Below are 284,717 nucleotides of genomic sequence, written 5' to 3' on the forward strand. Positions count from 1 at the left end.
AAACTTGGTAGATAGATTTTAGCTTTCCATTTAAATGAAAGTGCTCCTAAAGAAAATCTCTTATGTACTGTACTAGCTTGGAGGCAGGTAAATAGGGCTGGGGAGTGTGGGAGGCATGGAGGGTTCATAGAAAAGTATGTCACAGGAGATAGTTTTGGTCTTGGGGCCACACCCAGCAGTGCTCAGGTATCACTCCTGGTGAGGCTCAGGGCACCAAAGGGGATGCTGGGGATTGAACAAGGGTCAGCCATATGCAAGGAGGTTCCTACCTCACTTAGAAGATTTTTAGAAGAGTCTATAATTATCATCTGATAGAGTAACCACTAGCCACATATGGTTATATCAATTAAATGAAGAGACCAACTCTTCAGTCACATCAACTATATTTCAAATGTTCTCAGCTTCATGTAGCTAGTGACTTCTGAATTTGGTAGTATAATTATAGAACATTATTGTAAAATCATTTACCAGCAGTAAAAAATTCTCCAGTACAGTGCTTGAAGAGGTCAATATACCTTTTTGATAAAAGGTCAAATAACTCAAGCTTTAAAAGTGTTAGAAGTGAAGGGGCTGGAGTGATAGCACAGCGGGTAGGACATTTGCCTTGCACGCGGCCGACCCGGGTTCGAATCCCAGCATCCCATATGGTCCCCTGAGCACCGCCAGGGGTAATTCCTGAGTGCATGAGCCAGGAATGACCCCTGTGCATTGCCGGGTGTGACCCAAAAAGCAAAAAAAGAAAAAAAAGTGTTAGAAACTCCAACTGTTCAACTTTTCTGTTGTAGTGTAAATGAATCCATGGATAATATATAAACATGAATGAATATACCTATGAGCCAATAAAGCTTGTAGACAGTGAAAAAGGAGTTTCAGATAATCTACTGGGCCTAAAATTATTTTCAGCCACTTAAAAATGTCATAAGGCATTTTTTGTTCCTGGGATGTCCAAAATAGATATATCCTATAGTGCTATAGACCATAACCTATAGACCATTATCTGTCCTATAGATCATAATTAGCCTTGGGGAACGGGAAGAGAAAAATTAAGATTCTCCTGTGGAGGCCAGGGAGAGAGCTCAAAAGCCTGGTGTGTTGACTTTGCATGTGGGATCACCACCACCTGGGTGCTGGTCTCTGAGCACTGCCTGGTCCCTTGAGCACTGCTAGAGGGACACCCCCACTCCACCATCACCACCAACACCACATCGGAAATAACCCCTCAGCTAGTTGTGGCTTCAAAACAAAAAAAATGCTTCTGTAAAGAACATCTAGTACTTGGGGGTATGGAGCTGCCAGCGGTCAACAGGTCAGCTGGTACCTGAAGTGCGAGAGCATCAGCCTGATGCTGCCTTGAGGCTTCCTGATATCCCAAAATTGCCACTGTACCTCTGGCTGGAGCCCAACAACTCGTGACCAAGTTTCCAGAGAAATGAAATGGCCAAATGTTAGGTATGTGGGAACCAAGCCCAGAAACCACCTCTGGCTCAGCTTTACATGCTCATTTATCAGCCTTGCTTACTGATAAATAAATCTTGAAAGAGATCAAAAGCCACAGTTAATCTTGGACCCACGAAAGGCTGAGCAGACTAGGGTAAACTAGAGGGGGGGCAGGTCGGTCTGGTGCCTGCCCAAGCAGAGTCCAAGGTAGCTGCTTGCTCCCACACTCCAAAATTGCCGCCATACCCCTGGCATGACTCCATTGTCTGGAATGTACCTCGCCAAGATAAAATCTGCTGAAAATTCGGCTATGTGGGTTTTGTGACTGAAATCTCCAGGCTTTCTCAGGATTGGGATGGGCTACCTCCCCCATCTCCCTGTACTTCAAGAAGCCTTGGCAGTCACATCACACCCCAAAGCGGCCACCCAATTGAAAAGCTACTCCAGTCTTACAGTCTGGATAAAAATACCGAATGCCCTGAACAAATATGATGACCTCTTAATATTTGTATTGCAAACCATAATGCACAAAAGGAGAGAGAGAGGAAAAAAGTGCCTGCCACAAAGGCAGACTTTGGGGGATGGGGGGAGCCTGGGGGGCCTGGAAGGGAAATGAACATTGGTGATGGGAAATATACACTGGTGGAGGAATGGGTTTTGAATCATTGTATGACTGAAACCCAATCATGAAAAACTTTGTAATGGTCTATCATAGATATTCAATAAAAATTAAAAACAAAACCATCTAGTTGAGATTTTAAAAGTTTCTTCCAGGTTTGAGAACTTCTCAGGCTAAACAGCAAGGTTCACTGTAGGAATATTCACTTTCCTTTGGCTTGACTTTTATCCCTTAATTTAATGACATCCTAAAACACTATAAACTATACTTTCTCTTAGACTTGCTAAGTAGAACTCTGACTAGTAAGACCACACCAGACAGATTTAAAGATTGTTTTTTCCCGGGCTTGACTGCTTACTTGATTCCTTCCTCTCTCTCTCCTTCCTTCCTTTCTTCCGTTTTTAATCCATACCTGGCAATGCTCAGGGCATACTCCTGTACTCAGGGATCACTCCTAGTGGTGCTTGGGAGACCATGTGGAATACTGGGGCCCCGTTGGCTGCATGCAAGGCAAATGCTCTACCCTCTGTACTAGCTCTCCAGCCCCAGATCATTTCTTTTTGCTTGTTTGGGGGCCACATCCAACAGTGCTTAGGGCTTACTCCTGGCTCTGCACTCCTGGATCAGTCTAGGCAGGGATGGAACCTGAGAAGGCCTCGTGTAAGACAGGCACCCTACTTGCAGTATGATTACTCCAGCCCTCCCAGGATCATTTCTGTCCTCGTGTTCTAGAAGTACTCATACTGATGGGCCAAAGGGAGATTATTCATCCTAGACCAGAGAGGCATGGAATAATCTTTTTTTTTCTTTTTTTGTCACACCTGGCTCATGCACCCAGGAATCATTCCTGGCGGTGCTCAGGGGACCATATGGGATGCTGGGAATCGAACCCGGGTTGGCCGCGTGCCAGGCAAACGCCTTATCCGCTGTGCTATCGCTCCAGCCCCAGAGGCATGGAATAATCTTTAATCAGAACTCTCTCCCTTCTCCCAATTGCATGTGTGTGTATGGGAAGAGAAAGAGATTTTATGGTCCGGCTCTATCTCCCAAGTTACAGATTCTTTTGAATGGTATTACCGAAGAATTCCTGGTACTGAGGGAAGAAAGAAAAGATAAAAATTGCAGAGTTGAAGACCAGAGAGATAGTACAGCGGGTAGGGCACTTGCCTTGCACATGGCCAACCCAGCCCGACATCCCATATGGTCCCCCCTTCCACAAGGAGTGATCCCTGAACACAGAGCTAGAAGTATGCCCTGAGAACCACGGGGTATATCCCAAAAGCCAAAAAAAAAAAAATTGCAGTTGACCAAAATGGTTAAGAATATGGGGTATGAGGACTGGAGCAATAGCACAGCGGGCATTTGCCTTGCACGCAGCTGACCCCAGTTTGATTCCCAGCATCCCATATGATCCCCTGAGTAATTCCTGAGTGCATGAGCCAGGCGTAACCCCTGTGCATCACCGGGTGTGACCCAAAAAGCAAAAAAAAAGAAAAAACAATACGGGGCATACACGATAATTAAGATAAATTTCTATTTGCTATGGAAGGAGGTAGATGGAGGAATTCATGAAAAATACACATTTGGAAACTGAGAGGTGGGTTGGCAGTGTTCACTTAAGCGATCGTCAATTTCTCCTGTGTGCCAGGCAGGGTGCAAGGCAATCAGATGAATGGTGAAGAAGAATTGATAAAAGTTATAATCGTTAGACTGGAGGGCTGAAACACACTGAACAGGCCTTTCAGATAATAAAAAGCAACAAGAGCTGGTGATTCAGTGATATATTTGGGTAACAGGGGGATTGGTAAAAAGGAAGAAAAGCAAATAGTAATTTTAGAAAACCTGGAGAACAAAGGCTACAAAATTAGGGGGTTGCTACTTTTGCGGAATCGCAGGACTAATATGGATGAAAGCAGCCAGCGCCGTGCCTGCGGTGCTGTTCTTTGTGGCCACTCGCGCTCGCATCCCTTGGCCGGCTGCACGCTCGGCGGACGCCTCCAACACCAGGGTGACCTGTGCCGGAGGTGCGACACTTACCCAGAGACCCCTCGGCGAAGACGTCTGGCCCAGCGACAGTTCTTCCCACGAGGAGGAGCGTTAGGTTCGAGCTCTCCGATCCAGGTTTCTGCCCCTGATCGCTCATTTAACCGGCTCGCCGGGTTTTCCAGCGCTCCGGGAGCCGCTGTCTAATCCGGGCTCCGAGTGGCCGCGCATTCCGAGACCGAGACGCGGCGGCTCCATCCAGGTTCCGGGTTTCCCCTGTGCTCGCTCGCTCCAGCCTCCACCGCAGCCCGGAATCCGGATCCCGATCCGCGGGCCCGGTCATCCGGCGTCCGGGGCTTGCAGGCCGCCCTGGCCGGCCCGGATCGCGGCGGCGGCGGCGGCGGCGGCGGCGGCGGCGGCGGCGGCGGCTGAGGGACCCGTGGCCCGGACACGGCGGCAGCGGCCGGGCGGGGCGGGCGGCGCGGGGAGGGCCGGAGGCCGGCGCCGCGGCGGGGCGGGCGGGGAGGGCCGCGGAGCGAATGGCGGCCGGCGCCCCGTAGCAGCGGTTCGACGGTCCGTGTCCCCGGGCGGGCGGAGGCGGCGGCGCCCGGGACCGGCCGCGCGGTGAGTCCGGAGCTTTGTGTGGAGCCGGGGGCGGCGGCGGCGGCGCGGAGGGGGCCGGGGCTGAGGGGAGCCGGGGGCCGCGGCGCCTGACGGAGGAAGTGGGGGTTGGGGGCCCGGGGCGGAGCGAGGGGCGGCGTGGGGGGGCTCGGGAGGTCGTTGCGTGGGTGGGGGAGGGGGCGCGGGGCCGCGGGGTGAAGTTGAAGCGGGGGTCGGGGTCGGACCCGCGAGTTTCCGAGCCGGGCCGGGGTGTCCCGCGGGAGCCGGGCGGGGGGTCGGGCCGGCAGGCCGGGGGCGGGCGGACGAGCGCGCGGCCCGGGACGGGGTGGCCCGGCCAGGTGCTGCGAGGGCCGCCCTGCCTGCCGTTGTGCGGGGCGCGCCGGCTCCTTCCCGGCCTCAAGATGGAGGGACCCCGGGCCCGACCTCCGGCGCCGTGGGGGGACCCGGGCCTGCGGCTCGCCGCGCCGCCCCGGCCCCTTTCTGGAGCGCGGCCGCCCGGCGCGGCGGCGGCTGCTCCTGCCCCGGCGCCGGCGGCGGCCGCGTGCGATGGGCGTCGTTTGGCGGCGCGGACCCGGCTCGCCCGGGCGCGCACCCCGAGCCCGCGGGGAGCGTTTCTGAAGCGACCCCGAAGCTACCATCTTTGAACGCCGGGGAACGGGGGGCGCCCCGGGCCCCGCCGCGCTCCGCCGCCCGAGCCCTCACCCCGCCCCGCCGCTTTGTGTGAGTCCGGGGTGCGGGCTCGGCGGGTCGCCGCCGCACACAATAGTCGGGTTCCGGGGTCGCCTCGGGCCGAGGAGCGCGGTGCGGGGCGTGGGGCGGCCCGCGCGGCCGCCCATTGTGTGCCCGCCCGAGGTCACGGGTTCAAGTCTCGTCTGGGATCCGGGACGGGCCCGCCGCCGCCGCTCCGCCGGCGCTTTTCTTCCCGCTTGTCTCGAGTGAGGAACAATGCGGAGCCGCTGGCACACATTGGGCAGCGGCGCGGGGGCTGCCAGCCATGTTTGCGCCGCCGCTTGGCTGGGCCGGTGCTGAGTCGGGAGGGTCGGGTCAGGACTCAGCCGGGGCTCCGTGTCGGACCTTGGAAAGGAGACTCCGCGGGGCGCCCGCCTCCCCGTCGGAGCCATCCGGTGCAATTATCTTTACGGAGATGGGGCGCTCCGAGTGTGTCTGTTTAGGGATGCCACTAGACTCCTCGTCGTGGTAAGAGAAGGCAGTCAGAACCTTTTTATTTTATTTTGCGGTGCCGGGGAGCAGACTTAGAGCCCCACGCATGCATGCCAGGCCAGTGCTGAGCCTCAGTCCCTGGTCCAATTCGATGGTCGGGTGCCTGTACTAGACATTTGGGGGATGACGACAGATCGATCGTGCTTTAGGTGGCTTCTGGAGGTGGTCAGGAAATCATTCAGTATCTGGGATTGGACCCAGCCCCCACTCCTCCCATATAAGCCAGCAGTCTGTTGAGCGCTCCCTCCCCAGCCCCCAGCACTTTTTTGGATGGGGAGTGGTTGGTCCAACACTGTAGCACTCCTGGTGGGGCTGCTTAGGAGACAGGGTTGGTCCCAGCTGCATGCAAGGCTGTTAATTTAATACTACCTCATGGCCCTCAAGCGCCTTTTATTTTTAAAATTATAATATTTTAGTATTTTAGGTTTTTAAAGTAGTGTTGACTGACGTTTATGGTGTCAATGTACAAGATCCCTGCACGCATCACCATGAGTGTCCTGGTGCTATATCTCCTCTCCTGTCATCTTCCTTTTTTTTTTTTTTTTTTTTGCTTTTTGGGCCACACCCAGCAGTGCTAAGGGTTTACTCCTGGTTCTGCACTCAGGAATTACTCCTGGCAGTGCTTGGGAGATCATATGGGATGCCAGGGATCGAACCTGGGTTGGCCATGTGCAAGGCAAACACCCAATCGTCTGTACTATCTCTCCGGTCCCTTCTGTCATTTTCTTAAGCATCTTTCTGTGGAAATTGGGGGCTGAGCTTTTGGCCACACCCTGTTGCGCTTAGGCTATTTCTGGCTCTGTGCTCATGAGTGACCCCTTGCTGGTTCAGGGAACCATAGGCCATGCAGGGATTTGAACCAGGACCTGCACAGTGCATGGTAAGTGCCTTGACCCCTGTTCCATTTCTCTGACCTCTCAAGCACCTTTTTATTTTTTTTCCGCTTTTAAAAAAAATGTCAAGCACCTTTTTAATAATGACTTCTAGGTCAATAATAATTGTACAACAATAAGCTCACAGAATTTGCCTATTTGAGCAAGGGCTTATAGAAATAAAACTGCCTTTTAATCTTTATTTCTGTCTAGAAAACCCATATTGGGGGCTGGAGTGATAGCACAGAAGGTAGGGCATTTGCCTTGCACACGGCTAACCTGGGTTCGGTTCCCAGCATCTCATATTGGTACCCCGAGCACCTCCAGGAGTAATTCTTGAGTGCAGAGCAGGAGTAACCTCTGTGCATTGCTGGTGTGACCCAAAAAGAAAAAAAAAGGCCCATATCTACCTCTACAACAAGGAGAGATTTTCCTAGAAGGATTTTTAAAAGGTCATATGAGGTCTTAGGGATTATATTAATGAAAGAAGAAAAAGAGCAAGGTAGAAGGAACCTGTGCTTCCATATTTCTCACAGATGAGCCCAGACAGCATTTGCTACTGATATTTGGATAAAAATTATTGGGGCTGAGGGCTGGAGCAGTAATACATCTGGTAGGGTTCATGCTTTGCATAGGGCTGACTTGGTTCAATCCTGGCATCTCATTTGGCTCCCCAGCACTGCCAGGGGCCATCCCTGGTGCAGTCAGGAGTAAACAACCTTTGCACCTCTTAGTGTGCCTCCCCCACCCCCACTCTCCTCCCGGGTGAGAAAAGATTCAAGTGGGAGCTAGAGAGAGTACAGCAGGTTAGACACTTGCCTTGCATGCAACTGACTGGTTCGATTCCTAGCACCAGTAAGATCACTGGAGCAACATCAGGAGTCATCCCTGAGCACTGCTGGGTGTGGTCCCCCAAAAAGAAGGAAACTAAAGATTGGACTACAAAGATTGTAGAAGGGTTAAGTCATTTGTCTTTCCTCCCGCTGACCCCAGTTTGAATTTCCTATATCACGCATCGTCACCTCAGAACTGCAAGGGGCCATTCCTGAGCAGAGAGCTAGGCACAGGCCTTGAGCACTGCTGGGTGTGGCCCGTGTGACCCATGCCTCAGATAATTAAAAAAAAAAAAAAGCATCAGGGAGAAAAGCCTAAGGACTTCAGCATGTACTGTGCCTGTAGAAGCCCCAGGCCACCAGGTGTGACCCTAAATCAGCACTCATTAAAATAAAATGAGTATGAGAGCATGGTAGTACATAATAACACTGGACAGATAGGCTGATATGTCTAGAGAGTGGTTTTGGATAAGGATTATGAGTCGACTATGGTTTTGGTAAAGGTCTCCTGGGATGTTGAGTCGATGAACTGTTGCCAGACTCAACCCTTGCCAATAGCTTGGTGAGAAGGGAACAGGTTATTTTAATCTTCATATTTCTGGGGTTTTTTTTGGGGGGGATTATACCCAGTGATGCTCAGGGGTTACTCCTGACTCTGCACTCAGGAATTACTCCTAGTGGTGCTGGGGGACCATATGGGATGCTGGGAATTGAACCCGGGTCGGCCACATGCAAGACAAATGCCCTACATGGTGTGCTATTGCTCCAGCCCCAAATCTTTATTTTTCTTGATGACAAGACCCTTTTTTTTTTTTTTTGTCTCTGGGCCACACACGGTGTTTGTTGCTTGAGGATCACTCCTGGAATTGCTGAGGGAACAATATGCGATGCTGAGTGTCAGATGCAGCTGACCCTGTGTTAAGCAAGCACCTTAGCCCTGAACTGTCTGTGGTCTGACAAAAGTCAGACTTTACTGAGGTAGTAGTAAGGTCAGAAGTAGTCAAGCTTGACCTCCTGCACTCTCTTCAGGAAAGACCTTGGTGGCACCCATAGTGGCACCTGAGGTGCTCCTGGATTGGCCCAGCAGCACCCTGGGGTGGGGGGTGGTTCCACCCAGTTTGTAAAACACTACCCCACTATTTCCAGCCTCTCCTGAGGGAAACTTCCGCTAAATCAGGTCCAAAGCATTTTGTTCCTAGGTTGTTGGTGTTCATTTTTTTTTTCAATTTTTATTGATTTTATGACTCAATAAAGATGTCTAGTCCACATTGGATTTATTTATTTTTTAATTTTTAAAAACATTTTATTGAATCACTGTGAGATAGACCTAGTGTCCAGTTTTAAGCCCTGTCAGGTTACTGTGAAGGCAGAAGGCTGATACTAAATTGGCGCTGATTAGATTTAGTGGTTTTGGAATTGGACTTTTGCCACTGGAATCTTTTGAGTCTTCTCTCTGTACCCATCTTTCTGGGAACACTTTGAATTCACCCTTCCCCACCAGGCCTTGACCAGCTTCTTTTTTTTTTTTTTTTTTTTGCTTTTTGGGTCATGCCCAGCAATGCTCAGGGGTTACTCCTGGCTTTGTGCTCAGGAATTACTCCTGGCGGTGCTCGGGCGACCATATGGGATGCTGGGAATCGAACCCGGGTCGACCCCGTGTGCAAGGCAGACGTCCTACCCGCTGTGCTATTGCTCCAGCCCCTTGACCAGCTTCTTTAGAAATTTTTTCCTTCTGAGAGATGTGCATTTCTGGATAGATTGGGACTTACTTTGTCTGAGGCTGTGGAAGCATAATTTTGGCTCCTGGTAGTAATTAGGTTGCAATTAGCATATAGCAACTAAGTGACTGGAACAAGATAATTTGTTGTGGGGGTTTACTGATTGCTCTGTCAAGTGGAAGTGCCACTCCTTATTTATTTGACTGGGTACACCGCTGCCTGGACTTAGCCATGGAGACCTAGAGAGGCACAATGTGTGGTCTTCACAAGTTCTCACTTGGCTGTCTGTCATCACTGCAGGTGCCCGAGCACCTTCTGCAGTCACTCTTTGCTGCTCCAGAGGTTGCTAAGCGAGTCTTATTTCCTTGGTGGCAAGCTGGTCAGAGCCAGGAGCACAGCAGGACAGACAAGACCACTGGGAGATTAGGCTACCTTCTGTTTGTTGTGTGACAAGTTTCCTCAGCAGCTGAACTCTCGCTTCTTCTAATTTTAAAATCATTTCCCTTTTAAAAACAATAAAAATAATTCCTCCCCCCTTCAGTGTAAAATCACATAGTTGGCTTCCTGATGTGGCTTCTGTCCACTGACCGTGACAGACAGAATGGAGAGCGGTGATACTGATTGTCAGGGTTAAGCTCGCTATCTGTGAAGGGCTTTTTTCACCAGGGAGCAGGTAATTCACCGCAGCACCTGCCTGGCTGGGCGCGTGGAATTGGCAGCAGCTGTGCAGCTGAAGAGGGATTATTGAGCAGGTGGTTAAAAGAATCACATGCCACAGTGACAAGAAAATACTTGGTCTTTGGTGGTTTAGGTTCAGTTCATACGTGTAAAATTGCTCTTTGTTTCACATTTCTTTTTTTTTGTTTGTTTGTTTCCCATTTCTTAATGACTGATACTGGTTTGTTAGTGAAATGACAATGGAATAGAGAAAAAGGAGTCTTTTTTCCTTTGTGTTTCTTTGACATTGCTGAGCGGCACAGCTTAGAAGAGGCACCACTGTCTTGAGTTCTGGTTTGATGTTGTAAGAATCGGAAGTAAATGGTGATATTTCAGTGTGTCTGGTGCTTATTTTCTAGGAGGGGAATAGAAGGAGAAAATCCTTTGCCTTTGAGTGTGCTAAAAGATTAATCTGCAGGGAGCATCCCCTGCAGGCTTGAAGCAAGGATGCCATTGGCTTATCATGTTAGGTCTAGCTGACATCACATAGTCAAGAACTTTTGTGTATGTTTCGTTTCATGAATAAAATTCTGCATGTGAAGCTGCATCTGTTCAGTGTCCCCCACCCCCCATTTTCAGTTCCAGCATCTGTAGAACTTTTTTTTGGCATTAAAATCTACATTCCTTTTTTTTTTCTTTTTGGGTCACACCTGGCGATGCACAGGGGTCACTCCTGGCTCTGTACTCAGGAATTACCCCTTTTGGTGCTCAGGGGACCATATGGGATGCTGGGAATCGAACCCGGGCCGGCCGCGTGCAAGGCAAACGCCCTACCCGCTGTGCTATCGCTCCAGCCCCTAAAATATACATTTCTTATAGAATCAACACCAGAGGGCCAGGTTATGTTAAGGAACTCTCTCATCAGAGTATGTGTAAAACAGAAGTCCATTTTCTAGAACTTTGGAGACTTCCTAATCTAAATTATTCTAGAAATTGCCAGATTTTTCTCATCTGTTAATATAATATTTTTTGGGGGGATGGCGGGTTGTTTTGGGTTATTCCCAGTGGTGCTCAGGGATCTTATGTGGTGCCAGGGATCAAACCCAGGTTGGCCAGCATCCTACTCTCTGTACTATTATTCCAGTTCCTAACTTTCTTTCACACATTTTGGCCATCTGCTGGATAATGCCGTAAATGAAAATTTTGGTTTTGTTTTTGAATCTTACCCAGTGATGGTTAAGGGTTACTCTTGGCTCTACACTCAGGAATTGCTCCTGGTAATGCTTGGGGAACCATGCGGTATGCTGAGAATCGAACCCAGGTCTGCTACATGCAAGCGCTCTACCCACTATATTCTCCAACCCCTTAAAGTTTCTTCTGAGCAAGTAACTTGACCTCTGTTTTGACTTTTTTTTTCCCCCAGTGTCTTCTATTTTCTTTTTGGGTCACACCCGGCGATGCACAGGGGTTACTCCTGGCTCTGCACTCAGGAATTACCCCTGGCAGTGCTGGGGGGACCATATGGGATGCTGGGAATCGAACCCTAGTTGGCCGCCTGCAAGGTAAACACCCTACCCACTGTGCTATCACTCCAGCCCCAAATAATACTATTTTAAAGTTCACTGCCAGATAGAGTACAGCAGATTAAGATGTGACCTCAGAATCCCTAGCACAGCATATGGTTCCCTGACACACAACACTCTCTCTCTCTCTCTCTCTCTCTCTCTCTCTCTCTCTCTCTCTCTCTCTCTCTCAAACAAATTGTTTTATTTTAGAGCTCAGAAAATTCTTTTTTTGCTAGCCCAAGTGAAGTGTATAAAACCTGTGATGTTTGTGTATATGGGTTAGGGGGGTGGGTGAGAATTGATGGGAAAGGGAAGTGACTTTGAGATTCTGTGGTCAGGGCCAGTACACAGATAGACATTTTCAAAAATTTGTGTAAGCTTTGTAACCTAGCTTTTGGTGGGAGCCTAGTGATAGAAGTTTGTGTGAAAAGAATATAACTTGTGTGTTTCTCCACACTTCACATGAAGACAGCAGTTGTTTGTTTTAGACCAGTTATAGACCCTCGTCTATTTCCTTACATTCTCTGTGCTTTGCTTCCTCAAGCTTTTCCCCCCTCCTTCATTTACCTCCCATTCTGGTTCCCAGCTCTGAGTTCTTTGGTAGCTTGGAAACACACTAATTACTGCAGCTATTATAGTCACAACCCAGATCTTCTACCACCTTCCCTCTCACCTCTTCCTATCTTCCTTCCCTTCTTTGTGCTCTAGCAGTAGGGGTTGAACTACAGTCTCTTGAGCACAGTGAGATCTGAGAATGAGCTTTATAGTTTGTCAAGGCAGACTCCAGATCTCACGGAGCTGATTGTTCATGTTTTCTTGCTGTTTGTTCTTGGATCAGAGTCCTGGAAAATGAGATGGCAAGTATCTTTTATGTCCATACCTAGTCCATCATTCAGGGGCAAAACTACTATTCTTCTACTTGTCTCTAAGAATTTTTTTCTTTCTTTTGTCTGTGAGAATTTTCTGATGACAGAGAAACTCTGAAACAGCCTTTCTTTTTCTTCCTTTCTTCCTCTTTTTCTCTTTCTTTCTTTCTTTCTTTCTTTCTTTCTTTCTTTCTTTCTTTCTTTCTTTCTTTCTTTCTTTCTTTCTTTTTCTTTCTTTCTTTCTTTCTTTCTTTCTTTCTTTCTTTCTTTCTTTCTTTCTTTCTTTCTTTCTTTCTTTCTTTCTTTCTTTCTTTCTTTCTTTCTTTCTTTCCTTCTTTTCTTTTTTTGCATTTGGGCCACACTTTGTAGTGCTCAAGGGTCCACAGTGTTGGGAGTAGAACCAGGGTCAGCTCTGGAACCCCTGTACTGTCCCTGGCACAGTCCTTCTTGTCTTTCTGGTTAGTAGTGTCTGGCTCACTTTCTGTCTGGGATTTGTATTTTTTTTTTCTTTTTGGGTCACACCCGGCGATGCACAGGGGTTACTCTGGGCTTTGCACTCAGGAATTACTCCTGGCGGTGCTTAGGGGACCATATGGGATGCTGGGATTCGAACCCGGGTTGGCCGCGTGCAAGGCAAACGCCCTACTCTCTATGCTATTGCTCCAGCCCCAGATTTGTATTTTTTTTCTGCATTTTCAGGATTGCTTATTCCTGCCCCTTCAACCTTTTTTTTTTTTTGCATTTTCAGGATTGCTTATTCCTGCCCCTTCAACCTTTTTTTTTTTTCCTTCTTGATTCCTGGTAGCACTTTTGAACCATCAGCAGTTATCACTTTCAGAACTTTACCATCAGAACTTTACCACAGAGTCTTGGTAACATCCCCTGAGGTGTTCTTGGCATTTTTTTTTTGCTTCGCTTGGTCTTGTTTGGGGTTTTTGGGCTACACCTAGCAGTGCTCAGGGGCTGTTCTGGCCCTGTGCTCAGGAGTGACCCCTGGTGATGTTGACTGTGTGTGTAGTTGAGGATTAGGACCTGGGTCAGCCTCAGGCCCACACAAGCACGTCCCATCCTGTACTATTCCAGGAGCCCTTGAGGTGTGTGTGGTGGAAATCCAGTATCTACATCCTCGCAGTCTGTATTAAAATTACTTGGAAATTACTTGTGAAGTGCTGCCATAGGAAAGCTCTAGAAGTGCTGGATGAGCATGTACTAGTTCTTACTGTTTGATTTGAGGATACTTTGCATTCTCCTTATGTGATGAATTTTATTTTTGTGTGGCTTAATTACAGTTATTAACTTGTTTAATAATGTTACATGTTTTTGGTTTTGCCAAAATAGCTTTTCAAAGAAAGAAAAAAAAGAAATTGAATTGAGAGCCATAAAGCATAGGTTCTGATTACTAATATGCCTTGAAAGTAGCTGTATTACCTTGTGCCAGACCATCTCCTGTTTTTCACTTTATCTGTAAAATGAATGTATTAGTATCATCTCGAAGGTTTTATTTAGCGACAGCATTTTATTTTCAAGGATGTAATTGAATTATAGAACAAAATAGGTTGCAAACTGGGGAGGTAGGTAGATCAGAGGTCATGTTTTGCATGCTGCAATAATTTTCAGATAATCTAAAGGCTATTTTGGGAAGCACGCCTCTTAAATGTGAGGTTTGTATGGAAAATAAGTGGCTGTTGTAGAAGGCTCCCCTCCAATCCCCCTCCTATCCCCGTCTGAGCAGTTGAAGTATCGATTATTGAACTGGAAACTGTTCAAAATAAATGTCCTGTAAGTCACTGACCATTATGAATGAAATGCAGATCCTGGCGTTTAAATCAGATTGCATGCTGTATCTGTAGTTTCCTAGACTATAATTTGGTGTTCCGGGAGGTAGGCAGCGGTGTCTGCTCTGTTCTGTGTCTGAAGTATGTCCAGTAGGCTTTTGAAATGTTATCAGCAACACTCCTAGGCAGAGCACTATTTTCATTCATGTTGAATGGAAATGAATGCTTAAAAATATATTTTGTAGGGCCAGAGAGATAGTACAGAGATGATCCCCAGCCCTAAATGGTCCCCTGAGCGCCACCAGGAGTGAACTCCAAACACAGAGTTGGGAACAGACCCCTAGCAGACAGGTGTGGCCTAACACCCCACAACCATCAAAATAGAGAATTTACTTTGTACTCCTCAGTTATAAATTCTGAGTCTTGTTGTGAAGCTCAGTATTGATATTTTTTGTTCTGGAACATTCATCTTTGTTTTGATGTGTCTAAAACAGTTTTTGTGTATGTGTTTTTGCTTAATTTTGAGCCACACCTGCTTTGCTCAGAGCTTATTCCTGGTTCTGGCTCACACTCAGAGATCACCTGTAGCAGGACTCTGGGGACTGTATGCATGCGAGGCAAACACTTTAACTGCTGTACTGTGTCTCTCTAGCTCCTCTAAAGCAGTTTTAAATAATGTTATAAAAAAATGGAACTCTAGGTAGAGAAACAGTTTTGCAAAGTTTGTGGGACACTTGAATTTGAAAGGAGTACAGAAAGGGTTTTTTTGTTGTTGTTGTTGTTTTACTGGGTATCTGCTTTCAAATGTACCTCTAGCTCATTTCTGAAAGCTTTTTTTGTTGTTGGTTTATTTTTGGTCCACACCTGGCTGTGCTCAGGGCTTCCTCCTGGCTCTGCAGTCAGGAATCACTCCTGATGGGCTCAGGGACCATACCCAGGGGATCAAACCCATGCTAGTTCATGAAAGGCTAATCTTACCCACTGTACTATTGTTCCAGCCCCTGTCTTTTTTTTTTTTTCTTTTGGGTCACACCTGGCGATGCACAGAGGTTACTCCTGGCTTTGCACTCAGGAATTACTCCTGACGGTGCTCGGGGGGTCATATGGGATGCTGGGAATCGAACCCGGGTCAGCCACGTGCAAGGAAAATGCCCTACCCTCTGTGCTATCTCTCCAGCCCCCACTCCCCCATCTTTTTTTTTTTTTTAACCTCTTTTGTGGTATTGTAGAAGCCACCATCTTCCTTGGGTCAGTGCTTGGCCAGTGCTGCAGTGCTGCTTGTGGTTCTCGGACCCACCAAGAACTGCACTTGGTGGTGCTCCAAGAGCCAGATATAGCTAGGCTTGAACTCAAAGCTACATCTCTGCAGCCCAATAAATTGATTCTTTTCCCTTTCGCCCTGTCTCACCTAATCATGCACTAAATTTGGATCATTCTAGATGTCTTACCATTTTATCATCATTTCTTCATCTGACTTAGACCTCCATCCATTTATTATTAGATAATCTCCCTTTGTACTCCATACAATAGGCCACTACAATAACATTACAAGTTTTAGCTATTCATTTGGCTAATGGCTAATGTTTATTGAGCAGTTGTATGCCAAGATCAGATGTGCTCCCTTAAAATCTAGTGGGACTCTGATCAAGTGATGATTCGGTATTAATCTAGTAATGAATGTACCTTTAGGAGCTGAAGTGCTCTGAAAGAAAATTGACTCGAGGGCTGGAGTGATAGCACAGCGGGTAGGGCGTTTGCCTTGCACGCGGCCGACCCGGGTTCGAATCCCAGCATCCCATATGGTCCCCTGAGCACCGCCAGGGGTAATTCCTGAGTGCATGAGCCAGGAATGACCCCTGTGCATTGCCGGGTGTGACCCAAAAAAGCAAAAAAAAAGAAAAAGAAAATTGACTCGAGTAAGAGAGTGAATGTGAGTGTGGGTGAGCATGAGAGTGTCTAGTAAGTTCTGATCATGTCAGTTCTTGCTCATAACTTTTAAAACTCCTATTTGCCTACATGGATTAACATTCAAGATTCTATAGAGCCTGACAAACCTCAGTCTTTTTTCATATTTTACACTTTTGGAAGTTGGACCCTCAAGTATGCTCAGAAGGTCCCTGGCAGTCCCTGCCAACAAAACCCAGCCAGTGGTTCAGTGAGAGCCTAAGTACGCGTTGTTTCTTGGCCCCTTGGTGCTACTTTGGTGTGCTGAGGGTGTCCACTAGGGCCACACCTAGCAGTGATAAGGTGCCTCTAGGATCACATTTGGCAATGCTGAGTGTGTCTTGTGCCAGGGATTTAGCCTTAGTCAGCATGAGCCCTAACCCTCTGTACTAACTCCTGTGAGTTTAGTTTACTTATTTGGAACCACTCTGGGATCTACTTTCAGCTCTGTTCTGAAGTTTGTTCCAATTTTAGTATATGTGCTGCCGAAGCGAGCACTGTTCTGAAGTTTGAACTGGACTTCCTATTTTATTTTTAAAGGTCGGGAGGCCCACACCCAGCACTGCTCAGGGATTACTCCTGGCTCTGTGCTCAGGAGCCACTCCTGGTAGTGCTCAGGAGACCATCTGGGAGGCTGGGGATCCAACCCAGGTTAGCTAGTGCAAGACAAGGCACCCTACCTACTTCACTATCTCTCAAGCTCCCCTATTTCATTCTTTTAATAATAACCTTTTTTAAAAAAAATTCAACTTTGCCTGCACTGTTTTTGGTGTTTGCTTTTTGTTTGGGGGCTTCTCCCTACTCACTGAACATTGTTCAGATTTCTCCCGACCTTGTTGGGTGCTGGGGACCATGTTCTGGGATCACCATCCACATGCAGAGCTCTTTGAGCTATCTCCCCAGCCCCTGGCCTGCATTTTTAGTCTCAGCGCTTTGATTTTTTTTCTTTTCTGTTGCAATGTTCCAAATTTGACCCTTCCTTCAATTTAGCAAAGATTTTCTCTTCTCAACACTTATGTTGAGAATTGATTTTTATCTTGTTCTTTATCTCCATAATTCTCATCTGTGTTACTGCTCTTTATCAGCTGTTGTCTTTAGTTATTTGTGAACATATTTTTTCCTTCCTTATTCTAAAATCCCTAAGATCTGTTCTCCATGACTTTTGGTTCATTGCTTTCAATCTGGTTTTTGTGCTTGTTTAATGCTTGCTGATTGAATTGTTTTGTTTTTTTTTTCAATAGAAACTTGTGTTTTTGTTTTCAGGCCTGCCTTTATGCTTAGGTAACAAAGTTGGGTTGGCATGACAGTATAGTGGACAGGGAGTTTGCCTTGCTTGCGGCCAACCTGGATTCAACCCCCTGCATCCCATATGATCTGAGCACCACCAGGAATTATTCCTGATAATAGAGCCAGGGATTCCCCTTGGCATGACTGCCGGATGTGACCCTTCGCTTCCCCTCAAACACAACCGAACTAAAACTGAATAAAGTAGAAGCACATCACACTTTGAAAGCCTTGAGAACTCCATCAGCCTTACAGGACACACATTTATACTTTTCACTGTCTGCAGCAGCTTCAGGGCCCTCAGACCTGAAGGATGGAAGGGATGGAAGGCTGGGGCAGGTTGTGGGAGCAGGGGGTTAGATTTCTTCCAAAGAATATAATCAGCATTGAGATCCATAGTTGGTGCTGATCTCTAGGATGTCATTTTCGCTTTTTTTTTTCTTTTTTTTTGGATTTGGGGCCCATATCCATTGCAGGCTACTTCTAGCTCAGAGCTCAGAGAGCACTGCTGGAGGTGCTTGGGGCCCATAGTGATGTCGGTGGACCCCAAGGATAGCTTATGTGAAGCCGGGAGGAGAAAGACAGTCACTTTCTCCCCATCCACCTCTGCTACCCAGGTTTCTGGGTTCTTGTCTCACCTTGCAGAAAAGAATTTCAGGAGTAGACAAGCAGTGAAGTAAAACAGATTTTATTTGGAGGTTTTGAAGGAGAGGAGAGGGGAGAGGAGGGGAGGGGAGGGGAGGATAGGAGAGGGAGGAAGAAAGAAAGGGGGAGGGGGAGAAAGAGGGGAAGAAAGAGAGAGACAGTAATGCACCCAAGGAGGGAGTTCGGGCTTCCCCAAACACAGAAGTCCTGAATGGCCTATATGGCAGACTTTTATATGCATATTCTTAGGGTTTCTTAGTCAGGAGTTTTCTGACAGGGGTGGGGGTTGATCAGGTATTGTATCAAAGGAGCAGCTTTGAAGTTTCTGGTCCTTTCAAGTCCTTAATTGTGTCTCTGTCTCTGCTGAAGTTCATTATCTCTGTAGGGGTCTAGCCTCCTGAGGGTCTGTTACAGACTTTCTCCAGGCAGGGTCTTATCAGGCCTTAGTTGCTGTTTTCTGCAAGGTTGGCTTTCACAACTTCAGGAATATTACTTCTCAGGAAATTTTCTGCTTTTGCCTCGGGAAGGGGCCTGCCTCATAGGGTCACTCCGACCCTATGAGGTGCTGGGGATCAAACTGGGGGCTGACTGCATGCAGAACAAGTCCTGTGCTGTCTCTCCAGCCCATGTTTATTTTCTCTTGTTTATTTCTTTCATCCCATAATTTATCTGTTGGATTCCTAGTGTATATGCGTTCTTGTTCTTGCTGCTGAACATCACAGAACAAAATAGACCAAAGGAATCTTAACCACGTGGATCTTTTACTAGAAGGAGATAGAAATAAGCATAATAAACATGTGCATTTTCTCTCACCTCCATTAAAACCTATGTTTTCTTTCTCCTTATATTTCTTTAAATAAAACTTCTTAAAAGTAAGTACTAGCACCAGAGCAATAGTACAGCAGGTAAGGTGTTCGCCTTTTACACAGCCGACCCGGGTTCAATCTCCAGCATCCCATATAGTCCCCCAAGCACCGCCAGAGTAATTCCTGAGTGCAGAACCATTGTAACCCCTGCGCATCACTGGGTGTGACCCCAAAAGCCCCCCCTAAAATATTTATATACTGGTAAGAGACTGATAAATTATGGGAGAAGACCAGGATACAAAGGGCTGGAGGTGGTAGAAGGGGTGCTCTCTGGATCAGAGTAGGCATCTTGTGAAAGGTGCAACAGTGTCAAACTGGAGTGCCAGGCACTTCCCTGGGTAGCTGGATGCTCTTCTGCCCTGCAGAAAGGGAGAGGCAGTGTCTGCCATCATTACAGCCTCCAGCTGCCATTATGAGAGGAAATAGCTTGTGTTCTTTTGGCTGACATTCCTGGGAGTTAATCAGGGTGAAAATTACAGTCAGTAGTGTCTGGAAGATAACAGTTGTACATCTAGAGGCCTCCTGGCCAGTTCCCTGAGTGGTGGGATTGTGAGTGCATGTAGATGGGTACATGTATTACTCTATTTTACTCTTGTATTTTATTATTATATTTTTTTGCTTTTGGGGTCACACCCGGCGATGCACAGGGGTACTTTGGCTCATGCCCTCAGGAATTACTCCTAGCAGTGCTCGGGGGACCATATGGGATGCTGGGAATTGAACCCGGTTGGCCTCATGCAAGGCAAACGCCCTACCCGCTGTGCAATCGCTCCAGCCCCTTACTCTTGTATTCTAAAGGGAAGAGTATACTATGACCTTCTGGCTTTGTAGCAGGGCCTCAGCAACTTCGTGTGGATACCTGCTTTCATAAGCATTCAAAGAATGTGCACTCTGCTGCCAGTGTGAAACCAAAATTTTTCGAAATTGGGGATTTTTACTTCTTCTCGATACCTACCTTTATTCTGAAAGTCTCACTACCTATTTCAGCATCTGGAGGATGTTCTATACCTAGATGTTCTCTCGCTTGATTATATATTTTCTTACTCACCTGCCCGTTCTCATTCATTTTGCTGCTTTATTATTTTTCCTATTCTCTTATTTTCTTAGATGTAGCTAATAGGAAACAGAAATTCCTTAGGCCAGGCTACTGTTTCGATAATTGGCTGGAAGCTGGAATTTCTGTCTAATACACAATAGGGATGATGTCTTCTTTTTGTTTTGTTTTATTTTTTAGGTCACATCCAGCAGTGCTCAGGGCTTACTCTTGGCTCTGCACTTAAGGGTCATTTCTGGCAGGGCTCAGGGGACCTTAAATGGCGTGCCAAGGATCAAACCCAGGTCAACTGCAAGCAAGGCAAGCACCATACCCTTTGTACTATCTCTCTAGCCCTGGGGGGAGAATGTCTTATTTATGTCCTTGGTTTATGTAGCTTGCAGCTTCTGATTCTCCGTGTGTTAATAACTGGATGCTCTTTGACATAGCTGAGGTGCACACCAGCTTTGTTTATGACATTAGCTTGTACAGTTATTAAGATCTGTTTGCAGTTTTCTGAAAATGGACTCTTGTTAACATGTGCATGCACGTGTGTGTGTGTGTGTGTGTGTGTGTGTGTGTGTACTAGAATAAAGAGTTTTTTTGTTTGTTTTGCTTTTTGGATCACATCTGGCAACGCACAGGGGTTACTCCTGGCTTTGCACTCAGGAATTACTCCTGGCAGTGCTCGGGGGACCACATGGAATGCTGGGAATCGAACCTAGGTCGGCAGGGTGCAAGGCAAATGCCCTACTCACTGTGCTGTTGCTCCAGCCCCACAATAAAGGTTTTTAATGAACTCTCATCCATGCTACAAATACTTTATTTTAGGCAGTAAAATGTTAAGTTAGCTTTCAGTGCCATTTTCACATTGCTTTTTTCTGTTAGGTTTGATATAAATCAAACTTGAAATCATGCATTCTCTCTACAGATGATAAAATTATATAGTAACATGTTACTGATTATTGTCAACTTTATTTTGTTTGGAGGAGTTGGGCGGGAACACCAGGCAGTGCTTGGGGTTTATCCCACTAGTGCTCAGGGGACATAGGGAATTAGGGATTGAACCTGGTCTGCCTCATACAAAGCCCTGCTCAGCCTTTTAACTCTCCCTAACATGAACTTTACAGCTTGAAGTTGTTTATTCAACTATATGCTTTATTATAGTTTGGGGGCTGCACCCTATAGTATTTTGGACTTCCTCCTGGCTCTGTGCTCTATTCCTGGAAGATTTGGATTGGTCGCGTGCAAGGCGTGCAAGGCACGCACTCTGCCTGTTGTACCATCGCTGCAGCCCCGTTTGGTTTGTTGCATTTTTTTGGTTTGTTTTTATTTTTGATGGCCAGGATGGAACCCAGGCCCCACTATCCCACTATAGCTGAGCTGTATAGCTGAGCCATAGTATATCCCTGGATTGTTTTTCTTTTTCTTGGAAGTAAAACAGGTTTCATTTGGAGGTTTTGAAGGGAAGAAGGGAGAGAAAGTGGGAGCGAGCGTGGAGAGTAACATGTTCAGGAGAGAATGCGGGCTTCTCCAAGGGTGGAGAGAGCTACACAAATCTCAGCATTAGAAATGAAGGCATGATGGGGGCTGGAGCGATAGCACAGCGGGTAGGGCGTTTGCCTTGCACGTGGCCGACCCGGGTTCAATTCCCAGCATCCCATATGGTCCCCTGAGCACCGCCAGGGGTGGTTCCTGAGTGCAGAGCCAGGAGTAATCCCTGTGCATCGCCAAGTGTGACCCAAAAAGCAAAAAAAAAAAAAGAAATGAAGGCATGAAAGTACACATCTCAAGGGGGGAGATGTGAGCGACATATATGCTCGGCCACGTGGGCACAAGCAGCATACGGGATCGGGCAGCATAAGTGCCTAGTTATTTTTCTTCAGTTGATAGGATATGTTTTCTCTTTGTTTTGGTTTCTGGCCCCCACAGCACATACTACTCAGAGCTCCTGGCTCTGTACCAGGGGACCCCTCCTGGTGGGGTAGCGTGGGGGGCCATGGGGCATGTGAGATGGATCCCAGGCTGACAGCATACAAGACAAGCACCTTACTTGTTGTACTGTCTCTCTGGCCCTGAAAGGTTTAACCTGTCAAATTGTATTACATTATTATTAAAAATACCATTCATTACTTTATTTGTTACTTGTTTTGGTGCTCAGGAGCTATTCCCAGCTCTACTCTGGGGACCTCTACTCGGGGTTCTTCTGGAGGTACACGGGAGACCATGAGCAGCCCTTTGAGCTCTATCTTACCCTGTTTGTATTTGTCTTTTTGGTTTGGGGGCGACACCTGGCCATGCTCAGGGGCTATTTCTGGCTCAGTACTTGGGTTGCTCCAAGAAATACTAAGGGGAACATTGATACAGAGGATCAAAGCTGGCCTCAGGCATGCTTTTCATGTGCTCAGTCCTTTGATCCATTCTCCATGTTTCTATGATTTGTATTAGTTGGTCCATCTAATCATGGTGGAATTAGAAATCGTAGCACTGTAGATTTCTCAGATGAGTTTCATAACACATTTGACAGGGAAATTCAGGGCCATGTCTGGCAATATTCTTTTTCTTATGGGTTCTTTTTAATACGTTTCTATAGAATTGAAATTCCTGCTTAAATATCAGTGTCACACATAATCTTAATCAGAAATATGTGACTGAGGTTGAAAATGATATCACTGCAAAATTTGGCCAGAAAGTAATAATGTGGGGTTTGTTTATATATAGATTGTAAAATATTGATAAGAAATGTGACGATGTGATATCAAATGAGACAAACTACCCATTATAGTTGGCAGTTTTAGAACCTACAAGGCATCATCATCATCATCATCATCATCATCATCATCATCATCATAACAACGTGGGATTTTATTTTGCTTGTTTTGTTTTGGAACCACACCTGGTGGTGTTTGGAGGTTAGTTACTCCTGGTTCCAGGCTTGGAGAACAGGTACAGGGGGTGGAACCCTGGAGGATGAAACCCCGGGGGATGGAACCTGGGCCGGCTGTGTGTTAGGCAGATGATCTGCCAGCTGTGCTAGCTCTCTGGACCCATTATTTTGAATCTGCATTCTTCAGGGGAGAAGAACAGAATTTTTTTTTTTTTTTTTGCTTTTTTTGGGTCACACCCGGTGATGCACAGAGGTTACTCCTGGCTCAGCACTCAGGAATCACCCCTGGCGGTGCTCAGGCGACCATATGGGATGCTGGGATTCGAACCTGGGTCGGCCGCGTGCAAGGCAAACGCCCTACCCGTTGTGCTATCGCTCCAGCCCCAGAACAGAATCTTTTAAGTAGCAATTCTGTTTTGCAAAATTGGGCTGTATCAAGTATGTACCTTATGAAAAGTGGGGAAAAGGTTAAAAAAAAAACCATTAGAAGTTTAAAGTTGTAAAGTTGTATTAGAAGTCCATTCTTTGGGAGAAAAAGCACATATACCTAACATGTAAGACCCTGAGTTTGATCCCTGGGCTGTAGAAATGAAAATAGAAGAAAGGAATTAAAAAGTCTTTATCAGTCAAGGTTATGTGGCATAGAAGCTATAAAAAGAGAAGACCATCTTGAGTTTTCTTTTTTGGCGGGGTCGGGGAACACACACAGTACAGTGTCCAGAGTTTACTACAGAGAACTGGAGAGCTGGGAAGGCACTTGCTTGCCTTGCATGCAGCTGGCCTGGGTTCTATCCCAGGTGTCCTATATAGTTCCCCGAGCACTGCAGGGAGTGATTCCTGAGTGCAGAGACAGGAGTAATTCCTGATCATTGTTTACTGTGGGCTCTGTGCTCCAGGATCACTCCTATAATGTCAGATACAGACACTTGCAGGGCAAGTGCCTTTCTAGCTCCATGGATGCCACCCTTTTTTTTTTTTTTGCTTTTTGGGTCACACCCAGCGGTGCTCCGGGGTTACTCCTGGCTTTGCACTCAGGAATTACTCCTGGCAGTGCTTGGGGGGCCATATGGGATGCCGGGGATCGAACCCGGGTCGGCCGCGTGCAAGGCAAGCGCCCTACCCGCTGTGCTATCGCTCCGGCCCCGGATGCCACCCTTTTTTAAAAACTAGAAACTTTCTTCTGTTTGTTTTGTTTTGGGGCGATGTTCAGGGATCACTTCTTCCAGTGCACGGGGACCTTAGGGGATGCCCTGCCTGGATGGAACCTGGGTCATCTTTGTGCAAGGCAGATGCCCTACCTGCTGTACTATCACTGCAGTCCCTAGAAACTTCTTTTAGTGGTTAAAAAAAAAGAAGCTGGATCGATAGGGTGTTTGCCTTGCATGTGGCTGACCTGGGTTCGATTGTTTTGTCCCTCTCGGAGAGCCCGGCAAGCTACCGAGAGTATCCTGCCTGCACTGCAGAGCCTGGCAAGCTCTCCGTGGTGTATTCGATATGCCAAAAGCAGTAACAGCAAGTCTCACAATGGAGACATTACTGGTGCCTACTCGAGCAAATCGAGGAACAATGACTGGACAACAGTGCTGCAGTATTTAGGATTAGGTAGTGGACTAGTGAAATGATGCCCGTTGGTGTCATAGTCAAGAGCCCTCCAAGCATACGCCATCTTCCCTCCATCAGGCCTGCTTGGCTGCTGACCCCCACCGTAGTATAGGAGCTTCACAGCCTGTTCGCCTTGACAGCACAGTGAATGCACCTGGTGTTGTCTTCTTTCTTATCCATGGCTCACCCACTGGAGGCACATGTGGTCAAATATGAGCTTTCTGGGGCCACTCTTCCAAGGATCCCTGAATCCTCCTCAGCATTCTGGGCCCTGGGGAGATTGGTGAGGTATGGATCCTCTCTGTGCTACCTGGGCGCCTTAAAGCACTGCTTTCCTTGGCCTTCAAAGCCTTGGCTACAGCTTTGGGAGGGGTAGGGTCTTTCTTCTTGGCTCTCAGTGCCATCTTCCTGAGGAGTGGGACGCTTTTAGTAAAATGGAAAAGGTCCACAAAGTGATGATCATTTAATGTCTCCTAAAAATCAGATATAAAGAGGAAAAGATGAATTTGATAAGCCTACTAATTAATTGGTTTTTGGGCCACACCCGGTGGTGCTCAGGGCTTGCTCCTGGCTCTGTGCTCAGGGATCACATAATTTGTGATTTGACCGAGTTAGTAACTGTACACACAGGGAACAAAGCACTGGCAGAATACTTAGGAGCAATTAGACAATTTTTATTTATTTTTATTATTTATTTATTTTGCTTTTTGGGTCACACCCGGCGATGCACAGGGGTTACTCCTGGCTCTACACTCAGGAATTACTCCTGATGGTGCTCAGGGGACCGTATGGGATGCTGGGAATCGAACCTGAGTTGGCCACATGCAAAGCAAATGCCCTACCTGTTGTGCTATTACTCCAGCCCCTAGACAGTTTCTAAAATGTGGGAACTACCTTGTTAGACTTTGCCCATTGTGTTCATTTAGTCGGTATTGGCCAAAATATTTACTGAGAACAGACTGCAAGTTACTTTTGGGGAGTGGAGAAGGGGCTACCAAACAGTACTCAGGCCACTCCGAACAGGCCAGATATCTCAATGTTTGGACCTGGCAATGCTTGTGTCCAGTGGGGGTGGGGGTGTCAGGGTGTTACTAGAGCAACACCTGATGATGCTCTCGGGGCCTCCAGGGCTCCCCTTTACAGTTTTGGAAGGGGGTCTCATGTGCTGCTAGGATTATGCTTTGGGTCTGAACCCATCAAACAGTCTTCCAGCTCCCAAACGCTGTAGTTTTATTTTTGCCAAACTGGGGATCAACTCCCAGGTCTCAAGCCTGCAAGGACTGTGCTTTCCTGCTGAACTGCATTCCACGCCCCCCAAATACTATTTTTTTTTTTTTTGCAGTGCTGGGATTGAATCAAGAGCCCCACACATGCAGTGCAAGTATAATATTGCTGAGCAATATCCCCAGCCCCCAAATAATAATATTTTTTATTTTGTTTATGGACTACACCTGATTGTGCTCAGGAATCACCCCTGCTGGTTTGAACCCAGGTTGGCCGATGAAAGGCAAGAACCCCGCCCACTGCAATAGCTCTGGTCCCAAGAGGTTCTTGAAGGCCACTGCAGACAGTCAGTGTGAATCAGATGTTCACACACACTGGGAAGTAGGCTATCACAGGGAATGTCAGGGAAAGGTCCTGAGGTAGTAAGCGTGGGAACAGAAGTGATTGATGTGAGGCTAAAGAAGTGGTTATCGCCTGTGGAGTCCATCTGGTTTTTTTCCTTCTGATTTTTTCCCTTTTTTGGGGGGTGGGAGTAGGGAGCCACACCTGGCGATGCTCGAGTGTTACTCCTGGTTTGGCACTCTGGAATCACTCCTGGAAGGCTCAGGGGATCTTATGGAATGCTGGGGATTGAACCTGGATCAGCTGCATGCAAGGCAAATGCCCTTTCTGCTGTACTATCTCTCCGGCCCCTTTTTTTCACCGTAATTTTTTGGGGGTGTGTGGGGATGGTGTTTCACTCAGTGAAAACTAACTATGGAAAAATAATTAATCGGAAGATAATCTTTTGATTTGTTTGCAGGGGGCAGAGGTGACACACGTGGTCCTGGAAAGGCTACTGTGGCTTTCTGCTTTCTGCTCAGGAGTTGTTCCCAGAGTGCTGGTAGGGTCACGTGGTCCTGGGCCTCCTGCGCAAAGCACGTGCTCAGCCCTTGGGGCTATTCCTCTGGCTCTAGGAAGACTCTTGTGTATATGACTTAGGGAGGGAGATGAGGTCTAGAATATAAAACGTTTAAGGTAATTCTTTGTATTTCCTGGAAAACACTTTGTTTTCTCTTTCTTCTTGTGCCTGTGAATTTAACCTGTGTTTCTGAGCTGAGATTGAAATACAGAAAAGTTTATGCCTTAGTACAATTTTAATGAGGAGCATCCATTTCTTAGCACTCCTAATTCACTGCCATCTCTCTTATTCACATTTTCCTTGAGAATGCTTTGTTTTGTTTTGGCAAATCCTTGGTAGTGTTCAGGGATTCTTCCTGGCTCTTCATTCAGGAATTAGTCCTGTTGGTGCTGAAGGGATCCTACCAGCACCAGGGTCAAACCAGGGTCAGCCTTCTGCAAGGCAAGCACCATACCTGCTGTATTCTCTCTCCAGCCCCTTCCTGGAGAATTTTTCATCTTTTTCTTTTTATTTAGCTTGGGAGGTTTATCTGGGGATGAGATTTAAATGATAAAGCACTACATGTTGTTCCTTAATTATTAGGGAAGTGGGAATGGTGAAATTATCTTTCTTGTTAAATTATTTTTTACCTTCTGCTTCTTGGCCTAATGTAGAGGCTCTTTAGACCACTTCTACTGAAGGAATACTTATAGGGTTGGGACTGGATTATTTACATGCTTTAGACTCTGACTGTTTGCCAAGTGTATGCCAGCACAGAGCTCTATCAACAAATAGTAAGGCTCAGACCTGAGCTCTGTTGAGTAACTAATGGTAGAGGTGTCAATTGCTCACATGAAATCAATCAGGTCCAGCCCAATAGTCTTTGGGAATAGCAGAACACCCTATGAGCACCACAAACCTATTCATGAAATGCAGCATCTAAACACTCTAGAACTAATAGATGCTCTTGGTTCTTCTGTTCGTAGGTGACGCATGATAATAGATAGGATCCTTGATGAGTTGGTTGTCTTCTCAAGTTGGCACTGTTAATTTTTTATCTGATCCTCACTGGAGATTTGAGAGTATGGTACTTGAGATGATATCATTCCTATGTTACAGTAATTGTAAGAAGGGAGAAACACAGGAAAGTTGATTGTTTTTCATTAGAGTCCTAGGTGGAAATTGAGTTGATGAGTGTGTTTCTCAGTAATGTGGCAGGTAGAGAGGGATAATGCCTGTTTTTAAGCTAGGTGAGTCAATTAGTATTGCTTACATGTTCTAGCCTCACCCAAAACTAGGAATGAAGTGATTTGTGGATAGCCTGAAAATCAGGGAAGATGGGATAATGTTGTTCAAATTTATCAACTTTGCTGTATTCATTGGTTTAATTGATAGTTCCTTGGGCCATCAGTTCTGTGAACCTCATAACATTTGAAGAATAGGGGTTGGAGGTAAACAAGGATAAACGAGATAGTCCAGAATTTTAAAACCATGATCCTTAAGTGTGGTGCCTTGATTCTGTAGATTTTTTTTCTTTTTGGGTCACACCCAGCGATACACAGGGGTTACTCCTGGCTCTGCACTCAGGAATTACCTCTGGTGCTGCGCAGGGGACCATATGGGATGTTGGGAATCCAACCTGGGTTGGCCACGTGCAAGGCAAATGCCCTACCCACTGTGCTATTGCTCCAGCCCCGATTCTGTAGATTTTTGAAGCAAGATTTATTTATCTTGGTCATTGTAGTGCAAAAATTTTTATCTGGGGCCCATACCTGGCAGTTTTCAGGAATTGCTCTAAGTAGGTCCCAGAGGGACTCTCTGTGGTGGCAGGGATCAGAGCTGGGTTGGTGACATGAAAGACAAGCACCCTGTCTGCTGTACTATCTCCAGCCCCAAGACTGTTAATACTTATTGACACTGTTTGCCTTGAGACATGGCTAGAGTCACTAGAAATATGAATTCAGAAATCATCTATTTGGATTCTAAGTTCAGTGAGCCAGTCTACCTCCCACAACCCAAAATTTAGCATAGCTTTCCCCTCTCCCCCCTTTGTTTGTCAATATAACTTGTGAAAGGATCAACCTAGCCAGGCATCACTTTCATGTCTGAATGTCTGTGACCTGTCTGTTCCAAGGCAGATTTTATATACTAACAACTCTGAGGTAGAGCCTATTAAGATTGATTCAGCCTTGTATGTGTGAAACCCTGCATTCACTCTAGAGCACTGCAAAGATTGATCCAAAGCGCATGAGGGGAGGGCAGATGGATTTACAGTGGAAGCGCATTGGACAGCTTGCTGCTTAGAATGGATTATCTGTGGCTAGTTGGAATTAAAGCAACCCCTTTGAGCTCTCTTAAGAGGAATAACTCTGGCAGGAAGAGGACAGCCCTTATTTATTTGGATAGAAGCAGGATTAAATGTTGCTCATGTCCTCTGGGCAGGGACAGAGACCTCACATGAAGACTTCCAGTCTTAGTTTTCTGGAGGAGATGCTCATTCTTGAGATAAAGGAGTGCTGTGATCTAAAGAAAGCTGTGACTGACCCATGCTGTGTCCACAAAGCTAAAACCAGTCTTGGGCCAGAGACTCTGAGAGCTGGTGTTGGGATCCAGGAGAGAAAAACTAGGATTCAATTTTCTGTTGTTATAGGTATAGGAAATGGGGAGTGATTGTCATGACTTTTTTCCCAGTTCCTTAGCTGAATTCACACAGAGAAAGGTTCCTTGGTGACCAGGTGCAGTATAGCACAAATGGCAGAGCCAGGTAATTCCAGAGCTGATGAGTAAGGAAGTAAGTCCAGCTAGAGGAGGAAAGAAGAGGGGAAATGCCACATCTTGAAGTCCAAGTGCCTTGTGGTTTCTGTAGGCTGCTTGTTCTCCTGATTTGTACTTTGTCTGCAGTGGAAGCAGGAGGTCGGTGCTTTTCATTACCAGCTAGCATGTTACTTACCCTCCCTCCCTCCTGGGGTTAAATATCTCTGCAGTGTTCTGCCAGAAATTTGATTATTAGCTATATAAAGCTAGGGATACTGTAGAGAGCCGATGAGAAGTGGTTTGGCTGCTGCAGCCATTCCGATGAATCCTTGGCAGTTTCATAGTGTATTGTTGGAAATACACCACCAGAGTTACTAGGAAGCCTGTTGGTTTAGGAGAGCTGGGTTTCTGGATTCTTTGGACCCAAGAATAGCAGAATCTAAGACCCTTTCTGTTAGGAAATGACTTCTTGCTCTTTTTGTTTTGTTTGGGGAACACACCCAAATGGCACTCTGGGCTTATCCTGCCTTTGTTCTCAGGGATCACTCCTGCCTATCCCCAGGTCAGCCCGTGTAAGGACAGTGTCCTAACCACTGTACTATCTTTCCAGTCCTGTGTCAGTTTTAAATATGATGTTGTGTTATTATATAATTAAACTTTTTTGCTGTTGTTTTTTCGGCTTCATCCAGCAATGCTCAGGGATTACTCCCGCCAATTTTTTTTTTTAATTTACATTTTTATTTTTCTTTTTGGGTCACACCTGGCGATGCACAGGGGTTGCTCCTGGCTCTGCACTCAGGAATTACTCCTGGCGGTGCTCAGGGGACCATATGGGATGCTGGGAATCGAACTCAGGTTGGCTGCGTGCAAGGCAAACACCCTTTTGCCTTGCAAACACGCTGTGCTATCACTCCAGCCCCACTCCCGCCAATTTTTAAATAAAATAAGATCCTGTATGTTCTTTATTCTCTTGTGATATTTAGTATTCAGAGCAGTCTGAAATTACCCTATTTTTTGTCCTGAGTAGTTAAAAATTTTGCAGTAATGTGTTCAGGTTGACCTTTTATTTTCGGTCTTTCTACCATATCCAACAGTGTCAGGTGCAGTTCTTGGTTCTGTGCTCAGGAGTGATCTCTGGCCATATTCAGGGGACCATATGTGGTGCCAGGATTTGCACCAGTGATGTGACCAGACACTGCAGCCACTTGGCCCGAAGGCTTGACTTTTTTAATTGATTTTACTGAATTTGCAATCCACATCAAAGATCTTTTTCAGCTGATGATGGTGTTCATTATGTCTGCACTGGAAACCTCCCCCGCCCCACCCCCCACTGATGTAGGCTCTTCTGCTTTTCCTTTCAGTTTTATTAAATGCTTTAATCTCTCTCAGTTTTCCTTGTTTTCTTTGTGCTTTTTCATCTGCATCCTGGAAAATTATCTCAGGTTTTCTTGTGACTTATTCTTGTGTTTAATGACTCATTTCCCACATGTCAGTTCTCTGCTTTTCTGATGTCTGTGTAAATTTTAATTAATTTTTAGTTTTCTCGCTTTTTTTTTTTTTTTTTTTTTTGCTTTTTGGGTCACACCTGCCGATGCACAGGGGTTACTTCTGGCTACACATTCAGGAATTACTCCTGGTGCTGCTCAGGGGACCATATGGAATGCTGGGAATCGAACCCGGGTTGGCCTTGTACAAGGCAAGTGCCCTATCCACTGTGCTATTGCTCCAGCCCCATCTTTTTTCTTTTTAATGATAATCCTTTTGTCCCAAGTAATCTCTTAGGTTTTTTTTTTTTTAAATTTTAGATAAGGTTTCTATCTTAGAAACTAAGGCTTCTGTATTACCATTCCAACTCTTCTTTTTGTTTTTATTTTGGGCCACATCTAGTGTGCTTCAGGGGTTCCTCCTGGTTTAGTGCTCTGGGGGTGTTGAACGCCTGGTGGTGTTGAAGATCTACCCCTGGTCTTCTGCATCCACATCATGGGTTTATGCACAGCTTTGTCTCTGACCCCCTCTTGTTATTTAGTTGGGAGTGATGTTTCAAGAAGTGCTTTGGTGAACCCCCTCCTAATGCTCCTTAACACAGCCTGAAATTTAATGTAGAATCTTCGGGGTAACACCCAGCAGTGCTGGGGCCTCTAGAGCTGCAGAGTCTGTTGTTTGTTTTTCTGTGGGGGGGAGCACACCCGGCTCAGGGCTTAATTCTGGTTCTGCACTCAGGGATCACTCCTGATAGGCTCTGGGGACCATATGGGTGTGAGGGATCCACCCCAGATCAAATCCAGATCAGCAACATGCAAGGCAAATGCCCTACCCACTACTATTTCTCTGGCCCCTGCACCCACAGATTCTTGAGGATGAGGTGGTACCAAGGATCAAACCCGTGTAGCCTGCATTGCAAAGTTTAAGCCTTAACTCCTGTACTGTCTTTCTGCCCATGCTCCCCACCATCATCTTAATGAGATCTCTTTCTACTGAAATACTTCTATGTCCATCTCCAGATTTTCTCTTTTGTTAACTCTTTAAAGAAAAAGGGGCTAGAGAGATAGTATAGCGGTTAGGGTGCTTGCCTTGTATACAGCTCACCCAGGTTCCATCCTCAGCATCCCATGATTTCCCCAAGCACCACTGAGTGAGTCCTGAGTGCAGAGCCAGGAGCAAGCCATCAGTGGGTGGGTCTCTCCTCCCCCCTTTCATACACACAATAATACTGTTTCAGTACTAGGTTCCACTGTTGTACTGTCTTACTTATTCACTGCTATATTCCCAGCATGTAGTATAGTGCCTATCACATAGCAGGCAATTTAAAAAAAAAATAGTGAACTCATTTATCCTATACTAGCTCATGAAAGCCAGTCTTCTTGTGCAGCATTGAGAATTTTAAACATTGTATTATTTTTTTCCCCTTAGAATACTAGGTCCTTTCCAACGGAATCATTTCTCTTAACTCTTCAGGGATTATGTTTCCTTTACCTCATGAGTAATGAGTAGCGTTTTTTTCTTTTTACCTTGGAGTGAGGGGTGTCTAGTCCTGTACTGCTCAGGAGTGACCCCTGGTGGTGCTCAGGGGACCACATGTGGTGCTGGGAATTTGAACCAGGATCAAGTGCCATAACCCTCTGTGCTCTCTCTAGCCATGAGCATTTTTCATAGCTCCTACATTATGCCTCACACACTTTCTGTTCATCCCTATGTAGCCCTGATGCTATTGGTATGTGGTTGCTGTTGGCATTAACTCTAATTTGAGTGAGGATGTATTTTCTCAGAGTTACAGCTTAATCTATTGGCATACTTGGGCCTGCTCCATACCAAAGGTCAGTCCTTTCTGAAACCCCCATGGTGGTAGTCATTCACTTGATACATCTTTGCTGTCCTTGGATGACAACCTCTTTTATCCTATACCTTGGTTCTTTGAAAGAGACAGTTTTGAGAGTGTCAGAAATTAGTTTTTGTCTTTATCCTGTTTGTAAAAGTCCACTTTGTAAGATTCATTGAGTCGCCACTAATTTGCTTTTTCTCCTTTCTTTTGAGAATTACATTTAAATGGATAGAAAAGTTGTGGGCCCTTGCCAGGTTTGTGTTGTCTGCCAGGTTTTCTAGATGATACAGTCTCATGAATCAGGAGACCAGAGAGAAAGAAATGATCTTTTCTATCACCTCCCTTTGATTCAGACAACTTGAGACCCTGATCTTTTGTGATAAATTGCCATCCATCTTACATATGAATATAAAAATGTGATCTCACATTCTGGCAGTAGTTTGTGTGTGTCTGTGGGGGGGAGGGTCACACCTGGTGATGCTCAGGGGTTACTTCTGACTCTGCATTCAGGAATTACTTCTGGTGGTAGTGTGGGACCATATGGGATGCCTGGGATCGAACCTGGGTCAGACACGTCAAGGCCCTACATTCTGTACTATCACTCAGGCCTCTCTGGTAGTAGTTTTATACTGTTCATTTATTGATTTTTTTTTCTCTTTTTCTGTGTCTTAAGTGTATTGGGAAGTAAAAAAGACCTCACTTGAATTCAATTTATTTTTTCATACTTTGAATCCTAGAGTTTAATAAAACTCATTTTCTTCTCTTAGCTGACATTGACTTCCTCTGAGGGTTATTTCTTGTTGAAAATTTATCCCTGTGCTGAAGTTGCAATTTTCCCAGTTCTGCTTGTTTTTTGTTTTTCTCTGTTGTCCACCATAAGACTCCTTCCTCCAGCCCCAACCCCCAAGTGGAGATGACACCGAATGTATATGATTTTCGTTGGGTCAAGCTTGTTAGTGGATGGCTTTTCGAGCTTTCCATAGACCATGCTCTGAGTTCAAGGAGAAACCAGGAGAAATGGGGGTGTGAGTAAAGTTGTTCTGGAGTTTGACTGTGATGTCCCGGGGTGTGTACTGAGGGAGAGTCACCAACTGGCAGTGGCAGTAGACATGAGTCTGTCAGGAATGGGGAACTAACTCTAGAGGCCTCCTAGTTAAGGCTTACCACAGAATCTCCTGGTGATTGGAAATTGCGTTCTTTCCCACAGGGACATGGAGTGGGAATTAACTTCTCCTTCAGTCCAGTGTGACTGAGTTAGAAATACAATCGAGCCTGCTTATCTTGTCTTTTGTGATGTGCTAGCTGCTTAAGGAAGAGACTGTTTCATGTGGGAGTTTATTTCAGGCTGTCTCCTTGCCTGTGTTGTTTCTTTAACAGCTTTTTGCATTTTCTTTTTCCAGCAATGATGTGGTCCACTGGGCATGTACTGACCACTGTGGCAGGTCTGAGCACATAGCTGAAGCTGAAAATAGGAAAGCTGGGGGCAAGGAAGAGCCTTGAATCTTGAGGTGGGACGTTGACTCTAAGATGTCCTTGAGCAGTGGAGCCTCCGGAGGGAAAGGAGTGGATTCGAACCCGGTTGAGACATACGACAGTGGGGATGAATGGGACATTGGAGTAGGGAACCTCATCATTGACCTGGACGCCGATCTGGAGAAGGACCAACAGAAACTGGAAATGTCAGGCTCAAAGGAGGTGGGGATCCCGGCTCCCAATGCCGTGGCCACACTACCCGACAACATCAAGTTTGTGACCCCAGTGCCAGGTCCTCAAGGGAAGGAAGGCAAATCCAAATCCAAAAGGAGTAAGAGTGGCAAGGACACTAGCAAGCCCACTCTGGGGACTTCCCTGTTCACGCCCAGTGAGGGAGCAGCTAGCAAGAAAGAGGTGCAGGGACGCTCGGGAGACGGTGCCAATGCAGGAAGCCTGGTTGCTACTATTGCTCCCAAGGGCTCAGAGAAGGTGGCTAAGGCCTCCCGCAGTGTAGCTGGCTCCAAAAAGGAGAAGGAGAACAGCTCATCTAAGAGCAAGAAGGAGAGAAGCGAAGGAGTGGGAACTTGCACAGAAAAGGATCCTGGGGTCCTCCAGCCAGTGCCCTTGGGAGGACGGGGTGGGCAGTATGACGGAAGTACCGGGGTGGACACAGGAGCTGTGGAGCCTCTCGGGAGTATAGCTCTTGAGCCTGGGGCAGCGCTCAACCCTTTGGGAGCTAAGCCGGAGCCTGAGGAAGGGGAGAATGAGTGTCGCCTGCTAAAGAAAGTCAAGTCTGAAAAGGTAAGAGGTGGCCGGCTCTGGCTGCCTGCTGACAGTCAGATCTGCTTGGACTGACTGCCAAATGCTCTGTGTACTTTGTGGGAAGATTATTAATTAGTGTGTGGGTACTGACCGATTTCCAAGGTGAGAGCAGCTGGTAATGATGTGGTTTTCTTCCAAATTAGGGAATTCCTGCTCATTAACAGGCTGGACATTTTACAATGGAATATTGTTGGGAGCAGTTACTTGTTCAATTCCATTTTCCATGGGTTGAGTTGAGAACCTCCCACCTTGTCCAGTTCTACTTCACCTACTTATTCCCTCAAACCTTGATGTGCTGGTTCACAACCTGATTGACATTTTATACTCAAAGTCATTGATAAATTCATTAATACCAGCTTTAGATTGAATGCTATTCTCTGTGGAATGGTAATGCTATTAAGTCTCAAAGGGAAAAGGGTTAAAAATTTTCCTGGCATGGTACCCACCAAGTGTTCTGCTGGTGACTGCTGAAAAAATAAAGGGGCATCGTTTGCGGGAGACAAGTCACAAAAGGTGCTGGCTCCACCGCAGATTCTTTCATTTGTCAGCTCTTGGGAGCCAGTATTGCAGCTGTGAAAGCGTCATTGCGAAAGCTTCATTGACCTCTAAAGGGGTAGATGTTGGGAGGTATCTCCCTTGACAACAGAGAATCAAGGTCTGTTGCTTGTTCATAGCTGCCAAGCAGTGTAATGACAGCCTCACCTTCTGCTCCTCCTGGAAGGACGGTGCCTCAGCCCCTCTGAAGAGGGGACTTCCTCCTCTGGGAAGAAAAGCTTAGTCAGAAAACGGAGCCTGCAGGGCTAACATTGCATGGGCATGAGTCTGGGGTCAGCTCAGCCTTTGGCAGCTTCCAGTTTCCTGCCAGGCAGCTCACCTGGTAATGAGTTGTTCCTTGGCTCTTGATTTTCTGCTCCTTGTTCTGCACACCTTGTGCTTTGAGCTGATCCCAGCAGATGCCCCATAAATTGATTTCTCTGTAATTACATCAGCTGCAACAGGGAATACCTATCTCCCTGTGTACGTGTTAATAAATAGGAAGGCTGCATGTGTGTGTCTGCATGGTGATGCCTCTCATTGATTGCATCGGGGCTGGTTTCTACCAGTTATTTCTTTACTATTGGTATTTTGATCTTAGCCTCTGGCACATTTGGGGATATTAGGAACATCTGGGTGCCTCTGGTAACAGGGCTGTGAATTTTCTTACACTAATTACATGAGTTCATTCCCTTTTACCGCTGGCAGCTGCCCTTGAGACTGCCTGTGTATAAGTGGCAGATGCCTTGGTCCACCTCAGCAGAGTGGATTCCAGCTGCCTACTGGTTTAGCTCATCTGGTGCTGTCTGGGATTGACCATTTTCTCCTTGGTGCAAATGGGTAACATTGTTTCAAAGAGGTCTGGGAGTGGGAAGAGTTTTGCTTCTGTTCAGGTCCATTAACACTATTCCCTACACCTAGCTTCAGGAAATTCTTACCATAAATTCATGTTGATAATTATTGTTCTTCCTGTGCAGAAGTGGCCACTTCTGAGAGTGACCTTTGTTTTCCTGTTTAGGATTCTTGATTCATGTTGCAATCTCCTAAACCCAGTGGAAATCTGTGGGTGAAAGGATTAATGATGCTTAACCTCATCTTGGATTTGTCTTAATTAGCATGGTAATTCCCAACAGATAAACAAACGGAACCCGTGCTCCCTTACATGTCCAGGGACTGGGTGGGTGACTCTATGGGAGGAGATAGTGCGTTTAGCTAAGGAAACACTGTGGTGCTGTGCTATGAACCTTGTGTCTCACAGAGACTGAGACAGGGCAGTTGAACAGGACAGAAATGGGTAGAGAATATGCTTCTGTTTGGGGAAGAAAGCATCACTGGGACATTGTCTGCTCCCTTCCCTGTAGAGCTGTTCTGGTCCCCTGGTCTCTGACATGCTGGGTTGTGGTGCACACAGGATTTTAACGTGCACTGGCAGTTGCGCTCTTGGTTGCTGTGCATTGGAGATCACACTTGTTATAGTGCTGGAGTCATCGAGTAGTGCGGTGAGGATGGCCCCTGTATGTGGGTGTGATGCTTGTGCAGAACCTGCAGCCTCTTAAAGCTCTGCAGTCAAGTTCTCCCCGGGCTCCTGGGAAGGATTTTCATTTTCAATTCTTCTAACTCTAAGGAAACTTGTTTCCCCTCCCTTGGCCCATTGTCATTGTTCTAACTGTGGTTGCTGCAGTGACTGCCCATGTGCCTGACAGTACTCCTGCAGCTCTCCCCAGGGCCTCTCTTCAAGTTCTGGTGCTTGGCCAGGGTTGGCACTCTTAATTGTGATGCTTGCCAGGGTTCACATTCCTTTCTGTGGTGCTTGCCTACACCTGACTGTAGTTGGAAATCTCTCTGGACACCAGAATTCACAGATAATAAAGCTGCTAGGCTTAACAACAGAGGTGTCGGGATTGTGCTGTGTGCATGTGTGACACCAGGGGTTTGAACTCTTGACCATATACTTACAAGGCAGGTGCTCAGACACAGCATTATTCATCACTATTCACAAAGGTATTTTTAGTTTTTTGGCCTGCACCCAGCGATGCTCAGGCTTACTCTTGGCTCTGTGCTCAGGGACCACTTCTGGTGGGGGCTCGGAACCATATGTGGTGCCAGTTACCAAACCCCGATTGGCCACATAAAAGAATATTTACAAGCAGAAAATTTGCTGAGCAATTTGATGTACTATTAACAAAGAACCTTTCTACTGCCTTTTATTGTTTCCACAACCTTTTTGGAACAGTTTGTTCTAAGGGTGCCTTTCCACAAACCTTTTTCCATTGAAATTAATTTAAATGTGTGTGTGTGTGTGTTTTAGTTCACAATATTTGATTACATTTAATATTCAAACAAACATCAGTCCCACCACCATTACATCTTCCTATCACCATATTTCAGATATTTCCATCCCAGACCCCAATCTTAGCCCCAAAGCAGAACTGAAATAATTATTCTGTATTGTTTGTTAGGAAAATCTGCCGAGAATGCTAGAAAAAAGTATCCTTAGAGGAAAGTGTGAGGATTGTTGTATTTCACCCAGGGGCCATTAAGTCCTGTCAGAGATCACTAATGTGTTGTTAAAGGTTGAGCCTGTGGGGCTGGAGTGATAGCACAGCGGTCGACCCAGGTTCAATCCTCGGCATCCCATATGGTCTCCCCAGCACCACCAGGAGTAATTCCTGAGCACAGAGCCAGGAGTAACCCCTGAGCATCACTGGGTGTGACCCAAAAAGCAAAAAAAAAAAAAAAGAGTTGAGCTTGTGTTTTTATTTATATATATGTGTGTATATATGTATATATATATATAAAAATCTGTTTAAAAAATGTATATTTCCCTCTAAGATTGATTGCCTCCTATTTTGAACCCTGTCAGCTATAGTGCAGTAATCCTGGAGTATGGATTTGAAGTATTGTGCGGCTGCAAATGTGACCGTGCAGTCCAAGAATAGATGCACTTGTGGGTGAGGCTTGGCCCAAGCGTGTGGAGAGCTGCTGTGAGCATGGCGGTGGCTGAGTAATGGAAGTTTCGGCTGCCGGGGCTGGGTCCCTTGGGGCAGGGAGGGGTCTCACCCACCTCCCTCCGGGGCACCCCAAGTGAAAAAGTCTGGCACGGGATCCTGCGACATGGTTCTGGAGAACTGTCATGTTGCTCCCTTCAGGGAGAAAAGGGCAAACGATCTGCATGGTGGCCGATGATGGGATTATTTGACACCAGCAGAGGTGGGTCATGGGTGTCACTACTGAGTTGACAGAGACAGGGGGATACAGGCAGGGGTATCGTTCTGGTCCCATTGAACCCAGAGTTCTCAGTCACAAAATCCCGCATACCTGGGTTTCCCAGAATTCACTCATGGATGAGGCTCGGGCCGGGCGTGTGGAGCTGCCGTGAGTGTTGTGAGTATGGGGGCAACTGAGTTGTGGAGGTTGGGGCTGGGTCCCTTGGGGTGGGGAAGGTCTCACCCGCCCCTCTCCAGGGCGCCCCGAGTGAAACTGTGTTTTTAAGAAATGAAAACACTATCCAAGGAGAGATTTCTGGCCTGGAGATAGGAAAGGAGTTTGGGTGGAAGGATAGGGATAGTGTGAAGGAGCAGCGTTTGAGAAAAACCAGCTAAGGTGGGAAGTATTAATAGTTGTTTGGTAAGTGTTCGATGATTAATGTGAGAGCTATAAGCTGTTTTGAAAACATTGTTAAAGTTATTCTATGTTAAGATCTTGGTAAGATTCAAGACCTTGGTTTGGAATGTTTCTTTCATATGGGACAAGTAGCAGAACTGAAATAGCAAAATATGTTCCAGTTATAGTGCAGGAATTACATACTTTTATTGTATTTTATTTTTGTTGTGTTGAGATCCTAATCTATGGACTCACACATGTAAGACAAGTGATCTACACCCTAGACCCCTGAGGAATTACATATTCTGAACTAGGAACTTGCCTTTTGTTGTTGTTTTTGCTTGTTTGGGGGCCACACCCAGTAGTGTTCAGATCTCACTCCTACTTCTGCACTCAGGGATCACACCTTGTGAGCTTAGGGGATTGAATCTAGGTCTGCCATGAATTGCCCTATCTGCTGTATTGTCACTCTGGCCCTGAACTAGGAACTTCTTAATGCAGGAAGACTCAGAAAAGTTGGGAAGGATCTTGGTTAGAGTCCCTGCCATCCCTTTTAAGAATAAAATAACTAAGGCTATTGGGAGCTAAGATGTAATTGTCCTGTCCTGCTGCTTGCTACTGAGGGAGCCCTTGACTATCCGGAGGCCTCTGCCTCAGAGTCCCCGTCACCAAGGTAGATGTTTCAAACTAGAGTTGAGGAAGTTCTGTCAGCCAGGCACATGTCTTCTATCGGGCTCTGGTGTTGCTGCTCCAGCTCCATATTGTTGCTGTGGAACCCTACCGCATGCGTCCTGCCAGCTGGAGAAACGGAGGGAACGTTGCAGAATAAACTGCAGAATAAACATCAGATCCTCTGTCTTTTGCTTGTTCCCTTGCCTTTACTTTGATTAATCATGCTGCAGATTGGAGGGAAAAGTGGCTCCCTCCAATCCCCCCAAAAAAAGCCCATGACTAATGGTGTCGGTCACCTGATTCCTGGCTCTCAGGCCAGTTATAATACAAGTAATGTGGTTGGAGTGGGGTAGGGGGAGGTAACCTCAAGAAAAGTGTGCTGTAGGGCTGGAGAAGTCGTGCTTGCCTTGCATGCGTCCGACCCACTTTCTCTTGCTGGCACCAAATAGGGTCCCTGTGCAGAGCCAGGAGTGATTCCTGAGAGCATACTCACCACATGGAAGGAAGGGAAGAAGAATGCCCTCTACCTTGGTCACCGCAGCAGGGGTTAGGACTGTTGTCAGGCTTTGCCTTAAAGCCACTTGATCTGTGTAGTGAGGGAACAGGTCCCCACCATGCAGTTCTTGGGAAGCTGTGGGCTCAGGCTGGAGCAAGGAGTTCTTTGCAGGAAAAGGGAAGTGAGCCCTAACCTCTATCCAGGTTTTTCCCTCACAGAAAAGAAATTTAGGAGAAGACAAAACAACGAAGTAAAATAGCTTGGAGAAGTATGTGGGGACTCATTCCACACAGAGCACACTTCTCCAGAGGGGAGAAAGCTGAAAACCTCGAATTGAGATGCGAGGGGCTGGAGCAATAGTACAGTGAGTAGGGCATTTGCCTTGCATGCAGCCGACCCAGGTTCAATTCCCAGCATCCCATATGGTCCCCCAAGCACTGCCAAGAGTAATTCCTGAGTGCAAAGCCAGGAGGTAACCCCTGAGCATCGCCAGGTGTGACTCAAAGAGATGCAAGTGGATTTCACAGGGGGACTGTGCGCCCTTCATTCCCTTGCTAAGATGGTTTAATAGGGGCCACAGAGGTGGTATAGGGATAAGGCACTTTTACACATCTGATGCTAGTTAGAAGATCCCCAAGCCCACCAGGAGGGATTCTGAGCATAGCCATGTATGTGACACCAAAACAACCAGTTGGTTTTATATTGGGACTTTCCCCAAATTCTTCCTATCTGGGTAAGAATCTGTTAGGAAAAGAGCCTGGGATTCTTGACACCCCATTGCTGCCCCTCCTTTTCTCCGTTTTCAAAGAGCTCAGGATTTGTATCTCAAAGGGATGTGGCCTTCATGCCTGTTTTGCTACTTTGGGACTGGTGACAAGCTGGCTGCGGCCCCTCCCACATGTCTGCCTCAAGCAGAGGTTAAGTGGAGGAGGGCGGGCACCTATGTGCTGGTCACAGAATTCATGCTTGTATTAGCCACCCTGCCAGGCAAAGAAAGAAGTTAATCTCTACGCCAGGAATCTGATGTGTGGGCTTTTGTTTCTTTTTGTTTTGTTGTGGGGCCACACCTGGTGATACTCAGGGGTTACTCCTGGCTCTGCATGCAGAAGTCATTCCTGGCCTTGCTTAGGGGACTGTATGGGATGCTGGGAATTGAACCTGGGTGGGCCCTGTGCTCTACTCACTATACTAGTACTCTGGCCCTGATGTGTGTTTTCTTTCTTTGTTGGTGTGTGTTGTTACACTTCTGCCAGGCCTGAAATCAGAGGTTTAAAATGATTTAATGATTTTAAATGATCTTAGTGATTTTTCAAGTATTTAAAGAAACCTGGAACCAAGAGACTTGGAGGAGAAGCTCCCATCTCATCTCTCTCTCTCTCTTTTTTTTTTTTCTTTTTGGGTCACACGAGGTTATGCTCAGGGGTTCCTCCTGGCTCTGCACTCAGGAATCACTCCTGACAGTGCTCAGGGAACCATATGGGATGCTGGTAACCAAACCCGGGTTGGCCACGTGCAAGGCAAACGCCCTACCTGCTGTGCTATTGCTCCTGCCCCACTCCCATCTCCTTTTGCTGCTGCTTTTGATCATGTCAGGCAGAAACTCTGCCCCCTCGTTGCCTCCTGACCTCTACACACACTCTTCCAACAGGTACAGAGGGAATGATAAAGTGCCCTTGCAGCTCTTGCGCTTTCTCATGCTTGTGTATTCTGCCTGTGTGCTAGGAGCATCTCCATTTGCCCTGGTTTTGTTTTCCTGTCTGATTTGATGCCTTCCAGCCCCCTTGTCTTGCCAAGGTCACGTCTCTGTTCCTCCTGATCTGAGGCTTGCTCTCTTCACACCTTCCACTGAGCAAGCTGTTCAGCCTTGGCTGTTGGTGGGAAGCAGTCCACCTTGCTTCCTGAAGCCAGAAACCCTGAGGCGGTTTTCTTTCAAAAGATTAAAAAGTTGATAGGACTGTGAGACAGAATGCTCTAACTACCATGGAGCCTGAGCTTAATTTGTTTTTTCTTTATAGCTCTATTTTCCATCTGGATGTTGTAATTCAAGGAGGGTCCAGAGAAAGATGATCTTGTTCAGGCTCCTTATTTTAAGACTTCTTTCCTTTAGGGCGGTGTGGGGGAAAGGGATTGAGATCATACCTGGCGTTGCTCAGAGGCCATCCTGGCCCTGTGCTCACTCCTGGTGATGCTCAAACCATTTGCAGTGCTGGGATCAAGCCATGTTGGCTGCATGCAAGGCAAGGGCCTGTATAATCTCTCTGCCCCAAACTTCTTTATAGAGAAGGAAACTAAGACCAGCGAGGTCTTGAAAACCAGGCATTGGAACAATTCTTGGGGCATATTATTGCTCCGACATTCTTAACAGATCAGACTGTTGTGAGAGGCCCACTTGTTTTACCATTTTAAGAGCTACTTTAGAATCATAGTCTCTTAAGTGTCCAGATATTCTGACTTTCACTTGTCTTTCATACTGATTTCAACTTTGTAGACACTCAAAGATTCTTTGAATTTAGGTGTCTTTGGGAAGGTGGTAAATAATGTTTATAAAGGATGGCCATTTACAGTTGACAGTAAATCCACCCTATTTTGGGGGGGGGTATGAGCTGCCCTTGGTAGTGCTAGGGATTGAACCAGGGGTGGCTGCGTGCAAGATAAGCACCTTCTCCCCCCCCTCCAATCTTTCCAGCCCTTCTATTTATAAAGTGAACACATCCTGTTTGTTTATTTATTTATTTGTTTATTTATTTATTTATTCAGAAGGGCTGTTAAACAGCTCTGTGTTCAGAATTCACTCCTGGTGGTGGTAGTTGGGGAAACGTGTGGTTTCAGGGATTACACCCTGGACCTCCTACTTGCATGCACTGAAGCCCTGGTCATCTATTCAGCCCAGGAAAGTTAATTTTTAAATTGGCTGCTTTGATCATGAGTTGGCTGGGTAGGTGTGGGTATTCTGGAATATTGCCTTCTGCTCAATTTTTATTATTGTTGAGGCATTTGCTACTCTTGGCAATGGCAATTTTGGCCATTACAGTTAAGGAACATTCTTGCCCAGGTGTTGGACATAGGGGGTTTGTGTGGGGGTGGGAGTGTTGGAGGGGACACCTGGTGCTCAGGGATTACTCCTAGAGGGGCTCAAGGGGTTGTGTTCAGTCTTGAGGATCAAACCCAGGTCAGCCAAGTGCAAGGCAAGCACCTTATGTGCTGTACTCTCTCTCTGGCTTGGCTCTTAACTGTTGATGCGGATACGTTAGATACCATCATTACTTTTCATTCACTCACTTGTTACATTGAATGCATTTTAAATGTCAGGTATTATACTTTGTGCTGGGAATACATTGGTGAATAAAGATAGTTCTTGGGTTTAGAGAAACTTACAGTCTACTATCTAGAGCTGAGTTCCTGAAAATGTGACCCATAAAAATCAAGTGCATTGTCACCTATCAAAAATGTAAATTCTTGGGCATGATTGTACAAGAGGTTGAGCCCTTGCCTTTCTTGTAGCCAACCCTATTTCAATCCTGGTGTTGCATATTTTCCCTCAAGCACCTTCAGGAATGATTCCCCCCAAAAAAATTAAAAGAAGAGAAACCTTCCAGATCTGGTACAGGAGTAGGGTACCAAAAGTCTGTACTTTCAAAAGACTTTTAGACAGTTACTATGCTCTTTTAAAGCTGATGGGCTGGAGAGATAGTCCAGAGGTTAAGACACTTGTCTTGCATGTGGCCGATTGATCCCTGACATGACATGGGGGCACCTCAGCACAGAGCAGTGTGGTCCCAAAACAAACAAATTTTGTTTTGTTTCGTTTTTTTGGTGGATTTTCTTTATAAGACATCAGTTGGGAGCCACTTTTGACTTAAAAGATCAGCATCCGGGGCTGGAGTGATAGCACAGCGAATAGGGTGTTTGCCTTGCATGCGGCCAACCCGAGTTTGATTCTCAGCATCCCATATGGTCCCCAGAGCACCACCAGGGGTAGTTCCTGAGTGCATGAGCCAGGAGTAACCCCTGTGCATTGCCATGTGTGATCTAAAAAGAGCTGGAGCCATAGCACAGGAGGTAGGGCGTTTTTATTGCTGACCCAGGTTCCATTCCTTCGCCCATCTCGGAGAGCCCGGCCAGCTACTGAAGAGTATCTCACCCGCATAGCAGAGCCTGGCAAGCTACCCGTGGCGTATTTGATATGCTAATAACAGTAACAAGAAATCTCACAATGGAGATGTTACTGGTGCCCACTCGAGCAAATCGATGAGCAATGGGATGACAGTGATACAGTGATCATTTCTCTTAAGGCCCAAAAAGAGAAAAACAAAAACAAACAAACAAAATCAGCATCCTAGGCTTGCTCTTTCAAGCCTGTGTTCTCCTTTGCTGTAGAAGCCCGTATTTTCTCTAGAATACATATTTCTTGTCTTTCTCTCCCATCACATAATTCTGAGTAAATTTTGTTCAATAAAACTTGTCTTGCTTCTCTTTTTTGCCTCCTCCTGAGATTCTTTTCTATGAGGGAAGGCAACATATGTAGAGTGCCTGTGCCGAGGTTAGAAATGTCTTTCCTTTGCCGCAAAGAGCAGCTCCCCACTCCAGCCAGAGTCCACGGCTCCCCAAGAAATTGAGTGGCAGGTATCACCCTGACACCATGCAGAAGTGTTCCCTAGGCACAGCTTGATGGCTGCCTTGTGGGGATGGTGGGACATGCACATCTTTGACATGCAAGTACTATTCCTGATCCATGCCTAAGGCGGGCATTTCCCTAGGAACTGGCTGCTCTGGTGAATAAGCAGAGAGAAAGAAGCACTCTTTTTGAAGCTCCTTCTTTCTCCCCGCTTTACTGAGCCACCTTTAATACTTCCTTTTCCTTCTTTTACAAGCTGTTCTGATTAGGCCATCCAAAAAAAAAAAAAAAAGACCCACATTCTAAATTCAAATTCAATATGAACTGTTGGGTATAACTTTTTATCTCAGTTTGCCCCCTGTTAACTGAGTGATCTTGAGCAGGTTAACTGTTTTGTTTTCTCATCTATAAAATGAGTGAAACAAAAGTACTCTAGATAGAATTGTGAGATTAAAGTTAATTCATGTGAGACATAATTATTGTAGAGCAGTGCTGGACTTGACACGCTAAGGAAAAGGAAATTATGGACTACGGAGATGCTCAATGGGCTGAAGTACAGGCCTTGCTTCAAGAGGCCTCGATTTTGATCCCTACCTTTGTGTGGTTTCCATGCACCACAGAATATAACCTTGGTTTCCCAGCACTACTGAGACTGAGCATTAAACGTTTAGGTCCACACGGCTAGGCCAGATGATCACGGGGAGAGGCCTGGAGCCCTTGAGTTCTTCTTCAGTTCTCCCTTGTCCCCCACAGATACAAGGACTTGAGTTGAAATGTGCCTGTCTACTGTAGGCAAAAATGGAGTGAAATCTAACCTCATTCCACTTTTACTGGAATCTCATTATGAGTAGATAAGTGTGTTGGCTAAGACTTTGCTTTTGGGCATTCAGCATTCTGCTCAGAAGTTCCATATCTGGGTTGGGGAATTTTCATGCTGGTAATATGTTCTCAAGCCCTGGTATTTATAGTGAGGCTTCAGAGGGAGACCAAAAATTGGCTCCAAAGACTATTGAAAGCAGCCTGTTGGATTTCAGGTTTCATATGAATTAAGTTTCTTTTTTTGGTCACATCCCTGGTGTCGAGTTGGGTCTGTTGGATGGATAGCTGTTCCTGTGGATTTGCCAGTACATGCAATCCCTTGTGTGCTGGAACAGAGAGTGCTAAATGTTTTTGTTTTTGCCCCAGAGCGCATGAGAAATCTAAGTTCTAGTCCTTAATCTTCCTTCCTCCACCAGTGTGAACTTGTATTTCTGCCATTTGGGTACAAGAGCTTTTCCCAGCCGAGCTCATCTTGGGAGGCAACAGGGTTTCAGGCTGGAGGTGGCAGTGACTTGCATAACTGAGAGCTTCCCTCCACTGCCTGCTGCCCCAAGCTCTCGTGGCTGTGGTTTTCACTCTTCAAGCCATGCTTGAGTAACCCGCCTCCAGAGCTGCTGACAGGGCTGTGCACAGAGGCCTTGGAAATTAACACTGTTCATTTCCTTATCATCTCCTGACCCGCAGTGTAGAGTCTTCTGGTGCAGGAACAAGGCAGAAAAAACTCCAGACGGCTTCCAGCCAGCATGTGTCAGGGGCTACAAAGAAGAAAATTGGACTTGCTCACTTAAACACCATGGGGTTAGGTTTTGATTTCTGTTCCTGCTGAGAGTTATTTGTATGTGCATGCATGTTCTATCTCTGTGTGTGAGTATAGAAAGTCTGTGCATGGCAAAGCTGTAGAGGAAGAGTAGGAAAGAGCTCTGAAAATGGAGAGCAGGAGGGAGATTGCTTTTCTCTAATTTCCCAGTTGTGTCATTTGGGGTGGGCCTGGAAGGATTAGCGTCAGGATAGTGCCAGACTGTATTAATATTTTAAAGTATATTTCTCTTGGTGTAGTTCAGTCATGGTTGAAAGCATCCCTTCCTCCCTCCCTCCCTCCCTCCCTCCCTCTCTCTCTCTCACACACACAAACACTCTCTCTCTCTCTCTCTCTCTTACACACACACACACACACACACACACACACACACAAAGAACATACACTAAAATCGCTGCTTTAGGGGCTGGAGAGATAGCACAGCGGGTAGGGCGTTTGCCTTGCACGCGGCCAACCCGGGTTCAAATCCCAGCATCCCATATGGTCCCCTGAGCATGGCCAGGGGTAATTCCTGAGTGCAGAGCCAGGAGTAATCCCTGTGCATTGCCAGGTGTGACCCAAAAAGCAAAAAAAAAAATGAAATAAAATAAAAAAATAAAATCGCTGCTTTAGCTGGCTGACACAGATCCTAACTCCAGAAGTTGTTCATCCTAGATGACATTTATAAAAAGATAGGTAGATAGACATATATATTTTTGTTGTTGTTTTAGTTATGCCCAGCAGTGCTCAGGATTTACTTCTGGCTCTGTGTTCAGGGATCATTCCTGTCAAGCTTAAGGGACCACATGCAGTACGAGGAATCAAACCCAGGTCAGCCATACACAAGGCAAGTGTCTTAACCACTGTCCTATCTCTCCGACCCCTAATATAATCTGTTTTTAAGATTCCTTGAAAAGTATAGACTTTGGGTCAGTTTTGGGTAAGTGAGTAATTTTGGTTTTGTTTTGGTTTTGTTTGGCGGCCATAGCCAGCGATGCTCAGGGATTACTCCTGGCTCTGCACTCAGGAATTAATCCTGACGGTGCTGGGGGACTATATGGAATGCTGGAGATGAACCTGGATCGGCCTCGTGCAAGGCAAGCATCCTTCAGGCTGTGCTATCACTCCAACCCAGAAGAGGAAGAATAACTTTGTGATGAAGGGATAGTATACCAATGGAGAAATAGAGGAATTTGTAACATTGTGAGATTTTTCTGTTCATAGGACAGAGTGGTTTTTTCAATATTTTTTCTCCCAGCATTAGAAAACAGTCTTATCTTGCTTAGGAGACTTGACACAAAGGAAATACCTTTCTGGTTGAAGTAAAATGTGGATAATAAGGGAGTACCTAAGCAGAATTCACAATCATTCTGTCCTGGATTTTCCTTTTTCTCAATTTCCATTATCTTGATGTCTTAGGTTACATTGGAGGCTTTATGAAATAAGGACAAAAAAAGGAATCTTTCTTCCCCTTTTTTGGGTAGTGGTGGGGTAGGGTGATGGTTTGGGCCATGCCTGGCGGTGTTCAGGGGTTAGTTTCTTCTGGCTCTGTTCTCAGGAACCCCTCTTAGCATGTTCAGCAAACCCTATGGGATGCCTGGGGTTGAACTCAGGTTGGCTAGGTGCAGCGTAAGCGTCCTACCCCTGTCTTACTGCTCTGGTCCCTTATAAAGGAGTCTTTCACTTCTCACAGCCTACAGGGGCTTTTTAAGTGTTTCTGCTGTTGGAAGTACTCTGTGGTGAGTACATGAGTAGTTGCTTTTTTTGACTTTTTATAAAGAGCATGTACACGTAGGAACTTGTTATAAACTTGAATATGGGCTTCAACAAACCCTCAAATTAGAAACTCTGAGTCTACTCAGCATTTTGTGTTTTTAACTGTGCACTTGTACTGATTGTCAATCGAGTTCGATATCCTTACCTTTGAATAGTGAAGATCAACTTCACCAGAAGCTTTAAGAAGTGAAAAATAGGGATAGAGCAGTAATTCAGTGGGTAGCCCCAGGTTCATTTCCCAGTACTCCATATGATCCTTCAGTACCACCAAGAGTGATTCCTGAGCATAGAGCTGGGAGGAAACCCTGACTCTTGTGTGTGGCCCCAAAACAAAAGTGCCCCGTCCCCAAAAAGGTTAAAAATAATAACATTATGATATTTTTCTTTGTTTGGGGGGGGGTCACACTTGTCATTGCTCGGGGGCTTACTCCTGGCTTTGCAGTCTTCATGGGGTCAGGAAACCATATGGGAAGCTGGGGATCAAAACTGTTGGCTGTGTGCAAGGCAAGTGACCCACTTATGATTTTTTTCCCCTGACTGATAGGTATATCTTTTTATCCTTGCAGACAAACTGATAGAAAACTAAATTTGAAAGGAATATAGAGGATTTGAAACTTGAAGAGCAGAAGATTCACCTTTTCTAAGCATCACTTTTCTCATCTCTAATATGGAAGTGATGACCTCATAGGGTTATTATGAGGCTTAAGTGAGATAAAGATTAAGCTCTCAGCATAGTGCTTAACATATCATAAGCATTCAGTAAGTGTTATGCATGACTGATGCCATAATGTTATTATCTTTGAGTAGAAAGATTGTGAAATTAAGGAGAGGATATCTTAGAGATTTTGAAGAGTTTAGCCCCTAGAGGTTTTGGAAAATAATAAATTCATGGAGGCCCAGAAGAATAATGCAACAACCTCAAATGCCTGCCTTGCATGCATATGATCATGAGTTCAAATCCCCACTGTCCCACATGTGCCAAGCTCAACTCTGGCCTCAGCTCTACAATTTGAGGCTGCCAGCTCTGCTGTCTGTGGTTCCCTGGCAAAAGAAGCTATTCCGGCTGCATCACAGAGGCCGAAAAGACTGTACAGTGGGTAAGGCACTTGCCTTGCACATCATCAGTCTCAGTTTGATCCCTGGTACCCTGTATGATCCCCCGAGCCCCACCTAGGAATGGTCCCTGAGCGCTTGAGCACTGCTGCATGTGGCTCAAAAACCAAAGAAAGGTTGAAGTTGCCAGGAACGTAGTTCAGTGAGCTGAAATAAATTCCTGGCAGCAGGGCCGGAGCGATAGTACAGCGGGTAGGGCATTTGCCTTGCACGTGGCTGATCCGGGTTCAATCCCTGGCATTTCATATGGTCCCCCAAGTACCATAATTGGTGAGTAATTCCTGAGTGCAAGAGCCAGGAATAACCCCTGAGCATCGCTGGGTGTGATCCAAAAAGGAAAAAAAAAAGTTCCTGGCAGCATGGGACTTCAGGATCAATGCCCAGCATCACATGGTGTGGTGAGCACCACTGGATATAGTCTTGGTGTCCCCCAAACAAAACCAAAGTAATAAACATATGATTGTCAAGCCTCTAAATCCTACTGGGTCACACCCAAGCAGTCAAACCCAGTGGTTTCCAGGGAGACTGGAGGAGAGATTTGGTAGGGCATTTAGAGCCATTGAGTGTCGAGGTTCTGTTATTTATTTGATTAGTTTGGGATAGTTTTGCGGAAATACATCTTAGTTGATCTTAAATCGAAGAGCTATGATTATTCGCTCTTTCCCATTAAAGTCAAGTTTTGTCTTTAGTCAGTCATATACTTGGGCCTTTGGAATTGTTTTTTTCTAAGGACCAAAGGTGAGTTTCCACTTTAGAAAGTTTTTATTTGCTTTTGGTAATCCTTGAAGTATGCAGACTTGAGCCCTTTAAAATAATTACAACTCCTTCAGACAGTTTTAACAGCCAGGAAATGGATGAGGATTGAGGTACTTCTTTTTTGTAAATTTGTTACTGACTATAAGAGGCAATTCTTAGATATTTGAAAGCGGTCAGTTTTCAACTTGCAATGTTGTCATTCATTGGGAAAGTACAACTGGGCACTGTGCCTGGGAAAAAAACAATTGCCTTTTAAATTTGAATCCACCTATTCCATTCCTAGTAGCAGATGCTAGATTGTGCTTACATGTGCTTAGTCTAGCCAGTAAATCTTCCTTGGCCCCTGTTTTTATTTAGTGATGAGTTATCCTTATTGTAAAAATAACTTTTTTACAAACTGATACCCAGTTAATTCAGCTCTGAGATGATGTTTCTTTTTTTCTTTTTAATTTATTTTTTGGTTTTCGGGCCACACCTAGTGGTGCGTAGGGCTTGTGGCTCTGCAATCAGGAATCACTCCTGGTGGGCCTCAGGGGGCTATATGTGGTGGTTGCCAGGATTGATTATATGTAGAGTTAGGCCACGTGCAAGGCAGGCACACTGTATCTCCAGCCCCAGAAGTTGTATTTCTTAGTTAATAGTTCCTTCATCTGTCTGGTATTCACCTTGATGTTGAATAAAACCTTAGTGAGGGCTGTGGGGATCGTGCAAAAGGCTGAGCATATGCTGGCATATCCTGAAACTGGTTTTGATCCCTGTTACCACACTGTTTCCTGAGCTTTGCTTGGTATAACCCTGTTGGCCCTAACACCTCTATGGTGCCCATCCAATATCCTCCTCCCCCAAAATAAATTCTTAGTGAAAAGCAGAGTTGTAGGGAAGTATGTAAACACGCATTCATCGTAAATCAACTAGAGATGCACGAGATAAAAGAAAATAATAATCAGCCTGGTGCCAAGGCTGCTAGATTGAAAGTACATGGCAGAATTACTTCCAGAGCTTTTATAAAATAAAAGTGTCCTGCAGAGTAAGATCTTTACAGCTGGGAACCCTAAGCTTGTATGTATGTGGGTTTTTTTTGTTTGTTGTTTTTGTCAACAGGTCCTTTTTAAATGGACCTCTCGGTTAGAAACCACCACTGTTGTGGAAAAGACATTGGCTCCATTATGTAGCTTCTGGGAATCCCCATTACTCTTTCTGGGAACTCTTAAAAATAGTTCTTGCTATTGCCTTTTCCAAATGTGGCTGTGTCTTGCTCTTTAGATACCATGTGAGACTCAAGAGTCTTACAGGTGGCTCACAATTCTCCTCCAACCCCCTTTGACATTCTGTAGTTGTTGAGGTTATCTAAGCACAATCTAGGAGTGCAGTGCTAATTGTTTGATTAGAATAAATGATTGAAATTCTGATAAGTATAATCTTTAAGATAGATCAGCCATTTCAGTGTCAGTGATCCTATTTATAAAATTGTTATGGAGTCCCCTAGAGTCATATGTAGAGATATTGGGGATCACAAATATATATATATATGCTGTGCCACAGATCCTCCGAATCAATTTTTTAGGTTTGTTTGGGGGACACATGCAGCAGTGCTAAGGGATTGCTTCTGGCTCTGCACTCAGGAATCACTTCTGGTGGTGCTCTGGGGACCAGATGGACTGCTGGGGATTGAACCCAGGTCTGCCTCATGCAAGGCAAGTGCCTTACCCACTGTACTCTCTCCAGCCACACTGAGTTGTGGCTCACACAAACTTGACAGTCCTGGTTGCAGGGCAGCAGAGATCACACACTTTGTTGTGGCCCTAGGAACCACAGGTAGCAGTGCCCTGGGTCACAGTAGGCCTATGCGACACTGCTATTTGTGGTTCCTAGGGCCACAATTTTAGGAGTCTGAATTTACAAGACAGATGTTGTCCCAGTGGCGGAGCCCAAGCTGTCAGCCCTAAGCATGCAGTAGTAAGAGGAGAGACTCGTACTAGATGTGCTGCTCAGCAGCAGAGCATGTGTCCTGTGCATCTGGGCTCTAAATTTGATTTTTGGCAAAGCAACAACATTGCACCCCCACCCCTCTTTTTTTGGCCCATTCCTCTGTTATTCATGGAGCAGTGCTCTGGTGTTACTCCTGGTGGTGTTTGGGGGACCACGTGGTCTCAACAATTTGTCCTTCCTTATATAAACCATGCACTCAACCCATTGAGTCCTCTCCCTGGCCACTGCTGGGATTCTAAGTCTCACACATCTAGAGAGAAGTTATTAGGATGCTCATTATTAACAAAGATACATCATGTGTAATACACTGCAAAATCATGTTAAAATATGGAATATTATGTTTGGGCGAAATTACAACTGGATAATATTAATTCTCATAATGAAATCTAAGTAATGGTTTTCAGTATACATATATTGCCAGTTCTGAGCATGTGCATTAATCTCTATGCTTTAGATGGAACATTTTCATTTTGGGAACATTTTGGATATGTATACCACTGAAGAGGAGGGGGAAAATTGGCATATGTAATGGCAAAAATTGGCAAATAAATAGTAAGGAACGTCATTTTACAAAGGGACTACATTTATGTACATCATATTAGATTGGATCTTAATTCCATCATTATGCAGATTCCTAAACATCTGCCAGTGTCGGTTTTATATAAAATATGCTAGCAGGCATTTTTCATTTTGCTTCTACATATATGCTCTGATAGAGAATGTGGGGACTTCAAATCATATAAGCTGATTGCTTATTATGATTACAGAGAGAAGCTGAGAAGTTATACGATGTTGGTTTGGTTTGGTATGGGACCACACCTGTAAGGTACTCAGGGATTATTTAGGCCATTCCCATAAGTTTTGGGTATCTGTGTTCTCCTTCTTTTCCCTTTCTCTTTCCTTTTATTTTAATGAGGTCCAGGGGACTTTACCTGGTGGTGCTCAGGGAACCATGTTGTATAAGACTTTGAGTCTGCGTCCTGTGTATTGAAAGCTCTCAGCCCTTTCAGCCATTCCCAAGCCCTCACCTGTTCTTTTTCACCTCTTACTGGGATCAGATTCTGTTTTCCTTTTTGTTTCTGTTTTTTTGTTTTGTTTTGTTTTTTGTTTGTTTTGTTTCTGGGCCACACACGACTCAGGGCTTACCCCTGGTAGAATCAGGCTCTAAAGTCAGGGTAAGGAAATACTCATTCAGAAATTATTCTTGAAGGGCTGGAGAAATAATACAGAGTTCAGAGCTTTGCCTTGATCCCCAGCACCATATACAGTCCCCTAAGCACAGCCAGGTATGGCCTAAAATCCAAGAGTAAATAAAATAGGGGGAAAAAAAGAAATTACTCTTGAAAGTCACTTAGACTGATAACCATGATGGAGATCGAGGGACTGTCTTCATTTCAGCAGTTTTTCTTTAGCATTGATCTAAGTCATTCTCCATTTGAGATTCCATGTAAAAGCTGACTGATGGTAAAAAAAAACTGCATTGTCAGGGTTTGGGATATGGTACAGTGGTAAAATACATACCTTACATGTGTGAGCTTTTAGATTCAGTCCCTGACATTGAAACAAACTAAGTAAAATAATAGTAATAATAAAACAACTACATAATTGAAAAATGTATTTATAGATACTAGAGTTATCATAATCCATTAAAATACCTACACAAGAGACATGGAAATGGGGAACAGAGACTTGAACCGCCAGTAACTAAAATCTAAGCCATTCAGTGGGCTGGCTGGGCTTTTCTCTTTTTTCTCCAGCCTTGTATAGTTGACTAATTTTTTAATTTTTGTCTTTTTGAGCTTTTTTTTTTTTTCCCTTGGGCCATACCCAGCGGTGCTCAGGACTTACTCTTGGCTCTGCACTCAGGAATTACTCCTGGCAGTGCTCAGGAGACTATATGGGATATTGGGAATTGAACCTGGGTTCAACTCATGCAAGGCAAATGCCTACCCACTGTACAATCACTCCTGTCCCTGGTTGATTAATTTATATCTGTTGATATGCAGTAATATTTTATGACATTTGGGAATATCAATCCAGATTATTGCTAGTGGGAATTTGCAGTTATGGATTGAATCCAGTTTCATATTATTATCCTTTTGTTTATTTTTATTTTGGGGCCACAATCACTGATACTCTGGGTTACTGGCTCAAGGTCACTTCCCAGCAATGCTTGGGGCATCATATCATGCTAGGGATGGAACTAGAGATTCATGTGCAAAGCCTTCAAACCAGTCCTCTTACCTCTATCCCTAGCCCGTGATTATTTTTTGTTGGCAATGTCTTTTCAGTTGTGATTTTCATGTTTGCACTATACTCACAGATTCCTTCTCTTTAGGCTCCCCCAATCTCAGGAAATAAGGTTATTTCTTTTTTTTTTTTTATGTTTTTTTTCCTTTACGTTCTGGGTCACACCCGGCGATGCATAGGGGTCACTCCTGGCTCTGCACTCAGGAATCACCTCTAGCGGTGCTCAGGGGACCATATGGGATGCTGGGAACTGAACCCGGGTTGGCCGCGTGCAAGGCAAACGCCCTACCCACTGTGCTATTGCTCCAGCCCCAAAGGTTATTTCTTATTTTGGTTTTGTTTTAGTTTTGTTTTGGGGAATGGTGGAGCAAACAAAAGGGTAATAATAATTATATGAAGCTGGGCCCAATCCACACCTATTGATACCACACCTATCCTAGGCAAATGGCATTACATTTAGTATGCTGGTTTAGAGTTTTTCCTGCCTTCACAATTGAAAATAGTTACTTTTCTATATTATTGCATGAACATTCATTTATCTGGGCACTGTATTGGCTCTCTCAAGAAACCCACTGTAGCAGGGCTCTTGCCTTACCCATGGCTGACTAGCACCCCTTGAGGGTGTTGACAGGATTAAGCCCTGAGAGGAGTTAGCCCTGAGCAACACTGGGTATTGCATAAAAAAAAAAAAAAAGAAAAAAAAAAAGAAGAAACACTCTGTCCTGTTGACTCTGTGGTCAGGACACAGTTGACACTGCTGTGAGTAGTTTATCTTATCTGAGGGCTTGATGCCGGTTCTGTGCTTTCAGCATTCTAGCTGTCTGCTCATGGCAACTCCAGACGAAACTTTGCCATTGACCTATTGTACTGAGGAGACAGTAGTTTTTGGGTTGAGAGCTAAGTAACAGATGATTTTTGTTTTCAACCCAATACAGCAAGAAGCAGTTTAGCCAGGGTAGAGCTTTCAAAAATGGAAATTCTAAGCTTCGAAAATTTATTTTTTCTCCTAGTACTGTCTAGCACTGTTGTCCGGACGTTCATTGATTTGCTTGAGCAGGCACCAGTAACGTCTTCATTGTGAGACTTGTTGTTACTGTTTTTGGCATATTGAATATACCACAGGTAGCTCGCCAGGCTCTGCTGTGTGGACGGGATACTCTCGGTAGCTTGCCGGGCTCTCCTAGAGGGATGGTAAAATCGAATCTGGGTTGGCCGCATGTAAGGCAAATGCCCTACCCGCTGTGCTATCGCTCCAGCCCAGTTTTCTCTCCTAAGCTTTTGTAAAATGAGCAATGATGACAACCACTGCAATCATCTCCACCACGTCTTCCTCTTCTCCCCTCCCCCAACTCTGTGCTTCTCTTTCTGCTTTCTTCTGTTTTGGGGCCACACAGGACGAGGCTAGGTCAGGGTACAGGCCTCGTGCTCTGGCATGCAAAGTCTTCCCAGTTCCTGAAATGACTTTTTCAAATGGAAAAAGGAAGGGATAGAGCAGGCTCAAAGACTCATGATACAAGAATGAATATAAAGTTTGATGGAAGGGGTAATTGCTGTGATTTATTTATTTGTTTGTTTGTTTGTTCTTACTATTGGCAAGAAAGATAAGCACTTGCATTGTTATGGTTTGCTCCAAAGATAGTTTTGACTAGGAAATTGAGATAAGGAAAGTGTAGAAATTGCTAGCAGGAGGTGTCTCGGGCCTAGGATTTAGTTCCATGGCAGAGTACTTGCCAAGCTGTGTGAGGCCCCGGGTTCACTCCGTGCACCAGGGTGAGATACTGAGAGAAGAGATGAAGTCTTGGTCTAGTCTAAATAATTGCTTCCAGTAAACAAATGGCTTTAAAAAGAAACTCAGATTTTAATGTGGCGCTCACTTAATAAAAGTAAATTATTTAAAAAAAATTTTTTTTTCTTGTATTAACTTACCTTAGAAATGGTTTCATAAGTCTTTCAGAGCCATTTATTTCCAAAGTTACTCTTTTTTTTTTCTTTTTGGGTCACACCCAGCAATGCACAGGGATTACTCCTGGCTCTGCGCTCAGGAATCACCCCCGGCGGTGCTCAGGGGGCCATATGGGATGCTGGGAATTGAACCCAGGTCGGTCGCATGCAAGGCAAATGCCCTACCCACTGTGCTATTGCTCCAGCCCCTCCAAAGTTACTCTTGAAGAAAAGAATGTTTTTTTCCTACTCCTCTATTCTGGAACTTTTCTACTGATAATATTTTGCTGGTTTTACTGATTTCAACTAAATTTTTATTTTTCAGCTTTAATTAAGTGGAAACTTAAATTAGTACAATCTTGCTGTACTAAAAGCACTGACTTAAAAATGCCCTGATTAATAAACTCCTGCCTGAGGCATCTTATAATTAAATTACCGATGAACAACTGGATGACAGTGCTACAGTGCTACTTTCTTTCCAGACTTAAAAGTTAGAGGGCTTTCCTAATCAAAATGAGCTTCAAATTTGTGGCTACTCACTCAGTTTCTATGTAGCAGATGCTGTGCTAATACTTGGACTGAGGAGTAGAGTAAGATGACTTAGTCTGAAAGTAAAACTCTGCTTAGTAGAATTTCTATTCTGACATGGGAAACAGATAAATGGATTATTTAAGTACAGTTTGGTGAGTCATGACAGTAGATGGTAATATGGCAGCACATAATAGAGTGACCAGGAATCCGGGCAGAGTCAGGCAAATTCTCCCTTCAGAGGTTTAAACAGAGACTCAAAGGGATAAGGAGGATTGAGATAGGTAAAGGGAGAAAAGGGCAAAGAAGACATGGTCCAGGCAGAGAGAATAGAATGACCAAAGACACGATTCACTGTGACAGGAGGAATGGCAGTGGTGAGCCACAAGGCCAGGAGGCTGCTGACTCAGGAATCTGAGTGCAGGGTTCAGGTGGTAGAGCTGTGAAAGCTTTGCTCAAAAGTTTGGGTTTCTTGGAGCCTGAGAGAGTATAGCAGGTTAAGATGCTTGCCTTGCATATATGACTACTGACCGTGGTTTGTTTTCTGGCACCCCATAGGTCCCCCCGAAGCACTATCACAAGTGATTCCTGAGCTCAGAGCCAGGAGTAAGCCCAGGTGTGACCCAAAACCCAAAAGTTAAAAAAAGTTTGGAATGCTTCCTGATGATTGTGGAAAGCTAATGTTAATGGGTTGAAGTGGTTGGTTTTCAGTTTTTATTTTTTATTTATTTTAAATTTTTTCAGTGAATTACAAAGTTATAAAGTTATTCATGATTGAGTTTTATGTGTATAGTGTTCCAACACCAAACCATAGACTAGTGTCCACTTTCCTCCACCAGTGTCCTCAGTTTCCTTCCTACCCTCAGCCTGCCTCGATGATGGGCACTTTTTTTTTTTTTTTTTTTTGCTTTTTGGGTCACACCTGGCGATGCACAGGGGTTACTCCTGGCTCTGCACTCAGGAATTACTCCTGGCGGTGCTCAGGGGACCATATGGGATGCTGGGAATCGAACCTGGGTCGGCCGCGTGCAAGGCAAACGCCCTACCCGCTGTGCTATTGCTCCAGCCCCGATGGGCACTTTTTTCTTTGTCTTTCTTTCCTCTCCTTTTAGGCAGTGTGGTTTACGATACTACTGATAGGACATCATTCATGTCACTTTAACTCCTGATTTTCAGTTTTTAAAGAACAATGCTTTTTGAGGGCTTGGGGAATATCTGGCTGTGCTCAGGGTTACTCTTAACGCTACACTCAGGAATCACTTCTGGTGGTGCTCAGGGAACCATATAGGATGCTGGGGATCAAACCTGGATTCGACACTTGCATGGGAAGCATCATTCCTTCTGTACTATCTCTCTGACCTCTAGAGTACAATGCTTAATGCCACCAGGAGAGCAGATTAGAGAGCAAGATTTGGAGGTAAGTAGGAGATAGTTGGCACAGAACCTTTTGCGTGTGTGGTACCAGGCATTGACCCCGGGGCCTCATACATATTGGGCATGTGTTTAAATGTTCACTGAGCACAGAGCTGGAAGTAGCCTGGAGCACTGGTGGTTGTGACCCCCGACCCCCCCCATCCTCCTTCACCTCCCCAAAAGATGATTGATGGGCACTTGACCTAGCAGGAAAGAAAACAATGTGGGAAGATTAAAGAAAAGTTCAGTTTATATAATCTAGATAATCGATATATTTGGATGCTATTTAAGGAGTAAAAGAAGTCAGTCGTTCTATCATGCCCAGGTTGGGGCTTGAGTTGAACTTTTTACTGATAGTGGGAGTGCTGTGTGATGCCAGTTTGCAGTGACTTCTCTGAGAATAATAATTTAATACTGAGTCTATCCTTCCAAGGCATACAGTCTTACAGGAGAAACAAAGACAAATAATCACATGCATATTGATAATTAAGTGCTGTTAAAATTAATAAGAAGATAAGTTAGGGACCAGATTGCCCAACTGGCTGAGTGAAGACCTCACGAGCCTGTGTTCAGTTCGCAGCATTGTATAGTTTGCTGAGCACTGAGCCAGGAGTGGTCCCTGGGCACCATTGTGTGGGGAAAGGAAATTATTGTTATGAGAGCCCTTAGTTGGAAAGGAACCCATTCTGAATGGGGTTGGAAGCCAGAGAAGAAAATTCCATGAAGAAATTTGCATAAGTATGTGCATCAATAATTTGGATGCATTTTAAATGAGCAACCAAGCAGAAATGTCCTTTAAGACCTGGAGTTCATGAGACAAAACCAGATGTCTAGGGTCAGAGTGATAGTACAGCAGGTAGGGCGCTGTCTTCTAGGTGGCATCCTGGGTTTGATCCCTGACATTTCATGGTCCCCTGAGCCCTTGTAGGAGAGATTACCAAGCACAAAGTCAGAAGCCTTGAACACGCTGGGTGTGGCCCCAAAATAAATAAAACTGGCCTTAAGAATTACTAATATGAGCAAATAACAAGTAGAGTCATTAGTGGCTGCGAAGAGAAGGTTGCTCGGGTAGTCAGTGTACGATGGATCCCTGAGGGACACCAAGAAGGAGGCTAACTTAGAAGAGGTACTTCTCTAGGTAGTGGAAAGCATCTAGAACTACAGCTGGAAACGCATGTCTCCAGATACTTAAAAAATCCCTTGATATGGCGCCAAGAGTATGGCTCAGTGGTAGAGAATAGACATTGTACACTTCTAGGTGTGTGATCCTCATTGGCACAAGAGGAAAAAAAACCCAAAATCTTTGGGTAAGGTTCACAGGACTTGATTGGCTCTGTATTTCTCTTTGCTTTACTGATTTGAAGCATGAATTAAGGAAATGTTCTGTCCCATGTCACTTGTAAACAGTGAAAGAGAGTGATCTTTCCCTTTTTGCATCCACCAGTTACCCTATTTTTTGTATTCTTAGTTCCCTTGATTTTTCACTGCTCTTCCACCTCATTCTCAACTGCTACAGTAATTACTCACATAAACACACAGACCTCACAGCTAGACCTGTGTTTGAATCCTAGCACTTAATAGATGTAGAATCTTGCAAGTTACCTTTCTAGACCTCATTTTCCTTGAGCTTTGTATGCGTTAAATTACACTGTAAACGCATAATATATGATGGCCTAGTAGTTGTAGGTCAGCAACAAATGTTTGTTCTGTTTTCTTTTCTTTTCCTTGCAGCCTCTCCTGTTTTTCCAGGCAGGTGAGTTTTTGTTTGGTTTGTTTTGTTTGCTTTGCTTTGGTTTTATGGAGTTTGGTTTTGTTTTTGTTTTTTTGTATGTGATCATTGGGCCTGTCCCAGCTCCTCATGGTACCACGTAGTAGTTACTTTGTGTTAGAATGAAAGAGTTTTGTGTTTTTCTAGCAAATGTCCTTCATGATGCAGAATTAGTAGGGACTTACTTGGTTGTTGTAGTCCAGGGTTTTATCATAATGGCACATTGGCATTTAGGGCTGGGTGATGAAATGGGAAATTTCATTATGGATGCTGTCCAACAGATGAGTTGTAGGATATTCAGGTGTATTCTTGCACTTACCCCATTCCTCACAGACAACCAAAAATATCCCCAAATACTAGTTTAAGAACCATTTGTGGAGATACTTGCTGTGGTGGTAGAGGCCGTGTTTGCTCATGAGTATGTAGTGGTGTGCGTGTACATGGTTATGTAGTTTTCCTTTGTAGATGTTACGTTAACACAAAAATATTTTTACTTTTGGGGTGGTGGTGCTCCCAGGAAGTGCTCAGGAGACCCCAGAGGCATTCCTAGTCATAATGGGCCTGGCGTTGCTCAGCCCCCACGCTGCTTGGGGCCATCAAGATCCCATTGGTGGTGTGAAGGAGACCAGGAGGTGCTAGGAACCAAACAAACCCAGGACCTCTGCAGGTCAGGCCTGTGCTCCAACTGTTCAAACCATGTCCTTGTCTCCCCACACATACACAGTTACACACACAATAGTTCCAAACCCCTTAAATCCACAGAGGTAGACTTAAGAGGAGAAAGAACCCATGATAGGATAGCAAAGAAGTCTGAAAATCTGGCTTCCAGTAGTCTTTTCTGAACTTCCTGGTTTGTTGGGCGTGAACTTCAATCCAGGAAAATATAAGATTTTAGAAACAGATCTGATGTATAACGAAATTATTGGCAAAGTAGATTCTTACTCCCTGCCTTCTCTGTTAAACCCTGGCAGCATAGGAGAGGGTGGCCTGATTTGGTGACTTCATCTTTTATAACAACCTCTTTGTTGATGGCCACTAAAGTTATCTCTGGAAGTATTTGCTATGACCTTTAACATGGAATCTGTTTTCCTTTGTATGACTGGGTAGAAAGTCCTTCCATGTTGCATGACGCCCTTGGATAGGACTCCAGTCAGAAGTAGAGGTGAAGTAACTCACCTTAGTGTTTTGAGAGGAATCCACAGAAACATTCCCTTTATTATTATTATTATTATTATTATTGGGTCACACCCGGCGATGCTCAGGGATTACTCCTGGCTCTGCACTTAGGAATTACTCCTGGCGGGTGCTCTGGGGACCATATGGGATGCTGGGAATCAACCACGGGTTGGCCGTGTACAAGGCAAATGCCATACCTGCTGTGGTATTGCTCCAGCCTCCAGAAACATTCCTTTTTGAAGTCTGAAAGATTCTGTAAAGAAGGGCAGGCCTTGGACCAAAGTAGGTTCTGAGGTGGTAACCGCGTCATAAACAAGAGTTGGCTATGTGCCAGCAGAGCCTCATCCTGGCCCCAGAGTTGGCTCAGCAGAGACCTGAGTGGATGAAGGGTCTGTAAGTGGGATTCTTCTAAGTCTTTGCCTCAGTTTGTTGGAAATAGAGAAGGGAAGGCATTTGACCCTGGGCACTGCACTCGCTGGGAGGAAGGGTTCCCTGCCCATTCTCTGCAATGATTTTATTTTTTTCATCTTGACCCTTTTGTATTAACATTTCAAGATACAGGAAATGGCTGGATACTGAGTGTCTTACCACTCCTCTAGGACAGTCTATTAATATTCTGGCTTTCAAATGAAAGCCAGAGGGATTTAACTGGGAAGAATAAAGGCTCATAATTTTATTAACTTGCCCTGAGTTGCCCTAGCAAAAATACCCTCAGTTATTTGGAAGTGCGAAACTCAAACCCCATCATTTTTCCAGTATGGTTTCAAAGTTAAGCCAAGCAGAAAAGTAAAAGCTGAAGTTGGCAGCCAAGTAAGTCGTCTGAAGAAGCAAAACAGGGAAGCCCTGCTCTGAGGACGTACAACCTTTGCACCCAAAGTCCCTCCTCATTCTTTATTGTCCCTGGGCGCTGACAAAGTTTGCTCAATAGAGTTGTGGGTTGAGATGTTTCCTAATCCCAGTGTATGAGTCCCAAACTTCAGCTGTGTTATCTAGGCTCTTAGCTTCTGGCACTTGGCTAAAGCATTTGTTTGAGGCATCTGGTAACTCTAGACAAAAGCCTGTTTTGTCAGAGAGAAGATTAGGACAAAGGACAAGTAGTGGTTATCTCTACAGCCCTCAGGGTAAACTGTCTACTTGGCTAGGGGAAATGATTTGACCTTGTGAATTACTGCAATCTACTTGATTTTAAATTTTGTCAAGATTCTTTTTTTCCCCCCCTTTTCTGTTCTTAATTTGCTTTTTTGTCATAGCCAGTGGTGCTCAGGACTTGGTTCTGGCTCACCAATCAAGGATCACTCCTGATGGGGGCTCCAGGGGCCCTATGTCTACTGGGGTTCACCTCTTAGTCAGCCCAGTACACAGCAAGCACTTTTTACCCTCTACCGTTTCTCCAACCCAAGATTATTTTCTAATAGTAAACTTGGTGTGTTCAGGCACCACAAACCATTAGTGCTTTGAAGAAAAGTTTTAACTATCATAGAAGAAATAAGTGCTTTATAACAAGAATTTGGAGGTTATAGAAAGATAAAATTACAGGAAAGTCATTTTATTGTACCCTATTTTTCTATTTTTCTTAACAGAATTTCTTTTATGTTGTAGAACTGATAGAGATCATTAGTTCAGGACTGGCTTGAGCATAATCTCCACTGCATGAATCTCAATCGGTTCCCTTCACCTTTAATTTTCCCAGTTGAGAAATGAATTGGTTTGGCTCTGCTTAGCTATATTTCATTACTTTTGTGGAGGTTATGTGGCACTCCCCAAAGGGCTGTTCTTGCTTTGTTTTGTTTGGGCCCACGCCTGTTGATGCTCAGGAGTTACTCCTGGCTCTGCACTCAGAAATCACTTCTGGCTGGCTCAAGGAACCTTATGGGATGCCTGGATTGAATTTAGGTTGGCCACATGCAAGGCAAGGGCTTTCCCTGCTGTATCATGGCTCAGGCCCCTGCCCAAGAACTCTTCTTGATTCTGTACTCAGGAGTCACCCCTAGCAGTGCTCAAGGGATCATTTGTGGTTCCAGAAATTCTATAGGATCAGTAGGGTTCAAAGCAGCACCTTAACTTCCTGTGCCCATCCTCTATCCCCTAGATTTTATTGTCTTTGATGAAATCTCCTCATGAAGTACAAAGCTCAATCTTCTTTTTATAACCTCTGGAGCCAACTTTTTAATCTTCATCTTTAGAAGTCTGGATATTTATTTGTTGTTTAAATTATTGATAATAGGGCTGGAGTGATATTAAGTCATTGCCTTGTACTTCATCAATGCTGGTTTTATCCCTGGCTCTACATAGGAGTCATCTCTGAGTACCACCAAGTGTGCACCCCCAATTTTTTTCCTTAATAAATTAGTGTGAACAACTTATTTGTATATTTGGGTGGCTTTTTAAAGATTTTTACTTGGGCTTTGAGCCCACCAGGGGTGCTTAGAATTTCCTCTTGCTCTGTGCCCCAGGATCATTTGCAATATTCGATATTGTTATTCCCCAAAGCAAATTTCATTAATGTGCCCTCAAGATTTCTTTGCCCTTCCATGCCCTTTGCTACTGTTGTTGTAATGACCATGCCCCAGGGAGGGGCATGCACACTTGGTTGTAGTATTTGGTGTGGTACTCTCACAGTCTAATTGTAATACTCTGCAGAGGTCACACACTTATTTTCCCTTTTGGGTTACACCCACTGATGCTCAGGGGTTACTCCTGGCTATGCTGGGGTTGGGGGGGTGACGATAGGGGGTGCCAGGAATCCAACCTGGGTTGGCAAGGCAAATGCCCTACCGGCTGTACTATCACTCCACCCCGCTTTTTTTCTTTTTAGCTTTGTTGTGATTTGCAGTACTGTTAATGACGGTTTCATTCATACATCATTCCAAATCCACTTTCCTCCACCAAGATCCCAGTGACTCTTTCGCTTCAACATTCTCCCCACCCCCACTCTGTAAATTAAGTTCTGTGGACCAACTCTCCAGTTGTTCTCTTTGGGTAATGTGTTGATTGCAGTGAATCTTTAAATCCCACACGCGAGAGTGATCATTCCATTCCTGCCTCTTTTCTTCTGGTACAGTGCACTCAGCACACCTTTCAGTTGAAGTGTTTGCACATACGTGACTGTGGGGCAGTCAAGATTGCGCCACATTATTTCAGAGCTACTTGGACTACACTTGGCACATGTTGGCAGCACTGGCGATCAGACTCTGCCTCCTGCTTGCAAGGTGGGTTTGTTGCCACTGGGTCAATCCCAGGCAGGCCCCACTCAGAGTACCCACTTCCAGCAGAGCTCTGGGGCTACTCCTGGCTTGGTATTCAGTGTTTGCTCTTCAAAGTGCTCTGGAGTCTTTGAGGTACCAGGAATGGAACCTGGACCTCTTATGTGAACACATGAGCTCTGCCCCCACTAGGCTGTCTCTGCTCATCCATTCCTTTTTCTTCAGAACAGTATAGGGAAGAAATGCTAGCTTGGGTACTACTTCACAGAAGTCAAGATGAAATGCAGTTATGAAGGTAATAGTTATAGTAATAATATATTGGACATTTCTTATTTTAGTATAGCTCTAGCTCATCAAAAAGCACATGGTCTACATTTAAGTAAACAAAAGTGTTTCAATGCATGGAATATTTGTAAGGATTAAAAGAGGATTTAGGCCACACTCAGGGGCACTCCTGGCTGTATGTCAGTAGTGACCTCTGGGGTGAGAGCAATACAGTGGGTAGGATATTTACCTTGCACGCTACCTACCAACGTTTGATCCCTGGCACTCCCTATACTTCCCTGAGCACTGTTAAGTGTGTCCCTCCAGGAAAATCTTGAAATGAAAATGCCTTGGTGGTGATGCAGATGAGATGGAAGCTGTGGCAACCAGAGGGTCTCTTTTTACACAATTCCCAGGTTCAATATTTGCAAGAATGAAAATATTGAATAAAGATGTTCAGACTCAGAGTTGGAAAGTAGAAACGTTTATTGAAAAGTAGAAGAGAAAAGGAAGAAGTTCCCCAAGTGCGGAGGAACTTAGTATAAGAGTAAGTTAATCTAAGGGATTTTTGTGAAGGCTGTTTTAAGAGCTCCTGGCATCCCATATCATTGACAAGAGTTTACAAAAGGTGCCAGAAAATTACAATAAAGCCTAGCTGGTCTAAATCTTTCTGGTCATTTTTGTACCTTGTCTTAATCTCCCTGTGAACGTAAGCTCCAGGACAGAGTTTTATGGTTCTGAAAGTCTCTGATCGCTGGGGCAGGATTTGGGGAATGAAATGTGTCAGGTCAGTGGCAGAAAGGTGGCAAGGGGAAAACTGCCTTGAAGAAGGTGGCTTCTTCACTGGCAAAGGGAAACAAACCTTCCAGGCCTGATTGCCAATTATCTCAGTTTCCTTGTCAGCCTAGAGTCCAGGGCAGAGTTTTATGTTCCTGGGAAGCCTCAGGAATGCTGAAACAGAACCTTGGGGGTGGAATGTCATGTTGATGGGGGGAGAGATGGAACATCTGGAAAGAAGAAACTGCGCCTTTCTCATTGGCAAGGGGAAACTGAGGCTTCCTCTTTCATTGATGCTGGTTATGAAACCAGGGTGCACTGCATGCCAGGCAAGCACTGGGCCATGTCAAGCCAGGTCATCAATATAGGATTCCCATTATCTAGAAATGAAGTGTTTCTATTTTGTAGTAGGTTGTTGTGGAGGAATAATCAAAAATTATCCCAGGGCTGGGGAAGTGGGGCCTTTGCTGGGCAGAGCACATACCCAGCCTGTATGGTTCAGCCTGACCCAGACACTGCATTTTCCCCATTTCAGGTCCAAGTATTGTTCTGTTAGCCCCCTGGACACTTCAGGGTGTGGCCCCTGTTAGGAAAAGATTCCTCCTGGGACTGGAGAGATTGTACAATGGGTAAGACACCTGTCTTGTAAGTGGCTGACCCTGATTTGATCCTCCACATTCCATGAGCACTGCCAGGAGGGATTCCTGAGTACAGAGCCAAGAGTTAACCCTGAGCATAGCCAGGGTGTGATCTCAAAACAAACAAACAAAAGATTGTTCCATATAAATGAATGACAAAAGAATTCTCAGACACCCCCTCAACTGAAGCTCCCCCAGCCCTAAAAGAAGAAAACACAGTTTGCCAAATTCTGCCAAATGGGAGTGTTCTCCTTTTTGTTAAAGGAAACCTGTGACTGTTTGTGAGGTTGGATTTAGTGTCATCATCTCCTGAAATGCTCAGAGATCTTCATAATAACCCTTGGGGCTGATGAGCTGGTACAGTGGGTAGGGTGCTTACCTTGTGTGTGCCTGACCTGGGTTCGATCCCCAACATCCCAAATGGCATCCCCTGAGCGCTGCTGGATGTGACCAAAAAAAAAAAAAGAAGAAGAAAGAAAAACAAAACAGATTAATACTCCCTGCTAAGCAGACTGCCCTTCCCTATGGGTTGGAAAGTTTTGAGTTTCCTATTAAAATACAAGTACCCCTAGAGAGAAGTAATCCCTTGTGCTATTATCAGTGGCCCTTTGGGAGTTGATTGTTTATAAGTTTCTTTCTACTCAGAGAAGAAATTGCAGGAAGAGACTGGGAAGGAGAAGCAGAGACCTAAGAACACAGCATCTGGGAGGAGTAAATCAGTTATTTCCCACGTGTTTCCAGATTGCTGGGTACGGCCTGATTTATAGTGGACATTGTGCCACCTAATACCAATGCTGTTTAGTAGCGTTGGCTCTTCCTAGATTAGATCATGTAGAAGTGAGTCATTTCTGTTCCTTGAAGGTCTGAATTAGCTGTTTTAGACCTGTGGTACTTTGAGCATGTTTGTAGACTCACTACTCTGTTGTTCATAACATTACATTGCAGTTATACATATATTTATAAATATATTTAACAATATTTTTCATAATTAACCATATTTTTAACTATGCAACTAGTCTGGTTGGTAATTTTATATTGAACATTGAGGCAAAAAAGAGAGAAAAAATATTCCGGAACTCCTCCCTGCTTCTGGTATTTATGAGTACAGTTGTCTTATAAATAAATGTCAGTTCCCAGCTATGCACCTATGTACTTGCCTAGAAGATTGCTGAGCTCAGCACAAGAGGCAGTGATAAACCCAAAGGTACTGAAGGGGCTACACAAGTGCAAAACACTTTATTCCACACTTGACTTTGGAACACCCAGTGATTTTTCTGGGCCTCAGTTTCCTTTTCTCTTTAAAAAAAAAAAAAAAAAAAAAAAAACCTTGAAAAATAAAGTTATTTCCAAGACTTGTATTGATTCCAAATTTATTTTTTTTAATTATTTATTTATTTATTTATTGCTCTGTGGGTTGGGGGCCACACCTAGCAATGTTCAGGCATGACCCCTGCTGGTGCTCCGGGGGTCATGTGGTGCTGGCCATTTGAACCAGCATTGGTGGGATGTAAGGCATGCAGTTAGCCCCTAGTCCTACAGCTATTCTCTTATATTTGCCCCATCAATGTCAGTTTTTCCTTTTAAGGTTACTCTGTTGGTTCTTCATTCTGTTCAGAGAAAAAAACAAAACCCAGAGTCTGCTACTCACTTCCATGTCTCAGGTTCTGCCTCTCTCCCCTTCCTCTCCACCCCCGTGGTCCTCTTGCTGTTCCTTGAGTAGTTCAAGCGTGTGCCTCTGATCTTGGGTCTCTTTCCCTAAAAATCCCCATGTTCTCGAGTTCTCTCACAGACCTCAGTTCCTTCTAGTTTTTGCTCATTTGTGATAAATTTACAACTACCTCTTCTCTCGCTTTACTCTGCTGCGTGTTTTTGTATTACATGTATGGTCTGATGCCTATCTAGGAGATTGTGTTTGGCAAGCTCTTCCAGAGAAGATATTTGGTTTGCTTGATTTGCTCACTTTCGTTTCCTGACTTAATGAACATTTGTTTAACATATGGCTGGACTATGCAATGTGGTATAGTAATCTTATTTTCAGAAGAGGGGAACCTCAGTGACTTAACTATGAAATTCTGGTTTTGAGTTCTGTCATGTGTGGAGGCTGCCCTCAATTATCTGGTTGTCCTTGTCTGCCCATGTCTTGGACATCTTAGATAAGTACTGAAAGATGGATTGAAACTCTGAGTGCATGGGGAGGGGCACAGCATTAATAATGAACCTCAGTTTCCATCCAGACATTCCCAATTTAGGAGACTCCAACTTACAGACTTTATGGTGAACAAATGAGATGCTTTAAATAGAAACTGTGTTTTGAATTTTGATCTTCTCCTCAGCTAACATACTCCCATGATATTGACAGTGACAACTCCTACTCAGCTTTTTTTTTTCTTTTGGCTTTGTTTTTGTGGCACTCTTGTCTCACATTTTGAAATAAAAAAAAATTTTTTACTTAGAGCCACTTAAAGTAAGTGAGTCTAAGCTGTAATGTTAGGTATACCAAACATCTTTTTCAGTTTAGGGTATAATCAGTTTCATTTTGAACAGGTTTAATGGATTTTGACCGCATTGTAAATTGAGGAAGATCTGTGTCTTGAAGTTCTTACGAGTTTGCCAGATTCCTTGGAAAAGTCTCTTCTTCCTGGAAAGTAAGGACTAGCTGCCAACTGTTATTTTGTGGAGACAGAGAAGGAAAAATGGGACCTAGGCCTTCTGAGTTACACATCTTCTGCCGAGGTTCACATGACACCGTCTTAGGTGTGGTCCTCAGGTTCCCCCTGTGTCTGTAGCACTCAAGTCCTGGGGCTTTATGTGATGGCTGCAGAGAAGCTGTTCTCTGGGATATCTGACTGAGAAAAGCAATTCAAGGTGTAATTGTTTGTTTTCTTCCCTTTTTTGGGGGGGTTGGGCTACACCTGGCAGTGCTCAGGACTTACTCCTCTCTCTGCACGCAGGGATCACTCCCCCTGGTTGGCTTAGGGCACCATACGGGATACTGAGGATCAAACCCAGGTCAGCTGCATACAAGGCCCTACCCACTCTACTATCTCTCTGGTCCTTTACTAGCTCTATTTTTAAAATTCACTTGTATTGGCAGAGAGGTAGAGACTAATGAACTTGCTTTGCAAGCATCTGACCCTAGTTCAGTCCCTATAGCACCATACATGGTTTCCTGAGCAGGAAGAACTAGGCCCTGAGTAGGCCCTGAGCATTGCCCATGTGTCCAATAAAACAAATTTATTTGCATTTTTGATCTTATATATGTTAATATCCAATAAAATTTGATGGACCACAATTTAGCCATTATCTTTTTATATTTCCTGAGTTTCACTTTTTATTTACATATATTCTATATAGATAAATATATATTTATATAAGTGAATTCGGTAGTGCAGTGCATAGAGCAATTGCCTTGTACATGACCCAAGGCATGTACCCTGGCACCACGTATGGTTCCTTGAGCCCCCCCAGGAGTGGTCCCTGAGCGTAGAACCAAGAGTAAGCCTTGAGCACCATTGTGGCCCCAAAACCTAAAGAGGAATTTTATCTAAAGTATATAAATAATTTTTGCTTTGGGAGATGGGGCAGCACAAGATGCTGGAGAGCTTCAGTGGACTGGATGTGGGGCAGGGGATGAACCAGTGTCAGCTACATGCAAGGCAAGTGCCTCACCAGCTATACTATCTTTCTGGTTCCAGTCATTTGTAGTGCGGGGTTTGTCTTTTGGGCCATACCCAGTGGAGCTCATAGGCTACTGTGCTCGGGGCTGTACCTGGCTCTGTGCTTGGTGGACCACGTGTGCCATGGTCCAGTCCAGGTCACCTGTATGGAAACTATGCACTTACTCTGTTCATTGAGCTCTTTTAGGCTTTGATTCAGTGAATTATCCCAATTGGAACATAGACATTTCATTGGTGTCCATGTTAAGAAATGGAATATTACTAGCTTCTGGGCACTTCCTCGCACTGCCCTTTAGTCTTAAGCCTGCTAAGCACTATTGCTTCACCAGCCTTGAACAACATGCTTTTATTTTGCCTGTTTTTAATTTTATGTAACTGTAAAATCATATAATTTTCAGTCTAGGTTATGAGATTTATGATTGCATGTCTTCGTTCACTCTCATTGCTCTGTGGTTTTCCCTTGTGAGAATATACAGCAGGAACTCTTCTACTGTTGATGAAAGTTGAACACTTATTCTCTTCAGAGCACCTCTCACACCTTAGGTTTTTAATATTCATTTTCCTTTTCTCTGCCCTTTGGTTTTGTTTTGCTGCACTGTTCCAGTGACCCCAGCCATACCCGGGTTATGGTACTCACACAGTTGGTTGTGGTGCTCACTGGGGTTTGCATGTAAGATTGTTGTATCCTATTCTCAGCCACATTGCTCATGGTGGGGGGCATACATTTATACATTTTAATTGTGATATTTACACTGCCACCTGTGATGTTCACACATCTTTTTAGTTTGATTGTTTTCTGGAGGGTCACGTACCGCAGTTGTGTACCTTAAATCTGGCCAGAGTGGAGTTGGGAATTTGTTTATGCACCTGGGATCTGAGACAGCAGAGCTGCCAGGATTGGGCTTGGAGCATGCCATGGCACCTGGGGTTGAACACACGCTTCCCGCTTGCAAGGTACGCACTTCAGTCATTGAGCCATCTCCCATTTGTTGACGAGGAAATTCAGGGGTGTTTGAGGTCACAACTACCTGTGCTCAGGGCTTACTTTTGGCTCTTAGGGTTCACTCCTGGTTAGGGCTTTTAGGGACCGGATAAGGTGCCAGAGGTTGAACCCAGGTTGACTATATGCACATCAAGTACTTAACACATATACTATTTCTCGAACCTCACCAACTTTCTTTTAATATAGAAATTTATCTGCATATTCTCCAGACTCATAACATCAGTTTCCCATTATCATATCTCAAAAGTTAGCTTTTGCTATATAATAAGTCTACCAAATTAGTGGTTTAAATCACAATTAACTGTTGATTCATGGGGCTGGAGTACTTCAGATAGGCCTTGTACATGGCCAGAAACCCCGGAAACTTGTATGGTCCCCCAAGGACTGCCACAAATAATTCCTGAGTGCAGAGCCAGTAGTAACCCTGAGCATCACCAGGTCTAGCCACAAAAAGGGGTTGTGGAGAGGAAAACACAAACACACACACACACACACACACACACACCCCTTGGTTCTGACGATTAGTCATTTAGGCTGGATTCTGCTGCAGTATTTTGTTGATCTGTACTGGACTTGCCTTCACTTGTTAGGGACAGCTGAGATGCCTTTTCCATAAGGCTCTCTTCCTCCAGCAGGCCTCTATAACAGTTATTCATCTGGTGGACTCCCTTCCCAAGTTGAAGTGCGGGATTTGTGCAAGGCCTTTTGAAGCTCAGGAAAAGAACAGAGAACTGGATTTTTCTGCTTCCTCTGCTGTTGGACAAAGCAAAAACAAATAAGAAAAGGAGGAAGACTTCTTAAAAGACCACTTGGCATTGGGCTTGTGAAAAGTATAAAAATTGTAACTTTTTTCTCTTATTTTGCTATCTACAACATACTTTGCATTTGGTTTGAGACAAGTAAATTTCATCAAACCTGTGTTCTTTTGTTTTTCATATGAACTTATGCATGCTTTTATTTTCACCTGTTTTAAAACTGTAGAAGTAATAAATGGAAATGGGGCTATCATATACTAGGATGGCATTTATATACTTATTCATTTACTTGGATTTTGGGCCACTCCTGATAGTGCTCAGGACTAGGGGGTCTAACCAGGTCAGCTACATGTAAGGCAGATTCCGTAACTCCTGTACTGTTTCTCTGACCCTATTATGGCGGTATTTAAATTTCTTTTTTTTTTTTTTCTTTTTGGGTCACACCCAGTGATGCTCAGTGGTTACTCCTGGTTCTACATTCAGGAATTACTGCTGGCAGTGCTTGGAGAACCAGATGGGATGCCAGGGATTGAACTTGGTCAGCCGCATGTGAGGCAGACACCCTACCTGCTGTATATCACTCTGGCCCCAGTGATATTTAAATTTCCTAGTTCTTCCACCACCTGCCCTTTTCAGTTCTATTCATGGTGTTAAGGGCCAGAGCAGTAGTTCAGGGGGTAGGGCATTTGCCTTTCATGCAGCCAAACCAGGTTCGATCCCCAGCATTCCACATGGTCCTCCAAGAACCACCTGGAGCAATTCCTGAGTGCAGGCCAGAGTAACCCCTGAGTATCGCTGGGTGTGACCCCACACCCTCCAAGAAAAAAAAAAAACTCTCAGTAAAGCCTTTTCTGGTTTTGTGTTTTTCCACCCACATCCTTTGATTTCTTCCATGATATTTTAGCATCCTTAAGTCTTATTGCATTCACTTGTTTTTAGTTTTCTGTTGATATACTCTTCTGTATCTCCTGTGTCTGATGTGCAAATCTTTTAAATAATGAATAAAATTTGAGAGGGCTGTTCAGATTTTTTCTTTAACAAATCTACTTTTTTCATCCTTATGCTTTCATTAGGATATATTTGCTTCTACTTTGACTAGTTGATCAGTTAATGTTTATAGACAGAAGTTACTGAGGTAGGTCACTATCAGCATTTGTATATTTGAGTTCTGTAACTTATTTCTGTACTATTGTTCTTCTGATTAAATAGAATTTGGGGCTTTGACGCATCTTTATACTATTCTTTATCTTTATTAATTTTTAACTTTGGGTACCATGATTTATTATACTGTTCATGATGGGATTTCATGCAGGCAATGTACCATTATTACATGCTCCTGCTGAGTGTCTCTTTCACTGCCTCACTGTGGTGAGCTCAGTTTTGGAAACTAGTTCTCAGATTCTGTGCCCTTAGCCATTTGTTATTTTTTCACTATGAGAGTCTTTGTTTTTCCCCAGAGTTGTTTTTCAAAATACCGTGCTTTCTTTCTTTTTTTTTTTTCTTTTTGGGTCACACCCAGCGATGCACAGGGGTCACTCCTGGCTCATGCACTCAGGAATCACCCCTGGCAGTGCTCAGGGGACCATATGGGATGCTGGGATTCGAACCCGGGTCGGCTGCGTGCAAGGCAAACGCCCTACCCGCTGTGCTATCACTCCAGCCCCCACCGTGCTTTCATTTTAAATACAGTATTTTATATAGATAGGCTTTTAATGCTCTGAAGGGTGGGATAGTATATAAAATCATTTACTTTTTTTTTTTTTTTTTAATTTATTTGGGTGGGAGCAAATCTGACTATGTTCAGGGCTTACTCCTAGCTCTGCACTCAGGGATTGCTCCTGGTGGAACTCTGGGGACCATGTGAGGTGCTAAGGATTGAACTCAGATCCACTGCATACAGGGCAAGGGCTCTAAGTGCTACTACTGCTCTGACCCCTAACGTCTGTTTTTTGTTGTTGTTGTTGTTGTTACTGTTTTGTTTTTTTTTTATGTGGATTTTGTTTTGGGTCACACCCAGTGGTGCTCAGGGCTTAATCCTGGCTCTACGTTCAGGAACACTCCTGGTGGGTTTGGGGGACCAAATGGGGTGCCAGGGATTGAACCCTGGTCAGCTACATGCAAGGCAAGCACCCTACATACTGAAATTTCATTAACCAACATTTGCTTTTTTGTTTTGGGGCCACACTTGGCACCAAGGAACCACTTGTGGAGCCCAGTGGACCGTATCAAACCCAGGTCCACGTGCATGGCAAACCCTCTTCCCCGCTGAACTGTTGCTCCAGCCCAACGTTTGCTTTTTTTTGTTGTGATTACTTATGATCAGACTGAACCTGATTCATCTTGAACATTACCCTTGGGGGAAATTTCTTCTAAGTCAAGTACTCGGAGATGCACAGGGTTATCTCTGTCTCATGCACTCAGGAATCGCTCCTGGTGGTGCTCAGGGGACCATATGGGATGCTGGGAGTCGAACCCGTGTCGGCCGCATGCAAGGCAAATGCCCTACCCGCTGTGCTGTCACTCCAGCCCCAAGTACTGTAAAATCTTAAAATCACAAATACTTTGTCAAATTCCTAAAAACTGAGGATTTGACATTGTGCCTTAGCTTATTAATCAGTACCACATCCCTGATATTTTCTATGTCTGAGGCCCAGGAACATTGGGAAATTGTTTGTGTGGTGGCAACAAGCACTGGTCTACATTCAGAGCATCAGTGGTTCCACATCCACTCCACAGTGTGATTACGTGGCCTTATTTTGTTAGTAGTTCTAGCAATATAGTCTCTTCTTGTGCCTGCTTATTTTTTGAGTCTCCAGATTTCCCCAGGAGTTCTGTGAGTCACCCACTATCTTCTGTTTAGATCATCCAGTCTTAAGTTCTATAAGCATGAACATGTAGGCTTCTTCTTCTTTGTTGTTGTTTTTGAGGGGGAGTTTCTTATTTCTTTGTTTGGGGAACACACCCATTTGTGCTTAGGAATCACTCCTGGAGGGGTTAAAGCGAACAGTGTCTGGGATCAAACCTGGGTGGGCTATGTGCAAGACAAGCATCCTATCCACTGTGCTATCACTCCTAACCCTGAATGATACAGTATTTTAAGAGTGCATATCTCTTTTTGAAGGTGGGGGGGCGCACACCCAGTATTGCTTTGGACTTACTACTGGCTCTGGGAGCTCAGGGACTTGGGACTGTATGTGGTGTTGGGGATCGAACCTGGCAACTTGAAACACATTTCAGCTTTGTAAATATTTTTAGATAATTTTTATAACCTTATTGAAATACTGACAAATTATAATATACCTAAAGTGTCCAATGTGATAATTTGATAAGCTTACACATTGCTAGGTTTCCTCGTACCCAAATGTATAATTTTTTTAGTTTAGTAATTTATTTCTTTTAAGTTCTTTTAAGTACTGTCATTGGTCTGGATATGTCTGTTTTATTTGAAAAGATTTACAATATCTTTTTTTTTTTAGTAGTCTTATTTATTTATTTATTACAATATCTTTTTAAGAGAACTTTTTTTGAACATTCATGAGATAGACTGTTACAAAGCTGTTTGTGATTGGGTTTCAGTCATACAATGATTCAACACCATCCCTCCACCGTTGTACATTTCCCAGCACCAATGTTCCCCATTTCCCTCTCCCCACTGTTAACAACCCCTCCATCCCCCACCCCCACTGTCTGCCTCTGTGTCAGGCACTATTCTTTCTCTATCTTTTTGTGCGTTATGGTTTTCAATACATGTACTAAGAAATCATGATGTTTGTTCAGAGTATTCGGTATTTTTATTGGGAAGGTATGACTGGAGTAGCTTTTTTTTAACTAGGTGACAGCTTTGGGGTTTGGACATGACTGCCAAGGCTTCTGGAAGTACAAGGAGGTGGGGGGAGGTAGCCCATCCCAACCCGGAGATAGCCTGGGGATTTTAGTCACAAAACCTGCATACCCGAATTTTTAGCAGATTATATCTCAGGGAGATCAGTTCTGAGATAGTGGAGTTCGACTGAGGACATGGTGGCAAGTTTGGATTGTGGGAGTAAGTGGCTGCGGGGGGCTCTGCTTGGGTAGGCACCAGGCTGACCTGTCCCCCTCCAGTTAACCTGCTCTGTTCAGCCTTATGCAGTTTACTGCACTTTTTGATCTGTTTCAAGATTTATTTATGGGTAAGCATGGCCGATAAATGAGCTTGTATAGCTGAGAGTTGTATAGCTGAGAGCCGGAGGTGGTTTGTGGGCATGGCTCCCACATACCTAACTTTTGGCTGTTTAATTTCTCGGGAAACTTGGTCCCAAGTTGCTGGGGTCCGGCCAGAGGAAACAGTGGCAATTTTGAGGCTCACCATCAGTCTGCTGGCAGCACCATACCCCGATTTACAATACCTTGATGATATAGATTTGTTTATGAGACTAGTTCTCTGTCTCCTGTTTCCACTCTTTTCTCTTACCTATCACTCTCCCCCTCCTTCCCTCCCTCCCTTCCTCTCTCTCTCTCTCTTTCTCTCTCTCTTTCTCTCTCTCTCTCTCTCACACCTCTCTCTCACACCTCTCTCTCCTCTCCTTTCTCATTCTCTCTCTTTTCTCTGGACCACAGGTAACAGTGCTCAGGGCTTACTCCTGGCAGGGCTCCAGGGATAGGGACCGTAATGCTATATGCAAGCCAAGTGCCCTACCCACTGTACTATCACTCCAACCCAGGAGATTAGTACTCTTCTAAGGAAGTCACTGTAGTACTGTATCCTCAGCGTGGACCATCAACTATTTAAATTCTTCTACAGAGATTTTTTTTATGTTCTTTTATTAAGTGGAGGAAGACAGTGGAGGGCGTTAGGCCCTCCAGCCTTAGCAGTCTTAGCTCATCAAGCACTCTCTTTAAACTCTGTTTGGTTGTCATTAGTTGGTTCGGATTGTTTTTGTTTCTCCTCTTTCTTCTCCCTAGACTTTATTTGAAAATTCTGGAAAACACCAAGAGTCTTATGTATGTGCCGATGCTGTCTCTCCGGCTCCTGATGTACAAAGTTACTGATGCCGACACAATCAAAGTACCCATGATCTCCCAACACAGTCCTGGCACGTCTGGTTCACCTTCATCCTTCCCTCCTCTCCCAACCTACCTAATCAGTTTTGTGATCCAATTCCAAGGGTTTCTGTTTTTCTATTCTCTTTGTTCAAAAGCCCTTTTTCCTTCTACGCCAAATAAGAGAGATTTAAAAAAAAAGAGATAGTTCTGTCTTCCTGAAAAGAGAATTTCAGAACAGAAGTGTTGCTGGCCTCCTCCCCCTCCCCATTTGAGTCCTTCTGAGAAAGATTAGCCTAGAACATATCCCCCCAGTAAATATTTTCTATGCTGTATGAAAGTATGCAAGCTTAGAAAATGTATAAAACTATTCAAGCAACTGGTCTCAAACTTTTTATTTTTGGGTCCCACCCAGCAATGCTCAGGGCTTTCTCCTGGCTCTGCACTCAGGAATTATTCCTTGTGGTGCTCAGGGGACCATATGGGATGCCAGGAATCGAACCTGGATCTGCCACTTGGAAGGCAAAGGCCTTCCCTGCTGTATTATCGGTCCAGTCCCCGGTGTCAAACTTTGTTGATTGTTTTGTTTGGTCTTGGTTTTGGTGCCAGTACCTGGCACTGCTCAGGTAGTGTGCGCTGTCATCACTTCCAGAAGTGCTTAGGGGGATCATTTGATGCTGGGGAATCAAAATTAAGCCTCTGGAATGGAAAGCATGTGCCCAGCCCTAGGAGCTGTCTCCCCAGCAGTTAAAAGTTTCAAAGTGTTTTGTTTTGTTTAAGTTTTGGGGGCCATACCATGGTGCTCTGGATTTACTCCTGGCTCTTCGCTCAGGGATCACTCTAGGCTGGGTTGGGGAACCATATGGGATGGCAGGGATTGAACTCAGGTCAGCCAGTGCAAGGCAAGCACCCTACCCACTTTACTGTATCTCTGGCTCACAAGTTCCAAACTTTTTGTTTGGTTTTTTATTATTTGTGTCACACCCAGCAATGCTCAGAGGATATTCCTGGCCCTGCACTCAGAATTACTCCTGGTAGTGCTGGTGGACCATATGGGATGCTGGGGATCGAACCCAGGTCCACTGTGTACTGTCACGCTGTCCCCTCAAACTTTTAATTGGTCATACAATACTACGTTCCTTGGGAAAATTTTAAAATGGAATTCTGCTTGAATTTATTTTGTTTTGCATTTAGTTATGGTTCGGTTGGGAGACAGCAGTGACTCTTTCAGATTTAGTTATGAGATAGACAATACTTTATTCTGGTTTTTTTTCCCAAATTAATATTCTCTTTTGGGTGCAGAGAGATGGTGGGTGATGCAGTGGGTAAGATACTTGCCCCATATGCAGACAACCCAAGTTTGATCCCAGCACTGCCAGGAGTGATTCCTGAGCACAGCTAAGTGTGGCACGAATCTGCCTCTACCCTTTAAAAAAAAAAAAAAAGATTTCTATATTATTGTTTCCCATTATGATGAGGCTTCAGCCTTATGATACCGAATTAGAAATTGAATCTTGTCATTTCCAAGCTTAGTAATCAATATATTTTGTACGCCTGGAGGTTTGGGCCACACTGGCAGTGTTCAGGGCCTACTCCTGGTTCTGTGTCCCAGGGCACTCTTCATGTTCCTCAGGGGACCATATGACTGAACCAGAGTGGGCCTCACGCAAAGGCAAGTGCCTTAACCCCTGTATTCTCTCTCCAGCTTATATATTTAAATCAGGATGTCTAAATTAGTGCTCATCTTTTCAACTTTAATGGTATTGCCTGTTGATATTGTAGTCATGCTTAAAATACCATATATTCAAAATACTGAGGCAGAAAAGAGAATTGTCCTAGACATTCTTTAACTCTTTATTCCTTATTCACAAATTTTATTTTTTTTTATTTATCTTTTTTTTTTTTTTTTTTTTGCTGTTTTGGTCACACCCAGCGATGCTCAGGGGTTACTCCTCCTGGCTCTGCACTTTTTTGGGGGGAGAAGGGTGGTGTGGAAGTGGATCACACCTTACCCACTGTACTATCTCTCTGGCTCCTAGACTGTAAAATTGTTTTGAGAACAAATGTTAGGTCATTTTTTTCTAAGGCCCCTATTACTTAACACATCTCTTGGTAATGAGAAGCTACTTTATAAATGTTTATTAACTGAATAGCTTGTTTTTTTAAGAGGGATGAATGGAACAGAAAGGCTTTTGTTCTTTTTTTTTTTTGGATTTTGGTTGTTCCCCAGTTTGGGAAAACCATGCAGTGCTGAGGATCAGACCCAGTAGTCCTGCATGCAAAGCATGTGCTCTAGCCCTTTGCTCTGTCTCCCTGCCCCAGAAAGCCTTTCTACTTGTGCTCTAGACCATGTATCCCATGGTGATAACGCAAGTCCAGCAAAACTAAAGAGCTTGAAAAAACTTTCAGTAACCCAATTCATGTAAGAAGTCTGAGGTGACTTTTATCAATTGGACAGTGATGCTGAGGTTGGACATTGTCTTTTCATACTATTTTCCTTTGTGTTGAAACAACAGGTGGCATACTGTTTCTGCTTATGATAAAGTCCTGGTTTTTCAGTAGCCTCATCTGCGCTAAAGCTCCTTTCCAGGGATGCAGGTTCCAAGGTCAGACAGAGTTTTTGTCAGCAGCAAAGCTAGGGCTAATCCCTCCTTGTAAATCCAGCTGTCCACAAACTAACCCCTTCTTACCAGTTCAGTGTGAAACCCATGAGCTGGGAATTCAAGGCAGGTACTTTGGTTCTTTTCCTATTTTAATTTCTGGGTCAAACTCCTGGGTTGGAGCAGAGGTGGAAGTGGGGGTGCTCCCTCTGATGCTTGGGGGATCATACAGTGCCAAGATCAAAGCAGAGCTCCCAGATGAGAAGCCCATTGCACCATCTCCCTAGCCTGAAATGTTAGTTCTTTGATGGGCATTTGATTTTCAGTCTCCAGATTGCAAGTCATGCTGCTGTGTGTTCGCCCACCAGATTGTCAGTGCTGTGCTGGTCTCAGGTGGCCTTTAGATGCTAAGAAATGGCTGAATCCTGCAGTTCCCTATTATGAAAGACGAAAGAACCTGGGGTTTCCGCCCGTCTGATTGACAGGTGAAAGAGATTAAGACTGGCTACTTAACGGATTAAAGGAGGCCAGGAACCCACTTCTTTCTTTAAGATTTTTTTTTTTTTTGCTTCTCATGGCTCTACTTTCAGCCTTTCTTTTGTAACCAGGTCAGTTTTATAGAAGGGAGGAGGGATAAAGGTTTAGAATGGTAAAAAAGGATCTAGAGAATTAGAATTTTTTTTTTGTTTTGGAGGCCACTCCTGGTGGGCTCAAGAGACCATATGGAAGGCCAAGGATCAAACCCCAACTGGCCACGTGCAAGGCAAGCACCTTACCTGCTGTACTGTCTCTAAGGCTTGAGAATTAGAATTTTTTAAAGATTAATTTATTGCAGTAAAGTTCTATGTAGTAAAAATCACATTGCGAGGCTGGAATGATAGTACAGTGGGTAGGGCATTTGTCTTGCACACGGCCCATCAGGTTTGATCCCTGGTATCCCATATGGTCGGTCCCCCTGAGCCTGCCGCAATTGATCCTGAGTACAGAGCCAGGAGTAACACCTGAGCATTCTGTTGTGGCCCTGAAACAACAAAAATCACATTATAAGTATACAGATTGATGATTTCTTTTTTTTTTTTTTGGATAAATGCCTTATTCCCTATACTGTTTCTTGAACCCTCTTTTTTATTATTGAGTGCTAGTTCATTGTATGTGCTGGTGTGATCACACAGCAGGTAGGGCGTTTGCCTTGCACGTGGCTGACCCGGGTTTGATTCCTCCACCCCTCTCGGAGAGCCCGGCAAGCTACCGAGAGTATCCTGCCCGCACAGCAGAGCCTGGCAAGCTCTCCGTGGTGTATTCAATATGCCAAAAACAGTAACAAGTCTCACAATGGAGACGTTACTGGTGCCCACTTGAGCAAATCGATGAACAGCAGGATGACAGTGACGGTTCATTGTATGGATATATCACAATCTTGTTTATTCATCAATTGGACGAAATTTGAATTATTTTTAGTCTTGGCTTTCAGTTTTAAAAAAAGTGATTCTGTTCTTGCCTCTGCAGGTACCTGAACTCTACTCCCGGCACCATAAAAGTATATGCAATAATGTTTATGGACCAAAAAATGTAGCACTGTAGCATTGTCGTCTTTTTTTTTATAAATGCCTGAATGATAAATATAAGAAATTAACTCTAAGAAATCATCAGCAAATTATATGATCCATGAGTATCTCCAGGAGTGACCCCTGAACCAAGAGTAATCCCTGAGCAGTGTTGAGTATGACCCAAAATAGAAATGATAGAGGGATTGGGATTGAGTACCGCAAGTAGGACACTTTGCCTTACATGCAGCTTGTGCGGAGTTGATCCTTGGCACTATTTATGGTTTCCTATCTGCAGGAGAGAAAAAGCGCAGTCAGGAGTAAGCCCTGAGTATAGTCAGGTGTGGCCCCAAAATGAGAGAGGAAAAAAAAACAGCAAACTTTTCCTTAATGGTTGTGTCATTTTACACTGTACTCAACAACATATGAGCATTGTCTTTGCTTCATATGTATGTGTTTCATTATAATATCATAGTATATAATATATATGAAGTAGTATTTCAATGACTTTAAATTTTTTTCATTTTTGTTTTCATTTGTTTCTAATATGTAGGGATGCACTTGATTTTTGTATATGTTTTATCAAAATCATTTAATTCTATCAGTTTTTAGTTTTGATTTCATAGCTTTTTCTACATTGAATGCATCCATATAGTCTGGATTTTTGACTTATCTCTCTTTATAGGCCTCTGTATACATATTAGGATATTAAATTAAAATGTGAACTGTATGGGGGCCGGAGCGATAGCACACCGGGGAGGGCGTTTGCCTTGCACGCGGCCGACCCAGGTTCGATCCCCGGCATCCCATATGGTCCCCCAAGCACTGCCAGGAGTAATTCCTGAGTGCAAAGCCAGGAGTAATCAATCCCTGAGCATCGCTGGGTGTGACCCAAAAAGCAAAAAAAAAAAAAAATGTGAACTGTATGTACAAAGTATATGAATATGGTTGTAATAATTACCCTGCAGGACAATCATGGCAGATGCTAAGCAAGGCGTTTTTGTTTTATGGGTTTTTGGAAATTCCAGAAATGGGTCTTTTGTGCTCCACAGAATTGTAAAATTTGTCTCTAGTCCAAAAAAAACACTTCCTAAAACCAGGTTTTGTTAGAAGGGTAATGACAATGTACACTGGCTATTTGTACATCTGTTTACCACTGGTGTGTCATGCACCAGACATTGCTTTGGTACTTGGGATATACTGGTCAATAAAACTGTTCAAGCTGTCTATATTGAGAGCTGAGAACGTGGTTCAGCAGTGGAGCACTCATCACATGAGTGAGGCCTTGAATTGATTGATTGCACCAAAAACAAGAAATAAACTGCTAACATCTTAGTGGGTGGAATGCGTAATATATACTCAAGTATGAAAAATAGTCTATCTGCCTGTTGTCTAGAGTGAGATAGACCTTTGAAGACAACTGATTCAGAGAAAGGCCATCTGAGAGTATAAAAATATGCTTGTATACTTTTATGCTTTTTGTTTGTTTAGTTTTTTGGGTTATACCAGGTAGTGCGTAGGGACTGCTCCTGGCTCTGTGCTCTTGGGTTACTGCCTGGATTTGGATCTGGGCTTCTTGCATGCAATGAATGCACTCCACACTCTTACCTATCATCAGAGCCTGAGTATACTGTTTTATAGACTTCAAATAAAAGGTGGCAAGTCATCATATTCACCCCAGAATGTGATGCCAGAGAGTTGAAAGAGTTGAAAAAGAGGTGAACTCATAATTAATTGATCAGATGGTAATGATCCTTTGATGAAGTCTTTCTCAATTAGATATATATATTTCTAGTGATTTTTCTCTTCTTTTTAGTTGGTTTTGGGCCACTCCAGCAGTGTTTGGGGGTCACTCCCAGTGGTACTCAGGGAACTGTGAAGTATTGAGAATTTATTCTGGGTTTCCTTCATGCAAAGCATGTGCTCCAGCCCTTTGAGCTCTCTCTCTGACCCCAAGGAAAAACCTTCAGAAGAAATAATTCCAACCAAACGACACTAATTTTTAACAGAAAAAATATTTAATTTTTTTCAACATTTACAAACAGAAGAGAAAGATTTGTGGTTTTATGCAGTTGTAAAGTATGTTTTACATTTTTCTTAGAAATAGCTTTGTGTTTGACATCAGTTAATCAAAGGAAATTAAAAAGGCGTCACTTTTGATGAATTCTGTTTGGGGATATTTTAATGGAAAATCAAGATACCATAGAAACAACACTCTACTACATGGCTGTTAAATAAGATGCTTTCATTACAGATCAATATACCCATTAAGAAATGTGTCTAGTTACTATTACTGCTTAGAGTCCCTAAGGAAGGATCCTTAGAACATTATTTGATCTGTATACAAAACTAGAGGAAATATCCAAAATTATAAGTGAAATATCTGGGAGAAAAAGATATTATGGAGATCTATTCTCATTGTGTAGGTTGTATTGCTGTTTTACATTAGGAGTTCACCCGAAAACACATTGTTATATTCAATTTTGCCCAGGAGAAACTAATTTTGCCTCTAGGCCTGAGTTATACATTATATGGTGTTTTCAAAACAGTGACTAATAATAGCAAACACTTGAAAATAGTATTCCCTTGCACTGGGGCTATTGTGAGAAGTGTGCATGCATTTACTCACCACAAGTCAACAAGTCTGTGCTATTCATGGACTGGAGAAATGCAGCTCTGAGCAGCCAGGTCCTGTAGCCAGGAAGGAGCAGACAGAAGACTCCCAGCCAAATCATCTGCTTCCCAAATATGCTTTTTTTATGATCTTTTTTTGTTTGTTTTTTGTTTGTGGCCACACCCAGTGATGTTCAGAGGTTATTCCTGACTGTGCCCTCAGGAATCACTCCTGGTGATGCTCAGGGGACCATATAATGATGCCCAGCCTTCTGCTTGCAAGGCAAACACCCTACCCATTGGTAGTATCGCTCTGGCCCCTCTCTTTTGTAAACTAGGGGTTACTACCCTAATGTTCAGGCTGGTGGTGCGTGTGGGCCACTGGGCTTGGGGTGTGCAGGCTTATGCACGTAGCACTGTGGGACTTACAGCTAGTGTATGCTGTCTCCCTGCTCTATACACTGCACAGCACTAGAAAATTGCCACAAATTTGTTTCTTGGAGCTACACACTGTGATGCTCAGGACTTATTCCTGGCTCTGTGCTCAGGATGCAGCAGGTAGTGTACTTGCCTTGTACATGGCCAATCCCGGTTTGATGCCTGGTACCTTGTATGGTCCCCTGAGTTCACGCTCCCCCATCCCAATCCCACTCCCCTGCAGTAGTGGTCCTTGAATTGTATAGCCAGGAGTAAGCCCTGAGCATCATTGGGTGTGGCTCCCAAAACCAAACCAAACCCCAAAAATGTGTGTGTGTATGTGTGTATATATGTGTATATATACACATATATAAACATGTGTGTTTGTGTGTACATACATATAAATGTATATGTGTGTATATATATATATGAATTTAAAGTTATTCACCACTGAGACTTCTAAATTATTACTTATACTCCATCTGCTTTGGAAAAAGGGCTTAATGCAACTCAGGAAAAAAAAAATGAACATCCAATCAGACTTCTAAATAGTAAAGATCAAAACACCTAAGGAATAAATTGGATAATTATACACCAACTCTAGACTCATTTAGTAACTATAATTAAGTGCTAGGCTTTGTTCTTTTGTAGGGGTGGGGAAGGGAGTATCCTGGGGCTGTATACTTGGGGCCTCTGGGGCTACTTTAAACTTAGGGCCTTATTTCAAAGCATGCAGAGATTTCCCTAGCCCTTCCTGACAGTTTTTGATAAGAATTAGGGGCTAAATAGGGCCAGAGAGGATCTAAATGGGGCCAGAGAGATAATAGAGCAGGTAGGGCACTTACCTTGCACACAGCTAAGCCGAGTTCCATCTGCAGCACCCCATATGGTCATGTGAGCCTGACAGGAGTGATCATTGAGCACAGAGCCAGGAGTATACTTGAGCACCGCTGGGTGTGCTACACTTCCCCCACCACCACCAAAAGAAAGGAAAGCAAAGAGAGAATTATGGGCTGGAAATAGTACAGGTGTAGGGAGCTTGCCTTTCACAGGCTGACTCAGAGCTCATGTGTTCACAGTGAAATTCATTCCTTTGGCTTTGGCACTAAAGTGAAGAACTATCGCCCAGAGAAGGATCATTCCCAGACTGTGCTCTAACCTTGTGAATGATTTTAATGCACAGCACTCAGAAAGAAAGTTTAACTTTAGGCCAAAGAGATTGTTATTCCACCTTAATTAGTGGGCACTCACACTGGAGAGAGCTCCTTGGGCAGAGTGAATGTTTGCATGCAGTTCTTGATTTGACCCCTGCATTGCATGCTCCTCTCCAGCTGGGTTAAGTGCGACCCCTGCAAACCAAATTAAATCACATGGAATCTGAAGGTGATGACACTGAACCTCCTGTCTGGAAGTGGCTACTCTGCCAGGGAGGGCGGGAAGAGAAGGAATACCTCAGAGATTGAAAGTGGCTCAGTGGCAGCTCCCGGGAGGAAGAAACTTGTTGGAGGACCCAAAAAAAAGATCACTGGTGACCTTACAGGGGGTTGCTGCTGAGCACTAGAAAAACCTTGTTTGTATTATCCCCACTACTAGCATTTTTGTATCACCTGTGGTTTACCAGGTTATTGTTAGGGGAACTATAAGAAAGAGCATATAATCTCTTAGAGGATTATAGATCTGATAAGAAAAAGAACCTTATGATGAACAATTGTATTAATAACTGCTAGCATCCCGTATCACACCCTAGGATATAAATACCATATGCATGTTCAGTAAATAGTGGCTGGATAATCAATATTTAACCTTAATCAGTTCACTATCATTTTCAGTTGTTCCTTGTCTTCATAGGTTATTTGTTTGGTATTTTCACTCTCCACCCCTGTTTATCTACTTAAGTAAGATATGTAATGGTATCCACAAGAAAACCTCATAAAATAATAAATTAAGTAGATTAAATATAATACTATAAAAGGTAAATGACAAAAGATAAATGGTTGTTCCACAGAAAATTCTAAGCTAGGCATTTTAGAAAAAATATTTCTTTTATTATGAGTAAATAGTAATACTTCTACTGTGAAAAAGTTTAGAGGTGAGATTTCATTACCTAATGGAGATGTGCGGTAAGAGATGTGACCTGTACTTATAAAAAGGGTTAAGAAGATAACTATACCAAAGAAATAAAAGAGCTGAATGGATGACTAAGAGGCCCAGAGAAAAGAGAACTGTTATGGTCAAGAAAGCTATTTGTTTTGCATCCTTAATGACCACCCAAGAGAACCTGGAAATAAGCTTACTCTCCTGTCTTCAGTGTTTAGGTTGAGAATGGTAATGGTATAAGGACAGGTCTACAGCAAACAGTGAAGTTTTGTTTCGACTTTAGTTTCACTTTTTATAATGTTTCTAATAGAAAGCTTTTTTTTTTTTTTAATTATTTTTAGGCATCATGGTAACCATCCCTTAGTTAGAATTGAGTCTCCGTGGTATTTTGTCATTTTCACATGGGAACCAGAGTCTGGTTTTGTACATTTCTGTTGCAGAGCAGGTGAAGAGAAGTATGCCCGTTCCAGAGGGGCTTCGGTTCCTTGGAATTTAAACTGACCGCCTTTACCTCTCTTAGATTATAGTGCACGGCAGTACTGTCACTGTGATATTGGTGTACATAATTCTCAGTAAATCTTCTCATAAGGGTTTCTTATTTTTGTTTCATTTATCTTCAAGTAACTGCTTAGAGTGCACTCAGGGGGCGGGGCTCGGGGGACCATATGAGGTGCGGGGGTCAAACCTGGTCAGCCACGTGCAAGGCAAGCACTGTACTCACTGTACTTAATCTCCCCAGCCCCCAAGTATATGTTTCTTTACAAAGATAAATTTTTATCAATGATTTATGGAACTTCATATTTACCTTTAATGTAAACTTGGATCAGTAAGAATTACAGTTACATAAGCATTTTAGTAAACGAAATTGATATCTTTAATTTTTAAAAACACTAAAATAGGAGGGAAGGGCTGGAAAGATCGTACAGTGTAGAAGGTGCTTGTCCTGCATGCGTCCAACCCAGATTTGACCCCCAGCACCCTATACTCCCCCGTAGCTTGCCAGGAGTGATTTCTGTGGTGTGGCCACAAAACAAAGAATAAAGTGAAATGGGAGGAGAGAGAACCAGAATAACTAGGCATGGCAAACGCCATTGAATGAAGTCAGTTCTCTTGCAACCATCTCTTTTTTCTCTCTCTCTCTCTTCCTTTCCTTTTATTGTTCTTGTGATGTGCCAGGGGTCCCACGCTTGGTTATAGCTTCAAGAAAGCCATACCACCAGCAGATAATAGATGAGTGTACTTATTTGTTCTTTGGAAAACCAGGTGCTGCAGCCCTTTGGGTTCTCTCGGCCCTAGAATATGCATCCATACTACTGAGGACCAAGCCCATGAAGGGGCCAGGGAGGTTGTCCAGGGGTTGGGGTGGAGGTCTTACACGTACCTAACTGGAATTCATAGTCCAGCACCACATGGTCTCTCGAGAACTACCAGATGTAGCCCTGCAGGCCCAAGTTTGCTGGGTGTGGCCTTGGAGACTCTTGGATATTGCCTGGGTGTCCCTGGATTGATTGATACCCAGCAACACAGGGCCTAAGTACCTCCTCATCCTTGGGCCCTAATGCTGAGCCATCAGCCAAGTATTGCTGTGAGTGGCCCTGTGGCACTCTGAGCACCAACTGGGGGGTCCCCTCCCTCCAAAAAAAAATCCCTGTGGGTTTTGAATTAAAGTCAAGAGGACAGGACGTCCCCACATGACATCTACCTATATTTAGGTCATTTTCACCAGTGCTGGGGAGCCAGTGCAGGGCCTCACACATACAAGGCAGTTATGTGAGCCACATCCTCAGACCCCTTCCGGACCTTTGCATGGTTGATTGATGGCTGAGAGAGCCACACTCAGGTGTTAGGTGGGTGGTGAGCCATGGCATGCTGGGAATATAAGCCCAGAGCTTACCTGGCATGTGTTTGTGATCCAGTCCTTGATTCGCATCCCCAGCCCTCTATTGATGTGGGCTTATTTTTTTAATGTATTTTAAATGAAGTAAATACAGCTAGCTAATGGTCAAAATAATTAAACATTTAGCAAATAGATTTGGTTTTAGAGAGACATCAAGAATCTCTAATAACAATACTCCTACATTTAAAAATTGTTTAAGAAGAATCTATAGGTGAATACGTCAGAACAGCAATATTTATAATATATGTTATATTAGAGAGCTGTAATGTGATGGGGAGGTAGTTGGCAAAGCCAGCGGTGCTTAGGGGCTGTTTCTGGCTCCATGCTTTGGAATGGCCTCTGGCAGTGCTCCAGGGACCCTCTGGTCCCTGGATTGCAGTGCCAGGGATGGGGGATTCAAATTGGAGTTGACTACATGCAACACCAGCACTGTCTATTGCCCTGGGATGTGATTTGAAGAAACTAAGAGTCAGAAATTTTAGCGATTTCATAACAGGTCAATTAGCTGAACGTTTGTGAGATTAAATTTTTTGGTTGACTCACAGTTTAAAATTAGATACGAGTCAAGAAAGCAGATACAGAAAGGACAGAGAATGGTTTAGAATTGAAGTCCAAAGCTTCTGGTGGAGGGAGTAGAGAGATTGTATTGTCTACTTCCCAGTTTTACTTCGTGTGACTCGAGTCACAGGTCACCAATTCTGAAGTGCTTCTGAGAACAAGTGCAGTGGGTTGCCTTCCAGTCTAATAGTGTGTGACACAGTTCTGCTTCAGGTGCCGGTCTCTGCCAGCCCGCTGGTGGTGTGTCTGTGTTACTCAGAGGTGAGAACTAGTTCTTGGCAGGCGGCCTTAAGCTACTGGGTAGTGCAGAGACCTTTGTTGGTGAGCTTTGACAAATCTCATCCCAGAAGGACTAAAACATCATAAACTCTGCAAAGCATGTAAGTTTTGTGTATTAGGCAGTTATAAAGAATTAAAGGGTGGGGATAAAAGGGAGCTGGCAAAGTAGAATTGAGAGAAAATATTTATAAACAGACCAAGAAGTTTTTAAAACATTTTAAGATGAATCTTTTAAGGTGTTTTTCCTGTTGGGGTAATAAGAACTGATAGTATGAACTTTAGAGTCTGACCTTCCATCCTCTAATATTGCAAAAAGAACTTTCAGATAATGGAGTAAGTATTGTGGGAATATGTCCTCCCTCCCACCAACATTTAATACCCAGAAAGATTAGAGAAAGTAAAATGACCATCTATACTCTAGATTTAATACTTGTTAAAAGTTTTGCTATTGTTGTTTATTTTATGTGTATTTAATTTTTGTTGAACAATATGGATGTTTAAAACATATTCCTCCTGTTACTTTACATGCATCCCCAAGAAAATGAGGACACTTACACAATAAGTCCTGGTTTTGTTTGTTTGTTTGTTTTGTTTTTGCTTTTGCTTTAGGATTTGGGCCACATTGGGTATGCTGATGATGCTGGTGGCTTCTTCTGGCATCTCTGGTACCTCATGCACACACACCCTCCAGGCCATCTTCCCACACCCTCAGTTTCTTTGTATTTTTTTGTGTGGGGGCTATACCTGTTGGTACTCAGGACTTATTTCAGGTTCTTTGCTCGGGTCCATATGTAGTGCTGGGGATCAGACCATTGTCGTGGCCAACACTACCACAATGCAAGGCAAGTGCCTCGCCTCTTGTACTGTCTCTAGCCATAGCACGCTTGCTTTGCTTCCTTCCTTCCTTCCTTCCTTCCTTCCTTCCTTCCTTCCTTCCTTCCTTCCTTCCTTCCTCTCTCTCTTTTTGTTTGTTTTTGTAGGGTGAACCTCTAAAACATAGAAACATTTACACTATGTAAATGAGTATTACATTTTAAAAAAAAGTTTGTTCTTTTTTGTGGAGCCCATACCCAGTGATGTTCAGGGGTTTCTTCTGGCTCTTCACTCAGGAATCATTCCTGGCGGTGCTTGAGGGACCATACGGGATGGCAGGGATCCAACCCAGTTCAGCCCCCTGCAAGGCAGCACCTTAGAACCACTGTACTGTCTCCCCAGCCCCTATTACATCAGTTGTGGTTTTTTTTAATAATTTTAAATGTTTTTCTGACATTGCCAGGCACAAATTGTATGAATTAACCAAGTCCTGAACCTCTGAGACTTGAATATAACCTTCCTTACCTTTTCATGTGTTATTTCTACCACTCTTCATCTTCTGCCTTTATGTTCCAGTCATGCTGGCTTTTTCACTGATGCTCATCCCTACTCTGGGACGTTTAAATTTTTATTTATTTCATTTTTCAGTTTTAGCCCACACTTGGTGGTGCTTAGGGGCTATTTTGGCTTCATGCTCAGAGGCCACTCATGTTAGTACTCAGGAACCATGTGATGCAAAGGATCAAAACCCAGCTTTCTGTAAGCACCATGTGCACTCAACCAATCATGCTGCTTCTTTGGTCCACGGATCATTTTGTTTATTTTCTTCCCCACCTATATCTCTCATTTTGGTGAGGGGAACGGTCTGGCCTATGATAGTCATTTAGACTTCAGTGTTAAATGACTTCAGTATTATAATTTAGTTTGCATTGTATTTTATTCTTTCTCCTTTTCTTGTTGCTGCAATGATCAGGGTCATATACACTTTGTTCTGGGGATGGCATGTGGGGTGGTTCTGGGGATCAAACTTAAAGCCTCATACCTACAAGGCCAGGCAGTCACTTAGCCACTGAGCCACATCTCAAGGACCCCTTAGGTTTCAACTGAAGTGTTGTTAATGAAGCTTCACCTAACCACTTAACCAAAGTATGGTTTTTAACCTTGCACCTGCAGACTGGCAAAGATGGGGGAAATGCCTTGAGGATGCATATGCTTAGAAAAGCACTTACACTTTGTTACATGATCCAGAAGGACCCCAGGTAGGGCAGCAGTAGTATGTTTGAGGACCTGCAGAATAGTTCTGCAGACTAGCAGTTGAAAACTAGAAAGTAACCTCTCTAGGGGCCAGAGAAATAGTACAGAGGTTAAGGTGCTTGCCTTGTACCCAGCTGACCCTGGTTTGATTTCTGGCCCTGGGTGTGGCCCCCCAACCTAAAAATTTATAGAACAATAAAATAACCTTCTTAATAATTCATAGTATCACATGTTAGATTTTCATCTTGGCATTTGTCCCTTATCAGTATTTTCTTGTTTCTTACCGTCTTTCTACATAATCACATCAGTGACAGTGAGAGCTGGGACCTTATCTTTTTTAAAAATTCTTTAAGTTGTTCACAATAATTACGTTCAATATTTCAACACCAGTCCCACCACCATTATACCTTCCCACTACCAGTATTTCGAAGTTTCCCACCATCACTCAAGCCTGCCCCATAGGCAGATGCTATATAATTTATTCTGTATTGCTTGTTATGAATAGCATAAGATGTCTGTAAGGGTCTATCACAGTGATTTGGGAAAAAAGGACAAAAAAAAAGTGTGAGATATCATACACTCACAAAAGCGGCCATGCTCCTTATATCGTAAAAAGTTAATTAGGGTTCGAAGCTGTCCCTGCAGCGAGCTGCTTGGTTCCGAGATTCATTTGTGAGTCTCTGGATTATGGCCATTTATGTGCTAAAATGGCAGTCGGAAGCAGTTCATGGGCATAACAGCCAGGTCCCCAGGAGGGGTGGAGATGGGAAGGGATGGCCTAGTTCTGACCCCACGAGGCCTGGCATTTTTAGTTACGAGTCCCGCATACTGGGTTTTTCAGCAGGTTTAATGTCTTGAGTGGGGGGCCCAGGACAAGTCTATGGAGATCAGCCATGAGGGTGGCGGTGATTGGTTTCTGGAGGTTTGGGGCTGCAGGAGTTCATCTGGTACATGCGGAGAGAGAAAAGTTTTGCTCCCAACTGAGGTGCCCCAGTGAAATCAGCCGGGTGCACGGTCTGGAGCCATCCCTGCAGCGAGCTGCTCGGTTTTGAGATTCATTTGTGAGTCCGGACCTTATCTGCTTTGTTTCCTTGTATTCCCAGTTACTGTCAGAAAATGGATGGCACATAGAGAATGCCTAACACATATTTGTTGGATTAATGAATAAGTAATGTGGTAATCCTGCTTGATGTTCAGGGTAACTTGTTGAAAGCTCTTGGAAACAGTCCCCAGATACCCACATGCCCTTTCTCCAAGGACCCTCGCATCATTCCTGAGAGCTTTGGCAGTCTGAGCAGGTAGAGGGTTCTGAATGTGGAACAAAGAGTGTTGGCTCTGCCTTTTCTGTTTACCATTTGCCTCGCACCGCCTTCACTGGGCCTAGGGGGTTCCTTTTTGCACTCAGAGGGGCCATTTCTTGGTGGTTGGTTTGGCTTTCCTTTTTTAAATTTTTTTTCTTCTTGGTTGTTGGGTTGCGCCACACCTGGCCAAGCTCAAGGACTGCTACTGGTTCCTGCTTTGTGCGGTTGTTTGGGGGTGGCAGTAGTAGTGCCATGTCATGCCAGTGATCAGATCTAGGACCCCTGTGTGCAAAGCATGCTTCCCAACTTGTTGAGCTATGTCTCTGGCCCCAGAAACTATTTCTTATTCCCATGTTATATATAAACATAGTGAGTCATAGGAGATTAAGGAACAACCTGGAAGCCATAAAGACATTAGAGGGGTAAAGCATACCACATGTGGTTACCCAGGCACCACCAGGAGTAACCCCTGAGCTCAGAACCAGGGGTAAGCCCTGACTACCCCTTGGGTATGGCCCATAAATCCACACAAAACGGAAACTTGTGAGTGGTGTGGGGTAGGAAAATTTGCTCAAAGACTGGAAAGCATGCTTCACAAGTAGTTTCCTGGCGTTGCATGGTCCTCTGAACACCACCGTGAGTGACCACAAGCACAGCTAGTAGCTGCCTCTGAGTACTGCTGGGTGTGAACCCCCAAAAAAAAGCAAAAAAGAAGAAAGAAACTAGGTAGTGATTTGTGGAATCAGGATTACAGTCATATTTCTTTGGGGCCTGAGAGATATATACACGGGGCTTTAGGCACTTACCTTGCTTCTTCCTGACCCTTGTTCAAATCCCTGGCATTCCATATGGTCTCCTGAGCATGTCTAGGAGTGACCATGAGCACAGAGCTAGGAGTAAGCAGAACTAACTTACTCAACATGTGTCCCTGCCCCCCAGAAGCACCTCCAGGTCCGAGAAGATATGCTTATAAAGTGATATCAACATCTAGTTCACCTTTGATAATGAAATGTCTTTATTCAGGATGCTAAGGTTATTTATGCAAGTACTTCTTTTTTTCCATTATTCTCATTGTTCTTTTCACTATTCTCATTACTGTGTACCTCACTATTAAGCTCAGATTTAATCACTGCACTCTATGATAGAGATTCCCAAGTTTCCTTGGTTACTAACAGTATTAGTGTCTCAAATTATTTTCACATGATATACTTATTAGATCCATATATCAGTATATTCTAACATAAATGTTTTAAATAAATACTCAAATTTAAAAGAACTTTTTTTTGTTATGTTTTAAAGTAAAGTAGCTTTATTGAAACAAGTTTTCTGAGAGATATGGAAGAGGAGAGAGAGAGAGAAAGAGGGAGAGAGAGAGAGAGAGAGAGAGAGTTGAAGAGAGAATATGGGTTTCTCCAGATGGGAAAAGCCTATTTCATTCTTTTTGTTGTTGTTATTGTTGTTATTGTTTGGGGGATCACATCCAGGGACTTACTTCTGTAGGACTCAGTTGTTTTCATGCTGCTCCCTTGCTGAAACTTCCTACTTTGATTCACCTCTGAAATCAATACTTGCCTTTCTTTAAACACATAGTTCATTCATTTCCTTCTCTGTATGCTGTTCTTTCACCTCACTCACCATACTTCCACAATCATTTTCCCTTTACTTCCAAATCCTATTTCTTCTTTCCTAAATTCTTCTTTAAAATTATTTCTCTTTTTGGAGCTGGAGTGATAGCACAGCAGGTAGGGTGTTTGCCTTGCATGTGGCCAACCCAGGTTTGATTCCCAGCATCCCATGTAGTCCCCCAGCACCGCCAGGAGTAATTCCTGAGTGTAGAGCCAGGAGTAACCTCTGTGCATCTCTGGGTGTGACCTGAAAAGCCAAAAAAAAAATTTTTTTTTTTTCTCTTTAGACTGTCCAGGTTCTAGGTCTATTGCCATTCTTCAGGTTTTATTGTGGTAGATGGGAAAATTGCCAGGTTTACTCCTGGCTCTGTGCTCAGGGATTACACCTGGTGCGACTCAGTAGACCCTATGGAGTGCTGGGGTTTGAATCTATTTAGCCACTTGCAAGGCAAGTGCCCTATCTGATGTACTCTTGCTCTGCAGATGTACTCTGTACACTCTGACCCTTGTGAATTTTTTTTAATGGAAATAAATATTTTCTTTTGTTTGTTTTGAGGCTACCACCCAGAGGTGCTCAGGAGTTACTCCTGGATCTGTGCTCAGGGGTTACTTCTAGCAGTGCTTGGGGAACCATATAGGATGCAGGGACCAAACTCGGGTTGGCTACGTGCAAGGCAGACTTCCTACCCACTGTACTATTGCTGTGGCCTCTGAAATCATTTTATTCTTATTATGGTGCTGAAGATGAAACCTAAGTATCTTTTTTGGGTGGGCAAGGCTCTGGGGGTTGGGCCACACCCGATGGTTCTCAGGTTATTCCTGGCTCTGTGCTTGGATCACATCTGGTAGCATTCATATCCAATGACGAGGATCAAAACTAGAGTCAGCTTTATGCAAAGCAATCACTTTAACTCTTGTTCTATCAGTCTTACCATGATTCAGAATCTTGAGAAGGGAAATTATTTTTGATTATTAGATGGATTCCAAATGTGGTTAAATGTATCCGTAGAAAAAAGAGGCAGAGGGAGATGTTAATATATAGGGAGAAGAGATGTAAAGACACGGCGTAGAGAGATTTCAAGATGTTTTCCTTCAAAATTGGGATGGTAGAGTCATAAGCCAGCAAGTGCTGACAGCCACAACAAGTTTTTTTTAAAAAAGCAAAAAAACAAATTCTTCTCTAGAGCCTTCAGGAGTCGCTTGGCCTTGCAGACACGTGATTTCAGCCCAGTGACACCGATTTTTATGGGCTGGAGAGACGGATTAAGGCGCGTGTCTTGCTTGTGGCTGACCTGATTTTGTCTCCAGGAACCACAACCCCTTCCCCCATAGACTGCCAGGAGGGACCCCAAGTATAGATCTGAGAGTAGTCCCTGAGCTGCTGAGCATGAACTTATTCCTCCTTCCTTCTCCCCCCACCCCCTGCACACGCACCACACACACACACACACACACACACACACACACAAAAAAAAAATCCTTATTTGGGATTCTTAATTTCTTAGTATGAAAATAAGCTTATGTTGTATCAAGATGTCAAATTTGAATCTCTGGCACCTCCAGGGGTATCCCTAGGCACAGAGCCAGAAGTAAGCCCTAAGCACTGCCAGGTGTGACCCAACCAGTCTCCCCTGACCTCTAGTTGCTTTGTTTTAGCACATTTTGCAGCTTTCCCCACATCTGTACTTTTTCCTCTCTCTTCCTCCTTCCCTCCATAAATCTGCTTTCCTTCACACACACACAAAAAAAAAAGTCCAAAAATTCAGCCAAGTGTTTAACTTAGGATAGCCACAGCAAACCAGTGTATCCTCCTCCTATGCCTTCTATTTTAACAGAAGATAAAATAAAGTATCTGGCCCTTCTCCTCCCACCCCTTTTGTACAATGAGCTGGACCCAGCGCCTCAAACATGAAAGGCTTGTGCTCTGCCATTGCCCTCCCTGAATTACTTGCTCTTCATGGAGTTAAACTGTGAGTTTTACTTCCATGGGTGACAGAAGTTCTCTCTGATCAGATTGACCTGCATGGAAAAAAGTCTTAATAAGTTGATACATTTGTTTCCTAGTCATTCATTTAACACCTCTTATAAAATCTGTTCTCTGCAAGCACTGTGCCAGGTATCATACTCAGGATTAAATAGCTCTTGAAAAAGACCTGTACTGTAATTGTACTTACTTTGTTACAGATTTGGAGCTGGAGTTGGGGGATGTTGCCCAAGTGGTGTTCAGGAGATCCAGGGGCCCATCCAGGGCCATCAGGGTTCAGCTCAAGGGCCCAAGGATTTGATGCTGCTCATAACCACCCTTTCTATGCTAGGGATCTCCACACTGTACTCAGAAATGATCAGGGGACCATGATGGGAAACGAACCCAGGTCTTGCGCTTACCAGGCATGCTTCCTAGCCTGTACTTATCGCCCCCACCCCTGTACAGATTGTTAAAACTAAACCTCGTTATAATTCAACTTGCTTTTTCCTCTCTTTCCTCTCCCCCCCACCTCCCCCTCACATAGTGATAACAGACTAATCTTGCCAGAGCTAGTTGAGAATGAAAATCATGCTGCTATCCTACATTCTAAATTTGATCTTAAATCCTAATTCGAAAAAGTTATCCTGACCTAGTAGTCAGAGAGATAGTACCGGGTTAAGACACTTGCCTTGCACACAGCTGACCCTGGTTTGAATCACAGCATATTCATATGGTCTCCTGAGCACCACTTTGTGTATCCATGCCCCCCCCCCCAATAAAATAAAACAAGAATTGTCCAACCTTTCCATTTTTCATGTACAAAAACTGAGTCCTGGAGAAGAAAAATAATTGACTGAGTCACAAAAATAAAGAAAAAAGTAGAATTCTCAGTTCATCCTCTTTGCAGTATGGCCAGAATCAAATCTGCAATAATACAGCCTTAGAATTTGTGTCTATTGGGGCCGGAGCGATAGCACAGCGGGTAGGGCGTTTGTCTTGCACGTGGCCGACCCAGGTTCGATCCCCGGCATCCCATATGGTCCCCCAAGCACTGCCAGGAGTAATTCCTGAGTGCAAAGCCAGGAGTAACCCCTGAGCATCGCTGGGTGTGACCCAAAAAGCAAAAAAAAAAAAAAAGAATTTGTGTCTACCCCATAGAAATCTGTGCTGGTGAATGTTTCCCAGAAACAGGAGAAATTGTATAGATTTTGATGCTTTCTGAGAAAAAAAAATTTAATCTAGTTGTATTTTAGGTAGCATGGTTATGATAGTATTAATGTTTATGATTTTGATGCCCCAAATTACTTCAGTACCACCAACATCCCCTTTTGACTGTTAGACCTACCCAATCAAATATCTACTCTGGATTCAGTACTGTTGCACTTTAACTTTGGATTTAGTGTCAAAAACCTAAGATTTCCCAAAACTAGAAGTTCTTTTATCTGTTTTCTGGTTACATTTCTGTTAGAATTACAGCATCAGACTAGGTTGCATTAAGAGTTATTGAACGGGGGGCTGGGGCAATAGCACAGCGGGTAGGGCGTTTGCCTTGCACGCAGCTGACCTGGGTTGATTTCCAGCATCCCATATGATCCCCTGAGCACCACCAGGAGTAATTCCTGAGTGCAAAGCCAGGAGTAAACCCCTGTGCATCTCCAGGTGTAACCCAAAAAAGAAAAAAAAAAGACTTACTGATCAGCAAGATCATCCTTTTTGCAGGTCTTACTTGGCACTGACTTTATGAAGTAATAAGAAATGCTGGATTGGAAGATGAGAGGTTTAGACTCTGGTTTCAGGCCAATGCCGAATTGGTAATAAATAATTTAGCAAGTTGTCAGATAACTTCTTTATTCTAAACCTCATTTTATTCGTGGGGAAATTGATAGGTGAGCCTGAATAACCTCAAGCGTTGTGAACAGTGATTCCAGGGATCAGGCCTTTGACTTCCATGCTGCCTTACCTAACTAGAGACTTTTAAAGCATATGATCCATGTGACTAAAGTACATGCTAATGCCAGGAATCAGAGTACATTTGATGTATTATGTATATATGGAATTGTTCTTAACATAGTAACACATAAATTTCTGTTATTTCTTGGAGGGAAACTAAGGTACTTGAGGTACATAGATCCTTCCGTGAAGAAGAAAGAAAGATGTGGCAGTGCTCAGGGGCCACATCTGGCAGCCTGGGGATTTGAATCACTGCTGCAGCCACAGCTGCACACAAGGCAAGCGCCTTAACAGCTATACTGCCTCTCCAGTACGGAGTTCTTTTTATTTTGTTTTGTTTTGTCTTGGAAGTCGCACCCAACAATGCTTGGGGGGCTATATGTGGTGCCAAGGATTGAACCTGGTTGGCCTCATGTAAGACAAATGCTCTCCCCACTGTGTACCTCTCCCACCCCAAGCTCAGAGTTCTTAAGACACTTCCAAAGAATAACTTATAATGTTGCCTCTGATGCTGGTGATAATGATAATGACAACAGGCATTTATATACTATATACCAAGTACAGCACTATGTAGTGTATATGTACTAATGAAATGGATGAAATGGTTAGTAAATATTGAGTAATGCCTGGTACATGCTAAGAGCTATATAAGTAGTAGCTAGCATTTATCATTTTTACTGTTAATGTTATTATGGTGGTGATTGTAATTAATGTTCACAAAATGCTTTAATCCATAGGTACTCTTATCCATTTTGCAGACAGGGGCTTTAGAAGTCAGAAGGTAAGCCAGGAAGCAACATAGAATTTGGATCCTGAGTTTATATAGGTGACTTTATTTGGTTAGGAATGCTAGGGATATGGGTAGCTATCTTATTTTGAGTAGTTAGGATAACATTTAAATCTCACACATTGGTGCTGGAGAAATAACCCTTAAGGCACTTGTCTTTTACATGACCAACCCAGTTCAATCCCCAGCATCCAATATGGTCTCCAGAATACTGCCAGGTCTGGCCCAAACCCTCCCCACAAATGTGCACACACCCCCCCCCCCGCAAAAAAAAAGTACATATATAAATCTTAGACATTTATTAAGATTGGAAGAGTAAAAAACTAACCATACAAAGAATTGAGGGTGGGGCCAGAGATTAGCTACAGGGATGAAGGCACCTTCTTTGCATACTGCTGGCTCTGGTTCCATCCTTCTGTCCTGCATCACATGTGATCTTCCAAGCACAGAACCAGGAATAATCCCTGAGCACCACTGGAGGTAGGAGAGGAGTTATTCTAGGCAGCCTACAGGGGCTTAAGAGGGCGTGAATTTGAGAAGGCTCTGGGTGAATCTTTCTCTTAATACTCTGATATTATACAGCTATACAAACTTTTATTTCTCTTCCTTGTTTTAGTTTCTTAAGACATCACTGTCTCAAATGCTGTATAATTTATATTTCATCTGTGTCTCCTACAATAGATTCTGAGCTCCACAAGGTTACAGATTTTTGTCGGGTTTGTTCCTTATTGTACCTAGGGCCTCTCTTAGTTCATGGTGCTACTTTCAGTAGATTGCTTAAAAGAAATATCCTTGCCAAGACTTTGCAGCCACCTACCGAGCACCTATAAGTGTTCTGTTGCCACTCTAGTGCTTCAACTGTGCTAGCAGGCATCAGAACCTGAGGAGAGATGTGGAAAAAGATGGGCCAGGGGAGAGTGGTTACGAAGGTCACTCTCAGATGAGAGAATAAGATGTGCAGGTGACTCTGCAGTAGAGAGAGGCGTGTGCTCATGTACTTGAAGTCCGACTGGCAGCACATTTGGACCTTAACCTCAGATCTGACTCCTGTGCCCGCACTCTAGGCAGAGGACTGTGGGTGAAGCGTTGTATAGACTGACCACTTTTACTTGCAGCCCCAAATCCAGACAGGCTGGTAACTCTGTCTCCAGCCCCATTCAGGGTAGAATTTTTTTTTTTTTTCCTTTTTGGGCCGGCGATGCATAGGGGTTACTCCTAGCGTTGCACTCAGGAATTACTTCTGGAGGTGCTTGGGGGACCATATGGGATGCTGGGAATCGAACTTGGGTCGGCTTCATGCAAGGCAAACACCCTACCCGCTATGCTATGGCTCCAGCCCCGGATTATTTTTAAAACCACAATAATTGTTTCAAATAGTCTTTTTTCTTCGGAGTGGGCTCCCAAGCAATCAGAGGTGCTGTACTATCGCTCCAGCCCCTATAGGGTAGAATTTTTTTTTATCAGATTGTTGCCAAAAACCCAACACCTTTCTGGTCCTTGTGATTGAAATAATAAGTTAGGTGAGAAAGGAGGGCACTGGAACAGTCTTATGTTGAGGAACTTCCTGTGTGATATTTTCAGAACTATCTCATTTTTTCGGACCAGAGAGATAGTACAGTAGGTAGGACACATGCCTTGCACTCATCCAACTGAGATTTAACCTCCCGGGACCTAGTATAGACCCTTGAGCCCTGCCTGGAGCTATCCCTGTGTGGGGAGTCAAGAGTCAGTCCTGAACACAGCCATGTGTGACCCAAAAGCTAAAAGAAAGTTTTTTATTTAATTTTTAATCAGCTCATTTTTCATCAGCTCCCTCCCTCATCTCCAGAGCCCTAGCTATCACTAATGTGATTTAGAGGTTCCTCTTTGCTGAAAAGATGATGGCTGGAATCTTGGCATTCAGGGCCTTTTGGTTTCTCTTCCATGCTGATGTTTGAGAGCTCACGCTCAAGTTTTTGTTAGCCGGGTCCCTCCTGCCCATTTCCCCAATTCCTTTTCTCTTCCATAATAGGGTAAGGATGGACTTGAAAGAGAAAGAAAATGTGAGTTTATTGATGAAATTCCTGCCCCACCCCGACCCCCCAAGCCTAGTGTGTGTACACTCTGATGAATCACTGCTGTTAGCATTTGGTACTTACTGACCCTTGTGCCCCAGTACTGTGCAAAGTATAGAATCTGCCCAGCAGACTTTAAATCATCCACTTGATCTGTGGTTTTCTCCCTTCATCACCTTTGTTGGTGGCTATGAGGAGGTGGAGATTTAAAAAAAAAAAAAAATGAAAAGTTGCCAGCAAGAGGAAATCTTGACCACATGGCTTTACTGCTGTCTGGGAAGCAGCCTGGGAGTTCCAGTACAGGGATCTGATGCTAAGTTGCCATAAATAACCTTCTTTCATGGAGGTGACAAAGAGATATTTCCACATATTTGCTCACGTCTCTCTTCCCTCTGCCTTGGTGTTCCCTCCTTCTTTCTGTCATAACTTGCTGAGCTGTTGCTGATGTAATTAAAATGAAATGTGTCTGCAGCCTCTATGACTCGCTGTCAAGGACCCTTTCCAAGGGCTGGTGAAGCTAGAGGTGGAGGGCCCTGTAGTGCAGTGAAACACATTTCTAACAGCTGCAGCTTGCAGAGCTAGATCTCCTGAAGACTTGTTCATCGTAGGGATTAGCCAAGCTCTTGTCCCTTGTGCTGTTTATTAATAGGGCTTATATTCATTAGCGCCATATATGAAAATGAATCTTGCTGATTTGCTTTTATTGGTTTTTGTTTTGGTGGGACACACCCAGTAATGCTCAGGGCTTATTCCTGCCTCTCTGCACTCAGGAATTACTCCTTGTGGGCTCAGGGGACCATATGGGATGCCAGGGATTAAATCCAGTTAGATTTGCATGTATGCAAGGTAAGCTCCTTACTTGCTGTACTAGTTCTGGCCCCTAGATCCCCTAAATGTTTACATTCTGGAGTTTTCTGGCAAAGCCAGCCCATTCAAATTAATATTATTTGAGGGGCCAGAGGGATAGCACAGCGGGTAGGGCGTTTGCCTTGCACGCGGCTGACCCGGGTTCGATCCCCGGCATCCCATATGGTCCCCCCAAGCACGGCCAGGAGTAATTCCTGAGTGCAAAGCCAGGAGTAACCCCTGAGCATCGCTGGGTGTGAGCCAAAAAGCAAAAAACAAAAAACAAACAAAAAAATTAATATTATTTGAATTTTAGGCTTTGAGCCACCCACCGCCAGATCTCCTGTCAGATCATCCAGCTCTGTGTCTTTATTGCTGGCTCTTTGTCTACTAGAATGCTTAGTAATCAAAGATATATGACTTCCTGAAACTTAGTGTCTTATATTTCCTTTTTTTTTAATTTAAGCATCGTGAGATAAACAGTAACAAAATTGTTCATGATTGGATTTAAGTTATAAAATGTTCCAACGCCCAGTTCCTCCACCAGTTCACATTTCCAACCATCAGTGTCCCCACTTCCCGCTCCCTGTCTGTCTTTTAGTTCTGACTAGATGAATGATACAATGTCATGTACTTGGATGAGTTTTCCTTTTTGTCCATGGTAAGACCTATGAGTTCTTTGTGAACGCTTAAATTCATTAAATTTCTTAGTCTACCCTTTTGGTCAATTTATGTTCGTACCCAGTGGTAAGGATCATTATTTTTCCCTTCAATGAGCTTTTAATTTTATTTATTTTTTTATGGTCTCTTTCTTTTTTTTTTTTAATTGAATCACCATGAGAAAAGTTACAAAGCTTTCAGGTTTAAGTCTCAGTCATACAATGATCAAATACCCATCCCTTCACCAGTGCACATGTTCCACCACCAAGAACCCCAGTATACCTTCAATCCAACCTCTGCCTGTGTGGCTGATGATTTTCACTTTACTCTCTCTTTACTTTGATTACATTCAATATTTCGACAGAAAACTCACTATTATTATTTGGAATTTTCTCCCAACAATCAGACCTGCCGAAAAGGCATCACTTGATAATTTGTTTTCCATTGCTGAGAATGAAGAGCATATGGGGTCGGTGGCCACGCAGTTTTGGATTTCTGGTATTTTAGTAATTAAGTCCAGAGAAATTCTGCAAGAAGTCGCATCACTGCAGGCTTGTACCTCTATTTAGTGGGCTCTGAAAGATGGTGGTTGCCATGTTGCCGCCACCGTCGAAAGGAAAGGCAGAGGGACAAAAACCTATCCCTTCCCGGGGCGACACAGGGCCATAGCTTAGTTCACAATCTAGAGGCATTTCTGTAAGAAGCTGCTGGGTTCCAGAATTAGTTAGTGGGCCTCTGGGATCGTGTTCATTCAGGAGCAGAGGAGCCGTTCATGTGGGGCCGCTCGGGGTTTTGTCTGGGTGCAGAGCAGCGCTGGTACTGCCCCCTATCCTGAGATCTCCCACGCACCCCGTCACTGCAAGTTCATACCTCTGTCTAGTGGACTCTTAAAAGATTGCGGGTGGCCGGGGCCATAACTTCAATGATGAGTTTTTAGATTTATAGAAAAGTTGACAAAATACCCATATGTACCACATCTACTTTTCTTTATTATTAATTTATATTGTTATTAATGTTCTTTTTTCAATGCATACCATTGTTCTCATTATTTTATTATTCTCATTAATTTTAACCAAAATCTGTACCTTTTCTTTTTCTTCTATTTTTTGGGGGGTTCTGAAGTTGGGGGGATGCTCAGGGCTTACTCCTGGCTTTGCACTCATGGGTCACTCCTGTTAGGGTTAAGGGGATGCGATGCCAGGAATCACACCATGGTCAGCTGCATATAAGTCAAGTTCCTTAACTCCTGTACTGTCTCTTTGGCCCTAAAATCTGTATCATCTTCCTTTCCTTTCCTTTTCTTTCCTAGAATCCCATTCAGGATTTTACATGCTTTGTGTTGAGTCTTTGTATTTATATAGATGAAGAGGGATTTAGGGCCACAGCAGGCCTAGTGCTTAGTACCTACTCTGAGCTCCGTGGCTTAGGCATCTACTCCTGGGTGTACTCAGGGGTTTACTCCTGGGTCTACACACACCCTTAATTAGTAATTACTCAACCTAACATTTAAGACTAAACAGCAAGGTCATTTTTCATTTGTTTAGTCCACAAAGATCAGAATTTAGTATTACTTTGAAATTATGTCTTCTTGGAGTTGGAGAGAGTACTGTGGGCAGGTTGCTTACCTTGTGCATGGCAGACCCATGTTTGATTCTGGCACATCGTACCCTGGGCTCCACGAGGAGTGATGTTACATGAGGGTCTGTTCACACCACACACAAAGAAAAAGCCTAAGATGTGTTGTACTTTTCACACCTCACTCTCCGCAAAGTGGTACCAGAAAATCAAACCAGGTTTAGTCACAAGCAGGGCAAATCCTTTTTAAATTTTCTTTCTGCAGGGGTGGGGATGGGAGCACATCTAGCTGTGCTCAGGGTTTGCTCCTAATGTACTCAGGGGACCACATAGGGTGGTGGGGATCCAGCCTGGCATGGCAAGTACCTGCTGTACTATTGCTCCAACCAGGGCAAGTCCTTAACCCCTACACTATCTCTCTGGCTCTGGGTATGGAGTTCTAAAAGGGGTCTGTCATTCTATCTACCAGAGGTGGTAAGTACAAAAGACAATGGATATATAGCTATTTCTAAATAACGATTTTTTTTTAGTTTCCCTTATCTGATTTAAAAGACAGCAGTTACAGTCTATGTGGATGGCATATTCTACTTAAAAGTGTCATTTATAGAATAATAACAACAGTACAAAGAAGGTGGAAAGGAATAGCTATATAGCAATAACATTTCTGCAAACCACTTAAATAATAAGAATTAATGCGGGGGCTGGAGAGATAGCACAGCGGGTAGGGCGTTTGCTTTGCACGAGGCCGACCCGGGTTCAAATTCCAGCATCCCATATGGTCCCCTGAGCATGGCCAGGGGTAATTCCTGAGTGCAGAGCCAGGAGTAACCCCTGTGCATTGCCAGGTGTGACCCAAAAAGCAAAAAAAAAAAAAGAATTAATGCAAATTATATCATTATAAATTAAGATTCTAATCACAGTTAATCAGAAATTGAGAATTCCCCTCTCCCCCCCCCCAAAAAAAAAAAAACTGAATTAGTGTGATCAGAGAGGTAGTTCAAACAGCTAAAGCCTGGCTTGCAACTGAGAGACTCCAAGTTTATTCCCTGGATCCACCTGACCCTACCCTTATGAGCATTGCTAGGTGTTGGATAACATTGCTTTGTCCTTGCTTCTCCCTAAGGGAACTTAGGTTTATTGGGTTATTCCCACTACAGTGCTCACTGGGCACACCCAGTTCCATCAGATACTCCCAATCATTGTTGTTTAACCTTAATCTCTCCTTTGTGCTCTTCTTCTCCTATTACTTAGGTCCTCAAATCAGACCCCATAACTTGTAAAGTCAAATCTTCTGAGGGCTCTGGATTTTGTATATATAAGCAAAATATTACTTTTCTCTTTTCTTTATGTCCTTTGCATAGTTTAGGCAATGTCCTTTTTGTGTAAACACAGGAAGACAGTTAATGCTATGCTTTTGTAACTGGGGAGTTAATTGACTCCTCATTGCGTCTCCCCACTCCCCCCACAGACTTACAGCAAACCCAGTGACTCTGTCCTTTCATTTAGTTTAGAATACAGTTAAACCAACCTGGTTCAAACCACTGTTTAACTTTTTCTAAATTAAAAATAATCCACCCCCCAAACAAACAAAAAAACACACTTCTGGATACTTCAATGGCACTTACCTAGTCTCCCTTTAATTCCTTATAGTATTTTCTCAACATAGTGGTCAGATATCTTCTAAACATGTTAAATTATTTCACTTCTTAAAACTGTGGCTTCACATATCACAGAGAAACTCAGTTCTTATAGTGATCTAGATCATTCAGCCCTTTATTTTCACTTTGATTTCATTTACTCCCTCCTCTGCTTCTCACTCTTTTTCTGTCTTACTAGTTCCCTTAATATTCTTCCTGGAACACTCCAGGTACACCCTCCCTGTTTATCCTGCAGACGCCATACTTGATTCTCCTTCACAAATGATACTAGGCAGAGCCCACTTGGAGCCAGAGAAAAATCAGCAGTGTTGATGTGATAATTATTCACATTTTGATGTTTTCTTCTTCTTGAATTTTTGCATTCCTTTTGCTGTTTTTTTCTATTCTTCTTTTTTTTTTTTTTTTTGGTGGGGGGAGGTTCTTGGTGAGTGGGCACCAAACTCGGGTTGGCACTCTATAAGCCATGTTATACATCAAACTTGGGTTGGCCACATGGAAGGCAAGTGTCTTAACTGTTGTACTATCTGTCCAGGTCTCTTTTGAATGTTGCATTAAGATATCTTCATTGCCAGGTTGGCATATTTTTGTCCATATATGGAGGGCTGGAGGGCTTTGTGAACATAGCCAGCAGTGCTTGGAGCTGTTTCTGTGTTTTGAGTTTGCTCCCTCCAGTGCTCAGGAACCCTGTGGTATCAGGAACAAACAGGTTTCAGTCACTCAAAACGAGGGCCTTAATCCCTTACAAGCTCTCTGGCCCTGACCAGGTTTTCTGTTTGGTTTTGATATGACCCCTTAAATTTTTGCCTGAGGCAACTGCCTTGTCTAGTCTGCCTCTTTTGCCTCCTGTGCACAGAAAATCTCTCCTGACATTAGACCTTCAGTTGACATTGCAGCTAATGATGAAAAACTGATTGCGTTTGCCAGAGCATAGAGACCCACAAATGCATAGTCTCTCTCAGACTACCTCTGCCTACCATTCCACTGGAGATCTAGCTAGCCTGATAAGACCGGAAGAAGAAATAAAAAGCATATAGATTAGAAAGGAAGAAATGAAACTATATTTGAAGTTGTTGATCATCATTGTAGAAAATACTTTTTTTTAAAAGGGACCTTCGGGGCACAAGCAATAGTATAGTGGGTGGGGCACTTGCCTTCCATGATCCCTGACATCCCATTTGGTCCCACAATTCCACCAGGAGTAGTCCCTGAGCACAGAGCCGAGCGCCACCAGATGTGGTCCAAAATAAAATTTTTTTTAAATATGCAGAAGATATTTAAAAACACAAACTGTCTAGGGGCTGGAGCGATAGCACAGCGGGTAGGGCGTTTGCCTTGCACGCGGCTGACCCGGGTTCGATCCCCGGCATCCCATATGGTCCCCCGAGCACCACCAGGAGTAATTCCTGAGTGCAAAGCCAGGAGTAACCCCTGAGCATCGCTGGGTGTGACCCAAAAAGAAAAAAAAAACAAAACACAAACTGTCTAAATGATGTCCAGCATCCTTAGGCGGTAAGGAAATGTGAATTAACCTACTATTTACTAGTTGACAATATAGCACTGTCATGCTGTCGTCCTGTTGTTCATTGATTTGCTTGAGCAGGCACCAGTAACGACTCCATTATGAGACTTGTTACTGTTCTTGGCATATCGAATACAGTCACTGTCACTGTCATCCCATTGCTCATCGATTTGCTTGACCGGGCACCAGTAGCATCTCCATTGTGAGACTTGTTGCTATTTTTTGGCATATCGAATATAGTATGCAGTGAAATTTGTTACTATTTTTGGCATATCAAATACGCCATGGGTAGCTTGTTGACTATAAGAAATTTAAGACTATATACCCAGTGTATGTTTTTTTTTTTTCTTGTTTTGATTTCGTGGATATTGCCTCTACCCTCCACAGGGCGAGGAATCAAACCCAGGAGTTCACCTATACAAGGCAGAAGCTCTGTCACTGAGCCCTCTTTTTTTTTTTTTGCTTTTTGGGTCACACCTGGCAATGCACAAGGGTTACTCCTGGCTCTGCACTCAGGAATTACCCCTGGCGCTGCTCAGGGGGACTATATGGGATGCTGAGAATCGAACCCAGGTCGACCTCGTGCAAGGCAAACACCCTACCCGCTGTGCTATCACTCCAGTCCCCCTCTTTCTTTTTATTTCTAAGCCAGAGCCTTTTTCTATTGTGGTGGCCAACCACATCAGCACTCAAGGACCACGTATTGGCAGGGATCCATTCCAGGGCCTCTCACCTGCAAGAAATTTACTCTGCCACTTGAGCTCTATATAGCCCTGCCCTGGAACTGCTTAGACTGCTATTAACGTAACATGGTAGAACTGCTTTGGAGAAGTTTCACAATTTTTTAAGGAATTAAGCACTTTTCTTACATTTCTTTTTATTATGAACATTCCTCCCAGCAACCTATTGAGTTAAGTCCCCAGGACCCCCTATGGCCTCTCGAACCCCACAAGGAGTAATCCCTGAGCACTGCTGACTGTAGCACTCTCTCCCACCACAATTTCCATATTCGTTGAAGTTTTATTTGTAATAGCCCTAAACTAGATACATGCAAATTTTAGTGTGGCTGCATTAAATTAATGGCTCCTCAGCAAAAAAGGAATGATCAATTAGCATATAGCAATGTGAGTGAATTCCAATTATAATCCGGAATGGAAATTTATATTAAAAAAGGTATTATGGGGGGCTGGAGCAATAGCACAGCGGGTAGGGCGTTTGCCTTGCTTGCGGCCGACCCGGGTTCGATTCCCAGCATCCCATATGGTCCCCTGAGCACCGCCAGGAGTCATTCATGAGTGCAGAGTCAGGAGTAACCCCTGTGCATCACCAGGTGTGACCCAAAAGGCAAAAAAAAAAAAGATATTATGATTCTATTTCTATAAAATTATGGAAAATGAAGCCCAGTGACAGGAAAACCAGGGAGGTGCTAAGGATTACAAGGCATGAGCAACAATAGCACAGCCGGTAGGGCGTTTGCTTTGCACGTGATGGATGCAGGTTTGATCCCTGGCATCCCATATGGTTCCGAGCACCACGAGGCTTAATTCCTGAGTGCAGAGTCAGGAGTAATTCCTGAGCATCGCCAGGTATGACCCAAAAAGAACAACAACAAAAGGCATGAGGAAACTTTTGTTTTGACACACACACTTACGGTTGATTCCAACCATTGACCAGTGTGGATATTAGTTTTCCCTGGCTGTGGATATTAGTTTTCCACTACACACACACACAAACACAAACACACACACGCGAGCACGCGCGCGCGAGCACACGAATGCAGTCATTCTGGATCTGTCCCTCTCCTTCTGACTCATTTCACTCAGCATGATACTCCATGTAAATTTCATGACTTCATTTTCCCTAACAGCTGAGTAGAAATCCATTGTATAGATGTTCCACAGTTTCATTAGCCATTCATCTGTTCTTGGGCACTCAGGTTGATTCCAGATTCTGGCTATAGTGAGTAGTGCTGCAGTGAACATTGAAGTGCAGATGGTGTTTCTGCTGTGTGTTTTAGCACCCCCAAGGGTATATTCCCAGAAGTGGTATTGCTGGGTCAAATGGGAGCTCAATTTCTAAGTTTTTAAGGAATGTCCGTATTGTTTTCCACAAAGGCTGGACCAGTCAGCATTCCTACCAACAGTGAAGGAGAGTCCCTTTCTACCCACATCTGCTGGAAGGCAGATTTTTCATTTCTTTGTTTATCTGGGATTTTTGCAGAATCCCTGCAGTGCTCAGGGATTATTCATGGCAGGCTCACGGGACCATGTGGGGTACCAGGGATCAAACCAAATCAGCCTCACTCAAGGAGAGCATCCTACCTACACACTGTACTATTGTAACAGCCCCCCTGGTTTATATGTTTGATCTAATAATTTTACATCAAAATTATTCAGCTATTGTTATTCCTAGTATTCTGAAACTTTATTGTGATGTGCTTTTAGCATGATTTTGTCTTCTTTTTTTTGCGGGTGCCAGGGGCACACCTGGCTGAGCTTAGGTACTCTGCGCTCTGTCTCTGCTCTCCTGGTGGGCTCTGGAACCTGGGGATCATGCTGATCAGCTGTACTATATCACTTCAGCCCAAACATGGGTTAGTGTGTAACTGTAGTGCACCTACTTATAGCTATGTTTTAAGAATGCCCTTTAACCAGGAAAATACTTGCAGGGTTATTTGCCTTGCACAGGACTTACTCTGGTTTGATCCCCATCACTATGTATTGTCCCTCAAGCACCAAAAGGAGTGATTCTCTGAATTCAGTGCCATCAGTAAGCCCCTGACCCAAACTTCCTACCACCACCACCACAAAAAAAAAAAAAAAAGAACCCTTTAACTAGCATGTGCCACTGATGGCTCACACTTGGATGTCACATTGGACAGACCATACCAACAGAAATGGTTATTTCCAAAATTTTTTGTCACGCTGTGCCACAAAGTGAATACTATTAATGAAGCTGCGATTTGTAAGAAACACAGATTGCAGCACCGTTGTCTACATGTTAAATCTAGAGAATCATACTTGTTTTTTGTTTTTGTTTTAGGACCATACCTGGCGATACTCAGGGTATTCAGGTCAGCTGCATGCAAGGCAAGCCTATTCCTTGCTGTACTGTACAAAGACCGGGGAGATGACATCTGACAGAAACCATTTTACCATTTTCCTTCAAAGAAAAGGACCAGTCATCCCCCCCAACACACACACACACACACACACACACACACACGCACGCACGCACGCACGCACGCACGCACGCACGCACGCACGAGTTTATCAGAGCCTGGGGGGAGGGAGGATTCTGTGTTTTACTCTTCTTCTCAGTGTTACTGAATCCCTGATCTTAGTTTCTCAGGGTGGGTGAGTACAGGCTATCGTCATCTCAAGAGAATAGAATGCTCACTGTCATGTTCAAGTGGGAGGGTGCAGTGTAATCGGGAATGCTGCTGTGGGTGGTGGGAGATGGACAGTGAAGGTGGAGATTATGCCCGTGACTTTGAGCCAGTCTTCCTGCTAAACCCAGCCTGTCCCAGAAGTTTCTAATGTCATATTTCTCAGGTTTTAAAATTGGGTTTTTGGGGTTTTTTTTTTTGGGGGGTGGTGGTGGTTTGTTTTGTCTTTCGGATTATACCCAGCAGTGCTTAGGGATTATTCCTGACTGTGCTCAGGATGACCTTGGCCTTGTTGAGGATCAGACTGGGATCTGCTGCATTGCAAAGCAAGAACCTTAACCTCCTGCACTACTTCTTTGGCCCTTATCTTTGATTTCTTAACTTTCAAGGATAATTTCTAGAAGGGGGGGTAAAAAGGGAGTCAGGAATAATTTGAGCTGATAATAGGTGTCAATCAGTGGAATTTTCTACTGTAGCATTTAAAGGAATTCTGGATAGCATGACAGGTGTTGAAAAACTGAGTCTTTTAGTGAAATGAATTTCTCAAATTTTGTATAACTACCGTTAAATTTTTTTTAATTACCTAACTCTAATTTTAACCCTACAGAGACAGCTATAATGTACCCATCTATTGCTCTTCTCTTTTTATCTAAAGAATAAAAATGTTTGTCTTAAGGATAATTTCTTTACAGCTCTTCTTATGATGACTTGTCTCAGCCTGTTATTTTTTTAGGAGAGGTTGCGGAAGAACGTGCTTTACTGTTTATTCAGTGTCTTTAGAAGAGGTTGCTCTGAAGAACAAAGAATGATATACTTCTTTTTTGCTTTTATTTTGTTTTGAGGCTTGGTGATGTTTGTTCAGGGCTTACTCCTGGCTCTGTGCTTAGGGATCATTCCTGGCAGTTCTCAGGGGACCATATGTGGTGCTAGGGATCAAATGAAATCAGCCACATATAAAGGAAGTGCCTTGCTATTATATCTCTGATCTAGGATATGTGTGTGTGTGTGTGTAAACTCACAAGGAGGGCAGAGACCATTAGAGCAGCTAATGAAAATAGTAACCCACCATTTCCAGAGTAGATTTCTGCACCCACCAGTTGTTGAAATCCTACCCTTGTCTTTGTACATATTTCAGTGTCTTTAAGAGGTCGTGGGGGCAGGGCTGGCGAAATCTTACCTTATCTTCCTTGTACATGCAGTGGCTATTATAGAGAAAATGTGTGCATTTTTCTGTGTAATTTCCAGCACCATATCTGTAGCACATAGTTGTGTGCCTACTTGTAGTAGTCCTTTAGAATTGTTGCTGGGCCAGAGCACTTGCCTTGCATGTGGTCAACCTAGGTTTAATCCCCAGTACCTTATATGGTCCCCTGAGCCCTGCCAGAAGTGATCCCTGAACACAGAGCCAGAGTCAGCCCTGAGCGCCTCCTGGTTTGGTCCACACTGCCCCAGAAAGAATTATTGTTGCATAAATGCTGAAATTAAGGGGGAAATGTGTCTTTTCCTACATCTGTGGAGAGACTAATAAAAGTTGGCCCAATTTAGGTTCTCCGATATTAGTTCAAGACAGATATGTTATTTTTCATGATCAGACACTGTGCTAGTTCCAGGAATAGTGGGAGAAGGGAGTTTCCTTCATGGAAATTTCCCTTTATTGTGGGAGGCAATCATTTCGGCAAGAGCCAGTTTGCATGAGATAGTGCTAAAATTAGAATTACATCTGAGATACTGTGGAAGTATATTTTATAGAAGAATTATTCTGAAAAAAAAATGTGGCTGGTGGAACTCTACTACTTACAGTAGTATTAGCTTCCTGTTTTTTTTCACTATACTACTGTTGGTTAATAACCTGTAGAAATGTAATATCTTAACTAGATAAGAATATTTGCTTCTAGCTAAGGCTTGTTTCTTTTTTAGTTTTAACCAATTCCAGTTATAGAACTGTAATAAGAGAACACCTGTGCCTGGTTCCCACTTAACCAGGAATATATTAGGTTCATATAATTCCAGCCTCCCGTGTGACCCTTCCCTCTTTGAATCTGACCGTTTCATAGTCGCCATCAGTCACCCTCTTTTCTTTATTTTTTCATCTGCCTGTGTTGTTATGCTGTTTAACTATACTTGGCTTTTGGTTTTGACTTGAATCAAATCTCAGTGCCATGCCCTACTTTTAGACCTTTTTCTTTGCCCATGTTCAGAGTTGCCATTTAGTTCGTTAGTCTCGTTGCTTTTAGTGTTTCACTGTATGAATAGACAGAAACACGCACAGTCAGTGTGGCAGTTGGGTTCTTTGCAGCCTTTTTGCTATTACAGATACTGTTTCTGTGAACTGTTATGTACCCAAGCGCTCATGGACCAGGGTTTCTTGGGAGGAGCATATCTCAGCCAGGAGCCATATGGCCTCAGTGGGTCCCTGTGATATTTTAGGGTAGCCAGAGGTGAAAACCACATGAATTGGGGGTGGGGGGTGGCTACAGCAAGAGACTATGGGACAGAGTCGGTAAAATCTGGTTAAAGATTGAGAAACTGATTTCAGTTTTAAATGAAGTGAAACAAGGTTTATAGTAACCACCACTGAAAAACCAATTTATGAAAGTAGTTGTACCATATTATACTCCCACCAGCATTGCATAACTGTTATTAAATGTCTTAATTGGTGTTATCTATTTTGAAACTTCTGCTGGTGGGGGAGGGGGCTGGAGAGAAAGTACCCAGTATGGTGATTGCCTTATACATGGCTGATCCCAGTTTGAGCCCAGCCCCTGTGTATGGTCTCCCAGACACTGCTGGGTGTGGCCTGAAACACACACACACACACACACACACTCTCTCTCTCTCTCTCTCTCTCTCTCTCTCTCTCTCTCTCTCTCTCTCTCTCTCTCTCTCTCTCTCTCCTCCCCCCCCTCCCTCCCTCCCTCCCTCCCCAGTATGGTGGGTGCATAAAAACCTTGCTTGGTCTACTGAGGGTGCTGAGCATCTGCTGTGTACTGAATCCTGTCTCCTCCCTTTCCCACTCCCCCTGTATCTGTCTCCTCTCTGGGCATCACTGACAGTGTCGCCCTGGAGATTAAGCTCATGGCCTTAACGCTTGCTCGCCTATTCTTAAGCTACTGAGCCACCACCCGCCTCCTCATTTTTAAAAAGAAACAACCCCTGACCAAGTACTTGGGGTGGGGATTTTAAATTCTTAGAGCATTGGGGGCTGCAGCAAATAGTCCAGCGGGAAGGCACTTGCCTTACCTGCTGCCAGTCCGCGTTCATACTGGAAACCACATATAGTCCCCGAGCACCGCCAAATTATTTTGGCTGTAGTTTTTATTACTTGTAAGTGGGAAAGCCCAACTACTCCATTTGGAAAGACCAAGTTTAGAGTCGTAAAGTGATGTATAGCAGTTCGCCTAGTAGTATTCCGTCTGGTGGAAACTCAGATGGAAACCGGGCCTTGCTGCTCTCCAGTGTAACCTCAGTCAGTTAAAGTAACTGTATCGGTTTACCTCACAGGTCTGGAAAGGGCTTTAGTTAAGTTGAAGATAAACTGACGGGAATATGGGAATCCAACACTCTGACCTGTATGACGGCAGTGAGTACTGTTGGCTGGAAAAGACCCCAGTGCCTTAGCTCTTTTTTCTAAACCCAGTGTTTGTGCACCCTAGCATTTTGTAATTGATGTCTTAAGAACATTTTTTCTTTTGGGGTCACACCCAGCTGTGCTCAGGGCTTACTCCTGGCTCTGCCCCCAGGGATCACTCCATCTGAATAATCTAATCGTTGTGAATTTAGTAGATAATATTTGGTAGCTGTTCCATTGCTCATTCTCTTGGCCCATCTACACTTTGAGAATCCACAGAATGAAACCTTTTTCCTGGTTGTGTGTGGCAATAGGAAATGAAATCTGGGCTTCACATGTAGGCCAGGCTTGTCCCTGACTTACTGATTTGTGTAGACTATTCCCCCTGTCTGCATTACTTACCCTTGGTTTCTTTCTGTAATTTTTGGTTAAGGTTTCTGCTTACAATCACCCTCTTTAGAGATACCATCCCTATCCTTCCAGGTGTCTCCTGCCAGCACTTGCCCAATTCCTCTGTAGGGCACTGATTTGTACTATGTGCCAGTCTCTTTCATTCATCAATCTATACCCAGTGTCTGTCACTGGATCTACAGTGATTCTGTGTTTATTGGCCACATATTTTGTCGCCAGAGCGATGGTACAGTGGGTACGGCATTTGCCTTGCGTGGGGCCAACCTGGGTTCAATCCCCCGCATGCCGTGTGATTCCCCCAAGCTCTACCAGGAGTGATCCCTGAGTGATGCCAGGTGTGGCCTCCAAACCAAAAATAAATAACCAAAGTTTCTGTGTCTAGAGCTTGAAGACAAACAAGAAAATGCACTTGATATTTGAGTTCTTCCTCTGAGATCCAGAGACCCTACTTCCCCTCACACCACCTCTGCCTAGCGTGACGCACAAACCCTGAGCAGAGATCACACTAGCCACTGTGCTCAGAGCTGGCACAGGAATTTCTGGGTTAATATTTTATCACCTCTGTTCGGCTCCGCAGTACTTGTTTTTTCTCTTCTCTGTGACTTCTCACCTTCCCACTTGACTCTGACAGATTTCTCACTCGGAAAGGATGTATCAGAGGAGCTGTGGCCTTGAAAGCAGGGGCGGGAAGATGGAATGACAGGGGTTAGCAGGCATCTCTCTCCAGACTCCAGCCGCTGGAGGGTTACCCTTTAGATGCTCCAGCAGGAGAGGCTCTGAGTGCCTCTTATTCTTGCTCAGTGCCCTCAGCTTGAGTGCTGAGCTGGCAGGTGGGCACCTTTTCCTCCTCACTTACTGTCGGAGCAGCATGAAGGTCAGGCAGCAAGAGAGGGCTGAAGCTGCTGTGGGAAGGGAGGTTGCCACGGCAACAGGCAGGCAGGGCTGCTCTCTGGAAACAGGCCTAATCTTCTTCTCCACCCCCACCCCCCTCCACAAAAAGATGGGTATTGTTTAGCTGACCTGCGTCCTTGGGGTGGGAGCCTTAATCCCTTCTGACAGTTCCCAGTCACACTGGAGCATGCTGCTTTGCATTTTAATGTAATAAATTGCAGCCACAATTTTCTCAGAAGTGCTGGAAATGTGGCTTTTTCTGGCCCTGTTCCAGGTGGATTCAGCTTGCCACAGAGAGGGGTTTAGGATTGTTTGTTGAGAAACAAACAAAAACAAATCTGCATATGCTGAAAGATGCCATTAAGGGTTTTTTTGTTTATTTATTTGTTTTGGCAGTGCTCAGGGGTTACTCCTAGATTTACATTTAGGAATCACTCCTGGCAGGGTTCAGGAAACCATATGTGGTGCTGGGGGTTGAGCCTCCCTGCTGTACTATCGCTCCGGGCCTCACTCAGTAGTTTTGACCAGCTCTGTCTCGCATTGACCTGTGCAGTGGATGTCCTCACTTAATGTCCTCTCTCTGCTGCCTTTCCCTTCTACTTAGGTATCCCACTCACATCTTGTTGTGGGGGAGGCAGATTAGAAGAACCACACCCAATGGTACTCAGGGGCTACTCCTGGTTCTGTGCTCAATAGACACTCCTAGTGGTGCTCAGGGGACTGTAGGTAGTGCTGGGTATCAAACTGGCGTGAGCCATATATGAGGCAAGTGCCTTAACCCCTATACTATCTGTTTGGCTTCCCACTCTTTTATCAGTTCAGTTTTTTTCTTACACATGTGTTAAGTATTTCATTATACTCAAATAGAGATCAATTTAATATTAATTGATCAAGTACATGCTATATTGTAGCCTTTTTATCATGCACAAACATGACTTGGAAAACATCACACAAAAATACGCTTTGTACTTTGATGGATATTTAAATTGTTTCTGGGTTTTGTGTGTGAGGTCAGAGTGATAGTGCATGGGTAGGGCGTTTGCCTTGCACATGCGGACAACCCAGGTTCTGTCCCTGACATCCCGCAGGGTTCCCTGAGCCCTCCAGAAATGATCCCTGATTACAGAGCTAGGAGTAAGCACTGAGCATCACCAAATGTGACCCCAAAAAAGCAAGCCTGCAGAAGCAAACTCAACATCATCACGGGCACCTGTCCTGTTATCTTCTTGATAAGGATTCTATAAATGGAATTTGAAACAAAAGAACATCTGCATTTTCATCTGAGTACACATGTCAAAGTGCTCTCTCCAGTTATTTTACTATTCATGCTCTCATCAGCAACACTACGTACAAATTCCTATCAATTTGGATCTTGTTCAACTCTTCCATCTTTTCTAGTCAGCCAGGTAGAAAATTATATTGCATTTTTATTTGTATTATTTTTAAAGCTTTGCACTCTTGTTTATTTATTTATTTTTAGCTTTTTTGGTCACACAAGCGATGCTCAGGGGTTACTCCTGGCACTACTCTCGGGAATTACTCCTGATGTTTTCTGGGAGACTCTATGGGATGCCAGAGATCAAACCCAGGTTGTCTGCATGAAAGGCAAATGCCCTATACACCTGTACCATCCCTCTGGCCCTTTATTTATATTATTCAGAAGCCCTTCACAATACCCAAGACTCCTCAAATTATGCTCTAAAACCTCTCTGCTTCTCCCAATATTCTTGCAGCTTCTTTTTCCCCTAGAGTGCTGGCAACTAAACAGAGTAAACACACACTCCTCCTTCCCCTTCCCTCTCTCACCCACTCTCACACCTAATCGCAATTCGTCTTTCTCCAAATCAAAAATAAAACCAGCTTTTCCTCTTTCATTTTTCCTTAGTTTTATTTTATTTTTGAGGGGGAGCGCAGGCAGGTCACACTTGGTGGTCCCCAGAAGCTGCTCAGCAATGGCTTTCGGTGGTGCTTGGGGAACCATGTGCTATTAAAGAAATTGTTGTTGTAAAGCAATAGCTTAAAGACCAGAGATGGGGCTCAAGTTCTAACGAATTTTTTTTAGGGTTCTGGGTTCCATCACCAGCATCACATGGTTCCCTGAGGGCCACCAAGATTAACCCCCACAGCTAGCAATACATATGCGTGTGCACTCACACACACACACACACACACATAGTTACATACAGTTTAGCATGGCTTGACATGTATTTCAGTTTGCAGAGTATGTATTTTTTGTTTTCTTTTTGGCTCAGACCTGGCAATGCTCGGGGGTTACTCCTGGCTCTGCACTCAGGAATTACTCCTGGTGGTGCTCAGGGGACCATATGGGATGCTGGGAATCAAACCCGGGTAGGCCGCATGCAAGGCAAACACCCTACCTACTGTGCTATTGCTCCAGCTCCTCCAGAGTATATTTTTACTGAAAAGTCAGAATCCTGTCTGATACAACTTTAAGGAAAAGTTAGTATCTGAAACTTGGGGTCAGAATGATAGTACAGCAGGTAAGGTGCTTGCCTTGTACATGGCCAACCTGTGCTCTGGTATACCATATGGTCCCGAGTGCCACCAGGAATAATTCCTGAGTGCAGAGACAGTAGTGATCCCTGAGTATCTTCAGATGTAGCCCCCAAGCCAAAATACATGTATATGAAACTTAAGGATTAACCAAAAGTAATGTGTGAATCCAGATCTAAGATCAACAACAACAACAAAAAGACTCATTCTTCAAGCCCATATCTTGCTTGCCTGTATGTGTTTCGTTTGCTTGCTTACTCCTCCTCTGGAGAGACTGTTCTCTGTTGAGCATTTTCTCCCTTCACGTCTAAGTAAGTTTTCAATAGAAACTATCTTGCTTTGGGACCAGAGTGATAGTCCAGCAGGTAGGTCGCTTCCCTTGCACATAGCTGACCCAGGTTCAATCCCCAGCATCCCATATGGTCCCCTAAGTACCGCCGGGAGTGATTCCAAGCATTGCTAAATGTAGCTCAAAAACAAACTCCAAAAAGCTACCTTGCTTCACACACAAAAATTTTTCATTATTCAGAAGGACTTTTAGGGGCCTGAGCGATAGTACAGTGGGTAGGGCATTTGCCTTGCACGAGGCAGGGTTTGATCCCCAGCATCCCATATGGTTCCCCACCAGGAGTGATTTCTGAGTTCAGAGCCAGGAGTGACCCCTGAGCATCACTGGGCGTGACCCAAAAAGCAAAAAAAAAAAGGGGGGGACTTTTAAAAAAGTAAACTTCAGGGGCTGGAGCAATAGCACAGTGGGTAGGATGTTTGTCTTGCATGTGGCCGACCCAGGTTCGAATCCCAGCATCCCATATGGTACCCTGAGCACCGCCAGTAGTAATTCCTGAGCACAGACCCAGGAGTAACCCCTGTGCATCACCGGGTGTGACCCCCCCAAAGAAAAAAAAAAAGTAAACTTCGGGTAGCGTAGGGTCCTTGTCTTGCACATGGTCAACCTAGGTTTGATCCCCAGCATTCCATGTTTCCCTGAGCACTGCTGGAATGATTCCTGAGGACAGAGCCAGAAGTAACTTCTGAGCACTTCCAGGTGTGGCCCAAAAAACAATTAAAATCTAAACTGTCACTAAACAGAATTATTAAAGAGTAAATAATCCCCTTCCTGACAGAGCACTTCCAATTTTGATGGTAAAGCCAAGTTAATAGCATTGGAAAATATTAAAGAGTTTCGCAAATCCTTATAAATCTTGTTGTCTAAGGAATCCTGGTAAATGTGAGAGAAACACAGGACCACAGACAGGCACTGCAACATTAAATAAGTCTGATAGTGATCTTCAGCCAAATCTTAAGACTAACTGTAAATAGTTGTTGAGCTATTTGCGTTCTTCCTTTCTGGTCACAACTCCATTTCCTTGGAATGGCCTGATAAAAATGAAAATACAGTCAAACTCACCTGGGTTTCAGTCCTGACACAGCCACTTATTGTGCCTCCCATTTCCCTTCCTTCTCATATTTGGGCCACACCGGTGGTGCTCAGGGGCTCTCTGTTTGAGAGTCGCTTCCCGTGTGCTCAAAGGACCATGAGATGTAATGCTGGGGATTGACCCTGCGCCTTCCACATGCCAAGCATCTTCTCCAGTCCTTTGAGCTGTCTCTCCAGTCCTCTCCTAGTTTCTGCCAACAAGGGTAAATTCACAGTTGTTTTGGTCCAAGATTTAATGAGATAACATGACTTTCTGGCACCTGCCAGCATTTTAATGAATTCTGATTGTTTTCCTTTGACTGCTTCATGCTTTCCTTTACTCAGTGCAGTCAAGCTTTTGTGCCGTTATCTTTCTTGTTAACACCAGCCCATTTTGTTCTTTTCTGCCCCACCCTTACTGAGAATGCCCAGACAGTGGGATTATCAGAAATGCCCAGACAGTGAAAAAGCCCAATACATACGCAACGGAAGTGCATTGAAGTTGATGAACCAAATTCTGGATCTTTCTCACTAGGAGGCTACAAATAAGGACACTGCCCTGATAGTGGCAGCACCAGGATTTGAACTCAGCCTCTGCCTGTCTGGCTCTCTTAAGTGTTTTTGGAACAGTATGTAAGTCTAGAGGGGCAGCTCATAGTGTCACATGGTCACCACTCACATTGCACCGAGGGGCACACCTGACTATGCTTAGGGGGTGTTGCTCATCACCCTGCACTCAGGAATCACTTCTGGTGGTGCTCAGGGACCAATGGGGATAAAATCCAAGGCAAGCACCCTACCGGCTTTACTATCTCTAAACCTCAAAACAACTTTCTCTCTCTCTCTCTCTCTCTCTCTCTCTCTCTCTCTCTCTCTCTCTCTCTCTCTCTCTCTCTCTCTCGTTGGTTGCTTTTGGTACACCCAGCTGTGTTCAGAACTTCCTTCTGGTTCGCAGTGCTCAGAGATCACTCCTGGAGAGGCCTGGGGAACTATATGTGGTACCCAGGGGTCAAACCCAGATCAGCTGCATGCAAGGCAAGCCCCTTATCTGCTATACTATCCAACCTTTAAAACAACTTTTTAAGGTTTTTTGTGACCCCACCCCCACCCCACGTTCATCATATGACCCATGGGGATTGCAACCCACAGGTAAAGAAGCTAGATTTTTAGGCACTAAATATTACCCAGGTCTCTCATTTTGTTCTTGAAACTCACTTTTGCTTGACTTCTTATGGCAAGCACCATTGGATTTTTCTTCTCAGTTCTTTATTACTTCCATAGTTCTGGCACCAAATTGCCTGAATTTGAAACCCCTTATGACCTGGGAGGTAGGTTAAAGGGCTGTAGTACATTGCTTTGCTTGCAAGAGTAGTATACTGGGTTTTTTGTTTTTCATTGGCACTCCCACAATGCAGTTTCAGGGCTGGACAGAGGCCTCCCACATACTCTCTCAGTGCATATCTCCCTCTGTCTGAGATACCTCCTTTACCCCTTAGGCTCATCCTTATTATTTTATTTTTAATTGGTGGAAGGTCACACCTGGCTCAATGCCTAGTCTGTTTGGTGCCTTTGGCATGCAAAGCCATGCTTTGGAGCCAACTAAGCACTTTTTTCGGGGGAGTGTGAGGGGGTGTCACCAATTGGGACCATATTTGGCTGTACTTAGGGCTTGCCCCTGATTCTGCACTAAGGGATCACTCCTGACAGGTTCAGGGGACCATATGCAGTGCCAGGGATCAAAGGTGGATTGGCCATGTGCAAGGCAAGCACCCTACCACTGTAATATCACTCCAGACCATGAAACAAGGTAGTTTTCATTTAAAAACAAGGTTTTTAGAAATACATATAAAATTCTTTGAATGGTATTTTTAATATGTGAATGGTAAAATAGCAAGTTAATGCTAAATTATCTTCTGCTTCTTTGAGGTCTTCTTCCTGAATTTAGTTCTCATTTAAATGTAGATATTCTAAAGTTTCTCTTACCTTTTTCTCCTATCTTTATTCTGTCTTTGGGTCATCTGAGGCTTCTTTCAAACTGTGTCAAAAGTTTGATTGGTTTGTGGAGGTAGAGAGATAGCATAGCGGGTAGGGTGTTTGCCTTGCACATTGTCGACCCAGGTTCAATTCCCAGCAATCCCATATGGTCCCCTGAGCACCACCAGGGGTAATTCCTGAGTGCAGAGCCAGGAGTGTCCTTGTGCATCTCCAGGTGTAATCAAAAAAAAAAGAAAAAAAAAGTTGGATTGGTTTGTTCTGTCCCGCCAATTTGTGTTGCTGTCCAGTTTTTCTTACCTTACTGATGTTGATCAAGTTAGTCACCAAGTCTCATTGATTTCCTCTCTCACCTCTCCCTTTCTGTTACAGCTGCCACTGCCTTGGTTCAAGGCATCATCCTGTCTCACTGGAATTATTATAAGTAAGCTTCTAATTGGCATTCTTTCCTTCTTGGATTTCTCCCTCAAAGTCATTGTAAAAAACAAAAGAATTCTATATAGTTTCACTCTCCTGCTTAAAGCACAGCAGTTCCTCTTGACATTAACTGCATTCTCCTGTCCTCTGCCTCGACTCTTCACTGCCCAGGTATTGTGATCCTCCTTGAGGCCTGTATTTCGTGTTATGTGTGACTGAAACAACATGATTTTCCTTGCCTTTCTATTGAGTGTCAAAGACTCTGGAATAGTCACCTGCCTTTCTTCTTAGGATATACAAGTGATACTTGTAAATGATATTTTGCCCCTGTTGTACTGACTGACATTTTTACATGATTTAGCTACTTATTCACATTTGTTTACCCCATTAGATATGACAGAAGGACAAGGATTGTATTAAATGATTTGATTAGACCATTCATTAGAGCACAGTATTACTTCTGAATGAACAGAAGAATGCTTATAAACCAAATTAAGTTCTGAAACAAGGAAGGCATGCTAAATATCCCTTTTTATTTTCTTTTTGGGTTTTTTGTTTGTTGTTTGCTTTTTTTTTTGTGTGGGGAAGTTTTTTTTTTTTTCTTTTTGGGTCACACCCAGCGATGCTCAGGGGTTACTCCTGGCTTTGCACTCAGGAATTACTCCCGGCAGTGCTTGGGGGACCATATGGGATGCCAGGGATCGAACCCGGGTCGGCTGCGTGCAAGGCAAATGCCCTACCCGCTGTGCTATCGCTCCGGCCCCTGTTGTTTGCTTTTTGTTTTGAGATTGGGAGGGTTGGTTTGGAGGCCACATCCAGAGGTGCTTGTATATCTTTCCTGGGGGTGTTCAGGGATGAAGTGCCAAGGATCAAATCCAGGCCCCTATATGCAAAGCACATGTTCCAGTCCGTTCATCATTTTCCTAATACCAGAGCTTGAAACTCAATTAGTTTTCAGAATATAATCAGACCCCTACGAATCTCTGAGACATTTTCAGGAGTTTTTCTAGGTCAACTCTATTTGTAATTGTAATAATAATAATAATAATAATAATAATGCATTGTTTGCCCTATTTGCTTACTGACATTTGTATTAGTAATGAAGGATAAATTAGCTGGTATACCAGCACAAACCAAATCCACAGCTCTAAAGTTGTGCCAGTAGCTATCCCATTCTTCATTGCAGTGCCCTCCCTCTGAGCTAATAAATAAGTGATTCTTTAAAGCCAGTTTCACTGTAAAGTAACTTTATAAAGAATGTTTTATTGTGGGGGCTGGAGTGATAGCACAGCGGATAGGGCGTTTGCCTTGCACGCAGCCGACCCGGGTTCGATTCCCAGCATCTCATATGGTCCCCTGAGCACCGCCAGGGATAATTCCTGAATGTAGAGCCAGGAGTGACCCCTGTGCATCACCAAGTCTGAACTAAAAAGCAAAAAAAAAAAAAAAAGTTTTATTGTATTTTAAAAAAAAATTAATTTATGGGTTTGGAGTGATAGTACTGCAGATAGGACACACACATTAAGCTTTGAGACAGATATCATTTAGAAAAATGTATCTCTCCTCTTTTTTTGTTTGTTGTTGTTTTTTGAGACATACCCAGGGGTGCTCAAAGGACCACACAGTGGTGCTAGAGCTCTAACACTTGTTTGGGGAGACCAAATGGGAGGGCAACCTGGATGGAAGCATATGGGGTTGGGGTACCAGGGATTAAACTTGCAGGTTTGTACCTTCAAGACAGTGCTCTTTCACTAAGTTATCCCTTGTCCTCAAATTTGTTTGTAATTCCAGTTCTTCCCTTGAAACAATACGGGAAAAAAGAGGTCATCGACCTTTATAGGGAGAAAAGTAGTTTCAGATGTAGTGTTTAGGGTCCTCTTAAGCCGAAAAGCTTAATCGCTTTGCTGAAGGAAGGTGAGGTGAATTTCAAACACACAGGATTGTAGAATGAGAATACTAGAAAAGTAGAAGAAATGCCTCATTCAACATGAACATTTGACAAGGTCATGGGCATTGCCATGTGATTTGTGTTGTGCGTTAATTTCTTTTATGAGAATTTTTTCCCCTTTGTTGACATTTCTGTATGAGACTACATAGGAATCATTACAGGAGGACTCTCTAGCTAGTCTGTACTGTTTGAAATATTTCACTGTACTGGGCATTTTCTTTTCTTTTTATTTTCCTTTTTGGATCACATCCGGTGATGTTCAGGGGTTACTCCTGGCTCCAGACTCAGGAATCACTCCTGGCAGTGTTCAGGGGACCATACGGGATGATCAGAATTGAACCTAGGTTGACCAAGTGCAAGGAAAGCACCCTACCCACTGTACTACCGCTCTGCCCACTGTTTGAGCATTTACTTAGAATAGTCTCTTGCATTCTGACAATTTTATGAGGAGGGGGAATTCAGATTTCTTCCTCTGTTCTTAGTTTATTTCATATTTTTTGGCTTCCCAGCTTCTTATAACAAGGAATCATGCTTTTCAGAATACCCAAAAATAATCTTTTTTTTTTTTCTTTTGGGTCACACCTGGAGATGCTCCTGCTTAGCACTCAGGAATTACTCCTGACTGCGCTCAGGGCACCATATGGGATGCCAGGGATCAAACTTGGGTCGGCCACATGCAAGCCCTACCCACTGTACTATGTCGCACCAGCCCCGTAATCCTTAATCCTTAGATGTTTGGGGGGTTTTGGGTTGTTTTTTTTTTTTTTTGGTTTTTTTTTGTTTTGTTTTGTTTTGTTTTTTGCTTTTTGGGTCACACCCAGTGATGCTTAGGGGTTACTCCTGGCTTTGCACTCAGGACTTACTCCTGGCGGTGCTTGGGGGACCATATGGGATGCCGGGGATCGAACCCGGGTCGGCCGCATGCAAGGCAAACGCCCTACCCGCTGTGCTATCGCTCCGGCCCAATTCTTAGATGTTTTTAAACAAAAAGAGTAAGGGTAGTTTTTTCAAAATTCTTATCAACAAGGTAATTCAAATAATTGAGGATTTTCTTCTTTGTATTTTAATATGCAACTAATTGACAACTGAAATTTTTTTAAAATCACCAGAATACAGTCAGATAGATAGTACAGGAGATAAGTGGTTTGAACCCAAACACTGTATATGGTCCTCAAAACACAGAGCCAGGAATATGGTCAAGCACCACCAGCAAGCACCACCAGCTATGGCCCCCAACGTGAACTCCAAAACCGAACAGCTTTGTGAACAGGGACTTAAAATCTTGGGGCTGGAGAGATAGTACATTGGGTAAGACGTTTGCCTTGCACGTGGGCAAACTGAATTCCATCTGCAGCATCTCATATGGCCTCCCAAGCAGGCCAGGAGTCATTGCTGAGCATCGCTGGATGTGGCCCTCAGAAAACTTAACAGATCAGGCTTGGGGGGGAGGTTGCTGGTTGTACATGAATAAAAGCCTATTATATCTCTTGTGTTTTATTGTGGATGATGAATCATTGTGAAATCTTTTTTTTTTTTTTTTTTTTTTTTTTGGCTTTTTGAGTCACACCTGGCTATGCACAGGGGTTACTCCTGGCTCTGCACTCAGGAATTACCCCTGGCCGTGCTCAGGGGACCATATGGGATGCTGGGATTTGAACCCGGGTCGGCCGCGTGCAAGGCAAACGCCCTACCCGCTGTGCTATCTCTCCAGCCCCTCATTGTGAAATCTTGAAGGAACTTTGCAATTACTGGAGAAGGATAATGTCCTCTTAATACAATATTGATATCTATTTGATATTTTGCTTTCTCTGAAATTGTATTTGCCTCATCCCAAACATTTACCTGTCAGTAATCTTTGGTGTGTGGTTTAAAGGGGAGTTTGTTAGGGTTATTGCACTTATCAGTGGAACCTGCTGCCTGTCTTCTCTTAGAGTGAGAGATCTGGCTCCTGTTTGTGACAGGGAGGGATGATCCACCCCAAAGATGTCTCAGTGCCTTTTGTACCCCTTAAATTATATAGCAGTTTTGACATTTTCTCCCATGTGTGGGAGGCAGCTGAAGTCAATGTGTAATTCTTGCTTGGAGATTAATGAGTCTGGCCTTTTCTCTCTAGTCTTCACTTCTGTCACCTGCCCATCAGCACTCAGATTCCTAATAGACTAGTATGCTATTAGACTAGTATCTAAAGGATCTTAGATTTTAGAAGAGGATCATTAAAAGGTAAAGGAGATGAACTGGTGGGAAACTTTAGATTTGCACTTTAAATGTTCTGTAAATGGGGCTGTGGAGCACTAGTGCAGTGAGTAGGGCAATTGCCTTGCACACATTCTATCCCTGGCATCCCATAGGGTTCCCCAAGTGCAGAGCTTGCAGTGCTCCCTGAGCACTTCCAGGTGTGACCCCAAATCAAATAAATTTTCAGTAAATGTCTTTTCAGGTTTTTCTGTACTTTGGTGTTAGCCTCCCATTTAGCCAAGCCCCTAAACAGTGGAATTACACTTGAAAGATGGAGAATTGAGGGCCAGAGCGATAGCACAGCGGGTAGGGCGTTTGCCTTGCACACGGCAGACCCGGGTTCGATCCCCGGCATCTCATATGGTCCCCCAAGCACCACCAGGAGTAATTCCTGAGTGCAAAGCCAGGAGTAACCCCTGAGCATCGCTGGGTGTGACCCAAAAAGAAAAAAAAAAAAGATGGAGAATTGAACCTACTATTGTTTCTGTTGTTATTGAGGTAGTTTATAAACATAATTGTTTATATTTTTTAATTATGGGAGATTTTTTGTTTGTTTTTGTTTTTGTTTTTTAGTTTTGGGGTCATACCTGGCAGAGCTCAGGGCTTTACTCTTGGCTCTATCCCTAAGGATCACTCCTGGCAGGGCTCAAGGAGCCATACAGAGTGCTGGGATAGAACGAGGGTTGGCCACATGCGAGGCAGGCACCCTCCCCACTGCACTGTCACTCGGGCCCTATGTTCTTATTTCTTATTTTGCCTGTTGGCACCATTCTCCTGATAATCACAACTTTTGTATATGGTGAAGTTGGCAAACTGCCTATTTTTGGATATTTGTCCTCTCCTGGAGAGTGATAAATGAAGCTGTGTTTGTTCCACCTAGTAGTACAATCTCAAATCCCATAAAGCCTCCGAGGTCATGAGATGACTATCTCAGAGCTGCTTATTATGCACTGTGGCTTAATGTAGATTATAGATGTGACCAAACAGTAATTAGTGGAGCCGGAGCTGTAATTAAACATTACTGTGCCGCTCTGTGATTTCTCTTCAGACATTTAAGGAAACGGACTAGTTCCAAACCCTAAGGTACATTTCATCACTTCTCCCAACCTTCAAGCATCTCTTTTAATTAGTCAAATAATTTAAATAAAGCAATTCTCACATGAACAGAGATTCCTTAGCTCTGATCCCTGAGAATCGTTCACCGCACAGACTCATTCATCAGCTCCTCCTGTGTAGCAGTTTGTTCTTCTTAGTGGTCAGTCCACTAATTAAGTTTTCTTCAAGAACTGCTTTAAGTGCAACTGTGTGGTTTATAGTTAATGTCTTAGATGTTGTTTCTGGATCTGTCAATGCAGAAGGTTGAGACCAGTCTCTGTGTAAGATAAAAGACTTTCCAGAAATTCCTCTTGCTCATGGAAGAAAGGCAGAGAAAAGTGAAAAAACGAGGCAGAGGAAGTGTGCATGCTGACTAAGATAGTTTCTGTCTCAGCTCTTTCCCAAGAGAGAGAAACAGAGGTAATACCACAACTAAAGATAGGTAGTCCACATACACTAATTTTCTCTTTCATTACCACACCTAAACTAGCAAAAACGTTTTTTTTGTTTTCATAAGTGATTTTATTCCTACATTTTAATGTTGTGCATTGGGCAGAATAGATACGTTTTTTTGTCACTTAAAAAAACATTAAATTGAATCACTATGAGATACACAGTTACAAAGTTGATCATGATTGGGTTTCAGTCAAGCATTATTCCAATACCCAAGCCTTTTGACACAGGATACCTTAATAACTATCTTCCCTTCTCTTTCCCTCCCCTTCCCTCCTCCCCTTCCCTTTCCTCCTCTCACCTCCCCCAATGTAGAGTTAGAAGAGAAGATGTAATAAAGAAGGTAGTAAGAAACCCCCTAAGTCTGAATCTCTACATTTCTCAGGCTGACTGATTTCTGGCTGTGAATCTATGCTATCCAAATCTGTACTATCCAACATGTACAAGACTCTGGGTTTGATTCCTGGCATAAACAAGCCAACAACAAATTGTTTATGTGAGGAACAGGAGGTACACCACTAGGAGTAACCCCTGAACACGGCCAGGAGAATCCCTGAGCATCACTGGGTGTGGCCCAGGAGGAAGGAGAGAGGGAGGGAGGGTAGGTTAGTTCTTTTACAGAGTGTGCTCATCTAAAGCCCTAAATTTGTCACTGTGATGAACTGGACTTGAAAGGAAGGACCTTAGTCTTTTCCTTAGCAGAAAAGTTTGTACTCTAGCACCTTTCACTCTGCACTGCAGCAGAAAGGGCTATTTGACTAGATTAAGTATAGAGAAGGTGTTTTCCCTAAAATGTTCTCCCTGACTCAGCTGCTACTTCCTTTTTCTCCACAGATGGAATCCCCTGTCTCCACACCAGCGGTGCTGCCTCTACACCTTTTGGTGCCAGTGGTCAATAGTGACATCTCCTCCCCTTGTGAGCAGATTATGGTTCGGACCCGATCAGTTGGGGTCAACACATGTGATGTGGCCTTAGCCACAGAGCCAGAGTGCCTGGGCCCCTGTGAACCTGGGACAAGCGTCAATCTTGAGGGTATCGTGTGGCAGGAAACAGAAGATGGTAAGTGTTTTGTGAGGCCTCTCCAGCCCCTTGGGCCCTTAAGCAGGGGAGCCAACAGAGACCTAGTGCTAGAAATAAGACTAGGATTTTTAGAGTCATGAATCATCTACTGATGGTCCCTATGTGAGGATTGCTGCAGACTCACTCAGCTTCCTGAGGTTTCCAGTGCCAGTTTGTTCGGATAATCATTTCATGACTAGAGCAGCAGTACAGGAGGTAAGGAATTTGCGTTACATGTAGCCAACCCAGTTCAATCCCCAGCACCACATTGTCCCACAAATACTGCCGGGCGTCACTTCTGAGCACTGAATCAGGAATAACCTCTAAGTAAGGCCTAAATAAATAAACTGATAAATAATATTCCCTCTTCATAGCTGTTAGTAGCATTGACCTAGTACTTAAGCAGCCATTTGTTGGATGCTAACTGTGTTATTCAAACTGTGTCTGTACTGAATGAACTTCTGGGTCAAAGTTGAGATGAAAGTAGTAGAAAGACTGCTGTGGGAGTCGAGGCAATGGAGAACAGTCGCTCCTGAATGCATCTTGTGTTGGCGCCAGACATGTACAGCACTTGTCTTTTCTAACACCTGGAAACGCAGCCAGGAGCTGCCCACTGGTAGTTTCATTGCCTGGCCACCCACACCATGCATTCAGCAAGAAGTACAGGTTTGGGGGGTGGAGCTTTGGGCCACACTCAGTGGTGGTCAGGGGCTGTTCCTGCCTCTGTAATCAGGAGTGACCTCTGTCGGTGCTTATGGGAACCAGATGTGATGTTGGGAATTTGTACCAGGTCTTTCACGGGCAAGGCAAGCACCTTACCTCTTGCACTATCTCTTAGGCCAACTAAGTACAGACTTTGTAGGCCTTGGCAATGGGGAAGTGCTTCCATGGTCGTGTTTTGAAGCTCGCACTGAGCAGTTGTCTCACTCTCGGTGCTGCTGTCCAGTACTACCCTGGCGGTTTCTCATATGTTCCATTTGCTCTCGAACAGACTCTGTTCTGTTTCTGACGTTTCTAAAACTGAAAAAAGCAGGAATGCAAAAGGACTGTAAGAGGATATTTCAGATCCCAGGATCTCTTGGTTCCATCTGTGGCAATGTGGCGTTAGTACATATGTTCTCTTTATAAAGAAGTCCGGGTCACAAAGGTCTGGAACACTCACTTTGTATCCAGCAGACAAAGCTGGGTCCCGGAAACCGCATGATCCCCCAATTATAGCTGGAGTCTGACATAGCCCCTGACACTACCGAATGTGGCCTAAACACGTCCGTATCGCACCATCCCCTCACCCCCAAATCAAGTCATAGGCTGGGAAGATAGCTCAAAGTGGAGCATGTATTTTGTATGAGAGTGGCTTGGCACCACATGGTCCACTTGAGCACTGAACCACACACAGTCCCCGAGCACTTGCTGGAGGTAGCTGAAGAAACAAAGTATTCAGTCCTTATGGTGTGGTCAGAGAAGCTGGCCTTAGGGTCCCTCTACATTAGTCACCAGATTTTTAAAACAGCCCCCTCTTGGAGAATTGAGAGACCCAAAGGAGCATGGCTAATTAAGTTTTTTACAAGCTTTCTTGTCATCTTTGAAAAGTCAGGTGTTTCATTATGGTATTCAAAAAAAAGTTCCTCTCATTTTTGTTGTAACTCAGGGTTTGTTTATTTAAACTGTACAGTCTACTAGACACTGATATAGATTTAACCTGTTGTATTCTTCGCTCTGAGGTCATTATCAACGTGTATAACTTCAGCTTCGGAATAACATTACTAATGATATTTTATTGTGTGATTTCAGACTATAGTATCAAAACAAAAATTAAAACTATTGTGTTAGAAAGAGGAGAAGGTAACTGGCATAATGTGTGGCATACTGCCCAGCTGTGTAGATAGAACATACAATCTGGAAATCAAAAGTACTGTTTCTAATTTTAAAATGGCATCTGCTGAATAGTCAGAGTCTGTCAGAATGACAAATATCTAGACCACAGCTCTCTGTCACCCACTAACCCTCTGGGCTTTCTGACACAGTATATTGCAAGTAGACGAAGATATCAACCTCCTGCCTATTCGTTGTACCTAACTCTATATGCCTATTTTTCTCTGCTTGACAACAGTGCTCAAACCCAGGGCCTCACAGGTAAAGGCAAGTGTACCACTGAGCTAAATCTCCAGCCCAAGATGCTTTTAATGTATATGAACCTGTTCAAAACAAGAGTAATAGTACCACCAGTAAGGTGTTTGCCTTGCCTGTGGCTGACCCAGGTGTGATCCCCAGCATCCCATGTGATCCCTCAAGTACCACAGGAGTAATTCCTGAGTGCAGAGCCAGGAGTAACCCCTGAGCAAGGCCCAGCGTGACCCAAAAACACTTTGCAAGAGAGTGGCGAACTAACCCTTTCATTCTCTTGAGAACAGTGAGTGTGGTGCCAGAGAGAGAGTCTAGGCACTAAGGCATTTGTTTGCCTTGCATGTGGCTGACTGTTAGATCCCTTATATCACATATGGTTCCTCATTAACACTGGGTGTGGCACAAAAACAATGGATAATTTTTTACTCCAGGATTTGTAATTTCTTCCCTGCCAGGAAGCTGTGTGCCTAGATTTGGGATATGATGCATGGTTTGCTCTGAGACTTCGGTGGGGCTGGCAGCCCACTGCCAGTTCCCTGTTAGATACTTTTCACAGACTGGATTATCCCAACTCACTGTTATGTTTATAATATACTTTTCTATAGTGTTTATCACTTCCTCTGTTTTAGAAGTTCTCTGGGTTCAGGGACTCTTCCCCACCATTGTATCTTAACTCTTTATCTCTGGTTACCTATATATAATAGACTCTGAAATATACTTGACTAAATCAATGCTTGCATATTTTTTTGAGGGGGGGTCACACCCAGTAATGCTCAGGGGTTACTCCTAGCTCTGCACTCAGGAATTACTCCCAGCAGTGCTTGGGGGGACCATATGGGATGCTGGGGATCGAACCTGGGTCAGCAGCGTGCAAGGAAAACACCCTACCCACTATACTATCGCTCCAGTCTCAGCTTGCATATATGGTTTGTCATTTCTTAATGTGTAAGTGTGTATTTACCACACCCAGTGGTGCTCAAGGTATACTCCTGGCTCTGTACTCAGAGATCACTCAGAACTATGTGAGGAGCTAGGGTTGAACTTGGGTTAGCCATGTGCAAGGCAAGTGCCCTGCCAGCTGTACTGTTCTCCAGCCCCCTCGGTAAGCAATTTTGCCTCAGAAGTATATGACCTACCTTAAAAAGCTTCTGGGTAAGAATAAATTTTCATAAATAAAGACCCCATACATCTGAGGGTTTATTTCAGGGCTCAATTCCAAACCTTTGTTCTGTTTTTATAGTTTATGGTCAAGGAATGCAAAGCCTCTCAAGCATCATTTTCCTCAGAATCACTGACTATTTATGGCGTTTTATTGGTGCGTACAAATTTCAGTAACACTTACGGTTCTGTGTCCCTGAAGATCATCACTGGACTCTGATACCGGGTTGCAATGAATCTATATAATGCTTTTAACAACGCTAATTTTTTCCATCCATGAGCATGGAATATTTTCCTATTTCCTTGTGTCTTGTATTTCAGTTGTGACTTACAGTTTTCTGTGCGTGCTCCCTACTCGCTGTGCTATTTCTCCAACCACCACCACCAACATACTTCATGTTTAAGTGATACTTAAGCAGTATGTATAACTGTGCTCAAAACTGGGGATATACCAAAACTCAACTTTGAGGCGTTATTCCAAGAAGTCAGGGTCTTGTTTGAGATCCCTTCACTTAACTTGACCTTTGTTTTCTCATTGGTAAGTTAGAAAGTTGGATCCCCATACTCATATGCCTGCCCTGCTTGATAAAGCTGCTGTAACAGTGATGGGCAGACGCTACTGACAGACTTGGCAAGTAGCCTTTTTCCTATGCCAGTAGCTCTAGACCAGCCCCTGCAGAGCTCCGCTCCTGCCTCACTGCCGCCGCCTTTGAAAGATCTCTCTCTCTCTCTCTCTCTCAGCAATCCTCCCCTCTTCTCTGCTCTGCAGCCTATCTCTGTCCAGCCTCTTATCTCCACTCTCACTTTCATTTTCTCTCTTAGCTACTTATTTAAAGGAGGGTCTCCACCTCATCTGAGATCCTGCATTATCCCATCACTCCTGAGCTTTACAGAACAAAGAAATCCTGGGGCATCAACTTTATCGTTTAGCAGCTGGAGATCACTTCCCCCAGGATAGGATGGGGAGGTGCCCTGGCATAAGACAGCTTTGCTTGTGGCCTCTGTTTTGTCTGCCAGGCTTAGGCTTTGTCTGTATTGGTGTTAAATTAAGTGGTAAACCAGACCCATGTACTTGTAGAGGAGTAGGGGTTGGGGGGGGGGGGTATCATTTGTAGTCTGTGCTGCTTGCACATGGAATTTTGGTTTAATCCACTGTCCTTGTATTTACTCCCGCCAGATCCTTTATTTCCCATGGCTGCTGCATTCATGGTCTTCTCCATAGCAACAGGCTCTCGCAAAAAGGCTGTGGTGAGAAATGGAGTAGGTCCCTCCCCCACAAGTTGTCTGCTCTTTTCTCTGGGGTATCTTTTTTCAAAGCCTAGAAAACTACCAAATAATGTTTTTACCCCCAGTGACTCCTAATCAAATGAAACTTTTAGCCTTGACTAATTTAGTGAACATCCTTCTTCCTCCTTATCTGACTGATTATCCCCGTCCTTCAAAAGGTCTCCCATATCACATGTAATAACATGTGTCTTCCTATTTACCAGACTCCCCTCTGCTCTTCAGCTCTTAGCCTGCTCTTAGAGTCATTCTATAAAAATGTCTCCCCAAGTCCAGTACCAGAGTGGAGGGAAGATGGATTATCATGGGAAACCTGTCATGGTACATCTGGGCTCTTAGTCACATTAGAGATGAGGCTGACCTCGCCTGCATCTCAGCACATCCAGCCACTGAGCCTCTGGAGATAGCAAACTCCAGAGGTTTTTTTGTTCTTATGTCATCGATCTTATTGTGCATTCATAAAAATATGCCCAGTTGATAAGCATGCAGATCATTGAATTTTCAAAATGAGCACACTGCACTTCAGGGCACCGGCAGTGGGGTGAATGAATACAGTGCTCCCAGAACCTGAGAGACATCGTCATTCTGCACTCCCAGTAGCCAGGCTCCCCACCCGCAAGGTAATCAGTTCTTACATCTTACAGCTAACGTTACAGTGGGTTAGTTGTGCCTGTTTTGAACTTTATGTAGAGGATTGTTAGAGTAGATTCCTCTCTTTTTTCACACTTGTTGGCAACTATGAGTCTTCACTTGTGGACATATGCCCATGTCATGTTTGTACACTCAGCACAGCACTCACTGGGATCGCGAGTTTGTGGTTGCAGTGCTCACCTGACGTTGCATTGCTCATACAGCTTTTATGCCTAGTTCTTCTGTATTTTGCTACTGAAATCCACTTGTTGCTGCATGTGGCTGTACTTTTGTTCTTCTCAGCATTTAGTATCTAATATTAGCAAAATCTAAAGTTATTTACATAGTTACTAATAAACATCGGTTATTTGCAGCTGTTGTTAAAAGTGCTATTACAGAAATTTATATTACGTGTATTTGGGAAATTTGTCACTGTCACTGTCATCCCGTTGCTCATCAGTTTGCTCGAGCAGGCACCAGTAATGTCTCCATTGTGAGACTTGTTACTGTTTTTTGGCATATCAAATACACCACAGGGAGCTTGCCAGGCTCTGCCGTGCGGGCAAGATACTCTCAGTAACTTTTGGCCATTTAATTTCTTGGTAAGCATGGTCCCAAATTGTTAGGGCCCGGCCAAAGGTGGTACAGCGGCAATTTTGGGGTATCAGGAAACCTGAATACACCATCAGGCTGCTGATGCACTCGCCCCACAAATACAGGTTCACCTGCTGGTGGCACCATTCCCTCACCAGTTTGCATTCTTCTTTCTGATTAGAATTCCAAGTGGGATGATTCTGCATTTTTGGTAACACTTGACCGTCTGTTCTAGTTTAGCCTATTAAGCTTTGTATGTAGTATTTCTTTGCATTTCCATGATGGGTCAGGAAATTAAGGACCTTTTCAAGAGTTCTTTGGCCATTTGGAAATCTGTTATAGGGTGCTTATTCAAAATTTTCAGTTTGGGGGGTTTGTTTTTTGGACCACACCTGGCAGTGCTCAGGGCTTACTCCTAACTCTCTGCTTAGGGATCAAACCTGGGCTGGACTCATGCAAGGCTGCATCCTACCACTCTGCACTATCTCTCCAGCTCTTAGTGAGTTTTTCTGGAAAGCACTAGCTGAGCTTTTGGTTGGGATTGAATCTTCATTTATATTGAATTTCAAGATCAATTTGCAGAAAACCCAAAGCGTTTTTTGTTTGGTTTTGGGCCACAGTAGCAATGCTCACAGGTTACTCCTGGCTCTGCACTCAAGAGATCAGTCCTGCAGGCTCAGGGGACCATATAAAGTTGCCAGAAATCAAACCTGGGTCAGCCGCATGCAAAGCAAATGCCCTACCGATTGTACTATCTTTCCGGCCCCCAACGAACCAATTTTTATGCTTTTCTTTAAATCAGGTTTAAACAGGACAGGTTTCAGTTCATGTTTATTGTGAAACTTCTTTTTACAAATTTAGGCTTTGATACCATCACCTCTGCTCTCACCTGCTCTTGAAGAATCATAGTCCAACTGTCATTCCCATGGTTAGGAGCAGTAATTCTCTAGAGTCTGTCTTGGCAGTTTGACAACTTCATGGGTTTTTGGTTTTGGGGGGTTTTGGGGCCACACCCAACTGTGCTTAGAGACTACTCTGTTCAGTGCTCATGGATCACTCCTGGTAGTGCTCAGGGGATTGGGCTGGAACAAGCCGGGAAGAGAGCTGTGGCATTTCCTTGCATGCAGTTGTAGGTGGGATTTTCTGTTTATAACTTTAAGATTTTCTGAGGTCACTGAGTGGTTTTTATTTCTTCTGAAAAGGGAACGGGAAGCCAAATAAGTTTGGGAACCTCTGGTCTAGGTAAAGAAGGTGGAAAGGATAGGTGATTCACATTGGCCATGTTTTTGTTTTTGTTTTCATCTTGGTTCTTCCTGCTTATTCTGAAAGCAGTAAAACTGCAAACACATATGATTTCATCTTATCCTCAAGATTGTCCAATGAAGCTGATTCCTAGTGGTTTTCAGACCAGCGCTGCAGCTGGGCGCCTCAGGCAGACCCTTGTGGGTAGAGGATGTACCATTCAGGGTGTAGTGAGTGAGTCTTTGTTGGACTTACTTGTACAAAATTCCCAGGGCCAGGAAACCTGTGATGGAGGATAAACTAATCCATCTTGGTTTTCCTTCTCCCTGACCTCCTCATCCCCCACAGCCTTGGGTGCAGTGTCTCACATGCTCTTCCACTTTGACTTGTACATCTCAGCCCTGTGCAAGTTCTTCTCCCACTGTACTGTAGTTTTAACAACAGATGTGCGCATCCCAGAGCGGCACTGGCCTCATCCCAGTCTCAGCTGACTTTCCATGGTGTTTTTGCCTGAAATTCTGTGGAGATAAAATACCAAATGAAAATGGTTGCAGGATAATGGTGTGTCTTCTTTGATGCATCCAGCCCCCAAACATCTTAGAAATAAGAGTCCAGAATATTCATAATTAAAAAATTGAAAGATGAGTTTTTCAGAGGGGCCATTCCCAGGTATCAGTTCACATTAGAATATGGGGTGAGGCCAGAGCGGCAGTAAGCAACAGACATCAGGAGAGGCGCTTGCCTTGAACATGACTGGCCTGGGTTTGATCCCTGGCATCCCATTTGGTTCCCAAGCACTACCAGGTATGATCTCTAAGCACAGAGCCAGGAGTAACACAGAGCATTGCTGGGTGTGCCTGAAAAACAAACAAACAAAATGTGGGAGTGATATTTTAATGCCCAAGTCTCACCCAGTCCACCCAAATCAGAATGTCTGTTGGTGAGAGCCAGTTGTCATTTAATTTCTAAAGGCCTCTCAGGTACATCCTAACGTGCAGCAGTGTTTGGTAGTGAGGCTCTGAATATTTCCACAGAAGATTGTACCCGCAGAAGAGTGGAGAACCTCAGATATATATAAGTTGTTAATAGAGGGCTTCTAGCAAGTATTGACTCTTTTTGGAAGTATTCTCTCTAAAGCTGTAACAACTACTTTTCTGCATTTACTTCTGGGTTTCAGAAGACCCATATGTGATTTGATCTTTTCCCATAGTCAAATCTATGGCATGTGGATGGGTAGTACCATAAAAACCTTGAGGTGTTTTCCTTAAGCCGATATGAAGCTCATTCCTGAAGTTTTGTAGCATAGGTCCAGAGAGATAATAATGGTGGGTAGTATGTCCACTTTGCTTGTAGCCAACTGGCTTCATACACCACATTTGGCCCCCCAAACACTGTCAAGGTAAGCCTTGAGCATTGCCAGGTGTGGCCCAGAATTCCCTCCAAATTTTTTTTTATAGCATAGAAAAGCATTGTACTTTCCACTGCAGTGGACAAATCTTTTTTCTTTTCTTTTCTTTTTTTATTTTTGCTTTTTGGATCACACCCAGTAATGCACTGGGGTTACTCCTGGCTCATGCGCTCAAGAATTAACTCCTAGCGTTGCTCAGGGGACCATATGGGATGCTGGGAATCGAACCCGGGTCGGCCAAGTGTAAGGCAAGCACCCTACCCACTGTGCTATCACTCCAGCCCCATGCAGTGGACAAATCTGGGACTAGAATTTTCCCTAAAGTATGACAGTCTTTTCCAAAATTACTGATACTAGCTACCACATGGCAAAAACTTTTTTTTCTTTCTTTTTGGGTTACACCCAGCAATGCTCAGGGGTTACTCCTGGCTTTACACTCAGGAATTACTCTTGGCGGTGCCCAGGGGACCATATGGGATGCTGGGAATTGAACCCGGGTCGGGCTGCGTGCAAGGCAAACACCCTACCCGCTGTGCTATCACTCCAGCCCCCAAAAACATTTTTTAAAATAGAGAGGAATTGGGGCTAGAGTAATAGCACAGTGGGTAGGGCGTTTGCTCTACTGTCAAGGAGTAATTCCTGAGTGCAGAGCCAGGAGTAACCCCTGTGCATCGCCGGGTATGACTCAAAAACAAAAAATAAAAGAAAAAAAGAAGAGAGAGATTTTTCAGATGATTATCAATTTAGGGGGTGAATCTTTTTTGTTTGGTTGGTTGTCTTTGCTTTTGGGCCACACCCAGCAATTCTCAGGGGTTACTCCTGGCTCTGCACCCAGGAAATTATTCCTGGTGGTGCTTGGAAGACCATATGCCAGGCAAGTGCCCTGCCAGCTGTGCATCCTCTCCAGCCCCAAGGGAGTCAATCTTAGCTAGTAAAACCAACAGATGGCATTCCCTAATATTTTCATCTCTGTAGAGTACTCACTCTTGTTAATTCTTTTTTACATTTACCCTTTCCCTATATCACTGATCTGAACTTTTGTGCCAGAAGAAACAGTGCCCAGAAATGTGCATAATCCCCTAATCACATGGCAAGATTAAAAATAGACCAAAGCTCAACCACAGGGATGAACTAATACCTGTATTCTTTCAGATGAGACTTCCACAGAGGTAACAGCATGCAGCTGTCCTAAGTAACCTTTCCTGTTGAAACCCTTGTTCCTTTATTTCTTTCCTAGCCTGATTGTACTCCAGACCGTGTTGGCAAACTGACTTAAGAGAACTTTCAGATGATCTTTTTCTCCATTCTGTCTTCGAAAGGACTAAGGTTAATTAAATTTTTTTTTTTTGCTTTTTTTTGCTTTTTGCTTTTCGGGTCACAGCCGGCGATGCTCTGAGGGTTACTCCTGGCTCTGCATCTCAGGAATTACTCCTGGCAGTGCTCGAGGGACCATATGGGATGCTGGGAATCAAACTCGGGTCAGCTGCGTGCAAGGCAAACACCCTACCCACTGTGCTATTGCTCTAGCCCCAAACTAAGGTTAATTTAAAAGCTAATACTGGCTGGTAGTTCAGATGTTAAGATGTTTGCGGAGATACACCTCCTCTTTCTGGCCCCACCCCTAACACAGACAGACATGTTAGTCATTCTCCTTTCATTTACGTCCTTTATTATAAATTGCTGGGTCGCACCCAAGTGCTGCTCAGGTGTGACCCCTGGCAGTGCTGGGGGTCAACCATATGAGGTGCATGTGGTCAAACCAGGGTTGGTGGGTGTCAGCAAGCACTGTAACCTCTATACTGTAGGGTTCTTCAGACCCTCTCCTTTAGACAGAGCCCACCCTTAAACACTTGATTATTGGTGGCTAAAAGGCAAGTATGAGGGGTTTAGTGAGAGGACTTTACAGGGAAGCAGTGAAGAGTACAGCTTAGAGCACAATCGGCTTCTAGAGAACAAAACTGATGTGAACAATCTGACACCAGTATAAAAGTGTGTCAGTGACAAGCACCGGTGCTGATTAGTTACCACTCTCTTTAGCATTGCCCGTTGGGCTTTAGCGCTTCTCATCTCTCTGACCTTGCTAAGGAAGCACAGATTCTAGTTTCTTCCCCTGCCCCAACTTATGGTGAGAGTTTCTAATTCTTCATTAAAGTAAAACAGGCCTTAAGTGCTCACAAACTTTATGAACTGTGTTCATTTCTCCTTTTTTCTCCTGTATTCCCTGATTGAATTTGGGCTGCCAGTCAGACAGACAGAAAGCAGAGGGACACTTGAAGAACAGGCTGGAGAGATAATACAGGGGTAAAGCTTTGCACACTCGCAGCCCCAATTCCATCCTTGACATCACATGGCCCCACCCATCAGCACTGCCAATGTCACCGCACTCCGGAGAGCCAGGATATCCCCTGAGTACCCCAGGGGAGGATCCTAGTCCCTCACATCCCACCCCACCCCCCAAACAAAAAAGAAAGAAGAGCAAAGTAAAAAATAACAAAAAGAGCCACAGAGATGATACAGGAGGAAAGGCACTTGCCTTGCATGTGGCCAACCCTGTTTGGAATTCCTGGCACCCAAGCACTGCCAAGAGTGATCCCTGAGCACCAAACCTGAAGTGAATCCTGAGCACAGACAGATGTAGCACAAAGCTCTGCCTACCCCCAAATTAAGATAACAAATAATAGAATTGACGTTTATACATCCATCTTTAATAAATTTCTTTAGTGAGTTTCTGCCTTGAAATGTGTCTTGGGGGCCAATTATAAGTAGCATATGACATGGGAAATGATCTCATACAAAGGGTTGCTGCTACATCTGTTACTTTTTAAGTGCAAAGTAGATAAAACAGATGATCTGACATGCCCTTTGTGACCTCACAGATGAGCTCTTGATTTAGTGGGTGTTTTTATTTTGTAGTTTGTGTTTGGTTGGTTGGGTTTTGGGCCACACCTGGTGCTGCTCAGGACTCACTCTCGACTGCACTCAGGACTTACTCCTGGTGGGGCTCAGCAGGCCAGTGGTGTCAGGGATCGAACTAGGTCGGCTGCATGCAAGTGTTTTACCCACTCTGCTATCTCTCCAACCCAGTAGTTGTTTTAAATTGTGTTATATATGAATTTGAGCTTTGGGGGAGGGAGTTGGGGTTTGGTTTTGTTTGCTTTGATGACTATTGACTCTGTTCAGGGATCACTTCTCATGAGATTCAGGGGACTATCTATATAGGGCTAGCTGCGTGCGAAGCAGTTGCCTTACCTGCTGTACTCTCTCTTCAGTCCCTGAATTTGAATTCAAATATAACAGTTTATAATTGCGTATAGTTGATAGTTGCTTGCTTTGACTCCAGAATGAAGGGCAATAACAGTTTCTCCTCCTAGTTTTCCCCTTCTTAGGGTCAGGGATGCATATGTGTTTCCTTGTGTTGTGGACAGGCCGGTGTCCAGATAGCAGAGCCATCAGGTTCTTGTTCAGTCAGGGGTTGGCACCAGGCTCGAACTCTCAACCTCACACTGCAGGTTAGGCACTTATGCCACGGAGCCATCTTTGGATTCATCACCTACATTTTCTGCCTTTACATTAGCAACTTTGGTTTGGTTTTGTTCTTTGTTTTTGGCCCACACTGGTCATGCCTTCAAGACTCTTCCTGGGTCTGTTCCAAGTGTGGCCTGTGACGGTGCTTAAGAACCATAAATGGTCCTGGGATTTAAACCAGAAATGATGGGTGCAAGGCAGGCACCCTAACCCCTGTACTGTCTCTCCAGACTTTATTGGGGGGTGGTCATACCCAGTGGCGCTCAGAGGCTGTTCCTGGGTCAGTGATCAGGGGACCACAGGTGGTGCCGGGAATCCAACCAGGGTCAAAGCAGAAGCAGCCACAGGCGGGGCAGGTGCCTTCCTTACCTTCCGTATTGTCTCCCTAGCCCCCAAGCAGCTACTTTTGGAGTGATAGCACAGCGGAAAGGCGTTTGCCTTTCACACAGCCGACCCATGTTCGATTCCTCCGACCCATGTTCGATTCCTCCGCCCAGCAAGCTACCCGTGGCATATTGGATATGCCAAGAACAGTAACATTAAGTCTCACAATGAGAGACGTTACTGGTGCCCGTTCGAACAAATCGATGAGCAGTGGGATGACAGTGACAGTTTTCTTAAAAGTACATATTTTTACTAATTTAAAAAAAGGTGTTTGGGGGCTGGAGTGATAGCACAGTGGGTAAGGCGTTTGCCTTGCACGCGGCTGACCCAGGTTCGAATCCCAGCGTCCCATATGGTCCCCTGAGCACCGCCGGGGTGATTCCTGAGTGCATGAGCCAGGAGTGACCCCTGTGCATCGCTGGGTGTGACCCAAAAAGCGGGAAAAAAAAAAGTGTTTGGTTTCTTTGATAGTACATTAGAACACAATCAAAGAAAAATTAGATAAATTGCATTCCATTGAAGTTAAAATTTTTTCTCAAAGACTGGAGGGGTGGGGGGGTTAGTTTTTAAGTGGAACGTAGAGTGGGTGGACACACCAGGCTTACTTCCAGAGTTGCCCAGAGGACTATGTTCAATGCCAGGGCCCAAAGGTACCAGCTGTGTGCAAGGCAAGCCCCGTTACTTCACTCTGAAGTCTTGATGAGGCTGGAGAGATAGTACAGCAGTTAAGGCGCTTTCCTTGCCTACGGCTGACCTGGGTTCAATCCCCAGCACCCCATATAGTCCCCTAAACCCATAGAAGTAATCCTTGAGCACTATAGGTGTGGTCCAGAAATAAAACAAAGACTTGAGAGTGAAAAGGACAATCCACTGAATTGGAAAAAATATTTGCAAATCATGTAACTGATAACAGGATTAATGTTCCTCATGTATAAAGAATTGCTGCTCAACAGCCGCCCAAGCCCCATAAAAACACGAGCAAAGAATTTGAACAGACAGTTTGCCTAGGAAGATATGCAAATAACTAACAAGCTTATGTAAAAATGTGCAGTGTCACTGGGAATCTTAAAAGAAATGCAGATCATAACCGCTGTGAGAGTGCGGGGATGTGATCTGAGGTGGAGATCGTGCCTTGCGTGCGGGGAACCTGGGTTTTATCCACAGCACTGCAAAAACAGGCACTCAAAAAAAAAAGCACCAGGAGAAATACTTGTATTATCCATACCAGGATAGTTGTTATCTAGAAAAGGAGAATAACTGGGGCTGGAGAGATTATGGGGACAATGGAATCATTACAGGTAAGGACATAAAACGTTACAGCGGTTGTAGAAAGTGGTTTGATGATTTCTTCTGAATTTAACATAAAAGTTAATAATATGACTTCCTGAGAGAATTAGAAACAGTTGTTCAAACAAAACTTTGACTAAAATACTGATAGTGGGCTAGAGATACTATAGGGTTATGGTTAAGTAATTACCCCCAGTCCTCCTCCCCAAAATAAATGCTTACTTAACATTTTAAGTAACAACACTTTAACACATATGAAGAATGTATCAGACTTGCTTCAGTGGTTACATTTTCCCAACCCTTTTTTTGAGGGGGAGGGGGTCTTGGGGGGCTTAAAAGATGTTTGTGAATTTTTCAGTTCTTCAAAGAACTGAGCTTTGTTTTCACCAATAAAATACCAGTACACAAAGAATACATTATATGCTTTCATAAGAACCTTGGAGCTTGCGCTTTTCTGTTTTGTGCTCAGGGATTACTCCTGTCTCTGCACTCAGGGACCATCGCTGGCTGTCTCTGGGGGACTGTATGTGGTACCAGGGGTCATATCAAACTAGCGTCAGCCTCATGCAAGGCAAGTGCCCTGCAGGCTGTCCTATCACTCAGGCCCGGCTTTGGGCTTTGGAGTTAGTTCTCGGCTCCTCTTTCTGTTTCTGTCCTCAGCCTCACTGTGTTCTTTGCATCTTTCTGCTGCTAGTATGCAACTTTGTCAGTTTCTGTTCTTTTTCTGGTAGAAAGAGATCAAGATAAAATTAGTGACCTCCTCTCAACCAAAAATAATCCTACAAGCTACTTTAGCTCTAGTCTGCAATTGTAGTCTAAATGCAGTACCTGCACCATGTAGTGTTTCACACCTGGAAGTGTGATATATAGAGAATTAAAAAGTATATCCTCTTCCTTCACCACAGCATAGTTGAATACAAGTGCTTCTCAAATAGTCACTAGCAAGAAAGAAAAAGAAAATACAATGGGGCCAGAGCCATAGTACAGTGGGTAGGGCATTTGCCTTACATACGGCTGACCCAGGTTTGATCTCTTACATCCCATATGGTGCCCCTAGCACCACCAGAAGTAATTCCTGACTGCAGAGCCAGGAGTAACCCCTGAGCATAGCCCAGTGTGACCCAAAAAAGAGAAAAAAAGTGTTGGAGCAGCAACCAGAGTAGGAAGTCATTGGTAGGGCACTTGCCTTGAATGAGTGAGACCCTGGTTTCAGTCCCCAGGTGGGATTGGGTTGATTTGGATTCAGATCTGACTTTTCATCTTATTTAGCTACATAGCTTTAGGGCAGATTGCTCTAAGCTTCTATTTCTTCTTTTTTTGGAGGGGATGAGGACGCAAGGGGACACCTGGCAGTGCTCAGGGGTCACTTCTGGTAGTATTCAGGAATTAAACTAGGGCCAACTGCATGACCCAATGAGAGTACCACAACCACAGTAGTAGCCCTCCAACCTGCACCGTCATTTCATTTAGGGTGTAGGAGAAAAGGAGGCAATAAAAAAAAGAGGACCCCACAAAGATTACATGCCTGAGATTGAAATGTATGTGAACTGCACCAGGAAAATTTATTGTTTGCTTTTGGGCCACACCTGGCAATGTGCAGGGTTTACTTTACTCCTGTCCCTGCACTCAGGAATCACTCCTGGCAGTGCCCAGAGGACCATGTAGGATGCTGGGGTTTGAACCGAAGCCGATCACGTTCAAGATAACCGTCCCACTCGCTGACCTATATCTCCGGCCCAAGTAAAGTGAGATTCTTACCTTTGAAAGAAGGAAGAGCAAGTACATGAGTTCCGTTCTGCTGTTTGGCTTCAAGAGTTGATATCTACTAATCTTTGGTGGGTACAACAGTACTGGAGTATTTTTTCTACTCAGTCATTACTGAGCATTCATGTAGGGAGAATAAAGAAATGAAGATATTATCTTTCATTGTGGGGAGTTGCAGGGCATGTGGTGCTGGAGGTGGAGCCCAGGGTCTCACACATGTAAGTATATGCTTTCCACTGAGCCACCTCCCTGCCCGAGATACTGGCCCTCTGACCTAGCACTACTAGACGGGCAGGAATTGCCTGTTATTTTTCTCAACAGATTCAAAAGTCCATAAAGAGCAGATAGTAGAGGGCAAGGGCGGTCACACCTAGCAGTGCTCAGGGGCTTTCACCTGGAACCTGTCCTGTACTCGGGCATCACTCCTGTCATGGGGAGTCAAGGCAGGTAGAGGCATGGAGGCATGTGTAGTACTGGGAATAGCGCCTAGGTCAGCCATGTGTACGCACTGTACCCCAGCGCCCCAAATATGTATATTAGATTTATTAATATTATTTTATTGGTTTGGGGACCATACCCAGCTCTGTTCTGGGCTGACTTCTGGCTCTTTGCTCAGGGGTCACTCCTGGTGCTGCTCAGTGGACCATATGCCTTGCTAGCGATCAGACATGGGTCAGCCGCATGCAAAACAAGCACCTAGCCTTACTGTGCCTCTACTCCCACAAAGTAACTCTTAGTAAATATTTGTTACTTGTCCAGGAATGGGTTTTAGTATTTTCTTAACTGGTTTTTGTAACTTACTGTTTGCCAGGCGCAATGCCTGGAAAAATAATAGAAGCTAGATAAATATTTGCTCCAGGAAGGAATAAATAAGTTAAATGAATTCTTTGTTTATGAAATATAACACTGTGTTCTAGGTTATCTGTTGTTATGTAAAAAATTAACCCCAAAGTATTCCTCTAAGACAAGAAGTAAGCATAGGAATTGGCAGTGGCTTATCTCTCTTATCTCGAGGTCTTTCCCGAGGTCATTGTCATTGCCAGCCTGTGAAAGCTTGCGTGAGACTATAAGGAATGTACTTCTAAGTCAGAGCCTGAAAGGGGGCATTAGCAACAAGACTCGGCCTCTTGAGCCTCTGAAAAGGGCATTTTTGGGGGGTGGGGGGAGCTGGCGACCCCCAGTGGTATCAGGACTTAACTCTTGGCTGTGTGCTCGGGGATTGCTCTTGGGGATGCTTAGCAGGCATATGAGGTGCCAGATCAAACCTGGGCCAGTCAGGTGTAAGGAAAGCACAAGCCCATGCTGTCTCTTCAGCCCCTGAGAAGGACCTCTTGGGCCTCTTCACGGTGTGTAGGCTAGATTCCCCCAAGTAATCTCAAAGAAAAAGGAAGGAGTTAAGCCCTAGTATGAGAATTGAAATATTGGAAGAAAAGAAGGAGGCGGGGGGAAAGAATTATTCTTCGGGGTGGGAAGTGGATGCTGGGAGTTGAAGCCAAAGCCTTACACGTGCAAGGCAAGTGCTCTACACTAAGCCACAACTACAGCAGAGGAATAACTATATTTTTGAATAGAAAATATATGCACATAGTACAGATTCAAAGGTAAAGTGTGTATAAAGTGAAAACCAAGTTTCCCTCCCCTGAATCCTGAATCCTGGCCACCCATTTTCCCTCCCTGGGAGAGACAATCTATGTACTATAAACAAACAAACATTCATATACTTTATATATACTTATGCCACAAATGTTCTGGGCTTTGCTCCCATCTCCCAACCCCCCACCCCCCCCCCCCCCCCCGCACACGCATGAACACACACACACACACACACATATCTTAGAATTTCTTTCCTACTGGGGCTGGAGTGATAGCACAGCAGATAGGGCGTTTGCCTTGCACACAGCCGACCCGGGTTCGATTCCCAACATCCCATATGGTCTCTCGAGCACCGCCAGGAGTAATTCCTGAGTGCAGAGCCAGGAGTAAACCCTGTGCATTGCCGGATATGACCCCCCAAAAAAAAAATTTCTTTCCTATTATTTTATAGTTGTATAGTTGTTTGGGGCCACATTTGGAAGTGCTCAGAGATAATCCCAGCTTGATACTCAGGAGTCATTCTAGAGGTGCTCAGAGACCATATGTAGTACCGGGAATAGATCCATGTCTCCTACATTCTTAACTCTGCAGAGTATTGCATTATGTGAATGTGTAAGACTGTATTTCATTGGTCTTCATTGAAGAATATTTCATTTGTTTCCCACTTTTGGTGTTATAAACACAGCTGCTGCAGAGTGTACCTTGCTCATTTTGTCATTGTCACTGTCATCTCGTTGCTCATCGATTTGTTCGAGCAGACAGTATATTTTATTTTTTTTTTAGATCATTACAAAGCTGTTCATGATTGGATTTCAGTCATACAGTATTCCAACAATCATCTCTCCACCAACGTACATTTCCCAGGTTCCCTCCCATCACCCCCACCCCCTGCCTTTCTCTTTCTCTCTCTCTTCTCCCTCTCTCTCTCCCCCACCCTCTCTCTCTCTCCCTTTTTCCCTCTCCCCCTCTCCCCTTCTCCTCTTCTCCCCTTCCCTCCCTCCCTCTCTCCCCCACCCTCTCTTTCTCTCTCTCCCTTTCTCCCTCTCCCCTTCTCCTCTTCTCTTCTCTTCTCCCCTTCCCTCCCTCCTTCCCTCTCTCTCTCCCTCTCTTTTTGGGCATTGTGGGTTAGGCAGTATTTTTTTTTGTTGTTGTTTTTTGGGTCACACCCGGCGATGCACAGGGGTTACTCCTGGCTCTTCACTCAGGAATTACCCCTGGCGGTGCTCAGGGGACCACATGGGATGCTGGGATTAGAACCCGAGTTGGCCGCGTGCAAGGCAAGCGCCCTACCCGCTGTGCTATCGCTCCAGCCCCTAGGCAGTATATTTTGTGGTGAAAGTACCTACTGATGACTTTGTGGGCTCAAGGAACATGTGCTTTGTGACGGATAATGCCACTCGAGGTTGATTCAACTTTACACATTCACCAGCAGTACAAGGAAAGTAAGAGATTTGTCCGTTGAACTGTCTCAAACTTTTTTTGCAATACTCAGGGATTATTCCTGCCTCTGCTTTCAGGAATCACTCCTTTTGTATTACCTCTCCTTCCCTAGTTTTTTAAATGATTGGGGGGAGGGGGGGCATTGTGTGGATCATATCTGGCAGTGCTTGGGGCTATTCCTGGCTGTGTGCTCAAGAGTCACCCCGGCTCTTAATCAAGTGCCCTAACTGTTGTACAACCTTTCTGGCGTCATTAAAAACAAAACAAAAATCCAAACACCTCACCTAACCAATTTACACTCCCATTAGCTAAATATACATCTACTCTATGCCCAGTAATGCCAATCCTAGATTTTATAAACAATAAAAGACATGTAAGAATGTTTATAGCAGCAGCTTCATGTGTGATACTCCCAGATGGGAAATAATTTAAACGTATCTATAAAAGCAGAATGGATGTGGGGCACAGACAGTACAAAAATTAAGATATTTGGGGCCGGAGTGATAGTACAGTGGGTAGTGCATTTGCCTTGCATACAGCCTACCTGGGTTCGATCCCCAGAATCCCATATGGTCCCCCAGTACCGCCAGGAGTAATTCCTGAGTGCAGAGCCAGGAGTAACCCCTGAGTATCGCTGGGTGTGACCCAAAAAGAAAAGAAACATTAAAGATTAAGATATTTGCCTTGAGGGGAGGGTGGTGGAAGGGATACTGGCAACATTGGTGGAGGAGAATGGGCACTGGTAATGTAAATGTGCCCATTTACACATTTAATGTAAATGAAATAGGGATGTAAATGAAATACAAACATGAAAGTTCATAAGTTTGTAACTATACCTCACAGTGATTCACTAATAAAAATTTAAAAAAAAAAAGATATTTGCCTTGAATTCTAACTTCAGATCCCAACACCACATGTCGACCCCCACTTACATTCAGGGCTCACACCTGAACACAGAGCCAGAACTAGCCTCTGACCCTGCTGGGTTTGCCCTGCCCACATCCATCACCACCCACCCCCCCAAAGCAAAAAAAGTAGAATGGGGGCCAGATAGATTGACCGTGGTTAAGGGGCTTGCCTTGCAATGCAGCTAACCCAGTTTTGATCCTCAGCACTGCCTCGGGTGCCCCAAGCGTCACCAGGCATGCTTCCTGAGCACAGAGGCAGGAGTAAGCCCTCAGTATGCCCCATTTTATTTTTCCAGTATTAGAATTTTTCTTCTTCCTCTCTCCCATTTCCATCACTCTGTCTGGTCTCTTCAGCCTATTCGTCATTGCTCAGGTTTGCAGATGAGACCAGAGGAAGAAGACAGACTGATACGCATTGACCCTGCCCGGCTGTCACAGGAGTGGGAGCGGGAATAGCATCCCTCTCCTGGCAGGCTGCTTTCTGTGTCGGGTGGTGCTCTTCTGCCCTTGTTAATGCGGGGCTCTCAGTCTTCCCTTGTGTAGAAATAAGTGGACTTAGTTCCCATCAAGTTGGTTGCGCTAATCAGCAGCCCATCTCTGGGAAGAAACAGCCATTTGAATGCACTCTGCTCATAGCCAGAGAGGATTTTAGAGTAATTGCTTTCTGAGGAAGGTTTTCCTTTTCCATTAAGATGCAGAGGGCCTGAAAGGGCATCAGAATTCTGTGCTTTTTCCCCTCTGGCTGCCCCTCCTGTAGTCCTGTCTTCCTGTTGTTTTGTTTGTTTTTTATTGTTCTGGCCCCTATACGTGTCTTTTATCTAAATTGTTTATAGAGCCTGGGATGTAGTTCAGCTGTGGAGGTACTTGCCTTATATGTCTGAGACCCTGGGTTTGATCCTGGAACTGCAAATAATCAAATGAAGATAAAGTAACTTTTTTTTTCCTTTTTGGGTCACACCCAACAATCCAGGGATGCTCAGGGATTATTCCTGACTCTGCACTCAGGAATTACTCCTGGTGGTGCTCGGGGGACCATAAGGGATGCTGAAAATGGAACCCGGGTCAGCCGCATGCAAGGCAAACGCCCTACCCACGGTGCTATTGCTATCGCTCCAGCCCTCAGATAAAGTAACATTGTGTTCTTTTTAAAAATCAGATTCACTACCAACAACATAGCTTTGCACTAAAGATGTGTCTATTAGTACAACAGGTTGACAAACAGGTATGGCCCCCTGACACCTGCCAGGAATGATTCTTGAGCACCTCTACATATGGCCCAAAAATCTAAACCTGTGCACGTTTATGTATGTGTGTGTGTGTGTGTGTGTGTGTGTGTGTGTGTGTGTCCATTAAAATGAAGGTCTTTGATAGTTACTCAGCCATTCTGTGTTGTAGGGTGAAGGGGGATTGGGACCTAGTAGTTCTCAGAGGCTACTTGGTTCTTTTCTAAGGAGTGACTCCCAGTGGTACTCAGGGGACATACAGAGGATTTAAGCATGTAGGCTTGCATGTAAAGGAGGTGCCTTAACCCCTAAACTCTTCCTCCAGTCCCCCTTTTCCTTGTTTTTATTCTCTTATTTACAGAATAGCTTTGACCATGCCTACGTGGCAGGATTGTCGAGAGGAATGTGCCTTGTGTTTATGGCTTCATTTGTCTGAAACTTTGCTTAAGGCTGTGAATATTTGATGAGGGGTTGTATGTAGAAGCACGGGGCATGTAACAGACAGTATGCAAATGTTTGTATTAAAAATCTATTGAAGGGGCTGGAGTGATAGCACAGCGGGTAGGGCATTTGCCTTGCACACAACCGACCCGGGTTCGAAATCCCAGCATCCCATATGGTCCCCTGAGCACCGCCAGGGGTGATTCCTGAGTGCATGAGCCAGGAGTGACCCCTGTGCATCGCCGGGTGTGACCCAAAAAGCAAAACGAAAAAAAAACCATTGAAGGGGCTGGAGCAATAGCACAGTGGGTAGGACGTTTGCCTTGCATGCAGCCAACCTGGGTTCAATTCCCAGCATCCCATATGGTCCCACGAGTAATTCCTGAGTGCAGAGCCAGGAGTAACCCCTGAGCATCGCTGGGTGTGACCCCCGCCAAAAAAAAAAAAATTCATTGAATAGACCAGAAAAAAATAATACTGAGGTTTAAGCAGTTAATCTTCCATGTCACAAACCCCAATTTAATCCCTGGCATTTACATGATTTCCTGATCATCACTAGGTGTAACCCAAACATTTTCCTTTCTCTCACTAAAATAAAATTCAGTTGATTAAACCAAAGTTCTTTCCAACCCCAGTCTCATATAATTTCATTAGATTTAGACTTTCTGGTAGTATAATTTTTCTTTCCAGCTCCTTTAGCTAATCTGATTTTATCTGAGCATTCTAAAATCTGATTTTAAAGAGACCAGGGTCATAATAAGCTCTTATTTAAAGCCATGGCAAGAATTGGCAGATACCATAATTTTATCTAAGCACTGTCTTTGGGTTTCAGTTTTTTGGAAGGTGTCATGGGGGCCACGTCAGCTGTGGTCAGGGCTAATTCCTGGCCCTGTGCTTAGAGATCACTCATAGCAGGACTCAGGGTTTCAAACCTGAGTCAGCTGCTGCAAGGCAGGCACCCTCCCTTGTACTGTCTTTCCAAACCTCTTTTGGGTTTTCTGCTGTTAATTCATAGGTTTTGAAAATTTCTGCTTCAATTCTATAATATTAATTAAAAATCTGAAATTCATAACCTTGCCCTAAGTTACACTATAACAGAGCAAGATTTTGGATTAAGATTTTCATAGCCTAGGGGCCAGAACAATAATAAGCAGGTAGGGTACTTGCATTGCATACAGCTGACACGGGATCAATACCTAGTACCGCATGTGGTTCTCCAAGTGTCACCAGAGTAATCCCTGGAGAAAGGAGAGAAGAGAGAGAGAAGACATGTCTGCTATAGAGGCAGGCTGGGGGAAGAGGGGTGGCGGGAAGGAAAGTGGGGTCTTCGGTGGTGGGAAATGGACACTGGTAGTGGAGTGGGTGTTGGATCATTGTTTGACTGAAACCTGATCACGAACAGCTTTGTAACTGTGTCTCACGGTGATGCGAATGTAAATAAATAAATAAGTGATATCCTGAGCACAAAACCAGGAGTAAAGCCTGAAACAGCCAGGTGTGTCCCAAATACCACTCTTCAGAACACTGCCCTCCCCAGTTTTTTTTTCTGACTCTACATCCAGAGATTTTTTAATGTTTAAATAATGGAGCCAGAGCAATAGTACAATGGGTAGGGTGCTTGCCTTGCACACATCTGACCCAGATTTAATCCCCACCACCCGCAAGTACCCTGAGCCTAGGAGCAGGCTCTGAGCACCACCAGGTGTGACCCAAAAACCAAAAGAAATAGCATTCTACATCTAAGATGGATATGAACACAGATGAAAGGCATTAGGAATGATGAATTGAACAGTGTTTTATTGGCATATTTTATTGCATTTTTTACCATTAAATGCAAACAGAAGTTAATTTTGAAAATGCCTAGATTTGGCATTCATTCACCTGCATCCCAAGTAGAGGTGCCCAGATCCTCTTTCTCCAGGGAGGGCTGCTCCCCGGCGCGCTCGCAGGACTCCTCCAGGCGAGTCTCAGTCAGAGGGGCAGGTGTTTCTGTGTGAGAGGCTGAGCTTGCTGTAGTCCTAGGGATTACCCTCCCTCTGGAGAAACCCATGTTCTATCGCAAACAGGTCACTTGTTTGGTTTGGTGGCCACACCCAGTAGTGCTCAGGGGTCACTCCTGGTGGGGCTCAGGGTACCCTGTGGGATGCTGGGTGATCAAATTCAGGTCAGCTACATGCAAGGAATACCTTAACCTCTGTCCTAGCTCTCAGGCCACAACACATCACCTTTCCTCTCCTTTCTAATAAAATGCATTGACTTCAAAAATAATAAAATTCCCAGCCTCTTGATACATACATGAAAGAATGTTTCTTGAAATTTTTACTGAGATCAGGCTAGATGATCTACTCTATTCAAACTATAATACCTCTCTGCTCCAAACACTGGATCAGAAAAGTAAACTATATAAAGTGAAAATGAATGTGTGGGAACTCAAAAACAGAAAACCTGTCTCATTGGAGAGATGGTACAGAAGGTGAGGCCTTGTAGGCGGCTGACTCCAGGTCAGTCCCCAGCACCACATAGGGTCACCCCCGGGGGAATAGCCCCTGAGCACTGATGGGCATGGCCCCCAAAAAAGCTGAGTAGCTGTCTCTATGGACTGAAACTAGAAGAGATGTGAGTCTCTGCTGCTGTGGGCTTCCTGGCTCCCAAGTCTTGGAATAAAAAAAGGAGAGATGAGTTCCTCAGGAGAAACCAGCTACTGAAAATGCCCCATACGGAGACAGAACCTGAAGCCAGAAAGTTAAGATCACCAACACCAATCTTCCTCCTAAAAGGAAACTTGAAGAAGTTAACTGAGTAGAAAGAGGATGTTTCAGGCTCTATGAACAAGTTTGTCAAGCTGCCTGCTGGTTCATTATTAGAACTCTGATTTCCTAAATTTCTTCTAGTGCACAGGTCACTATTTAGGTTAGTATCTTAGGCAATTAGGTGGAAGAAGACCTCACACCCCAAAAGAGCCTGCAAAACCAGGTCTTTATGAAATAGAAATCTGTGGCCAGGGCGATGGCTCAGAGTGTTGGGGCGCATGCTTTCTTTGCAGGAGGCAGGCTTTGATCCCCAGCAGTGCATGGCCCCTAGAACACCAGTGCGAATGGTCACAAAGCAAAATAGAATTAAAATAGAAATCTAATGCTAAGAACGATGGCCAGTAAATTTTAACCAGGCCTTCTGCTTTGGGGGAAATAGAGCGGGAATACTTTTTCCCTGTTTCTCCCACCTTAGATTTTAATATACCAGACATTTTGTGTTTGTTTATTTGGAGACTACTGAGCAATTCTCAGGGCACACTCCTGGCTCTGGACTCAGGGATCACTCCTGGCGGGGTTCAAGGGACCATATGGGGTGCTTGGAATCAACTCCGGGCTGGCCACAAGCAAGGCAAACACCCTACCTACCCATTCTACTTTTTCCAGCCCTGTATAATACTTTATAAACAAAACTAAGGAAAGTGGAGAAAAGCAGGTGTTCCTGGGCCAGGACTCAGAGGGCTGGAACCATACTTTGCATTCAGGGGAACCCCTGGCATCACATGGTCTAAGCACAGCAGGGAGAAACCCCCAACCACCACTGGATGTGGCCCAGAAAAACAAAAAACCTACAGAAGAAGGAGTCCAGGACTCAAGGGACAATGTGACGGTAAGTTTCCAGGATTTTTTTTTTTTTTGCCTCATTTATCTCAGGCATGGAATTGGACATTATATATTAGATTATCTTTTTTGTTTGTTGGGGGAGGGTTGGGTTTTTGTTTTTGTTTTTGCTTTGTTTGGATGCCTCACCTGGCAGTGCTTAGGGGTCGCTCCTAGTGGTACATGAGATTACAGGGCTTGGGGTTGAACCTAGGGTTCCTGCATGCAGAGCCTGTACTCCATCCAGTCCTTTGAGTCATCTTGCAAACCCTGAACATAATATTTAACAATCAAAACTAAATTGCTCACTCCCCTACCATGAGGGAGAAGGCAAGGATATAAGGATATCTGCTCTCACTCCTTCTGTTCATCGTAGTCCCACATAGTCTAGATAGTGCAGTCAGACAAGAAAAGGCGTACCAGGACAGGGGGGCTGGGGAGGGGGGGATCGGTGGTGGAATCCCTGCCTAGCAGCCATGAGGTCTCAAGCTTGATCCCCAGCAACATCCCAACGTCACCAGTTCGTTGTCCACACCACAGAAGTGTGCAATCCCCAGTGCTCAACAGCCACGTGTGAGAGCACGCAGAATTTGACCACTGGACATTTGGAATAGCATCAATAATAAAGGGGAAGTAAAGGGACAGAAAGGTATGCAGAGATGTCATACATAGAAAAATCTACCAAAAAATCTTCTAAAACTAGTAAATACATTTTTCTTTGCAGCTGAATATTAGATAGTATTAAAAAATAATTTTGTGGGGTGGAGCTGAGAGTACAGTGGGTAGGGTACTGTCCTTACCTTGTGCATACCTGATCCAGGTTCAATCTCTGGCACCCTATAGGGTCTCTTGAGTGATCCCTGAACACAGAACCAGAAGTAAGCTCCAAGTGTCACTGAATGTGGTCCCAAAACAAAGTAGAACAAAGAACCCAGAAACAGAATCACAAATATACTCAACTGAATTTTGGCAAAGGTGCAGATTCTTAGAATAAACGATAGAGCATCCTCTTCTTCCTCTTCCTCTTTCTCTTTCTCTTCTCTTTTCTCCTCCCCTCCCTCCTTCTCCCTTCTTCATTGGAATACACAGAGTCCAGTCCTCCTGAGCTCAAGCCATAGTACAGAAGGGAGGGCATTTGCCTTGCACATGGCTGACCCATGTTCAGTTCCTAGCATCCCATAAAATCCCTACGTATTGCCAGAAGTGATTTCTTTTTTTTTCTTGTGTTTAATATATATTTATTGCTTCATAATCAAGGCACCATGATTTACAAAGTTTTTTGTAATAGAACTGTTTCATACATATAATGTTACAACACTAATCCCACCACCAGTGTCTTCAGAATCCCTGCCACCCCCTAGCCTACCCACTTGGCAGGCATATAACTAATTGTTAATTCTTGTTAACACACTATGCTGAGCAAAATTTTTGAGTTTTATAAACATTAACTTATAAGTACACATAAGATACTGATACCTTGAAAGGCCTTTTTTTTTTTAATTTATTTATTTTTAATTAGTGAATCACCGTGGGGGTAGTTACAGATTTATACACTTTTGTGCTCATGCTTCTCTCATACAAAGTTCGGGAACCCACCCTTCACCAGTGCCCATTCTCCACCACCAGTAAACCCAGCATCCCTCCCACCCTCCCCAATCCCATCTCCCCCCACCCCACCTTGCCACTGTGGCAGGGCATTCCCTTCTGTTCTCTTTCTCTAATTAGCTGTTGTGGTTTGCAATAAAGGTGTTGAGTGGCCACTGTGCTCAGTCTCTAGCCCACATTCAGCCCGAAACACCCTTCCCCCCGCATGGCCTTCGACTACATTATAGTTGGTGATCCCTTCTCTGAGTTGCCCTCTCCCCAGAATGTGAGGCCAGCCTCCAAACCATGGAGTCAACCTCCTGGTACTTATTTCTACAATTCTTGGGTGTTAGTCTCCACTCTGTTATTCTATATACCACAGATGAGTGCAATCTTTCTATGTCTGTCTCTCTCTTTCTGACTCATTTCACTCAGCATGAAACTTTCCATGCCGATCCACTTATATGCAAAGTTCATGATTTCCTTTTTTTCTAACAGCTGCATAGTATTCCATTGTATAGATGTACCAAAGTTTCCTCAACCAGTCATCCGTTCTAGGGCATTCAGGTTTTTTCCAGATTCTGGCTATTGTAAACAGTGCTGCGATGAACATATAAGTGAAGCTGTCGTTTTGACTATACTTTTTTGCCTCTCTGGGATATATTCCCAGCAGTGGTATTGCTGGGTCAAATGGGAGCTCAATATCTAATTTTTTGAGAAGCATCCATATTGTTTTCCAAAAGGGCTGAACCAGTCGGCATCCCCACCAGCAGTGTAGAAGGGTCCCTTTCTCCCCACATCCTCTCCAACAGCAGTTGCTTTTGTTCTTTTGGATGTGTGCTAGTCGCCAGAAGTGATTTCTGAGTGCAGAACCAGGAGTTGCCCTTGAGCATCACCAGCTGTGGCTCAAAAACAAAACAAAGTCCATAAAAGAAACAACTCCTACAAGAAATGCACAGAATTGGGGGCCAGAGCGATAGTACAGCGGGTAGGGCATTTGCCTTGCACATGGACAACCAAGGTTTGATGCCTGGTATCCCATATGGTCCCCCCCAAGCAACATCAGGAGTAATTCCTGAGTGCAGAGCCAGGAGTAACCCCTGAGTAATGCTGGGTGTGACCCCCCCCCAAAAAAAAAAGAATTTCACAAAATGGCTCAAGGACCACAAATTATAAAACTTTGAAATATTTGTGGCTAAGGATGTGATTCAAGTAAAACCTGCCTTGCATGTGTGAGGCTCTGGGTTTGGTCCCCAGTACCACATGTCGATCCTGCCCACACAACAGCTTGTGACCCTGGTGGCCCACTTCTGCAGAGTAGTGCTGGGAACCAAACCCTTATGAACAATGCAATGTGTATACTCTACCATTGAATCTAAAACAAAAATTGTTTTTTCTTCATATGGTTTCAAATGGCGTTCATGATTATGGCTTTTATATGCAGTTACTTCACCTCCGCCACAGCCAATATGCCCTGGACCTCCCCCACTGCTATTATGTCACTTGAGTCACCTCTTCCAACCCAGGAGGGAGTGTTGTTGCTGCTCCTTTTAGTTTAGGCCACACCCAGCTGTGCTCAGGGATCACTCCTGACAGTGCTCAGAGTGTATGTGGTACTTGGGATTGAAATAACATGCAAGCCAAGAGCCTTAATCCTGTTCTATCTCTCTGGTCCCCTAAAATTGTTTTTAATAAAGTATTTCGAAGGCCCAGAGAGATAGTACAATAGGAAGACACTTGCCTTACACATGGCTGATCCAGGTTCAATCCCTGGAACCCCAGATGGTCCCCCAATTCCTCCCCCCACCCCACCATCACCAAGTGGGGCAAAAAATTAAGTTTCTAGGCTGTAGATTCCACATATCTGGTATTCTTAAAATGACAGTAATGAAATGAAGAACACGATAGTGATTGCCAGGAAATAAAGAAGGGGATGGACAGAGAAGGGAAATGAATGTAGCTATAAACGGGCCACATGACTGAAGAGAGAGTATAGTGGAAGGGCACATTCCTTGCACAACATGGACTGTCAATTCGATCCCCAGCACCACTTATGGTCCCCTGAATCCATAAGGAGTGATCCCTGAATACAGAGCCAAAAACAAAAGCCAGCCATTTGAGGACCTTGTGTTGATGGAAACTAAATAGTACATATGTATAAAAATTCACCAATTTTGAATCCTGAAGATGAAAAATAGTCATTGAAATATAGTCATTGAAAATGTTTTAATGTGCAGTCAGAGAAAATAGAAATTAGAAGAATCAGACACAAAGAAAAAAAAACGTGTGAGCAGTCACCTTAAATGTACTGAAATAGCTGGAAAGACTGACAGGCTTTGAATAGGAGTCAGTAAATCCAGATTAGGGTTGGACACTGTAGATGAAAGTATGCATTTACCTCCCACTATGTCCCTTTGGGACCCATTCAAATGCCAATTAAAGGAGTACAATTTTTAGGTATAAATTCACAAGGCAAAGAAAACAGACCAGACTGCTGCAGACAGGTGTAATCAGTGGAAGATTGGAAACAAGAAAGCAGATGCATGATGAGACCCAAAAAACACCCTGAGCACAACCCAGTCCAGCCTAACCCCCTCAAAAAGGTCTGAAACAGAAGAGTGCTCGGAGGGAAAAGCACCACTTGAGAATAACAACAGGTATTTTTGTTTTGTTTTGTTTTGTTTGGGGGCCACACCCAACTGATGCTCAGGGCTTACTCCTGGCTCTGTCCTCAGAATTAATCCTGGTGCACTCAGGGGGACCATAGAGAGAGCTGGAAATCAAAGCCAGGTCAGCCAGAATCAAGTCAAGTGTTCCACCACCTGTATTATCTCTTCAGCCTCTAGAGCAGGTACTTTTTAGAATATTGTAACCTTTTTAATGGGGGCCACCAGAACTGTAGCCAGCCTGTGCTCAGCTTGTGCTCTACCCCTTGCTCCCTTCCCAGACTCCTCCCACCCCGAGTCTTAGAATTCAGAAATCTTAAGAGACAGTGCACAGCCGCATGGTTTTGTGTTGTATGGGTAGTTTTTGGTTTTGGACTTGGGGTGGGGGGGGAGAGGCACTTGGAGGCTGCACTCAACAGTGCTCAAGGTGTACTCCTGGCTCTGTGTAGGGCCCCCTCCAGGTGGGACACAGGGGACCTTTGGTGGGTGCTATGACTTGCACTGAGCTTGGCTACATGCAGACAACTCCACAGCCAGAGACATATACTTTGCTGCAGCTGTCCCTGGCACCAGTGCTGTCTGGGTGCCGCCAGGTGTGATTCCAGCATCAAAAATAAATAACAGAAAAATTCAGTATCTAACTTGAAAGATGAAGTTCCCATGGAATATAGAGCAAGAGACAAATAAATGGGGATCTGGTAGAAAGATGAAGATTAGTCTCGATCCACTGCTTCCAGAGTGGGATGTACGTGCTTCCAGTGGTTACTGGGGCAGTCTAGGGCTAGGCAGGCAGGGAGTAGCCTTGGGTACAACTAAGGGTCACTCTGCTTGAAGAAGGTAGATTTCCAGGGCGCTGATGAGTCTTTTTAAACTAAGGTTGGACAACTTTGTATTCTTTGTACATTTAAACAGGTTGAAATTATATAACAGTAGCACTGTCCCGTTGTTCATCAGTTTGCTCAAGCGGGTACCAGTAATTCTCCATAGTGAGACTTGTTACTGTTTTTGGCATATCGAATATGCCACAGGTAGCTTGCCAGGCTCTGCAGTGCGGGCGGGATACTCTCAGTAGCTTGAATTCTGTTAAAAATCAGTAACAAAAAGATACCTGGAAAATCCCCAGGATCATGAAAAATTGACAACTCTTTTCCCCAGATCAAAATGAAATTGCCAGGGGCTGGAGTGATAGCACAGCGGGTAGGGCATTTGCCTTGCACGCGGCCGACCCGGGTTCGATTCCCACCATCCCATATGGTCCCCTGAGCACTGCCAGGGGTAATTCCTGAGTGCAGAGCCAGGAATAACCCTTGTACATTGCCGGCTGTGACCCAAAAAGCAAAGAGAGAGAGAGAGAGAGAGAGAGAGAGAGAGAGAGAGAGAGAGAGAGAGAGAGAGAGGAGAGAGAGAGAGAGAGAGAGAGAGAGAGAGAGAGAGAGAGAGAGAGAGAGAGAGAGAGAGAGAGAAATTGCCAGATAAACTAGAAAATGTTTTTACCTGAATAACAATAAAAATATGTTAAAATAAGCACCAGAAGTGGCACTCTTTTTGTTTGTTTTTGGTTTTGAGTTGTGCAATGCATTAAGGCTTACTCCTGTACCCCTTGCTCTGAACTCAGGGACTATTCCTGGTGGGGCTCAGGGGACTCACCGTATAGCTCTGGGTTGGAAATGTGTACATTTAAATGTACACACAGAGCTGATCCAGGAGTGATCCCTGAGCACAGCCAGGTGTGGCCAAAAATAAAGTTAGGGACTAGAGAGATAGTACTGCAAGTAGGACAAACTAACAAAAAGTTATTTTGGGAGGTGATGGAGACTATACCCAACAGTAGTGAGGGGTTGTTCCTGGCTCTGTACTCAAGATTGACTCCAGCAGTGCTTAAGGGACTATATGTGGTGTTACATATTCAAACCAGGGTTGGTGGGGTGCAAGGCAAGCACTTTAATTCTTGTACTATCTCTCTGGTATTAACAATAGAAGTTTTGTAGGAAAAACTCCCAAAAACAAATCAGAAAATTAAGTTGAGGAGCCAGAGTAGTACTGGGGAACGGCTCTTGCCTTGCATGTGGCAGGTCCCAGTTTCATCCCCAGTACCACATAAGATCCCCGGAGCACTGCTGGGATAACTCTAGAACACTCCCAAAGTTGAGGTCTAGAGTGTGTGTTAGACTCTGCCTTGGATGCATGAAGCCTGAGTTCAGTCCCGCCACTGGCATCTTCCTTGGGAGCTTCCCTAGTGCAGTGCACCTCCAAGTCCTTTCCATTTTATCACAGTCATGAAATCACGAAATCCTATTAATCACCGATTTCTCGGGCGGGCTCAGTAACATCTCATTTTGTCCTTTCCCTGAGACCTTAGAAGTCCATCTTGACTTAGCCCTCCTAACGATGTTGCACTGGGGGCTCTTCAGGGTCAGGGGAATGAGATCCAGCTTGTTACTGAATTTTGCATATGAATACACCATGGGAAGCTTGCAAGGCTGTCCCATGTGGGCAGGAAACTCTCAGAAGATTGCCAGTTTCTCCCAGAGGGAGAAGAAGACTGAAGATATCACGCGGCCGCTTTGCGGCCACGCATTTCTGAGAGCTTGCTTTTAAGTCTCTCTGGATGTTGGCCATTGATGGGATTACACACACCTGGGTTCTTCTGCCGGTACCTTCATGCATGAGGCCTGTAACATAATTTTTCCATTTTATACCAGGTGAAATGCCAAATCATTCCAAGATTTATGTAAGAAGGACCTCTCCCAGGTGGTACTTCGGAGTCCCTGGGGGTGATTCCTGTTCAGGCAGGCAGCAGCTGCTGGTCTCGGGCCCACAGATGCAGTGCCTATCAGGCTCTGTGAGGCTAGGGCTTTGAGGTGCCACAGTGCTGTACTCAGGGCCCTCTAGGGCTCATGGCATTCTCAGGGAATGTGTGGTGCCAACAACTGAACCAGGTTAGTTCAGTACCTACCCTGTAATGTCTCTCCAGTCTTCTGATTGAAGATGGAATCACAACGTAGAGGCCAAGGAGGTGGCTCAAAGTGGATCTCTTGCTCATATATCAGAGGCCTGGATTCAAGCCCTGACATCACGGAGTCCCCAGTGCACTGCCAGATGAGGTCAGATAAAAAAACAACTAAAAATCCGGAGAATAATATAAAATACTAAAAGAACCCATAAGGACAGTGCCTTCTGAAACAGACAAAACCTCTGAATCCATGAGATTGATAAATGGCGCTGGCGTGGTGGTACAGTGGGTAGGACACTTTCCTTGTCTGTGGTGACCTGGTTCAATCCCTGAGCACTATTGTGTGTGACCCCAGAAAAATGAAACTTTTAAAAATGAAAATAGACCTTGAAATGGGAGCTATAGTACAGTGACTTGGGCACTTGCTTTGCATGTTCAATCCCCAGCACTCCACAAGGTCCCCAGAACCCTGCCAGCAGTGATCCCCGAGCACAGAATCAGGAATAAGTCCTGAGCACAGGTGGGTACAGCAAAAAAACAAAAAAAAAAGAAAGAAAATTGGTAACTCTGGCAAAGCATGTGTTCTCTTTTTGTTTTGTTTGTTTGTATATTTGTTTTTGGTGGGAGGGTCACACCCGGTGATGCTCAGGGGTTACTCCTGGCTCTGCACTCAGGAATGACTCCTAGCAGTGCTGGAGAACCATATGGCATGCCGGAGACCCAACCCGGGTCAGACACATGCAAGGCAAAGGCCCTACCCGCTATACTATTGCTCCGGGCCCTAGCCTGTGTTTCTTGAACATGTGTCTCTGTTTCTCTCATTTCTCTGAGTTTCAAGGCAGTTTTACTTCTCTAAAAAATAAATTCATTTCTACATAGCTTTAATCACCATTAGCAAATGACATTAAAAGAAAATATATGGTTTGTATTAAAGAAAAAAAGACTTTCTAATATATTGAGAGTTACAAGTAAGAAAAAGATTGATAATTCATTAGGAAAAGGTCAACCAAAGTGTTCACCACTAGGGCTCAATAAAATAAATCATGGTACATTTTAAAAACCATTCTAGGGGCTGGAGCAATAGCACAGTGGGTCGGGCATTTGCCTTTCACGCAACTAATCTGCGTTCGATTCCCAGCATCCCATACGTTCCCCCTGAGCACTGCCAGGGGTAATTCCTGAGTGTCAGAGCCAGGAGTGACCCCTGTGCATTGCCAGGTGTGATCCAAAAAGAAAAAAAAAAATCATTCTAATTCAGCTTTTGAAAACAGTGAAATATCTCATGTAATCAAAAATATGTGGTTATCGCTGGCCAACGTGGCGTGGAGTACACCATACTATGAGGCGCAGGAAGGGGGATGAGGGGGAAAAATTAAAAAAAAAAAAATGGAAAAGGAAAAAGAGAAAAAAAAGAGAGAGAGAGAGTTATGTCAACTATAGTGAGTTTTGTTTTGAATTATGGAATGTAATCAAGGTAAAGAAAAATTGAAGTGAAATTCATTAGTTATACAGTAGGGGGTAGGGGGTGGGGGCGGGGGGTAAACTGGGGTTTCTGGTGGTGGAATTTGGGCACTGGTGAAGGGATGGGTGTTTGAATATTGTATAAGTGACATATAAACCTGAGAACTTTGTAACTTTCCACATGGTGATTTAATAAAAATTTTTAAAAAATTAAAAAAAAATATGTGGTTATGTGAAAAGAGTGAAGAAAAGGGGACAGAGCATTGTATGTATTGGTTCAGAATATATATACATTTCCTTATAAATAGATCTTGGCAGGGGGCATACATGGGCAGGGATGGATGATTCCGAGTAGGGCAACTGGAAGACTTGAGAACAGTGACATAAGAAGGGGCTGGTGCAAGAGTACGAGAAGGGCGTTTGTCTTGCATGTGTGCTGACCCAGGTTCAATCCCTGGCACCCAGTATGGTTCCCTAAGCCCATCAGGAGTGATCCCTGAGCTCAGAGCCAGAAGTAAGTCCTGAGTGTGGCAAAAAAAAGACAAAGGGAGATGGGGGTAAACACTGACAGAACACTTTATATCTGAGTTTGTTAAGTTTGGGGGGTTGGGGTATGTTTTGGGGCTTCTCCTGCTGCTCAGGGGACCCTAGGCAGTGCTGGGGGTGGAACCCGAGTCAGCTACCTGCAAGACAAGTGCCCTTCCTTTGGTACTGGCTCTCCAGCCCCTGTTGTGGTTTTGGTTCTTGTTTGTTTGCTACCTTTTGATTTTTTGAAGTAGACTATATTATCTTTTGGAAAGTTTTTTGTTTGTTTGTTTTGGGACCAGACCCAGTGGTGCTCAAGCTCCTTCCAGCCTTCTGTTGAGGTTTCATTCCCTGGCAGTGCTGATAGGACTGCGTGGTGTCTTTTGAGCCACCTCCCAGGTTCTCAAAAGTATTTTTAAATGAAATGAATGTGTCATAAATATTTGTTCCGATGTCATCTAAGAACAAAATGTGTCAGAAAACTAGGGCTGGAGCAGGTAGGGTGCTTGCCTTGCACACTGCAGACCTGGGTTCAATCCCGGCACCCCCTATGATCCCCTGAGCCCAGCAGGAGTGATCGTCAAGTATGGATTCATAAGTAAGACCAGAACACCACCAGTGTGCGCCCTGCCAAAAAAAAGATACTGAGAAACTGAATGTCATCAGTAGGATAAATATAAATTGTGGTCAAGTTATACAGTGTACAAGAGTTTAGACACTTGTCTTGCACACATTGGGTAGTTGCCTAAAAGGAAAACAGAAAATGAAAACTGCACTCCCAGAATGATTCCATCAATAGGAAATGTGAAAATAAAGGCCACAGTGCTTTGCAAAATATGGCACAAAATTTTACAAATACATTGAGCTGGGTGGTAGGTATATGAGGGGTTTTTTTTGGGGGGGGGGTGGGTTTTAGTTTGGTTTTTTTTTTTTCTTTTTGGGTCACACCTGGCGATGCACAGGGGTTACTCCTGGCTCTGCAGTCGGGAATTACCCCTGGCCATGCTCAGGGGACCATATGGGATGCTGGGATTTGAACCCGTGCAAGGCAAACGCCCTACCCGCTGTGCTATCTCTCCAGCCCCGTAGTTTTTATTTTTGAGCCACACCAGGCTGTACTCAGTGTGACTTACTCCTGGCTCTGCACTGAGGAATCACTTCTGGCTCTTCTCAAGTGGACCATGTGGGCTGCCAGGGATCAAACCTGGATGATTATGTGAAAGGCAGTTGCTCAGGGCTTACTCCTGGCTCTGCGTTCAAGGCTCACTCCTGGGGGGACTTGGAGGACCATATGGGGTTCTGGGGATTGAACTCTGGTTTCCGCACGTGCAAGGCTATACCCTACACACTGTACTCTCTCTACCTCCACTACTTTTTTTTTTTTTTTTTTAATTAAGAAGATGTGCCCAGGGGCTGGAGCGATAGCACAGCGGGTAGGGCGTTTGCCTTGCACGCGGCCGACCCAGGTTCAATTCCCAGCATCCCATATGGTCCCCTGAGCACCGCCAGGAGTAATTCCTGAGTGCAGAGCCAGGAGTAAACCCCTGTGCATTGCCGGGTGTGACCCAAGAAGCAAAAAAAAAAAAAAAAAGAAAAAATATGCCTGAGGACAGAGTTATAATACAGGAGTTAAGGCTCTTGCCTTGCATGCAGCCAACTGTGGTTTGATCTCTGACACCACATATGGTCCCTGAACACCTCCCAAGAGTGCAACCCAAAAAAAATAAAAGCAAAAATAAAACCACAAGAAGAAAATTTGCCTTTATCAGACCACAGAATTTTTGCAGTAAGTGCCTCTTTCACCGGGCTCCAGTCGGCAGCTCCTCAGGGCCATTCCGGCCCAATCCTGCGTTTCCAGTAGGACCCAGAGCAGCCCTTCAGCTCCCTCTAGAAGTTGGAGTGGTTCTTCTGGGAAGTGCTTATCTTGGGGACCAGTCGGCGTCCCCGTGTCTATATCGAGTCTTCTTGTCTTACAGGGATGTTGGTGGTGAATGTAACGTGGAGAAATAAGACATACGTAGGTACACTTCTAGACTGCACCAGGCATGACTGGGCACCTCCCAGGTAAGCCCCCTGATGTCTCACTCCTTCTCCCTGTATGCTGCTCGAGTCCAACAGCTTTTTAAAAGCCCCAGCACATTATGGGGTGGAGGCCAGGGAGCCCTTGGCATTCACCTGCCACTCAAGAGTAAATGAGTTAGGGACTGACAGGTGGGCTGGAACAGGGAAGAGATCCTGTTTAAGACTTTATCTGAAATTATACAATTCTAGATTCTACCATCAGACCAAGATCATAGCATCTGGATGAACAAATATTCACTGAGGACACTTTTTTTTTCCCCCATTTGTGGGGTGGTTGCTGACCCCACCCCCAGTAGTTCTTGGGGCTACTCCAGGCTCTGTGCTCAAGGACTAGACCCAGTGTTGCTGGGTGGGCAGGGGTGTGGGCAGAAACCATGTGGTGTTCGGGGTTGAACTGGGGTCAGCCACATGCAAGGCAAGTTTTGTACTGTCTCTCTGGCCTAGTGATAGCTTTTTGATAGAAGCTGTTCTCAGGGGGGGAAAGTTGGGGTACTCTGTGGTCTAGGTAGGGATTGAATCTGGGCAAAGAATGTGCTCCAGCCCTTTGAGTCACCGCCCAGCTCTTCTCTCAGAAACTTAAATGCCAGAACATGCTGGGTCTTATTCATCCTTTTTAAGGGGGGTTGCCCAGCCTCGTGCATTTAAGACATGGACTCTTCCCCTCAGCTGTGTCCCTGGCCCCTTTTTCAGTTTGTGTGTGTGTGTGTGTGTGTGTGTGTGTGTGTTCAGATATTTCTTTTATGTTGTTTTGGGTCCACACTGAGCAGTGTTCAAAGGCAAAGGAGCTCAGGCCCAGCAGTGCCAGGGGACCATGTCATATCAGGGTCGGCCCCAGGGGTCCTGCATGACAAACCTGTGCTCCAGCACTTTGAGCATCTCCCCAACCCCTTTTTCAGCTTTCAAGCTAGACAGTGTGGGTTTCAGGACCTTTCCAACTTATATTCGTACCTTCAGACTGACTTCTCAACGAATGGCACAGAACAGCTTTCTCCGAGAAGGAGGCTCTGTGTGCCAGGTGTGGGAAGCCCAGGTGTGGGGGCTGGTCAGAGCCAGCGTGCAGAAGCCGCGGAGCTCGCCCCTGCTGCAGCTCCCACAGGTCCGAGGTCCCGTTAGCAGCCAGTGTCTTTGAAAGTGATAGCTGCATCCAGGCAGTTCTGGAGTCTGCAGCTAAACTCAGGTTTGAAGCTCTTTTGTCTTAATTATCCTGTTTGTCCCTTGCCAAGGTTCTGTGACTCCCCCACCAGTGACTTAGAAATGCGCAATGGCCGGGGCAGGGGCAAGCGTATGCGGCCCAACAGCAACACGCCAGTCAGTGAGGCTGCCACCGCCTCAGACAGCAAAGGTAGCAGCAGCAGCAGCAAAACCCGGGCAGGCGCCAACAGCAAAGGCCGCCGGGGCAGCCAGAATTCTTCTGAGCATCGCCCGCCTGCCAGCAGCACCACTGAGGAGGTCAAGGCCAGCCCTTCCTCGGCAAATAAGCGGAAAAGCAAGCCTCTCTCTGACATGGAGCTGAATTCCAGCTCAGAGGACTCCAAGGGGAACAAACGTATCCGCACGAATTCCATGGGGTCAGCCACTGGCCCCCTCCCTGGGACCAAGGTGGAACCCGCCGTTGTAGACAGAAACTGTCCCTCCCCCGTCCTCATTGACTGTCCCCACCCAAACTGCAACAAGAAGTACAAGCACATCAATGGACTAAAGTATCACCAAGCTCATGCCCACACAGATGACGACAGCAAGACAGAAGCGGACGGGGACAGTGAGTGCGGGGAGGAACCAGGTCTCCACACTGAGATTGGCAGCTGTAATGGTGCGTCTGTGGCACAGAAAGGCTCCCTGTCCCCTGCCCGCTCCGCCACCCCCAAAGTCCGACTCGTCGAGCCCCACAGCCCTTCTCCCTCCGGCAAGTTCATCACAAAAGGCCTCTGCAAGAAGAAGCTGAGTGGGGAGGTGGACCCTGACCTCGGGGCCTCCTCCAACGACGGCTCAGATGATGGGCCCGCCGTCATGGACGAGACCAGCAGCGATGCCTTCGACTCCAGCGACAGGAAGTGTCTGGAAAAGGAGAAATGTAAGAAACCCGCCAGTGTAAAGGCGGAAAAGATGCCCGCCAAGAGCTTGAAGGCAGCCCGGCCCATCGCCCCCGCCCTCCCGCCGCAGCAGGTCTACGCCTTCCAGACCGCCGCCTTCACAGCCGCCAGCCCCGGCTCCTCCTCCGGCCTGGCCACCACCGTGGTGCAAGCCATACCCAGCAGCCCCCAGCTCAAGCCCATCCAGCCGAAGCCCACCGTAATGGGGGAGCCCTTCACTGTCAGCCCCACCCTGACGCCTGCCAAGGACAAGAAGAAGAAGGACAAAAAGAAGAAGGAAAGTGCCCGGGAGCTGGAAAGCCCTCTGACGCCGGGGAAGGCCTGTCGAGCTGAGGAAGGCAAAAGTCCGTTCCGGGAAGCAGCGGGAGATGGGATGAAAGTGGAGGGACTCCTCAACGGGTCCTCGGACCCCCACCAGAGCCGCCTGGCGAGCATCAAGGCTGAAGCGGACAAGATCTACAGCTTCACCGACAATGCCCCCAGCCCTTCCATCGGAGGCAGCAGCCGCCTGGACAGCACCACCCCCACCCAGCCGATGACACCCTTACATGTTGTCACCCAGAACGGGGCCGAGGGCAGCTCTGTCAAAACCAGCAGCCCCGCATACTCCGACATTTCTGACGCCGGGGAGGACGGGGAGGGCAAAGTGGACAGCATCAAATCAAAGGACCCTGAGCAGCTGGTCAAGGACTGTGCTAAGAAAACCCTTTTCCCCACTCAGCCCCCGAGCAAAGACTCGCCCTATTACCAAGGCTTCGAGAGTTACTACTCTCCCAGCTACGCACAGTCCAGCCCAGGTGCTCTGAACCCCAGTGGCCAGACAGGAGGGGAGAACCCGGCCCTGAAGACAAAAAAGGACGAGGAGCCCGAGAGCGGGGAGGGGAAGGGGAAGACCGACCCGTGCGAAGAGAAGAAGCCGGAGCTGAGTGGCTCCAGCCAGCAGCCGTCCGTCATTCAGCAGCGCCCCAACATGTATATGCAGTCCCTGTACTACAACCAGTACGCCTACGTCCCCCCCTACGGCTACGGAGACCAGGGCTACCACGGCCACCTGCTGAGCACCAGCTCGGCCTACCGGCAGCAGTACGAGGAGCAGCAGAAGCGCGGGCTGGACAAGAAGCCAGAGCTGGGCCTGAAGGAGCGCGAGGCTGCGCTCAAGGAGGAGTGGAAGCAGAAGCCGTCGGTCCCGCCCACGCTCACCAAGGCCTCCAGCCTGACGGATCTGGTCAAGGCGGGGCCTGGCAAGGCCAAGGAGCCGGGCCCCGACCCCACCAAGTCCGTCATCATTCCCAAGCTGGACGAAGCGTCCAAACTCCCCATCCAGGGCCCCGAGGGACTGAAAGTGAAGCTGAGTGAGGCCGGCCACCTTGGCAAGGAGACCCCCGAGGCCAAGGTCGGTGCTGAGTGTGGGAGACAGGCAGAGGTGGACCCGGTCCTCTGGTACCGGCAGGTAACCGCTTCTGGCACCAGTGGGGGTACTGCCAGCCCCTCCGCTCCCACTCTCACTCTCTTCCTCCCTCTCGCTCTCTCTCTCCCTCTCTCCCTCTCCCTCACTCTCTCCTTCCCTCCCTCCCTCCTTCCCTCTCTTCATCTCTCCCTCTCTCTCCCTCCCTCTCTCTCTCCTCCTTCTCTCTCTCCTTCCCCTCCCTCCCCCCCCTTTCTCCCTCCCTCCCGAATCAGGGCTGCCCTGACTGGGATGCAGATGGGGTCGGGTCAGGGTAAAATAAATCTGTGTTTGGGGGAATTACCTTTGTCTGGTGTTCTCGGTATTCTCATGTTTATAAACAGCGAAACTCTTTTCGCACGTGATGAGAAATCTGAGTTAGCCAACGCCTGCTTCTCTGGGTTCACGGTGGCGTCACTGCTTGAGCTGGGTTCCACTGCTGTGGGCTTCTTCCAGGAGGAGCCTGTGTCAGCCTCATTATTTCAGACCACAACATACTCAGCTCAGAGGCTTGGCTTGGCTTGGATTTGAGGGGCCACACCCCACTTTGCTGGGGTGAGGTCAGACCCAGGCCTCTGTGCACACCATGTGCTCAGCCTGGAGTTGCTTGGGCTCCTCTTGGCATCCTCAGTGACACCCTCAGCAGTTGACCGCCCCTGTGGAAAGGGAGGCCTCTTGGGGGCGGGGAGGGGCAGGCTTTTCTGGAGGACCAGAATTGTCAGTGAGGATCTATAGAGCCCCATTGTGCTGGGTTCCCGGGGCCCAGTGACGAACCGCCCATGTTCTGATCACAGGAAGCAGAGCCCCGGATGTGGACCTACGTGTATCCTGCCAAGTACTCGGACATCAAGTCAGAGGATGAGCGGTGGAAGGAGGAACGGGACCGCAAACTGAAGGAGGAGCGGGGCCGGAGTAAGGACGCTGTCCCCAAGGAAGACAGCAAGGAAAGCACAAGTAGTGACTGCAACAAGCTGCCCGCTACCGAGGAGGCCCGCCTCGGGGGCAAGGAGCCACGGCCCAGCGTGCACGTGCCTGTGTCGTCCCCCCTCACCCAGCACCAGTCCTACATCCCCTATATGCACGGCTACTCCTACAGCCAGTCCTACGACCCCAGCCACCCCAGCTACCGGGGCCTGCCCGCCGTCATGATGCAGAACTACCCAGGTGAGCAATGCCGGGCGCCCACAGAAGTGCTGCAGTGACGTCCTGTTGTCCTGTCTGTGAGGTGCCAAGACCCTCACTCCCTGAGTGACCTCGATGGCTGCTGTGGGGGCCGCCTCTCCTTCCCTAACTCTGCAGCCGTCAGTTTCCCGGTGTCTCTGATGGAAAGTGACCCCGCCCCAGCCAGGAGATGTGAACTCTGCGTCTGACCCTGCAGGATACTGGGCGGGGGGCGCAGAAGAGGGAAGACTAGAGCCTCCCCTTGAGGAGCTTGCCTTGGGGTAGCTGGACAGAGCCAGGGAACAAGTGAAATGAATGCAGCGCTTGGTGTTCATCTCTGCGAGGTTTTGGCCAGACTGAAGAGCAGACTGGGGTAGGATTTGATACGAACGGACTGACATGAACAAATAGTGGGAAGTCAAATTTGGAGGGACATCCCACTGTTTGGGGGACAGTTGGGGAGGACTGACTCCTGGCTCACCATCTAGAGGTCACTCCTGTCACACTCCCACCATGAGTCCTGGGGAGGGGCACCGCAGGGAGACTTCCCAAGAGAGCACTCACACCCAGACCTCTCGCTGCGCTGGCCGCTCTCTCTTCTCAGAGCTGCATCTCCTGTGCAGAAGCAGCGGAAACGGTCTTGCTGTTCTCTTCTGGTTTGGAGAGGGTGGCCGCACCCAGCTGTGCTCAGGGGTTACTACTGGCACTCAGGAATCACTCCTGCCAGTGCTCAGGGAACTCTCTGGAGGGTCCAGGAATCGATCTGTGTTGGCCCCGTGCAAGACAAGTGCCCTCCCCTCTGTACTGTTCCTCTGGCCCGTGAAACAGCCTTGCTGTTCCGACTCAGTGTTCTAAAAGACTCCAGACAGGCCAGATGAGCTGTTTGGGCAGCAGGTGAGCTCGGCCTGCCGGTCTGCCTTCACCCATGCTGCAGCCGGGGTGAAGGGGAGAGAGCCAGGGGTTGAGGCCCTTGTCGTGCATGCACCTGGCCACGATTTAGTGCCTGAACCACATGGGCCCTGAGTGCCAACTACGACAGTCCTAGAGCTGGGTGCCCCTCAGCACTGCCAGGGGTGGCCCCAAATGAGTGAGATTCATTAATGATGAGAGTGATGACTGTATCTGCGGCCAGGGAGGCTGCCCAGCGCCCCTGCTCAGTCTCCAGGTCCCATCCCCAGCACGGTCAGGAGTAGAACACAAAGATAATAACAGTAATAATAGCGGGGCGCCTCTGTCCAGGGTGACTCCCGTACACTGTCCTCGTGCACCCTCCCTGTCACCAGGATGTAGGGCTGGGCTCTTCCCTGGGGAAGAAATTGAAGCTCAGAAAGGAAGTGGATTTGCTGCTCAGTTTCAGAGCTGGGATGTGAGTCCGAAGCGTCCGGCTCCCGCTCTCGTGACTTCCTCCTCCTCCCCACCTCCCAGGCTGCTTCCCCAAGACTGGCACTTAGAAGGTGGATTCCTCAGAAACTGGACGTAGCCCCTGTGGTGGAAGGCGGTCCCTAGCCCGGGGCTCCTGCTGATTGCCCTCTTCTCCTGCCAGGTTCCTACCTGCCTTCCAGCTACTCTTTCTCCCCGTACGGCAGCAAGGTGTCGGGGGGAGAAGAGGCTGACAAGGCCCGTGCCAGCCCCAGTGTCAGCTGTAAGCCCAGCTCCGAGTCCAAAGCCCTGGACATCCTGCAGCAGCACGCCAGCCACTACAAGAGCAAGTCCCCCACGGTAAGGCCACTGCCGGCGCCCCTCAGGGGCTCGAGCTCCTGGCCCTGCCGAGCGCAGCTCTCACGGTCGGGCTTTCTCTCCTTTCCAGATAAGTGAGAAAGCGTCTCAGGAGAGAGACCGGGGAGGCTGTGGGGTGGTTGGGAGCAGTGGCAGCTGTAGCAGCGTCGGGGGTGCAAGTGGCGGCGAACGGAGTGTGGACCGGCCCCGCACCTCCCCTTCCCAACGCCTCATGTCCACACACCACCACCACCACCACCTGGGTTACTCGCTGCTCCCGGCACAGTACAACCTGCCCTACGCCACAGGTAAGGGTGGGGCCCGTGATGCTCGTCTCCTCCCATGCAGCTCGGGGAAGTCCCAGACTCCCAGAAAAGTGGCCTTAATGGTCCAAATAAAGAAGGGGCTGGGGTGCTGGAGCGATAGCACAGTGGAGAGGGCATTTGCCTTGCACATGGTCGACCTGGGTTCGATTCCCAGCATCCCATACGGTCCCCTGAGCACCGCCAGGAGCAATTCCTGAGTGCAAAGCCTGTGCATTGCCGGGTGCGACCCAAAAAGGAAAAAAAAAAGAAAAAGAAAGCAAAAAGAAGGGGCTTCCCGCTACCAGAGGAATGGGTTGCTGAGAAACAGCCTCTGGTCTTAGCTAGGGGTCTGGGCTCTTGCTGCGAGCCCGTGCTGGAGCCTGGCCCCCCTGCGTCAGTGTGGGCTCTTGCGTCAGTCCTGCTGCTCCCCGCAGTTCCCCTCCCTTCTGTCCTCTGCCCGCATGCTGGCGAAGGACATGCTCCTGGGCACGCACTGACCTGCTCTCCCTTTCTGCAGGGCTTTCCTCCACAGCCATTGTCGCCAGCCAGCAAGGCCCGACTCCCTCTCTCTACCCACCCCCCAGGAGGTGAGAATGGTAAGTGAAGGTTTTATTCAAGCCCTCACCTCCAGCAGGGACCCGGGATCCTGCCGGGCTTGGGTGAGGGACAGCTGAACAGGGCTGGGGTATGGAAATGGGAGCCCCTGGCCAGGCTGCTTCTTTTGCTGTGAAGCCCCCTCCCCCTCCCCCCTCCCGCCGCCTGCCCCCTTCGCCCCCCACTTGTGGAAAGGCCCCAGGGAACAGGCGCTGCCAGCGTCCTGCCATCCATGTTCTTGGAGCGCCACCTGCTGACGGTCATACAGCCAACTGAATGCCCGGTCACTGTCCATGTTTCCTTGCAGACCACCAAGTGCCCGGACACAGTCAGCTTCACGGGCCCAGGCCGGCCCACCCAAGGAGGTGCTCGAGGTGCCACTTAGACATCAGTTAAATGATGTTGCTCTTCCTGTTTGGCGTTTCCGCCCTGGCCAGAGGCAGACCCTCAGCTAGCCCACCTCCACCAGACCCCTGGACTCTGACCCGCCTCTTCTTCGGGAGCTGGAGAGCTGGTTCTTAGCAAAAATATTTATTCTCTTGGCCACCGTCGTGAGCGCTGTGGCCTCTGGAGCCACCGGGGCAGCAGGGCCTCAGCCCCGCAAAGTCACTGCTCTGTTCCCTAAGTCCTTGGCAGTGCCCCGGAGGGCCCGGTCCTGGGTCAGGTCTGAAGACAGCACAGCAGCCACTACCAGATCCCGTGTCCCTCCACGGTGGAGCCCCGGGAGCTGACCACACGTGGAAGAATTAGAATCTCAGGAAAGAAGTTGGGGGGCTGTTTTCTCTGTCGTCGTGAAAATAAGGCCTTCAGACTCGAAGGCTTCTCCCCTCTGACATGAGCACATAGGCATGCTGGTCGCTGCACCTGGATGGAAGTCCCAGATAACCCCCAGAAGGCCTGGGTACCTGTCAGGCAGGGGGGCCTTGGGAGCGTGGGAGCACTGGAGCTGGAGCGTGGACGGAGCCTGTGGAAAAGCACCTGCATCCCCACTGCATCCTGCTGCTTCTTAGCCTTCAACTCCGCACCCTTCTCCCTCCCCTCCTGGCCGCCCCTCCTGGTGCCTTTCCCAGAGGTCCCCATCCTTGCTCTCTCTTTTCAGCTGCTCGGCTCCTGAGCTCGGGCAGAACAGGGAGCTCAGAGCTGGCCGGGCCGGGCCCTCTCTGCCCGTGTGAGCTGTTTCTCTGGGACCCCGTCTTCCAGGGGCCACTGCCTGGGGGTTCTGTGATCCCTTCACCATGGGGGCTGCTTCTCTGCCCTCCTATCCCGGGCTCTCCGAGCTGCTGAATGTTGGGTCTGGGGGGTTCGGCAGGGAGCCATAGCTCTCTGCGCCCGTGCTCTTGTCCTCTGTCGTCCTGTCTTTGCTTGACCTTCTGGACAGGTCCCGTCCGATGCCAGAGACGGGCGTTGGGGCTGGAGAGCACAGGGACTGGGCCCCACAGAGCAGCTTCCCAGAGCCACGGGTCCCTCCAGCCCTCCCCTGCAGTTCCCACATCTTTGTTTTTGTCCAGTTTGGGTTCTGAGCCCCCCCCCAGCCCGTGCCTGGCTGAGTGGAGGACAGGCTTCTGAGCCGCGTGGAGGTAGTCACGGTGCAGCTTGACCCGCTGGAGTCAGGAGGGCGACTGAATTTCAGCCTGATTGTGGCCCTCCAGGCCCGGCTCTGTCCCAGTTGTTTTGAAATATCATTGTGTGTTTTGTGCCGTAGCACTGCTCTGTACATACTGTAAAGACCCCGGCCCTGACCGAGCCATCTGCTTCCCTTGCACCCACTCCACTTTGGGAACGGGGAAGCCTCAGTCGGCCGAGGGACCAGCCCTTTTATTTTCCCTGAAGAAACAGTTCTCGGATCGTGGCTCGCTTGGGCCAAGAGCCGTGATACAGTGGCCTGGTGTGCAGGCATTGGGTGAAGGACTTGCTGTCCTTCCCGGAGGGAGCAGGGCCCCGTGCATGGGACCTTTGACCTGGTCCAGGGAGCCCCAACCCTATCCCACAAGCAACAGTGGGAGAGTCGGACCCAGACCACCAGGCCCAGGCTCTCTGAGCCCCCTCTCAGCCCACCCAAGTTCCAGAGAAGGCGCCACCCTGGGGAAGAGCCTTGCCTCAAGGCCCTCAGACGCTCAGGCCGTTGTCACCCTCCTGCCCTCTCTGTCCTCCCTCCCTGAGACGGGGCCACGGCACCTTGTGAAGTCGTTCTTGAATCTCTGCTTTCCAAGGCAGGGCAGGGGGCTCCACAGAAGGGCTAAAGTCACTGTGGGCTTTGAGGTCACCTGTGTCACTCTCTCATGTTCCCTGCCCCCATTTTACTTTCCATTCTGATGCTCCCCAGACTCAACCAGGCAGCTAGTTGGCCCCACAATTCTGGACCTTTGTCATTTGCTTTCTCACTCGGGCATCCCAGGGAGCTTCCCAGTGACTCTGCCACAGGCCCTCCCAAGCCCTGTCCCCAGGCCCCTCCTGCCCCAGCCCACCCGCTTGCCTTGGTGCTCAGCCCCCTTTGGGGACGGTTGGGGCGAGCTGGAGGCCCGGGCTGGAGGGGCGGTGTTGCTGTTCATAGCTTTCGTTCCATTGGCGTTGCTCTGTTGCATTTAATTTCAGTCTTCCTGATTCTTCCCTTCTGTAAAGTGTACATTACAAGTTCCTTGTTTTTTTATATATATATATGTATATATATATAAATATATATATATATACAAACTGTACTCTTTTTGCCTTTGTACATTCAGGCAAGAAGAGAAAATAAATCTTTTTAAGAGACAATCACAAATCTGTGAGGGCTGCTGGTTATTTCTCCTGGAGTCGCTGCTGAGCCGCCTCCTTCCTTCACTCTTCCCTTCCCTTTCCTTCCCTTCCCCGCCCCCCTGCCCCCCACCCCTGCTTTCCTGATCTTCCTAGTCTGCTCCAGGCCCAGCCCTGGCCGATGGCAAGCTGCAGAATTTAGTGTCCCGATCCCCTGCCCGATCCCCTGCAGTGTTTGCCAGTCGGGCCACTGGCTTCCCTGCAGCCGGGCCCGGCTCTCCTCTCTTCTCCCTCAGCCCATTCACCCAAGTGGCTTTGGACACTCACCTGTGAAACTATGCAGCTGCCGTCTCTCTGCCTGAGAGTTTGCACTCTTCAACCTGCCTGGGAGTTAGAACCGGTGATTCTTAGCAAAGACTGGGGACCTACCCCCTAGCTGCGCCCCCACCCTGACTCCAGCCCAGAGTGCTCAAAATCCAGAGCTCAGAGTCATTCCTGGCTGCTGGACTCCTATGGGGCTCTCCCATCCATGTCACCCAGGGCTAAGGCTTCATGGGTTGAAGGCATTTGGTCACGGATTCAGAGGGTAGGACATTTTGTTCCACCTTAAAAAACATTGTTCCCCCTTAACTTTCTCCTGCTTCTGACTTCCTCCTCCCTTACCACCCTTTTTAACCTACTTCCTTTTCTTAATTGGCTTTGGAATTGAAGTATATTTTTAAATTATTTGTTGTATTTATTGAATAAAGTTTTTAATGTCCCTGTTCTTATATTTAGACTTAGTTTGCCTTTCACGCATATCCTGTCTCACCACCACTCCCGAAATTCTCACCTTCTAAGTGGCTGTTTCAGTTGAGTATGAATTTTGGAGACCTTCGTTTCTTTCCTTCCAGCGGCCTATCTAGCAAAGGTTTTTCCTGACTTCACTGAGTGCCTATATCTGCGGTTCAGACCAACTCGACCCTTACTGAAGAGGATCCGCCAGCAGGTGGCAGAGGAACTCATGGTCAGGGAGAAACAGAGTTGTTTTGCTGCTTGATCCCTGGGTTTGGAGTTTCACATCCCAGTCCTTAAAGGTCCACTTGGCCGGCGGGAAGCCCAAGGGCTGCTGCTGGAAATCGCTCCCTTGGTGCGACTCACTGGTGCACAGCTCAAGCCCTTTTTCAGGGGGCCACACCTGGTGATGCTCAGGGCTTACTCTTGGCAGTACTTGGGAAACCACATGGGAATGCCAGGGATCAAAACCAGGTGGACCAGGTGCAAGGCGAACCCCCTCCCTGTTGTACTGTCTCTCCAGCCCTGAAGCCCTTACCTCAACTAAACTTCTCAAGGTTCTACTCCCGCTGTGTGTCACTGAAGGTGACGCACTCACCTCCTAAAGTTCCTGAACTGTAGGAGACACAAGAACGAGCTCAGCTCTTCATTTGGAGCAACAAAGCCCAAAAGGGAAATGCGAGTAAGCCCTTGAGAACTGGCCTGCTCGGGATATAGGCTTAGTCCTAAGGCTCATGCCTGTGCACAAAGCCCGGTGAGCCCTATTACAGGGGGATCAAGCAGGTAAGCTTCATAAAAATGGCTTGAATTCAGTGTGGCCTGTTTACTGAAGGAAGCCTGTCCCAGGGGGCTCTGGCTGTATGGCTTAGACACCTAGCAACCCTGTGGTTTACAGCGTAATATCACCCCAGAGACCACGACCTCGGCGGAGGTCAGACCCCTCTCAGGCTTTAGACCCAAGGTTCCCAAATTCTTGCTTAAAATACCTTCTTTGAGCAAACAGTGCAGCAGCCCCCAGATTGTGTGTATGGGGGGAGAGGGGGATGATATTAAGGACATTATGACTTTAGACTTAAAAGGGAACAGGTGGTGGGAAGATGTTTCTGGTACAGGAATAAAGAAAAGACCAACCACAACTTTAAATCAGTTTATTGACACAGTAACACAACACACATTTGCCTCCCTGGCACCTCCACGGGCCCCCCTCACCCAATCTTGATCTTTTCCCGTTTTCCTCCTGCTTAGAACATGCTGATCAGTGACCACAGAAGCGGGCAGACCGCTTCTGCCCACCTCTACCTTGTAAAGCAGGGTCTCAGGCACCGACTCCTCAGAAGCTGGTGTGGCTGCGAGTCGGCCACTAAGCCAGGAGGGTCTCCAGGGTCCCCGCCAGCCCTGGGCCACTGCTCTTCCTCCGCTCTTTGGGGCCCTAGGCAGGAGAGCCTGGGGCCTGGGCCTGTAGCAAGAGCAACTTCTGGCCATGATGTTTTTAATAACTGGAGTTTGGCTAGTGTTTCTAAGGCCCAGGAACCCCCAATAAAGCACTGGTGGTGGGGGTGAACTTCAGTGACCCTATTTAAAATGCACTGATAACATGAAACAGATTAAGCCAGCTTAACCAAATGCCAGAAAAACACTAAGCTGTAAAGGAGGAGCCAGGCCGGCTTTCTCGGGGCCAGGCACAAAGCACAGAGAGAGGCCCAGTTGTGGCGTGTCTGAAAAAACTCAAGGACATTACCCAGAGGCTGAAAAGAAGGAAAGAAAATACACAAGTCTTGAAAACCGAGAAAGCAAGCCCACCCGCAGGGGACGCTGCATCTGTGGGGCTGCCCACCAACTCAGGTGTGGGCCTGGCCCCGACAGCTCCCCCTCTTCCAGGCAAGTCCTCCCAGGCTAGATAGAGCACATCACGCAGCGCAGGTAAAAAGCTTCTAATGCCAGTTCAGAAACATCTTCGTTTACTATTGGTGATTACATGTGAATAATATGTTTATACTGTTCTTTATGGAAAACAATTTCAACGAGTCAACTCTGAGAACGTAACAGGCGACCCTCACCCTGAGCCCCTCAGCATCTTGCCCTAGACAGCAGGGAGCCCCCTCCTCTGTCCCAGGGCTGCCTGGCTCCCCCTCTGCCCTCACTGTGGCTCTCGGGCAAAGCATCCTGTTACCACTAGTCTTCATCGGACAAGTGCTGTTCCAGGGGGTAAACCATGAACATCACATCTGGCCGAGAGGGGACACAGGGATGGCCTGGACGCACAATCTCAAAGCCCAAGAAGCTGAAGGTCTTCAAAAGTGGAGCTGCACAGAGAAAAAGAGAACAAGGAACCCAAGTGAACTTGAGAGAAAACTCTAAACAAAGCTGTGAGAAATTAGCACTAGGCTTTCAGGAAGTGTCCCGCACCTGCCCTCCACCCAGTGACTTCCCAGTTTGCAGGGCAAACTTGACCCCATCTCTGGGCAGGGAGCGCCGTTCCCCTCGCCCGTCCCCCAGTCTGGAGGATGGCTCAGCTCACACAGTTCTCACCTCTGTCTTCCCGGCCTTTCCTGAAGCAGATGAAGACATAGTCTACTTTCATCTTCTCTTCAGCAAACTCTAGTAGTGCTAACAGTCTGCAAGAGGCAAAGCGGTAACTCAGGCGCACTCCCACCTCGGCAGAACCCCCACTCACACAAGACGCGACCTGGGGCTCAAAGCCAGCCAGCCCTAGAAATAGGGAAGATGCTACGGGGGGAAGGTGCCAGTTTCAAAATCCTTGGGATCCTGAATCCAAATAAAAAAGCCAAGACCCGAAAAATTATTCTAGATTCTCTCCCCAGAATAGGGCTGCTTCATTAAAATAACAGATTCGGTGCACAAAAACTAGGGTAGCTAGGACGCAGACCCTGTTCTGCCTCACTGCCAACTTTGCCAAGAAGAGAGCCAGAGGGGCTCTGGGCCTCAAACTGCCTTCAAGGACATCAAGGAGTGGAATACAGTGCAGGGGGGCTATCGTGCACTGTGCCCACCTCATCTGCCCTGGCCGGCCCTCTCAACAGCACCACTGGTGGCTCGAGGATTCCTGTCCATCGGGGCAAAGGGACCACAACACAGTGGTTAAGTGATGGATCCAATATGCTGTCATCATTACACAGAGCAGGCCTATTCCACTGGCTCAAGTAAGCAGATAGATACCTGTTACCCCGTGCGCCTGCCTGGAAGGCCGGGGGTTGGAAGGCAGACTACCTACTTATTCCGCCCCTGCAACGGGACCTTCCCTCCCACCTGCTCCTTACCCTTCTTTGCTCCCATCAGCTAATAATCCATCTGGGATTTCTACAAACAGGTTCTGGCTGGACAGGACTGCATCCCAGGAGGAGGCCTTCACCTCGCTGACCTCATACCGGAAGTGGACGATGTGAGGTTTCCCATCACTCACAGGGGGGTCCTGGGTCACAGTGAGCTTCTCGTCCTGGGAGGCGGGAGCAGAGGAGAGCTCACTGCTTCTAGCCACATCATATGCTCCTAACCCAGGAGGTGCTCACAGGCCCCTTGGTCCAAGTGGATGGTGGTACATGCTGGCTACATGCAGACCCTTCACTGGGCATAGAGGCCCGCAGATGGGCAAGCTGTCTGCATGACTTGCCTTTCGTGCAGCCAACCCGGGTTCAATCCCCAGCATTCCATATGGTCCCCCTTGGACCTCTAGGGGTGATCCCTGAATGCAGAACCAGGAATGACTCCTGAGCATCACTGGGTGTGGCCCAAAAAATAAACAGTAAAAACCTCATCCCCCTTCTATCCTTCAATCTGAGGCTTGGGAAAAGCAAAATCAACCTCCATACTGAATCCCAGCAGGCAGACCAGAATACCACAGGCTCCCAGGGTCCCCACTAGTAGCGACCCCCAACACAACACCCCACATGCCAGGGCACCCAGGCACTGGCTGAGAGCCTGCTGGAGTCCGGTCCATGCCCCCCTTACCTTATATATGAGAGCTGAGAGAGAAGGATCCCTGCCGCCCCCTCGCCCACCGGGGATCTTCGACAGTGGGTGAGGGGCATCAGGAGCACCACAGAGGCCCTGGAACAAGGTGCCTGCAGCACTGGAGCTGGGGACAGCTACTCAAAGGCAAAATACTACTGCAAGAGACAGCACAGAAGCAGACATCAGCACCACGACGGAAGTCCAACTCCAGCCCCGCTCTCCTGGAACCTGGGTTCCAAGGCTACATGGTCACCCTCCCCCCACCCCTGCCAGCAGCTGTAGCTTCCAGAACTATTACTGTTCACTTCAAGGGCAGAAAGGCCCACTGGCAGAGGCAAGGCCAGTCCCAGGAGAGCGGAGGACCCTTTCGAGGGTCTGGCCAGAGAAGCACTTCTCAAGCTGCAGAAAGGAGCCTTTCACACCCCACCAGCCTGGGTCCTCACCCCAGCTGGAGAGGCTGGAGAGGGACGTGGACTCTCAGAAGTCCTGAGGGCTGAATGCCAGGCCCTGAGGAACTCTGGCCACTTTTACCAAAACACTGGACAAAAAACTACCTTCCAGGCCAGAGAGAGGACACTGAGGAAGGTGCTTGCTTTGCACCCAACTGACCCCAGGTTAATCCCTGGCATCCCATAAGCCCTCCAGGACTGACTCTGGAAAGCTAAGCTAGGAGGAAGTCTCCAGCACCACTGGGTGTGGCCCAAAAACCAGAAATAAAATCAAAAGTCAGGCTTGGGAGCTTTCCTGGAAAGACTGGGTTCCCAGAATGCTCTCTACTTTTTTTGTGGGGGGGGGGGAGTGGTCCACACCCAGCGATGCTCTGGGATTACTCCTGGCAGTGCACAAGTGGACCATATGGGATGCTGGGGATCGAACCAGGGCTGGCTGTGTGCAAGGCAAATGCTTTCTGGGGGCCACCATCAGGGCCTAAGGGCAAAAAGCCTCCAGCCTTCTCTGGAGGGTGCCTAGGGGCACTCTCACCTTCCCAGGGGCCTGACCTATCCCCACCAGTGTCACAGGTGAGACTGGAGTGACCAGCCAGGAAAGATGGCTGGGAGACACCACAAGAGGCGTGCACGCATACACACAACAGTGCAGCTCCCGCCCCCTCCCCTTCCACTGGGTGAGGTTCAGCAGGAGCACCAGGCCCACCTTCCCATCAGGATGCTTCTCATCCTGCCTCCAGAGGAATCCCTCCAACCTGGCTGAGACGGCTAGTCACCCACTGTCTTCTGAGCTCTCAGCAGGGGCCAGGGTGGGGACTGAAGCCCTCACATATCAAGCAGATACTCTACCCCAGACCCACTGCATTCACTTTCACCTACAAAGAGCAAAAGCCATGAAGCCAACTTGCTCAGAGATCAGAGCAAGGTGGTTTTCCCCTTTCAGCTCCAGAATCCCCTTGACTTCCCTCCAGCCGGCCTGCTTTCCAGTACTCTGAGCAGCCTGCCTTGCTCTTCATGTAATGCAGCTCTCCTCCATGCTAATGAGTCATGTGGTGACAACCACATGCATATGCTTTAGAGTATCCCCCCTGGCCATTGGGCCTGCAGGAGGGATATGAGGCACCCTAGCAGCTATATCCTACAGGAAAAACTGCTGGGATCTGGAGTAAGCTTCATAGATCACAATCTATAAGCACCTTCACCATTTATAATAATGCTCTATTTTTAGCAAGGTCAAATAAATGCAAAATTGATTTTTTTTAAGAAAAGCCAACTCATCTCTGAAGAGACGGGTACATATGTGGTGGTGAAGAAAATAATGTGAGGGAAAGGGCCAGAGGTGCCTTGCACACAGCCAACCCAGGTTCAATCCCCCACACCCCACAGGGTCCCCTGGAGTGAGCACCAGAGACAGTGCACCCTGGCACCCCGTTTAAAGCCACCTGTGAAGCTGCGTCTTCACCAGGTGCAGACGATCATTTCACACACTGGCTTGAGACAGCAGGTGTATTCCTGGGGACTATTGTTGGCAAATTAAATTTTTATAATCAAATCCTACTTTTAAATCTCCAGGGTACCTACTCTTTAAAGAAAGTAACCTCCAGTCTCTCGTGAAAGGTGCTCCTGCTAGAGCAGCGCTTCCGCTGGCTTTCTGTCAGGTTTGATTTTTCTATTTTTCTCAAGGCAGAAAATAGAATGAAAGTAGGGATTTAATATAAAGTCATTGTGGGGCTGGGGGAGGGCGCAAAGGGAAGGAACACACGCTCTGCATGCAGGAGACTGGTTTCTTTGTTGTGGTGGCTGGGGTTCTGGAGCCATCGCTGGCAGTGCTCAGCTATTCTGGGGGGCCTTAGGTGGTGCCAGGAACCAGTCCCAGGTCTAACCCCACACCTCTAGAAGGGACGTGATAATGAGCCACAGCCCTTGAGGACCAGGCAGTATGCCCTCCCCCCACCCCCCAAATAAAAGGGCTCAGCCCCTGCCTGGGTGCTGACCCCAGTGTTTTATAATCCCGGCCACAGTCACCACCAGGGTGATCTCTGAGCACTAAGCATTGCCTGGTGTGACCCAAAAATAAAATAAAAATAGTTTTTACAAAAGGATTGGAGCTACAGTACATGGGACAGTGCACCTGCCTTGCATGTGACGACCTGGTCCAATCCCAGCAACCTCCTGCCAGGAGTCATCCCGAGTGGGAGCCAAGGGTAAGCCCTGAGCCTCTCCAGATGTAGCAAAAAAGGGAAACAGCAAAAGTAATTCTGCAGCTGACTTCCACTTCCCTAGCAACTATTTGAACTCGTGTACCTTGACACATATTCATGACTGGGGTTTCACCTGGATCAGTGGCCTGCTTTGTTCAACTCCACAGCTTTCCTCTAGGTTCCCCTTACCTGTATCTGTCAGGAGTCAGAGGGTCTTGGAATGACCCACCTTACAGTATCAAGTGACAGATCACAAAATCCACACTGCCACCTTTGACCTGTTCCTTTTTTTCAACCTCTTCCAACCCATTTCTCTCAAGTTTCTTTCAATGTGGTACCCAGGAGGGAACAGGGAGCAAAGCAGGAGCTCTTCCTGAGCCGCCGCTTCCCAGCCAGCGCACGAGGGTGTCCTGCTCCCTTGCACTGCTTCCGATGACAAGGAGCTCCACGTAGGAACCCACTCGGGCAGCCATCACGCGCGGCTAAAGGCAACAGGCAGAAATGCGGGCGCAAAGCCACCTCCAGTTTAGGGAGCCAGGACGGCTGGTTCCCCGCAGCAGAAAGGGACCTGGTCAGATGCCAGCAGAGGCATCTCGTCACTGGGGAGGGCTGCACAGTGTGCCAGAGGGAGGCGACTCCACAAAGCACGATCCTAGAGATGACATCACCACTCTGAATCACAGTCTGAATGCCAAACTGGGTTCTGGGTGATTCTCCCCGAGAAGCGCACCAGGGGAGCCGGCATATCTGTGCCTCTGAGGCTTGGCTCGCTACATAGCTGATGTCGCTTCATCCTCCAACAAAGCAAGTTCAACCACAAAGGCTACAGGTGGCTGAGAGCTGGGTAATCCTGTTCAAGGAAACCTTCCTCTTACAATCCAAGCACCTCAGTCAGCTGCAGCCTCTCCTCCCAGGAGAGTGGTTTCGCTGGTAAAGGCCTAGGAAATCTAATCTATAAGCGTTCGCTCCTGGTGCTGCTAAATAGCAAACTGCCTCTTTCGTTTGCTCCAGTCAACAAAATTCTTACTTGCCTACTGGGCCCTTTTGGTGTTTTGTTTTATTTCAATTAGGCTTCAGAACCACGCCAACTTGGATTGACACTTCAAAGGGATGAGTTGTCCGCTTTTTTCTAGAAATGTACCTATGCACCATACCTATAACCCACTCCTCAGTCCCCTTTTATACTTCTGAGCAGCTCTGGGGCTGAGTTTGGATTTCGTGGCAGAGTGAAAAATCACTCTTATTAACCCACGTTGCTTTCCCAAGTCCTGAAGGGGATTCCTCACTGTACCAGGCTCTCTCTGGCCTCTCCGCGGGCTCCTCACGCTCACTGTGCTCTCCTGCCCGCCCCAATGCACTCTACCAGACAGACTCAGGCTGACCTCCCACCCTGCTGTCCGGGAGTCCACATAGAGCTGGAGAGGAAGAGTCTGTTTCCCATCACACACTGGGCGCCTCGGCACCGACTTCTCCAGGAAACTCAACTCCGGCCACGGGCACTCCAGGGGCCAGAGGAGCTGGAAGCCACACTCCAAGCAGGCCCCCCAAGGAAACACCAATAACACCCTCTCTCATCGAGGCCCAGCGCTCCCAGGATTCCTTGGGAGTCTTGGGCAGCCAGGGAGGATGCGAAAAGCTCTGGGAACAGGAGTAACGGGAAACCGGACACCCGCACACCCCGCCCCTAGGCCAAACTGGCAGCTCGGCTCCAAGACTCCTCCCCCACCTGGGATAGCCAGCCAAGCCCCTCAGAGATCACCTGCCCACAGGGTCTTGGAAGCCAGCAAGCCTGCCGTGCCACTCCGCTGAAAGGAGCCTCGGACCCAAGGGGTGGGGGGTGGGGGGCAACTAGAACTCATGCCTGAAGGCCCTTCTGTGCTGGTGGCCCCAGGGGTTCCGCTGGCAGTGGGTTTGCTTTCTACCCTGAGTATCCAGAGCGTGCCCGAGCCCACCTGTCACACGAGACCAGAAATTCCACCAGATGGGCGCCTTCCCAAGGCTTCCCCCCCTCCCACAAGCCTCCTCCCTCCCGCTCCAGAGGCTAGAGAAGATGGGATCAGGCAGCGCGGGCCCTGAGCCCTGGAGAAGGTAAACAGAACCGAGGGCAGGGAGGACAGGGAGGAGGTGAGTGTAGGGGTGTAGGGAAGAGAAGGGGGTCCGGGAGGCTCATAGAAGTCTGCGAATGACTGGAAGTGGCTGGGCTGCTGAGGGAATGTGACTTCTGGACAGTGTCTGAAAGACTAAGAAGTCCCTCAAGACAAGCCCCTTCAGCAGATAAAGGGCTGCCCCCCTCCCCCCCACTACAGGATGGGTCTTTTGGAGCCTGGGGGGAGCCTGGTTTCCAACTCTGGCTGTAGAGAAGGGAGATCAGCAAACCTACACTAGGGGCCAGAGAGAGCCCAGGCAGTAAGGCAGACCTCGGTTTGAATCCCCACCAGCCCCCAGCACGGTCGGAGGTCACTTCTGAGCAGCACCCAAGCAGGAACAGCCCTGGAGACCACCCGGTATGGCCCCCGCAGACACACACAGATACATGCTCAGGATGAGGCTCAGGGGCAGAGGGCTGGCCTGGTTGGCGAGGTTCTGGGTCCCGTTCCAGGCACCACCAGTACAAAAAATAAATTACAATGTTACTAATAAGCAGATCCCAACCCAGGCCAATCACACCGGATGGGGGGTGGGGGGATACACAGATGCTCAGATGCTCAGTGCATGAATTGTGCAGCCAGGTAAGGAAATGCGAGCCACGGGAGAGCCTAAGGGGCCTGCTGAGCGGGCCGAGTGCCGGGGGAGGGCTGGGGTCCGGGCCCGGGAAGCACCGAGGAGCGGCTGAGAGGCGCCCAGTCTCCCTCTCCGGGCAATTCCAGGAGGGTTTGCTGGGAACGTGCGAAACGCTGCGAGGGGGCGGCCAGAGGGGCCGACTGAGGGACAGCAACAAGTCTGGAGGAAAGGAGGCCGGTGAGGCCCGGGCTGGGATCGGGATGTCCCGGAGGAGGGGGCGCAGAGCGGGGGGCAGCGGGACACAGACCGAGGCGGGGACTGGGGCGGGTGGGGGAGGGGCCCAAGGAGCAGGACTGGGGTGCGGCTCTGCGGGGAGGGGGGCTGGGCGGGGGGCTGGACGCTGAGCACCGCCGCGCCAGGGGCCGGGGCCTGGGCCGGGGAGGGTCCCGACGGGCTGATCGGGATAAAGAAGTTCCAGCGGCTGCCGAGACGCGGGAAGATGCCGGCGGGGCCGAGAGCAGGGCCGGGGCCCCGCGACAGCAGCGGGTGGGGGAGGGGCGGCGGGCCCGGGCGGGGGACGGCGGCCGGGGTCGGGCCGGAGGGGCGGAAGGGGGAGCGGGGAGGCCCCGGGGCGGCGCGGAGGCCGCGTTCCCCGGCCGGGAAGGTCGGGGCCGGCCGCGGGCTCGGAGGCGCGGCCGCGGGGGGATGGGCCGGGGCCGGCCGGACCGGGCCCGGGGCGGGCGGGCCGGGGCCTCCCGGGGCGTGGGGCCCGCGGGCCGCGGCGGCGGGGGAGGAGCCGGCCGGGGGCGGGGAGCGGGCCGGGCCGTTACCTGTCCTGGGTGTTTATCATCGTCGGCGACTCTGCTCGGGGAGGAGCGGCGCGGGGAGCGGGTGGGTGGCTATGAGGGTGGGTGCGGGGTCGCGCGCGCGGGGCCGGTCTCTGCGGGTTCAGTCCCTGTCAGGCCGCGGGCCCAGCGCCCAGCTCCTGCCTCGGCGAGCGCCTGCCTCCAACTGACCCTCCCCGGCCGCCGCCGCAACCGCCCCGCCCCCGCCGCTCATCTGCATAGCCCGGCCCGCGCCGCGCGGTATCCTGGGAAACTGGGGCCCACAACAAAGGGCGCAGCGCCGCCCGCCTCTGCGCAGGCGCACCGCGGGCCGGGCGCGGGCCGCGCGCAGAGAGGCGGGGCCTGGGGGCGGAGCCGCTCCGGGCCCGGCGGGGGCCGTGGCCGTGGCAGTGGCGGGGACGTGACCCAGCATCGGTGTTGGATTGCAAGTAGTTTTCTGAGCATTGACGCAACCTACTTGTCGCCTTCACTCCGCGTCTGAGCGGGACTTAGGTCATTTGTAAGCCCTGGCAGGATGTTTTATTGTAGAGAAAATAAAGTGGGAGGTGTAAGCGCCTCGCACGTTTTAGCACCATTCCCATACTGAACCCAACCCTGGCGCGTGGTCGCCTCGGCTCCTGCCACCAATGTCAGCTCAGAACAGTCTCTGATATTTGTCGCAGGTCAAGGCCAGTCAGGGCCTGTGTCATGTGAAGCAGATTTCCGTGGATCTAATCACTGTCCTGGAGGATTCTTTTCACAGATAGTAGCCCAGAGGTCAGCTTAAGGACCGAGGTCACTGCGGGCCCGACCCCAGGCATTTCCACATCCCCAGAGAGCTCCCGATTCTGCAGTCAGCGTGCAGAGAAGAGGGTCGACAATCCCAGGACACCTCCCATCCCACCCCTGGTTTCAAACCGTGTTGAAACTGCCAAGCACCCACTAGTACCCACTAGTACTCAACCATCAACCAGAGAAGTTCCTGCGCCCAGATGTCACAATATGATCAGATGGAGACAGATGCATCACAATGTAAGTGCTTGGTCTGAGGAGGCTGCTTAGAAAAAAAATCAACTAGAGAATTAGGAATGGCCTGTGGATAAGGGGACACAGAGGCCAGAGGAACAGTATAGTGGATAGGGCACTTGTCTTGCACGTGGCTGACTGAGCACCCTGTATCTATGATCCCAGCACCTATACGATCCCCTGAATCCCTCCAGGGGTGATCCCTGAGCACAGAGCAAGGAATAAGTCCTGAGCACTAACCACTTCAAAAGAAAAGAGAATAACACAGTCATTCTAGAAAACAGTTGGATGATTTCTTAGGACACGCCACATGCCCCAGAAATGGTACTCTTGGGCAAGTTTGCCCAAATACAAACTTCTCCTTAACACAAAATCTCTGCAGGATGCTCACTGCAAAGTACCAACCCCAGCTGGAATAATCCCGGATGACCTTCCGCAGATGAGCAGTTAAACAGAGGTAGACTCAGACTGTGAACCCAGCACAGAGCCCCCAGAGACATCCTGAGGCCAGACTGCATGACCATCTGCACTGGTGCTGAAAGGAGAAGGGCAGCTCCAGTGTGAGTCCACTGAATCATATTTTGGTTTGACAAAATCTGTATAGGGCTGGAGCAATAGTACAGAGGGTAGGGTGTTTGCCTTAAAGCAGCTGACCTGGGTTCAATCCCCAGCATCCCATATGGTCCCACAAGCATCGCCAGGAGTAATTCCTGAGTGCAGAGGCAGGAGTAACTACCCTGAGCATCGCTGGGTGTGACCCAAAAAGAAAAATGATTCTTGAATAGAGTGGATAGATCAGCATCTGCGCAGTGGAGGGCTGAGATGGGATGTGGGGAGGTGGGAAGGTGGAGATAGCACGACAACGTATGGGACAAAACGATACTACAAGGGTCAAGTCACACTTGCCTTGTATGCAGCCGACCTGGGTTCAATCCCTGGCACCCCATATAGTCCCCAAGCCTGCCAGGAGTGGTCCCTGAGCACAGATCCAGGAGTAACCCAGAGTATAGCTTGATATGACCCAAGAACAGACCAAAAAAGACGTGGTCCGAACCAGAACACCTGAGGGAGCAAATTGTCCTTACTGGGTTGTTGATCTTGGGCTATGCACAGGGACCCTTTGCACCCCAGTTTCACATGGGTGAGGCTGGAAGTGGACTCCCGAGCACTTGTTTCACTGGAAGACTTTGTAGGTTTCCAAGTGACCTGTGTGTTCAGCCCAGCTACACAAGGACACAGGTCAACCTGAGGGTGATAGCAACTGTCAGGAGAGATTGGGGTTCAGGGCTCATCCCCCCTTCTGGAAGCGCATAGGGTGTGGGAGCAGGCTCTGAGGGTCGATCCAGTGACAGGCCACTGGGCCCGTTTCACCCCACACCCCACTGTGAGCAGAACCAGCCAGGCCAGGGGAGAGGGGAGACAGTTCCGGGTTGGCCGCTGCTGGAAGTGTCTGTGGAAAGTCAGGCCCTTGGGACACAAGAGCACAGAGGGAGGCGACCGTACCAAGCGGTGTTTCACAGCAGAGGGGAAATCAAGAGCAGCAGTTCCCACCAGCCTCACAGCCCCGGAACACTGGGTATGACCAGGACCACACTCTGTGCCTCTGTCCCTCAGCCCCTTGGGCACTGCCCTGCCCCCAGCCAACCCAAGGCACTGCCCTGCCCCCAGCCAGCCCAAGGCACTCTCCACGCCCACGATCCCTTTGCCCTCCAGAGAAAAACTCAGAGGGAAATGGGCGCTTTACCACCGTTATCCCCACTGGCCCAAATCTCCCTCACAGCTCAGCCTTGGGGTGTGCAGGGAAGGCACTTGCCCTACAAGCAGCTGCCCCGGGTTCCATCCCTTGAGCCCTGCTAGGAGTGATTTCTGAGCACAGAGCCTGGAGTAAGCCCTGAGCACCACCAGGAGTGGCCTCAAAACAAAACAAGACTTAGCTCAGCATGTCATCTGGGCATCATACGAAAATGGGGTGTGTAGAAGTCTGGGTACCGCACACCGGGCCAAGGGCCAGCCTAGAAAAGCAGGGAGTCCTGTTAGCCACGTCGGCGATGTGGACGCACGGAGGCTCCCTCAAGGCCAACCCTTGGGAAGCACCAGTGGTAAGGAGCAGTGGGCGGGGAGCAGGAGTCCTGGCCAGCCCAGGGCCCACGCTCTGATGTGCCACATTGTTCACGATTTCCTTCCCTGGGAATAGTAAGGGGGTGGCGGCTGCAGTCAATGGAGCCGGATGGAGCGGCTGCTGGGGGAAGGGGCTTGGGCCGTTCCCATGACCGGCTGCCCTTCCGGCTGCCCTGGGACTGCGTGGGAATAGGTCTTGGGCGCAGAGGGGACAGTGAGTGTGTGTGTTTTTATTTGGGTCTGGCTGCCTTGTTTGGCTTCAGGCACAGGACAAAGTCCTTTGAGAACCAGTCTGCAGCCTGTTCCCGCTGGGCCCGTGCCGGGAGAGCCTCGTGCCCGCCCTGACTGCACCAGGCCCCGGGACCAGCTCCCTGAGGACTCCTGGCTCCCATGACTCTTGATTGACTGACTTCCTTGGATTTATAAGGATGCTTCTGGAACCTTCCACTGAAGTCCCCGCTTCCTGGCAAGGCGCTATTCCTAGCTGGGTACTGGGAAGCCGGTGGGAACAGGCCGGGCAGTGAATGGGCTCTCCGTGAGAAAGCCAGGATCCTCCTGCTCGCGGAGGAGGGTCCCGAGGGCTGGCGCCTGCTTAGAACAAACATGGAGCCACACGCTTCCTGCACGGGTTTGGGCAGCACAGCAAACACTGGGGCAGGGGGTGTCAGCAGTGCTTAGGCCCCCAGGGACAGACGCCGCAGTCCCTAGCCAGGAAGAACCTCGGTATACAAGGATGTGCGCCAGTGCTTTGAGCAAGCTCCCCGCCCGGCTCCAGCAAAAATATTCTGAATAAAGAATGAAAACTGTAGGGGCTGGAGTCATAGCACAGCGGGTAGGGCGTTTGCCTTGCACACGGCCAACCCGGGTTCAATTCCCAGCATCCCACATGGTCCCACCACCAGGAGTAATTCCTCAGTGCAGAGCCAGGAGTAACCCCTGTGTGTCGCTGGGTGTGACCCAAAAAGAAAAAAAAAAAAGAATGAAAAATGTGATGGGGCTGGAGCCATAGCACAGAGGGTAGGGCATGCGGCCGACCCGGGTTCGATTCCCAGCATCCCATATGGTCCCCTGAGCACCGCCAGGGGTGATTCGTGAGTGCAGAGCCAGGAGTAACCCCTGTGCATTGCCCTACACATGCCCTTGATCCCAGTGTTTGCTGGATCACATCCTCTTTTTGTGACCCAAAAAGCAAAAAATAAAAGAAAAAAGAAAAATGTAAGAGTATTCCTAGTTTTGTATTTTGTTTTGGGGCCACAACAATCTGTTCTCAGAGCTTACTGCAGCCTCTGCTCCCAGAGGTCATTCCTAGCGGTGCTTGGGTGACCCTGTAGGGTGTCAGGGATTGAAACCAGGTCAGTTGTATGAAAGGCAAGTGCACAACCCACTTAGAATAATTTCTAAAGTCTCTTGAAGATCAGAAGTCAAAGCTAACATTGATGCTCTATTTCCCCACTTGTCAGTGATCAGACTCAGTCACGAGTGTCCCTTTAAGAAAAGCATGTGCCTGAGCCAGGGAGATAATACAGCAGGGAGGGTATTTGCCTTGCTTGCAGCTGGCCTTGTTTAATCCCTGGCATCCCATATGGTCCCCAGAACACTACCAGGTCCCCAGAACACTACCAGAAGTGATCCATGAGCACAGACCCAGGAGTAACCCTGGGGATCCCTGTGTGTGACCCCAAAATCAAAAAGGTTACTTCACCTGAAATCCAACATGAACAACTTTGCAACTGTGTATCTCACTGTGATTCAATTAAAATAGAAAATTTAAAAAGCATTTTAAAAAATTTAAAAGTTCGGGGCCGGAGCGGTAGCACAGCAGATAGGGCATTTGCCTTGCATGCGGCTGACCCGGGTTCGATCCCCGGCATCCCATATGGTCCCCCAAGCACCGCCAGGAATAATTTCTGAGTGCAAAGCCAGAAGTAACCCCTGAGCATCACTGGGTGTGACCCAAAAAAAGCAAAAAAAAATAAAAAGTTACTTCACCTGTATCTCAGTTTGAATCTGTAAAATGGGAGATAATAACATCTTATGAGACTGTTAATGAGGATTGGATGATTTATATATAATTTTCTTTTTGGGTCACACCCAACAATGCACAGAGGCTACTCCAGGCTCTTGCTCAGGAATTACCCCTGGTGATGCCTGGGGATATGGGATGCTGGGAATCGAACCCGGGTTGGTCGTGTGCAAGGCAAACGCCCTATCCACTATGCTATCGCTCCAGTCCCGATTTATATATCTTTAAAACGGTGTAGCATATAGTGGATAACAGCAAGTATTATCTTATTATAATTCTTATATAAAAAATAATAATAGTGTTGGTGTGGGCCATGGTACCAAAGCTCACTACTCCCCACTGCCCCCAGTACCGAGGCGAAGTACCAGCTGATGTTGCCGGAGACTCGCTTATACTTTTCAGTGTGCTCGTCTTTCTTGCAGGGGTGGACTTTAGGGGCCACATCCAGCAGTACTTGGGTGACACCCCCGGATCTTTGCCTAGAGGATGGCTCCTAGCAGTGCTCAGGAGATTGAGCCTGGCCTCCTGTGTGCAGAGCTGCCTGTCGGTTCTCTGGCCCCTGGCGTGATGCTGAGTGGAGATGCTGAGGGTCGAGCCCAGTGCCTCTGACTGAGCCACGTCCCCGGATCCGGTGCTCCAGGTTCTAGTATCGTTTATTACTGTTTTACAGCCACACCCGGCCATGTCCGGGGAACCCGAGGGCTACTGGGATCAACCCTGGGGCTCCTCCCTACAAAGCCTATGTGGCTTCACCTCGGGATCCTTTGTCAGCTTGTTCTTTGGAGGGTGCCGGGGTCACACCCTGCTGTGCTCAGGCGCTATTCCTGACTCCTGGCAGTGCTCGGGAACCTCCGTGGTACTGAGGAACCACGATCGGTGTGAGACAAGTGCCTCAAACCCTGTGCTACCTCCCTGACTCTATGAGCATTTTTTTAATTTATTATTATTTTGGAGGGTTTACAGCTATACTAGATGGTGCTCTGGGAAGACCCCCGGGGAGCTTGGGGACCACAGGCAGTGCTGGGGCCCAAACTGCATGCAAGGTGACACTCCTTGGACTATCCCTCCAGACCCTGAACTTAAAAGGGGGGAGGGAGCATTTTCTTTTTTCTTCCCTCCCCTTCTCTTCACTGTGGGTAGTGCCAGGACAGGGCCCATCACAGTCCTGACTGGTGCTCCCCTGTCTGGTGCTCCCAGCTGCTCTCTCAAGCTCTCGGGGGCTCGCACCAAGTGACGGTGTTGGAGCTGCCAGACCCCACACCACACGACACCCATGCTTGCCGGCGTCACACTCCCTGTCATGGGCACACTCTTGCCCTTGATCCCAGTGTTTGCTGGGTCACGCCCTCCTTTTGTGGGCTCACACAGGCTCAGCTGTGGGGGGCTGGAGAGCAGCCGGGGGGTGGCAGGCTGATGGCTCATGCACACCCAGAGCTTTCAGGGTCCCGCTGGCGAGGTGACAGAGCAGGGACCATGCTCTCGGTCAAAGATGCAAGGCAGCCACACCGAGCCATGGAGCTCAGGACGTGTGAGGGTATCGAGGTCAGAGGGCATGGGGCAGAGGGCACCCTGTTCCCTCATGCCTTTCTTTTGCACTGTTGGGATCAAACCTGGGGTCTTATGCAGGCCCGGTAAGGGCTGTGCCGCTGAGCACATCCCGGCCCGGGCCACCTAAACAGAGACTAGACCCCCCAGTCACACACATCTCTGGATAAGGTAAGACGGGACCCAGCATCCACCCACCACCTAGGGGCGCAGTGCTAAGTACCTCCCCATCTCAGTTAGGTCTCAGCTTTGGGCCCAAGTTCCCCCAACTCCTTCCCTCATGCCCAAATCACATCTCTGAGCTGGAGGCAGACTTCCAGGGTGAAGGCATTTCCCTTCCTCGCAATCAACCCAGGTTCAAATCCTCTGCACCACATACCCAAGCACCAGATCAGACCCCTGAGCACCTCCAGGAATGATCCCTGAGCACAGAGCCTGGAGTAAGTCATGAGCACTGCCAGGCGAGGCCCCAAAACTAAAAGCAGAAAAACAACACCAAAATCACGTTTCTCACTTTTTTTTTTTTTTTTGCTTTTTTGGGTCACACCCAGCAATGCACAGGGGTTACTCCTGGCTCATGCACTCAGGAATTACTCCTGGCGGTGCTCGGGGGACCATATGGGATGCTGGGAATTGAATCTGGATCGGTGGCATGCAAGGCAAACGCCCTCCCCGCTGTGCTATCACTCCAGCCCCATGTTTCTCGTCTTCTCAGTGAGCAAATCCAAGTTGTGAGGGAGGAGGGGTAGGGAGGGAGGTATATCTCAAAAAATATATAAAAGCTCAGCTCCTTTGCCAGCCCTGACTGCTAAAGCTTCTCACTAGACCCTGCCCTTGCCCCCCTCGCTATCTCTGTCCCCTGCTCCCTCTTTCTTTTGCTACAATAGAATCTCAAGCCTCACGCAAATAAGACCAGGCTTGTGCTCTATCTTGTTTTTATCTGGGGCCAAGCCCAGCAGTGCTCAGGGTGCACTCCCGGCTCTGCACGCAGGGCTCACTCCGGCAGGCTCAGGGGACCACGTGCGTAGTGCCAGGGATGGAACGAGGCTGGCTGCACTCAGAGCATGCAGGCCTCACCCGCCATCCTCACTCCAGCCCCTCTTTTGTGTTCTGGTTGTGGCCGGACACACAAGGGGACACGAAGGGCTCTGCCGGAGGGACCCTCCAGGGGGTGCTGGGAGTCAAATCCAGGATTTCCAACCCAGGCTTCTTGCATGCAAAGCACACATTCCACCCCGCCGAGCTAGTTCTGCAGCCCCGGGAATCGGAATCTGAGTCTTAAATCTATGTGCGGAGAACAATTAAAAAAAATAAAAAATAGAAAAGCAGGCATCACAGAGGGGGAATCTATGTGAGGAGGCTGGAGAGGCAGTACAATGGGTAGGGCGCTTGCTTGCATGTTCAATCCCTGAGCACCTCCAAGAATGACTCCTGAGCAGAGCTAGGAGTAAGCCCTGAGCACTGCCGGATACGATTTCCCCCCCCTCAAAAAAAAAATCCATATGGGGCTGGAGCAATAGCACAACGAGTGGGGCGTTTGCCTTGCATGCAGCCGACCCGGGTTCGATTCCCAGCATCCCATATGGTCCCCCGAGCACTGCCAGGAGTAATTCCTGAGTGCATAAGCCAGGAGTAACCCCTGTGCATTGCTGGGTGTGACCCAAAAATAAAAAAAAAAAAAATCCATAGGAGGGGCCAGAGTGACAGAACAGCACATTTGCTGTTTGCCTTTGCAAACTGCCGACTAAGGTTTGACCACCAGCACCACCTATGGCCCTGAGCCCGCTAAGCATTCCCTGAGCAGAGTCCAGAGTCGGCCCTGAAGACCACAAGCTGTGGCCCAAAACTGGAAGAAAAAAAAAAAGCCAATGGTATCCCAGTGGGAGACAATTACATACTGGCAACCCAGAGGGAAGTCAGGCTTGGGAAACAACCGGAACCGGCTTCAGCACGGCAGTCTGTGACCACAATCCTTCCCCTGCTCAGTCCCAAAGGGGCCGTTTTTTTTTTCTGCCCAGCCCTGCCCCCTGGTGGCCCCTGGGCACACAGCAAGTAGGCGCATACCTCACGTTTGCTGCAGGCCAGAACTGCGAGCACAGGCGCACAGGAGTGAATGAAATGATTACTTATCTTGGTTTCAGGGCCACCGCCAGCGGCGCTCAGGGCCTGCACTCAGGAATGACTCCTGGCAGGCTCAGGAGGACCATATGGGCTATGGGATAGCACCCAGGAGAGCCCAGAGCAAGGCAAATGCCCTCCCTGCTGTACTATGGTTCCAGTCCCTCTTTATTTATCTCGGTCTTGGGGCCACACCCAGCAGTGCTCACAGTTACTCCAGGCTCTGCACGCAGGAATCACTCCCGGTGGGCTCAGAACCCTACGGGGAGATCAAACCCAGGCTGGCTGCCCTCAGGGCAGATGCCCTCCCTGGCGCTGTACTGGGTGTTACTATGTGCACCTGTCATAGCGCCACCCACGTGGGTGGGAAGTTCCCGTGTCCATCTCTGGGTCTGAATAAATAAACTGAATGATTAAGGCAGGTCAGGGAACTCTTGGCCGGCCAAAGCTGCACCTGTACGAAGCAGAACAAGGCCGGGGATACAGGAGTGGGACACCGGGGTGGGTTTCTGTGCCCAGGCCTGGCGTACAAAGCAAAGACTAGGAAGAATATGTTGCAAAATGAGAGCCGGGGGTGCTGTGGGCCCCACCCAGCAGGGCTTGGGAGACAGCAATGCGGGCTGGGGACCAAGCCAGGGCCGGGCTGTATGTAAGGCAAGCGTCCGAACCCGCCCCTGGCCCACAGCATGGGTGCTGGGAACAGGGAGCAGGGGCGGTTGGGCCACACCCGGCTGTGTTCAACTTTCTCCAGAGCTAATATTAATCTTCTCTTCTCTTTCTGGTTTGCAGGCCACACCCAGCAGTGCTCAGGGTTTACCCCTGGCTCTGCACGCAGGGATCACGCCTGTGAGGGGTCGGGGTGCCGGAGAGTGGACCCCGCTAGATGCGTTCCAGGCAAGAGCCCGCCTGCTGTATTTCTGCTCCAGCCACTAATAACCTCGGCCTGGCATCTGCCCAGCGTCTGTCGGCAAAGCAGAACGTCACTGCTGCTGCTTCTCCCGCACGGGGAGGGAGGGAGGAGTCGGGGGCACTGGGTTTGGGGCCACACCCTGCAATGCTCAGGGCTCACTCCTGGCTCTGTACTCAGGGATCACTCAGTGGGGGCTCAGGGTGCCGGGTATTGAGCCTGGAAAGATTTGGCAACCTGAGGCTGGAGACAGTACAACGGGGAGGGCCTTGCCTTGCACGTGGTCGACCCAGGTTCCCTCCTGAGCATCCCATTCGGTCCCCTGAGCACCGCTAGGAGTGAGTCCTGAGTACAGAGCCAAGAGCAACCTCTGAGCATTACCAAGTGTGGCGCCAAAACAAAAGCACACAAAAAAATGTTAACATGCAACGACCAAAATGTAAGTAAAAGCCCACAGTGTAATAAATCTGAGGTGTTCCTACAGTGCTCGGTGGCTGCATTTCTGTGAAGAAATTTAAGACAAGCTGACTCCTGCCCAAATCACCAATTATGATTCGTGAGTGACTGCTGATTCCGCTCCCCAACACTGGCCAGGTCAAAGGCGCCACCCAAGTAACAGGTGCCCGCGGGAAGAGAAGGAACTTTGGGCTTGTGGCCACGAGAGGGCGCACCGCGCGCCAGCCCCGGGGAGAAGGGCCGGTGGCACCGACTAGAAGCCTGGGTGTAAACCCGGGAGTTAGGGGAGCAGGACAGACCCCAGGGAGGATCTGCAGGGCCACAGGGTGAACCCTCTGGGCTGAGTCACCCCAGGTCCCCTTGTCCCCTTGAGGACAAAGGTGACAGACACCCCACTTCCTAGACCCTCCATGCTCAAGCCAGTCTAGGTCCAGCATCCAGAAGACCAGCGAGGCGGCCCCGGGTGGCACCAGTCCTCAGCCTCAGCAGTGCAGCCAGGGCCCTCACGGCTGTTTCTGTTGGGTTGTTTTGGGTTTGGGGCCACACGTGGTGGTGCTCAGGGCTCAGTCCTGGCTCTGCATCCAGGGATCACAAGCGCCTTACCTGCTCCTATCTCTATCTCCCGTCCTGACCCAGTGTGGCTGATTTTAAATGTCTTTTACTGTGGCCAAATTTTTCACTCCTCCCCCTCCATTAGCCATAAACCTGTAAGAGGTTGCATCCTGCACTTTCAGAAGTTGTGCTCTATCGAACCTCCTAGAAACTTCTAATAGCAAAACTTTTTTTTTTTTGGGGGGGGGCTGTTTTTGGGTATCACATCTGGCAATGCTCAGGGCTTACTCCTGGCTCTGCACTCAGGAATCACTCCTGGTGATGCTCAGGGGACCATATGGGATGCCGGGGATTGAACCCGGGCTGGGCGCATGCAAGACAAGTGCCCTACCCACTGTACTATCGCTCCGGCCCCGCAAAACTGGCACTTGGGTTGAATTCATCCGGCAGCTGCAGAGAGGACAGATTTAAATACAGTTGTCCATGCCCAGAGCAACGGAACAGCGGGCAGGGCGCTTGCCTCGCACACACCCAGCCCGGGTTCACTCCCCAAATGGTCCCTTGAGCACTGCCAGGAGTGATCCCTGAGCACCGCCGGTGTGGCACATGCACCCCCTCGACCCAAAACAAAGACCCGAGGGGAGTGAGCCACTGGAAAAGCAGCCGAGGAACTCACATTAGGATCAGCGCGGGCACTGGGGCTGGAGCGATAGCACAGCGGGTAGCGCATTTGCCTTGCACGCGGCCGACCCAGGTTCAAATCCCAGCATCCCATATGGTCCCCTGAGCACCGCCAGGAGTGATTCCTGAGCACATAAGCCAGGAGTAACCCCTATGCATCGCCGGGTGTGACCCAAAAAGCAAAAAAAAAAAAAAAGATCAGCGCGGGCACTCTGAAGAAGGTGAGGGCGGAGAAGGTGCTTCTCTCTATGGGGTGAGGAAACTCAAGTCTCTGCCATGGGTTAGACGCGTTCCTGGTGATGGATTAGAGCTCCAGGTCTGACCCACACGAGAAGGGAGCCCGAGAGGCAAGGCCTCCAAGGAGCCAGCGCCTGGCCCGGGGGGAATGTGGCGGCCATTCCTCGTCCCGAGCGATGCTTCAGCTCAGCCCCGTAGGAAGGAGGGGGCGGGGGCCGGAGCAGCGGGGAGGGCGTTTGCCTTGCACAAGGCCGACCTGGGTTTCAATCCCTGTTATCCCATATGGTCCCCGAGCACTTCTAGGAGTAATTCCTGAGTGCAGAGCCAGGAGTAACCCCTGAGCATCGCTGGCTGTGACCCCAAAAAAAAGAAAAAAAAAGGAGGGGGGCACATGCAGCTCTGCCAAGCGGAGGGTCCCTGCGCTCCGCAGCCCCGACTCACCCACCTGCTCCACTCAGCGGAGGCCAGACGGAAGCTACACACACGAGAGGCCGTGGAGGGGTCCCCTTCGTCCCTGGGGCCCACACGGGAGCCCCCGAAGCAGCAGTGATCAGGCCACGTTACGGCCAAGTTATTGAGGCAGGAAGCAGGGAAAGGCAGGAGAGGAAACTTCTGGATCTTCAGCAGCGGCTTCTGCATGCATGACCTAGCTTGACCCCACAAACTCAGGAGGAGGGGGGTGAGCCGTGACTCTGGGTGCCACAGGGGCTGGGTTCCAGGTGCGCCTCCTCAGCCACTGTCTCCTGGACCTCAGGGTACCGCGTCACCTCCCTCTGCTTCAGGGAACCCTCCATGCTGACATGGTTCCAGGGGTCCTAGGTCCTGGTCACCCTCTACCCCCACTCACAGGAACCAGAGCTGAGGGGCAGGACGGCCGTCTACACTGACGGGTGTGGGTGGGCCTGGAGGGGCCCAGGGCTGAGGCGTCCTCCTGGGGCCAGCAGTCTCCCCCCATTCCTCTTCTCCGGCAGGGTCCCCTGCTGGCACTTCCGCCCTTCTCTGGGACACCGCAGCCAGCAGCCCCTCCACGTGAAAAGCATCCTCGTGGGAAGCTCAGGAACAGGAGCCTGGTGGAGAGTCTCGAGGGAGAGGTGGAGGGTCGGGGTCCCTGCTGAGGCCCCTCCAGCCCTGGGAGGCTCCAGCAGCCACAGGGAGGCATTTCGGCAAGGGCCCTGGGCTGGCAGCTGCGTATCTGAGGCCAGCACGCGGAGTGCCGAGATCACCCCTGTGCCAGGGACTGGGTGAGGAGACGGGCAGGGGTGAGGCTCCTGCCCTGTATGTGGCTGACCAGGGACCGGTCAGGTGTGACCCAACACCCTGGTAGCAGTGACACCCCGCCTGCCCTATCAGCAGGTATCACCGCACTACAGGGCACCCCCAACCCCCTCTGTGAGAAGGAACATTCCAGCCACTGGGAATCAGAATGGACTCCACTCCCCGCAGAGAACTGGGGCTTCCAGAAAACTCAGAGGGAGGGACAGGTGTGGCTCAGCAGAGTTCTTGGCTTGCATGAGGCCGTGGGCCTGACCCCCCGCAGGGTCCCTGCCCCATCACTGCTGCGAGTAACCCCTTAGTGCGGCCCGGTGTGCTCCCGACACCAAGAGCAGGGGGACAGTCGCAGTGAGCCTTCCTAGTCCTCACAGGCGGCCAGGGAGGCCCCACCGAGCAGCCTGACTCCCAGGCCTGAGTGCAGGCCGCGGCGGGGAGGGCAGCTTTCCCGGCCTCGGCTTCCCCCACTGAATAATTCACCAGCAACTTCTGACACAGGGAGGTCGGGCGAGGCCGGGTCCCAGGGCACGACGGCCCCCTGCCCCTCGGGCACCCGCCCTCCCTCGGCAGCTCTGCAGGAGTGGGTGCTGCGTCGGGCACCGCAGCCAGCAGGAACAAGGTGGGCGCACCCAGGACAGGGAGGTCCCGCGGGCGTGAGAGCCAGGGCCGGGTGCCGCAGGCGCCAACGCTGCCGTGGGAGCCTTTCCTTCCTCCCGAGAGAAGCAGATTTCTTACTAGAGTGTCTGGCTGGCCCTGACACTTAAAATTTTGGAGAAACAAACAAAAACCCAAAGTGCTGGTCCTCTGGAGAGCTTTTTATTTTGCATTTCAGATATTACCCACTTCCACACATTCTCTCGGGGACGGCAGCCCCCAGCCGGCCACCGGGCCGTGGACGCACAAGCGCTGACACACTCGCCCGAGAAAACTGCAGGGTTTCCCCTCCTCTGGCTCCAGCAAAGGCTCACTGCCAGGGGACGGAAGCCCTTTTCTTCTTCATGCCGCAAGGGAAACATTAAACTTGTCTGACAGGGGAGTGAGGTCTCTTCAATAATTGATTAACTGCACATGAAAAACCCTTCAGGATACACATACAGTTTGCTACACAGGGTACAAAAAAATGCTTGCTTTCTGGTTGGTTCCGAAGTCTGGAAATAAGAACCAGACAGGGGTGAGGTACATCACGGTAGGGTGCGCAAAAGACGGGGTGAGGGACAGGAGGCTTCCTGTCAGCATGGCCCCTAGGAGGAGGGAATGAAAAGCAAACACCTCTTGGCCAGTGCTCAGCCAAGTTGGCGCGGGGGGGGGGTGGGGCGGGGGTAGTACCAGGTGGGCCAGCTGCCAGCTGCAGAGCCCGTCCCTGGGAAGGGGGCCGGGGGCAGGGGTGCGGGATGAAGGTGGGATGAAGGTGGGACCTGCTGTCAGATGACACATGGTGAGAACCATGCACTCATGTACACACAAGGTGACTGTCATGCTAATGCCACACATGGCGAGGGTTGTGCCGACACACATGCCGGCACAGGGGCACCATGAGCCGTGAGGTGGGCTCCAAGGCAGGCTCGGCCCAGCAGGCCCTGGAGCCCTCCGGAGTGGCCTCGTGGGAGAGCTCAGAGGCGGGGGGCTGGTGGTTTCTCCCGGGGAGGCACTGGGCAGAGTGACCTGAAGGCACCTGCAGGGGAGGGGGGAGGGGGCTGTGAGCTGACCAGAGGGGAGCAGAGGCCTGCGGCGGGGCTGTGCCAGCACTCACCACAGCACTAGCAGAGCTGGTGAAGCTTCCACCCGGGCGGGGCACTGTCAGAGGCCGGGCACCAGCGCACCTGCAGGAGAGGCGGCATCAGGAGCGAGCCTCAGGGGCTCCCGATGGCAGCGTCAGGCCGGTCAGTCACCTCCAGACATCACTGTCCACCCCACGCCGGGACAGCAGGGCCCAGCCAGCTTCCCACAGGGTCCGGGGTACAAGGAGGGGTGGGGGCCACAGTACAGCAGGTAACATGCTGGCTTGCATGTGGCCAAACTGGGTCCAACCCCTGGTAACACATATGGTCCCCAGAGCACTGAGCCAGGAGTAACCCCTGAGTACTGTTTGATATGGTCCAAACATCAAAATGAAATAAAATCTTTCAAATAGAGATCAACAGTGTAGCAACTCGTCCTGACCCAACACCAGGCTATCTTCACGGGGGCAACTCGGGGGGGGGGGGGTTAAGTTTCCCTCCCGGTCCCAGCAGAACCCCGGCAGCCCAAAACCTCCAGAACCCAACTGCTGCCATACTCAAGGCCACTCTCCACAGGCTCGAACAAGCCTCACCTATGAGGAACCTGCAGAAAAACCCAGGTATGTGGGACCCGTGACTGAGATCTCCAAGTTCACTTGGAACACGACTGGGCCTCCTCCCCCCAGCTCCCCATTTTTCCAGTAGCTTGGCAGTCACTCCCACAAACCGCCCCTGACTCCATGTAATCTCATCCACAGCCATGATCCAGAGACTCAGAAATAAAGCTCCCGGAAGAAAGCAACATAGAACACCCTGGACCTCTTATACCCTAGCCCCCTGAAGTACCAAATGTTGCACGTATTTGTTTGGGTTTTACATACATGCTTATCATCTCACACAAGGGCTTAAATGGCTCCAGGATAAGTACAACAATCTTCACACACTTGCCTCTTATGCTGGTACAAAGATACATGGTGGTGGGATTGGTGTTTGAATATTAACCGTAATGAACTACTGTGAACAACTTTATATATATATATAAAAAAGTGTATCAACTCTAATGTGAAGCACTCTGGAAAATGTTGTTATATTAAGTTCGGAGCTGTAGCGATAGCACAGCAGGCAGGGCATTTGCCTTGCACGTCGCCGACTGGGGTTCGAGTCCCAGCATCCCATATGGTCCCCCGAGCACCGCCAGGAGTGATTCCTGAGTGCAGAGCCAGGAGTAACCCCTGTGCATCGCCAGGTGTGACCCAAAAAGCAAAAAAAAAAAAAAAGTTATATTAAGTTCCACGAACTCCAAAGAGCACTGGGGTAAGGCACTGGCCTTGCATCGACTGACCCAGGCTCAATCCCTGGCACCCCAGAGTCCCCAGTATCTACCAGGAGTGATCCCTGAGCACAGGGCCAGGAGTAAAGCCCCAAGCATCACCAAGTGGGGCATAAAAACAAAATACAAAGGGCCCAAGGAGGGGAAGAGATGACAAAGGGGCACTACAGGCCGTGAACCAGCCTGCACATGGCCTGGCAGGACAGACCAGGAGGCCACACGCCGCCTCTAGGTGCCTGGGATGCTGTTCTCACCCGTGTGTGCATCGTGTGTGTGCACGTGTGCGTGTGTGCGCATGTGCATGTGCGTGTGCAGGGGTGGGGGCAAGGCTAGTTCTGCAGCCCCCGCTGGCAAGGCGAAGCCAGTGCTGGGGAAGAAGGTGGCTCAGGAGTCACCCTGAATCGAAGCCTTCCTGCCCGGGCAAAGGCTGGGCCACTGGGTTCCAGGAGCCGAGGGGGCTGAGCCCACCGTAGACCCAGACCCTCACTCCCCTCCGCCCCCCACAGTGCAAGCCGCCTCTCTGCAGCCCCAGAGCCCCCACGTCCCCCCTGCTGAGGACAGCAGTGACTCCCCACGAGCATGAGACACTCCTCACACAGTGTGTCCTGGCGCGCGAACACGCAAAAGCACAGCAGCAGGGTGTCCGGCATGCCGGCGCCTCGACTCACTGGCCCAGGAGCGGCTGGGGGGCTTTTCTGCAGCCCCTGCAGAGAGGCCTCAGGCCAAGAGGGCTGGGGTGTGAGCTCACACAAGTCCAAGCGTCCCCCCCACAGCTCTGCGCCCCTTTCCACTCCAAGAAAGGGGGTGCCAGCATGGGGGGACAACAGAGTCGGAGCTCACCTGTGCGTGCAGGGCAGCAGTGGTGGCAGCAGTGCCCGCTGGGCAGGGAAACGCCGCGTGGGGGATGGCGGGGGCCAGCTCTGTGGTGTACAGGTGATAGGGGGTCCAGGTGTAGGGGGACGCGGACATCAGGGCGGCCCCGATCAGGTCATCTGCACAGACACGAGAGCCTGTGAGGACGCAGGGCTGGGGGTGCAGAGGCCGATTCAGGGAAGTCCCGAGAGAGGAACTGTGTGTGCAGGGGCCCACGTGCACTCGCGTACCCACAACACAGGAGCCCAGTACGTATGTACACGTACACACACACACACACACACACACACAGGAGCCCTGCACACACACATACACAGGAGCCCTGTGGCATACACACACACACATGCACACACACACAGAGGAGCCTTGTACACTGAACACACACACACAGAAGTCTTGTACAATGAACACACAGGAGCCTTGTACACGCACACACAGGAGCCTTGTACATGCACACACACACACACACACACACACACACACACACACCCTCCATCCTCGCACACCCTGTGAGTGCAGCAGGTGATGCAGAAACCCGGACTGGAAGGCAGTGGGGGGAGGGGGCCCTGTCATGCAGCCAAGACAGAGAAGCCCCCGGGGAGAGGGGCTGGTGAGCAGACACCCGCCGCCTGGCACCTGTCCGATGTCCCATGTCACACCGCTGCCACTCACAGGGGTCTCGGGTGGGGCCGTGTGCAGCGAGGGCAGGGTGCGTGCCGCTGGGGTTGGGTGTGGCCCTCAGCTTGCTCTTGGCCATCTTGGTATTGGCTTTGGCGAACTCCAGCCTCAGGGTCTGCGGGTTCTCGGGATCGAAGCAGATGCCCTGAGAGGAAGCGAAGGGCCTTGCTCACCTGCAGGGGCCGGGCCTCGGGCCGGCAAGCGGCAGAATCCAGCAGACGGGGAGGCCCGGGGAGCCCCCCGCAGGGTCTGGCCTGGGGCGGCTCTGCAGGGCGGACAGGGACCCCCGAGAGGCCGTGGGCCAGGGCACGGCCTACTCTACTCACATTCAGGGCATCCTTGGCCACTTCGGCTCGCACCCGGCTGTCGAAGACCACAAAGCCGATGGGCTGGTTGGGGGGAGAGAGACCTCCTGTCCGGCCCACGGCCCAGGCCGGCACCCAGGCCCCTTGCTGAGCTCGACAGAGTTTACAACAGAGAAGGGCAAAAACCCCCCAACTCCCGCCCACACCCCAGATTCAACCGGGAGAGAAGGGTCTTTGCACGCACAGCTGAGGATGAGGATCCCACCCACGGCAGCGTGAGCAAGGGGCCTCACGGCAGAGCGAGAGGGCGGCAGGAGGGCTGCAGCCTCGCCCGCAGCCAACCTGGCCATGAGCCCAGCATCCCACTGACCCCCGAGCCCCCCGGTCACTCCTGAGTGCAGAGCCAGGAGCACTGGCCCCAAGCCCAAACCCCAGCAAACGACCCCGGGGGTGGGAAGAGACAGCGCCAGGGGCTGGGGCAGATGCGGTGGCAGAGATTTCATTTCCTTGATGTTCCCCTTGTGGTTCCGGCCACCCTCTGAACGGACGACGGCCTCAGACTACAAGGGACACTGTCCCCTGGGCAGCCGCAAAGTGCCCCCCCGCGAAGGAGAGGCCAAGCCCCGAGTCTCGGGGTCAGCGCCGGGCGGGGAGGACGTTACCTGTCTGGAGATGAACTTGATGAGGGAGCCTTCGTAGCCCTGCAGAGAGAGGGGCCCCGTCAGCCGCACCCCTGCGCAGGGGCACCTGGAGGCCCACGTGCCGGGACAAATGGAAACTGGGAGATGTGACTACGGAGCGCCCCTCCGTCTCCACGGCCAGACCAGCGCCGCTCCTGGCAGCCCGCTGCGACGGGCTCGGACACCGGGACGGGAACCGGAACAGACGTGAGCGTCCTCTGGGGTCCTGCGTCCCGACTCGGCCCACCCCGACCCCCGGCCCGCCCGGGCCCTCACTCACCTTGAAGGGCCTGAAGAGCAGGTAGAGCTCCCTGGGCTTGATGTCCACGGGGAGGCCGCTGACAAACAGCGTCCGCACCTGGGACAGAGAGTGCGGGGGTCGGGCCAGGGCAGGGCCAGGCCGGGAGGACAGGGCCGGGGGAGGGGACTGGACTCCTCAGGGCCCGGGGAGGGGCTTCGGGTACTGCGGCCTGCACACAGGGCCACCATGGAACCCTTCCAAGCTCGTCTGGCTCTTCCCTCAGTCCAGGCTCCGTCTGGCCAGCGCCAGAGCAAGCTTCAGCCCCCAGGTGAAGTCAGACCCGCCTTCAGTCCCGCCTCTCTGAGATGAAGAAGCCACATCTCTCCCCCAACTACGCAGCAAAGAGCTGGAGCGATAGCACAGCAGGGAGGGCATTTGCCTTGCATGCGGCTGACCCGGGTTCGATTCCCAGCATCCCATACGGTCCCCTGAGCACCGCCAGGAGTGATTCCTGAGTGCAGAGCCAGGAGTAGCCCCTGTGCATCTCCGGGTGTGACCCCCTCCCCCCCAAAAAAAGACCAAATACACAGCAAAAACCTATTTTTTGGTGCAGTGAAAGATTCCCAGAAGCTGGTCAGAGCCTCGGCTGGGCCTGGGGGAAGGAGTCAGTGGACAGGAAACGCAGTGGCTGCTGTCCCTGGAGACACTTCCAACCGGCTCCACGGCCCTGTCCACCCCGCCTGCTCCTGAGGCGGTCGGGGGCGGGGAGGGGGCGCGAGGCACTCTGCCGGGGCCCAGGGCTGCTCCCGGCTCTGCACTCGGGGACCACCTCGGGGAGACTCGAGGGCCCCTACGGGATACCGGAGACCGCCCGCCACCCCCCTGCCACCTCTGGCCTTGCACTGGACCCTGCCCGGCACAGAGCTGTTCCCGGCTGTTCCCCAAGGCTGGGACACAGGCCAGGGACTGAAGAACGGGGAGACCCCAGACTCAAGGCAGCCACAAGCTGGTCCTTAGTGGCAAAGTCAGGTCAGACAGCAGGTGGCCAGAGCTGGCCAGTGGGCGAGGCCACGTGGCCAAAGCGTGTCCCTCACGGGGGAGGCAGGGTGCGCCATCGACAGCACCCACTGCTCCAGTAACCGGCTGACAGGCCCGAGGCTCAGACAGGGTGTCAAGGTCAGAACCACTGAAACATACTGTGGGGGCAGAGGGCACAGGGCCTGTGGCACGCGGCCAACCGGGGCAGCACTGGAAACTTCCACCTGGAGTAGCCCCTGAGCACAGAGCCAGGAGTCCGTCCGGAGCACTGGGCATCTAGCCCAATCCTCACCCCCACCCCAGAAAAAGAAAACACAGCTGGGGCTGATGGCAGAGGGCAGCGCAGCTAGCAAGGCTCCGCGCACGCCCGCACACGCCTCCACCCACTCCCCGTCCCCCCAAGGGGAGAAACAGGCTCCTCCTTCCCGAGGAACAGACTGATGGAGTGTCTGACACAGCTTCCCCCAGTGTCACCTGCTGTCCTACCTCCCGCACCCCTCCTTTCTTCATTGTGAAAGTTCACTTCTTAGGGCTGGAGCGACAGTGTCCGTTCCATCCCTGGCCCCTGCACGGTCCCCCGAGCCTGTCAGAAGTGACCTCTGGGCGCAGAGCCAGGAGTAAGCCCTGAACTCTGCCGGGTGTAGCCCGACCCTCTCCAACAGAAAAATAAATAAAATTTCCATTTGTTCTGGGCCATGGTCGGTGGTGCTCAGGGGACCAGGTGATGCCAGATATCAACCCTGGGACCCCCACAGGAAAGCTCGTTCTCAGCTCCTGGAGCCGTCTCCAGCCCCAGCACCTGTGGAGAAACACACCCGAGGGTGGGGTGCTCGCCTTGCATGAGTCTGACAGGGCTCAACGCCCAGCATCCCTTATGGTCCCCTGAGCACTGCCGAATGTGGCCCCAAAAGCAAACTGTCTCTGTCATCCCGTTGCTCATCTATTTGTTCAAGTGGGCACCAGTAACGTCTGTTTTTGGCATATCCAATACGCCACGGGTAGCTTGCCAGGCTCTGCGAGGGGGGCAGAGGAATCGAACATGGGTCGGCCGCGTGAAAGGCGAACGCCCTACCACTGTGCTATTGCTCCAGCCCTCCAAAAGCAAAAAAAAAAAAAAAAAAACTCAAGCCGTCCCCAAACCCGGCTAAGCTAGAAGAAGTGATGCCAGCTTTGGGGAGCCAACACTTGGTCACCCCCTTGAAGGTGGGGCCGAACAAGCACCCCCACCACTGGGGAGGCACGTGCGGGAGCACACAAGCGCCCCAGGTTGGAGTCTGACACCCTGCATGGTCCTAGGAGCACCACCTGGAGGCACCCCCGAGCACAGAGCAGGAGTGAGCCCGGAGCCCCGCTGGGCGTGGCCCAAGGATGAAACAAAAAAGGATGAAGACAGGCTTTGCCGAGGGATGTCCAGACTCATCCCAGGCACCGGGTGCTCCCCAGCACCGCCACGGTGACCCCTCCCGCATGGGGTGGGCACAGAACCCCCTGTAAAAAAAATAAAGCAAAAACAAACAGCTCTGGGGGCTGGAGCGATAGCACAGCGGGTAGGGCGTTTGCCTTGCACGCGGCCGACCCGGGCTCGATTCCCAGCATCCCATACGGTCCCCTGAGCACCGCCAGGGGTAATTCCTGAGTGCAAAGCCAGGAGTAACCCCTGTGCATTGCCGGGTGTGACCCCAAAAGAAAAAAAAAATTAAAAAAAAAAAACAGGTCTGGGGATGGAGTCACTGGTCCCCTCCTCTTCTGCGAGAGCAGCCAGGGTCAAGCCTCAGTGGACCCATGGGTGCCACACCTCAGGCTCATTTTTTTTTTTTTTTTGCTTTTTTTGTGTCACACCCAGTGATGCACAGGGGTTACTCCTGGCGGTGCTCGGGAGACCATATGAGATGCTGGGAATCGAACCCGGGTTGGCAAGGCAAACGCCCTACCGGCTATGCTATCACTCCAGCCCCACCTGGGGCTAATTTTAAATCCTCCCTTAAGAGGCCCCTCCACCACACCTCCCCGTGGGCCTCGGAAACGCAAGTTCCCAGGAAGACCAGGTCAGGGCGACAGGGCTCGGCCCAGCCCCGCCTCACCCCAACCTCGATATCTGAGGGTCCAAGCATCCAAAGTGCCACGCGCAGACACCTCCCATCCACCCCCCCAGGGGACGAGCTGGGCACAGGGTGGCCGTGGGCTCTGCTGGGAGTGAAGTGAGGGGCCGGACAGATAGACCAGCTCAGTCTCCTGGGCTCCCCCCCACCCCCAGGCCCTTGTTCAGGACAGCAGAGCTAGGGGGACAGGCCAGAGGGAACCAGCGGGCAGCGGGGCTCCCAGTGCAGGAAACAGACCCCGCCCACCGCACTCCTGCTCCAGCTCCAGGGCCCACAGGCCCCCACCCAGTGTTGCTCAGGGCTTACTCCTGGCTCTGCTCGCAGAGATTGATCCTGGTGGAGTTTGGGGGACCCCATGGAATGCAGGGGTGTGGGGGTGGGAGTGAGGGGAGACAGGAGGGGTAGGGGTGAGGGGGGCGGGAGTGGAGTATGCAGGTTGTGGGGTGAGCCTGAGGGTGTCAGGAGTGAGTGGGAGGGGTGAGGGGGGTTTGGGGCGAAGGAGGCAGGGGTGAGGAGATGGGGGTGAAGGGTCAAGAGCAAGGAGGACAGGGATGAGGGGACAGCCTGAGGCGCAGGAGTGTATCAAGTGTCAGAAGCCAGACCCACAGAGCAGGGGGTCTCTACCAGGGCAGTACCGGGGTTTCCAAACAAACCCCCATGTCTCGTCACCCGCACCCCACCCTCCCACCCCGTCAGATCTCACGCCAGGAGACGGGGGGGGGGGGGGTGGTGCTGGGCAGAGAGCAGGTCCTGCGAGGCTGGAATGCAGCCCCCAGCAGCCCTGAGCTTATAAGGCCTGAGCAGGGCCGGTGAGAGCAGATCTGTCAGTCGGGGCTGGGCGGGGGGCGGCTCAGGAGCGGAGGCCCAGCTCAGCACTGGCCTGAATGACACCCTTCAGGCTGGCCTGTCGCCCTCGGCCCTGGGGCCCAGGCAGGACGATACAGAACCACCAGCTCACAGGCGAGGCACCAGCACGGGCAGAGCCAGGTCCTGCCTGGAGCAGGGCCTCTCCCACGACCTAGAACTCACACGCGACTCTGGCCAGTGCTGAATGGGCCCAAAGCCGGGTGCAAGTTCTCTGGGCACACACACACATGCAAACATGGTCATATATGCTCACATACATTCACATACACCCCATGCTCATACACACACACTTGCTCATATACAAACATGCACATGTTCACACATGCTCATACACACACATGAACATGGTCAAACATGCTCATACACACACATGGTCACACATGCTCATACACACTCACACATGTTCATACACATGGTCATACATGCTCACTCACATATACATGGCCACACATGCTCACATACACACATACATGCACACATGGCCCCACATTCTCATATACACTCATACTAATATGTTTAACATGCTCATACGGTCACATACACTTACACTCATACATGCTCATGCTCATATACACTTACACACAGACACGATCACACATTCTCATATACAGTCACACATGCCCATAAACACACATGGTCACACATGCTCACATACACCGCTCACACGTGGTCACACATGCTCATTTACACACATTCTCATATACGTTCACACATACTCATGTTCACACATGCTCATACACAGTCACTTACACTTACACATACTCATATATACTCACACACAGACATGGGCACACATTCTCATATACACTCATATATAACGACACATGCTCAAATACACACATGCACACTTGGTCACACATGCTCACACACACATGCACACATGGCCACACATGCTCATATACACTCACATATGGCCACACATGCACATATACACTCACATATGGCCACATGCTCACTTACACTCACAGACACAGGCCCACACACGCCAGGAGCTGTCACCATCGCATCAGCTGTGCCCCCACCCAAAGCAAACACTCCAACCCTCCACACTGAGCCCACAGCCCGGCCAAGCCCTCCAGGTCCACAGGCCCCTGTGCAGGGCTGGGGGCTACTTCCAGCCACCTCTGCTCCCGTGACCCCCCACCCCGGCCAGACACACAGGCCCCTGTGTCCTCACTGGTGCCCAAGAAGCCACAAGCACCATTAAGAAAAGTGAACCAGCCGCTCTCCGCCCAGATGTGACCCCGAGCGGCCGCACACAAACAGCCCCTCCGTTCCTGTGCGACCATGATCCCAGAGGCCCAGTAGCTACTTTCGCACCCAGCGGCTTCTTGCAGAAATGCCTCTAGACTGTGAACTAAGCTACGGCCCCATGCCACCCCAGGAGGGGGAAGGTTTTCCTCTCTCGGCCTTTCCTTTCCCTGGCGGCGTGGCCACGGCCCTCTTATAGAGCCCACTAAACAGAGGTACGAGCTTGCAGTGATGCAACTTCTGGCAGAAATTTCTCTGACTTAATTACTAAAATACCAGAAATCCAAAACCTCACATGCTCTTCATTCTCAGCAATGGAAAACAAATTTTCAAATGATGCCTTTTCGGCAGGTCTGATTGTTGGGGGGAAAATTCCAAATAATAATAGTGAGTTTTCCATCGAAATATTGAATGTAATCAAAGTAAAGAGAGAGTAAAGTGAAAATCATCAGCCATACAGGGGGTGGGGTGGGATGGAGGTATCCTGGGGTTCTTGGTGGTGGGACATGTGCTCTGGTGAAGGGATGGGGGTTTAATCAGTGTATGACTGAGACTTAAACCTGAAAGCTTTGTAACTTTTCACATGGTGATACAGTTAAAAATTTTTAAACTTGAAAAAAAGAAAAGTGAACCAATCTGGACACTTCAGTGTCCCCAAACAAGGCACAAAGGCGTCGGAAGTGACCATCCAGGCTTTCCCGCAGCCCACACCCTTTCCCCGTCCAGACACAGGTGGGGGCACGGAGGTAAGCTGCAAGGTGGAGTCCAGCCCTGCCAGCTGGGGGCCCTGCCCCTGGGCAGTGAGCCGAGCAGCTGCCCTCGCCAGAGGACAGCGCAGCCACTAAGGGCAAACTTGAGCACCAAGAGGTCAACGCCAGGGCCTGAGCGACACACAGCAGGGAGGCGTCTGCCTGGCAGACAGCAGACCCCGGTGGATCCCGGCCCACCCCCCACCCCCAGGCCCACCCCCCACCCCCAGGCGGTTCCCAGCTGAGCCACAAGCACCGGGCCAGGAATCAGCCCTGAGCACAGCTGGGCGTGGCCCCAAAAGAAAAACAAACACGAAGACGTCACCCCCGGGGTCCTCCCATATCTGCGGAAGGGCTCAGGAAGGTTTGTGCCTGCACGGCCCAGCGCCACCCAGCACGCAGGCCCACGGCTGAGCACCGCGGCCCGCGGGCACTGTGAGCCCCGAGAAGCACAGGCACGGGCAGAGGAATGCAAACCTCAGAGGGCTCCGCACACCCCCAGCAACAAAGGGAAGGGGAGGCAGGGGGGAAGGAGCAGCAGAAACGGGGCAGGAGGGTGCGGGGCGAGGCTCTTGCCAGGCACAAGGCCGACCCCTGGCTCTGGGACCCCACAAGTACCCCAGGAGCCAGGAATGAGCCTCGGGCACAGCTGAGTGTGGCCCCATCCCCAACACACACAGAAGTGACGGTCTGGACTGAATTCCCAGCACCAGCGTCCGCAGAGCACAGCCCACAGTGACGGGGTGGGGGGCGGGGGGCTGCAGACTGCGGGGTGGTCAGAGCGCAAAGGAAGAAAGGGGCTCGCCTCGCTGCAGCTGCTTCCAGCTGACCCTGGTTCGAATCGCGGCACCACCTGTGAGTACCCAAAAATACAAAAAAAAAAAGGAAAAAACAAGGGGCTGGAGCAAAACACAGCAGGTAGGGAGTTTGCCTTGCACGCAAGCCAACCCGGGTTCGAATCGCAGCATCCCTCCCATATGGTCCCCGAACACCACCAGGAGTAATTCCTGAGTGCAGAGCCAGGAGTAACCCCTGTGCATCGCCCTGTGTGACCCAAAAACAAAAAACAAGGGGCTGGCGCGATAGCACATCAGGTAGGGCGTTTGCCTTGCACGCGGCCGACCCAGGTTCAAATCCCAGCATCCCATATGGTCCCCTGAGCACCGCCAGGAGTAATTCCTGAGTGCAGAGCCAGGAGTAACCTCTGTGCATCGCCAGGTGTGACCCAAAAAGCCAAAAAAAAACAAAAAACAAAAAGCGCAAGTTCCCAGCACAATGCCCTGAGTACCCAAAATGAGAGCCCAAGAATCAATTAATCAGTAAGTCATTTAGGAGACCAAGGAGACAGCTCAGGAGCACGCACACAGCCCCAGGCCCCACCAGGCAGAGCTCGGAGGACCCCTGAACCTTGCCAGAGTGATCGGGAAGGCGGGCTGGGGGCACCTACCGATTAAAGACGGACCAAAGGAGCGGCACGTCAAGGGGCCTGCTTGCAGGCTCACTCTGGCACCACGCAGGCCCCCCAAGCCTCAGCGGGAGTAAACCCGGGGACAAGAGCCCGAGCCTGTCCGCCCTGAACCTGCTTCCTCATGACAAAGTGGCGACAAGCAACCACCCCACAGTGCTCTGGCAGACGGTCGGGGGGGGGGGGCGCTCACGGCAGGCAACAAGCAGGCAACAACCCACCGTGTGGGTCTGAGCACAGACCCTCCAGAATCCCCCAGGCTCCATTTCTGGTCCAAGGCCAGAAGCACCAGGCCCCTCCGCCCACCCGGCAGCCCCCGGGAATACTGCTGATGGCAGAGAAAAGGGGAAGTGCTCCAGCCGCACAACAGACTCCCCCAAACTCCTTTCCACTCCCCCAGAGTGCACCCCCTGGCCTGGCCTGCTGGGTCGCCCCGCAGAGACCCCAGAGGGGTAGCAGGCTGTGCACACACCGCAGTGAATGAGCAAAGGGGAGGGAGGACGGCCAAGGTCAGGCCCCTCAGGCCAAGCAACCAGCTGCCATTCAACAGTGGCCTTTGGAGAGGGACAGGCTAACGCCAACATGAAGTCGCCGTAACTCAGGCTGGGTCCGATCCCTAGCACTACACAGGGTCTCCGAACCCCACCAGGAGTGACCCCCAGGCGCAGAGCAGGAGTCAGCCTGAGTGTGCGCCACTTCCCCTAATAAAAGGCTATACCTCAAAAATCTTAAATAGACGCCCCGCCCAATACACACGACTTCAAGACCACCCTCCCTTCAGGGGACCCCCAAGGAATAACAACTGTAGCTTAATCTTTGTTTTTGGGGGGTCACACCTGGCGATGCACAGGGGTTACTCCTGGCTCTGCACTCAGGAATCACCCCTAGCGGTGCTCAGGGGACCCTATGGGATGCTGGGAATGAACCCGGGTCAGCCCCCTGCAAGGCAAACGCCCTCCCCGCTGTGCTCTGGCCCCAGCCCCTGTAGTTTAATCTTAATCTCCTCTGCATAAGGACACCAGATTTTTGTTGTTGTTGTTTTGGGGCCACACTTGGCTGTGCTGAGGACTGACTCCTGGCTCTGTGCTCAGGCATCACTCCCAGTGGGCTCAGGGTGCCAGGGACTGAGCCCCCTCAAACGCACGCAAGCCAAGCATCCTTCCTGCTGCTGTTCTCTCTCTTCAGCCCCAACATTTCCAAGCTGTGGTCTCCCTCCCCGGAGGGGCTGTGACTGTCCAGCCACCCACAACGCCAGGTAAGGCAAGACTTAGCTACGGATCCAGCAGCAAGCCCGACCCGGGCGGGGCTCACACTCCGGGGGTCAGAGTCCTTCACGGGGGCTCCAGCTCCAAGAGCAAACCTGACCCGAGTGTGGCTCACACGCTGGGTGCCGAGTTCCCTCCCCGGGGCTCCGGAACCAGACATCCCGGCCTAGGCAGGCAGAGGCTGCGCACACGCCACTCCTCACTGGTCCCCTGAACTTCCGAAGCTCCTAACACCTCCGTCCTTAGTGGGGGAAAAAAGCCAGTTCTGCCCCCGCCCCCACCCGGCACCCACACCCACGGCTCCTGACTTCAGGGTCTTCCTAATATGGCCCCAATACTGCCGCCGACAGAAAAATCTCCTGGTGGGGACCCCAACCAGTCACGTGGCCTGCCGTGAACCCGGCTCCCGCAGAGGTCAGTCCCTGCCCTGGGAGCGTCCCCTCCGTCAGTCTTGGCCCCACTCCCGAGCCTGTGGCCGTGCCCTGTGACGATGCACCTTCATCTCAGTGCAGCTCAGTCCCACCTGTATCCCCGAAGCCCTGGTCCAGAAAAAGGACCTAACACTTAGTCTGCACCTAACACGTGTAACACACACACACACACACACACACACACACACACACACACACACACACGGTAGGTAGGCAAGCAGGGAGTCAGGTGTACACCAAGCAGCTTAATAAGAAACCCCCCCCCACCCCCCGACAAAGGAAGCCACGCCAGCAGACCTCTCCCGAGACAGCGACCCCTGAAGAGAGCTGCCCAAGGAAAGGCCTCGGGGCCACCCGGGAGAAGTGAAAGTGATGGAGTCTAGCTCCGGCTCGAACCACCATTCTCAGAGAACCCCAAAGGGCCCGTGTGACCCATCTGAACAGAGCATGCGGGGGTGGGGGAAGGGAGGGTTGAGAGCGCCAGGACCCTTAGTATAATACGACGTTGGTCAAAGATGCGCCCAGACCTCCTGCATCCAGGACACACTCCCAGAGGTTCCTCTGCGCCCCACGAAGGTCAGACATTCCACTGAGAAGACAGTTCGCAGGGGGCTCAGGCCACGGAGGGGCTCTCCATGGAGGGCAGGGCCACAGGGGCACAGTCCACGGAGCGCCAGGGCTTGAGGATTCACTCAGAATACAGTGACTAAAATGCCATCTTCAGAACTGAGGCAGTGTGGGGGCCACTTCACAGCGGAGGGGGTGTGAGGGCACCCTGGCACCAGTGCTCCTGAGTCCCTTGCGGGCTCCCCTTCCCTAGTTTGGGCCCAGAGGACGCCAGGCCAAGGCCACACCCCAGCTACGGCTGCTCCCCAGATTCCAGGGGAGAAAGGCATTCCGTGTGGAGCCACCGTCCAAGGAGGGCGAGGCCTTCAGGTGCCTACGCCACGCTGGACAGACGTCAGCGCTCCTGCCCCCTTTCCAATCTCTGGGTCCTCAAACCCCCCCACCACCAAGGAAAGTGGGATCAGGGCCTCGACTATGAGCCGCTGCCTGGCCGCAGCCCCAAGCTGCTGGGCGGACCCCCACTCACCGCCACTCTGGTATGGCCGCTGGGCGGGCGGGCGGGTGGGCAGGGCAAGAGGCGGCGGCGGCTGCTGCTGAGCCCAGGGGAAGGCAGTTTAAGGAGAATAAGCGGCTCTCAGGTCCTGGGCCCTGCATGTAGGGGCGGGGCAGGAAGGGGCGCGGACCCCCAACAGAGGCCAGCACCCGCGGGGAGCGGGTGGGCAGGCTGGCCCCCTTCCACAACTTTCCTCTTCGCCCCTAGTTTTCACGCCGATGGCCACCGCCCCGCTCCCACCCGGCCGCCCCGCCCTCCACGTGCGCCCCCGTCCCAGCACCCGGCGCCCAGCTGGGCCGCTCCTCCGGGCGCACGTGGCGGGCGCTCCCGGGCGGGCGCGCGGCTCGGGGCAAGCGGAGCGCAGACGGGGGCAGGACCCGGTGCCCGAGCCCCCCCGGCCCAGCCCGGCTCCCCGCGCGGCCCGCCCCGGCCCCCAAGGTCACGGGCTAGGGGTCAGGATGGAAAGAGTCCGGGCCCTGCACGGGGCAGCGGCCCCCGCGCCGCACGCACCCACGGGACCCACGGGGCGCACGCCCGGCCCGGCCCGAGCCCGGAGGGACGGGGACACAGTGCCCACCCGCCGGACCTAGGCGGTGAAGGGCAGCGGCGGGAAGGGCCGGGCGGGGGCCCGCGTGCCCCGCCGCGCACCCACCTCTTCCTCCGGGGCGCAGCCCGCGCCGGGGTCCGCGTCCGGGCAGTCCGCGCCGTCCAGCGCGGGGCGGCTCATGGCGCGCTGCGGTGCAGGGGCGCGGCGGAGCGAGCGCGACGCGGGGAGGGCGGGCCCGGCGGGGGGCGGCGGGGGGCGGCGCGGGCGGCCGGAGGGGCGGGGGCGGGGGCGGGGGCCGGAACCAGCCACAGCAGGGACCCGGCGCCCTCGGGGCGCGCGCAGCCAATCGCCGGCGCCGCCGCCCGGCTCGCCCCTGCCCTGCTCGCGCCGTCTCGGACTCCCACGGACGGACGCGGCCCGCGGACTTTCTTGTTTGTTTCCTTCTGGCTTCTTTCTGGGTGATGCTCAGGGGTTCCTCCTGCTCTCGCACCCAGGCACCACTCCTGGCGGGCCCGCGAGGGATGCGGAGGACCGAACCGGGCCGGCCGTGGGCCAGGGAAACGCCCTCCCCACGGTGCTATCGCCCCGGCCCCGCGCGAACTTTCTTAAAGGGGCCGTGCGCGGCTCGGCACGCGGGTGCTGCCGTGGGTGCCCGCGCCCCGCCCGCTCTGGCCGCGGACGCCCCTGGCCGGAGCCCCGAGCCCCTGCCCGGTGCTGGAACCGGGCCCGGGCCGGAGAGGCGTGGCCGCGTGACCTTGAGCGGATCACTGGCCTGCAGCGCCCAGCCCGCAGCAAGGACTTTGGTCCCCTTCCCGGCGGGAGACCCGAGCTGGCGTTACCCCGCGGGGGCGCCCCGTTAAAGCCCGAGTCACCTTTGCCCCTGTGCCCCACAATCGGGACCCGGGCGGGGAGGGGCCGCCCTGCCTCCTCCCTGCCCTCCTGGCGGCCGCCCTGGGCTCCCGCAGCCCCGAGACCCCCGGGGGAGGGGCGGGCGTCCTTTCGGCCCGGATCTCCGGCCCCGCGGGTGGTGGCCCCGGGCCCCGGTTGGACGTGACGTGTGGCCTCGTGGCTGCGGGGACAGACCCCAAGGACCGTGATTCGCTTTCCCGCCGCCGCGACGGGCCGACCTTGGTGCCGGGGCCGCAGCGCCGAGCGCGGACGGGAGTCCGAGGTGGGGCGCCAGGTGCCGCCGGTTGGTCCGGGGCCGCCGGGCTGCGCCTGTTGGGAAGGTGGAGGCGCAAGTTCCAGATCAGCGCTACGCAAAGGTTTTCCTCTCCGCGACCCCTTTCGGTCGGAAAATGCAGCCCCGGTGAGCACTGCCAGAAGCACCTCGAACTGGAGGAGCCGGGGCGATATTCCTGCGGGGAGGGCGTTTGCCTTGCACGCGGCCAAACCACGTCCCATCCCCGGCATCCATACTGTACCCCGTACCGGTGTACTGCCACGAGGAATTCCTGAGTGCAGCCTGGAGTAACCCCTGAGCACCTATGGGTGTCACCAAAATATTTTTTACCCTGAAGGGGCGGGGTGTGGGGGAATCCGGAAACCCTTCTTCCTAAAGAGGACACTGACTTGGATTGTTGTCGGAACAAAGTATGTCCAAAACCCAACTATGAATAACTTTGTAAATCATGGTGCTTTAATTAAAAAAAAAAAAATTGGGGCTAGAGCAATAGTACAACGGGTAGGGCGTTTGCCTTGCACGCGGCCAACCTGGGTTCGATTCCCAGCATCCCATATGGTCCTCTGAGCACCGCCAGGGATGATTCCTGAGTGCAAAACCAGGAGTAACCCCTGTGCATTGCCAGCTGTGACCCATAAAGAAAAAAAAAGTTTAATTTTTAAGATGTATTTTCTTAGCTTGGAAGGTCTGTCTGGCAGCTACTTGGCGCTGCAAGTAATTCCCACTGCCCTGAAAGTAATTTATTCCCACAGCCCTGCAACCAACATCAGGCACTGGCTCCACAGCTAAGGTGTCAGGGATATGATGGACGTCCACCCCAGCAATCACGTGTGTGACCTCCTCTGGCCACCACAACCAGAAGGATGGGTGGGCCACAGCGGGGAGCAAGACTCCCAGTGAGTGTGGCAGCCTAATGCGTGTGGCCTAAGAGCTTCAATGGCAGCCTTGCTGGCCTCTGCAAGCTGGTCGCTGGTCACACTAGGTGTGATGCCTGGTACTCCGTAGTCCCTGAGTGCTAAGTAAGCACCTCAAGAAAAGAAAAGAAGGACCCTGTTATGATAAAGAGCTCCGGGGAGCTCTTGGATATGAATACTGGCCGTGGTTGGTCTGCTGATGATTTGGAGGTGACAGTCAGGGCTGACCCAGGGGGTTTGTTGTTTTCCTTTTTTGTTTTTGCCTATGCTCTCCTAGCATACCTGACCGTGCTCAGGGATCACTCCTGGTGTGACACAAAGGGCATGTGGTGATGGGCTTGAACCTGGGTTGGTTGTGCCTCAAGCAGAGCAAGTGCCCTGCACACTGTACTATCTCTCAGGTCTGTATTGGGTTTTTGTTTTTTTGTTTTGTTTTTTTGCATTTTGGGTCACACTCAGCAATGCTCAGGGGTTACACCTGGCTCTGCACTCAGGAATTACTTTTTTTTTTCTTTTTGGGTCACACCCAGCGATGCACAGGAGTTATTTCTGGTTCTACACTCAGGAATTACTCCTGCAGGGGGGCTGGAGCAATAGCACAGCAGATAGGGCATTTGCCTTGCACGCGGGTGACCCGGGTTCGATTCCCAGCATCCCATATGGTTCCCCGAGCATCACCGGGAGTAATTCCTGAGTGCAGAGCCAGGAGTAACCCCTGTGCATCGCCGGGTGTGACCCAAAAATAGAAAAAAAAAAAACTATCCTGAGTGCAGGAATTACTCCTGCTGTGCTCAGGGGACCATATGGGATGCTGGGATTCGAACACAGGTCGGCCGCATGCAAGCAAATGCCTTACCCGCTGTGCTATCACTCCAGCCCCCAGGAATTACTTCTGGCAGTGCTGGGGGACCATATGGGATGCCGGGGATTGAACCCCGGGTCCGCCGCATGCAAGGCAAATGCCCTACCCACTGTACTATCACTTAGGCCCTGTATTGTTTTCTTTTTTAGAAAAAAAAAAGAAAGTGGGGGAAGGTTGGTGAGAGTGAGTACAGGGGTAAGGCACTTTCCTTGCACTCAGTCAACTTGGCTTCAATTTCCAGCACTTTATATGGTCCCCAGAGTCCCACCAGGATGATTCCTGAGCATAGACCCAGGATTAAGCCCTGAGCATAGCCTGGTGTGACCCAAAAACAACAACAAAAAATTTTTGTTTTTGTTTTTTTGCTTTTTGGGTCACACCTGGCGATGCACAGGGGTTACTCCTGGCTCTGCACTCAGGAATTACTCCTGGCGGTGCTCAGGGGACCATATGGGATGCTGGGAATCGAACCCTGGTCAGCCGCGTGCAAGGCAAACGCCCTACCCACTATGCTATAGCTCCAGCCCCCCCCCAAAAAAAAATTTTAAAGACCAGAGCAATAGTACAGTAGGTAGGGTATTTGCCTTGAACAGAGCCAACCCAGGATCAATTCCCAGTACTCAGTATGGCTCCCCAAGCCCTGCCAGGAGTGATCCTAGAGTAGAGCCAGGAGTAAGCCCTGAGCATGTTGGGTGTGGCCCCAAAAAATAAAAAGTAATTTAAAAATCTGGGCAAGAGGAAATGACAGTCGCTGAAGGCTTAGTCCTTCCCAGCAAAGGCCTCTCCTTCAGCTTTGCTGCTCCCAGCCTACATGATGGCCCCAGCTGGAACAGGACCCACCCCCCACCTCTCTCTGGGGTCACACAATTGCCACAGATCCTCTCTCTGTCCCCCCTCCCCTCCCATAGCCGAAGCTGACTCCCCGCAGAGAAAAGCCCAAGAGGGCTGGGATTAGAAGCTGGAGCACTTGCACTGGAGCACTCGCAGGAGCCAGGAGGAGAGGTGGCAATGGTCCTTCGGGAAGGGAAGAGTGGGGAGGAGCAGGTGGGCTGGTGCCTCCCTCAGTTCCTGGTCCATCAGGGGAGGGAGCAGGAGTTGTCTGAACAGGGGCCTCAGGACTGGAGGAGGCAGGAGGCGTGGGCAGTGCCTAGCCCAGGGTGTGCTCAGGGCAGGCTTGGGGTTCTGGCATTGCAGAGACTGTTAGAGGGTCCTGCGGGGGAGTAGGAGGCACTAGCAGCTCTCCCTGGGCTGCAGAACAGAACTGCCCTTTGCGAAAGATTCGCAGGCGGCCACAGTGACAGGGTGGGGTGGGGGGAGATGGGATTGGGGAGGGTGGGAGGGACGCTGGGTTTATTTGTGGTGGAGAATGGGCACTGGTGAAGGGATGGGTTCTCGAACTTTGTATGAGGGAAACATGAGCACAAAAATGTATAAATCTGTAACTGTACCCTCACAGTGATTCACTTATTAAAAAATAAATTAATTAATTAAAGAAAAAAAAGATTCGCAGGCGGCTGGAGAGAGAACTCAATGACTTGGGTGCATGCTTCCCACGCGGGAGCCCTAGGCTGCACCCTCAATACCACGTGACTCCCCCAAATACTTCTGGGAGCAACTTCCAAGCACAGGGTCAGGTTAGCCCCTCCCTCTCCTCCCCACCACACACACACACACACACACACACACACACACACACACGCACGCATGCACGCACACTCACTGCTGGGTGTGGCCCCCAGTCAAATAAGATCCCAACCACACTGGGGCTGGAGCGATAGCACAGCGGGTAGGGCATTTGCCTTGCACTCGGCCAACCCGGGTTCGATTCTCAGCATCCCTTATGGTCCTCTGAGCACCGACCGCCAGGGGTGATTCCTGAGTGCAGAGCCAGGAGTAACCCCTGAGCATTGCCGGGTGTGACTCAAAAAGCAAAGCAAAACAAAACAAAATAAAACAAAGATCCCAACCACAGCACCTGAATTCAGCCATTCAGCACTGGAATCACTACTGAAAAGGAATCCAGCCAGGGCCTGTTTGTTCCGGGAAGCCACCCACACCCTATCCTAGTCCCGCTAGACACACCCCAGCTCTTCTTAAGCCTGGGTCTTATCGGAGAACAATTAGCGTTTAGCTTATAGGGCAGTCTTTCAGCCTTCGGTTTGTTTTCCTGACTTTGGGCAAGGTGACCAATGTCATTCTCCTCTGTGAAGTGGGGGCAAAGGTTTGGAGTCCTGGAACAATGCTTGATTTTTCTGTTCTGTCACTGGAAATTTCCAAAGTCGTTCCTCCAGTTAAATCCAAATCTGGGGCTGGCGTGATAGTACGGCAAGTGGGGCTCTTGCCTTGCACAAGGCTGACCCAGGTCTGATCCCTGGCACCCCATAGGGTGCCCTGAGCCCCGGGAGTGATCCCTGAATTCAGAACCAAGAGTAATCCCAAAGAGCAAACAAAAAGAAACCCCACAAATCTGTCTCCCTCTGCCTCCCCTGCCCCCCCACCCCCCCTCTAATCTGCATAGCCCCCTGGCCTGGAGCAGCCTAGAGCCAGGCCCAGAATCTGGCCGTGGTGCCTGGCCCACACAACCCCCGTGGCCTCGTTCTTTCGCTGCAGAGAGTGAAATACTGCTGTTTTCACAAGTCCCAGAGCCTGTGGGGACCCTCAGCTTCCGCGAACAGGTGTCAGGAGACGGCGCATGCGCAGGTGGTCCGCCCCGCCAGGATGAGGCGCGGTGCCCCTAAACTCATCCGTTCTCCCAGCGAGAGGGGTTCCCGTAGAGGTTCAGAGAGATGAAGTGACCTGGACAATCATGCACAGAATGATGTCGGCAGACAGAATGGAATTTGACTCAGGGCTCCCTGTACCTTAAAATGCAGTTGTAGGGAGCTGGAGAGATAGTCCAGTGGCTGACCCTGGGCTCAATCCCCAGCACTACAGGGTCCGCAGGCACTGCCAGGAGTGAGTAAGCCCTGAGCACAGGCGGGGTGTGGCCCCCAAATCAAAATAAAGTTAACTAGAATATACCGTATCGCCTAGCGATTCTGTTCCTAAATGCTTCTCCCAAAGAGCTGGAAGGACCCAAGGCAGTCAGTCCCCAGGGAGACAGTTCAGAGGGAGGAGCATGAGCTTGTTCACAGCAGCGCCAGGTTTGTGGATTTCATGTCATCAGTCACAAGCACAGCCTAGAACCAGCCTCTTCCATGCCCCTAGCAAGCAGGCCAGAGACTGGGCGCGTTTGTAGGCATTTGTGGCTATGATTTCCCTTTTAAGCGGCAGCACCCACCCGCTGTGCACCGTGCAGGGCCTGGGGGCGGCAGGGCCCGGCTGGGCAAGGTGGCCTGCCCTGCCCTTTACTGTCTTCTCGGGGACAGCTGGCTCCGGCTCCTTGACTTCTGCACTCCCTGCACTCAGCCCTGCCCGACTGGACCCTTCCTGAGGATCCTTCTCTGCACACTTAGCTGTGTGCCTGCCTCAAGGCCCAACCCCCTGCCCACATTCCCAGTGCTGTAAGATATGTGGAGTTCATGGGTCAGACAAAAACAGGAGAAGGGACTGGAGATGCGACTCAAGTGGCAGAGCACATGTCCATGGCCCTGGGTTTGACCCCCAGCACCACACCGCCACCCCTCCCCAGAGTATGTCCAGGTGTCCCCTGAGCACTCTTTGTAGTGACCTCCATGATAACTGAAAAATCAAGGGCCAAAGAGATAGGACAGCTGGTATGGTTCTCGCCTGGCATGCAGTCAACCCAGGTTCAATCCCTGGCACTCCACTTGGTCCCCAGCCCCCCCCCGCCCCCCGCCGGAGTGATCCCTGAGCTCAGACCCAGGAGTAAGTTCTAAGTACCTCTGGGTGTGGCTCAGAAACAAAAACCTGCCAAGAGATAGCTCAGAGGGCACATATTTTAAATGGGGGCATTCCCAGCCCCACATAATCCCCAAACACTGAGTCAGGAGTAGTTCCTGAGCACTGCTGGGAGTGGCCTCCCATATACAAACATACATGCATACATACATACATACATACATGTGCTGTCAGTAGGGGACAGGACACAGCCACAAAATAGATTAGTACAGAGAATCCAAAGAACAAACACCAGTGCAGAATAACCTCCACGATCTCTGCTTAGTTTTGTCTGAGCTTTTGGGGTGTGTGTGTGTGTGTCTGTGAAAGTGTTTGTGTATATGTATATGTGTATGTGAGAGTGTGTGTGTGTATGTGTGTGTAGGGATCAAGCTCAAGTATGTGAGTGTGCATGTGAATGCGTGTGTATGAGTGCATGTGTGTGTGTGTGCAGGAATCAAGCTCAGATGTGTGGGTGTGCATATGTGTGAGTACGTGTGTTTGTGTGCAGGGATCAAGCTCAGATGTGTGTGTGCCTGTGAGTGCTTGAGTGTTCGTGTAGGTGTGCGTGCATGTGAGTGCGTGCATGTGAGTGTGTGTGTGTGAGTGTGTGTGTGTGAGTTCGTGTGTGTGTGCAGAAATCAAGCTCAGGTGTGTGGGTATGCATATGTGTGTGAGTGTGTGTGTGTGCACGTGCAGGGATCAAGCTCAGGGCCTCACAAGAGGCAAAACATGTGGTCCAGCTCTTTGAGCCTCTTCCCGATCCTGGTCCTGATTGGACTATGTGATTATGATTGTTTCCAGACTTTTGCCAGGCCACGGGTCACACAATTCCTTTTTGGGGGCAGCTCCTAGAAGTGGAATTGTGGGTCAAAGAGTACCTGCATTTTACATTTCCAGTTGCAAAGAACACTTATGATGCAAATTTCCAACAACTCCAACTGCTAGGCTGAAAGTGAAACCCGACACCCCAGGCTGGGGGGAGGGCCGCTGTGTGTGGGTGGGGGGAGGACGCTAGTAGAGGGGGGAGGGGGGTTTGCTCCCTCTTTTCCTCTGCTTTTGCAGGGCTGCTCCTAGCACGCGGCACTCCGCTCAGAGGGTCTCCTCCTTCCCAGGCCTCCCGTCCTTCCTCAGACGAGACTTTCTCAGCCTCCCTCCTCCCAGGACACGGGCTGAGGCTGAGCTTTAGGTATGCCTGGTGCCAGACCTACCCACGGCAGGACCCTGGCAGGGACTTTCAAATCCCAGGAATTTTTTTTTCTTTTTTGGGTCACACCCAGCGATGCTCAGGGGTTACTCCTGGCTCTGCACTCAGGAGCTTGGGGGACCATAGCGAACGCCTGGGGTGGGGAATTGAACTCCAAGTCTCCCCAGGAGTGCTCCCTGAGCTCTGAGCCAGAAGTAAGCTCCCCAAGCCACCCTCCCTCCCAACACAAAAAGCACAGCAGGTAGGGTGTTTGCCTTGCACGGGCCTGGCAAGCTACCTAGAGTATCCCGCCCACATGGCAGAGCCTGGCAAGCTACCCATGGGGTATTCGATATGCCAAAAACAGTAACAACAGGGGCTGGAGCAATAGCACAGCGGGGTAGGGCGTTTGCCTTGCACGCGGCCGACCCAGGTTCAATTCCCAGCATCCTATATGGTCCCCTGAGCACCGCCAGGGGTGACTCCTGAGTGCAAAGCCAGGAGTAACCCCTGTGCATCGCTGGGTGTGACCCAAAAACCAAAAAAAAAAAAAAAACCAGTAACAACAAATCTCACAATGGAGACGTTACTGGAGCCCGCTCTAGCAAATCGATGAACAACAGGGTGACAGTGACAGTGACTGAACTCATGGCCATTTTATATATATATATATATATATATACATATATATATATAAATATATATATGTATATATATATATATATATAAAGGAAAGAATGTTTAAACCAAAAGACTGAGGCATCTCATTTCCTCAATTCTACCTGGGTGGGAGGAGACAGGGGCCAGAGAAGGGAAATGGGGCCCAGTGAGCAGGCCACAGAGCCAGGCAAAGAAGCCGAGGCCCTGGGGCTGGAGCGATGGTACAGCGGGTAGGGCGTTCGCCTAGCACGCGGCCAACCCGGGTTCGATTCCCAGCATCTCATATGGTCCCCGAGCACCACCAGGAGTAATTCTGAGTGCAGAGCCAGGAGTAACCCCTGTGCATCTCCAGGTGTGACCCCCCCGCAAAAAAAAAAAGCCGAGGCCCGGCACCCCTCCCAGAGTAATTGCATTCATTTGATTGGTTGGTTTGTTGGGGGCCCACCCAGCACTGCTCGCTCGGGGCTTACTCCTGTGATACCTGAGCACCTCTGGGTATGGCCCCAAGAAAATAACAAATAAATAAAAGCTAGCACGTCTTAGGTGAGTGGAGATTTTGAGCTGGAACCCGATCCACAGGAAGGCGTCAGAAAGGCGTTGCCGTAAGGAGAAAGCCTTATGAATTTTGTACTGGACAGACAAGCGAGAAGGCCATGGTGACCCCTAGCAGGTGGCTGGGGCACACGGGCTGGTCACGGGCAGGAGAGGCCCCTCTGCAGAGCAGCTCCGCTTCCCCGCCCTGTGCTGAGCGGGAGCAGGGCCACCTGGTGTGTCCCACCTTACCCAGTGGGCTGGGGCCCCCGACTTCTTTCTTGGGGGGAGGGGACTGGCAGTGGTGCGGGGCTGTCCCTGACCGCTCAGGAGTGACCTGCTGAGGGACGTGAGGGACCACTGCGACGGATGGAAAGGACCCAACGGGCCCACCTGGTCCCTGAGTTTCCGGAGGAGAGGGAGGGCCAGAGAAGAGCCTCCCCCTCTCTCGACTATTCTCCAGCCACGTGAGAGGTGAGGGGTGTAGGATGCCCCCTCGGGAGGCAAGGAGGCCTCAGGAGGATCCCCCTGGTGCCCGGTTTCTCCCTCTGCCCCCGGGTCTTCGTTGCTCCATCTGAAGAGAGAGGGAACCCGCTTAGCTTGGAGCCTCTGGGGAAGGCACAGCAGCCAGGGCGAAACACAGTGAGCACAGTGAGGGGAGTGGACAGGAGGGGCACAGGGCAGTGAGGACGGTGGGCAGGGAGGGCACAGGGCACTGAAGGCGTTGGGCGGGGAGGGGCCAGGCTGGCTCAGCACCGTCATGACCCCAGCAACAAGGTCCTTGAGTCCAAACCCACCTGCCTGGTCAGTTTTCTCGCCCTAAACCGTGGGGTGATGACCTCTGTACTCTCAGGTTACCCCGAAGGGCGCTTGAGGACAAGTCACATGGCTTGGCTTCCGGCTCCTGTTGCCAATGTCCCCACCAAGAAATCGCTGCCTATGGGGCCCCGTGCAGACTCCTGCCGACCCCGGGCTCCTCACGTTGACCCAAGCGCACCAAGGCCCTGGGACAGAGCGAATGGCCACCTACCGCCATCTAGTGGCCCCAGGGTGTGGGGAGTGCCAGAGGGAGGCCTAGGAGCTTCGTTGGGGGTGGGGGGTGAGAGGTGAGAGGCTGTTTGTTGGGCACTGCCAAGGGAAGTTTTTTGTGTGTGTGTGTGTGTGTGTGTGTGTGTGTGTGTTGTGGGGATGTGTGTATCTACGTGTGTGATGTGAGACTGTACGGTTTGAGAGTGTATGGGGTGAGTTTGTATGTAAGAGTATATGTGAGTGTGTATGTGTGTGTGAGTGCGTCTTTGTATGTGTTGAGAGTGGGTATGTGTCTTATCATGTATGAATATGTGATTGTGTATGTGATATGTGCATGTGTATGATGTGTATGACTGTATCTGTGAGAGTGTGTGTGGTGTGTGTGTGTGTGTGTGTGTGTGTGTGTGTGTGTGTGTGTGTGGTATGGGGAGGTACCAGCCCCTCAGGCACGGTGAAGCCATGGTCAGCTATGCCCACCCAGCCCCAGGGCTGGTGCCCCCACTGCACATCTCGCCCCTTCCTGGTTTCGGGCATCTCAAGGGAGCCGAGGGTGGCGGGTGCAGTGTGTGTGGGGGGGGGATCACAGGTCCAGGCCCCCCTCAGCTCCCCAGGCCACAGCCATTCCTGTGCACAGCTCAAAGGCCTGGCTCTGTGGTGTCTGTGGTTGTGGTGGCTGGGGGGCCACTCAGTTGCGGTGCTAGAGGTGGGCTAGGGGCTCAAGGTCAGGTGCTGGGGTTACACTCACGGCCTCCGGGCTGAGACAGGTGCTCCCCACTCAGCCCCCAGGAGCCTGTGCCTGGCTTGGACTGTGTCTCCGTCTCCCAGGTCACTGAGAGGCTGGGCCTTGCCGCTCCAGCTTCTGCATCTGCCCCCGGCCTCTTAAAGCCTTGAACCAGCGAACACCGTCGGTGATGGTGTCACTCTTTCCCAGCATGACAGGCGTTCAGTGAGGAAGCCTCTCTCATTCTGCTGTGCTTAGTCCTGACAACACATTCCTTTAGGCTTCTTCATTTGTTTGGGGGGGCTCAGACCCAGCAGTGCTCAGGGGCTATCCCTAGCTCACTGTGTCAGTGATTCCAAGCAGTGCTTGGGGGGGGTCCTTGGGGATCAAATCCTAATTTACCACCTGCAAAGTCTGCCTTTGACCTATTAAGCTCTCTCTAGTCCTGCCCCCATAATTTTTTGTTTGCTTTTTCGGTTTTTAGGCCACTCCTGACAGTGCTCAGGGCTTACTCCTGGCCCTGCATTCAGGGATCACTCCTGACAGGTTCAGGGGACCATATAGGATGCTGGGATCAAACCCAGGTCAGCTGCATACAAGTCAAGAACCCTACCCAATTGACTACTACTCTGACCCTATAATTCTTTGTTTTTTGGGGTTTTTTTTTTGGTTTTTGGGTCACACCTGGCGATGCACAGGGGTTACTCCTGGTTCTGCACTCAGGAATTACTCCTGGCGGTGCTCAGGGTACCATATGGGATGCTGGGATTTGAACCCGGGTCGGCCGCGTGCAAGGCAAACGCCCTACCCGCTGTGCTATCACTCCAGCCCCTATAATTCTTTGTTTTGTTTCATTGGGGGGCCACACCCAGCAGTGTTCAGGGCTTACTCCTGCCCTATACTCAAAGATCACTCCTGGCCTGAGGGACCTTCTGGGGTGCTAGGATCAAACCCAGGTTTTCTGCATGCAAGACAAGTGCCCTACCCACTGTGTACTATTGCTCCAGCACTCACAAGTTTATTTGCCTGAAATAAATACAACCTGAGAATATCCATTAAAACCGTACATCCGTACATACATGTACATGTGCACGCGCTCTCGCTCTCACTCTCTCTCTCTCTCTCTCTCTCTCTCTCTCTCACACACACACACACACACACACACACACACACACACATTCCACACTGTTTATCTGCTTCATGGGCTTCTACAACAGTCCTGGGCCTGTGGGCCATTCCCTGTGGTACTCGGCCCAGTGGCCAGAGAAGTGGGGTTGCTCTGGCCCTGCAGTCTGGGAGCCAGCGGGGCCACGCGGGGCACCTCTTGTGGGCGTGAGGACCCACTCACGCACAGATGCACTCCTGCCCTTGAGCCTTCTGGCCAGCCTCCAGACATAACTGCTTTCCTGACAAAATAGTTCCCGATGAGCATCCATGGCTCTCGGCGTGTGTCCCAGCACGGCCTGCGGAAAGGCAAGGTCCCTCCCGGCCTGGGGCCCAGCACCCTCTGCCTGTCCCTGCCGGAATTTCTCATTGCTCGAGAGCGCCTCTCTGGCCAACCGAGAGATTGTCCTTGGCTCCAGTGCCGCCACAGGCCCCTTCCTGATTGGCAGGGACAGGGCTGTCCCCCAGGGCAGGGGAGAATCCAAGGGACGGCCCCTCCCTGGAAGCTGGCTGGCCCTAGTGAGGGGACAAAGCGGTGCGGCGCAGCGGAGATCACGACTCTCCCTTTGTCTTCTCTCTGCCGTCAGAGGTGCCGTTCGGGGGCACGTTCTCTTGGTCGGACGCTTCCTCCTCCTCCTCTTCGGACTCCTGCATCCGAGCCAGACAAGCCAATCCTTGTCAGAGTCAGTACCTCCTTCCCCCTGCCCAGGGCTTCCCTCCACCTGCTGCCAGCAGGGGTGTCTCACCAGGCTCAGGCCCCTGGCCCGCCGCAGGGCAGCGTAGAAGCGCAGCGCCCGAGGGTCACAGCGGACCACCGTGGGGTCGAAGTCCAGCACGCGCAGGCCCTGCAGGCTCCGGGCCCGGGACAGGGCCACGTAGGCCTGGCCGCCGGCAAACACCCGGCCCAGGGAGATCTCCACGCAGTCCAGGGACATGCCCTGCAGGAGGAGGCACAGGCCATGTCACCAGAGGGGACCCCAGCAGCCAGACCCTCCTTCACCAGCTCAGCCACTGTCCCAGCACTGCCTCGTGCAGCCCAGAGATGCTTGGGCACAGGGTGAGGCGGGCAGCAGGGAGCCGCCGAGAGGGAAAGGCTGGGAGCAGAGCAAGAAGGGCAGAGGGAGAGAGCTGGAAGCAGAGCCCTGAACTCTGACTCTGCCTCTCCGTGGCTTTGCGACTTGGGACACATCACTCAACCTCTCTGAGTCTGTTTCCTCCTCTGTAAAACAGAAACGAGGGCCCAGAGAGATCGTCCAGCAGGGAAGGCACTTGCCTTGTATGTGGCTGACCTGGTTCTATCCCCAGCATCTCACAGGGTCCCCTGAGCCTGTCAGCAGTGATTCCTGAGCGGGGAGCATTGCTGGGTGCGGCCCCCAAGCAAAACAAAAGCAAAGACACCCAGGAATGACTGCTGGGGTCCAGGATGTGGCGTGCGTGGCACGGAACAGGCCCTGCGTGTGTGAGGTCCGGGTTAGAGCCCAGCACTGCCTGTGCCTGCCCTCGCCTCACAACAACCAGGCACTGCGCACAGCGGCCCTGGTGATGGCTGGGTGCAGGTGGGACCCCAATGCCGCCATCAACAACCTGATGGTCACTTATAATGCTCCTAGGCGAGAGGGGGGCTTCCCCCACCAGAAAGTGCGGCAAGTGCAAATGCAGGCGGCAGAGGAGGAGGGATGGAAAGGTCTAGAATCTCTATCAAGGGCAAGTTCAGCCCCATCAAGCTCTGCCGTCGCCACTCCCCCCGGCCACCTCTGCCCTGCCCCGTCCCCTCACCTGGCTCTTGTGGATGGAAATGGCCCAGGCCAGCAGGAGCGGCAGCTGCTGCCGTCGGAGGGGCTGGCCCGAGGAGCTCTGCACCGTCCAGCACTCGGCACGGATGACCTCGGTGACCCCACACAGGAACCGCACCCGGGGCAGCCCTGTGGGGATCGGGGACCGAGGGCTCGTTCCTGACCCCCGCTGGCCTTTCCTCCTCCACACACCCAGTGCACTGGGGGGCCCCGCCCCCTCACGCACTGACCTCTGCCCTCAGACTCGAAGCCCACGACCACGCCGCGCGCTCCGTTCACCAGACCGCGAGACACCGCGAGGTTCTTCACGAGCATCACCTGTGAGGGAGCCGAGGCGCGCACCACTGACCGGGGCCCCTCTGCGGGCAGCGCAGCTGTCCCAGGCCCGTGTTCCTTCCTGCCACGGGAGCCAGCATTTGCTCAGAGAGCCTTAGAGGCAAAGAGCAAAGCAGTCCCAGGTTGTCACAGGGCTTTGCGATGACCTGAGTCCCAAGGGCACTGCCACCCACTTCCTCCCACACGGTGAAGACATTCCCGGGGTTCCTTTGGGCCTCCCGTGGCCCTGCTTCCACACTGGGGAAGAAAGCGAATTCTCTCAGCGTCCCCAGCACCCCCCAAGCTGAGGGAACGAGGGAACAGAACTTCAGAGGCGACTGGGAGCTGGAAGGGGACAGGAGAAGTGCCCTGATAGTGGGGAGCAGTGGCAGTGGGGGGAGGCCCAGAGGTGATGCACCCCCACTCACCTGGGCCCCCTGCTTTAGCTGGAGCAGTCGGCTGGCAGGACACTGTGCATCCAGGGTGCGGGCGTGCTCTGGGTCACTGTCCATGGCCTCGAAGCAGTGCAGCTCACCTGGCAGGGGGGCAGGGTTGGGGACACGTGACAAGTTGCCCGAGGGTGGGGGACAGTCATAGGGAGAGGTAGTAAGGGCGGCGTGGGTCTAGCCAAGGCTTTGGGTTTAGAGACCTGAGTTCGAGCCTCACTTTCAGCACCGACAGCCCATTCACGGGCACGGCCTGCCCGCAGAGTCACAGCCTATCAACAAACGTTAGGGCTTTGGGGCTGGAGCGATAGCACAGCGGGTAGGGCACTTGCCTTGCACGAGACCGACCCGGGTTCGATCCCCAGGATCCCATATGGTCCCCCAAGCACCACCAGGGGTGATTCCTGAGTGCAGAGCCAGGAGTAACCCCTGTGCATCGCCGGGTGTGACCCAAAAAGCAAAAAAACAAAACAAACATGAGGGCTTTAAGAGAAATTTTCTGGGGGGCCAGGGCAATAGAATAGCAGTACGCACTTGCCTCGCATAAGGCCGACCCAGGTTAGATCCCTGGGATTCCGTATGGTCCTTGAGCACTGCCAGGAGTGATTCCTGATTGCAGAGTCAGAAGAAATCCCTTAGCATTGCCAATTGTGGCCCAAAAAATTAAAAAAAAAAAAAGAAGAATTTGGTTGGGGGTGGTGTAACCATATCTGAAGACACTTAGGAGCTACTAACTTTTTTGGTTTTGGGCCACACCCATCAGTGCTCAGGGGTTACTCCTGACTGCACTCAGGGATCACTCCTGGCGATGCTCAGGGGACAATATGAGGTGCTGCGGATTGAACCTGTATGCACAGGCAGTTCCTAAACCCAGTTCTACCTCTCTGGCCCTCCAGCCTGAGTACTCATGACTTAGTGCTCAGGGACACTTCCTGTCAGTGCTCAAGAGGACCCTGTGGTGCTAAGGGGTTAGGCCCAGGACAAAAGCATGTGCCCGGCCCATTGAGTTTCTCCATGGCCCTATAAAAACTTTTATGTCCATAAAAATTGGGGTCCAGATACCCCAAGGACTGATCCTCTCTGGACCTTCCGCCCTCAGCCCCTGCTCACCCGGCAGCTCCTGAAGCCGCTTCTCATTGGTGAGCGCCACATCATCCTGGTGCGTGCAGAGCCGCGTGGCCATGATCCCGTCACGCCCCACCTTGTGGGCTGCAGTGGCCTGGAGCCGGCGGGTCACCTCATCGGAGCATCTGTGGAGGCAGATCTGTTGGGGCAGAGTCCGCCTGAGCATCAGGGAAGGGGCTGGGGCTAGGCCTGGGGACCAGAGAGGCACACTGGGCTGTGCTGCTTCTTCACATGGACCCAGAGGAGGGGACTGAGCCGGGGCGGGGAAGGGCTATAAGAAAGCAGGCAGAGATGAGTGTGACCAGGCCAGAGGTTCAATGTTCTTTGTTTTTTGGTTGTTTTTTTTTGTTGTTTTTTTTTTTTTTTGCTTTTTTAGCTCACACCCAGCGATGCACAGGGGTCACTCCTGCCTCTGCACTCAGGAATTACCCCTGGCGGTGCTCAGGGGACCATACAGGATGCTGGGAATCGAACCCGGGTCGGTCTCGGGCAAGGCAAGTGCCCTACCCACTGTGCTATCGCTCTAGCCCCCTGGTTCAATGGTTTTTATCTTTTTCTTTGTTTCGTTTTGGTTTTGGGTCACACCAAGAGGTGCTCGGGACTTGCCAGTTCTGCACTCAGGAATTACTCCGGTGGGCTCAGGGGACCATATGGGATGCTGAGGATGGAACCTGAGCTGGCTGTGTGCAAGGCAAGCTCCCTACCTGCTGTGCTGTCACTCTGGCCCCAGAGGTTTCTTTCTATGTTGTTTTGTTTTGAGACCATACCCGGCAGTACTCAGAGTTGACTCCTGGCTCTGTGCTCAAGGATCACTGCTCTGACGATCAGGGGGCTATATGGTATGCCAAGGATGGAATCCAGGTTGGCCACACACAAGGCAAGAGCCTTCCCCTCTTTACTATTGCTCCAGCCTTAAACAATCCTCTAGTTTGTTCTCTGGCCACACCAGAAGTGGCCTGTGGGCTTCTCCCCAGATCAGTGCAGAGGGGTCATTCTCACCCCCCAGGGGCCCGGGGATGGAGCCTGGGTCTCCCACATCCACTCCAGCCCTTTGAACAATCGTCCTGGTCCAAAAATGACTATTTTCCACGGCACCATGTCGCTTCTCACCCCCCTCTACCCTTCCCAAGCGTCTCTTCCAGTTCCCAGGGACAAGCATTTCTCCGCCCTCCCAGGGCGGGGCAGGACGAGCCTCTCGTGTGGCCCGGTCTCCCACTCCGCTCCCCGGCACCCACCTGCCCAGCCTCACAGCCTGCAGGAGAGAGATGAAGGTCTGGTCGGCCTGCCTCCATACTTCAGTCAGCTCCAGGGTCACGGGGATACATCTCCTCCAGCTCTTGGCCTGGGGTGGGGGGCAGGGTGGGGGATGTGAGTGGACCCAAGAGACCCCTGTGGGGTTAGGGGCAAGGCCAGCGAGGGAGGGGTACCTGAAAGCAGAACTGGGGGGGCTGGGAGCCTTTGGTTACGGGTGGCAGCTGCAGGAAGTCCCCACAGATGATGAGCTGGATGCCCCCGAACGGCTTGTCCTGCTGTCGGACCACCCTGGAGAAGAACAGGGAGGCGGGGGAGGGGGGCTCAGGGGTGGGCCAGGTGGCTTCCTCCTCTGCCCCCCCTTGCTGCCTGCACTGACCTGGCCACAGCCTCCAGCTTGTCGAACAGCTCAGCCTCCACCATGGAGATCTCATCGATAACCAGCCGCTGGCAGCTCAGCCAGGCCTGCCGCACCCCTGGGCGCTGGGCCAGCGCCACACACTGGGCCAGCGGTGCCCGGCCCGAGCCGATGCCTGGCAGAGGACACTCTTCAGCCTAGCCCCTCTGATCTCACCCTCCCTCCTGCACGCTGCTCCCAGGGGTGCCCGCTTACCCGCAAAGGCATGGAGGGTGGTGCCCCCAATGTGGCAGGCGGCCACGCCAGTGCTGGCCGTGGCCACGGTGCCCGTGGGGGGCAGCGAGCCCAGGATGCGCTTCAGCAGGTAAGACTTGCCTGTACCTAGGAGAGCGGAGTCAGGCGCGCCTGCACCCCCCATGCCACCCCCCCTCTCCGCCCCCCACCAGACACACACTACCTGCACTCCCGGTGAAGAAGACACTCTGGCCTTGCAGGACAGCGCGCAACACGGCGGCTTGCTCCTCAGAAAGCCTGGATTTGCATGGGGGCAGGTTCAGCTTCCTGGCCGGCAGGGGCCACCTCGGGGCTTTCTGTGAGGGACATAGCAGCTCGGTGACTTCCTGCCCACCTACAGGGACTGACCACTCCCTGCTCAGCCTGGGAGCAGTGTGAGGCCCAAAGCCCTTGATGTCCCCCAGCCTTCACTCCCGGGAGCCAACAGAGTCTGCCAGTAACCACTGGGGTCCAGGTCTCTTCTCTGGGATGGGGGTTGAGGGATGGTTTGGGCCACCCCCAGTGGTGCTCAGGCCTTACTCTTGGCTCTGAGCTCAGGGATCACCCCTGGAGGAGCTCAGAAGACCATCTGGGGTGCCGGGATGAAACCTGGGGAAGCCAAATGCAAGGCAAGTCCTCAATGACCTCTCCAGCCTCTTGGCTTCCTTCTCTGCCTCTTCCCACAAACCTGTCTCTGGGCTCCAAATGCTTAAGCAAAATTCTTCCTGGTCAGTGTTCTCCTTCCCCTTTCTTGTGAGTGTGGGGGACACGGTGGCTGTACTCAGCCTGACCCAGTGGCGTGGTGCAGTGCTTCTCCTCTGGTTGTGCAGGGGCCACTGGGGCCATGCCCTGTCCAGGGGGTGCCATGACGCCTCCTGCCTCATCGCTACCTTCCCACAGCCTCATCTCAACCCCTGGGATCTGTGATCACTCCAGAACCCACCGGATCTGCTCAAACCCCCTGTCTGCCCCATCGGACCCGGGGACTGTCCCTGGCACCAGCCATACCCTTCTCTCCAAAAGGCTGACCGCACACCTGCTGTCCCTCCTAAAGTCGCCTTCACAACCCTTTCTCTGCTCTCTCCTTACTATGGCCAGCGTCCTTTTCCTGCTAGCCCTTGCCGGGTGTCTCGGGGACTGCACGGTAGGACTCACGGGAGCCCTTCCCACGTCCTGCTCCAATGGGACACCCTAGGTCCAATCCACCAAACTGACAGCCCGCTCGGCCCCCATCCTCCTCCTCCTCTCCTGGCTCTCACCGTGCTCGGATCCGACTCCGCAGGGGTCTCGGTGGTCGCTTTCCCCCGTGCCGAGTCCGGGCCCCGGGCGGCCGCCGCGCGCCGCAGCTCCTCGGGCTGCACGGGGCTGACGGTGACGAAGTCGCGGGGCCGCGGGCCGAGCAGCTGCGAGCGGGCGGGGCCGGGCGCGGGGCCAGGGGCCGCGGCCAGCTTGAGGCGCAGCGTGCGCAGGAAGCGGCGCAGGCGATCCGGGGGGCAGTCGGAGAGCAGCAGCTGCACGGAGCCGCGCGGGGGCGCGCCGGGCCCGGGGACCCGCAGCGCGCTGCGCCCGGTGGCCGCGAAGCGCGTGAAGAGGCGCGCGGCGCGCAGGGGGAAGCAGCGCGCGGGCTCCGCGGGCCCCGGAGGCTGCAGCCGCAGCAGCAGCTCGCGGCGCTCGTTGCGACCCAGGCTCAGCTCGGCCGAGCGCAGCGCCTGGCGCTTTCGTGGCTGCCCCCCAGGGCTCAGCTCCTCCACCGTCACGCGGCACCGCAGCTCCGCGTCCTCGCGTTCTGCCTCGGTGCCCGACAGCATCGCCACCGCCTCCGGAGGGTCTGCGAAGGGACACAGGGCAATGGGCATGCAGAGGACAAGAAAGGGTGAGATGGACTAGGGAAGCCACGTCGAGTCACGGAGGCCGGTCACTGGTGACACTGAGAGGTCACAGAGATGGCCAGAGGGCCCTAGTGCCAACCGAAAGTTCACTTTGAATATCCTGTACCCCCCGCACTAACTCCCAGAGCAGCCGACGGTCAGTGTCAGATACACCTGGGCTGGGTGCACGCCTATCTCCCAAAGACGCAGGATGGGCTCAGGAATTTTTTGTTTCACTTTTTTTTTTTTTTAAGATTTTTTTGGAGAGGGTGTCACACTCCGTGATGCTCAATAGCTACTCCTGGCTCTGCGCTCAGGAATCACTCCTGGCAAGTTCAGGGGATCATATGGAATGCCTGGGATGGAACCCGAGTCGGCCGCGTGCAAGGCAAGAGCCCCTACCCCCTGTACTATCGCTCCTGCCCAGGCCCGGGAATTTTTTGGGTCAGTCTCGCATGGGCAGATGGGCAGGGGACTGGCATAAGCGGCCGCTGTCTTCTAAGAACATTCCTTTGCAGCCGGCGGGCCTCTCAATTTCTGCGTATACAGAAGTGCAGACAGGCCCAGAGAAGCCGCAAACGACTGCCAGACCTTAACACTGAGGGTTAAGGGTGAAGCCCTGGAGCTCCCATGCCCGAGGTGTAAGCGGGATACAGATTATTTGGCTGGGGTAAGGGGACCCGTCAATGCATGCTTCCTCCCATCTGACCTATTTCTTTTTACCCTCCCGGGAAGGGCTCCAGGAAGAAGCGGGATCTCTGTCTCCCGCTCAGGCGTTCAGATGGACACTCACTTGAGCCGGCACGCGATGGACGGGATGAAAAAAAGCTGGCCTGCGGGCGACACTCGGGAACTGGAACTGGAAATTTCAAATATTAGAACTTGAGAATCGTCCTATCACCGCCGGATCTTTAAACGCTCCGGCCAATCAAAAGGGGGGTGGGGCGGGGCCATGGGACGGACTCCGCCAATCGCCAGTCGCATGCAGGGGGCGGGGCAGGGGAGAGCGGAAGTGGAGGGGAGAACCGGGCTAGCGCTGAGTCCCGGCAGCCGGGACGCCTTGTCGAATCACCCAGGGTGCCTCCGAGGATTTGTTTTCAAAACCGCCCTCTATCCCACCCTCATCTGTTTTAACCGTTGCTTACGTTTCGAGGACTGCCCCGGCCGACCCTCCCCACCTCCGCACTCTGAACTCTTCACCCTTCTCTGCCTTCGTAAAATTAATTTTCCTGTTTTCTTTTTTTCCTTTTGCTTTTTGGGTCAGCGGTGCTCAGGGATTACTCCAGGCTCTTCACTCAGGAATCACTCTTTTATTTTTTTTTTCGGGTCACACCTGGCTTTGCACTCAGGAATCACTCCTGGCGGTGCTCAGGGGACCTTATGGGATGCTGGGAATCGAACCCGGGTCGGGCCGCGTGCAAGGTAAACGCCCTACCCCGCTGTGCTATCGCTCCAGCCCCAGGAATCACTCTTGGTGGTCCTCTGGGTACTTATGGGATGCCGAGAGATAGAACCCAGGTTGGCCCTGTGCAAGCCCTACTCGCTGTACTGTCGCTCCGCCCCCCCGCCTCCCTTTTCCTTTTCTGGTCACACTCTGTGCTCCGGAACACTCCCAGAGGACTCTGGGGACATATATGGTGATGGGGTTGAACTCAAGTTGGCTGCTGCATTAAAGGCAAGTGCCTTACCTGCTGTACTCTCTGGCTCGACCACGGTCATTGTAATCTTTTCTGTTTCCCGTTCTGGAATAACTAGTGCCTCTGGCATGGGTCCAGCTTTGAGCCTTCTCCCCCTACCCAGGAATGTTATCCTGGACCTGAGCTGTGGAGCAGATTACTCAGGGACTCTCTCTCTTCTCTCTCCCCCCAACCCCTTCTTTCTATATATTGATGGTGAGGTCGGGATGGAACCCTGCCTCTCATACATGAGTTCTACCACTGAGTTACATCCCTGGCCCCTAAATGCCACTTTGCTGTTGTTCGGGCATGATGTTGGGGAGGGCAGAGAGTGGGCAGGAGAGATAGTACTGTTGGCTCTGAAGATTAAAGGAAGGGTCAGAGGGGCTGGAGAATGTCATCCCTTTGTTCATTAATTTGCTCCATCGGGCACCAGTAATGTCTCCATTGTGAGACTGACTTGTTGTTACTGTTTTTGGCATATCGAATACACCACGGGCAGCTTGCCAGGCTCTGCCGTGCGGGCGGGATACTCTTGGTAGCTTGCTGGGCTCTCCGAGAGGGACGGAGGAATCGAACCTGGGTTGGCCGCATGCAAGGCAAATGCTCTACCGCTGTGCTATCGCTCCGGTCCACTGGGCTAAAATCAAGAGTTGTATTCCCTCCGGCCAGAATTAAAGTACTCAGTCCCTCGCATGTCCCCCTGAGCCCCTCCAGGAGTGATTCATGAGCATAGAGCCAGGAGTAAGGTCTGAGCACTGCCAAGTGTGGCCCCCCCAAAAAAGGAGGGAAGAAAAATTTGTCAAGAGCCAAGCCAAAAGACAAAGGCTTCTAGAAAATGGAAAAGCAGTGCAATAAATTGCCTCCCTAGTACCTACAAAAGAAACATGAAGCTCTTCTTGTGTGTATGTTTGTATGTGTGTATGCAAAGTATACTTTGCACACTTGAGCAGGAACCAAAAAAACAAATTTAGGGTCTTTGAAATTTACTCTACCACTAAGATAAATTGTGGCCATGAGGGAATACAACTCTTGATTTTAGCCCTGGCAAGCTACCCGTGGCGTATTCGATATGCCAAAAACAGTAACAACAATGGGGAATTGGGGGCAGGGGAGGGAAAAACAGTAACAACAAGTCTCACAATGGAGACGTTACTGGTGCCCACTTGAGCAAATCAGTGTACAACAGGATGACAGTGCTACAGTGCTATAGTGCTACAGAGACATATTTCAGATTTCCAGAAGTACAGTATAATAATTTGTGTTGTGTAATTTGTTATAGCAATAGCAATCAGAAACAAATATAGTGGGGTGGAGAGATTGTTCAGCAGGGAGGGCTTGTCTTGCACATGATCAGCCTGAGTTCAATCCCCAAGCATCCTATATGGTCCGGGAACCCTGCCCCTGAGTATCTCTGGGTGTGGCAAAAATAAAACAAATATAGGGCTGGGGAGAGAAAGCAAAGGGCCAGAGTGCTTGGTCTTAGGTTTGCTCCCAGGCACTTTGTTCCCCAGAGCGTGCTGGGAGCCACATCAAACTGAGAAGCTGAGATTTGCTCATAGCAATGCTAGGTATGATCGAAACCCCCAAAAGAAATATAGTCACTGGGGCTGGAGCAATAGCACAGTGGGCAGGGCGTTTGCCTTGCATGTGGCCAACCTGGGTTCGATTCCCAGCATCCCATATGGTCCCCTGAGCACCGCCAGGGGTAGTTCTTGAGTGCAGAGCCAGGAGTAACCCCTGTGCATCACTGGGTGTGGCCAAGAAGGAAAGAAAGAGAGAGAGAGAGTGAGAGAGAGAGAAAGAGAAAGGAAGGAAGAAGAAAGAAAGAAAGAAAGAAAAGAAGAAAGAAAGAAAGAAAGAAAGAAAGAAAGAAAGAAAGAAAGAAAGAAAGAAAGAAAGAAAGAAAGAAAGAAAGAAAGAAAGAAAGAAGAAAGAAAGAGAAAAAGAAAGAGAAAGAGAAAGAGAGAAAGAAAGTCACTATGTCTTCCCGGTATTGATGCCTCCTAAGTGGTCAGTGCCTGCAGCTCCTTCCTGCCTGGTCTCCAGAGAAGGCACACACTTCTGCACACACATTTCCCTCCAGGCTTTCAGACTTTATTTATTTATTTATTTTTAACATTTGAGATTTAGGCTTTCAGACTTTAAATTAAAACAATAAACTGGCAGTGGGCATACCTTGCAGTACCCAGGACTTCCTCCTGCTCTGACCTTAGGGCTCACTCTTGGTGGTGCTTGGGGGGACCATATGCGGTTTCAGGAATTGAACTCAGGTCTGCTGCAAGCAGGACAAGCGCCTTGACTGCTGTACTATCATTCTGGACCCAACTTGTTTGTTTGTTTGTTTCTCGCCACATCTGGTGATGTTTGGGGGTTATTCCTGACTCTGCATTCAGGTACTACTCCTGGCAGTGCTCAGGGGACCATATGGGATGCTAGGGATTGAACTCAGATAGCCACATGCAAAGCAAGCACCTTACCCATTGTGTTATCGCTCTGACCCCTGGCTCCAATTTTTAAAATAATAAAATACAAAACAAACATAAAAATTGTCATGCTGTTTTTATTGTCATTTTCATTACCATCACTCCACTATCTATGTCCAGAAAATTATCATCACAAAGAGTAACTTTGTAGAAAATAACTTTCAGATTCTTTTTTGTTTTTTTTTGGCTTGTTTGCTCTGGGATCACACTTAGCAATGCTCAGGAGTTGCTCCTGGTTGTGCACTCAGGAATTAGGCCTGGTGGTGCTCAGGGGAACATATGAGCTGCCAAGGATTGAAATGGGCAAGTGCCATACATGTGTAATATTGCCCTGATCTCTAACTTTTGGATTCTTCTCCCCTACAAACCTCTGGACCCCTAAGCATTTTATTCTGGAACTGTTAGAATATAAAACAATTGCCATAAGAACAGTTGCCACAAACTTCAATAAGAAAGGGTGAAAGAATTTTTCAGTAAACACCCATATACCCTCCACGGGAAGTCTATGTTGATATTTTTCTGTATTTATTTTATCCTGTGCTATTTATTGCCCCATCCCTGCTTTGGGTATGCCTTTCAAAATTGTGCCTGAGCTCTAGAGCATGTATTTGCCTTCTGCATGTGAGAGATCTTGGGTTTGATACCTGACACCACACACATACACACAAAAGCAAAGGTGAGGACAACAGACATGTTTTGGGATTTTTTAAATTTTATTTATTTTAATTTTTTTTTCTTTTTGGGTCACACCCGGCAATGCACAGGGGTTACTCCTGGCTCATGCACTCAGGAATTACTCCTGGCGGTGCTCAGGGGACCATATGGGATGCTAGGAATTGAACCCGGTTCGGCCGAGCGCAAGACAAATGCCCTACCCGCTGTGCTATCTCTCCAGCCCCTTGGGTTTTTTTTTTTAAATATAGGAGTACTGCTCTTTATTCAGTCATTGATTAGGCTGATTGAAGTGGGCATGAACTCCACATTACTTTTTTTTTTTCCAATTGAATGTCCATGAGATAGATGATTACAAAGCTGTTCATAATTGGGTTTCAGTCATACTATGATCCAGCACCGATGCCTTCACCAGTGTATGTTTCCCACCACCAGTGTCCCCTGACAACAGGACATGTTGCGTCTGAGTATTTTAGCATAGCCCTAGAGCTTATGCTTGCCCCTCCCCCAAAGCTGTTTTATCTGGGGACATACCCAAATTCTAAAACTTCTCTTTTTATTTGTTTTTTTTTGTTTTGTTTTGGGGCCTCCCCCAGCAGTACCCTACCCGCTGTACTATCGCTCCAGCCCCGTGACTGTATCTTTTGAATGTGAACTTTATATGCAGTGGAATGCACAAATTTTAGGCTTACGGAGTTCTAACAAATGTGACAAATTTTTGGTTTGCAACCGAAACCCCTACCAGGATGCAGAACTGCACTATCCGAAATGGTAGCCACATGTGGTTAATTTTAAATTAAAAATGATTAAGGTTTAGAAAATAAGATAATAAAATAGTAACAGGGAAGTCTAATTTTAGATATGGTGTGGGTGGTGGAGACTTTCTGCGGAGAGCTGAGACAAAGATGAGCTTTCAAGAAGTGGACAGGAAGGAGAGAAGTGGGGAGGGGGAAAGAGGGAAGGAGGAGGAGGAGGGAGAGGGGAGGAGGGAGGAGAGAAAAGTGAAGAGGTGGGGAGGAGGGAAGTGGTGGGAGGAGGGAAGAGGTGGGAAGGAGGGTAAAGAGAACAGATGGAGAGGAGGGGCTGGGGAGGAGGGAGGAGGTAGGAGGGAAATGGTGTGGAGGCCAGGGGAGGTGGGAGGAGTCTAAAGGGAAGAGGTGGGAGGAGGAAAGAGGAAGAAGGGAGAGTGGGGAGAAGGGCAGAGGTGAGGAAGAGGGAGGCTATTAAGAGGATAGAAAGGGGGGAAGAGGGGAGGAGGGAAGAGCTGGGAGGAGGGAGGAGGTGGATGGAGGAGAGAGGGGGGAAGGAGGGAGGGGGGCTATTCATGCAAAGGAAAGAGTCAGTGCAAAGGCCCAGTGCAGTGTGGTTATTGTGGCTCTGAAGTTCACTCTCCAGGCCCAGCCTATAGCTCGGTCTCACTAGCCACACCCACTACTTACTGCCATACCAGAAAATACAGTTAAGGCTATTTTCCTTCACTGTATGAAAAATATGATGGAGACCAAGAAAGGTCCCAAATGCCCTGTCTCAGTCAATTTCCATCTTCAACTTGCATTCTAGTTTTGCTTCACCAAGGATTTATGATTTTTTGTCTTAGAAAGATGGAAAGTTCCTTGAAAATTAGAACAGAAGGAAATCCTCCAGCCAGGGAGGAACTTAGCCTAGTGTTGCAGATGACTCGGTAAGGCGGGGAGTGGCAGAGGCAGACCCAGGAGAAGAGTGCTTCCGCCTCTCTGATCAACCTACCGCTTCGCCACACTTCGGAAGTGCCCGGCTTGGGCTTGGGTCAGGACTGGTACCTGCACAGCACAAATGTTCGCGGCCCCTGGTCCCCTGAGGCAGCCATCAAGCTGCACCTGTATCCACTTGTTCTGCACGGTGTCAGGATGTCCCTGCCACTCAGTTTCTCAGGGAGCTGAGGAATCAGGCTGGAGTGGAGAGCTGCTCTTTGTAGGGTAAGAAAGACAGTTCCAGGGGGCTGGAGTAATAGCACAGTGGGTAGGGCGTTTGCCTTGCATGCAGCCGACCCAGGTTCGATTCCTCCATCCCTCTCGGAGAGCCCTGCAAGCTACCGAGAGTATCCCGCCTGCATGGCAGAGCCTGGCAAGCTACCTGTGGCGTATTGGAAATGCCAAAAACAGTAACAAGCCTCACAATGGAGACGTTACTGGTGCCCACTTGAGCAAATCGATGAACAATGGAATGACAGTGACAGTGACATATTCTGTTGTATAAGTGGCCTTAGTTTACTTGACATATTGGTTTTGAGATTCATCCATTTTCATTTGTATAGGAAAGTGTTTCCTTTTGTTTTGTTTTTAACTGCCTGCAGTGTTCCATGTATGCGATACTACCATTCAGCCTGTGGAGTTATGTGTTAGTTTCTTCAGTGCCTAGGAGAAATTGCTAGATCATAAACTCTGTAAATTTAGCTTTATATAAAGCTGCCAGAACTTCTTCGAAAGTGACCGTTTGCCCACCTTGGGTGCTCAGGGCTTTCTCCTGGCTCTGGACTCTGTGTCAAGACTTACTCCTGGCTCTGCAACTCAGGGATTACTTCTGGTGGGCTCTGGGGGAACCAAGAATCAAACCTGGGTCCGCTGTGTGCAAGGCAAGTGCCCTACCTGCTGTACGATGGGTAGTGCGCTTCTGTTGAATTCTACCCTCTGCATCACACAGGGCCCCTCTGCACCCTCCCATCTCCCCGCCAGCCCCCCAGCACTATGAGGATTCCAGAGTGCTGAGTGAGGAGTAAGCCCTGAGCATCGCCGGGTGTGGGCCAAAAATAAAAACAAAAACACCAACCAAGGCTGCAGACAATACCTCCAGGCCCTGCCCAGGCTAAAAATCATATCCAGAGCAGCTCGGAGTGGGACAGGTAGGGGGACTCATGGGCCCCAACAGAGCCCCGGCAGCTGAAAACCTCCAGAACTCAATCGCCACCCTGCTCATGGCTGATCTCCACAGGCTCATGAATTAATCTGCTGAAAAACTCAGGTATGGGGGTTTTATCACTGAAATCTCCGGGCTCGCACAGAGTTGGGAATGGCCATCTCATGCCATCTCTCTGTGCTTCCAGGAGCCTGGCAGTCACGTCCATGAACTGCCTCTGGCGCCATATAAGTTCATTAACAGCCATGCTCCAGAGACTCACAAATTAATCTTGGAAGAGGGCAACAAGCCTGCTGACGCCGAAGTCACCATCCAGTTAAAAACCTAACTCTATATCAACACACTTAAAATTTTAGAATTTCTACAGCATGTGGCCACTTTCGTGGCCATAGACATTTCATACTCCACACCACCGATATACCAGGAGTAGCACACCACATTGGATGGGATGTAAAGTAGAAGGCAACTGATCAGATTATATATATGTAATATATAATACATATATATATAAAATTAGCACACAAGGCTCAACCTATAACATCATGTTAGTAAATCTCTTATGACTCCAGACTGAGATACAACAATCTTCACACACTTTCTTCTAAGAGAACTTTGATCATTTTTAGTGGATTATTTATAACAAGCAATACAAAATTAAATTATTTAGGGCCTACTATTGGGATAGGTTTAGGTGGTGATGGGGAAATTTGAAATAATAGTGGTAGGAAGGTGTAATGGAGGAGGGATTGGTGTTGGAATACTGAATGTAAGAAATTATTGTGAACCACTTTATGTAGCACTGTAGCACTGTCGTTCCGTTGTTCATCGATTTGCTCGAGCGGGCACCAGTAACGTCACCATTGTGAGACTTGCTGTTACTGTTTTTTGGCATATCGAATATGCCACTGGTAGCTTGCCAGGCTTTGCCGTGCTGTGAGGATACTCTCGGTAGCTTGCTGGGCTCTCCGAGAGGGACTGAGGAATCGAACCCGGGTCGGCCGCGTGCAAGGCAAACGCCCTACCCGTTGTGCTATAGTTCCACTTTATTAAAAAAAAAAAAAAAAGGAAAACAAAATCCAACCAAACAAAAAGCATATAATTAAGGGGTCAGAGGGGCAGCCCAGTGGGTAGGGCGCTTGCCTTGCACTTGGTTCCATCGCCAGCATCCCATAGGGTCCCCAGAGCCCAGCAGGAGCAATTCCTGAGTGCAGAGCCAGGAGTAAACCCTGGGCTCTTTGGTTTTGGTTTTGACCCCAAAACACAAACAACCTCGGAGAGGATTAAGTCAGTGCCTCCCCTCCACCCTCTGTCATCAGTTTCCTCCACGTGGATCCTGATTGGTCGGGGGGGGGAGGCGGAGCCAAAGGGCCTCTGCTTCTGGGCGGGCCTTCTTGACGGCGCCTTTCCCCGCCTTTCTCCGCTCTGCCTGGCACACGGCCAGCAGCCCGAGTCTGCGCTCTCTGCTGCCACCGCCCGGCCATTTGCGAGAGCAGCGCCGCTCCGCGCTGGATCTCTTCACTGGGTCTCAAGGCTGATAAGCTCAAATTCCCAGAGGAATGGATTTTCTTCCTTGTGAAGAACGCTTTATAGAGAGCTCAGTCCAACCCCCTGTCTCATTTACAATAATAATAAAAAATAATCATAGCATTTTGTTTGTTTGGGGGCCACACCCCGCAGTGCACAGACGCTACTGTCCTTGTTCCGTTGTTGGTAGTTACTCTGGGCATGACTCGATTGACCCATGTAGTGCTGGGATCAAACCCAGTCCTCCAGTCTGTTGAGTGAACCAAAGAAAAAAAGGACGTCATATATATATGGCATACGGCTGTATTTAGGGGTCACTCCAGGTGAGGCTTGGGGGACCATTCAGTGTTACAAGATCAGTTTTCTGCATACAAAGTATGCATTTCAGGTCCCCACCAATTTACTCTTAAAATTTTTTTTTTCTTTTTGGGTCACACCCGGCGACACACAGGGGTTAGTCCTGGCTCTGCACTCAGGAATTACTTCTGGCGGTGCTCAGAGGACCATATGGAATGCTGGGATTCGAACCCGGGTTGGCTGCGTGCAAGGCAAACGCCCTACCCGCTGTGCTGTTGCTCCAGCCCCATACTTTCTAAATTTTTATTTACTTTTCTCTTATTTTATTTTGGGACCATATCTGACTGTGCTCAGGGTTTATTTCTGGTTCTGCACTCAGAATCACTCCTGGCTGTGTTCAGGGGACCATATATGGTGCCAGGGAATCAAACCTTGGTCAGGAGGATAAGGCAAGTGCCTTATCCTCCATTGTACTATCACTCCAGCTGCTATCTCCCATATCCTCCCCCCATCTCTTTTATTTTTTAAAATTTTTAATTTTTTTTTTTTGCTTTTTGGGGTCACACCTGTCGACACTCAGGGGTTACTCCTGGCTCGACATTCAGGAATTACTTCTGACAGTGCTCAGGGGACCGTATGGGATGCTGGGAATTGAACCTGGGTTGGCCATGTGCAAGGCAAACGCCCTCCCCGCTGTGCTATCGCTCCAGCCCTCCCCATCTCTTTTAATCAAATGAAATAATGACTTTTGTAAACTGCCTATTGCTGCACTAATTCTATGTTGTTGTTATTATTTTGGCTTTTGGGGCTACACTCCGTGGTACTCAGGGCCTACTCCAGGCTCTATTTTCAGGAATCCCTCAACAATTCTTAGCGGGAGAATGCAATGGGGAATGGAACTTGGTCTCATGTGTGCAAACTATGTGCTCAGCCCATTGGGCTCTCTCTGGTCCCTTGGTTCCTATTATTATTATTATTATTATTGGCTTTTGGGGTCACACCCGGTGATGCTCATGGGTTACTCCTTGCTCTGCACTCAGGAATTACTCCGGGCAGTGCTCAGGGAACCGTAGGGGATGCTGAAGACCCAACCCAGGTTGGCTGCCTGCAAGGCAAAAGCCCTACACACTATGTTATCACTCTGACCTCAGTTCTTATTTTTATTATTTTTCTACTTTTTGAGTCACACCCGGCGATGCTCAGGGGTTACTCCTGGCTCTGCACTCAGGAATTATTCCTGGTGGTGCTCGGGGGATCATACGGGATGCTGGGGATTGAACCCTGGTCGGCCGTGTGCAAGGCAAATTCCCTACCCACTGTGCTATCACTCCGTCCACCTTTTTTTTTTTATTGATTTTTATAGAGGCCACTGATGTAGGCTCTGGTGGCTCAGTGCAAGTCTGGTGCTGTGATGCTTGGTTACACTTGGGCCATTACCTGGCAGGGCTCAGAGCTTACACCTGGCTCTGTGTTCAGATTCACTCCTGGTGGGCTTGGTGGATCATATGGAGTGCTGGGGATCAAACTCAGTTTGACTATGTGCAAGGCAAGCATCCTACACACTGTCCAATCTCTTGGGCCCCTGATCTGTAAACTATTTTGTGAGGATTAAATGAGATAGTTATGAAGCCTCTAGGATCAGAGGTTCCTTAAGTCTTTTTTGTTCTTTGTGTATATATATATATATATTTTTTTTTTTCTGGTTTGTTTTTGTGCCAACCAGTGATGCTCAGGAGTTACTCCTGGTGGTGTTCAGGGGACCATACAGGATGTGGGGGACAGAACCTGGGTTGGGTGACTGCAAGGCAAGTGTCTTACCCACACTATACTATCACTCCGGCCCCTATTAAACTTTCTTAGATTCTCAAAGTGGGGTTTCTTCATGCCTTTAGACAAAGGAACCCAGGGCCAGGCATGAGGGAAAGTGCGGTGAATCATTTCCCCTGCCGGTTTGAGTCTTCCATGCAGGACTGAAAGTGACTGGGGAGCCTTGGACTCTGTCCACTGGTACAGCTGCTGCTAAGGCAGCCAGAGCCCACGGAGGTCACCATCGATTCCACAGGCACTTAATTCTGTCTGCTAGGGTTGACCCAAGAGTGCTGAGGGAAAGAGGGTAGGGGGGAAGAGAGCTGGTGCTAGAGGATGGAATGGAGCATGTCTGACTCTAAATCTGTTTCTCTAAGGGGAAAATGAAGGCTTCTGCATAACTTACGCCGTCCTCTGCCGGTTCCCGAATCCCAGCCCATAGCGGCTGTTGATTGCTCCTGGGACTGCGGTTGAGAGCTCACGGCGGCTTCATTCTAGGAACCAGAGAGGACCACAGTTCTAAGCAAAACTCAACGAAAGCAAAGCAGTGCGAAATTTAGGACCCCTGAGATTCTCCTCCTGAAAGGATCCCCCAAGTCCAGACCCCCTCTCCCAGCTCTTCCCATTAGACGGCTCCTTAGGGACCGCGAGCTCCAGGACCTGCTCTGCCAGCTGATTTCGGGGACAAGAGTACAGGGTCGTCACCTCGGCTCCGATTCCGGGGAGGAATTTGAGGAAGAGCCTTTTGGTGTCCCTATTTCTAGGCCGCTCAGGGTCTTCTGACCCAGTCCGCAGCCCTAGAGCCCTGCCGCCCCACCCCGTGCCTCGCAATCCACCCCCGGGTCCAGAGACCTCTAAGGCCCCGCCCCGGCCTCTCCCGCATCCCCCGCTGCGGACTCGGGCAGGAAACCCCTCCCCATCCCCATCTCTTCGCCCGGTCCTCTTCCCCCGTCCACCCTTCCTGAACTCCCTCTACGGGTCCGGGAAGCCTCTTTCCAACCGGTCCCGCCCTCTTCCTCTAGTCTCAGTTCTGCAACCCGACCCCAACCACAGGCCCGGCCCCACCCAGGCTCCGCCCTCAACCCGGCCCCGCTCCCACCGCCCCTACTCCCCGGCCTCCGGGCCGGACACGCCCCTGCTAGGCCCCGCCTCCGCCCGCCTCTTCCCGCCCCTGGCCCCGCCCCTGCTTTCCGCCCCTGACCCGACACGCCCCTGACAGGCCCCGCCCCCGCCCCGAAAGCCTCTCCCCGTCTTTGGCCCCGCCTCCCGCTTCCCGTTACAGGCCCCGCCCCTGTCCCGACACGCCCCTGGCAGGCCCCGCCCCCGGCCCCGGAAGCCTCTCCCCGCCCCTGGCCCCGCCCCCCCGAAGTTTCTTGGGCCGCGGGCTGGCGGCTCGGCAGACCGCTGGGAGCCGCCGCCCCGCCGGGCGTGGATGCCGGAGGCCGAGCCCGCCCCGCTCCGGGAGTCAGCGCCGGAGCGGCCAGACGCCGACGGACTGCCATGGAGGAGGTGAGGGCGCGATCGGCTGGGCCTTTGAACTCGTCTCCCGGGCTGCGGGTCCCGGACTCAGGCCCTTGTAGCGCAGCGGTCTCCCGCGATCGGGACCCCCCAGCCCGCCCGGGCAGAGCCGGGCCGGGAGAGGCAGAGATGGGGGAGGCTGCTCTCTTTGCATGCTCATTCTACTTCGTCCTCGCGGGTACTTTGGCCAGCCTGGGCGTGGGGTGGGCTTCGTCTCCTCGGGCTGGCGGGAGACTGAGGCTCGGCCCGGACCACCGGCTGAGAGCGGAGTAGGCGGAGGACCGAGCGGCGGGGCGCGTGCGGGTCTGTGTCAGCGTCTGGCTGGGCAGTGCCCTGCGGGTCTGCACCCTGCAGCCCTCCTACCCCCCCCATCTCAGCTAGAACTCGGACCCAGGGACGGGTGGGTGCTGCCCCTGACCCCCGTCCGTGTCCCCCCAGTGTCCGCAGCCCTTCCGCAGCTCCTGGCGACCGGGGGTGGTCGGCCGAGTCTGGGGTGCCCGTCTGAGGGGGTCCTGCTGAGTGCCCATCTGAGTTTAGGGGCACCGGGCTGAGTCTAGGGGAGTCTGGATCCAGGAGACTTCACTTCTTGTCCCTTGAGGGAGGGGAGTCTCAGGTTCTGCCCCTCCAGGTGAAGACAATGTCACTGTTTGGTTCGGGGGCAGTCCGGAGGGACCAGGCTGCATCAGCGCCCACGCCCCACATCCTGGGGGCTCCCTTTCTGTGGGATGGTAGATAAGTCACTTCCCCTCCCGGCCTGGGTTTCCTTTTCGCCAGAGCGAGGAGCCAGGCCAGCCGCCTCCAGATGGGGATGTGGCCCCTTCCTTCTCCTGGGGCGCAGACCGGCCAGTCGGCCACTATGATTTGCTGTCTGGCTGGCAGGTGGGGTCCCTTGGCCCCCTGGCCCGGCTGCTGGGCTGAGCCCCGCCTTCTTCCAGAGGATGTGGGGCAGAGTTACTCCATCTCCTGCTCTGCCACGGCCCCCAGTTAAGTAAGGGGGGTTCTGCAGCCTCCCGGCCCCTGGTTTGTCTCATCGCCAGCCCTGCCCTGCCCGGCCTCTGGTCCAGCGTCCCTCACTGCCCACTCCCTCCCTCCCTCTCGGCTGACCAGATCTGACCTGTCTTTTTTGTTTTTATTTCTTTATTTGGGCGGCCACACCCGGCAGTGCTCAGGGATAACTCCTGGGTCTGCACTCAGGAACCGCTCCTAGTGGGGCTCGGGGCAGGGGGGGGCCATCTGGGATCCCGGGGATTGAGCCTGGATCGAACTTGTGCAAGGCAAGTGCCCTGCCTGCTGTACTACCCGGCTCCAGCCCAGGCCTGATCTGTCTTCCCCCCACACAGCCAGGGGCTCCCTCTTGCCCCCCACCCCACTTTTCACCTCCTTGACTCTGTTCCTTCTGTTCTTTCCCTTTCAGTAACTTTGTCTTGCTTCTGGAGACCTCAAACCCTTAGCCCCGCCTCAGCCTTAGTCACCAGCTCTGCGCCCTGGCCCCAGGCTGGCCCTCGCACCCCGCTTCCACACTGCCTCCTTCTCTTTCTCCCCATCTGGGGACGACGCCTGCCCAGCCCCTCCCGTGATAACACCCTCACTTTCTGTGAGCCCCTCCGGGCCTGGGTGGGGAGTCGCCATGAGCGGTCAAGCACCAGTCTGGCCCGGGGCATCTGTCCTCCGGTGCTCATGGGGTCCAGTCTCCCCATCTGGAAAGTGACAGGGAGTGCCCCCGAAATGCGATGATGTATGTGCAAAAGCTTTGGAAACTGCAAATAGCTCTGCAGGGGACTGTGGCGACTGCAGTGAGCTTGGAAACCCCGGTCCCGGCCTTTGTCGGCCCTGGGCTTCTTTCCTTTGCGGGAGGTGGGCAGTGCTCAGGGCTTACTCCTGACTCTGTGCTCCGGGCTCACTCCTGCTGGGGCTTGGGGGACTCTGGGGTATCGGGGATCTAATCAAGGTCAACTTTGTGCAAGGCAGATGCCTTCCTTTCTCTCGACTCCTTGCCCAGGGCTTCTGTCTCCTGCCTCTTGCAGGCCCTCCTGAGCCTTGCTGGGACCCCCCTCTGGTGCCTGGCGGCCGACTGGCTCCTTGCCTTGGGAAGAGAAAGGCCTGGTCCTGCCCATTAGCCGCTGTCTCTGCCCCTCTGGGCTGCTCTTTCTGGCCTGTGACCCAGGGGTGTGTCTCCTCCCAGTTCCACCCAGGCCTGCCTGCAGGGCTAACGGAGGGGGGGGTGACAGCCCCAGCCCTGACCCACCCGGTCCACCTGGGCCCCTCTGAGCCACACCAGTTTTTTCAGTCCTGGCAGGATGGGTGTGCCCACAAGAGCCCAAGCCCAGCGGGTCCCTGCTGTTGGGGTCAGACTAGAAGTTTCCCCGGGGAGAGCCCTGTCCGCTCCCTCCTGGGGTCCCTTCACTGCCCGTGGGCCCCTTGGAGTGGAGTGAGTGTTCGCACAAGGCACCTCGGGCTTCAGCCGCAGGACAAGTGTCCCTATAAACTGCCTGTGGCTGAGGTGTCGGGGCCGCTTGTCTCTGGGTCCCTGCTCGTGCGCCCCCTCCCGCGGCCCCGTCTGCGCCCCGCGCTCTGATGGCGATGGCTCTCGCTTTATTACTTATTCATATTTTAGTGAGTGACCCAGGGACCCCCTCCCCCGCTGCAGGCGGAGGGATCTGGGCTGGGTGCCGGCAGGGGCCCCCTGAGGGGAGGGCAGGCAGGACCACAGCCAGTTGGTGGCCAGGACAAAACCTTCCCTGTGAGCCCTGCCAGGGGCCGGTCAGGGCCTTGGTGTGTGTGTGGGAGGGTCCTCCTCCCCCTCGATCCTTTTCTTGGGGGCAAGGGGGCGGTTTTTTGGGCCACACCAGTGGTGCTTGGGGGTTACTCCTGGCTCTGCCCTCAGGAACCACTCCTGGTGATTCAAACCCGGGTGGGCCACCAGCCAGACAGATGCCCTACCCGCTGTCCTTTGGCTCTGACTTGGCGCCCCCACCCCACACTCTTCCTGCCTCGGGCCCACCCGCACTCCCAGGTCCCTTCCCTGGGGCCCACACTCGGACCTCTGGCTCCTTGGCTGCTGCTCTGCCGCCTCTCCTAGGGGGGTGAAGGCGCAGAACACCCCTGGGAGCAGTGGGGAAGTCGTGAAGGGGGCTGCTGAGAAACAGGGGCGAGGTCTCTGGGCTGCTGGGGGCGCCTGGGAGGAGAGCTGGAGGTTTGGGGTGGCGGCCCCCCAACCCTCTCACCTCCCCCCTCTCCCCCCCCCCCCCCCCCCCCGCAGCAGCTTCCCAGGAAGAGCGCAGGCAGGGGTGGGACGGGGCATCTGCAGCGCTACTGAGGGCTGCGTGGGGTGTGGGGTGAGGGGAGTGAGGTGAGGGTGAGGGTGGGGGGAGGGGAGTGGGGAGTGTGGTGAGGGGTGCAAGGTGAGAGCTGTGGGGTGAGGGCTGTGGAATAAAGCGCTGTATGATGGGTGTGGGGTGCGGGGTGCAGGGGTGAGGGCTGTGGGGTGCAGGGTGAAGGCGTGGCGTGAGGGGCGGTGATGGGATGGGTGTGGGGGGAGGGGTGTGGGGGGAGGGGGTGGCCTTGCCCAGATCCCACTTCTTCCTATTCTGGGCTCCACCCTGCAGGGCTCATGGGGGCTGGATGCTATGCTGGGTGTTTGGGGGGTGGGGGCCTACCAGGGTGTGAGACCCAGGCGTGGCACGCCCCCACTTCCTCATTCCCCCTTGGAAGACCTTCGGGACCCTCCCACTTCCCCCTTTCTCTTCTGGCTGTATGTGGGGTGGGCCCTCCCGCCCGCCCTGAGCTCCCGGGGCACAAGCCCTGCCGCCAGCCCTGAAGTCTGACCCCGCCCCCAGGAGAGGGGCCCTGGGATGCAGGGTCTCCTGCTGAGGGTCCCCCAGCCTGTGCTGATGAAGTGTGTTGGGCCCTGTCATGGACCCCGTCATCCTGGGGGCTGGGGGGCACTTCCTCAAGTGCTCGGGGGACCAGAGCTGGGTCAAGCCTGCCCTTCGAGAGCCTCCTTGTTCAGGGTCACGGTCCCTGCAGCTTGTGTTCCTGCTTTAGTTTTACTGAGGAAGAAGCTGGAGGCGGAGCCTGATCACTGACTGACCCCGCGGGCCCCGAGCGAGTGGGGGGGGCGGGCTGCCGAGGGAACCTGGCCGGGGCACCCGTCCGAGCAGGCCGCCCTGCCCAGCTGCTGACAGCTCAGCCCGATCCTCCGCCTGGGCTTGTGCCTTCCCGCAGGCAGCTGCGGCCACCGGGACCCCTGGGGAGAGGCGGGTCCCCTCTAACTGGGGCCACATGTAAATTATACAGCAGTCAGAATTAGTCAGTGCCGGTTTCCCTGGGCAAGCGCTGCAAGCATGCGTGCACACAGGCAGGCCTGCAGGGCCCACTGCGCCTTCCTGCCTGTGCTTTCGCTCTGCGGTCCCTGCCCTGGTGCAGGGTGCCTGGGCAGCTGCCGGCTTTATTTTCGCCTCACAGATGTTTCTTCCCCATGATGTGTTTTGTTGGTCTGATTTGGCTTGGGGGCCACCCCCAGTGATGTTGGGGCTACTCCTGACTCTGGACTCTATAGCGTGACCCCTGGCAGTGCTTGGGGGACCCAGTCTAGAACTGGGCCTGGCCCTGTGCAAGGCAAGTGTCTGACCCCCCACCGGCTCTCTGACTCACACCCATTGTATGTAAAGGAGCAGCCTTGGGGGCTGGCGCCAGGAGTTAAAGGGCCCCACTGGCAGCCACGTCCCTGACATCAGCTGGCCACTGAGACCCCCAAGATGTCAGGGGTGGGCCTGGAGGACTGGGGTGCCGTCATGTCTGGGAGAAGGCCTGGGGTTTAGGCCCTTCCCAGCCTCTGGTAGAGAAGGGACTGCTTGTACCACCCACCAGGTGAGGCCGCACCCCCGGGTCCTCGCCGGGGTCGGAGGTCACCCCTGGAGGATCGTGCCCGTCCCTGTGTTTGAGGATCCTGCCCTTCTACACTGTAAGCCCCGGGCGGAGGTGTTTCTTCCTGTTTCTCTTTTTCTTTTTATGGTTTTGGGGCTACACCAGGCGGTGCTCATGGCTTCACTCAGGTGACTATTTCAGGCATGCCTTGGGGGACCATATGGGGTGCCGGGGATCGAACCTGGGTCAGCCGAGTGTGAAGCAAGTGTATATTTGCGCCTGTATATTCGCGCCTGCCCCTCTTTCTATTTTTATCTCCCTCCTCTACTCTCTGGTCACTGTGGGGTGAGTGCTGGAGCAGCGTGGGGGCTGGGGGGAGACCCCAGGTGCATAGGAGAATGGGATACAACGTGTAGAGTCCCATGGTCATGTGCGGCCTAGGCTTCCCTCATTCCACACGCCCAGAAATGTAATGTGGTGGCCCAGATCAGGTGACACAGTTCTGCTTGTTATTATTATTATTATTTTTGCTTTTGGGGTCACACCTGGCGATGCACAGGGGTTACTCCTGGCTCTGCACTCAGGAATTACTCTTGGCGGTGCTCAGGGGACCCTATGGGATGCTGGGAATCGAACCCGCGTCAGCTGCTTACAAGGCAAATGCCCTACCTGCTGTGCTACCGTGCAAGTCCCTTGTTATTGTTTATTCTGTTTGTTTGGTTGTGTTTCGGGCAACGCCCAGTGTGCTCAGGGATCACTCCTTGCAGGGTGTGGGGGACCATACAGGGTACTGGTCATCGAGTCTGGTCATCTTGGCCTTATGCAAGGCCAGCGCCCCACCCACTGAACTAGCTCTCCAGTTGCTCATTTCTTTTTTTTTTTTCTTTTTGGGTCACACTCAGCGATGCACAAGGGTTCCTCCTGGCTCATGCACTCAGGAATTACTCCTGGCGGTGCTCGGGGGACCATATGGGATGCTGGGAATCGAACCTGGGTTTGCCGCGTGCAAGGCAAATGCCCTACCCGCTGTGCTATCTCTCCAGCCCCCTTGTTTTGTTTTTTTTGGTGGGGGTGCACACCAGGTTGCCAGGCTTTGGTCAGGGGTTACTCCTGGCTCTGTGCTCAGGAATCACTCCTGGTGATACAAGGGGAACTATGTGGAATGCCGGGGATGGAACTCGGTTGGCTGCGTACAGGGCGCACGCCCTCCCCGCTGTGCTGTCTTTCCAGCCCCTTTATTCTGTTGTTGGACTAGGAGCGGCCGCTCCGGGGTGTGTGGAGAGGCTCCCTGGGACAGTGTGAGTAGGTGTCCAGCCTGGGGACCCAGCCTCGGCATGACCTGTGCACCCACTGGCCCTGTGTCCCGTGCTGTCTTCCAGGACCTCAAGGAGGGTGGCGAGAAGCCCCGGGGCGTGCGGACAGCAGACAAGGCCGGCTGGGTCAAGAAGAGCAGTGGGGGCTTCCTGGGGCTCTGGAAGGACCGGTACTTGCTCCTCTGCCAAGCTCAGCTGCTGGTCTTCGAGAGCGAGGTAAGCTGCCGCCCGGGCCTGGGGTCAGTGGGCTCGGGCAGAGCTCTCCGGCCCCTCCGTACTGGCTCCGGAAGGACGCGTCACTCTAAGGCCTGATGGTCACTGGGCCTCTCTGCAGGAGAGACCAGCTGGGGGCCTCAGGCCAGGGCTCCTGGGTGAGGGGCCGTTTGAGGTAGGAGAGCCGCTGAACAAGTGTGCACACCTCCTCAGCAAAACTGCTGCCCTCAGTGACTCTGGGGTGGCTTCCACGTAATGGGATCAATATCCCAGAAGCCTGGGGCTTGCATCTTTCAGAAAGGAGTGTGGAAATCAGCACCTGCGCTTGTTTTGTTTTTGTTTTTTTGCTTTGTGGGTCACACTCCACAATGCACAGGGGTTGCTCCTGGCTCACACACTCAGGAATTACTCCTGGCAGTGCTCCGGGGACCATATGGGATGCTGGGAATCGAACCTGGGTCGACCGTGTGCAAGGCAAACACCCTCCCCGCTGCGCTTGTGTGAGCTCTAACCTGTCCTCTTTGATGCTCTCACTCCCGGCGATCCCGTGAGGACAGAGGTTAGTGACCCATTCTCCAGAGGTCAGCACTGAGGCGCAGGGCAAACCGACAGGCAGCTCAGCAAGAGAAGGCACTGGGTCTGGAACCAAACCTGCTCAGAAACTCCAGCACGCCAACGCCAAAATTGGCCGGAGTGATAATACCGTGGGTTGGATGCTTGCCTTATATGTGGACAATCTGGGTTCGATCCCCAGCCTCCCATGTGGTCCTCTGAGCCTCATCAGGAGTGATCCCTGAGCACAGACAGGTGTGCCCCCCCCCCGAAAAAGCAAGCAAACAAATAAGTAACAAGCACCCAAACTTCCTTTTGGTGGACATGCTCTAAAACATGTCCAGTGTTCTCTGAGTTCTTCAACGGAACAGGCCCATTTAAACGGATTCTGCCTCTCCCTGCTCTTCTCAGCCCACCCCAGAGTGTCACACTGTGCTTTGCAGCTGTTTTTCTTGGGGAGCACCAGGCAGCCCCCGCTGCAGCCCTGTTTCTTTGTGACACGTGTCTGTTCTCGGTTCCCAGCCTGGGAGGCTGTGCAGTTATGTCTGCGGATGCTGTTTGCGTGCTGGCGGAGGCTGCGAGGGTCAGGCCACCCTTTGGCAGCTGGAGCCCATGGGGGAAGAACTGGAGCAGAAGAAGGGGGTTCCTGCCTTGTCCCCCCTCCCCAGTAGGGCCTCGGCCTATTTTGGCCAGTGCATGCTTGTGCCAGGCAAGTGAGGTTAGGCAGCCAGATCAAGCGCCGGAGGAGCTGACTTGCAGGCCTAGTGTCCACCCTGCCTGGGGAGCCGAGGGGCAGGGGGACAGACAGGAAGGGCGAGAGGCTGGGCGTGTGCACACAGCCCCCCAGATGTTCAGTGCCGTTGCTGCCTCCGGATTCCACGATGCCAGGAAGGCAGAAGGGGGCTATTTTTGTCAGCTCACGGCCTCCTCCTCTCCAGCTGCTCGAACTAGAAGAGTGGCGTGATGGGCCCTCGGCCGTCAGCTGGCAGGCACTGGCCCGCCTGTCTGAGGCCGCCTCGGCACATCTGGCCGCAGCTGGGAAGCAGGACGGACGGCGCATCCACTAAGCACGAACGACTCCGCTCCTCCTTTACCAGAAAAAGGCCCCACGGAGAAACCTCTGGGCTGGTTCAAGAATTTCACACACAGGGGTGGGGGAGCCTGGCCCCAGAGCCGGAATTGAGAATTGCTTATTAGTTCAATTCCTCTTTCTGAGGCAAGTCACCCTGGCGAGTGTGAACGCCTCTTGGCCGTCTCTTGCTGTCAGTGAGCCTGACATTCCAAAAATGCTGCCCCCGCCCAGGGTCTGCTGTTCTATCTTTCTTTTTTGTTTTTTTTCTGAGCCGCAAAAGGGCTGGGATGATTCAGCATTTGGGGGTGGGGGTGGAGAGCCCAGCGATGCTCAGGGTTACTCCTGGCTCTGCATTCGGGAATTATTCTTGTCAGTGCTCGGGGGACCATACGAGATGCCGGGATTGAACCTGGGTAGGGCCTCGCGCGAGTGCAAGGCAAGTGCCCTCCTTGCCGTACTGCTGCTCGGGCCATGTCCCCCAGGCTTTTCTTTTCTTTCCTTTTTTTTTTTTTTGGTTTTTGGGTCACACCTGGCGATGCACAGGGGTTACTCCTGGCTCTGCACTCAGGAATCACTCCTGGCAGTGCTCAGAGGACCATATGGGATGCTGGGATTTGAACCCGGGTCGGTCGCGTGCAAGGCAAACGCCCTACCAGCTATGCTATCACTCCAGCCCCCCCCCCCAGGCTTTTCTTGATTGGTGACCTGTACCTGGAGCCAGCCTCCCTCCCCCTACTGGTGTGGAGGCCTCCATGTACTCTGGGGAAGGAGCAGGTGCTTTGATGAATTTCTTGCCCTGTTGGTTGTGCAGGCCATGGGGGTAGTCCCTCGCCCCAAGTCAGGGATCTGTGGGGGAGTCAAATCAGGATCTGGTGGGGACAACAGGGCAGGCGCCCTGGTACTCCTGGTTCTTACGCTCCTCTGGGTCTCATTGGGTGCCATCTCGTTCCCTAATCCGGACCCCTCTGCATCGTCTCAGACCCTGTGGTTCTTTTTTTTTTTCCTGTGGGGCAGGGGGTCACACCCGGTGATTCACAGGGGTTACCTCCTGGTTCTGCACTCAGGAATTACTCCTGGCGGTGCTTGGGGGACCATATGGGATGCTGAGAATCGAACCCGGGTCGGCCGCGTGTAAGGCAAACATCCTACCTGCCGTGCTGTCACTCCAGCCCCCCGTGTGGTCCTTGCGGCCTTCCCCAAGCCTCTGCAGCGCTGACCGGCTCCTCCTTTGGCCCGAAGCACCTGGTATCAGTGGCGAGGGGCCGCCTGGGCTGAGAGCCCCGTGTCTCACGTGGACGCTGAGCCTTGGGGGCATCCGCCAGCCGGTGGACAGTGAATCGGGTGTCCCATGTTGGTCAGTCGGTGCCTGAGCCCTGAGCTGGGGGTCAGGGGTGCCTCACTGGGGGGTCAGCACAGCTGGGCCTGCGTGTGCAGGGTTCGATGTGTCTCCCTGGCCTCTCTGCAGGATGAGCAGAAGTGTGTGGAGACGGTGGAGCTGGCCAGCTATGAGAAGTGCCAGGACCTCCGGGCCCTCCTGAAACGGAAGCACCGCTTCATCCTGCTGCGATCGCCCGGGAACAAGGTGGGCTGGGCCGGCCTGCGGGAACTCACTGCCCCGAGGTTTGGCGGGTGGGGCGTGGGGAGTCCCCTGGATGATGGGCCACGGTTGGGGCTCCCCTCTCCCATTCAGGCCCAGGGGCTCCCTCCCAGACTGCTGTTGACTGCAAAGTGCCCTTTGGAGCTGACACCTTCTCGTGCCCGCTGTGGTTGGAAAGTGGGGGAGGAGGCTCTGTGTCCCTTCTCCTGCTGGTCACCTCTCCCCTCACACCCTGCTAGCTCTTGGTGCAGCCCCCAGCTCTCTGCCCTGCCTTTTCCTTCTCTGTAGAAGCTGGGGGACGTCTCCCACTGGAGGTCTTGCCCAGAGACTGGTGGTGTTTAAAGTTGGGGCTTCAGGTGGGAGGGTACATTCTTTTCTTTCTCTTTTTATTTATTTTTTAATTAATTAAATTTTTTTTTGGGGGGGTCACACCTGGCGATGCACAGGGGTTAACTCCTGGTTCATGTAGTCAGGAATCACTCCTGGCGGTGCTCGATCCTCGGTGCCATATGGGATGCTGGGAATCGAACCTGGGTTGGCTGTATGCAAGGCAAATGCCCTACCCGCTGTGCTATTGCTCCAGCCCCTCTCTTTTTATTTTTTTGGTGGAGCAAAATAGTTGTTTTTTTTTTTTTTAATTTTGTTTTGTTTTTAGAACGCAGCTGGTGATGCTCAGGGGTTACTCCTGGCTCTGCACTCAGGAATTACTCCTGGTAGTGCTTGGGGGACCATATGAATGCCGGGGATAGAACCTGGGATGGCCACAATGCAAAGCAAGTGCCCTACCCGCTGTACTATTGCTCCAGTCCTAAGCAAAATAGTTTTTATTGAAGCTTATGCAGAAAGATGTGAATGGAGAGAACGAGAGCAATGTGTGTGTAAGAGAGAAGATGGACTTCTCCCGGATGGAAATAGGCGAAGTAAAGAAACATCAGACCAGTGAGATGCGTGTTCGTGGGAGAGCACAGGTTGACAGCGAGCCGAGGGGCGCGTTCTTGGTGCCACACGTCTCGCGGGCTGATTGCGGTTAACATCTGCTGCTCCTGAGTAGTTCTGTTTGGGGGCCACACCTGGCTGTGCTCCAGCTCCAGACGAACTCTGGGCTCTGGATGAGGGCTCACCCCTAGGGGTTTCAGGGGACCATGTGGGATGCTGGGATCGAACCTGGATCAGCTGTGTGCAAGGCAGGCACCCCACCCCCCACCTGCAGTATCATCGCTCAAACCACTCATGAGTCCTTTGTGTGTGTGTGTGTGTGTGTGTGTGTGTGTGTGTGTGTGTGTGTGTGTGTGTGTGTGGAGTGTACTATTCCCAACTCTGCTGGGGGTGGGGGCTGTCACTTTTTTTTTTTTTTTTTTTTGCTTTTTGGGTCACACCCGGCGATGCTCAGGGGTTACTCCTGGCTCTGCACTCAGGAATTACTCCTGGTGGTGCTCTGGGACCATATGGGATGCCGGGAATCGAACCTGGCTCAGCCCCGTGCAAGGCCAGCACTCTACCTGCTGTACTTCAGCCCTAGGGTTCCCTTTGATGGTGCTCAGGGGACCATGTCGTGCCCCCAGGCCTCCTGCGTGTGGAGTTGTGCTCAGCTCATTGGGCTTGTTTGTGGCGCTGCTCAGGCAGCTCTGGATGAAAGGAGAGACACGGGCCGGGCTGAGGCCCCGGATCCTGTGCTGACCTACAAGACCCTCTCGAGTGTGTGCAGGGCAGGTGTGGGGAACATTCATTCTGTGGGAGGCTCTTTCTGGCTGTGTGTCTCCTGTATGCAGGTGAGCATCGGCAGCACATGTGTGCATATGTGTGCAGGTACAAGTGTGTACTTATTTATGCATATATGCGTGTGAGTGTGCCACAAGTGTGTACATGAGTCTACATGCGCAAGTGTGTATATATGTGTGAATGCCTGTGTATGTGTATGTATATGCATGTACATGTGAGTGTGATTTTGTGCGTGTGTGCATGTGTGTGAGTGCACATATATGTGTATTCTATACACATACACACATGTGCAAGTGCACATGTATGCATGTGCACATGTAGTTGTGTATATATGTGCACATGCAAGTGTACGTGTGTGCATAAGTGGGTGTGCACATGCATGTATTTGAATGTACATATGCTACTGACTACATGCGTGTGCATGTCTGTGTGCGTGTGGGAGGGTATGTGTGCACACATGCATATGCATGTGAATGTATGTGTATGCATATGCAAGTGTGTGTGTGACTGTAGATGGACATATGTGTGCACTCATGACTGTGGGCTGGTGTGTGTCTGTGACTGTGTGTGTGCCTGTGACTGTGTGTGTGCGCACCTGACTGCGGGTAGGTGTGTCTGAATGTGCATGCATGTGACTGCCAGCGGGAGTTGGTCTCTGTCCTCTGCTCTGCTGCCCCTCTCCCCCAAGCACTGCGCATTCTCAGCTGCTCGGCTGGCACTCCGAGTGCCTCCCAAGTTTTGCCTCCCAGTCCTGCCAAAACTTGAGGTTGGCTGGGGTGACTCTGGGAACGCTGGGAGCGTGGTCGAGGCTGCAGGGTCGTGGAACACAGGGAGCGGGGGACCCTCCAGAGCATCCCAGCGCGCTCCTATGGCCGTCCTCCCCGCTCCCTGGGTGTTCCCCGTCCTCTGGAGGCCTCCAGCTGGGGAGGTCACATGACCCTAGCAGTCTGGTCCCAGGCTGCTTTTCCCCCCCTAATCAAATAAACAAAGAGGCCAGTGTCTTGCCTGCCCTCTCCCCCTGCCTCCCCGTCCCCACACCCCTGCCATGAGGTCACTGCAGACGCTGCCAGGAAGCAGGGTGGCCTTGCTGGGCCTTGTTGCCTGGCTTGTCCCCGCCAGATTGGCCTTTTCCTCTTTCCTGCCTTCACCCCCCCATTGTTTCTTCTCTGTCCTGTGAGTCCCCCTCCCCCAGGGCCTGTGGGCAGTCCTGTCCCCCTGAGCTCCTGGAGGGGCTTGGGGAGGGTCTTGCCCAGCCTGTGACTCTGCAGCATGGTTTGGGATGCAAGGACCAACTCTTTGTTTGGGGGCCACACCTTGCGGTGCTCAGGGCTGACTCCTGGCTCTGCATTCAGGGATCACTCCTGGTGGTGCTCCGGAGACCCCTGTGGGTTGCTGGGGACCAAACGCAGGTCAGCGGTGTGTAAGGCAGGTGCCTTCCCTGCTGTACTGTCCTCGGGCCCCAGGAGTGACTTTCCGATTTGATAGGAGGAAATTCCTCTTGACCTCCCCGGCCCTCCCGAGGGCGCCCTCTGGCCAGTACATGGGTTCCCCTGGGGCAGCAGAGTGGACCCTGCTCTGGGCCCCGAGTGCTGTAGGTGACAAGGCAGTGAGCGCGGCTGCCTGGGGCTGGTGCTTGCGTCCTGCCTCTATGGGCCAAGGGTCCGGACTGGCCAGTGCTGCACTGCCCCTCACTGCCCGGCGCAGCCCTCTGGGCGGCGGGAAGGTCCCGCGGGCCCGGCAGCCCTGGGCTCAGGGGGCCAGCTGGGCACACTGTCCCTCTGAGGGCTGCACTCAGGAGCTCTGACTCCACTGCTAGCATCAGGGCTCAGTCATGCAAATGAGCATGTGGCTGGGCCTGTCCTGGGGAGGGGAGGGGCGGGGCGGGCGTGAGGAGGCGCTGGCCAGGAGGAAGTTATATAATGAAGATGCGGAGGGCCGGTGTTACATAACGGGCAGGAAGGCGCTATCAAACACCAGGCTGGGGGATGGGCAGACTGGCCACCCGCCGGGGTCAGAGAATGGGCAGCAGCCTTGGCCCTCAGGCTGGGTCACTCATCCCTGCCCTGGCTTGGCCACTCCCCAAGCTGTTCCCTTTAGACACCTACTGGACACTGGGCGCAGGCTTCTCATGTCCTTTCCTTTTCTTTCTTTCTTTTTTTTTGGGTGAGCACTCACACCTGGTGGTGCTCAGGGCTTACTCCCTGCACTGCTGGGGAAGTTCCCTACCCACTGTACTTTCTCTCTGGCCCTCCTGAGTTGCTCTGTTTTATTTTTGTCTTGGAGGGCTTTTTCTGTTTGTTTTTGGCCACACCTGGGGATACTCAGTGCTTACTGCTGGCTCTGAGCTCAGGAATTACTCCCGGTGGTGCTTGGGGGACCGATTGGGATGCTGAGAGTCGAACCCGTGTTAGCTGCATGCAAGGCAAACACCATCTCCACTGTACTCCTTCTCCGGCTTTGCCTTTGTCATTTCAGTGCCCCTAGCATGGCATGTTACCCCCAGGGGAGGGAGCTGGGACTTGGAGCAGAGGGAAGGCCGTGGGGAGGGTTTCTTGGCCCGACATGCTCAGATCCCTCAGGTGGGTGGCTGCAGCTTCACGGTCACGGGCCCTGAGGCCCAGGTTAGCCGGCCGGGCCTCCCGCCTAGGAAGCCTGTCCTTGCTGCACCTCTGTGACCCGCCTGCAGGACCCGTCCTTCCCTTCCTGAAGCCCGCATCATACCTTCGGTCTTGAGGGGGTCTTGAGGGACGACTGTCTGGCTATGCTGTGGCCGACCTGGGGGTCTGAGGCGAGGTGCTGAAGCCCCCCAGTGTGCACGGTGTGCCAGTGTCTCCCTCTTCTGCCTGGCCCTGCAGGTCAGCGACATCAAGTTCCAGGCGCCCAGCGGCGAGGAGAAGGAGTCCTGGATCAAAGCCCTCAACGAGGGCATCAGCCGAGGCAAAAACAAGGTTTTCGATGAGGTGCGCTGCCCCTGACCGCTCGGGGTCCTGCTTGCCTCCCACCCACCCCCGGCCTGGGGGCTGCTGCTCTCACAGTGGCCCCCTAAGAAGGTGGCGGAGGGAGAAACGGGGTGTAAGAAGGCAGCGAGTGACCGTGCGGGGCCAGGCGGGTTGAGGGCCGTGTCTTTCAGCAGCAGTGGCCAGGCCAGCGCTGCTCGGCCGGGGAGGTCTTCTCCAATTTGCCCATGAAGGTTCAGCTCCGGTGACCCCCGTCCCACCAGTCAGAGGCAGAAACTCGGATCCTCGGTGGGGTAGTCCGAACCCAGGGACACATCCCCCCTCCTCATCCTCACTGGACCTATTCTATTCGTTTACTTAGTTTTGGGGCCACACCTAGCAATGCTCAGGGGTTACTTCTGGCTCTGCATTCAGAAATCATTCCTGGGGGCTGGAGCGATAGCACAGCGGGTAGGGCGTTTGCCTTGCACGCAGCTGACCTGGGTTCGATTCCCAGTATCCCATATGGTCCCCTGAGCACCGCTAGGAATAATTCCTAAATGCAGAGCCAGGAGTAACCCCTGTGCATCACCGGGTGTGACGCAAAAAAAAAAAAAAAAGAAAAAGAAATCATTCCTGGAGGTGCTCGGGGACCATATGGGATGCAGGGGATCAAACCTGGGTCGGCTGTGTGCAAGGCAAACGCCTCCCCCCCCTCGCCCCCGTACTGTCGCTCCAGCCCCATATTCAATTTATTTATTTATTGTTTTTTGGACCACACCTGGTGGTGTTCAGGGCTTACTCCTGGCTCTGTGCTCAGGGATCACTCTCTCCTGGGGGCGGTGAGGGGACTCCATGGGGTGCGGGGAATTGAACTAGGCAAGCGCCCTGCCCGCTGTCCTGACTCTCTGGCCTTGCTCTGGGGTCCAGAATGTGCATTTCCCCGAGACTTGCCAGCTACCGCTGCCCCCGTTTCCTGACCCTCAGAGAGGTGTGGGCGCTTCAGCCCGGGCTGCCCTGAGGTCCAGTCCCCATGCCGCTGGGCCAACAGCTGGACCCCCGCCCCTGCAGTTCCGCGTCTGCATTTGCTCCCGGCCGGCAACTGGGGCCCGGGGCCCTGCCCACAAGGACTGGGCAGGGGTGGGGGTGGGGGGCAGATGTCCCTCCCAGCCACCCTGGTGGCAGTCCCAGGTTCTCACCTGTCCTCCCATCCAGGTAAAAGTGGACAAGACTTGTGCCCTGGAACATGTGACGCGCGACCGTGGCCAGCGGCGCCGGCCACCGACGCGTGTCCACCTGAAGGAGGTGAGGTCAGCAGACTGGGCTTGGCACTCGGGGGGCAGCCCGGCTGGGCTCCCTTGTTCCTGCTTCGTGCTTTAGGGGTGTTTGGTGCTGGTGCACCAGAGCTGGTGCCTGAGGGACACTCACCCCCCGCTCCCCCCCTAGCTGTGGCCATCAGCCCTCAGGCTGCTCCCAGCAGAGCTGGTCACTCATCAGTGAGGGGCGGGCAGTGGCCTGAGGGACACTAGGCAGACACCTGAGCTGACCACGAAGGATGGGTGGGTTCCAAGGTCAGAGGAGGACGTGGGGGTCCCTGGGGTTGGGGTGGGTGCAGCGGAGAAGCCCCTCTGGGCCAGCCACCCACAGGGACCCTGTCCCAGCGCCCAGGTCGAGCAGGGGGCAGGAAACCAGTGGTTCCCACCTGGGATTCGAGGGGGAATGACCAGAGGAGGGGGTCACCGGGGCACAGGGGGTGGGGCCTGGGTGGGAGGGTCCCCGGTCACTGACGATGCCCGTCTCCCTGACAGGTAGCCAATGCGGCGTCTGAGGGCCTGTCCCGCCTGGACCTGGATGTTCCCGACAGCGCACCCCCCGCCGCTGTCCCCAGTGACCAGGGGGTGGCAGCCCCGGCCCGGGAGGTGCTGTTGCCCCCCATGCCCCCTTCCAAGCCGTCCCCAGCAGCTGACTGGAGCCACCCTGGATCCAGAGCAGAGTCCCCAGCCCAGGAGAGGGGCCCCACGCCGGCCCCTGCTGCCTCAGGTGCCGGTGGCAGCGAGAGCCAGGAGGACTCAGTGGCTCCCGCTCACGAAGACAGTGACCCCAAGCAGCCCCCCAGCCGGGGAGACCCTGAGGGTGACAGACTGAAGGTGAGCTGGGAGGAGCCGGCCCCGGGGCCAGGTTTGGAGGCCCTGGAGCCCAAGCAAGGCGGGCAGTCCCCGACACCCCCGCCCAAGATCTTGTCGGAGAGACTGAGGGTCTCCGTGGAGGTGTCTGAGCCGGCTCCGGGCGCCCAGACTGCTGAGACCGCCGAGACCGTCCCGGGACCTGGCCCGGTGACCGTGAATGGTGTGGCAGAAGGACAGGAGCCCCTGCAGCCGCCGCAGACCCCCAGCCGCCCGGGGACGCCCACCGCCGACACGGCCCCCGCGGGCTCCACGCCCCCTGCCCAGGCTGAGCCGCCGCCGCATCCGCACCCGCGCTGCTCCTCGCTGGGGGACCTGCTGGCCGAGGGGTCCCGGCCGCCCACCGAGCGGCTGTACCGGGCGCAGCTGGAGGTGAAGGTGGCGTCGGAGCAGACGGAGAAGCTGCTGCGCCGCGTGCGCGGGGGCGAGCCGGGCGCCGTGGACGCGGAGGCGCTGCTGAGCCAGGCCGTGGAGCAGCTGCGACAGGCCACGCAGGCCCTGCAGGAGCTCCGCGTGGCGGGGAGGCACGGCCCGGACGCCCCCGGCGGCCCCGCGCTGGCCGAGAAGCGGAAGGAGCTCGTGAGCCTGTACCGGCGCAGCGTGCCCTAGCCCGGGAGACCCGCATCAGGACCGCCGGCCGCCCGCCCGGCCGCGGAGGGCCCTGGACCTGTGCGATTGGGGTCGTTCCAGACCACCCCAGGGCTTGGGTCCAGCGCTTGGGGTTCTGGGGGTGCCACATCTGGGTGCCCACCCCCAGGAGTTTACAGCTGAGCCCGGCCCCACCCACCGGTTCCCAATAGCGGCGGGGTCGTGGGCCAGTGGGGAGCCTGGAGGCTGTGCAGGTGCCCTTTGGGGCAGGGGTCGGGGTGGCAGGCCACGGAGGAGAAGCGTGGCTGTACGCTGCGTCCACCCTTGTAGGCCCCGGTCAGGGTGACCCCTGGAAGGCCCTGTCACTGGCCTCCACAGAAGCAAGTCCGGGCTGAGAGTCCTGAGTGACAAGCCCCGGAGAGAAGCGCCCACACCTGCAGGGTCCCCCACCTGGGGCTGAGGCGTCAGAATCCAGCTCAGCACCTGTGCCCTAGTGGGTGGGGCCTGCAGCTCTCCCTGCCCCGACCTGGTCCTCAATAGCCGATGCCCCGCACAGGGGTGCCTGCCCCCCACCCCGCTCTGCCTCACATCCAGGCTTTTGGCGGTGGCAGCTGACAGGTGCCCTCGCAGAGCCGGTGGGCGGGGACAGGCCTGCCAGGGGGTCATTTGTGCACTTTGCTTTCCTGAGAGGAGGGGCAGGTTCGGGCTCCTGGGCTGCCTCAGGTGCTACCGAGGCCGCTGGTTTGTGAGGGGTGATGTCGGGGAGTGGAGTGGGGAGAGTTTGCTCCGAGCCGCTGCAGTCTGGGCTGGGCAGGGGGCTGGGGAGCCCCCTCAGGCCTCCCCAAGCCACCTTCTGGAGACAGTCTGGGCCCCATGTCTAGGGTGAAGCCACGGGGGTCTTGGGCGTCCTCAGCCCGGGCCCTGCCGGCTCTCCTCGGGAACAGCTGCCTTGACCAGTCGCCCAGCGGGGGGCCAGGGGCCTTAGCTCAGTCTCCCGCTTCGGTCACCAGAACCTCAGTGTCCTCTTAAGTGATCAGGCCAGTCCGGCAGCTTGGGACCCGCGGCTGCCCAGGCTCCCGGGGACCCGCGGACAGATGCTGCCTGCTGTCTGCACTCTCAGGGGGCTGCTACCCCGTGTCTTCTGCTTCAAGCGCCTTTCGTGAGGTTTGGCAATAAACCCATGACGGACCTCCTGAGTCTAAGCCTGTTTGTGGCTGCAGGGCGGGCGTCAGGGAGCAGGTGGTGGTGGTTGAGTGGCAGAGCTGTAGGGCCCAGAGACATCTCAGCGGACTCAGCGCTGGCGGCTTGGCATTAAGGAGGCCTGGTTAAAAAAAAAAAAAAAAAAAAAAAAAACTGGGCCCGTAGGGCCACAGGTAGGGTGTTTGCCTTCCTTGCACATGGCCGACCCGAGTTCAATCCCCGGCACCCCATATGGTTCCCCCAAGCATCGCCAGGAGTAATTCCTGAGTGCAGAGCCAGGAGTAACCCCTGAGCATCGCTGGGTGTGACACCCCCCCCCCCAAAAAAAAAGTGGGCTTGGTTCAAGACCCTTGATCATAGAGTTGGGAGCAAAGCTGGGTGTGGCCCCAAACCCAACAGGAGGGGCCAGAGAGAGAGTATAGTGAGTTGGGTGCTTGCCTTGCCGGGTTAGATCCCCAGTACCTCAGAGGGTACCCTGAGCACTGCCGGGTTTGACCCCTCCAAAACAAACCCCAACACAAAAGTATAACTGGAGTTTGAGGGGTGTCTGCCTGACCCGGCCCTCCCACATGGCTCCCGTCTCGGGTGACCTCAGCTGGTCCCACAGCCCCTGGCTATATGTCTGCAGGCTAGAGATCAGTGCTCGGCACAGTGCTTCTCAAGTTTAAAAAAGAAATTCTCAAGCTCAAAAAAAATTCCCAAACTTAGGGTAGTTGCGGGATACTTCTGAGAACACCGTCTTCTCTCACCGGCGTGGATGCCGTGGCTTCTCATCTCCTTTTCCCTTTCACATGCACACACAATTCTCTACTTAGTCGTCAAGACTCGTTATCCTTGGGCCAGAGGCAGGACTGCGGGAAGGGCACCAACCTTGCATGTGGCTTTGCTGATGTGTGTTTGAGCCTCGGCACCCCTTCTAGTCCCTGAATACAGAGCCAAGAGTAAGCCTGAGCACTGCTGGGTGTGCTCTGCCCGCCCCGTCGATTATCCTTTGCCCCTAAGTGCTTTTTTTGTTTGTTTTTGTATTGGAGGTCACACTTGGTGATGCTCAGGGGTTACTGTCCTTTCTGAACTTGAATTGCACCTGACTGTGCTTGGGGGACCATGTGGGGTGCTGGGGATCAAACCCGGGTCGACTACAAGGCAAATGCCCCACTTATACTATCGCTCCGGCCCCTCAAATTTAAGTAAATTTTGACTGACACAGTACTTATTGTTTATACTTCAGTTCTATGATGACCCATTTTTTTTTTTTGTTTGTTTGTTTCATTTTTGGGTCACACCTGGTGATGCTTCAGGGACCATGGGGTACTAGGGACTGAATCCAGACCTCCTGCGCGCCGAGCCTGTGCTGCAGCTCTTTGAGCCATCCCTGGCCCAGATTCTGGCGTTTCAGAAGAGTCTGTCCCAAGCCTCCTTTACATTTTTTTCTTTGTTTTTTTGTTTTAGGGCCACTTGCAGCTCTGGGGCATTTGTTATGCTCAGCCAATGGAGCTATCTCTCTGCCCACCCACCCCTTTTTTTTTTTTTTTTTTTTTTTTGCTTTTTGGGTCACACCCGGCGATGTACAGGGGTCACTCCTGGCTCTGCACTCAGGAATTACCCCTGGTGGTGCTCAGGGGACCATATGGGATGCTGGGAATCGAACCCGGGTTGGCCGCATGCAAGGCAAACGCCCTACCCTCTGTGCTATCGCTCCAGCCCCCCCCTCCTTTTTGTTTTTAAAATTAAATTTATTTGGGGAGGGTCATACTTAGCAGTGCTCAGAATTACTTCTGGTTCTGCACTCCCGGCTCACTCCTGGTGGGCCTCAAGGTGCCAGGGTTTGATTCTGTGCGAGGTCAGTGTCCTTCCCACTGTACTACTCTCTGCTCCCCCCCCCTTCCTAGGCCATTCTTCTTGTGGGGGTGAGGCTACCTCTTTCGAGCAAGGTCGTGGCCTCTCAGATGCTGCTGGGACATCACAGGTGAAAACTCCACCTCTGCCACTTGCGGTGTATGCTGACGAGCTGTCTGGCCACAGCTGGGTTTTCCTCTCCCAAATAGTCTGGGAGAGGGCGAAGAGCAGGCACAAAGTTGTCCCTCAAAACTCTGCCCTGAGGGGCTGGAGCAATAGCACAGCGGGTAGGGTGTTTGCCTTGCACGCGGCCGACCCAGGTTCGATTCCCAGCATCCCATATGGTCCCCTGAGCACCGCAAGGGGTGATTCCTGAGTGCAGAGCCAGGAGTCACCCCTGTGCTTCACCAGGTGTGACCCCAAAAAAGAAAAAGAAAAAACCAAAAAACAAACTGCCCTGAGAAAAAAGCCAAAAAAAACACCTTTGCCCTGCAGTATTGTTTGTGGGTGACATTTGTCCTGCCTGGGTCATTCTTGTGTTGCGTCAAAGTGACTCTTCGGGGACCAGAGCAACACAACAATGGAGCGAGGCGCTTGCCTTGTACACAGCTGACCTGGGTTTGATCTTCTGAGCCCTGCCAGGACAGATCACTGAGTGCAGAGCCAGGAGTAAGCCCTGAGCACTATCAAAAAAAAAAAAACAGAAAGCCAAATGACTTAAGCTGTGTGGGCGGGGAGTGACTCAGAGGCCTGGAGCATTGGCTTTGCACGCGGGAACCCCAGGTTCAGGCCCCAGCACCGTGCAGCCCCAAGCCAAAGCAGCTGGCGTACCCCTGAAGGACCCTAGAACGCTGCCAGGTGTAGCCTGATGACACTGAGCCCCCCTCCCCCCGCCGGGAGGTACAGATGCTCCCCAGCGTCCCCCGGTGTGAGCAGTGAGTCACCATTGGCCAATGGGATCACAGGGGCTGCCCACAGACCCCTAAGGCCCCTGGGGCAGGAATAAGGCCGTGATTATATAATTTTGCTTTGGAGACACACAACACAGCAGTGCTCAGGGATCACTACTGGTCAGGCGTGGGCAACCATATGTGGTGCCAAGGATTGAACCCAGATCTACTGTGTCCAAGGGAAGCACTTTAACCCTCAGTGTCATCCCTCTGACTTGCACTTCTCTTCTGCCTGTCTGCTTGCTGCTTTGGGGGTCAGACCCTGCGGTGTTCAGGGCTTATTGGCTCTGAGCTCAGGGGTCACACAGGGGTGCCAGGAATTGAATCCGGGTCAGCTGTGTACAAGGCAACTGCCCTGCTCACGGTGCGATGGCTTCAATTCCGGCCTGCAGCTCTTTTTTTAAAAAATTGAAAAAAAATTTTTTTTTTTAATTTTTATTTTATTACCATGTGGAAAGTTACAAAGTTTTCAGGTTCGGCCTGCAGCTCTTCACTTCAGTGCTGGGGCCTGACTAGGTGGAACCTGGACTCTGCCTGAGGCCCTGGGGACCCCCCCCCCCCCCCGCCCCTCTCCCCGTACTTCTCAGCAGGACTCCAGGACTCTTGGGAGTGGGCAGAGCTCCAGGTCAGGCGAGGCTCAAGCCCTGCCAGGGACATGGTGGGTGGCGGGGGTGGGGGCGTCTTTCCTCATCCCTGAAGTTGGGCTTTAAGGGCCCGGAGTGGGGGAGTGTAGCTCAGTGGCAAGCACTTGCCTCGCATGTGTGAAGGCCTAGATTCCAGCTCAGCACCCCGAAAAGCAGACGGGATTGCACCCCTGCCCTGCAGCCGCAGTGGGAAAGCCCTGCGTGTTCCCAGAGCTGCTCCCTCCTAACGGGACTCTGAGGCCAGAGGCAGCATAACAGGAAGCACCTGGTAGGGGACCGCGGGGGTGGCCCTGACCCCGGTGGCCCCCTCCCTCCCCCTCCGCCTGCTCTGGGACTGCCATGAGGGGAGAGGGGCCAGCAGAAGCCAAGGGACCCCTCATTTACCTGTGGGGAGAGCTTTGAGTATGAACCCCTCCCGCTAGGGCCCCGCCCCACTCTGACCTAGGAGGGGGGGGCCACCCCCACCCCAGGACCGCCCGGAAGGAGGGTGTTGGTGATGGTGACGCCTTGCTGGGCTGGCAGCCTTGCAGGGGGCGTTTCCTTCTGAACCTGGCCCTGGAGGGTGGGAGAGGACCTGGGGTGCCCCTGCTCCCCGCCCTCAGCCTGCGCCCCGGGAGCTCTGGGTCTTGCTGGAGTCTTCTCCACAGAGTGCTCCTGTCCCCACTGGCGCTGCTTCGCCAGGGCCTGCTCCGGAGAGGGCTTCCGTGAGAGCAGAGCTGACGCAGCCAACACGTCTCGGTGGCCCTCCCCGGAGGAGCAGAGACCCAGCGGACTCAGCCCCCAGGGGCGACCGAAGGGCCAGGGCTGGCTTCTGCCGTCCGTGCCCCAGAGCACTCAGCAGCCCTGGCTGCAGGCTCGGTCTCTGCCCCCCACGGCCCCCGGGAGGGTGGGCGGGCGTGTGTTAGCGCTGCACTGAGCAGGGCCCGAGTGAGAGTACGGAGCTGGCCTTGCACCCTGGCTCCTGGCCTGGGGCGGCAACCTGCATCCTGCCGCTGCCGGAGTCTGGGCTGCAGCTGAGGCTGCTGTGGGGGCTGGGACATCCCCCTCAGCTGGGCTCCCCAGCAGGGCTGCCTGGGAGATGCTCACTCAGGAGGCCCCTGCCCTTATAAGGCCACAGCGGCTGCACAGCCTGTGAGGGCGGGCCGTGGAGCGGGCGGAAACCAGGCTGCAGGAACTCACCCAGCCTCTGGCTCCCGCGCCCACGGGCTCCTCTGGGGTCCCAGAGCAGGAGGGGGGAGCTGGCTTGGGCAAGGGCCTGCAACCGAGGGCCAGGAGAGCGGGTGGGAAGCCCACCCCCTCTTTTCCTTTGGAGTCCGAAAGGGGCGCAGGCCCGGGGACTGGCTGTTATGGAACACAGGCCGACCCCCACTCCCACTGCAGTGGCCCTGGCGCCCGGCTCTCGGCCACCGGTCACTCCACCTGAATCAGAGGACACCGGACTGATAAGATCGTCCAGGCCCCTGTGCTCTCCTCTGGCCTCTAAGGAGGGTTTACACTCCAAGCTTTGTTAGGCTTGAGCGTGCCTATCTGTTTGGAAGAAGTAAGAAATATCGATCTCCTGCATCTATCATCTATAGTCGTGATCCATTATCTATCACAAATGTATTGAATCGGGGATAACTTTCTAAGTTTTTTTTTCTTTTTTGCTTTTTGGGTCACACCCGGCAATGCACAGGGGTTACTCCTGGCTCTGCACTCAGGAATTACTCCTGGCAGTGTTCAGGGGACCCTATGGGATGCTGGGATTCGAACCTGGGTTGGCCGTGTGCAAGGCAAACACCCTACCCGCTGTGCTATCGCTCCAGCCCCCTTAAGGTTTTTTGTTTGATTTGGATCTCACTCCATGATGCCCAGGGGCTACTCCTAGCTCTGCGCTTAGGAGTCATTCCTGGTGGGTTGCCTGTGTGCAAGGCAAGCACCTTACTTGCTGTGCTATCACTCCAGCTTCAACTTTTTCTTTTTAAAATCTCTATTGCTGGGGCTGGAGCGATAGCACAGCAGGTAGGGCGTTTGCCTTGCATGCGGCCAACCCGGGTTCAATTCCCACCATCCCACATGGTCCCCCTGAACACCACCTGTGGCTCCTGAGTGCATGAGCCAGGAGTAACCTCTGAGTATCACCAGGTGTGACCCAAAAAGCAAAAAATAAATAAATAAAATAAAAAATAGTAATTAAATAAAATCTCTATTGCTAAGAGCAAATAGGATAAGGGACTCCTTGCACTGCTTGGTGTTTCCCTGAAAACACTCAGGGCTTGACTGCCTCGACCCCCACCCCAAGACAATAACCGGTGAATTTGCCTTGATCCAGCAGCATGACTCTGTGTGACCCAAAGCCCTGCGTGGCCTGAGTCTTGGTCTCATCTATTCCCGCAGGAAGAGTTTGAAGAGTAAAAGGAAATATTTCTTTTTTGGACTGGAAAGATAGTACAGTGGGCACGGCGCTTGCCTTGCACACAGCCAACCTGGGTTCTGCACCGCGTTTGGGCCCCTGAGCCCTGACAGGAGCGATCCCTGCAGGCAAAGCCAGGAATGAGCCCTGAACACCATCGGGTATGGTCCAAAACAACAAAACGATCATTTAGAGGAAGCCCGGAGCTCGGGGCTTGGGGTTCAGTGACGGGGTGGCAGCAGTGTGTGGGTCCCACGCTCCGTTCAGCGGGCAGGTTCTCCGGGAAATGTCCTATGATGGCCCGGCCTCTGGCACAGGCGTCAGCGGTGCTGCTGGCCCGAGCAGCCCCAACTTGGCTGTCTTTTTTGCCCACTTGTTTCTGCTTAGTGGCCATGCCCCTGGTGTTCAGTGTCGGCTCTGGGAAGGCCACTCCTAGTGGTTCTGGGGAGGGACCCTGGGCCTCCTGCCTCACAGCCTGAGCTCTGACTGGGAGCTGTCTCGGGCCCCACGTGGACAATGTCTCCTGCACACAGACGGCGTGCGGAGGGCGCGGGCCTCCTGGGGCACATGTGACACCCACCGTGGTGGCAGTGTTGTCCGGGAAGCACTAGCAGCTCAAACCCAGGCTCTGGGTTGTCATCAGCCTGGCCCTGGCCTGGAGAGGCACCTGTCCCTGTCCTGCGGCAGGTTGGGGCTAGCCTGTCCCTGTGCTGTCTCTGTCCCTGCATGTCTTTCGGTCTGGTTTGGTTCGGTTTTGGGGTCATACCCAGGCACGCTCAGGCTCTGCACTCAGGAATCACTCCTGGCAGGGCTCGGGGGACCTGATGGGACGCCAGGGATCAAACCAGGGTCGGCCGTGTGCATGGCAAGAGCCATCTCCACTGTGCTTTCGCTCCGGCCCAGGTCACTGCATGTCTTGATGTTGCTTTCAGGGGCAGCATCCTCGCTGGCCTCTCCGGGAACAGGCTTATGTGAGGAGACGGAAGAGTCTAATCCAGGGGCGCAGGCTCAGGTTCTTGTTCCTTCCTGTCCTGACAGTGTGGCCTGGTGGGGACCTTTGTCCCCCAGATGGGGTGGAAACAGGAAGGCCTGTGGCTGTGAGCCTGTGGCAATGCTGAGGGCAGCTCTGCCCCTTTGCCCACAGGACGAGACCGGATCTTCTGGGTATTCCCCAGCAGCCTGCCCCGAGTCAGCGTTTCTGGGGTCCTCCCGCCTTCACTGCTTCCCCAGCCTGCAACCCTGGCTCTGAGAGCCACAAACCTGCGTGGTGTCTTTTGCCAGGCCCGGAGCCCCCAACCCAGCTGAGTGGTATAGGCAGGGTGTGGGGGAAATAGCCTCCAAACCACTCTGGACCCTCTGGGGGTCCTGCCCAGGTGAACAGAGGTGTCCAAGCCCCTCTTCTCTGGCTGTGTCAGGACCCGCGGGGGAGTGGTCCCAGGCTTGCCCTTGGCCTGAGTCAGCCCCCGCGGTGGGTCTGAGGTCAGGGTCGCTCGCTCCAGCCTTCCACACACTTTCCCTGCCCGTGGGGACACTGGAGTTTTCGGTGGTTTCCGATATCCAAGTTCCTCAGTTGGACCAGAGCATGCTTGGGGTTGGTTGAACAGAACTTCTGGCCTGGTGACAAGTGGCCTCACTTCCTCCGTCCTGTTACCATCTTTTTTTTTTTTTTTTTTTTTTTTTGCTTTTTGGGTCACAACCAGCAATGCACAGGGGTCACTCCTGGCTCATGTACTCAGGAATCACCCCTGGCGGTGCTCAGGGGACCATATGGGATGCTGGGATTTGAATCCGGGTTGGCCGTGTGCAAGGCAAACGCCCTACCCGCTGTGCTATCTCTCCAGCCCCCTGTTACCATCTATTAAACGGGGGTCCTGATGCCTATTCTGAAGGCCTGGGCAGTGCTGGTGCTAGAGGCCCCAGGAGCCGGCCTGTATGTGACCCCCAGTGTGAGTGACGAGTCTCTTGTGGCAGCCTGTTCTACGATTTGGTGGTGGTGAGGGTGCCACTCAGCACGCCGGGGGGCTTCCGGGGCCTTCTCCTGGTGGGCGGAGGGTCACGTGGTGCTGGGGATTGAACTCAGGTTGTCCTCAGCAAGGCACGTGCCACCTCCGCCCTCTGACCTGTTTCTAGCCTTTCTGTGCCCGATTGTCCCAGGGCCATCAGCTCTTCTAATAACATCAAGTGGATGGGGCAGGAAGCGCGAGACGTTAGCCATGGGGGGAAGGACTTGCCCACGGCCACGCTGGGGTGTGCCGTCGGCCCGTTAGAGCTGGGATCTGGCACCTCGCGTCTCCCCTCCTCCCGGGTCAGGTCACTGAGCACTTTTCCAGGGAAGTGTTTGGTAGCCAAAAGCCTGTTTCCCTCCGTCCAGCTCAGCACTGAGATTGAATTCAGGAAACGGGGTGATGGGAAGTGTCCTGTCTGACATCCTTTCGGGGGGCCCCAGAGGCATAGGGCTGAGCTTCCTGAAATACAGCTGTGGCAGCAGCTGCAGAAGCTGGTATTGCGCTTCTAGGGTTGGTTTATTTATTTATTGGTGGGTTTTGGGCCACACCCAGCTGCTCTCAGGGGCTACTCTTGGCTCTGTGCTTGGGGGTCATTCCAGGTGACGTTCAAGGACCCATACATGCCACGGGTCCAGCTCAGCCTTCTGCATGCAAGAGCAGATGCGGAGCCTGTTGAGATAGATCTCTGTACATGTAGTGTTAATTCAAACACAATGAAATGTTGAGGGGCTAGGGAGATGGTGCCAAGACTGGAGCGTGTGCTTGCATGCAGGAGCCCTGGGTTTGATTTCTGTTGCCCTAAACACCTCTCAGAGCAGCCCTGAAGCATTGTATCAGAACTAAGCTTTAGTACTCCTGGGTGGGATCCCCCCAAAATCAAAACTTTTTTTTTTTTTTTTGCTTTTTGGGTCACACCCAGCAATGCTCAGGGGTTACTCCTTGTTCTGCACAGGAATTACTCCTGGCATTGCTCGGGGGACCACATGGGATGCTGGGAATTGAACCTGGGTCGGTTTCGTGCAAGGCAAATGCCCTACCCGCTGTGCTATCGCTCCAGCCCCTAAAAATCAAAACTTGAAGGTAGTGTGAGAAGGAAGGAGAGAGATGGCACCGATGTGAAGAAGCAAAAATTTCTAACAGAAAGCAACTAACTTTACTTTGGAATTGAAAAATCAGGAAATGAGAAGCATCACACACACACTTTGTGGCCAGGGATACAAGTAAAGATCAGTCACTGTTAAACTCTGAGGTCTGACAGGGCTGGAGCGATAGCACAGCGGGTAGGGTACTTGCCTTGTCCGTGGCCGACTCGGGTTCGATTCCCAGCATCCCATATGGTCCCCTGAGCACCACCAGGAGTAATTCCTGAGTGCAGAGCCGGGAGTAACCCCTGTGCATTGCCGGGTGTGACCCAAAAAGCAATAAATAAATAAATAAAAAGCAACATCTTACAGTTTTTTCTTGGCTGTTAAACTCTGGGGTCTGAGAGTGGGTAGGGAATTTGTCTTGCAGACAGTTGGTCTAGGTTTGATCCCTTGCACCCCACATGCCCCCAGAGCCCTGCCAGGAGTGATCCCTGAGGTCAGAGCTAGGAGTAAGTCCCGAGTACAGCTGGATGTGACCCAAAAAACAACAACAACAAAAAATAACAAGGGGTTACCTCTTGGAAGTGGTAAGAGAATTTAATTTTTCATTTGGTAATTTTAGTATTTGATTTAATTGCTGGGCTGGAGCGATAGCACTGTGGGTAGGGCATTTACCTTGCATGCGGCCGACCCGGGTTGGATCCCCAGCATCCATATGGTCCTCTAAGCACTGCCAGGAGTAATTTCTGAATGCAGAGCCAGGAATAACCCCTGTGCATTGCCGGGTGTGACCCAAAAGGCAAAAAACAAACAAACAAACAAACCCAAAAACCACTGAATTATTTGCTATAGCTACATTGTATATTCTCTCTCTCTCTCTCTCTCTCTCTCTCTCTCTCTCTCTCTCTCTCTCTCTCTCTCTCTCCACCTCCCCCACCCCCACTCTCTCTCTCTTGATGCTAAGGATCAAACCTAAGAGTCCTGCATGCAGAGCAGGCACTTTACCCCTGAGTCACATTCTTGGTTCTCCCTCCTTCTCTCCCTTCCTCCCTTGTACCAGGAATTGAACCCAGAGCTGCCTACTACATGCAAGACAAATGGTCTTCCTTGAGCTACCTCCCCTGCTTTGGCACAAAGAAGTAATTTTCGGGGGGCCACACTTCACAATGCTCGAGGGTTACTCCTGGCTCTGCACTTAGAAACTCAGGGGAGCCAGATGGGTTGCTGGGGACCAAACTTCAGTTTGCCGTGTGCAAGGCAAACAACCCGCCCATTATATAATATCTCTGGCCGAAGAATGAATTTTTTTGTTTTTTTTTTGTTGCTTTTTTTTTTTTGTCACACCCAGTGATTCTCAGGGGTTAATCCTGTCTCTGCACTTAGGAATTATTTCTGGCAGTGCTCAGGGGACTATACGGGATGCTGGGGATCAAACCCAGGTCGGCTGTGTGCAAACGCCTTACTCACTGTACTATTACTCCAGCCCCAAGAATGAAATTTTTGAGGGGGCCACATCACAAGTGCTCAGGGTTACTTTTGGTAACGCTCTCTCTCAAATCCAGGGCTCTAGCTCTTGGGGCCCCTGTTAATTAATATTTCTGTTGTTGCAGCACCAATGGCCACACGCTAGGGTGAGGTAGTTGGACACACCTGGTTGTGGCAGACACGATCACTTCAGAAAAGCATTTGATATTTTCTTGTCCAATGGAACATATGCCCACCCAGCTGCGTATTGAGCCAGGACCCCCAATTCTCCAGAGGAGGAGACGGTGGCCCACACTGGTCACGTGACAGGGCTCTCTTTAACCAAGGGTCTTAGAGCTGCAGTTTGCAGCAGGTCCTGGACTCCCAGTGTGGATCAGAGGCTGATGAAACCCTCCACATCCTGGGACAAGAGACCTCAGAGAAGAAAGCTGTCACCCCAGAGAGGAAGATTCAAGATGTCTAAACCCAAATCCCGAACACAGCCTCAGAGGACGAAGATGTGGGGTTCCCAGCAATGCTTAGGGGGGCTACCAGGCCACATCAGAGGTACTAGGGGACCAATGGGGTGTCAGGGATCAAACCCAGGACCTCATGCATACCAGGTATGCGTTCCCTTGGAGCTATCTCCCTGCCTCCACCCCATGGGCCCGTAGTCTCGCTGACCAATGAATGTCCCTTGGGATCACAGCGTGGGGGATCTGAAATCTAGCAGGTCACGCTCCAGGACCCCAAGCCGAGGAGGTCATTCATGCCCTCCTGGGGGCCACAGCTGGACGCTAGAGCAGAGACCTGGGGGAGAGAAGGTCCCCTGGGCTCAGCACTGCGTGAGGTCAGCGGGGTGAGTCACTTCTAAAGCAGAAGTGAGTCTGCCCCCACCCCAGCCCAACTCTTTCCATTTCCTGTGCCGGGTGGTGGAGGGTCATTCACAGGAGTTTTCAAACTCCAGCCCAGATCCAACACCCCGCCTCCGAGGCTATGATTCAGTGCTCAGCTGCTGCGGCTTCTTCTGTTTTTGGCCCCCGTCCCACTTACTCCTACTCCTGGCTCTGCACTCAGCCGTCAGTCTTGCTGGGAATGGGCTGGCGGGGTGCGGGGAGGGCTCAGGGGATCAAACCCAGGTGAGTTGCAGACCAGTACCTTAACCCCTGTACTATCTCTCTGCTCCTTATCCCTAGCAAGATTGTGATCTGCTGAGCTGGATACAGGGGTTGCAAAAATTGTGACTACAGTGTAAGGTGTCTGAACTGACAGTGGTCAAAAGTTAATTTGGAATCAACCACCTATGAGCCGGAGTTGTTTGTGACAGTGCTTGCCTCGGTGGCAGGTGGACTAGAGAGATAGGAGATAGGACAGTGGGTAGGGCACTTGCCTGGCATGTGGCTGACCCAGGTTCGATCCCCAGCATCCCATAAGTTCTCCTGAGCCCCTCCGTGAGTAATTCCTGAGCACAGAGGCAGGAGTAAATCCTGATCGGGGCAGCCAGGGGTGTGATTCAAAAACAAAACAGGGATTGTAAGTGGAAAGTCTAAGAAGGCCTGAGGGGCGGCAGAGGTGATCTGTGGCACAGTCCCTGGCTACCTGCATTACCCTCCCACCCTTCAAACCTTGGCCCTGCTCCCCACCCCTACTACAGTCATAGTTCTGTGTTGTTTCTCCGGGTACATCCTGCTCACGGAGATGTATCACATGTTTTTTTGTTTTTTGTTTGTTTTTTTTTGCTTTTTGGATCATACCCGGCGATGCACAGGGGTTACTCTTGGCTCTGCACTCAGGAATTACCCCTGGCAGTGCTCAGGGGACCATATGGGATGCTGGGAATCGAACCCGGGTTGGCCGTGTGTAAGGCAAATGCCCTACCCGCTGTGCTATCGCTCCAGCCCCTCACGGAGATGTATCAAATGGGATTGAAGAGATAGTACTGGGGGCACCTGCCATCCTGGTTTGATCATTACTGGGTGTGGCCCAAATACTCCCACTCTCCCCAACCCCCAGCAAATGTACATAACAAGCAGCTTATCAGCCACGAGTTTCACATTGTAAGTGTGAAAGGGCGGTCTAACCCTCAGTGACTGCATAGCTGAGAGCTGTGAAGCCCGCAGGGACCCATTGAAACATGCCCCCGTAATCAATGACACCGACTAGGCTCAGAGTCAGGGGATATCAGCGCTAACCCGAGTCCACGCTTGGGGCCAGCAGGCACTTCACTCCAAATTCCAAGAGCACAGATCACCGGGCCGGCCCGGATGAGACTCGGAACAGGGAACAGATAGGCTTGATAAGGAAGCCACAGGGCTGGAGACAGAGGGGGAGGTGCGTGACCCGCAGGGGTGAGGACAGAGGGGGAGGTGCGTGACCCGCAGGGGTGAGGGCTGCAGAGGCGCAGAGTCAGAGACTCAGTGGGAGCCCAAGGATTTGGCATTCACTGTCTCAAAGGCCTGCTCCTCTCTGGCCCCGGGGCCCCAGCTGACTACCCTGTGAGCCTGGGTCTGCTGTTGGCAGGCGCTCGTGACTGCTGGTGTGACTGCTGATGAGTCAAGAGGGGAAGCAGCGCTGGAGGCCTCGGGAGTGGGGCGGTGGGGAGCGGGGAGGGGGGGATTCCCGGATGCAGCCGGCTCAGGGCCTGGCTGGGGGAGCCTCAGGGTTTGTGGGTGGCGGTGAAGCCACCATCCGGCCGGGGTCAGGGGCCAGTCACAATGTCCCCAGACCTAGCTTCATGCCTTTGTCGCTGAGGGGCAGAGTGAGGAGTGAGGGGAGGGGCACACGGCTGGGCCCCCGGGAGTCGTTCCCCCTCCCTCCTCCCCCCTCCCCACCCTGGGTGAGGAACAAACCCCAGAAGTTTCCCAGAAGAGTGGAGAAACCCCAGAAGGAAGACCCGGAAATCCTCCTCCACGGAGCCCCGCCCTCCCCTGCTGGAGGTGTACATTTAATCAGACTTGAAAAATTAAGATTTTTTTTTTCTTTTTTGGTGTTTGGTTTGGGGCCACACCCAGCGTGCTCAGAGCGTACTTCAGGCTCTGCACTCAGGGATCACTCGGCCTGGAAAAACTATGATCCAGTCACATACACATGCAGCGCGAGAGGTAGACCCACACCGTACTTGACCCAGACTATGGAACCCCCAAAGATATAAAGGAGTCTTAAAATTTTGGAAGAGAATTGGGCTAGAGTGATAGCACAGCAGGTAGGGCATTTGCCTTGCACGCGGCCGACCCAGGTTCGATTCCCAGCATTCCATGTGGTCGCCCGAACACCACCAGGAGTAACTCCTGAGTGTAGAGCCAGGAGAAACCCCTGTGCATTGCTGGGTGTAAGCCAAAAAGCAAAAAAAAAAAAAAAAAAAAAAAAAAAAAAAGGCAAAGTGCAAAAAAAAAAAATTTGGAAGAGAGTTGGGCTGGAGCGATAGTACAGCGGGTAGGGCGTTTGCCTTGCACGAGGCCGACCCGGGTTCGATTCCCAGCATCCCATATGGTCCCCCGAGCACTGCCAAGAGTGGTTCCTGAGTGCATGAGCCAGGAGGAACCCCTGTGCATCGCCGGGTGTGACCTAAAAACAAAACAAAAAATTTGGGAGGAGGGGGCTGGCGCGATAGCACAGCGGGTAGGGCATTTGCCTTGCACGCAGCCGACTCGGGTTCGATCCCCAGCATCCCATATGGTCCCCTGAGCACTGCCAGGGGTAATTCCTGAGTGCAGAACCAGGAGTAACCTCTGAGCATCGCCGGGTGTGACCCAAAAAGCAAAAAAAAAAAAAAAAAAAAAAATTTGGGAGGAGAGTCAGAGGCAGAGGAGCAGTGCAGGGGGCAGGATGCTTGCCTTGCATGTGGCCAGCCCAAGTCTGATCCTGGCACCCCATGTTGTTCCCTGAGCCCCACCAGGAATGATCCCTGAGCACAAAGTCCAGTAGTGGGTATATTTCTTTCTTCTGAAATTTTTCTTTTGTTTGGTTTTGGAGCCTCACCCAGCAAAACTTGGGGTTTATTCCTGGTGCTGCACTCAGGGACACTCCTGGCAGGGCTTAGGGGACCGTATGTGGTGCCAGGGATTGAACCCTGCTCTCCTGCGTGCAAGGCAAGTGCTCTCCTTGCTGTACTCTCCCGGGGCCCTGTGTATTCTCCCCTTCCCTCTGTTGTTTGTCTCTGTAGTGACCACTTGCACTCACTGACGTCACACTTGGCTGCGGTGCTCACATGCTCATATGCAGGGCTGGGGGACGGGGGCGGTGGGGTCTCATACTCTGGCTGTGGGGTTCACACACTCTGTTGTGGCTGGGATCCCCATCCTCATCAAGGTGGGAGGTGCAGGATGGGGCCCTGCCTGTACGGCAGGCACCTACCACCAGTGTCTCCAGGTCACAGAAGTGCTAGGAAGCCCTGTGGGGTGTCGCTTATGGCATCAGAGACACTTTCCAGTCCTACTGTAGCATTTGCACCTGGTCTGCACAGGACTTACGCCCAGCACTACGTCCAGAGCATAGTAATTATCAGATTAGTCGCTGGAACTCGGCATTTCATGCATTGACCAGGAAGCATCTGTTACAATGACAGCAAAAAAATGGAACGAAATTTTAAAAGCCACGTTTTCCTTCCTATTGATGATCAGAGGTCATCCTCTTCTGGTCCCCAGCAGCAAGTCGGGATGTCAGGGACCAAACCTGAGGCCTCAGACTTGCAAGGCTGGCCCTGCCCACTGAAATGAGGAAGGAAGTTTCCATTTGCTTCGGTTTATTTTTGTTTTGACAGTGCCAGGGATGAAACCCAGGTCCTCACATAGGTGAGATATGGGATTTTTGTTGTTGTTGTTGTTGTTGTTGTTGTTATTGTTCTTGGTTTTTGATCCATCCAGTGGTACTTGGGGGGTTACTCCTGGATGTGTGTTTGGGGGTCACTTCAGGCAGTTCACAGGGGATGATATGCAGTCCTGGGAATCAAACTGGAGTTGGTGTCGTGCAAGGCAAACACCTTGACCCCTGCACCATCTCTCTGGCCTCACATGTGAGGTATGTGCTCTGTCTCTGAAACGCATCTCCAGTCCTTTATTTTTTATTAAGACTACTTTGATTTATAAGAATGTAAATGTTTAGGGGCTGGAGAGATAGTTCATTCTGGACAGTGAGCATGTCTAACAAATATCCAACGAATATCAGAACAAATGTCCAACCCCCAGAAAATCTTTGCCTTTTTGGTAGGGGGAGCAGAGTCACAGTGGCGCTGGGTGCTCAGGGCTTACTCCTGGCTCTTCACTCAGGGATCGCTCCTGGTGGGGCTCAGGAGATATCTGTGGTGCCAGGGATAGAGCCTGGGTCAGTACCCTACTCACTGTACTACCTTTCTGACCTGACTGTGCATAGTTTAACTTGAGTGGGAAACAACTAAGTCAAGGGGCCAGAGAGATCGTGCAGAGGGTAAGACCTTTGCCTTGCACGTGGCCGATCCAGGGTCAGTCACAGCACCCTACTTCGTTCCTTGAGTCCTGCTCGGAGGAATTCTTGAGTGCAGAGTCAGGAGTAAACCATCAGCACCGTTGGGTATGATCCCCCAAAACATACAGACATAATAATTAATTGAAAAAAATTTTAAAGAAGAGGAACTGCATGTTCTCTTCATACCTATTCACTATCGTGCTCATTGTCCTTAGTGTTGCAGTGGACGGAGTGCAGGGCAAAGGCTCAGGACAGCTGTGCTACTTTCTTGTTTTGCATCTGTTTTTGTTTTTGTTTTGGGCCACACCGGATGCTCCTCCTCAGGGGTTGCTCCTGGCTCTGGATTCAGAAATCACTCCTCATGGTGCTTAAGCGGCCATGCAGGATGCAGGGGATGGAACCTGGGTCTGCTTCATGCAACACAAGTGCCCTATCCATCTCTCTAGTCCAATATCTTCCTTCCTTCCTTCCTTCCTTCCTTCCTTCCTTCCTTCCTTCCTTCCTTCCTTCCTTCCTTCCTTCCTTCCTTCCTTCCTTCCTTCCTTCCTTCCTTCCTTTCTTTCTTTCTTTCTTTCTTCTTTCTTCCTCCCTTCCTTCCTTCCTGCCTCCCTCCCTCCCTCCCTTCTTCCCTCCCTTTATTCCCTCCCTCCCTCGCTCCCTTCTTCCCTCCCTTTATTCCCTCCCTCCCTCCCTCCTTCCCTTCTTTCTTCCTTCCTTCCTTCCTTCCTTCCTTTCTTTCTTTCTTTCTTTCTTTCTTTCTTTCTTTCTTTCTTTCTTTCTTTCTTTCTTTCTTTCTTTCTTTCTTTCTTCTTCTTTCTTCCTCCCTTCCTTCCTGCCTCCCTCCCTCCCTTCCTCCCTTCTTTCCTCCCTTTATTCCCTCCCTCCCTCCCTCCCTCCCTCCTTCCCTCCCTCCTTTCTTTCTTTCTTTCTTTCTTTCTTTCTTTCTTTCTTTCTTTCTTTCTTTCTTTCTTTCTTTCTTTCTTTCTTTCTTTCTTTTCTTTCTTTCTTTCTTTCTTTCTTTCTTTCTTTCTTTCTTTCTTTCTTTCTTTCTTTCTTCTTTCTTTCTTTCTTTCTTTCTCCTTTCTTTCTTTTCTTTCTTTCTTTCTTTCTTTCTTTCTTTCTTTCTTTCTTTCTTTCTTTCTTTCTTTCTTTCTTTCTTTCTTTCTTTCTTCCCTCATTTTATTTTAATTTTGATTTTTGGGTCACACCTGGCAATGCTCAGGGGTGAGTCTTGGCTCTGCACTCAGGAATCACTCCTTGTACTGCTTTGGGGACTATATAGGATGCTGCTAATCAAACTCGGGTAGGTTTGATGTGCAAGGTAAATGCCCTCCCCACTGTCCTATTGCTCCAGCCCCTCGTGTTGCTTTCTTGAAATGTTCTCCCAGTCCTGCTTACTCTGGAAGGCTAGCAGGCTGGCCAGAGAGTGTCCACTCCCTTCGTTCTGCTCTTGCTGCCCCTCTCCCCCTATTACTTTCCCTCTTTGGGACCCCAGTTCTTTACACTGGGTTCCTGGAAAGGCTGAAGGTGTGAACGGAGAACAGATCCAACAGAGGGGCTGATTGTGGTGCTAATCGGGGCAGTGTGGACCCCTCACCAACCTTCCAGTTCTTAGCGTCTCGGCCATGAAGGGGTTCAGGGAGGCCTGTTCCTGTTGGTGGGTCCTGGAATAAGTGGCTACAGAGAAAATGTGCGTGGCACAAGGTCATCAGCTCACTTGCACCAGTGTGTGAAGGGGTGATTAAAATGTTTATTATTATTATTATTAATTTTGGGTTTTGAAGCCACACTTGGTGATGTTCAAGAGTTACTCCTGGCTCTGCACTCAGGAATTACTCCTGACGGTACCTGGGGACCTTATGGGATGCCAAGGATCAAACTTGAGTCGGCTGTATGCAAGGCAAGTGCCCTCCTCACTGTATTCTCTGGCCCCTCTGGGGTGATTTGTGCAGTGGGTACTGGATTCAAGCTGGGGGTCAAATCTAGGAGGCAGGACTCACTCTCTCCTCTAAGGAGATGAGGAGTCGCCAAGTCCAACTTTAGAGTGAACTCCTGCTCCCCTGCCCTGCCCCTGGCTTTGGGCAAGTCTTAGAGAACTTGGTTCATCACCGAAGGGGGGATGGGAAGACTCAGAAAGGTCCTGGGCGAGGAGCACTTGGGTCCAAACTCAGGAGGGCAACATCGGAGTAGAGTTGACTGGTGAATAGGATCATGATGGCTCAGGACTGAGGTCCTCAGGGAGGGGCCAGCTATGATGACGGAGCACAGGGGCACAGCTCGGGCTGCTGCGCTGCGGGAAAGACGCAGCCCTTCCACCGCCTGGCACACGCTGCTGCGCGCTCTCGGGTGTCAGGCCCCGAGTGAGCACGCACAGCCTTCCCACAGGCCTGCTGCTCTGGGCGCAACCTTAGACTTCAGGGTCAGTGGGTCAGGCCCTCCACTGGGCTCAGTGTCCCTGCTCAGTCCCCTGGGCCCAGGCAGCTGGCCAGCAGCCAGGCCCGATGCTCAGCTGTGTGAGTCCGGCTCCCGGGGCTAGGCCTGGAGGCCCGGGAATACAGGCTCTGAGGCTCCCCCATCGCTCACGGAGCTCATCAGACGATTAGCGAGGCTGAAACCGGTAGGGGCAGAGGAGAGGAGGAACTGGGCCCCAAAATGAGGAGCTAAAACTGGGAGGACAGGGTCCTGTCCCAGGCAGGTCACAGAGAATGTCAGCCGCATCAGAATTGACTCTGAGTTCTCCAGGAAGCATCTTGCAGCTCCAAACACCCCCTTCCACCCAGCCTGCACTTCTTCCGCTCTATTAGTCTCCATCTTACAGCTCTGGGAACCCCCCCAAACCTGTACTTCCCTCCACCCTGCTAGTCTCTCCACTTCTGGTACCCAGAAGCCCCGCCAAACAGCCTCCCTCTCTCCTACAGCCAGAGGGCGGGAGCTACCTGGGTGATCCCGCACGCACCAGGGCCGGAGATGCGAGTCTGGCCTCAAGGACCGAAGGGGCCACGCTAGGAGCCAGCCAAAGGTCCAGAAGCTGTTTGTAGGTTTGTGGGTGGGGCGGGGCCGCAGCAGGCATTTGTACAGCTTCAGCTCCTCATTTGTCATTTTGTAGATTTCTGTCACCTGCATCATTATTTATTCAATAGTTTTCTTTTTCTGGAACTTGAGTGATAGCACAGCGGGTAGAGCGTTTGCCTTGCACTCGGCCGACCCGGGTTCGATTCCCAGCATCCCATATGGTCCCCTGAGCACCGCCAGGAGTAATTCCTGAGTGCAGAGCCGGGTGTAACCCAAAAAGCCAAAAAAAAAAAAAGTCTTTTTTTCATTTATTTATTTATTTTTTGGGTTTTTTTGGGGTCACACCCGAAGATGCACAGGGATTACTCCTGGCTCATGCAGTCAGGAATTGAACCTAGCAGTGCTCGAGGGACCATATGGGATGATGGGAATTGAACCCGGGTCGGCCGTGTGCAAGGCAAACGCCCTACCCGCTGTGCTACTGCTCTAGCCCCAAAGTTTTCTTTTTTCTTTTGGGCTATTTGGGGTCACATTTCCAGGTATCACTCCTGAGCAAAGAGCCAGAAATAAGGCCTGAGCACCATCAACTGCGGTCCCAAAACCAAAATTAAATACATAAATGCATAAGTAAATAAATGAACAAATAAACTCCTGTCAATCCTTTACTCCCAAGCAACAAAATCTGTGAAATCACAAAGTGTGATTTTACAAACTTGGAGGGCTGGAGTGATACTTCAACGGGTAAGGTACTTCTTACTTTGCATGCAGCTGACCCAGTTTGATCCCCGGCACCCTGCATGATCCCCTGAGTCCTCCCGGGAATGATCCCTGAGCATGGGGCCAGGAGTAAGCCCTGATGAACACCACCAGATATGTCCAAAAGGAAACAAAACTAAAAGGAAACA

The 284,717-nt window shown here is 49.9% G+C and overlaps 5 protein-coding genes across 8 annotated transcripts; 2 read left to right on the top strand and 3 right to left on the bottom strand.

The window, feature by feature from the left end:
• Positions 1–4,484: 4,484 nt before the first annotated feature.
• Positions 4,485–174,608, top strand: ZNF609 (zinc finger protein 609). 2 transcript variants are annotated; one of them, XM_055126449.1, is made up of 10 exons: positions 4,516–4,663; positions 34,006–34,879; positions 127,658–127,883; positions 163,683–163,770; positions 165,012–167,328; positions 168,117–168,486; positions 170,027–170,202; positions 170,291–170,507; positions 171,022–171,100; positions 171,406–174,607. In XM_055126449.1, exons 2-9 carry the CDS (start codon positions 34,133–34,135, stop codon positions 171,093–171,095), a joined length of 4,215 nt encoding a protein of 1,404 aa, XP_054982424.1. In that variant the 5' UTR covers positions 4,516–4,663; positions 34,006–34,132; the 3' UTR covers positions 171,096–171,100; positions 171,406–174,607. The 2 variants fall into 2 exon arrangements, with proteins under 2 accessions (XP_054982425.1, XP_054982424.1); XM_055126450.1 differs by lacking the exon at positions 34,006–34,879 and having other exon boundaries at positions 4,485–4,663; positions 171,406–174,608.
• Positions 174,609–175,736: 1,128 nt separating this feature from the next.
• On the bottom strand, positions 175,737–185,010 carry OAZ2 (ornithine decarboxylase antizyme 2). The gene is given in 6 exon segments (XM_055126454.1): positions 175,737–176,908; positions 177,135–177,220; positions 177,884–178,059; positions 178,572–178,652; positions 178,654–178,729; positions 184,773–185,010. Coding segments are annotated over 6 exon segments (570 nt in total). The 5' UTR covers positions 184,793–185,010; the 3' UTR covers positions 175,737–176,777.
• Positions 185,011–198,506: 13,496 nt separating this feature from the next.
• Positions 198,507–214,589, bottom strand: RBPMS2 (RNA binding protein, mRNA processing factor 2). Of its 2 annotated transcripts, none has more exons than XM_055127701.1 (8): positions 214,461–214,589; positions 203,563–203,640; positions 203,265–203,303; positions 202,624–202,686; positions 202,292–202,442; positions 201,587–201,738; positions 199,449–199,518; positions 198,507–198,939 (listed from the first exon to the last, which is right to left on the bottom strand). In XM_055127701.1, exons 1-7 carry the CDS (start codon positions 214,533–214,535, stop codon positions 199,456–199,458), a joined length of 621 nt encoding a protein of 206 aa, XP_054983676.1. In that variant the 5' UTR covers positions 214,536–214,589; the 3' UTR covers positions 198,507–198,939; positions 199,449–199,455. The 2 variants fall into 2 exon arrangements, with proteins under 2 accessions (XP_054983676.1, XP_054983677.1); XM_055127702.1 differs by lacking the exon at positions 198,507–198,939 and adding an exon at positions 198,984–199,370.
• Positions 214,590–226,454: 11,865 nt separating this feature from the next.
• On the bottom strand, positions 226,455–233,820 carry PIF1 (PIF1 5'-to-3' DNA helicase). Its single transcript, XM_055127784.1, has 12 exons — positions 233,266–233,820; positions 232,191–232,323; positions 231,989–232,114; positions 231,755–231,908; positions 231,552–231,666; positions 231,360–231,466; positions 230,110–230,249; positions 228,982–229,088; positions 228,469–228,556; positions 228,222–228,367; positions 227,192–227,383; positions 226,455–227,093 (listed from the first exon to the last, which is right to left on the bottom strand). Exons 1-12 carry the CDS (start codon positions 233,812–233,814, stop codon positions 226,998–227,000), a joined length of 1,953 nt encoding a protein of 650 aa, XP_054983759.1. The 5' UTR covers positions 233,815–233,820; the 3' UTR covers positions 226,455–226,997.
• Positions 233,821–246,611: 12,791 nt separating this feature from the next.
• PLEKHO2 (pleckstrin homology domain containing O2) lies at positions 246,612–264,973 on the top strand. Of its 2 annotated transcripts, XM_004619656.3 has the most exons (6): positions 246,612–246,736; positions 252,991–253,140; positions 256,227–256,343; positions 260,933–261,037; positions 262,229–262,318; positions 262,822–264,973. In XM_004619656.3, exons 1-6 carry the CDS (start codon positions 246,728–246,730, stop codon positions 263,803–263,805), a joined length of 1,455 nt encoding a protein of 484 aa, XP_004619713.3. In that variant the 5' UTR covers positions 246,612–246,727; the 3' UTR covers positions 263,806–264,973. The 2 variants fall into 2 exon arrangements, with proteins under 2 accessions (XP_004619713.3, XP_054982442.1); XM_055126467.1 differs by lacking the exon at positions 262,229–262,318.
• The last annotated feature ends 19,744 nt before the right edge of the window (positions 264,974–284,717 follow it).

Source organism: Sorex araneus, chromosome 2 (genome assembly GCF_027595985.1).
Source record: "Sorex araneus isolate mSorAra2 chromosome 2, mSorAra2.pri, whole genome shotgun sequence".
Lineage (NCBI taxonomy): Eukaryota > Metazoa > Chordata > Mammalia > Eulipotyphla > Soricidae > Sorex > Sorex araneus.

Coding starts and splice junctions, on each gene's coding strand:
- PLEKHO2 (XM_004619656.3), top strand. Junction 253,141..256,226: donor TGCTGGTCTTCGAGAGCGAG/GTAAGCTGCCGC, acceptor GCCTCTCTGCAG/GATGAGCAGAAGTGTGTGGA. Junction 262,319..262,821: donor CGCGTGTCCACCTGAAGGAG/GTGAGGTCAGCA, acceptor TCTCCCTGACAG/GTAGCCAATGCGGCGTCTGA.
- ZNF609 (XM_055126449.1), top strand. CDS start 34,133: ATGTCCTTGAGCAGTGGAGCCTCCGGAGGGAAAGGAGTGGATTCGAAC. Junction 127,884..163,682: donor GTGGCAGGAAACAGAAGATG/GTAAGTGTTTTG, acceptor CTTGTCTTACAG/GGATGTTGGTGGTGAATGTA. Junction 167,329..168,116: donor CGGTCCTCTGGTACCGGCAG/GTAACCGCTTCT, acceptor TTCTGATCACAG/GAAGCAGAGCCCCGGATGTG.
- PIF1 (XM_055127784.1), bottom strand. CDS start 233,814: ATGCTGTCGGGCACCGAGGCAGAACGCGAGGACGCGGAGCTGCGGTGC. Junction 231,909..231,988: donor CACCCTCCATGCCTTTGCGG/GTAAGCGGGCAC, acceptor GTCCTCTGCCAG/GCATCGGCTCGGGCCGGGCA. Junction 228,557..228,981: donor AGCTAAAGCAGGGGGCCCAG/GTGAGTGGGGGT, acceptor GCTCCCTCACAG/GTGATGCTCGTGAAGAACCT.
- RBPMS2 (XM_055127701.1), bottom strand. CDS start 214,535: ATGAGCCGCCCCGCGCTGGACGGCGCGGACTGCCCGGACGCGGACCCC. Junction 202,443..202,623: donor TGGCCAAGGATGCCCTGAAT/GTGAGTAGAGTA, acceptor GCTTCCTCTCAG/GGCATCTGCTTCGATCCCGA. Junction 201,739..202,291: donor CGGCCCCACCCGAGACCCCT/GTGAGTGGCAGC, acceptor GTGTCTGTGCAG/ATGACCTGATCGGGGCCGCC.